Source organism: Phacochoerus africanus, chromosome 1 (genome assembly GCF_016906955.1).
Source record: "Phacochoerus africanus isolate WHEZ1 chromosome 1, ROS_Pafr_v1, whole genome shotgun sequence".
In the NCBI taxonomy this organism is placed as follows: Eukaryota; Metazoa; Chordata; class Mammalia; order Artiodactyla; family Suidae; genus Phacochoerus; species Phacochoerus africanus.
In genome coordinates, this window is record NC_062544.1 from 191,718,403 (window position 1) to 192,006,760 (window position 288,358).

Sequence of the window (288,358 nt, forward strand, 5' to 3'; positions counted from 1 at the left end):
ATAATTACCATATGTCCTTAGCCAAGGTCTTGATTAACCCTGGCTAATGCGTTGGCTATTTGGTTATTACTGTCAATAAAGAGTGTATAGGGAAAAGAGGACCACATACAACTCTTTTGGTGCAGAGTCACATTGTCCAATACCATTGCTGCTAAAACACCCATAGCTGTTGGGCATTTGCAATTTGGCTAGTCCAAACTGAGATGGGCTTTCAGTAGAAAATACACACTGGATATCAGACTTAGTATGACCAAAACCAGTAAAATATCTTAGTACTTTAAAAATATTATTTACATTTTAGAATTATAATAATTTTGCACAAATTAGATTAAATAAAGTACATTACTGAAACGAATTTTACCTGTTCCCACCCCACTCCCTCCAACTTTTGGCTATGGCATATGGGGTTCCTGGGTCAGGGATTAGATCCGAGCTGCACCTTCAAACTAAGCCACAGCTGTGGCAATGTCGGATCCTTAACCTGTGTCCTAGTGCTCCCAAGAAGCCACTGATCCCATTGTGCCACAGCGAGAACTCCTACCTGTTTTTTTAATTTATTTTTTTATTAAAGTATACTTGATTTACAGTGCTGTGCTAATTTCTGCTGTATAGCATAGTGACCCAGTCATACATGATATATACATTATTTTTCTCACACTATCTTCCATCTTTTGGTATATGCCAAGAGACTGGATATAGTTCCCTCTGCCATACAGTAGAACCTCATTGCTTATCCATTCTAAATGTAATAGTTTGCATCTACTAACCCCAAACTTTCAACCCATCCCTCTCTCTCCCCTCTCCCCCTTGGCAACCACAAATCTGTTCTCTTTCTGTGAGTCTGTTTCCATTATTTTGATATGATCATTTGTGCCATATTTTAGATTTCTGCATATAAGTGGGATATCATGGTATTTGTCCTTTCTCTTTTTGACTTATTTCACTTAGTATGAGAATCTCTAGTTGCATCCATGTTATTACAAATGGCATTATTTCATTTCTTTTTTATGGCTAAGTAGTATTCCGTATATATACTGTATCTTCTTAATCCATTCATCTTTCAATGGACATTTAGGTTGTTTCCATGTCTTCACCTGTTTTTCTGTTTCTGTTTTTACTTTTTTAATACTGCTATTAGAAAGTTTAGAATTACATATGTGACTCATGTTAGATTTTTGTTGGACAGCTATGGCGTAGAGAGCAACTCCTCCTCAGGGAAGTAGTGGGCTGCACACTTCCATCATAGCAGTTTTTCAAGATAGTCTTGTCTTCAGACACCAGGTCCTGTTACCAGATTATATGTTTTCATTTTGTCATTAGAAAATATGGCTCTGATACTACTTCATTGCTGGGGCAGTGGCCAGCTTCTTGGGAAGTCATCTGTCTACCACCTCATGGTGCAGCCTCATTGGAGACCTAAGAAGGCAGGAACTTTAGCTCAGCCAGTAACTGCAATACAGCTGCACAGCTGAGGACACTGTGAAATCTTGGCTGATCCTCTCAGAAAATTCTCATGCACTGGCACAAACATTTATTCCTAATTAAGGTCTTACCTGGCATTCCTCAACAAGCCTGGTTTAATTATTTCCTAAGACTCAAGATCAAAGGAGAAAGTGATGTGAAAGAACATGGGACCCAAGTTAGTTGCTGTCTTTGTGGTTGTTAATAACAAAGTCTCATCTTTGTTCATAAAATGGAGATGAACAGAGGCAAAATGTTACGTGTTAGGTGATTTAGGGAAGGGGAACGGAGGCAAAGGAAAGTGGATGCCTTTACTTAATTATATTTTGCTGAGGCCAGATCTAAAACTGTATTATCGACACATGTTCTCTATGACTTTGCTTTTCTCCCTGCCAAGTCTGGCCTTTAAGCTGTCTACAAGCTAAGTTGGAAATGTCCTACTCATTCCTCAAGATACAACACAAAATAACCTCTCAGTTAAACCTGCCAGCCTGGGTCTTTTGATAAAGAATTTTATTTGTACCCCAATTCCACCACTTAATTGATAGTACTTATAATTTATCTATTTCTCTCCCCATTAGATATTCTCCTCAAGGGAAGGGACTATCTCTTTATCATTTTTGTGTATCCCATGCCTATTGCCCTCTTACACTGCCTAGTACATAGCAGATGTAAAGGTTTGTAAAATAAATGAGTGGATGAATGAATGAGTTAATCTATTGTCTGAGAAGAGTAGTGATTGGAAAAAGAAGTGGGTGACAAGACTTTTCTTTTTCAAATACTGATTGCCAAATTTGCTTGCAAATGAAGAGCAGAGTGTACATTTCATTTACATTTGTATAATGACCACAATTAGAATAACAAACAAGAGGCTGTTTATATATTCAACTGGAATTCCTGAGGCTACCATACCCATCATAAAGCACTGTGTGGAAATGCTTTAATGAGCTCCTAGATAAGCCACATGGGGTATAATTTACCCTAAGCTTTGCAGTCTCCCAGGGGAAACTCCTACAAATCCCAACTGTCACCTGTGTATAAAACCACCCAGGAGAAGTTAGAATATAATATATGGGGATAGGAGTGCAAATCCATAAAGTTAGGTCAGCTGGGGGCATGCTACCAGTTTCTTATGCTCCGTAGATTTTCTTTGCTATAAAAGGCTAGGCAATCTAATTGGATCAAGAGTGAAAAAAATAATACAGAGAAGAAAAATGTGTTACTTTTTTAATTTAGAAATTAGTGGATTTTTATGTCCTTGCATTTATCCAACTGTGAGATTTGAGTAACATCTGAAAGATGTAACCTAATCCATGTCTTTATTTTTTCATTTTTCTTGGACTGGTGCGGCTGTAGCTTTCCAGATGGTTGCACACATAGCACAATAATACAGGTAGGAGCACAGTGTGATGGCTCTACTATAGGCCATAATAGTTAATGGCTGGAGCCCAGAGGCGCTGATTCTAAAACCTTTGCATTTGTTTCTTTGAATTTGAGCTTCAGTATCTTCACATTGCATTTCATGAATTTCTAGGAAAATAGAGAATTTTGCTTGTTAGAGAGGTTGATATCAATTTTATAGATGTTCCTTTAATACAAAGGAAAACAGACTGAGCTGAAAAAAAAAATTCCTTCTAAGGAATAAAGGGCATTCTCTTGTGGGAGGGTGTTGTCAGGAAGGGAGGGATAGACATCTCTCCCAGGGTTATTGACAGATAAACTGCATAGGCCAGAAAGTGCTAGAAGAAGAATGTCATTTATTTTACCTTATTAATTTTCTGGCCATCTGTGGCATACAGAATTTCCTGGACTAAGGATTGATCCTGTGCCACAGCTGTGACAATGCTGGATGCTTAACCCATTAAACCACTGGGGAACTCCAAGAATGTCATTTTAAGACAGGAAGAGCCTTGCTTTGTGCCATTTCTTATGCTTACAGCCTGGGACCCTGGAACAAGATATCAGACTTTAATACCTCAGCTAGTGTATGAAAAGCACTGAGTAGCAGGCTTTTTGCTTTAACCTTTTTGATTTTCTGGAAGCTAATTGTCCAGACCATCTTACCCCTCTAAGTTAATGAGGTGGCTGACAGGCCTCAATAGAAAACAACTGCCCAATCAAATTATGACAAACAGGCGGGGGAGGCAGGGAAGGTCTGAAGTTACATAGGCTTTTATTGTCTTTCAAAGACCTGTAAAGCTGGCATCACCATTCCGTTGTCTCCTTGTGATGGATTGCAAAAGGAATCAGAAAAGGCACAACATGAATCTGCTCTCAGGACAATGATTGTAATCAAAATAGGAAATGGTACAAATGTAAGGCATAGTCCTTGCAGTTAAAGATTATAAATCCCTTATTCATCTGTTATGATCCAGGGCCTACTTGTGATTTTTATAGTTCTTTATACGCTCAGAATTTTAAAACTGTAATGTAAAGGGGCTACAGCTGTTCTCTTTCCGATCTGAATGTTTAATCTGCACTTGGAGCGTTGCACCCTGGTCTCCCCGCCCTCTGCCCATCTGCAGCGTGAGCCTGCTGCTAAGGCCTCTCACAGAAGTTCAGCCCATCACGCCCTCTTCCCCTCCTAGGGAGTAAAAGGCAGAACTGACTCCTCTGAGGGGCTGTGAAAAAATTTAGGAGCACTTGCCAAGGGTTTAGCTCTTTCTCAGAGAATTGAACCGTTCTCACGATCATTATGCAATTTAACATGTAAGTGGGAGGTACAGTAGTTTTGGACCCAGAAGACTTAGATTTTTATCATTAATGTGCCTCATTTTAGGAGTTTGACCTTCCTTCTCCGAGGTTTTGTTTTCTCATCTGGAAAATAACTGCACTGCCTACTGCATGGGGCTGTGTTGAAGATCAAAGGAGCTAATGTATATGAAGGTGCTTTGGGAACAAAGAGCAGCTTCTATTTGAAAATTTAATAGTGGTTAAAATAGTGTTCTGAGACCAATTCCAACAGATATGTGTTGGGGGGGACCCCCACCAACAAACTATGTTCCAGACACCAGCTGGGTGTCCTACAATTTAGCTAAATTCTGACACTATCTACTTGGAAAGAGAATCAGATTCCATAGGTGAAGTATTCAGTCCTGCAAGACTCCCCCTTCTCCCCCATCTTCATGGGCCATCGCAAGCCCAGGTTATTACCTGTACTTCTGACCAACTGGCTATACAGCAGAGTTTCCCAAGATTCCCTTTTGGGTTTGGTTAATTTGCTAGAGTGGCTTGCAGAGTTTACTAGGTTATGGGTTTATTATAAAAGGATATAACTCAAGAAGAGCCAGATGCAAGAGGCACAAGGGCAAGGTATGGGCATAGGGTATAAACTTTCATGCCCTTTCCAAGCTCACCATTCTCCCCAATCTCCACATGTCCATCAACCCCAATGCCCCTTTTTGGATTTTTATGGAGGTTCTATTTCATAGGCCTGATTGATTGAATCATTAGCCTTTGCCAAATTGAGTCAATCTCTAGTCCCTTTCCCTTCCCTAAAGGTCAGGGAGTGGGACTGAAAGTTCCTACCCTCTAATTACATGGTTGGTTGCAATGACAACTAGACCCCAAACTCAGGTGCTTTCCAGGAAGTCACCTCATTAGTAAAACAAAAGACACTTTATCGCTCTCCACACTTGGGAAATTCTAAGTTTTGGAAGCTCTGAGTCTAGAACCGTGGATGTAGACCAAATATATATATATATATCTTAAGAATCACAGTATCACAAATGTAAGATGTTTTAGTATTGATATTGGCAGTGAGGTGAAAAAGCCAGCCTGAGATAAGAGTCATAGTGGTTTGTGACCTTGTAGATTTCTTAAGAGGACTGAATACTTTGAGCTAGATTTTTCCTGTTTAGAAAAGATGTTTAACAGTGAATTAAGTCCCTTGGGAGACCCAGTTCTTCTTCTGTTGCACTTGGGTGACATTGAGGGTAAGGAAAGATGTTTCCTTAGCTGTGTCCTAGGGAGCAAGGGAGGTGATGCTCTCTCCAAGATGCTCAGCTTATACCTTGGAAGAATTTTGTTTGTTGGATCTTTTGTTCTTACGTACTTTTTTGTTTGTGTGTGTGTGTTTTTTTGTCTTTTTGCCTTTTCTAGGGCCGCTCCCACAGCATATGGAGGTTCCCAGGCTAGGGGTCTAATCAGAGCTGTAGCCACCAGCCTATGCCACAGCAATGCAGGATCTGAGCCTCATCTTCGACCTATATCACAGCTTGTGGCAATGCTGGATCCTTATTTAACCCACTGAGCAAGGCCAGGGATGGAACCTGCAACCTTATGGTTCCTAGTCAGATTTGCTAACCACTGCACCGCGACGGAAGCTCCTGTTCTTACATACAGTTTTCATTTTTTTTTTTTCAAATTGAAGCTTTTCAGGGATGATAGAGATAAATATTCACATCCCCAAAGTATTTACGGATACAGTGTATAAAGTTGTATGCTTATTATCTTAATAAGTCTCCATTTAAAGTACTTTCTATTCGTTTTGAAAAAGACATCATCATAATCATGTTTTGAAAAAGACATCAAAGCTTGCCTATTAATACAAACTTATCCAAAACATCTGTTTTCTACTCTTTGAGCACCCCATTTCCTCTGGAGTGACCATCCCTTCACCTTTATTGTGTTTTTGTCGGCCATGACTCTTTGTCATGGCATATACCTTGTTGGCAAATAATGCAAGCTTTTGATTGTGTTGTGATGTCACAATCCCTGTGTTCTAGCCACACGTTGCTTCTTCCCTTGCAGTTATACCTTCCTCCGTAACCGTTGTTGTCTTTATATTCCTGCAGAACTTCTCATTTCACATGGTCATGGCTGACCAAGAGTCTAACACTCTTAACTGTGGGCATCTTTGAGCTGGATATCCTGACACTTCCATATTTGGAGAGCACATTTTATTTTGTGGTTATTTTGGTTTTGCATTTTTAAATTGACTTCATTTCTGCTTTCTTTCATTTGTAATTTCTATGAAGGGAAAAAATAGTTTTAAACCCCCCTTTTATCAGATGGTCTCAGGATTTTGAAGAATCGTGACTATTAAAACTCCATTTTTATGTAATATCATTTTAATAGAAATGCTCATTTTATGGAGGGAAAGTGACTGATAAAAATTTGAATGATTCTTAGGAGTCTCTTATACCCTTTTTATTGCATTTTGATGTGACTTAATTCATTAATAAAGGGGGATAAGTTGAAACTGTGGCATGTTTTATTTCCTATCATTATTCAATGAGAATATTTTTCAATAAAAATTTTAGAGCAAATTTCCAATTTTCCTTCTCTGAAAAATACATTTTTAAAAACAGAGTGACCTTGGACTCAATTCAAAATTGAAATTTTATAGCTACTCTTTCAACTCATTTGTTTCCAGAGCAGTACCAGGGAGGTAAGATCTACTATTATTTCTATTTTGCAGATTAGGTGAGTGACATTCAGGGGAACAATGTGGGTTGTCCTTGATCACAGCACAACAACTTCATCTCTAGTAATCAGGCTAAAAACCAATTCTGTGGAATTCTCAACTCATTGCTAAACATCCTCCTTCTCTTTGCTTCTCTTGTACCATTCCTATTTTTCTTTATATAAATATTTTTGGAGAATTCACTCTATCCTAGACACTTTAAAGGGCTATTGACTAGCTGTCCTGATTTGATAAGTTGATATCTTGCCTAACTCTGTCATTAAACGAGGGATAAAAAGATCTTCCTTTCTTTTAAAAGTCCATGATATAATTGAGAAAAATAATGTGCATATAATTCATTCTTACATGATATGATATGACCAGAGTTATGCTACTGGTATGAAAAGAGTCTTTTGTGAATGTTAAGAAAATTGTGAGGGTCTGCCTGGGGTTGGAGATGGGAGAAGTGAATGGATGGTTAGTGACATCTTGAGCTGAGGCTTTGAAAGCCAAGTAGAGAAGTGAAAGGGCATAGGGAAGAGTGAGGGGAAGTTAATAAATGCAGGAGATTGTTCAGGGTGAGGTACCCAGGATCTCTGAAATAGGGGGTGGTCCAGTGTAGGACTGCTCAAGAGAAAGAGCAACAAATGATGCAGGATCAGACCTTGAAGTCTGTGCATTCCAAGTGGTCTGGCCTTTTCTGTAGAAATAGGGAGCTGCAGAAAGTGTGAGAAGCAATGCAGTGACTGATGTGTGGATTCTGAGAGACTGCTCTGGGTTCAATGTGGAAGAGGTATTAAAGTGAGGGGGAACCAGGAGAATGGGGCACAGCAGGAACAATAACAATTTGTGAAAGATGAGAAAAAGCCTGAGATCAGGGGAACAAAGGAGTGGGGGTGGACAAGTTTGTGATTTTGAGCTAATTTGAAAAAAAAATGCCCAAGTTGCAAAGTATAAGGGGAAAGGCATGTCTTTATTTTACAAAAATCTAGAATTTGGTTAAACACAAAGACATTTAGTTTAGAGTCATTATTTGCAACATAGCTCATTAAATACTTCAAATAACTGGTTTTTCTGTGCTAAACATTTATGAGAAAGGCAAATGGCAAGGCAACAAGCTGAAAGCAATTTTACATTCAAGGAAGCAATTCCAGGTTATCTGGGATGACTTCACATCAGTTCAGTTTCTTAACATCTTTTGTGTCACATTCCTGCCCCCTCTTGCTTCTGAACTTGCAGTATCTGGTTGTCCTGCTTTCACAGGCACCTAACTCAGATTTGGCTGCTTGCTACTCAAAAGCCAATAATTCAAGAGGCAAGGGTCTCTTGAACCAGAGAAGCCTGCAGTCTAGGGAGAAGTTGGACTCATGTCCTGAGACCAACTCCAGAGATTCTGCTCAGCCATGACAATTTTTAAAGGGAAACAAGAGGGAAGAATCTCAGTAAGTCATCACGGCAGGAGGTTGGGTTCTACACCATCCTCCATGTGCAGACTGGGTGACTCTCTTCAGATGTCATCTTGCTCATGTGGTTTGCCTGCAGGATTGCTAGGGGCACCATTGGGGGTAGAGTCATTCTTTACTTAATTCTTCATCTTTTAATCAAGGAAAAGAATCAACAGGTTAGATAATGCATGGTGTGAATTCAGGAGAGCATAGGTCAGGAGTTAGGTTAAATTACCTAGTGATCTCATTCCTTGTAGTTATATTCTTTCAAGGTTAGAGGGGGACAGAAATAGGCAAAGAGAAAAGGGGCAAAAGAGCTGCTTTCAGCACCTTCTTGCTTCTTGCCACCGTAGAGGTGTATGACTGCATGTGGACTACAGCATTGCCATGGGTGTAGCCCTCTGGCTATAGTATTAACTCTTTCGGGGCAGGGACTGTTTTTCCCTCTTCTCTCTTTCAGAGTGAGGGGCGCTGAGATTTAGAATCTTTACTATGTGTCACACAATGTCTAGGCAACTAAAATACATGATCAGTTTAAGGCTCTCAATACCCATATGAGGACTGTTATCATTTTTTCACAGATTAGGAGACCGAGACTCAGATCTCATAATGAGAAAGCCAATGCTTTTTATATTATTTCACATTACTGTCTTAATGTCTACTTCATGTCCTGGCATATAGTCAGATGCTTTCAGTAGTTAAGTAGCATTTAAACAGTGGTGGATTTCCTCATCAGTAGGTAACCCTCTGTCATGCTTGCCAGGGGAAAGGGATTCCCCTGTCCCTGGAGTATATAAACCACATTGCGTTTTAGCTTCATTCTGGGTTAAATGCAATATTGTGTCTTAGTACAAGAATTTCACTTTTCTGCCACTTATGTTTTTATGGGATGATGTGACTCAGGGGACTAACACTGGTTACAAATGTAAGTAGTATGTCCTTGGCTTCTCCTGTAGTAAGTACACATGTGTCATGTTTACAGGAAGATGATAAATTTCTGTGCTCTTTGAGGTATCAACCTTTCTATTAGTAGAAAGTTCATTGTTTCCCTAGGATCCCAGAAGTTCTTATTGTGCCAGATAGGTCCCTTTGTGGTCACCATCTGTCGTGGGCCAAGGCAAATTCTACAGCTCTATTTCTTAGGGAAGCTCGAGGCAAGATTCAGCAATATGGGGTATACACTTTGTCCATAGAAACATGCGCTTGGCGCAGGGCACTAAGCTAGACACAGTGGGGGTGTACATTCTAGGAGCAGGATCTGTCTCCTTGTTGATTTCTCAAAAGGCAGACGAAAATGAGATGATGAAAGCCAACTCATCAATGGGGATACCAATGGACCCCAGGGCTTTCATGGCCAGGTATCTGGGAAAGCCACTTTCTCTGCCTCTAGGAACCTTGGGGCTGGTGGTAACTTACAGTCAGGGTAGGAAGGTCAAGACCCTGTTTAGCCCTTCCTCCTGGGGAGAGGGGAGATAGCCTCATTCCAGCTGACTTACTATTCAGGCCAGTGCTGGTCAATAGAAATATAATGTAAGGCATATATGCAAATTTGAGTGTTTTAGTAGCTACAGTAAAAAAAAGAAAAAGCGGAATTCCCATTGTGGCTCAGCAGGTTAAGAACCTGACATAGCATCCATGAGGTTGCAGGTTTGATCCCTGGCCTTGCTCAGTGGGTTAAGGATCCATTGTTGCTGCAAGCTGTGTTGTAAGTTGTGGATGCGTCTTGAATTTGATCCCTAGCCTGGGAACTTCCATATGCCACAGGTGTGGCCATAAAAAGGAGGAAAAAAAGTAAAAAATAAGTGAAATCAATTTTTAATAATTCATTTCTTTGAATCATTTTAGATATTATTTCAACATGTAATTAATGTAAAATTTGTTCTTGAGATATTTTACTTTCTTTTAAAAATACTAAGTCTTTGGGGAGTTCCCTTTGTGGCTCAGCAGGTTATGAACCTGATTAGTATCCATGAAATTCCGGTTTGATCCCTGGCCTTGCTCAGTGGGTTAAGGATCTGGCATTGCTGTGAGCTGTGGTGTGGGCCGGCAGTTGCAGCACTGATTCACCTCCTAGCCTGGAAACTTCCATATGCTGCCTGTATGGCCCTAAAAAGAAAAAAAATACTCAGTCTTTGAAATCAGGTGCATATTTTACACTTACAGAATCTTTCAATTCAGATGCTAAATTTTCTTTGGAAATACTTGATCTATATTTAATTTCATAAAACTTACTTAAAAAGTAGATTTTCATACTCGAATTGTTTCAAATATATTTCCAAGTTTTCTAATAACTGAATTGCATCCACTTTAAAATTTAACTTTAAAAAGTTAAAAATTTTATAGTTATTTGGTTGCACTAGGCACATTTTAGGGGCTCGATGTAGGTGAACAGCAGCTAATATATTAGACACAGTGGAGGTCCTGGGGTTGTTTTTGGGCAATCTCAGGTGTGTATAATGCTGATGTTATTGGGACGCACCAGGTCTTAACAACAGAAATATAAGAATAAAACACAGAGAGGCAGTATCAACACATCTGAAGAAACATTGAGGGTTTAATTCCAGAATACTGTAGTAAAGTGAGTATTGCAATAAAGTGATTCAAACAAATTTTTTGGTTTCCTAGTGTGCATAAATTATGTTTATACTGTAGTCTATTAAGTGTGCAAAAGCATTATGTCTAAACAAATGTACATAATCTTAATTAAAAAATACTTTATTGCTAAAAAATGCTAACCATCATCTGAGCCTTCTGTGAGTCATAATCCTTTTGCAATAGTGACATAAAGATCAGTCACCGATCACAGGCCGCCATAAAAAATGTCACAGTAATAAAGTTTGAAATATTTCAAGCATTACTGAAATGTGACACAGAGACACAAAGTGAGCAAGTGCTTTGGAAAAATGGCGCCAGTAGGCTAGCTGGACACAAGGTAGCCACAAGTTTTCAATTTGTAAAAAACACTATATCTACAAATTGCAATAAAGTGAAGTACAATTAAACTAGGTGGCCTATATGTCATGTCCCACCTCTGGAGTAAAGCTGCCTGAGTTTGAACTAGAGCTTTTCTCCTCCTGGGCCTCAAGGTTACTCATCTGTAAAATGAGATAACATTTCCTGTCTCAGCATTGTAGTGAGGATTAAAGAGGACAACACCTTGCTTATCTTGAGTTGTCAATAAAGGTGTTACTGCTTCAGTGTTTAAAAATCATTTTGTATTTCATTATCTTATTTGCTCCTTGTCGAAACGGCATTAGGTAGGGACAAAAGTTTTATCCCTTATTACAACATAGATAGAGCTTAAACCCAGGTCTTCAAAGTCAAAGCTCATTTTGCTTTCCATACCGTGATTACTACCATCATCAGCTAACTTGAACTGAGCAGTGCCTGTGAGAGGTACTCTTCTTAGAGCTGCATTTAATGGCTGTACTACATGAATTTGCCCTTCTGGTTTTAAGGAAGTGGAGCCTGACACAGCTCTTCATATTGCTAAACATATTGAACAAGGCTAAGAGAAAGGATGGCTTGTTATCCATATCAGGAATTTAGTCTTCTCATTTCTCAGTGAATATTTGCCTTTCTACTTCCCTAAACACTTATTTAAAAAGAAAGTTAAGTCTTGACTATTAATGCATATTAGTTCTGCACATTGCTTTGCATCGATAGACGATCATAACAAAGGAACATATCCAATATTTAATTTCCGAGTTCCAATATGAATGTATGTAGAATGTCATTTTAATCTCTAATCATTTCATGCAGTCTGATTGTTTCTGGCTTCTTTTCACTGAGGCACAAGCAGGATATGCTTACAGTTATGACTTTGGGGATTTTCTTTGGATCCGTTTTCTGATTTTCCCTCCCTTTGATGACTTGTCAAAAATAGGTGCCGCCCCAGGGGTCATTCCATTCCTTCTTGACTTCTGCTTTTTGTCAAGGCTGCACAGTAGTCCTTTGTATCCATGTCCCTGAAGCCCAGGGAACTGCTGAGTAGATGAGGCAACTTGTGTAATATCTGATTGAACTTGGACTCCATCACCCCATCTCAATGAATCCGGCTACTGTAAATCAAAGCTTTGCTCTGCCAGTGGTCTCTCAACTTTCAATATATTTTGATTTAAAGGACTTTGGTCTGTGATCACATCATATTTTATAAGATGATATCCTGTGAGTACAGGGAAAGAATGAAACAAAACAATCAGAGGAGAAAGTTAGGAACACAAACAAGGGAGGTAGGGACAACGCACATATAGTAGCAGTTTGTTATTTCTAAAAGCAGGTAAAATACCGTAATTCATACTCTGGGTAATTGTTACTTTAGTGACCTTCTGGACTGTGTGTCCCAAAAATGTTTGATGGAGGTAGTCATAAAAATTTTTATGCCACAAAAGAATTCTGCAAATAGAATATTTCCACTGGCCTCTTTCCATGCAAGAGCAATTATCTGTGATGTAAGTATCAGAATATATATATATATATATATTTTTTTCTTGTAAACAAGCAAAGAAAAGCTGATATAAATTGGCCTTTCTCTGCAGAGTGATACTAAGTAATAATATTTTTAAGGATTTTTTCTTATTATCAAGGGATATATACTTATTGCATAATATTAAGGAAAATAATAAAATCACCCATAACTGTCTCCACTAAAGATAACCATTGTTAATATCTTATTGTATTTCCTTTCAGCATTTTATGTGCATATATTTTATAACCTAGTTATAATTGTGCTTATATAGCTTTATATCTTTTTTCTTTTCACATAATTTTTTATCTGTTATTAGGTTAGGCATTGGATACTGTCTGTCATCAATCATTTAGCCTATTGCCTATGTTAGAAAATTTTGGTTAAAGTTCATTTTATTTTTCTTTTAAAAATAACACTCTGAGGAATATCTTTAAACTTTGATCTTGTAACACATTTTTTATTCCTTTAATATAGTTTGCTAAAAGTAGAATTATTGGGGCAAAGAGTATAAACGTCTTTAGGGCTCATGATACACATGACAATTTGCTTTCTAGAGAGGTCTTTTAATTTATTCACTTTTCTATTCCATCAGAAGCATGTAGAAACCAACATAATAGCACGTCAATGGCAAGGTACATGTTATTCTCTCCAGAGATGGCACCTTGGAAAGTTCTCCTTATTTCAACACTGTTGCCCTCGTGCCTGCCATTACTTCAGAAGTGCGTGGTCTTGGGCACAGAGTGACTCAGTTGACCATCTACTCTCATCACCAGTTTTGGGTTCTGAGTAACATTTTGGCTGTTTTCAAAAATAGTAACATCTGTTCTCAGAGAATAAAGATTTGCCACCCTTGAAGATATTAAAGTTCTGAGGCTCTACCTTGCCAGCAAGTAACAAACAGCCTTTGTTACTTACTTTTCTTTCAAGATCTCTGCCGCTCTGAGTGCTGTTGTGACCATCAGAACAATGCCACAGCAAGGACGGCAATGAGGAGCAGCGCAGGGCTGTCCATAGCCTCTAACCCCCAGCCTTTATAAGAACCTGTGTTCCGTTGGCTAATTTAATGCAGAGAACAAATGTAGACCTTCAAATGGGGGGTTGGCCTAGCGTATTCACGACAAGTTAATTAAGAAAAACAATTTGGTTTTTCTATGGAATGTGTTTTACTGGATGAGAGAGACACAGGGAGAGGGAAGTGTGTAGAGAGAGAGACAAGGAGCAAAGAAAAAGCAAATGAGCCAAAATGTTGATAATTGGGGAAAATTGATGTGAAGGGTATGTCAGTTATATTGTGTGATTCTTCTTGCTGCTTTTCCATAGGTTTGAAAAATTTGAAACTGAAAAGCTGAGGAAAACATATGTGGGGGAGGAAAAATAATTTTCCTTCTACTTTTCTAGATTCTTTCTCAGATCCATCTGTAGTAGAAAGAGTAGCAGGAGAAAAACTAATTTACTTATGTATGTGCAGGAGCTCCTCAAAGATGGGAAACTCAAAGAAGTGACCAAAGCAGGAAGCTTTTATAATACATTTTTGACAAAGAAACAATATATTTGTTTAGAATTGACAAGGCAGAGGGGTCAGGCTGGGGTTAGTAAGTGGGGAAGAAGTATCAAGTTTTGTTTAATACAGCCTTCTTGGCCCTGATTTCCCTTTCTCTGGCAAAGGATGTCATTTACCTCCTGGTACAGGAAGGGTACCTTTCATATGGGAAATTTGTTTCCTGCTTTCTAGGGGGCAAATGAGATTCAGAATGTCCTTCTTGCACTGGCTATTTCTCAAGTACTACTTTATTCAAAATAATAAATGTGCCATTGTAGCCTATTTTAGGGTACATATTCTGAACTCCTACACATGCAAGCAAATAATACCAGAATGCCCTGAAGGATGAGCCGGGAATGATTGAGAATGATCCAGTGCCCAGAAGAAGTCATAGGATTTTTCCTGTGATCATGGGTGGCCTCCTTCGGAATTCCTTGGGAATTAGGCCTCCTTAGTTATTCCTCTTTTGGGTGGTGGGACTTGTGAACCTGAACTATTTCTTATGGGAGAATACCCAGAGGGAGTCTCCCAAAATATGTTTTATGGACACAATTGTTCATCTTGATGTGGACAAATTGGGAAGAAGCTGTTGAGATATTTTCAAAGGTAAGTTGCACTAGCTCTAGAGATCAGCAAAGCTCTGTTCTCCATGCATATGAATCAGTGAATGCTGGAGGGACATAGAGGTGAGAGGAAGACAAAGGAAACCATGATTATTGAAGCCTATACAATTAATATTTGAATTGTTCTGATCATAAAATATATATCATTTCTTTTAAGCCAATATATCTGTCTTTTGTTTCACTTTGTATTTTGTTGTTGTTGTTTTGTTGTTTTTTTAGGGCTGCACCTGCAGCATATGGAAGTTTTTCAGGCTAGGGGTTGAATTGGAGCTGTAGCTGCAGGACTATACCATAGCCACAGCAATGCCAGATCCAAGCTGCATCTGTAAGGTACACCACAACTCACAGAGATGAGGCCATGGATCGAACCTGCATCCTTATGGATACTGGTCAGATTTGTTACTGCTGAACCACAGTGGGAATTCCTCACTTGATGTTTTTGAAATGTTACAGAATAAAATCCCATGTATCTTAGATGAAAATGGCAGGGAAAAAGCAAGTATCCTACAATTACTGAACTTCTAATTTTTTATTGTTTTGATGCTTAAACCTTTGAAGAAATGTTCATATTATGAAATACTTTTGGATCCAAACCTAAGAATAGCTACATCATCAGCCCTGTATCATGTTTACCTTGTTTTCTTAATACAGGTAAAATACTGTTTACCTTGTTTTTTCCAACACAGGTAAAAGGGCAATCTTCAAACTTGAATGGGCAAATATAAATTACCCAGGGATCTTGTTAAAAATGCAGAATTTGATTTAGTATGTTTGGGGAGGAGTTTAAAATTATACATTCCTCATGAATTCTCTGGTGATGCTGGTGCTGCTGGTCCATGGACCACATTTCAAATAGTGAGTATGGGACAGAATAAGTCTTTGGAGTCAAGCAAGGCATTTGCCTCTTTGGATGTTGGTTTTCTCAACTGCAAAAGGAGAATATGCATATAGGATGAAACTCTTATGAAACTGATATAAAAATAAACATTCCAAACATACTTTGTAAACTTTGATTTCTTTGGTACTTAAAAAAAAGCTAATACTGGAGTTCCCATTGTGGCTCAGTGGTTAACGAATCTGACTAGGAATCATGAGGTTGCAGGTTTGATCCCTGCCCTTGCTCAGTGGGTTCGAGACCCTGCGTTGCTGTGAGCTGTGGTGTAGGTCGCAGACGCGGCTCGGATCCTGCTTTGCTGTGGCTGTGGCATAGGCCAGTGGCTGCAGCTCCGATTGGACCCCTAGCCTGGGAACCTCCATATGCCGTAGGTGTGGCTCTAGAAAAAAGGCAAAAAGACAAAACAAACAAAAAACAAAAACAAAACTAATACCATACAGCTTTGCAAATCCTTCATTTGCAGACAAAAACTAACAAGGAATAGGAAGCCAAGTGCAGTTAATTTTGCTGTATTATTGCTATTCAAGGCTCTTGACATAATGTTGAAAGCATGAGCAAAATTCAATCCTATGGATATTGCTATTATACCTATTAAGAATTTTAAGGATTTAATACCTTGTTAAGAGCTATAAACATTGATTAATTTTTTTCTGAAAAATGTTTCTTTTGAATGTTTTGGATTTCCATTTTGTATCCTCCTTTCCAAGATCAACTAGAACTGCCTTCTTTTCTTTACCCAAGCCCCAGCAGAAAACAGCCAATGGATATTTAGTAGTGGATTTGGGGAAATGGTCAAATAGTGAAGATATAATCTAATAATTGTAACTATACTATTTTCAAATATAATCACAGTGGAATGAGAGAACACTAATTTTTGAAGCAAAAAGAGAAACCGATTGAAGAACTATTGAATATCAATAGGATTTTCAGAAAACATGCAGTGCTAGAGATTCCTACCCAATTAAAAAACAAGAACAAAAAACCAAAAAACCCTGTCACTCAAAGAACATAGAAATCCTTTCAGAAATTAAAAATTTAATACTAAAGTTATGATTCAAAGGTCAACAAGTTTTGTTTCCTAGAGATGATATAAGGATTTTTTTTTTTTAATAATGGGAAATTTCTGGACAACTGTCAGAGGAGATAAAAAGTGTCCAGATAGGAGCCTGAGCCACTTGTCTTAGACCTTTACACTTGGCTGCAGGCTCAAACACCCATAGAAAGAAATTATTTTCCAGTACTTAACAGAACTGAGATGCTGTGATGGTGTTAGGTTAGAAACAGAGGTATTTCTTTTTTTTTTTTCCTTAAAAAATTTTTTTTTATTATAGTTGATTTACAGTGTTCCATCATTTTCTGTTGTACAGCAAAGTGACCCAGTCATACACATATATTATTTTTCTCATATTATCTTTTATCATGTTCTATCACAAGTGATTTTATATAGTTCCCTATGCTATACAGCACAATCTCATTGCTTATCCATTCTAAGTGTAATAGTTCCCATCTACTAACCCCAAAATCCCACTTCCTCACCCTCGTCAACCACACATCTGTTCTCTATGTCTGCGAGTCTGTTGTTTTTTAAAATAAAATTTTTAATTTAATTTTATTTATTTTTAAATTTTTTTATGATTGATTTACAGTGTTCTGTCAATTTCGGCTGTACAGCAAAGTGACCCAGCCATACACACACACACTCTTTCTCACATTTTCCTCCATCATGTTCCATAACAAGTGATTAGGTATATAGTTCACTGTGCTGTACAGCACAGTTCAATCCAAATGCAAGAATTTTCATCTACTAACCCAAGACTCCCAGTCCATCTCACTTCCTCTCAAACCGTCCATGGCAAACATGAGTCTGTCCTTCATGTCCATGATCTTTTCTGTTTTGTAGATGGATCATTTATGCCATATTTCAGACTCCACATTTAAGTGATGACATATGGTGTCTGTCTTTTTCTGACTTATTTCACTCAGTATGAGTCTCTAGTTCCATCCATGTTGCTGCAAATAGCATTATTTTGTCCTTTTCATGGCCGAGTAGTATTCCATTATGTATATACCGCATTTTCCTAATCCATTCACCTGTCAGTGGGCATTTAGGTGGTTGTTGTTTCCATGTCTTGGCTATTGTGAATAGTGCTTTGATGAACATATGGGTGCATGTATCTTTTTCAATGAAATTTCTGTCTGGGTATATGCCCAGGAGTAGGATTGCTGGATCAATGGTAGTTCTATATTATATTTTCTGAGGTATTTCTATACTGTTTTCCATAGTAGTTGTACCAGTTTACATTCTCACTAACAGTGGAGGAGGGTACCCCTTTCTCCACATCCTCTCCAGCATTTGTTATTTGTTGACTTGTTAATTATGGCCACTCTAACTGGTGTGAGGTGGTACCTCACTGTAGTTTGGATTTGCATTTCTCTAATAATTAGTGATATTGAGCATTTTTTTCATGTGCCTGCTGGCCAGCTGTATGTCTTCTTTGGTGAAATTTCTATTTAGGTCTTCTGCCAATTTTTCAATTGGGTTGTTTGTTTTTTTGTTGTTGAGTTGTATGTGTTTGTATATTTTGGAGATTAAACCTTTGAGTCATTTGCAAAAATCTTCTCCCATTCTTTGTTGTGTTGCCTTTTTATTTTATTTGTTTTATTTTTTTTATTTTTATTTTTTTTATGGCTGCACATGTGGCATATGGAAGTTCCCAGGTAGGGGTGTTGAATTGGAGCTGCAGGCCTGTGCCACAGCAACGCTAGATCCAAGGTGCATCTGTGACGTAATGCTGCAGTTTGAGGCAACACTGAATCCTTTTTTTTTTTTTTTGGCTTTTTGCCATTTCTTGGGCCGCTCCCGTGGCATATGGAGGTTCCCAGGCTAGGGGTCGAATTGGAGCTGTAGCCGCCAGCCTATGCCACAGCCATAGCAATGTGAGGATCTAAGCCACGTCTGCAACCTACACCACAGCTCGCGGCAATGCTGGATCCTTAACCCACTGAGCAAGGGCAGGGATCAAACCCGCAACCTCATGGTTTCTAGTCGGATTCGTTAACCACTGAGCCACGACGGGAATCCCTCTTTTCTTTTTAAAATAGTTTTCTTTCCTGTGCAGAAGATTTTGAGTTTAATTAGGTCCCATTGGTTTTTTCATGTCTTTAACTGCCTTCATTCTAGGACGTGGATCAAACAAGATGTTGCTGTGATTTATGTCAAAGAGCGTTCTGCCTATGTTTTCCTCTAGGAGTTTTATAGTGTCTGACCTAACATTTATGTCTTTAATCCATTTTGAGTTTATGTTCATGTATAGTGTTAGACAATGTTCTAATTTCATTCTCTTACATGCAGTTGTCCAGTTTTCCCAGCACCATTTATTTAAGAGACCATCTTTCCTCTGTTTTTGCCTCCTTTGTCATAGATTAATTGACAATAGGTGTTTTGGTTTATTTCTGGGCTTTATATCCTGTTCCATTGGTCTATATTTTTGTGTTTGTGCCAGTACCATATAGGTAGGTTTGTAGTAGAGTCTGAAGTCAGGGAATCTGATTGCTCCAGTTCCATTTTTTCTTTTGAATATTGCTTTGGCTAGTTGAGGTCTTTTGTGTTTCCATACAAATTTTAAAATATTTTGTTTTAGTTCTGTAAAGAATGTCATTGGTAATTTGATAGGGATTGCATTGAATCTGTAGATTGCCCTAGGTAGTATTGTCATTTTGACTATATTGATTCTTCCAATCCAAGAGTATGATATATTTTTCCATCTATTTGTGTCTTTGATTTCTTTCATCAGTGTCTTAAGATTTGAGAGTATATGACTTTTGTTTCTTTAGGTAGATTTATTACTAGGTATTTTATTCCTTTTGATGCTGTGGTAAATGGGATTGTTTCCCTAATTTCTCTTTTTGATATTTTGTTGTTAGTATATAGAAATGCAATTGATTTCTGTGTATTAATTTTGTATCCTGCAACTTTACCAAATTCATTGATGAGGTCTAATAGTTTTCTGGTAGTGTCTTTAGGATTTTCTAGGTATAGAATCATGTCATCTGGCAACAGTGATTGTTTTACTTCTTCTTTTCCAATTTGGATTCCTTTTATTTCTTTTTCTTCTCTGATTGCCATGGCTAGGACTTTCAAGACTCTGTTGAATAACATTGGTGAAAGAGGACATCTATGTCTGATTCCTGATCTTACTGGAAATGCTTTCAGTTTTTCACTGTTGAGGGTTTGTTATAAATGGCTTTGATTATATTGAGGTAGTTCTCCTCTATGCCCACTCTCTGAAGAGTTTTTTGTTTTGTTTTAATCAGGAATGGGTTTTGAATTTTGTCAAAAGCTTTTTCTGCATCTATTGAGATAATCATATGGTTTTTATTTTTCAGTTTGTTGATATGGTGTATCACATTGATTTGTGGATGTTGAAGAATCCTTGCATCCCTGGGATAAATCCTACTTGATCATGGTGTATGATCTTTTTAATGTACATTTGTATGTGGTTTTCTAATATTTGGTTGAGGATTTTTGCATCTATGTTACTCAGTGATATTGGCTTGTAATTTTCTTTTTTGTGGTATCTTTGTCTGGTTTTGGTATCACGGTAACAGTGGCTTAATAGAATGAGCTTAGGAGTATTCCCTCCTATGCAATTTTCTGGAAACGTTTCAGAAGAAGAGGTGTTAACTCTTCTCTGAATGTTTGGGAGAACTCATCTGTAAAGCCATCAATTCCTGGACTTTTGTTTTTCGGAATTTTTAAAGTCACATTTTCAATTTCAATACTTGTGATTGGTCTATTGATATTTTCTGTTTCTTCTGGTTCAGTCTTGGTAGGTTGTACTTTTCTAAGAATCTGTCCATTCCCTCTAGGTTGTTCATTTTATTGGCATACAGTTGCTCATAGTAGTCTCATGATGCTTTTTATTTCTTCAGTGTCAGTTGTAACTTCTCCTTTTTCATTTCTAATTTTATCGGTTTGAACCCTCTCTTTTTCTTGATATGTCTGGATAATGGTTTGTCAATTTTGTTGATCTTTTCAAAGAACCAACTTTTGGTTTTATTGATCTTCTCAATTGTTTTCTTTTCGCTATGTTATTAATTTCTGCTCTAATCTTTATGATTTCTTTCCTTCTAATTTTGGGCTTTGTCTATTCTTCCTTCTGTATATGTTGAAGGTGTGAAATTAGGTTGTTTATTTGCATTTTTCTTCTTTCCTGAGATAAGATTGTATTGCTCTAAACTTGACTCTCAGAGTTGCTTTTGCTGTGTCCCATAGGTTTTGAATTGTTGCATCTTAATTGTCATTTGTCTCTATGTATCTTGTAATTTTCTCTTTGATTTCTTCAATGATCCATTGGTTGTTTGGTAGCATATAGTTTAGCTTACAAGAGTTTGTGTTTTTTGCTGTTTTTTTTTTCTTGTAGTTGATTTCTAGTCTTATTGTGATCAGAGAAAATGCTTGAAATAATTTCAATTTTTAAAAATTTATCAAGGTTTGATCTGTGGTCCAAGATGTGATCTATCCTGGAGAATGTTCCATGTGCACCTAAGAAGAAAGTATATTCTGCTGCTTTGGGGGGAAAAGTTGTGTAGATATCAGTTAAGTCTATTTGGTCTAGTGTATCATTTAAAGCCTGTGTTTCCTGTGTTTCTAGATTTTCTGTCTGGATGATCTGTCCTTTGCTGTAAGCGGGGTGTTAAAGTCCCCCGCTATTACTACGCTACTGTCAATTTCTTCTTTTATGGCCGTTAGTAGTTGCCTTATCTATTGTGCTACTCATATGTTGGGTATAGTGCTACTCATATGTTGGGTACATAGATGTTTACAATTGTTATTTCTTCTTATATTGATTCTTTGATCATTACCCTATGTCCTTCTTTGTCTCTTGTGATCTTCTTTATTTTAAAATCTATTTGTCTGATAGGAGTATTGCTACTCCTGCTTTTCTATAATTTTCTTTTGCATGTAGTATTTTACTCCATCCTCTCATTTTAAGTCTATATGTATCCTTAGATCTGAAGTGGGTCTCCTGTAGACAGCATATATGTGGGTCTTGCTTTTGAATCCATTCAGTTAGCCTTTTTTAGTCAGAGCATTTAATCTTTTTACATTCAATATAATTATGGTTAAGTATGTATTTATTGCCATTTATTTACATTTATTTCTGGATTTCTATTTTGGATCTTTTTCCTTCTCTTCCTCTTTTTGTTGTCTTTCCCTGAGATTTGCTGACCATGTTTAGTGTTATGTGTAATGTTATGTTTGGCGAGGTTTTTCTTTTTATGCGTGTGACCATTATAGTTATTTGACTAGTGGTTCCCCTTATATTTTGATATATCCATCTTTTTGTGTGCAGAATTGTTTCAACTTGCTGGTCTTCTAAATTTCAAATTCATTTTCTTTGTTCTGCATTTGTCATCCTCTTCTCATGCTTGCTAATTTAGACATCATATTTATCAATGGGTGAATTCCTACTTTTAAATTATCTTTGCCTTTACCAGTGACTTTCATTTTTAATATTCTTGTTTCTAACTGTGGATTTTCCTTTTCTGCTTAGGGAAGTTTCTTTAGTAGTTGATGTAGAGCTAGTTTGGAGGTCCTGAATTCTCTTAGCTTTTGCTTGTCTGTAAAGCTTTTGATCTCTCCGTCAAATCTGAATGAGAGTTTTGCTGGGTAGAGTATTCTTGGTTCTAGATTCCTCCTCTTCATCACCTCAAATATATTTTGCCACTCCCTTCTGGCTTGTAGAGTTCACCTGTTAGTGTTCTGGTTGAGAGATCACCTGTTATCCTTATGCGGATTTGTTGCTTCTCCCTTGTGACCCTTAATACTTTGTTCTTTTAACTTATTGTTGTTGTTGTTGTTATTATTATTATTATTATTATTATTCTGGTCTCTTTAGGGCAGCACCCATGGCATATGGAGTTTCCCAGGCTAGGGGTACAATCAGAGCTGTAGCCGCTGGCCTATGCCAGAGTCACAGCAATGTAGGATCTGAGCTGCATCTGTGGCCTACACCACAGCTCATGGCAATGCTGGATCCTTGACCCACTGAGCAAGGCCAGAGATTGAACCTGCGTCCTCATGGATGGTTTGTTAACTGCTGAGCCATGATGGGAGCTCCATGAACTTAATTTTTGTCAGTTTGATTAGTATGTGTCTTGCTTGCTGTATTTCTTCTGGGGTTTATTTTGTATGGAATTCTCTATGCTTCTTCCACTTGAGTGTTTCCTTTCCCATATTTGGGAAATTTTTCATTATAAACTCTTTGAATATTTTCTCTGTCCCTTTCTCGCTCTCTTTTCCTTCTGGAATCCCTATAATGTGAATATTGATACATTTAATGTTGCCCAGATGTGTCTTTGACTCATTTTTTAAAGCAACAGAAATAAGAGCAAAAATAAACCAATGGGACCTCATCAAACTGAAAAGCTTTTACACAGCAAAGTAAACCAAAAAGAAAACAAAAAGACAACTTACAGAATGGGAGAAAATAGTGTCAAATGATGCAACTGACAAGGGCCTAATCTCTAAAATATACAAACAATTTATACAGCTCAACAATAAAAAAGCCAACAACCCAATTGAAAGATGGGCAAAGGACCTGAAAAGACAGTTCTCCAAGGAAGATATATAGATGGCCAACAAGCACTTGAAACAATGCTCAACATCACTGATTATTACATAATGCATATCAAAACTACCATGAGATACCACCTCACACCAGTCAGAATGGCCATTATTAATAAGTCCACAAATAACAAATGCTGGAGGGAGTGTGGAGAAAAGGGAACCCTTCTGCACTGTTGGTGGGAATGGAAGCTGGTACAACCACTATGGAGAACAGTGTGGAGGTAACTTAGAATTCTATACATAGAACCTACCATATGACCCAGCAATCCCACTCTTGGGCATATATCCAGACAAAACTTTCCTTAAAAAGACACATGCACCCGCATGTTCATTGCAGTACTATTCACAATAGCCAAGATATGGAATCAACCCAAATGTCCACTGATAGATGATTGGATCAGGAAGCTGTGGTAGATATACACAATGGAATACTACTCAGCCATAAAAAATAATGAAATAATGCTATTTGCAGCAACATGGATGGAACTAGAGACTCTCATCCTGAGTGAAGTAAGTCAAAAAGAAAAAGACAAATATCATATGATATCACTTATATCTGGAACCTAATATATAGCACAAAGGAATCTTTCCACAGAAAAGAAAATCATGGACTTAGAGAATAGACTTGTGGTTGCCAAGGGGGAAGGGGAGGGAGTGGGAGGGACTGGGAACTTGGGGTAAACAGATGCAGAATGCTGCCTTCAGGAAGGATTAGCAATGGGATCCTGCTGTGTAGCACTGGGAACTCTGTCTAGTCAATTATGATGGAACACATAATGTGAGAAAAAAGAATGTATACATGTATGTGTAACTGGGTCACCATGCTGTACAGTAGGAAAAAAATATATGAAGAAATAAGAAATAGTAAAACTACTTTAGAACAACATTTTACTGGATTTTTAAAAGAAATTGTTTTTTAATGACTTTTTAAAAATAGCAATAAAGGATGCCATGTGAGCTCTTAAAAAATAAATAAAATTCTTTTTTCTTTATTTTTTTCTGTAGCACTGATTTCCACTACTGTCTTCCACCTCACTTATGCATTCTTCCTCCATGAACCTGCTACTGGTTCCTTCTAGAATACTTTTCATTCAGCTATTACACTATTCATTTTGCTCTTCAAATCCTCTAGTTCTTTGTTAAACATCTAAGTTCTCAATCACTGTCTCCACTCTTTTTCCAAGATCTTGGATCATCTTTACTATCATCACTCTGAATTTCTTTTTCAGGTAGATTGTCTATCTCCTCATCATTTGGTGGTTTTTGTCTTATTCTTTTGTCTGAAAGCTGCTTCTGTGTCATTTCATAGTGCCTACCTTTCTATTTATTGTCCCCTTGACAGTTTGTATGTAGATGTTGAATCAGGTGCCCAGTCCTGACGTTCTCAGGGGTGGCAGTGGTTCACCTCTTTGCTGGGTAGGCTCTAGGGATTGCTCTCTGTAGATTAGGAGCAGGTGCTGCTATTCTGCCAGCACTCTTCTTGCTTGGCCACTCTGGGGATCTCTCTCTAAAGCCTCAGGGGTGGAGGGCCTCTCCTTAATTGTTGCTCAGTCTCTCTCCGTAGCTGCAGGATGTGTTTCTGGCAGTCCTTCCCCCTGCCTTGCTGCTGGTAGGAGTGCTCTCTTTAGCCCTGCAGTTTGGAATGTGGGTTAATGGGCCTCCCCCGGCTCCCTTGGTGTGGAAGGAGTGCCACTGACATGAGCCTTCACAGGGCCACTGGTTGGGCATCCCACAGCTCCTTCAGAAGATGGGCACCAGCAGCTCTCTCATGGGAATGATCCCTGTTGCCAGCAGCTTTTCTGGTGCTGTTTTGCCGGTGAGCTTCTGCTGATTCTCTGGGTGGAGCCAAGGTGCCTGCATTTTCCCTGATCAACAGGGAGTGGGCACTAGCAGTGCTCGCATGGGAATGGGCAGTGCTGTGCTAGCATGAGCCTCTGCAGACTCTCTGGGCAGAGCTGGGATGCCTATGTTTACCCATGTTTTTCCTGCTCAAGCAGATCACTGCTTTTGCAGGAAGTGGTTGCTGCCACCAGCAGTTTTTCTAGTGCTGCTTTTTTTGAGCGAGCCTCTGGGTGGAGGCAAGGTGCCTGTGTTTTCCCTGATCTCCAGGGAATGGGCACCAGTGGCCCTCTTGCAGGAATGCGTGCTGTCTCTCTGGGCTAAGACTCCTGTGTTTTCCCTGTTCAAGCAGATCATTGCTCTTATAGGAAGTGGGTGCTACTGCCAGGCCAGCAGCTTTTCTGGTGCTGCCGTGCTGGTCACAGCCTCTGCAGATTCTCTGGGTAGAGCCAAAGCACCTATGTTTGTCCTGATCTCCTGGGGCTGAGTGCCGCAGCCACTGTCAGCATCTCCTCTGGTGCAGGTTGGACTCCACTAGTGTGGGGTCCCCACTGGCAGGAACGGGAAACTTTTGTTATTCCCACAGGTGGTTACTTCACCTGCTCCAAGAAGTCTGTAGCCTTAAGGGTGGGGCTGCTTCCCAGCCCTTGGTAGGCAGTTGCTACTGCCAAATGGTTCCAGAGCTGAGGCAGGCAGTGTCCTGCAGCTTGAGAAAGCAGGCACAGGGAACAAGTCTGTAGTGGTGGATCCCACCCCTTCCTTCCAGCACCCCCAAACAATGGTGTCTAGTCTCTAAGCCTGACTGGGTTGCCACAGATTAGATGTTCTGCATTGTGGTTGCCCTATACCCTAGTCCCTCCAGGCTGTTTCCATACAACCAACCCTGTTTTTTTTTTCCCCCACGTAGACAGCCCCAGCTCTGTCTTTGGGTCTGATCTCTGAGGCCAAAGTTTTAGTTCCCAACACCTGCTGGGACCTGCCTATGGTTGCCTGTTGTCCGTAGCACTGACCATTTGGGGAGGACTGTCTCCTTCTTAACTGCTTTAGACCATTTGTCTAGAACTCCTCCTCTGTTTTTGGCTGATCTCTTCACTAGTGGGTGAACTTCCTGGGGTGCAGGAACTATTCCTCTTTCCAGGTCCCTCCTGGGAGAGCAGGTCCCGTCTTTTTTTGTTTTGCTTCTTTATCTCTTGTTCTTTTTCTTTCTTCTTTCTTATGTCCTATCTGTTTTTCTAATGTTTTACTTGTTCTGTCATAATCTTGAGGTATTTTGTCATTTTTTCACAAATTTTCTGTGTGAGCATTTCCACATATAGTTGTATTTTCAGTGTATCTTTGGGAGTAGATGAGCCTTACGTCCTGCTACTCCACCATCTTTGATTCCCCCCCCCTTTTAAAGAATATTTTATTATAGTTGATTTACAGTGTTCCTTCAATTTCTGATGTACAGCAAAGTGACCCAGTTATACATATATACACATTCTTGTTCTCACATTAATCTCACTTGTTCCATCAGAAATGATTAAATATAGTTCCCTGTGCTATACAGCAGGACCTCATCGCTTAACCATTCTAAATGTAATAGTTTGTATCTATTAACCTCCAAATCCCATTCCCTCCCTCTCTCCCTTTACAACCATAAATCTGTTCTCCAGTTCTGTGAATCTGTTTCTGTTTTGTAGATAGGTTCACCTGTGCCATATTTTATTATTTTTATCTTTTGTCTTTTCAGGGTTGCACCCACAGCATATAGAGCTTCCAACCTGGGGTGAAGTCAGAACTGTAGCTGCCAGCCTCAGCCACCGGATCTGAGCCACATCTGTGACCTCTACCACCTCACTGAGCAAGGCCAGGAATCGACCCTGTGTCCTCATGGATATTGGTCAGGTTCATTTCTGCTGAGCCATAACAGGAACTCCTGTGCCATATTTTAGATTCCACAAATAAGTGATATCATATTGTATTTGTTTTTCTATTTCTGACTTAGTTCACATAGTATGAGAATCTCCATTTGCATCCATGTTGCTGCAAATGGCATTGTTCTGTCCTTTTTTATGTGTATTCCATTGTGTATATGTACCACATCATCTTAATCTATTCATCTGTCGATGGACATTTAGGTTGTTTCATGTCTTTGCTATTGTGAATAGTGCTGCAATGAGCATAGGGATGCATGTATCTTTTTTCAATCAAAGTTTTGACTGGATGTATGCCCAGGAGTGGGATTACTGGATGATATGGTAGCTAAGTAACCTCCATACTGTTTTCCATAGTGGTTGTACCAAATTACATTCCCAGCAGCAGTGTATAGGCAGGCTCCCTTTTATCCGCACCCATTGCAACATTTGTTATTTATTGAGACTTATTAATGATAGGCATTCTGATCAGTGTGAGGCGTTACCTCATGCAGTTTTGATTTGCACTTCTTTGGTAATTAGTGATGTTGGGCATTTTTTTATGTGCTTCTTGGCTATCCATATGTCTTCTTTGGAGAAATGTCTATTAAGGTTTTCTGCTTATTTTTCAATCCCCCCCCCCTTTTGAGTTGTATGAGTTGGTGTATTTTGGAGATGCGGTCCCTGTCAGTTGCATCATTTGCAGATATTTTCTCCCATTCTGTAGGTTCTCTTTTCTTTTTTCTTTTTCTTTTTGGTTTGTTTGTTTCTTATGGTTTCCTTTGCTGTGCAAAAGCTTGTAAGTTTGATTAGGTCCCACTGGTTTATTTTTGTTTTCATTTCTATTGCCTTGGGAGACTGACCTAAGAAAACATTTGTATGGTTGAGGTCAGAAAATGTTTTGCCTATGTTCTTTTCTAGGAGTTTTATGGTGTCTTATCTTACGTTTAAGTCTTTAAGCCATTTTGAATTTATTTTTATGCATGATGTGAGGGTGTATTCTATTTTGATTGATTTTACATGCAGTTGTCCAGTTTTCCCAGCACCATTTGCTGAAGAGACTGTCTTTTCCCATTTTATATTCTTACCTACTTTGTCAAAGATGAATTGATAGTAGATATCTTAGTTTATTTCTGGGTCTCTATTCTGTTCCATTGGTCTGTATGTCTGCTTTGGTACCATTACCACACTGTCTTGATTACTGTGGCTTTGTAATATTGTCTGAAGTTTGGGAGAGTTATGCCTCCTGCTTGGTTTTTGTTCCTCAGGATTGCTTTGGGAATTCTGGGTCTTTTATGGTTCCAAATAAGTTTTTGCGTTGTTTGTTCTAGTTCTGTGAAAAATGTCATGGGTAATTTGATAGGGATTGCACTGAATATGTATATTTCTTTGGGTAGTATGGCCATTTTAACAATATTAATCCTTTCCAATCCAGGAGCATGGGCTATCTGTCCATTTCTTTGAATCCTCTTTAATTTCCCTGATAGTTCTCAGCATATAAGTCTTTCACATCCATAGTCAGGTTTATTCCTAGGTATTTAATTTTTGGGGTGGGTGCAATTTCAAAAGATACATTTTTTATATTCCTTTTCTATATTTCACAGTTACTATACAGAAATGCAGTTGATTTCTGAATGTTAATCTTGTATCCTGCTGCTTCGCTAAATTTGTTGGTTAGTTCAAGTAGTTTTTCTGTGGAGTTCTTAGGGTTTTCTAAATATAGTTATCATGTCATCTGCATAGAGTAACAATTTTACCTCTTGTCTTCCAATTTGGATACCTTTTATTTCTTTTGTTTGTCTGATTGCCATGGCTAGGACTTCCAATACTATGTTGAATAAAAGTGGTGAGAGTGGGCATCCTTGTCTTGTTCCAGATTTTAATGGGAAGGCTTTTAGTTTTTCTGCATTGAGTGTTACATTTGCTGTGGGTTTGTCATAAATGGCTTTTATGATGTTGAGATATGTTCTCTCCATACCCACTCTGGTAAGAGTTTTTATCATGAATGGATGGATATTAGATTTTTTCAAATGCTTTTTCTGCATCTATTGAGATGATCATGTGGTTTTTGACTTTTCTTTTTTGTGGTTGTGTGGTGTATGACATTGATTTGTGTATGTTGAACCATCCTTGTGAACTTGGGGTGAATTCCACTTGGTCATGGTATATGACCTCAGAAAAGAGTTTTTTAAATGCCACTGTCTTTTACTACAATCAGCCAGAAGGAACATGAAGCAATGATGGTTTCTCTGAGTGAGTGGGGTAGAAAAGAGAAAACTATTTATTGAAGGTAAGAATTAAGCAAATGGTTTTCAGAGAAACCAAAGCTTTAATTTATTTCAAAAATTAAAAGTATTTATGCCTTGCATAAATATGACTACATAAATCTAACATACACTTAAGGCCAAATTATTGATTCCTTTACAATCTCACTGTATAATGAAAAATTCAGCACCAAGGATTTTATTCTTTTTTTTCCTTTTCATGTTATTGTCAATGAGCTCTGTCATCTTATTCATTTTTCCATTATTTTAAAAAAAGGTTTACATTTTCTTGTCTGTTTTACTCTGTATCTAACTTCTGCCTTCTTACTCTATCTTCAAACCCCTTGTTGGTATTAACTGAGGTCTTGAGAAATGGCTGTTGACTCACTGCCTTGTCAAATATGTGTATTTGTGTTGAGTCATTTAAGGGAAGGGGATATGAAGGATCTGAGGAAAGAATACAGATTTTAATGAGATAACTGAGGATATCAGGCATACCACATATGGCTCTCTTTAAGGATGGAGAAAGCATATTATCAGTTTTATAATTTTTAAAATCTGCATTTATATTGCCTGTCTCTCTATATGGCATGTGATTAATACTTTGGTACTACACTTGAATATGGACATATACTGAGAGTGTACTTGGGTAGACCTGGCATACTTGAGTTGGTGTTGAAAGAACAAGATGGGTGAAAGAGGCAGCCATGGTTATTTTATAAGCTGTGTGACTAAGACGAATTTGAAAAAAGAGTCAAATAAGACTTGCTGAGAACATTTATTGTTGCAAGTTGAGATTAACAAAGTATAGAATGTCTTTGCTGAAGACGAACCAGCTCATTTTTTAGGGGGAGGCCTTTGTTGCTGGGCTGTCACGGTTAGGCTGGCAGGAAGCCATTACCCCTCTGGGATGTCCTGGTGGAAGTGCCTGCTCCCCAGGGACTTAGCTCTGCTGGGTGGTTTGAAGCCGCTTCATTTTGTTTTTTTGTCTTCGAGCAGTTCTCAGTTTTTTAGTTTTTAAGAAACTATCCTCTAATTGGTATAGAAAGTCTTCAGTTTGTCCAACCTGGAAGAAATAAACAGAAACAACAAGAGTTGTTGTTTGTCCAGGTTTTGTGTACTTAGGAAGACTGGGAGAAATTTAAGAGTAAATGGCACCTACAGGTCCATGTTGGAAAAGAACTGGCAGAGACACATGCAATTCGACATAAGAGCCTCCTTTTGTTTTCATTTCAGGGTCCCTTGTTTTAGGAACATGAAGCAGACATGCAGGAATTGGCTTTACCACTTGGTTCTAAATATCGGGTATGGGAATGGGGGATATCATTACCTGCTGTCTTTAATGGTCAGTAAAACCAGGGATTTCAAAAAGAAATGGTGAAAAATTATTCCATTATTCTAAAAGTAGAATGAACACAAGCAAAAACTTCCCCCCTCAAAACCAGAGGTTCTAGTGTTGGTATGCCCTTGGCTAACTTGGGATAAAAAATCAATATTCCACATTGTTTTAGCAAGAGCCATTTCTCTTTTAAATCAAAAGGAAAAGTTGAAAATAAAGGATAAAATAATGATATAAAAAAACAGTAGTTCTCAGAGATAAATTATTAGCGTTTCTTCAAAGAAAACTCATAATTATTCAATGACAGCTGGTTGAATGTATGGTACTGTTTGTCAGAGTAAAAGAGCTTATTTACACAGATGCCAAGTTGAGCCCTGATAATGAATAACAATTCATACTTAACCCAGACTCCCAGAACCTGCATATTGTATTAGTCTAAAGTCACTTACTGAAGGACCCATTGTCATAAAGTTAGCTCAAAGCTAGAGCACTTACTATTCAAGGTGCATGAACTTATCATCTACTTGAGATAAAAGCATGACAAGTTCAATTTTCCAATTTTGAGCTCTACTTTTAAGTCACTTGATTTATCACTTAGAGTAATATCCAAAAGATAATTGAGATTGTCAGAAAAGAGAATAATAAATGGTTATATACATCTATGTTATGTTAGCTCTCATATCACACAGATAAACTGTCCTTTGTTTCTTTAAGAAAATAAGATATTTATGTGAAAACAGTTTCTTTTGCAAACTTAAAATTACCTCAGGTAAAGTTGTCCAAAAGTACATTGTTATTTATGATATCCAATAATTGCTGCAATCATCAAAATTATTTGACAAAATATTTTTGGATCCTGTCATAAAGTCAATGCATTATTATATGTATTCCATCCATTTATACTATCCAACTTACTCCAAAACCATAAGTGAAAAGTGAACAGAGCACAATCAAAACCAACATAATAGATGGTACTCTACTGTTAACTTCCATAGTTGAGTTGATGGCTCACATTATTTGTACTGAAATTGTATCATTGAAATCAAAGCTCTTTACATTGACAATGTTTTCAATTAGTCCAATACAATTTAAATTAAAACCCCAATGAAACAAAAAAATATGCCTCCTCCAATGGTACAGAATTGTTTTAAAATAACCATTAGATGGCTTCCATTTTTTAAAAAAATTGTGTGTATTAAGGGCAGTGTTGACTAACAAGGCTGCCTTTCATTTAAAAAGTGAAGAAGAAACACAGATGTGTTACTGGAATAGAGAGCACTGCTGAATTAAGCTGGGAGGTCGAGAGTATAGACCATGTGCATAGCTCACCGGGCCAATGTGTTGACCTGCTACCAGGTCTGTCTACATGCTATCCTTTCAACCCATTCTCTTAATGATAGTGGAATGATCTTTTAAAAATGTGTATCTTGTCATATTTTCCCTTGCTTAAAATATGTAAATGGGTTCCCAAGCCCTTACCATGGCTTACAGAACCCTGGGTTATCTGCTTACACCTGTGTCTCTAATTCTTTCTCCTGTCATTCCATTTGCCTTAGCAGTGGTACATCTTTTAGTTTTCTGAGCATAACCGTGCAGTGTTCTCTGTACAATAGCAATTCTGATAGCAAGGCTTCATCATTGCACTTTAACTCTATACTAAACATAATAAAAAGTGCTATCATTATGGGAATTTTCAGTTAGGAATTGGTAATACAGTTTAGCAGGAAGGCGGTTTTTTTTTTTGTACATTTTGTAAAATCTCATGGGTAGGTGCCTTAGATTTCCACATTATGCTTTTATGACTAAAATACTAATAACCAAATTCACTAAATTAAAGTGAAGAAATATGAGGCTTGTCTGTTTGAATGCTAGCCAAAAGCTAATGGAAACTGCTATATTATGAATAGCAGAAACAACTACATTTCAGAAACTAAATTTATTTTAGAAGTTAATTTCAAGCCTGTTTGAAAACAATTGTCATTCTAATAAGAATTAAAATTCAAACCATTTTGGATGATAAATATTTAAAGGCATTTGGTTTGGAAAGTAAACTGGAACAGAGCAAGGAAACTAAGGTTATCAAATCCACTGTTTTGGAGTGAAATGGCTGTTTTGTCAAGAGGATTTTGGTCCACACTGCTAATCACTAGAAACACATCCTCTTTCTCTAACCAGCACTAACTTCATATAAACATGATATTTATTCCTGAGGCTCTGATTCTTATTTCATCTAACTTTTTTCTTCTTAAAGGAATCTTTAGGAGCTTTATTTAAAAAAAAAATCCTTTGAGCTCTCCAATCCCTAAGGCATGAACATATATATCCAACCCCTATAAACACATCTAATCTTTCCGCCTTCATCCAGACTACATGAAATCCAATAGGAAGCCCCATTTCAAGCCCAGTGCTTGCCTTCTCAGTGTAATTTACCCATGCATTTTTGTTTGAGACCAACTGCCTCTCACTGTCATTATTGGAAATAAACACTTGTTCCCAAAGTATAATAAGCCTGTTGCAGGGGTGGCGCAGGGTTGGGGGCTACCAATAAGGTAGGGAGCATCAACCAATAGGAAAAGAGAATTGTAGAAATCACCAAAGTCATGTTTGCAGGGGGGAGGGGATTAGAACTTAAATGAGCTTTATGGCTTAGTACAGATCTTCCTCATCTTAACCATGGGGTTACATCTCAACAAACCCATCATACGTTGAAAATATCATATGTTGGAAATATGTTTAATAACCTAATCTTCTGGACATCATAGCTTAGCCTCGCCTACCTTAAATGTACTCAGAACACTTATATTAGCCTATAGTTGGACAAAATCACTTAATACAAAGCCTATTTTATAGTAAATGTTGAATGGCTCATGTAATTTATCAAATGCTATCATAAAATTAAAAAATAGAATGATCGTATGGGTACAGGATGGTTGTAGGTGTATGGGTTGTTTACCCTGGGAATCATGTTGCTGACTGGGAGCTGTGGCTCACTGCTGCTGCCCCACGTCACGGGAGTATCAGACCTCATATCACTAGCCCAGGGAAAGATCAAAATTCAAAGTACAGTTTCTACTGAATACAAATTGTTTTTGCATCAATATAAAGTTGAAAAATTAAAAGTTGAACCACCATATGTTGAGGACTGTCTATAGCAGTATTAATTTGCTAAGACTGCTATAACAAAGGACCACAAACTGGGTGGCTTAAACAGTAGAAATTTCTCATCCCAGTTCTGGAGGCTGGTAGTCCAAACTCAAAGTATCATGGGGGTTGGTACAACTGAGTGCTGTCTGTTCCTTTCCTCTCCCCTAGCTTCTGGTGGTTTGCTGGCAATCTTTATTATACCTTGGCTGCAGGAGCATCACCCCAATGTCTCCCTTCTTCACATGTTACTCTCCCTATGTGAGTAGCATGTCCGAATATCTCATTTTTATAAGGACACCAGTCATTTGGGGTTAAGACCCATCCCAAAGACCTCATTTTAACTTGCTGACCTCTATAAAAACCTTATCTCCAAATAAGGGCCCATTCTGAAATACTAGGAGTTCAACATAGGAATTTTGAGGGAATAACATTCAACTCATCACAGTAGTGCTTGATTTTTGTTTTTTCTTCTTCCTTTTTTTTTTTGGCCACCCTGCAGCACATGGAGTTCCTGGCCCAGGGATCATATCTGAGCCACAGCTGTGGCAACACCAGATCCTTAACCCACTGTGCTGGGTAAGGGATCGAACCAGCCATCCCAGTGCTGCAGAGACGCCACCAATCCCCTTGAGCCACAGTGGGAACTCTGGTAGTGTTTGATTTTAAATGACTCTTGGAGGGAAAGGGTCACCCAAATCTTCATAGTAACTCTCCTTCCCCTCCACCATATCTGAATGACACCCCTTTCAGAGCTGTATTAACCATGGCTGTGTGTCTTTTACTGTTATCTCTCATCAGTTTTATGTTGCAATTCTTGTCATTTTTCTTAGTTTGTCCCTGTTTCTAACTCTCTATGTCCTAAAACTCAGTTTCTTCCTCAGCACTGCCCTTGGTCTCATGGCTAGCCTTTGTACAAGAAATGGAAAACAGTAATATTGCTTTCATTTCTGGCTCACATGCCTTCAGTTACTAAATGAAAACAGGATGGGTCTATGTGCAAATGAAGCCACAGTCAGCACCACAAAATGAACAGTGAGTCAGCACCCATTCTCTTTCACAAGAAATCTCTCAAGTGAGCAGAGGGGTCTCCTGACTTCAGGGCATCCCCATACTTTCCACCTACGTGTAAGATACAAACCAATTTTACAGTAAAGGATTACTGGAGAAAATATTCAAGTACTTTTTATCACTCCTCTGCCAAAAGTGACTATGAAGTTGTGTGTGGGAAAACATATTTTAATCTGTGAAAATGTTGCTTTTTATCCTGGAATCCAGTAGAAAAAAGCCTCTGTTTTAATATGCTAAAAAAATCATTAATGGAAAAGAAACATTTTAGTACTGATGCAGTTATTTAATCTGATGTGGTTATAGGGTAAGAAAGAAAGAAAATGTGCTATAAACTACCTGCTGATGTTAAGCTAATCCAGAATAGGTGTCCTTTGGATGCAAGATAAAATGTTGATACATCTGGAGAAGAAGATAAAGGTCTTATCAATACAGTCATTTTACAAGTGAAGTATAATGGAGTACTGAGAACTGTAGTATCTGTGTGTGTTTATATCAACTGGTTCAATACCTTTCCTTATATACAATCCAAGAAATGGTTGGATCCCTCTTATTTTCATAGTGCTTCTCCAGTGTGTCCACAAATTGCAATGTTTCCTCCTTCCACTAAGCCCATTTCTATAGAGTGAACTCAGGCCAAACTAAACATCATTAAAGCAGTACTTTAAAGTTGGACTAGATGTTAAAAATTTATTTAATCCAACCCCCACATGTCTCAAATAACTCATACCTGCCAAAAAATCCATCTAGTGTTTGATTTCCAATCTCTGGTAATAAGGGTCATGATACCTCAACCCAAAGTCCCTTCCATTTTTATATAGTTGTGAAAATATTAATGTAATTTCTAATTTTTTCCTCATTCAGCTATTGCTTCAGCAAATAGTTATTGAGAACCTGTTATGAAACCACCAAGCACTACACAATGTGCTATTATAATCTTTGTGGAAGACTTAGCCATTTATGAAGAGCTTTCCACAAATATGAAACCATTTAATCTTCACAAAAATTCTGTAAAGAGACTCTGATTATTATTAGTTATTTACACCAGAGAGTAGAAAATTAAAGTTCAGAAGTCACATCACCAGTGAAAGAACTGAGAATTAAACTCATCTTGTAATTCTAGATAGCGCTGTCTTTTAAATGTATGTGCTAACACAAAACATTTCATCATGCCTTCATATAGCAATGTTGATATACCTAAAGATACCATAGATCCCTCTGATGTTTTTTTTTCTTTCTCCAAAGCAAACACCTCCAGATCCTCCAACTTTCTTCATACAATTGAAGTTAAGACCCTGGACACAGCAGGGTGCCAGTCCAGATGAGACAGGACCTGACCAGAGAAGGGAGTAAACTATTGCTCTCTTTGAGACATATTTTAAACATCATAGGTAATAACCAGATCAGTTTTGGGTAACTGAGAACACTGTTGATTTATATTGAACTAGCAGCTAAAATGTACTATCAGAAACTCATATATTCTCCCCTGCATCTCTGCCCTCTCCTAATTCTGCCTTTAATAGGGTGGCATTTTGAGACCTAATCACAAAACTTTAAAGCATATCAAACACCTACACTTCACACAGATACAGAGGCAGTATTCTTCAAAGTAGAGGTCAAAAACACAGGGACTATTAAAGTTGTTTAGCTTTTAAATTTCACTTTTATATATACTTTTTATTTATGTTTTTTATTTTCTGGGCATTCACTTCCAGACTGAATTATTAATATCGCTATTAAACAATAGTAATTCATACCTATGAGAATACTCACATAAATTTTTTAATTTCTTTAGGATCTTGTGAAACAATTAGCAGACAAAGAAACTTGGGTTGCACTGTTTTGTTCTGAATAAATGAAAGCATGATTTTTAAAAAATTTTTCTTAGGACATTTTAACTACTAGAATGCTTTTCACATTGTAGATTACAAAATAGTGGATTGCTTTTTCTGTTCAATTAGGAGTTTTTGCATCGTTCTTGCTTTTAGTGTAATACTAGTCTATTAACATAGGTCCATTTTTTTTAACACATTCCTGATTTTGTGACCTTTTTTCTACCTCTTGTATTTGTCACTAATCGCTCATTCATTTTTTCCCTCAAACTGTTCATTGAATTTTATTCCTTACCTCATTAAGATACCATCATTGTCTCAAATGAGAAGCTTCACAGTCATTCCTAACTCTGCCTGCCTTCTAACCTCAACACAGAGGTTTTCAAGACTATAGCTCTTACTTCCCAAATGTCTCTTAAATCCTTGATGCAAGCCCTCATAGTATTTTTCATATCTTATTGCACTGGCCCCTAATTGATCTACTTGCTTTTAGTCTCACTGGCTGCATTCCAACCCACACAATGGCACCAGATTTATCTTTCTAACCACATAGCTAAGTATCTTTCAATTCTTTATAAGCTGACCCCAATCTATATTTCCTGCTGTATATATCTCTACTCCCAGTCCCCTCATGCCCACATCTATGCTATGTGACTCACCCCTATCAAATAGCCCCGGTCCTTTCACAACCTTGCTTTTATGGATGCCATTTCTCTGCAATGACTTTCTTGCCCTGGCAAAGACACAGCTCCTATCACCTCAATACACCTCCACATTCCTTTAGATAAAATTCATTATTCTGACATTTTTTCTAACAGAATTTTTTGTACATAATTCTTATACAAACATTTATGCTTTGTGGCAATCATTTTTTTTTTCATTAATTGCCTCTCTTATAAGAATACAAATTCCTCATAAACATGCATCTCAATATTTTTGCTTATCACCTTAGGACAGTGCCCAGTACATAGTAAATGTTCAATAAATATTTGCTTAAGAGAACAGAAGTACTTTGAGATCTGAGCTGACTAGAAAATTTCCTATAATACATACTGTCTACTTAGTTACTTCCACATTTTTTCTTCCTAATTGGTATTATTTATTTTTATACTGTTAAAACTTCAACTTTGAAATCCCCCATACTTCTCAGGCTGCCTTCTCTTTTAGAACTTCAAAGTCATCTTTGTTCTGAACTTTTTGACTCTATGTGAAGTCAAGACTGACTTTCGTGTGTAAGAATTAAAAAAGTCCTGAGAGTTTAGTTAGATAACAATTTCCTAACTGTTTGATATGAATTATAACTGATAACCATATGATAGGTGAGAATCTGTTCTTTTACTGAGACCTTTAGTTCCTCAATCATCTGGCATCACAAAATTCTCTACAAACTCATTTGGTTTAATGTTCATATCTCGGTAATGCCAAGTCAGCATTGGCACATAGATACCTGCCCACTTTGCAAATGGGAAAATTAGACCTAGAATGACCAAGGAGACCATCTGATATAGTTAAGCAAGTAGATGCTGTACCAAAAAGAAAGTCCAATAAGGCCTCTGCTCCCCAAACTGGCTCATTTCCTTCCTTACATGCTTATATATTTCTTTGTGTTTTATTTCCCTAAGGGCTTTGTAGAAAATTTCTATCATTTGCAATCTGTTCTTCTTAGTTATATGAATCTATTTTTTCTTCAACTGGCATTTTTCTTTCCTTGACTTAAAAAAAGAAAGAACCAGCTTTACTTAAAACATGTTGCAGCTCTCCTACACTTCACTAAGTACAGAAGCTAAAATTGACTTACTTTGCTGCATGCTGTGTCATTCACCTAATGGTATAATCTAAGAGAATAACCTCTGATTTGAAAATTGTGAAGGCACATTTTAAGACCGAACAAACTTAAATCTGATGTGTACAAGACATTGGATTTTTTGGCTTGGTGTGTCCTTGATGTGTCCATGGAAGCCTTTCCACACTAAAGACTGGTGAAAAATGAAGTTCAGAAAGGTCAAGGGACTTCTCTGGGGTCACGGATCAGGATTATAACCAGGCCAAAAGCAGATCTCAACACTCCTGACTCCTTACCCATTGCCCTTTTTACCTTTGGCTATTATTACCTGCCTAGAGAGTCTCAAAGCTAAACAATAATAATAAAGTGATGGTATGTGAAAGTAGTGATTAATTTGTAAGAGAAAAAGTCTTCTTATATGCTTCATACCGGTCAAAACTTTGAGTGTGGAAAAATACTGGTTTCTGAACACATCGGTAACTTCAGCTCTACTATCAGAGAGTAGGATTATTGAGGGTCTGCCATATCCTAGGTGTTGGAGATGGCAAACAACATGGACCTAGTACCTGACTTATGGAGCTTAAAGCCCAGATGAGAAGATAGATGTTATACAAATGATTATTATTATCCATAAAATAGCAGTTTCTATTAGCTTTTGGCTAGATTCAAACAAACAAGCCTCATATTTCTCCATTTTAATTTAGCGAATTTGGTATGTTAGTATTTTAGTCATAAAATCACAATGTGGAAATCTAAGTCATCTACCCATGAGATGTTACAAAAAGCACCAAAAAACCCCTACCTGCTAAACTGTGTTACCAATTCCTAATAGAAAATTCCCGTGATGATAGCAGTTTTTATTATGTTTAGTATAGAGTTAAAGTGCAATTATGAATCAGAATTGCTATCAGAATTGCTATTGTTTAGGAAACAATGTATCATAGCTTTTCAAAATTTATTTTTCAACATTTAATGGCATAATATATCTGAAGGTTAATATATCTGAAGGTTTGAATATGTATTTTTTAAGCTTTTTAATTTTATATTTTAAGCTTTTTATTCATATGCATCAGTAAGAAGTAATACAGGAAGAATCTGTGTATTCTTTATGCATTTTGCCCTCGGTGGTAACAAAACTGTGGTAGACTATTAGAGCCAGGATAATGATGCTGATACAGTCAAGATATGGAACAGTTCCATTACTACAAGACCTCTTCTGTTGCCCTTTTATAGCCATGCACCCTTTGCTCCTGGCCCCATTTCCTTAGCTCTTGACAACCACTAATTGATGGTCCATTTCTATAATTTTTTCATTTTTTTAAGAAGGTTATATAAATGGAATCATATAGTATATAACTATCATCCTCTGGGGATTTATTTAGGTTGTTGTGTGTATCAACATTTTGTTCCTTTGTATTGCTGAGTAGTATTCTATGGTATGGACGCTTCACAATTTAAGGACTAACACTTTGGAGATATCTAGATTACTTCCAATTTTTGGCTATTTTGAATTAGGTTGCAATGAACATTTGTATACAGATTTTTGTGTGAACATAAGACTCCTTTTTTACTGGGATAAATAAATGCCCAGGAGTATAATTTCTAGTTAGTTGCATAATTAGTATTTTTTTTAAGAAATTGTCATATTGTTTTCCTCAGTGGCTATGTTGTTTTATATTCCTACTAACAATGTACGAGTAATCCAACTTCTCTACATTCACACTAGAATTTAATGCTGCTACTAATTTTTATTTTAGCCATTTTTTGATGTGTATAGCAATTTATCTCATTATGATTTTGATTTGCATTTCCTTAATGGCTAATGATGTTGAACGTCTTTTAATGTATTTACTTGACATGCTCTTTGGTGAAATGTATGTTGATGTCTTAACCTACTTTCAAATTGAATTAACTTCTTTTTAAAGCTGTTGAATTTTGAGAGTTCTTTCTATAAATATTTGTCTTTTGTTGAACATGTGGTTTACAAGTATTTTCTCTCACCCTGGTAGCTTCTTTATACCCTTTTTTTTTTTCCCTTCGTCTTTTTGCCTTTTCTAGGGCTTCTTCCAGCAGCATATGGAGGTTCCCAGGCTAGGGGTCAAATCAGAGCTGTAGCCACCAGCCTACGCCACAGCCACACGGGATCCGAGCCGCACCTGTGACCTACACCTCAGCTCATGGCAACGCTGGATCCTTACCCACTGAGCAAGGCCAGGGATCAAATCTGCAACCTCATGGTTCCTAGTCGGATTTGTTAACCATTGCTCCACGACGGGAACTCCTTCTTTACATCCTTTTAAAAAATTATTCTTTTATTAAAGTATAGTAGATTTACAGTGTTGTGCCAATTTCTACTGTGCAAAAAGTGACTCAAGTCATACCTATATATGCATTCCTTTTCTTACATTATCCTACATCATGGTCTATCCCAAGAGATGGGATTTAGTTCCCTGCACAATATAGTAGGACCTTATTGCCCATCAATACTGAATGTAATAGTTTGCATCTACTAACTCCAAACTCCCAAGTCCATCCCACTGCCTCTCCCCTCCCCTTTGGCAACCACAAATCTGTTCTCTTTTATCTGTGAGTCTGTTTCTATTTTACAGATAGGTTAATTTGTGCCATATTTTAGATTCCCTATATAAATGGTATCATATAGTATTTGTCTTTCTTTTTATGACTTACTTCACTTAGTATGATAATCTCTAGTTGCAGAATCTTTGACAGAGCAAAACTTTTCAATTTTGATGAAGTCTTTATCAACTAGACTTCTATGGATCATTCTTTTGGTGTCAAATCTAAGAACTCTTTGCATAGGCTGAGACCTCAAGGGCTTTCTCCTTCATTTTTTCTAAAAGTTTTTATATTTATTTTATTTTTTAATTAGAGTTTAGTTGATTTATAGTAAAAGTTTTACATTTGAGTCAATTTTTATCTCAAATGTGAGACCCAAGCTTTTGTTGTTTGTTTTTGGTTTGTTTTTAAGTGATGGATGTATAAACACTCTTGCACCATTTGTTGAAAAGGCTATCTTTACTGAATCACTTTTGTGCCTTTATTAAAAAAAATCAATTGAGCATATTTATGTGAGTTTATTCTGGGTTTTTAATTTTTTTTAATATATATATATTTTTTATTTTCCCACTGTATAGCAAGGGGGTCAGGTTATCCTTACATGTATACATTACAATTACATTTTTTCCCCCACCCTTTCTTCTGTTGCAACATGAGTATCTAGACAAAGTTCTCAATGCTATTCAGCAGGATCTCCTTGTAAATCTATTCTAAGTTGTGTCTGATAAGCCCAAGCTCCCGATCCTTCCCACTCCCTCCCCCTCCCATCAGGCAGCCACAAGTCTCTTCTCCAAGTCCATGATTTTCTTTTCTAAGGAGATGTTCATTTGTGCTGGATATTAGATTCCAGTTATAAGTGATATCATATTGTCTTTGTCTTTGTCTTTCTGGCTCATTTCACTCAGTATGAGGTTCTCTAGTTCCATCCATGTTGCTGCGAATGGCATTATGTCATTCTTTTTTTCTGGCTGAGTAGTATTCCATTGTGTATATATACCACCTCTTCCGAATCCAATCCTCTGTCAATGGACATTTGGGTTGTTTCCATGTCCTGGCTATTGTGAATAGTGCTGCAATGAACATGCGGGTGCACGTGTCTCTTTTAAGTAGAGTTTTGTCCGGATAGATGCCCAAGAGTGGGATTGTGGGGTCATATGGAAGTTCTATGTATAGATTTCTAAGGTATCTCCAAACTGTTCTCCATAGTGGCTGTACCAGTTGACATTCCCACCAACAGTGCAGGAGGGTTCCCTTTTCTCCACACTCCCTCCAGCACTTCTCATTTGTGGATGTAATAATGATGGCCATTCTGACTGGTGTGAGGTGATATCTCATGGTAGTTTTGATTTGCATTTCTCTTATAACCAGCGATGTTGAGCATTTTTTCATGTGTTTGTTGGCCATCTGTATATCTTCTTTGGAGAAATGTCTATTCAGGTCTTTTGCCCATTTTTCCATTGATTGATTGGCTTTTTTGCTGTTGGGTTGTATAAGTTGTTTATATATTCTAGAGATTAAGCCCTTGTCAGTTGCATCATTTGAAATTGTTTTCTCCCATTCTTTAAGTTGTCTTTTTGTTTTCTTTTGGGTTTCCTTTGCTGTGCAAAAGCTTTTCAGTTTGATGAGGTCCCATGGGTTTATTTTTGCTCTAATTTCGATTGCTTTGGGAGACTGACCTGAGAAATGTTGATGTCAGAGAGTGTTTTGCCTATGTTTTCTTCTAGGAGTTTGATGGTGTCCTGTCGTATATTGAAGTCTTTCAGCCATTTGGAGTTTATTTTTGTGCATGGTGTGAGGGTGTGTGGGTTTTTAATTTTTTTCATTGACTTATGTCTCTATCATTCCACCAATATCACAGTCTTTTTTTTTTGTCTTTTTAGGGTCACACCTGTGGCATATGGAGGTTCCCAGGCTAGGCGTCGAATTGGAGCTATAGCCGCTGGCCTCTGCCACAGTCACATCAATGCCAGATCCAAACCATGTTTGTAACCTACACCATAGCTCATGGCAATGCTGGATTCTTAACCCACTGAGTGAGGCCAGGGATAGAATCTGTGTCCTCGTGGATACTAGTTGGGTTTGTTAACCACTAAGCCATGATGGAAACTTCCAAAGTCTTGATTATTGCAGCTGTATTTAAAAAGTCTTGAATACCAGCAATGAAATATTAGAAAAGGAATACAAAAATATGATACCTTTTAAAATTGCACCTCACAAAATCAAATACCTCAGAATACACCTGACCAAGGAGGTAAAGGACCCATATGCCGAGAACTATAAAACTTTAATCAAAGAAATCAAAGAAGATGTAAAGAAATGGAAAGATATTCCATGTTCCTGGATTGGGAAAATCAATATTGTAAAAATGGCCATACTACCCAAAGCAATCTACAGATTCAATACAATCCCTATCAGATTACCCATGACATTTTTCACAGAACTAGAACAAACAATCCAAACATTTATATGGAACCACAAAAGACCCAGAATCGCCAAAGCAATCCTGAGAAACCAAAACCAAGCAGGAGGCATAACTCTCCCAGACTTCAAAAAATACAAAGCCACAGTCATCAAAACAGTGTGGTACTGGTATCAAAACAGACAGACAGACCAATGGAACAGAATGGAGAATCCGGAAATAAACCCTGACACCTATGGTCAATTAATCTTTGACAAGGGAGGCAAGAACATAAAATAGGAAAAAGAAAGTCTATTCAGCAAGCATTGCTGGGAAACCTGGACAGCCATTCCTTTACTGTGCCATTCTATATAAATTTTAAAATAGTCTTGCCTTTATTTATGAAACTTCTTTCTGGGATTTTAATAGGAATTGCATTAAACCATCAATTTTGAGAGATTGATGACTGTGCTATGTTGAGTCTTCCAAACCATGAACACAGCATATCTCTCCATTTATTTAGATCTTTCTTTCATTGCAGTTTTGCAGTTTTGGGTTTACAAATCCTGTATATATTTGTTATATTTACACCAAAGCATTTCACTTTGAGCAGTTGTAAATGGTACTATATTTAAATTTTTAGTGTCACCAATTATTACTAGTATATAGAAATACAATTGAGTTTTGTATGTTTATCTTATATCTTGCCACCTTAATGAACTCATTATTTTAGGAACCTTTTTTCTTTGGTTTGTCTTTTGTTTTTGTAGATTCCTTGAGACTTTGTATTGGTAAAGTTTTATTTTTTCCTTTCTGATCTATATGCCGTTTATTTCTTTCTTTGCCTTTCTGCACTAGCTGGTATTTCACAGTTTTGAATAACAGCACTGAGAGCATTCATCTTTGTCTTGTTCCTTGTTTTAAGGAGAAAGCATTCAGTCTTTCATGATTAAGTATGTTAGTTATAGGATTTTTGTAGATGCTCAGTTTGAGGAGTTTCTCTTTTATTTATAGTTTTCTGAGAGTTTTTATGAATTGGTGTTAAATTTTGTCAGTTTTTTAATGTATCAATTGATATGATCAAGTGCTTTTCTTTCTGTATTTTATTGGTATGGTAGATACATTGAATTTTAAATAGTCAAACAGCATTGTCTGCATCTCTGGAATGAACCTCACTTGGTTATGGCATATAATTCTTTTTACATATTGCTGAATTCTATTTGCCAACATTTTAAAGACTTTTGCATTTATATTCATAAGGGATATTTGCAGAGTTTTTATTTTCTTTTGGTACTATTTTTGTCTGTTTGATATTAAGTAATACTAACTTTATATCGTGGAGAATGCTTCCTTCTCTTACACTTTTTGAAAGAAGTTGTATATAACTGATGTCAAATCAGCTGGGCTTGAAGATTTATTTTTGGGGAGTTTAAAATTATGAATTAAATATCCTTAATAGTTATAGAGCAATTCAAATTATTTCATATTGGGTGACTTGTGCTACTTTGTGTTTCTTGAAAAATTGGTACATTTCATCTACATTGTTAAATTTATATATAGAGAGATGATCATAATTTTGATGTCTGCAGGGTCTACAGTGATATCCTATTTCATTCTTTATATGAATAATTTTGTCTTCTTTGCTTTTTTCTTCATTTTTCTTTCTAGAGGTTTGTAAATTTTATTAATCTCCTCAAAAAACTGCCTCTCTGTTTCACTTATTTTCTCTATTTTTCTGTTTTCTGTTTTGTTGGTTTCTAGTCTTACCTTTATTATTTCCTTCCATATTCATTTTTTGGGGTTTACTTTGATCTTTTCTAGGTTTTTGAATTAGGGATTCAATTACTCATTTGAAAGTTTTCCTCTTTTTAATGTGTGTATTTTGTGTTATAAATTTCTCTTTCAGTGCTACTTTGGCTGTATCCTACAAATGTTTGAGTATTGTATTTTCATTTTTATTCAGTTCAATGTGATTTTTTTCCACTATTTGACACTTATTTTTTTATCCATGGACTATTCAAGTATTTAGAACATTTCCTGGTATTTTTCTATTATTGATTTACAGTTTGATTCTCTTGCAGTTGAAGAAACATTCTATAATATTTCAGTTTTTAAAAATATGTCAAAGTTTATTTATGGACCAGGATATGATCTATCGTGATATAATGTTCTATGAACACTTGGAAAGAATGTGTATTTTGATACTAATGGGTGGATTATTATATAAATGTTGGTTAGATCCCTTTGGTTGATGGTATTACTGAGTTTTATATCCTTGCTGGTTTTTCTGTTGACTTGTTCTATCAACTGTTGAGAGAGAAGGTCTACTTTATCCATTAGATTCCTTAGCTTATTAATCATAGTTGTGTTATAGTTCTAGCCTGATAATTATAACATCTTTATCCCATCTGGTTCTGATGATTTCTCTGTCTCTTCAAATTGTGTTTTTCTTTGCCTTTTGGTATGCCTTACAATTTTTCTTCTTGATATCTAGACATGATAAACTAGGTAAAAGGAAATGCCATAAATAGATCTTTAGTAATGTGGTCATCAATGTGAGGAAGGGAAGCATTCTATAGTCCTGTGATTAGGTTCCAGTCTTTGAATGAGCCTATACCTCTGGATTGTGAACTTCACAAGCGTTCCTCAGTTTTTTCCTCTTGATTGTGAATTCACATGTAATCCTCAGTTTTTTTCTCCCCCTTAATTGGGATAGGATGGCTAGTATGGGCTGGTGTTGAGTACTTTCCTTCCCTAGCTTAGTTAGTCCCTGATAATACCACAACAGGTGAGGCTGTGTTTAACTAGTTTGCTCTGAACACAGGACTTGCTAAGAATAAAATGGTGTTCTGGCACATTTCAGAGTGGTTCCTTTCCCCCTCCTCCTTCCAGAGGCTCAGGGGGATTTTTCTTTGATATTTACTGTGGGAAGCTGATTGAATATCTGGAGGTAAATCTTATAATATTGTGTGACTCCCTCTATAATTGGGTCTCCCTAAAGTTTTTAACACTCAGAGTTGTCTGCACTGAGCATATAGCAATTTGTCAATTATAATTCAGGCTTTCTGATCCCATGGCAGTTTCTGCTCATAAATCTCTGCTCCAGAAAGTCACATCTCCCTTATGTATTCACCTGTTAGTCACTCTTCTGTCTTGGGAACAGTGGTTTGTTTTGTGCCATCTACTCGATCATAGATCTAAGAAGAGTTATTGATTTTTTTCAGTCTGTTCAGATTTTCACTTGTTTTTAGGATGGAGTGGTGACTTTCAAGTTCCTTATTTGTGGAACCAAAAACAAACAAACAAAACTTGTATATTTAGAATTATATTATATGGTGTTATTACTTTTGCTTCCACCATCAAACATAATGAAGTGGACAGTCTGTTGTTTTTACTCACATTTTTGCTTGGTGTGCTCTTTCAGCTTGCTTGCTATTTCAAAGTTCTTTTATTGTTTCTTTTCTATTTAGAGAACTTTTTTTTCAGCCATTTTTTTTAAGGGTAAGTTGGCTAATGACAAATTCCCTTATCTAAGAATGACTTGATTTCCCCTTAATTCCTGAAAGATATTTTTCATTGGGTATAGCATTCTGTGTTGACAATTATTTTCTTTCAGTATGTGAAAAATGTGTCACCTCTGACCCCCATATTTTTTTAACTGAAAAATATACTATCATTCATTCAAATTGTTTTTTCCTTATAGTTAGTCATTTCTTTTTTTGCTGTTTCAAGATCTTTCTTTGTCTTTAGTTTCTAGAAGTTTCAGTAAGCTCCATCCTGGTGTGAATTTGAATTTATCTTGTTTGTGGTTCACTCAGATTCTTGAATCTATAGTTTTATGTCTTTTGCCAAATTGTGTAAGTTTTCAGCTATTATTTCTTTGGGTACATTTTTATTCCTATTTTCTCTTATCCTCTGGGATTCTGATAATATGAATGTTAGATCTGTCGTTATAGACTCACAGGTCCTTGAGGATCTTTTTTTTTTCCCCCCTATTTTCTCTGTTTTCCAAATGGGTAATTTGTATTGTCTCATTTTAATTTCATTGATTCTTTCCTCTTTCCCCTTCTTTTGCTGTTGAGCCTCTCCACCAAGTTTGTAATTTTGATTATTATATTTTGCAGTTCCAAAATTTTGGTTTGGTTCTTCCCATGTCTTCTGTTTCTTTGCTGATATTCTCTATTTTTTATTGCAGTACAGTTGACTTACAATATTATATTGGTCTCAGGTGTACAACATAGTGATTCAAAATTTTTATAGATTATACTCCCATTTATAGTATAAATTTAGCTATGTTCCCTGTGTTGCACAATATACCCTTGTAGTTTATTTTATACGTAGTAGTTTGTACCTCTTAATCCTGCACCTCTTTCTCACCCCTCCCCATTAGCTTGTTCTCTATACTGTCTTTTTGTTACATTCCATTTGTCTTATATTTTAGATTCCACATATAAATGATCACATAGATATAAAGTGTCTTTCTCTGTCTGATTTATTTCACTAAGCATAATACTCTCGAGATTATCCACTCTGTTGCAAATAGCAAAATTTCATTCTTTTTTATGGGTCAGTATATATATGTGTGTGTATATATATACATACACACATATATATGTATATATATATACACATATATGCACATACACTATATATTTCTTATCCATTCATCTGTTGATGGGCACTTAGGTTGCTTCCCTAAATGGCTATTGTATGCTATGAATATTGGGATTCATGTATCTTTTTAAAAGAGTGTTTTCTTTTTTTTAGATAAATATACACAGAAGTAAAATTGCTGGCTCATATAGTAGTTCTACTTTTAGTTTTTTGAGGAAACTCCATACTGTTTTCCACAGTGATTGCACCAATTTACATTCCCACCAAAAGTGTACAAGGATTCCTTTTCCTCCACACCCTCAGCAGTGTTTGTTTTTTATATTCTTTTTGATGATAGCTACCCTTACAAGTGTGAAGTGACATCTCATTGTAATTATGATCTGTATTTCCCTGATGATTAGTGATGGTGAGCATCTTTTCACATATGTCGTCTTTGGAAAATATTTAGGTCTTATTTTTTAATCATATTTTTTGATACTGAGTTGTATGATCTGTTTACATACTTTGGATATGAACCCATTATCAGTCATATCATTTGCAAATATTTTCTTTCATTCAATAGGTTGTCTTTACTGGGCAAAAGCTTTCAAGTTTAATTTGGTCTCATTTGCTTATTTTTGCTTTTGTTTCATTTGCCTGAGGAGACAGATCCAAAATGAATTGCTACAATTTATGTCAAAGAATGTTCTGCCTATGTTTTCTTCTAGGAGTTTAATGCTTTCCAGCATTATATTTAGGTCTCTGATCCATTTTGAGTTTGTTTCTGTATATGGTGTAAGAAAATGTTCTAATTTCATTCTTTCACATGTAGCTGTCCAGTTTTCTCAGCACCAACTACTGAAGAGATTCTTTTCCCCATTTTATATTCTTGCCTCCTTTGTCATAGATTAATTGACCATAAGTGTGTGGGTTATTTCTGTCCTCTCTATTTTGTTCCTTTAATCTCTGTGTCTATTCTGTGCCAGAACCAGACTTTTGATTACTGTAGCTTTGTAGTATAGTCTGAGGTCATATTTTTAAGTTGGCTTTAAAGTATTTTTAATTTCTCATTAAAACATTTTTATGATGGCCACTTTAAAGTCTTTATCAGGGGGTTTTGTTGTGGCTTAACAGGTTACAGACCTGACCAATGTCCTTGGGGATGCAGGTTTGATTCCTGGCCTCACTCAGTGAGTTAAGGATCAGGTGTTGGCTATGAGCTATGGTGTAGGTCACAGATTTGGCTCAGATACTGTATTGCTGTGGCTGTGGTGTAGACCAGCAGCTGAGGCTCTGACTTGACCCTAGCCTAGGAAGTCTGATATGCTGCAGGTGTGGCCCTTAAAATAAAAAGGCAAAAAAAGTCTTTGTCAGATAATTAGCTGTAATTACAGCTTTATCTAACTGTTGTAATGCCTTTTTGTTAGCATCACTTGATTGTCATTTTTCATTCCACTTGATATCTTCCTGTTATTTTGGTATGATACATGACCTTCAATTGAAATCTGGACATTTGGGGTATTGTGAGGAGAGTATGGATCTTATTTAAGCCTTCTGCTCTAGCTGAATTTTTCTGACACTTCTATGGCCAGGGATGGGAGGGGCCTTACTTCATTACTGTCAGGGGCAGACAGAAGTTCAAGTTCCATACTTAGCTTCCATTGACATTTGAAGGAGGGCCTCCTTCTTACTTCTGGGTTGGGATGAGCATTCAGGCTCCTCAGTGGGTCTTCAGTGATAACTCCCTGGCTGGGATGTAGGAGTAGCTCATCACTGCTCCCTACATGGTATCCCCTGACGTCACAGTGGAGGGATATTGTGAAAATCCTGTCTACTAGGCCTCTTCTGACACCACACCCAGTGAATATGAAGACCCAAGCTCCCTAATGGTCTTCTTTGACACCGCCTTGTCAGGGTGGGAAGTTTGAGACACCTTATTACAGCCCAATGAGGGCAGAAATCTCTCTCCTTACTTGGGCTTCGCTGACATGGATGGGGTAGAATCACCACTTTTTTTCTGTGATGTTTGGCTGGAGTAGAATGATTATGGCATAGGAGTTTTCTATCTTGCTAAGCTGCCATTTTCCCTGTCCCTTGTCTAGAGGGAGTGGGATTTTGTTGGGGGTTTTTGTTGTCTGCACATGTTAGTGTTTTTGGGTTACCAGGCTTTGTCATCAACAAGTGTGGAATGTGTGAGAAAAAAATAAATCAAGTGAACTCACCATCATATTATTGCTCACATCCCTGTGTCAATAGGGTCTCTAGGTCACCTCCCTTTTCAATCCAATTTTGGAGTCTGTCTTCTATTTTACATATGATGTCCAAGGTTGCACTTAATGTGGTGGGTAGGGAAAATGTGTCTACTCCATATTCCTGGAAGTGAAAGCCCACTGTCATGGCTTTAAAAATGATTTACGACCTGTGTTCCTCAGGGAGGTGTACTTTTATTTCTTGAATCAGTTTTCCCAGTTGCTTCTGAAAATCATTATTATGATGAAGTGAATCACAGTGAAGGTGAAGGGAGTCTTTTCTACATAAAAGGTAGTGGGAAATTAAAAGCCTCTCAATTTCCTTTCAATCCAGTAATAAAGAAGCCTAACTTTATCCTATCTATGGATTAGGCTTTATAACACAGGTCCATATCCTCTTTTCACCACCATCTCCGGTTCTTCTACAGAATTTATTCTCCATAAGAAAGCCATTTTGGCAGAGTACACATATATTTTACACACAAGGTTTTGATGATGCTAAGAGAGATGAGTGTGTTGGTGCTTTAAGGTATGTGTGTATAGATTAGATTACAGTCTGGTTTCCTTCTCTTCATGTACCATTTTAAGAAAGTCATAATCAGAGTGATAATTGGCCCATACCTTCCTTTACCTAAAGGGCTGCATGTAAAGGCACCTTTATTTTTGCCCTTCTCCAAAGGATGAAAGGTATAATGAGTATACCATAAATGACTGAATGAGCTACAAGTCAATTGCTCTGAACTCTGTATGAATCCCACTTTCAATATAGAATGGAAGATGTCCTATGGTCAACTTAGTTACCAAGTGGTATAAGATTATATTTTGTTGTTCTCTAGAATTATAAGGGATTACAAAACTAAATGTATAAAATACTTGCAGTGAAATTCTGTGCTGCCAAGGGAAGACAATTTAGTAACTTTTAGAATGAAGAGCAAACTCACTCTTCACTTCAAAATGAAATTGAGAGGTATGTTTCCCTCCCTTGCACTAGAGTATTTCGCTGAACTTCTGAAAGATGCATTTTGAAAAGCTTTTACAGAGATAAAAACACTAATAGGTTTGGGATAATATGAGCATTTCCAATTTTTGTTTTAGTCACTTCCCTATACTAGCTCACGAATTAGTGGGATGGACATGGAGGGTTCTAGGAAGTAAAGGTGTGAACAACATGCTGTCCCATCTCGGCCACAAGGCCTCTGTGTTGTGAGGTAAAGGATGGAGGACTTACAGCTGTGTGCTTCTGAAATTGTGCTTTCACTGAGATCCTGGTGCGTTTCAGAATACTTTACTAGGGTAACTTCTCAGTGACCCTTAGAGTGACAGTAAACATACTACAGGCATGATTATGTTTCTAAGCTGTTTTCTTGAAGTTCTGATGTTGCAGAAGGAAAAAGGTGAGCTAGTAGAGTAACCTAAACACCATATGTCTATAAAGGGAAGAAAGTGAGAGAGGGCAGCAAGATCATCATAATCCAGGAGAGAGTGGGTGTCAGGGTCCAGATTTGGTCAGGCATCCGCCACAAAGCAGTCTGGGTAAGTCACCAGCTGGGTTTATGAGCTGAGATCTAGAGGACAGATGCCTGCAACAGCCTCTAATGTTCCTCTCTGCTCACTGCACAACAGCAGACTCCAGGGTTGTCTTATAGACTCTCAGCTTGGGTTAGGCGATGTTTTTTGTGCCATTGACTTTTAGTAGCTGCATTTGGTTTAAGTGTTCCAGCTAATGCCTAGGAACAGAGGCTCTGACCTAAACAAATCTGATTCAAAACTAAACATTGTCACTAAAAACTTAGGCTTGTTTCCTTGTTATTTCTACAAAGCTCTTTTCCTCATCTTTTAAAAGAGCAATAATGGGGAGTTCCCGTTGTGGCGAAGTGGTTAACGAATCCGACTAGGAACCATGAGGTTGCGGGTTCGATCCCTGGCCTTGCTCAGTGGGTTAAGGATCTGGCGTTGCTGTGAACTGTGGTGTAGGTTGCAGACGCAGCTCGGATCCCATGTTGCTGTGGCTCTGGCGTAGGCTGGTGGCTACAGCTCTGATTAGACCCCTAGCCTGGGAACCTCCATATGCCGCTGGAGTGGCCCAAGAAATGGCAAAAAGACAAAAAAAAAAAAAAAAAAGAGCAATAATGACATCTCTCATGGGATTGTTGTGATCATTAAATGTGATAACTTCTTTTTTATTTTGGCCATGCCAGTGACATGTGGAAGTTCCCAGGTCAGGGGTTGAACCCATGCTACAGTAGTGACCAAGGTGGATCTTTAACCCATTAGGCTACCAGGGAACTCAATGATAACTTCTTGAAGTACTTGGCATATACTAAGAAATCAGCAGTCTTATCACTAATGATATTTATCGTCATCACATTATCAATTTTTTATCACATTAACTTAATTATTTACCTGAAGTAATTTTTTTATTTACAATGTTTAATTTCTTCTCTACAGCAAAGTGAGAAGTTATACATATGTATATTCTTTTTTTATTACTCAAATGAATTTATCACATCTGTAGCTGTATAATGATCATAACAATCTGATTTCACAGGATTTCCATCCCACAGCCCAAACACATCCCCCCATCCCCCAAACTGTCTCCTCCGGAGACCTTAAATTTTTCAATGTCTGTGAGTCAGCATCTGTTCTGCAAAGAAGTTCAGTCTGTCCTTTTTTCAGATTCCACATGTCAGTGAAAGCATTTGATGTTGGTGTCTCATTGTATGGCTGACTTCACTGACATGATAGTTTCTAGGTCCATCCATGTTGCTAAAAATGCTGGTATTTCGTTCTTTTTGATGGCTGAGTGATATTCTATTGTGTATATGTACCACATCTTCTGGATCCACTCCTCTGTTGATGGACATTTAGGTTGTTTCCATGTTTTGGCTATTGTAAATAGTGCTGCAATGAACATTGGAGTACATGTGTCTTTGCGAGTCATGGTTTTCTCTGGATAGAAGCCCAGGAGTGGGATTGCTAGATCAAATGTTTCCATTGTGGTGATCCGAGGTTTGCTTGTGAATTACTAACATAGTTTGATAATTTGTTGGTTATCACAGTATTTTATTAGGTACATGAGTACCTAATAAATGGCTGATTAACTCTGTCTGCCCCTTAAACTCAAGGTTAAAAAGGCATAGCTCCTGAATTCATGCTTCCTAGGTCAGGGAGCCATGCTAGATCTGACTCATGCGCAGAAAGTCTTCTGCTGCAGAAATTTCATGCCAAATCATCAACATTTTAGAATACTTTCAGCCAACCAAGTATATAAAAGAGGTATTCCTAGCATTGGAGAAAAGGCCAAATGCAGGTGGAGAGTGAGTGATTAGAAAATGCAGATGTTGAAAAAGTTCAGCAGATTAACCACTTACTTTTTCCTTTAAGTCAGAGGAGAAAGATGTTGGTTTAAATGGTGATGGAAATTCACCATCTATTTAGAGTGTTACATAGTGGCGAGGGGTGATGTCAGAACTCAGGCTCTTGGCTTTCTCCATTTGCCAGGCTAGATGTGGCTTTGCTGTACATTTGGAGATGAGGTTCTCCGTCCATGTCTGACTGCCCCAGAACTCAGCCTCTGACCATATTTGGGAGGTTCTGTCAGGGCTTTGGTAGAAGTTCCTTTACTACAGTTGCCAGCTTAGACACTTTCTGGCACAGACTCATTGTCCCGAGACACTGTAATAATTCATCCCAGATGCCTGGCCTCTTCGGCCCATTGGGCCTTGCCTCCCTCACTCCTTCCCCTCGACATGGGCATGGTCAGCAACAATAGCACTTAGGTTTTTGTACACAGTCTGTATTACACCCTGGATAGAATTGCTTAGTAGCACTTGGAGCACACACTGTAAAGGAATTTGGGGATATGCTAATGAGGAAGCCCATAACCAGAAGCTGAGAAGATTCACAATCAAATTGCAATAAATCTGTGGAGACTCCTTAAAGAACAAGACACACAGGAAAAGCTTGATTGCTGGAAAAACTTCTCTGCAAATGAGTGGTACCATTGCTGCATCTTTGAAAAGGCAGCAGTACTTTCAAGAGAGACACAACTGCATGCCCCCACAGCACATTAGTCAGCCCAGATGACTGGCCGATGAATGACTGGGCCACATGTGCTGTGTCTATCAGCAGAGCTCCTGAAAAGACTAGGTTTGAATGCTGATGTGGAAGGTTAAATAAAAGGTTCCAATTTGTTCTTTTCTCTTCCCCCCTTCAACCAACTGCCCCAGCCCATCTCCCAAATTTGTGCTCTTCCCTGCTTGCTCTTCCTATGTCAATGGCCTTGAATGGAACAGAGTTGCTAAGTGACATACAATTCTGTCCCATTTTTAACTTAAGAGACTGAATTAATGTATCAATGAATGTCATTTCTGTATGACGATGAGTATAAGATTTTGAGATAAAAAGGAACATGAAAACCTAAATAATTTTGAATAAGTCCATATGGATGGTTTAAAGATATCCCCTAAAATTCCATTAGTTGGATTCATTAAGGATTATGATGTACTGTGTCATATTTTAATATTTGATGAAACTTTTTTTTTTGTCTTTCTGCCATTTCTTGGGCCGCTCCTGCGGCGTATGGAAGTTCCCAGGCTAAGGGTCTAATCGGAGCTGTAGCTGCCAGCCTACGCTAGAGCCACAGCAACGAGGGATCCGAGCCGCGTCTGTGACCTACACCACAGCTCACGGCAATGCCAGATCCTTAACCCACTGAGCAAGGCCAGGGATCGAACCTACAACCTCATGGTTCCTAGTCGGATTCGTTAACCACTGCGCCACAATGGGAACTCCCTAATATTTGATGAAATTTTAAGGTAGCATTTCTTCTCATGAAAATTCATAGCATCATGATTATATGCTGAAGTATTTCTCTCATTTTTTTTAAAGTAACAAAGTTTCATTTCTCCTTATTTAGTCTCAAATCAGAGAACTAAAGGCATATCAGAATAATACAATCTTTTATTTCATACCAGATTAAATTCTGATCTTCACAGTGCAAAATTTAGATTTTGTAAATGAAGAGCCCATAACTTTGTCTTCTGAGTTATAGACAGTGTTGCTTACATGTTTCTCTAAACTGAGTCTTTGTCGAGAAGAAATACGAATGTTCCAATGTAACAGTTGGCATATATATATATTTTTTAAAGACTCCTTTTTCTAAAGATTCCTTTTTTTCCTATTTATCTTCAGGCCTAACTCATAATTTTTCCTGGGCCTTAGGATTCAATACTAAGTAACACAAAATCCTAAACTTTGAAGGTGGCTAGGGTATGAGCACATTGCATTTCTCAGTAGTCAATGACTTGCCCAAGGTCCCACGAGTGGGAGCTGAATTCATGGTCAAGAATTTGTCAATTTAGGCTCTATTATTTCTGTTATGGAAAACTAGGGAACAGAGGAGGAGGATCCTATATGAGTGGATTGCAAAGGCAGACTGGACAGAAAATTCCTTAGTGACTTTGGCTCAGTTTGAGAGAACTTTATTTTGACAATTGAAAAAAGACAAACTGGGCTAGTTTATGGCCAGATTCCACTTCGATTGGAGGTCACTGTGATTCTCCATCTGACCTCACACCTAAATGCTTAGCCAGACATAAAACAATGCTGGTTTGTTGGACTTTTTAATGTTTCATAAAGCTTGGGCCTCTATCAAGAAAAATGAGGCTCTAAGGCTACGTGATTTTAGGGAAATTGCTAAACTTCTCAGTTTAATAAATTATACCTTTTACCTTTTGTGAGAGTTAGTAAGTTGGTATATGTAAAGTGACTAGGAGAGGGTTGGCCCATATTAAAAACTCTTATTCTTTCATTTTATTGGTCTGGCTTTTAAGAGACCCATTTACTCAGAGCTGGGAGGAGATTTCAAATCTTCTAGTTCAATATTTTTATTTTACAGATGAGGAAACTGAGGCCCAGAGAAAGGAAATGGCTTCTGAGCTAATTTATGACAAATTTGGATCTCCAAACTGCTAGGTCAAGGTGCTTTTTACTGTGATAGGTCCCTGTAAATAAACCTTTTGTTCTTCTTCAGGATAGAAGATCAAATCAGACCACTTCTTAAATCCACTTCTACTGTCTGGGTTCAAGGCTCAAGCCAGGCAACCTTGGGTCAAGCCACCATAATTACTCTCCTGTATCACTGTGCTAACCTACAATCTCCCTGATTCTGCCCCTGCTCCTTTTAATCTGTCCTCAGTGCAGCAGCTTAGAGTTTTTTTGTTGTTGTTGTTGTTTGTTGTTTGTTTTTCTGTTTGACAAAACAAACATCCTCCTGTCTCAGTTCATCTGCTATTAGTCTTGTTCATTCTTCTCCAGTCACCTCACCCTCCTTGCAGATACTTGTACTTGCCAGGCATTCTCCAATCTCAGGGTTTTGTGTTTGCTGTCTCCTTCACCTGGAAGGTGTCTCACCAGATGCTTGCATGTTTTGCATTTCTTTCAGATATTTCTTACCACCTTGTCGAATCCTGCCCTGACTATTCTATTGCAGTTGCAGTCATCTGGTATTTTCCATTTTCCTTTCCAGTTTGCTCCAGCCATAGTGTTTGTTACTAATAGTCTATATTTCTTTAGGGGGCTTATTGAATACTTTTCTCCAGCAGAATGCAGACATCATGAAGGCACTGCTTTTTCATGGCTGTGTCTCCAAAGTCTAGAATGGTGTCTGCTCCAGACACTGAATGCAGGAGCACTATGGTAATAGGACCTATGGGATATTCAAAAGTGTGTGCTTTTTAGTTTTTTTTTTTTTGTTATAGACTAAAACTAAGCAAAGTGTGATAACTCATGTTTTAAAAGTCCTGCTGTGGCATGGGACTTTGCAACACAAGAAAATTTACCCTTTGGGGATATAATCTGTTTATTTTTTGGATTGGCACAGCTAAACCAACATTCGTATATCTTTCTGGAGTTAATTACTGCAAAGGAAATACTCCATAAAGCCAAACCAAAACAAGAGCACTTTCCTAAAAGTCTATAAAGAATACACAGTATTTTATTTCTGGTGAATTAGGTAGTCTCAGTTCTTTCTCTTTCTGGGTTCTTAGAGAAACCTCAAAGATAACACAATACAGACAGGAGGTCAGCATTCATGAATCAGGTTTCATCTTGATAGGCTTTTTATAGACCTATAACAAAGTGGAGCCCTGGAAATTGCGTGAGGTAATGGGGATTCTGACAGACCCTTTAACTGTGAAACTTGGAGGTGCTGCTATAATTCTGCTGCTTCAGATGAAAATTTCAAGTGTTTTCATTAGGTGCAACAGCTGTTTCTATTACAGATAACAGATCTCTGAGGTGGTGATGCTGATATCAACTTCTAGTGGGCTCAGAACAGAGTGTAGCTTGTACAATTAGCTTTTTTTTTGATTATTTTTTTTTCTGCACACGCAAATTAACTCTGTAGCAGTAAAAGGAAATTACTTACTTGCTACCGGAATTGTTAGAAAGTGATACGATCAGATCATGCTTTGTAAAGTCACATTAACCAAATTAAAAGCCCTTGGGAAAAATTTGGCACCCTGTTCCTTCTCATTCACATCTTCCTAAAGACCTCTCAGGAACTTCCATTTAGAAAGCTAGGATCATTACCAGGGCTTTTAATTTGGAAAGATTGGCTGCTCACCAGTGAGTCTTTCTAGATACCCAGTGACTGGGTGGGGTGGCTCTGTTGTGTTCCAATCTCAGAGGCCTTGACTTAGACAATTTTGCTCACTCTGCTTGCTTGCAGGTATGTTTTCCAGCCCAGGGCCCCTACCCATGGCTCTATTGCTGAAGCTTGACTCCAGGACAGATGTTTCATTTCATTCTCTCCACAGACGCACATATCACTCCTATTAGGAGAACTGGAATCTAGTTTTCCAATCCTGTGATTCTGGGCAGGCCTGAGACTGTTTTGACTGGGAAAATATGGTGGCTGTTGATACGCCAGTTTTTTTAGATGACTGATGGTTTTTATGTCTTTTCTCTTGAGAATCCAGCTATCATGTTGCTTAAAGCCTAATTCACATGGAGGGGCCACATTTAGGCATTGCAGTCCACAGTCTCAGCTGCCTAGTATCAACTGTCAACCACATGAGTGAACTCTCTTGGAGTCTAGTACTTCGGGTGACTCCAGCCCCATACACAGAAGCCAGCTGACAGAACTGCATGAGAGACACTGAGCAAGAACCACCTAGCTGAGTCTAGTCAACACATAGAATTGTACAAGATAATAATTGCTGTTTGAAACCACTATGTTTGGGATAATTTTTAACACAGCAATAGATAACTGCAGTCAGGGTAATGTGGGATGCTGCAGGCTAAGTGCTTCTGTGAATGTGGGTATCAAAACACTAGCTTAGAGTGAGGTGAAATTGCTCGTTGGCTATAGGATGCAGAAAGGTATAAACAAATGAAAATCACATTAACATCTTATCAGCTAGTTCTTGGAAATTCATAGTAGGAATTTCATAGTAGGACTTTCTATTGTCTCTTGGATTGGTAGATAGAAATATTTATTGATAAAATGCAAATATTTCTGGAAGGGATAATGCTGTAAACCAGGGTACAAGGGTACAGAAAACTTTGTGTAGGATCAGGTAGTAAATATTTTAGGCTTTGTGAGCTATATGGTCTTGTGGCAACTATTTACCTTGACCAAGGTGACACAGATGATACCTAAATGAATGGCATGGCTGTGTGCAGTAAACTCTATTTACAAAAATAAGTGGTTGGCTGGTCTTGACCTGTAGGCTGTAGTTTGCTATTGCCTGTGCTAAACAATTCTTTCTTTCTTTTTTTTTTTTTAACAATTATTTCTATAGTCAGCAGAAATATTGAGTTTTATTGCTTGACTCTCAAGAGCATTGGATTTGGTTTAGTACTAGTTCTTCCTGCTATTCCGTCTTAGTCTTCTTTGTCAAGTTCTCCTAAATTTGAAGTTTGCTACTCAAGGCTCTCTTCTTATATGCTTTTCCAGCTATGTCACCCACTCAGATGATTTCAGTTACCATCAGTTTGCCAATGACTGAGAAATTTCTATCTCTATTCAATATTTTATCCAGAATTCCAGACTCCATACATCCACTTGGATATCTTGCCAGCACCCTACATTCAATAGTTTTGTACCAGTTATTAGCCTATTGTCTCTCTCTATTTCTCTCTCTTTTTTTTTTCCCATCTTTTGTCTTTTGTCTTTATAGGGCTGCACCTAGGGCATATGGAGGTTCCCAGCTAGGGGTCTAATCTACAGCTGCTGGCCTATGCCAGAGCCACAGCAATGCCAGATCAGAGCCACGTCCACGACCTACACCACAGCTAACCGCAATGCCAGATCCTTAACCCACTGAGAGATGCCAGGGATCAAACCAGCAACTTCATGGTTCCTAGTCGGATTCCTTTCTGCTAGGCCAGGAGGGGAACTCCTCTTAACTCCAAACCCACCCTTCTATAATTAACTCTTTGATGCTGGGCTTGAAACTCAGCAAACTGAATTTCTGTTTTGCCAGCTCTTTGTCTAGGTCACTAGGGGGCGATAGAGGGAAACTTTAAAACCAAAGGAAAAAGGAGGGACCTATTGCTTCCTGTTTATTTGCTACGGACTTCCCTATGCTTGGGGTTCCTGTGAGCATCTATTCAGCAAATTGTCTTTGCTCCAGAAATATACCTTTTAATCTGTAGTAGCAGTTGAATCTAGTTTTTCCAAAAGTTGCCAAGTCGCCTCCATTAATGCTGCCATCCTTCTCTCCCCATCAATACCAGTGAGTTAGTGCCTCTTCCTTAGAAGTCTGGGTCTCAGCCCTTCACAACCCCTCCTCTGAGCTCAGAGACACTAGCAGCAGCTAAACAGCACCTCCTAGTAGGTATGAGTTTTGGGCTAGACTGGTCCCTCCAAGTTTTCTAAGTTTTAGTAATTGCAGCCTCTGAGTCTATAGCTCTAAGGAGTGATAGCTCTAAAGGGGTAATAACTGCTTTCTCTGTTATAAAATTACTGTACCACCTTTCTTTTTCAGTTACCTATTTCATATCCAGAATATTAAGAATTCTTTATATTAAATTCCCATTCAGATATTTGGCATGACTTCTGTCCTGCTATGACAGGGCTCTGAAAGAGTTTATGTTCTCAGCCAAAAGCTGCTTCTCTGAAGTGTTTCCTTTTCTTCCTTTGCACAGCCAGCTTCTCCCAGTTTCCTCCCTAGTGGTTCAAGACTAATGTCTGTAGATCACTCTAACTTTTTATATTTTTTTAAAGCCCACATGCAGTCAGTGAAGAAGACTTGTAGATATGCTTCCTAAATATTCCTTACATCTTTGTGTGCTTCTCCCTGCTTTTCCCTATCTCTGTGCTCACCATGGTAATTTAAGCCACCACCCTATAACTGTTCTCCCATTACAGCCCTGGAGATGTCAAAAATATTTACCAGAAACTTTCTAAAACATTCTAAATCCTCAACATAATTTATAAGTCCTTCTGTGATTTGACTTCTCCTGCCTCTGCACTGCATTGTGAAATATGTTCCTTGTTCTTTTGTCAGTATTTGAATTTGCCATGCTTTTTTAGCATTCTTGGTGCAAACTTTTTCCTCTGTGTAGCAATCTCCCTTTTCATCTGGATAACTACCACTATCCTTTAAATGTTTTATAAATATCACTTTCTCAGAAATGGATTTTCTTACCTCTCAGACCAGATTATATTCCTTTATTTCTTCTTTAGATCTTTGAACATCTACTTTTTAAGTATAGTATTCAGTAAATATATAAGTAGCTGTTTAATGACTGTCTTCTTTCCTGGATGGTAAGGTCCATATAGGCAGGGGCAGTGTATGTCTTGCCTAGCACATTATCCTTAACACACAGTGTTCTTTCAGGCACAGTAGACATTCCATAAATATTTGCTAAGTTTAGTTGATTTCTGTCTCATTCATTTATCATAGGGCCTCTGAATTGATTACTGAAGACACATTTCTGCAGATGCATCAGAATCCCTCATGGCTGACTTTACCCTTAAACCAAAGGCTTCTTTGGTTAATTCATCTCACATCTGCTGACACCATTTCTCTCTTTGTGGATTCTTACAATGATTGGAGGAGACTGAGTGGGAAGTATATTGATGAGTATTACCTTTGGCTGGACTGGAAACCCACCACTACTTCTTCCTACATTGTCAGGGGCCCTTTGGTATCATGCAAGTCTCCTTAGTACCTGGGGCCAGGTGCATCCCAGTGCTTGTTTTACTTAACTCAGGTAACCCAGGAAGGGATGTTCCCTACTTCTAACAAACTGGTAGGTTTCTCCTTCACCACATACAGCAAAGTGCTAATTTTTTTTTTTTTGTAGTTCCCTGAAACATAGCCATTATTTCTCAAATGACAGAAGGTGGGGGAAAGGGTTGGGGAGTGGACTAAAACATTGATGAAAGGGCTTAAAAAATCTGTAATAATAATAATGAAGTAGATAATGAAAATAGAATATGAAAATGAGCATGTTAAGAGACTCATAAAAGCATATGGCTACAGTCAAAACAGCAGCAGAGGGAACGGATTATATAAATCCATATTTGATTTTGGTTACACTTCCAGGGAAAGAGCTGCATTTATTTTAAAAAGAAAACAACCAATAAAAAAAAAAACCAGAAGACCTTCCTTTTCTTTTTATCTTCTAGACAGATTTGCCCCAAGATGGACAGTTTCTTTGAGAATAATATATATTTTTCCTTCAGCTGAAGGTTTTACCTTTTGAATTATATTCCACACACGTTCTTTATCATTTCTTCTTCCTTCAAGGGTGTCCATAGCATCTGCCATTAGTGACTGCAGCTGTGGCACCAAGATAAAAATTATCAGTGTGGAATTCACACAGAAATAACTTCTCTAAATACACAGATTAAAACCTAATTAAAAAATCATTTGTACGCTGATGATTTTATTACTCATCTTTCCGACAATGAACACTGCCGCCTCATCTTTGCTTCAGTCATTACCAAGTAGTATTGCAGATATAAAATATGGAAACAATGGAAAGATTCTTCTTGAAAATTTGTAGAAAACATATAGGTTTTAATGCAGTAAGTGTTGATGTTTTGTAGAAACAGATTTGGGTTGTAAAGAAGGAAGGCAGTAGTTAATTCCCTCAGGAAATGGCATGTAGTACATGAAGGCATTCTAGTATTTTCTCTTGAGGCTAATGTGTCATAATTCTAGACATCATGCAAAAGCTCACTAGAGAACCATGCTAACATTGTGTTTTATTGCCTCTTTTCAAGGATCTGGCTCATTTATGTTCTTTTACTATTCTTTTCTAAAACTTCAAAATAACCAAGTTTTCTTTTTAGGCTCTATTTCAAAGACAAGTTTAAAAAATGCCACCCATGGCCCCAAACTACCATATTCCAATTTAAAATAGTCATATACACATGCTGCCTATGTGGCGGCAAAATTCTGAAGCCACATTAAGCCATGTGACATTCAAAGCCAAAAAAGAAGTTTCTCTAAAAAAGAACAAATGCCAGTTCAGTCACCATGGCCTCAAACATTATGAACCCTGAGATAATCTTTCTGTACTTTAGATATTGCAGAGCTTAAGTGGGAGGGCAGAGTTGAATCACTCAAGATTCTTCTCTTGAGCAGTCAGTTTATATAGCATCGCAAAAGATATGGCAAGAATTTATTATCTAGGTTAACACATGCTTGGAAGTTGGAAAGTAAAGTCTATTAAGGTGATGAAATCTTGCAAGATACATGATTTTTATATATTTGGCTTACATATATACATACCATATAAGTTTATATTTTTTTCCTAGTAAGTATATAAATTATGAAAATATCCCATAAAATCCTATTTTCCAAGGTTTCAGGTAGTGGAATATTGTGCTAACATGTGGAATATTGCACTTACCTAAATAATGCTATTACATGTTCTTTCGGTATATTTGGAAACATAAGTATTTGCAGAAAAAAGAAAGCCACAGATGTGTGGTTAAGAAGACCTAAGTGCAGAAAACTCCCCTGTATTTTTCATTTAAATCTTGAATGTGCTCTTCAAGAAGACAGGATCAACATTGTGCCAGCTTCCTAAATTAACATTTTCTTCACTTTCTCTTATCTCAGAGGAGCATTAATCATCTAAAATTGGCTATAATATGCACTCTGAAAGCTCCACACTGACTACAGTCTTGAATGCCTTATGAATGGTAGGATAAACACTTAGCCTTTTAGAAGGTGTTCTGTGCACACAACCATAAAGGTTTAGAAAGTATTATGCCAGTTTTGACTTTTTTTCCCTCAGTTTTAGTGTGTAGTATGCATAGTTTTATTATCTAGCTACTCAGTTTTATATGCTTACTTTGAATATCAGTATTTATTTAATATACTTCTACAAGTTCAGATGAACATTATACATGTTGGCAGTTCATTTCTTGATTAATTAATTTGTTACAACTTTAAAAAGCTCCAAAAGGGGAGGGTTCCTTTAGTTATCTGAAAATTACAGGTGATCAGTTTGGGTTGTTCTAATCCTTGCTGTGTGAATTCAATTCAGGTCTATAATTAGTTTTTACTGTCTTCAATTAGAGCCTCAAAGTAAAGAGCCTGATCCTACAACACATTATGAGATTTATGTGAAGTAAACTTTACCTTTCCTTGAATGGCCAGCAACTGATTAGTAATTATTTTTCAAATGTAGTGCTATTGTTTCTAATATTATGTTTTTATACACATCTGTTGGAAGATTTTTTTCCGAGGTATTTCTTCTACTAGTTTTTGACAGGCTGTGTTTTCTGAGTTAACTGGTCAATTCAGTTAAAAAAAAAAAAACCCACTATTTGACTAACTGCATTTTCCCTGAAATAACTCTCTTACCTAAATGTATGTGAGTATGTGTTGACACTAATGTCACACATATTTGTAACACTAAAAGTGAATTTAAGAAAACGCTAAAGGAAATTCTGTAGGGTTAGTTTCCCATCCAGCAATTACTCCTTTTCCCTCTTACTTTTGCACTGAAGAGAATCATATATTAACATATCTTGGAGTTAAGGAACAATTGAGTAAAATTTCATTTTACTTGAAACAAAAAAGCCTGACTCACAATATGAATAATCAGCCCTTTTCCATTTTGTCATACATCACAAAGTCTTGCTGTACAACAACAACCAAAAAAAAAAAAAAAAAAAAAGAAGCTAGTCAGGGTGAGCAAGCAACACACAAACACACACCTTCCTACATTTTCCAGTTTCTTCATTAGAATGCTTCATGAGGGTTGGGGATTTGCTCTCAGCCTACATTTATTATCACATTCTGTTTCAGACCCTATCATTCTTCTGTTGGCTCAGGGCTTGTGAAGACCTTAAACAAAGAGAAACAAATGCTTACCAGTTCTGCCTCCTGTTGACTGAGGTCCTGTAGATAGGGAATGGTTGCTAGTTCTGCCATGGCTTGATTAATCACCTGGGACTGCTCCTTCACTCTCTGCAGCTGGCTGAGGAGGGTGGCGTATTGCAACTTCTCCATCACACCTGAGCTCGCACGAAAACTCCCCTAGTCCCCCAGTAGAAGGAAATGTCTTAGAAAATAGCCTCTCCCTGGGCATGGAAGTCTGGGCTGCTTGCAATATATTTAGTTCCTTTGAAGTAATGGTTATCTAGTGCAAATAAATATTTTTGTGATTTTAGAGAATTGTCTGTACCCTTCCTTCAAACAGGTGAGTGTATTTAAAAGGGAATAGTTTGCAGGATGGTTAAGATTTGGAGGTGGCTCTGCTTAAGGAAGCTGGGGCGAGGGGAAAAGAGGGGCCTGAAGTTGAACATCAGCTCCACTCTCCCAGTGGGGATCCCATGGAGCTGTGGCCATTTAGAGGAGGTGACTTTATGTCACCAAGGCACCTTGAGAGTTGAGTTGCCTACTATCTTGTTTATATAAAGGGAGATTTCTTATGTAAGCTGAAAAATGTTATGCAGGTTGAATTCTGTTTACCCCAGTGGCTCACATTAAACCTCCGGATCTGCTTTTATCTTTACTTCTTGTTGGGTGGCCATGATCTCTGGCTCTTCTCTCTGTGGTATTGTTGTGTTTTATTATGGCTCCTAGGACCATTCCAAGCAACTGACATGATCCATCTTGAAACAGATTGTTGTGAACTTGTAAGGACCTGCAGCCCCCATAAATCAACTGGTATTATGGGTTTTCTTAAAATGGGGTGCCCTTATAATGATTAAGGTGGCCCATCTCTGTGTCTGCTACTGCCAGTTATAAAAGAGGACATGTTATCGTCTCTAAAAATTTAATACAAATTATACTGCTTGATAGGAAAAGACAAAGTTTAACGTAAAATTCTCACATTTTGATTTAGAAAAAGATACCTATGACATATGGGGGCACCTAGGGGCTAAAATAAAAGCCTTGGGTTTCTGTCATGTCCGGGAGGTGATGAGAAATGGGAAGTTATGGGTGGATTTAGTTGGGCGATTGCATTCCAAACTCTGATGTTCAGAAGTGGAAGCCTGGATGAGCAGCATCCTTTTATGGTGAGCTCCTCCTGTACCACCTGCACCAAGAATCATTAGGCTTGTTTGTTACCTAGGAAGAATCCTGGGCCTTACTTAGTGAGTCTCTTGAAATGTGGCCCTATAAATGAGAATTTTAGCTTGGTGACCCCCCAAATATTTAAATGTCTCAAATAGAATTTGGAGAACAAGCTACTACCTTTTAGTTGTGCGTACGTATAACAGATTTTTATCCAGAAATTAGAAAAGGCAGACAGGATTTTTCCTTCTTAAAATAGAATCTCTTCTAAGAGAAAAAATATTAGAAACTAGCATTACTACAGAGCATCTGAATTTAAACTTGAATTTAGAAAGCACTTCCTTCTGAAACGCCATATGCATATTCTGATTGACACCAACCTCTAGAAGTTGGCACTTTCCTAGAACCTTGGTAATAAAGGAAGGTTTGGTACGATTGCAATATATTTGCTGTATTTCTCCCTAGCATGTATCTATGCCATTTGACGAATGTCTCTCTATCCCTGCTAATTTGTTCTTTCTGATTAATCATTTATCTGAAAACCTACAAACCTAGAGGAGCAATGATTACAAATTGTGTATTTGAGATCCCTTCTTTGAATTGACAAAATAGCCAGCCTACCCATTTCAGTTTAAACGTGTAGTTAAACAATGGGATACTGTCAAATAGAGGAAAGCAAGTTGCAGGAGAAACAGTTTTCTTTCTGAAGAAAAATTGCTTTCTTTGTCCTTTTTTAAAAATAAACAATGGGGCTAGTTGTAGGAAAGCGGTGTAGTGACTCAACTCCAAAGAGCAGAAACAACTGCAGCCTGCTTGGGAACATAATCTATCAGTGTAATTTTCCAAAACATCATGAAAGTAAAAATAGTGGAAGGCAATGGTGCTTTGTTAGCTTGATTGCTGGATGCATAACAAAACAGGAAGTGCTCCTTAGGAACAGGACACCATGGAAAGAATATAGTTGACTGTTAATAGTCATCACCCTGCCCCCCCCCCCCAAGCCAAGGGCAGTTTTGGTTATCAGGAAACTATAGATTAATATTTTACCTATATAAGATAGGGGCTTTTGAGCAAGAAAGTGAAAAGGAAATAAAAATATGTGCCAGCAGGCATGCTCTAAAGCTGTTGCTTTAAGAAAATAAAGGAAATCTTGAAAAATAAAAGAATTAGCTTACATCTAATGCTAGCAAAGTCTAAATCTAAAGGGAAGTGGTGCTCTCAGTGAGACTACAGGAGTGATCAAAGGGCTCTTTAGCTGCTGGAGAGAGTGTACCAAAGTGGCCAAGATTGAAGCTAAGACCTCATACAGGTGCAAGAAGTTTAGGTAAATAGTAAGTTCTTCGAATGAAGGCTTCAGCCAGACAATTGTGTAGATTTAATAGCAGGTATAGATAAATGTTTGGAAAATAAGTGGCACAATGTAATACTGCTGAAAAGCAAAGCCCAAGTATTGGGAATGGATTTCTAGTTGACCTAATATATAGAAACATTAATTGCAAAGAAAAGGGGTAGGAAACAACATATTATTGTTCATTTCAAATGTGCACATGTAAACACTTTTTATGCTTCACTAGAAGGAAATTAAAAGTAAAATCAATGAGGTATTCAAAACATGGTTAGTTAGGTCATTTTTTGGCAAGTCAGCCTGTGAAGGAAGCTTCATGCATGGAAAGAGATTTTATTATTTTAACTCTTTAACATTTACCCCAGGAAGCAGAGTACATAAGGTTTTAAACTGACAGCAGCCAATAAAGTTAATGAATGGAAAAGCACAGTGGCATTTGGTAGCATGTGAAGTAATTGGGACAAAGACCCAGAGAACGAAAAATACCATCTAAGCAGAGCTACTGGTTGAATGGGATTGATGTTCAGTGGGATTAAAAGCCACCAGATAGGAAGGTGGGAGAATATTTGAGATAATAATTCTTAAAATGCCAGGATCATTCTTGTCAGGCCATGTGTTGTGGGCCTAGCCAAGGAATCTCTAAAGGTAAAGAAACTGGTGACAGAGTGGAGGGAGAGTTATTTTCTGAGACACTTTGTCCCTTTGACTAATTCTATCACCTCATGGCAAGAAGTGAAAGTCCATGTTCCCTGGGAAGCCCCACTGTGGAGAGGAGATCTACTCCATGGCTGTAGATGGTACTACTAATAATGTGTTTGTGAGTAGATCTGAGCCACATCTGTGATCTAAGGAAAAACATTCGGAATTCCTAGGACACCTGCACAGTCTTCACTTTAGAAGAATATGTGATTTCAAAGTACACAGCTTTTAAAAAGGAAAAGAAAGGTCTATTAAAACAGGTCCTTTTTCAAAGCAAACTAAAACCAATACAAACAGTTAAAACTGCTAAAATTCTTAACACTTTACAAAACACTTCAACATGGGTATATACTTTTATTGTATATATACACAACAGCTCTGTGGGGTGAGCTTGCAGATGTCAATTGATTTTATAAACAAGAAGAGACAGATCAGAGGGTAAATGACTTGGCCAGAGCAGAGCCTTGGACAAAAGTCTATAGATGTCACAAGCTAGGGTCATAACTAATAAGGACAATACCTAAACACTCGAGTAGATGGCATTTGACATCTGACAAGAAAAAACATACCTTGGGGATCCTAAACCCATTGTTGAGGAATCCTTGGGTCACAGTTAATGGTAACATGTAGGAATAATTTCTGCTCACCAACTCATTACTCACTTCATTAAACCAGGTTACCTTTGCAGCCAATTTTATGCAATCCTGCTTTATGGAGTGGTGGTTGAACATATAACAAGAAACCTAGGGGCTGATATTTGGATATACTTGTGGTCTCTGGGTACTTTTGGGTTCACTCACTTTGGTTTCATTAAAGCTCTTTGAGACAATCTTCCAAAAAAGCTGTTATCTCCCATAGAGGCAAACATAAGAAAGTCGATGACATCCCTTGCAGCTAGCGAAGTGCTACTGCCTCATTCTAAAGAAGTCTAACTTATTGATTAGGTGCTAAGAATCTTGTTAGTTATGGTTTTCAAATTTCCTTTATAGGCACATAAAGATACATGCATATACAAATTTCTAAGCTGCCAGAATGCCCTTTGAAAGGTAAGAAGGAGATGAGTGAAGAGCATTTAAAGACAGCATAAAGCTTAGATTGGCCTAACCTGCATTCACAACACACTGGGAGATCTGAGCTGGCAATAGATGATGAGGGGGTCAATTTCCTGACAAGTAGCAAATTATGGCAGGTATTGCCCCAAAGAGCAAGGGCACAGACGGAGCACTTCCACAATGTCCAGCACATTGGCACTGTAAAGTTAGCCATGTGTAGATGAAGTGAAATAATACCACATGGTGATGGTTCTTGTTAGCAAGGCTTCCACTGTTTGCAAGGCCTGATGATGACAGTGTTGATGTGTGTGTGTGTGTGTCTGATTAGGATGGGGTGGTTGGTGATGGTGTGTGTGTGTGTGCACACATAGAGGAGGTTGTGGTAAAGGTGAATTGGAGAGCAGGGTGCAAAATTTGTATTAGAGCCAATGAGACAGCTGTAAACTGAATGTGTCCACCCAAAATTTGTATGTTGAAGCCCTAGTGCCCAATGGGATATATTTGGAGAATGGGGCCTTGGGAGGTAAATAGGATTTAAATGAGGTCATGAGAGCAGGGCCCTGGTGACAGGATTAGTGCTCTTATAAGAAGAGACACCAGAGAACTTGCTCTCTTTCATGTTAAGGACAGAGGAAGTTGCCCACTACAAGCCAGGAAGAGGGTTTCAGTCAAAGCCTGACCATGCTGGCACCTTGATCTCAGGCTTATAGCCTCTAGAACCATGAGAAAACAAATGTCTGTTGTTTAAGTCATCCAGTCTATGATATTTTGTTATGACAGTCCAGGATAACTAGGATAGAAATGGATTTATCAATAGAATTATAGGGGAGGTAATTGAGTACAGTTGTGGGGAAAAGAAAGCTGTGTGGTAGGAAAATTCATGAAAATGTGCTTTTGGATTTGTAATGCACAGAATTACAAATCATGCAAATAGATTAGGGATTTTATAGCTGTTATGAAATGCCGAATAATGTTACTGAGCAGATCAAGTGCTGAACAGATGTTAAGTAGCTGTTTGTAATGACCCCCCTTGGTTCCCCTTGTAAGCGAAGAACATCAAATCAATGATGTAATACAATAGCCACAAAAAAGAAAATTCTTTAAAATTTCCAGCTTAAAGGCCTTATAATATTTAAAAAGGGGAAATCTGCAGCCTTTATAACTTGTTAATGAGATGTTCCCTTTATGTACTTTCAGTACAATAGCTTAAATTGTGTAAAATAGCACAGCATAATTCAGGTCTCATTTTGGGTTTCTTAAGATTGAAAAATAGAAAGGGCATATTTTCCCTCAGTCAGAGAAAGGGATTAGATAATTTACCTAAGGGCATATAAAGATCAGCTGCCAATGTTTAGAGGAGCATCCAGTTTATCAGTGTGAGGGGAGGAACTAGCTTTAAAGACTCTGAAGTCTTGTGTAGGTAACGCAAAGGTTATATGCAATAGCCCAATATATGAAATAAAGCAAACATTATGTTTACTAAAATTTTGTTACAACTTAGAGCAAGAAATTTGATGCAACCTTCAGTTGGATATCAGGAAACCACAAAGAAAAGACTCTTTAAAGAGACACTAGCCTAATAAATGCTGGAAATTGCCAAGCATAGCATTATAATTTTACAAAATATTTTAATATAAAAGGAATAAAATAATTTGCTAAACTTTGCTTGGTTTGGCAAATGAGATTTATTGTCAAGTTTTCTAAAATCCTCCAATACTTGGAATATTTGCACCATAAACTTGCTATACTTCTAGAATTGTCTAATAGTTGTATGCCAAACAAATATAAAAAACTCATATACCTACATTCATTTGGGTGCTTCTAATAAAATCCAGTACTGGCAAGATGCGCTTCCCCATCGTCTCCATGTGTCTCACTGTTTCTTCTCTGGTCTGCAGACCGAAGGGAGTTTTATGTTCTAAAAATTGTAACAATAAACTTTTATACTGTTTTTCCAGACTTCCATTTCAAAATGCTTGCTTTAGCAAGCTGTAAACAGATATCTCAATATTAATAGATGTGAAATCTTTGAGATGGGACTAGCGCCTATTCCAAAGACCACAAGTATAACAATGAAAGATCTATGAGGAGAAAGGCAGAGGAGATATTGCCCTGTAGAGACTCTCATTTATTCATTTTGTTGTGCTTCCTGATTGAGAGATCTAAGAGACAGCTTATAACAATTCACCTCTCTCTGCAGAGTATGCTTTCCCTGAGTTGTGAAAAAATGTTGTCATAAATGTGTCTGATTCTTGTCTTGTTCCTCCCAGGTATTATTCAAGTGTGCAGATCCCATTGATTTTGATTGTAGCTTGAAGTTGAGATAAGCCTCAGAGGATAGAGGGCTAGACAAAACACATCTTTAATTATGTGAGTAGACCTGAAGGGATAAATTCAACCTGAGACCATGAATTCAGCCTACAAGTCTGAGACTAACTCCACGTGAATATTTTCTTGATTTTTGAAAGTTTCAACTATAATTATTGAGCACCATTTAACCATAATACTCTTTAGGAGATCTAAGGTCTTGGTTGATTACTAAAGAGTGGAATAGATATTAATACAATGGCAGATAAGGGAATTTAAGGTTGTTATTGGCTATATTTTTGATTTCATATAATGGTTTTGTTGTATACTTTTCTTCTACACTTGGTAATTGATGATGCAAAAACTTGCATCCTTTAAGTGTCCTGCAGTCTGGCATTGATGATACTCTGTTTGGGATGAGGTGGCTGGAGCAAGGGAGGTGGGCACATTGGGATTGTGTTTAGTCTTGGGGGAAAATAATTCCAGATATCATTAACTAACCCACAAAGAAGATTGGGAAGAGTTAAGTATGACCCAACAAACATTTTTAGGTGCCCAGACTCTACTAAATGTTAGATCTTGTGATGAATAAGGCACAATTCCTGCCTGTTAACAATATTGAAAGATAATAGGTCCAGGTGGTTTACCTATAAATATTGGTATCTTCCTACTTGATACTTTTCCCAAAAATTTCCCATCTTCTTTGTTTTTGAAACCAAGAGTCAAGAGGTATTGTTGGGGAGGAAAAGATGACCAGTCAGCTGTTTGAGGCAACGTGTGGAGTCCTTGAAGATCTGAAATGTGACATAAAAAGAAAAAAGAATTTATTATTTTGTGGTTTTAGGGTATTTTTCCCCCTAGATTTTAGGAATTATACTTCAAAAAAAATGGTAAATACACAAATTAAAGATTCAAAGTAAAAGTATGTGCATCAAAATGTCAAATAGATGATATATCAAAATCGTTTCACTGTTTATATTTTTCTTAAAACATAAACATACACAAAGTAGAGCAATAAAATATGGCTAGATTATGTGTTTCCCTTTCCTCATATTCAAAATAATAGAATATTCAAGACCAGCTTGCAGGCTTAATATTTTCTGTGTGACTCTTTTCAAGAGAATTTGATTTTTCCATTCACAATTTAAGATTTAAGGAAGTAATACTATATGAAATAATATGAATAATATGAAATATGAAAGAGAAAAATTACCACATAATTAAAATATAAGGCTAATTAGTTGAGTTGCTATTCCTCCTAGCTGAAGGAAATTTAAAATGATAAATGTACTGATTTTGTAATTAGACTTGGAAATAATTTGAGTGTCATGAAAATGGTTCTAATAGAAACTCAATCCTTAATGATCAGAAAAGCTAATATATACTTCGTACTTATTTTCTACTTTCCCTGTTCTAAGTATTTTGTGTGCATTTTCTTTATCAAACATTTTTAAAAATTGAGATATAATTGATTTACAATATTATATTAGTTTCAGGTATACAGCAAAGTGATTCAGTTATATATACATATTTTTCAGTTTATTTTCCATCATAGGTTATTACCAGATATTGCATATAGTTCCCTGTGCTATATAGTAAATCCTTGTATACCTACTTTATGTAGTTTGTTTCTCTCATACTCCTAATTTGTCCCTTCTCTCCCTCCCTTTTCCATTTGTTAACCACAAGTTTTTTTGTGTGTTCATTATCTTTATATCCTCACAATAACTTTGCAAAACTGGTGCTATGGTCCTCATTTTAAAAACAGGGAGGGCTAGGTTATGCAAATGGGAAATGACTTGTCTGGAAACACAGCCTCTGGATGAAGTAGGATTCACACCTGGACAGTCTGACTCCAGCACTCATGGGCCTAACTGCCACAATCTGCTTGAGTCTGGCTTGGCTTTGGGTTACTTCAGGGACAGGGACAGATAGAAGCCATGGGGTCTTGGAGGCCAGATTTACTTAATTAAGTTCCATCCTGAGTAATGATACTTTGGTTCATTGAAGTAGCCTTCTTAGATGAAGGATGATGTAGAGAGGGTTTAATGAACCTTCCCTACTTAACGCTGCCAGAAAGGGAAAGGTATAAAATTCCAAATACCCTTGAATTATTACTGAAAGTTCAAATTTTTAATGTCAAATCAGAACTCAAATGGTAATGTTTCTAATGTAGTCTTCACTATTTGTAGCATTTCTTTAGTAAAATAATAGACACAGTAAATCATGAGTGTTGTTATTCACCCTCTCTGACTCCCCTACTCTCCATTTTAGCTATAGAACCCTTGGTTCAAAGTAAAATTTACCGAGAAGCCCAATCTTTAAGTCAGTAAAGGTAGATCCTTTCCATTTGAAGCCTGGATCACTGACCACCAACCTTCATCACTGTACCCCATCCTATACCCCACACCCAACTGCCACCTTGAATCCCTCCACAGAATCCCAGTTTTTCAAAGCACATTTAGGAAAACTCTGCCGTTAAGTTATTTGGCACATTTTGGTTAAGTAAATAGCATCTGGCCGTCAAATAGAGATTCGACATGTATGCTGATTATTAAAAGAAAATAATACAAAATATTTTTTAAATCCGAGCACAGAGCAAAAATGTATTAAACAAGATTTAGTCTTTGACTCAGGATCAGGTAACCAATAAACATTCTTGAGGTCTAGCATTTATGTGGCACGTCTGTGCCATACACTTTATCAGAATTATCTTTCTGATGCAATAACCATATAGAGCAGGACATATCATTATGCCCACCTTACAGAAGACAAAACGTAGCTTTAAGAAGTTACAAACCTGCCCAAGATTACACAGTAAGCAAATGGAGGAACCGGAATTAAGAGTTAGGTGACTAGTGTCAAAGCACAGAGTTTAGCTCTCAAAATGATCCCATGACGATGATCATCACTCTAATAGTCATTGGGTAGCCTGTCACTGAAGCCAGGCAATGCCAAACACAGACAGCTTTAATAGACACAATTCTAGATTGAACACTTCCTTATTTTGTCTAGAAAAGTACAACAAAGGCCTAAAGAATTCTCAGAACTAATAAACTTTTCAGGCACTTTAACATGCAGATTGTAGTATAAGACACTCCTTTAGTTGGTATTTGAATTCCAAACTGCCTCTTTTTATTTTTTTTAATTAATTAATTAACTAATTTTGCTTTTTAGTGCTGCACTAGTGGCATGTGGAGGTTCCCAGGCTAGGGGTCCAATTGGAGCTATAGCTGCCAGTCTACGCCAGAGCCACAGCAACGCTAGATCTGAGCCACGTCTGAGACCTATACCACAGCTCAGGGCAATGAAAGATCCTTAACCCACTGAGCGAGACCAGGGATCCAACCTGCAACCTCATGGTTCCTAGTTGGATTCATTTCCACTGAGCCATGGGAACTCCAAACTGCCTCTTTTTAAAAGGATGGGTCATTTCTATAAACAAAGTAAAATGCGATTTCTGCATTACCATTTTGAAAGTGGAGAAAGTCTCTTTGCTTCTGAAATCTGTTGCAGATAATCACCAGACACACCCAACCTAATACTATCTTGCTCCATGCTTTATTGAATTTGCCAATAACCAGATCATGTGAAAAGGCAACTAAGTAAAAATAAAAGGGACACTAGCTCACCCCACCCCCGATAAATGGTAATGATTATTCATTAGCACTCTCTAAGATGCTGGCCTTTCTAAATTGTTGGCATTTTCGGGAATTAGCATACTCTGGAGATGGAGGGCAGGAGAAGGTATGTGTTCCCTGGCTGCGATTTGCTCTGTAATCTAAGCCCTGACTTAGAAGGCTGCAGAGCCTCCTGGCCATGCTGGTAATGAAGTCCGGAGCATCCTCTGGGACCCTTAGCTTTCTGGGTAACTCTTGATGTCTCAACCCCTGGAATGGGTGTGGGTAGGCTTTATGGTTGCTCTACTTCCACACAGATCCAGAGTATATATAACTCACTGACAAAGAAGCCTCTGGATCTCAGGTCCCAGAAGCCACTGTCTGTACCTGCTTGCAGCTCAGAGAGGGTTTCTTACAGGACACTTCCAGGTTGTTAAGGCCAACATTGAAGTGCTCTTGGACTATAGTTCATAATAGTTTAGAGTGTGCTGTGCATGGGCTGGCATTTGTAGTGTTGCAGGAGGCATATTCAGATTGGCGTTTTTTGATACAGCTCTATTGCCAAAAGTAGCTGATGTTTGAGGGCTCTGTTATATAAATAGCATGAAGACTTTGAGAACTTGATCTCTTCTTGCTCTTAAATATTTAGCAGATAAAGAGTGACAGTGGTTAGATCAACTAGAGCAACTAATAAATTAACATGATAGCTAATTTATTATGTACTTGCAAAATATAAGTGTTTGCTATTCTTTTTGGTGCTATATGTTTCATCCTGTGAGGTTTCAGTCCATTATCAACTTCTAGTTGATGTTTCAAAATGTGAGGTCCCTACATACATACTATAAAATTCAAAAAATATATTTTAAAGTATAATTTTTATTCCATTTGCATGCAGAACAAATTGCAGTTGTATGAACATTTAGCCTAGCAGGTGGTCTATGACCCCAAATGACGACATGCTTAACAGATGTTGAATCTCTTGTGACATTAATTTGAGTGCTGATTGTTCTCAATTTTATGCTCATAAACATCTACCTGCAATCAAAAAGCCCTGTGCCTCTGATGGATATGAAAGTTAACCAGAATACAGCGTCCTTTGGTAGGGAAGTTGAATTGATTAAAAACGTCTTCTTTGCTCCTGTCACATCAGAAGAAAACTTGGGAGAGATAAATCCCTTAATGTATTCCTTTACAATTTATCGCAATTGGAGATAAAATTTAGATGACTATGACCAAATTTATTATTAAAAAAATCAGTTTGCAGGTATGATGCAGTTCCAAGTTCTTACCATTAGGGAAGTGGGCATTTTAAAAAAGAGTATTAAAAAAAAAGAATATTAAAGAGTATGCAGATTAAATTTCTTGCAGAAGTGCAATCTTTAATTTTTTCCCCTCCAAGTGAAAGATGTCCAACTCTCAGCAAAAGATGATGAAGTTTGCCCTTTATCAAGAACCTTTTCTTAAGAATTGACCAGTTTTCAGGTACTCAAGTCATTCATGTTCTTCGACCTTCTGTATAGTTGCCTGACTCCCTCCTTAAAATCCCCTCCCAGGAGTTCAGTGACAGTCTGCTTTCTTTCTCTGCCTGTTTCCCTCTCCTTGTCTCTGCCTCTCTTCCCCTCTCTCCTGTATACACATACATGCTGCTTCCTTTTCATGTCTCCTCCTGTTTCTCATTCAGTGCATCTCTAAGCTCTCTTGCTCACCAATATATTCTTTGTATGTACACTCTTGGGGGAATTTCTCTATTCTTGAAGCATTAATTGTTATCTCTAACCAAAAGATTGGGGGGATCAATGCTATAATTTCATCTGCAAAATTTCACCAGTTTCAAACACAGCATTTCCAAATGCCTACTGGGATATTGCTGTTTGCTCCCCATTACAAATGTTACCTCTCATACAGCAAATATATTCTTTGAAAGTGATTTTTTAATCTCCACAATGTCTACCTTCCCCACATTTCACCAGTATATTATAAAGCTAGCCCTTGTTCATCCAATTATTCTGACTCAAAATTTTGAAGCCATTGTTGACTTTTATTTCCTTTTATTCTCTGACATTTAATGAATCTCAAAAACTCATTAAGTCTTCCCATGGTAATAGAACTCATATTAATCACCTTCTTTGCATTATCATTAATACTACCCTGGTCAAATTTCTGATCACATAGCATCTGCCTTACAGAAAACATTTCCCAACAAGCCTCACTGCCTCCATTATCATTTCAAGCCGATATATCTCCACACCACCATCCAGTGAATATTTTTGGAATGTCACCTTTGTCATGGTCACATCCTTCCTCAGGAACTTCATTGATTCTTTCCTGATATTCAAGGCTATCAACTCTGTGCATGTATTTCACAGTCTATACTTCATTCCTATGTTTTCTCCAGTATAAACCTTTCTTATCAGTTCTGCTGATTTCACTAATTTGCACCATCCTGTGCTTACCTTTATAAGGAACTTTGTGCTTTTCTGCCCAGAAACACCTACTTATTCTCCCCATATTTTCTTTGTTCATTTGATCATCATCCTTCCAGATGTGCCTAATTTAAGTCCCACCTAGTCCATAAATGGCTTCCTGAGTATTTCAGTACCCTCCTTCCTTCTTCTTCTTTCTTTCTTTTTTTTTTTTTGTCTTTTTAGGGCCGTACCCTTGGCATATGGAGTTCCCAGGCTAGGGGTCAAATCCGAACTATAGCTGCTGGCCTAAGCCACAGCAACGCCAGATCCAAGCTGTGTCTGCGAACTTCACCACTGCTCACGGCAACACGAGTTCCTTAACACACTGAGTGAGGCCAGCGATCGAACCTGCATCTTTAGTCAGATTCGTTTCCACTGACACAACTGGAACTCCACCCTCCTTCCTTTTAACTCTTAAGAACACCTATACCATTCACTGTAGCATGAATCTACTAACTTTTCACAGGGAGATGTCTCATCTCTCCAGTAAGTTTTAATCTTGAAGGTCACATCTTCAAGTTACCTACATGCCCTAAGCATCTAGTAGGTGCTCAATCAATACTTGAGAGTGAATCTAAAAAAAAACAAAACAGAACAGAACAAAAACAACTTTTCTAAATCCTATTTTTTAAAATAGCCTTGGTTAAGACTAGAACTTCAAAAAAAAATCAAAGCTAATGAAATGTTCAGAGCTTCTGAGATATGATTTATTTCTATGTCACTAAACTTAGGAAAGAATATCATGGACTTAGTTGTTCATTTTACCTAAAACTTAAATGATTTTTGTTCTATTAACAAAGGGTGAATGAGGTGAAATAATCTGTCTCAGATAACACAGTGGAGTAGATGCTCAAATGAACAGAGCATCTTTGCTTAGACGGAAAAATTAGTTTCATATTCAAGTTGGACCCTTGCTGTAGCTTGTTCTCTGGGAAATGTGGACTCTTGGTCACAAATTAAGACTGGATTAATAGAGAGTGTCTGGCTTAGTGAAACTGTTGGCAGCACCAGAAAAGCATCTGCAAAAATGTGAAATATTGATTGTAGATCAGCAGACTCATCTGTATATATGAGGGGCAGCTTATTTTTTATGAAGTTAAACATCTGTAAAATAAAATTTGAGCTCTCTGGACATAAAGTATAAAATACAGATGCCATCAGCAGCAGCATTTTCTGTTGGACACCTCATCATAATCACAGCCAACAGATTGTGAATAAACTTTTCAAAGCAGTTTTTTAAAAAAGAAAAATCACTGAGGTTTTAAAACTCTTTTAGAAATACGCAGATTTGTTAGGGTTCTATCATCACCTTTCTCTAAGTTTCATTTCCTTTGGTGTCTATGTGATTTCTCTGCCCTTTGTCCATAAAAAAAAAATGTTCTGACATTTTGGGTTAGAGCAAAATCTCATTTCTAAAGGTCCCAGTTGTTCAGTGTGAGATGGGACGATGTCAGTTTTATATGACTTCTTTTTTAGTGATCGGTTTCAGAGTTGAGCTCCCCTAGTCCCTTCATAATGTCAACACTTTGTCATTACTTCTTTCCCGATCATTTTGTGGATTTTATCTTGTACTCCTTTTAATGCCAATACTTCTATCTTGGAAGTTATCCACAAATTCACATCAGCAAGAAAAAAGCAAAAGGCAGCAACTTTGCAGCTAACTTGTCATTATTGCCCCCCATAAATAATAAAAGTTTCTGCTTTTGAAAACGTAGATAGAGCATTTTGATTTTTGCATTTGCTGTATGAAAAAGCTATATGTACAATGAATCTTTGTATAATAAATTATATTTTGTCTTTGACCTTCGTTATAGTTTCAGAGTTATAGATGCAGGTGAAAAAATTTCGTTTTTATTCCTAAGATTCCCAGTGGTGACTTCAGGTGGCTGATGTATTTCTCTAAAACCAACCTTTATATATATGTTTCCTGCCTAACCCATATATAAACTTTGAAAAATAATTCCATAATATTATTATACATAGTTCATTATTATTTCCCTTAGAATTCTTATTGATTCCAAAGTTACATGTTTAATCAGCTGTATTGTATTTATTCTAGGGAAGTTCCTTAATTCCATCCCCACCAAAGTAGATTTGAGACAAACATGAAAGGTACTGACATTTCCTTCAATATTTATTAGATTCACAATTAGTGAACTAATATATTGTTGCTATAATTCCCTTAATGACTGTATTTTTGCAGCCATTGGATTGGACATTTGTTGGTTGGCTACCTAACATGTATTCCCTCTTTGCCTCTTTTTTTTCACTTGGAGAATTCTTTCAATCTTTACCTACTCTAAAAGTGAGACCCAATTGACTTAAGGCAGTCAATCCATGGCATGACCTTGAGCTCAGTTTTGGTTCAAGCATAAGCATATAATGTAATTATGGAATCCTTAAAATGTCATAGCTGGTATGTAAGACAGTTATAAATTCTTCAAGCTGACTAATTGGGAAGAATTATTTCTTATTTAAGAAATATAATAGTTTGAGGATTAGGAATAATTTTTATAGCTAGTAAGTACAAAGATAGTAAAATTGACTACATTTTAGTGAAGCTATTATTACAACATTGCAATACTATATTACCAATAACTAGACTTAGGTATATGAGGCAATACAAAATAATAAATGTTTAGCATCATTTTTCTTGATCAACATTATTATTTTTCCATTTTGGATTAGATTCTACATATTTCGAAAAGTGACTTGGGTAATTAACTAATAATGCATATTAAGGCTTTCAGATTATATAAGACTTTTAATTTTCCTTACTCTCTGAAGTGGTAGTCTACTCATTTGTTGATATTCCACTCTGGACTTGTAATGACTTGTCTTAAGTAAATAGATGTGGCATTAAAAAAAGGTGTGAAATAGTGCTTGAGGAAGACAGATCAAAAGGAAAAGTAAGAGATGAGTGATGAAGCCATAGGTCATATTAATACATGAAATGTATTTTGTAGTTCCTATATGCTTTCTGGAGGTAAAGAAGTTCAGCTATCTCATTCACAATGTTCCTAAAATGATAAAAAAAATCAGCTCAGAGAAGCAAAGCAATTACTTTTCTTGAGACCAAAGATTTTATTTTTATTTTGTTTTGTTTTCTGTTGAAATTGGTTTTGGAATGCTGCAATTTTTATTTGATAAGTGCAATTATTAAAGACAATTAAAAATTATAATTATAAGATATCATGTATAAGAATTATTATTACTCATGAATTATGATTAATGAGCAGATGATCTTAGGGTAATGACTTAGTAATCTCCTATAGTTAATATATAAAATTTGAAAGTCAGCAAGTTTTTGATTTAGGACTTTTTTTTTCTAAAGAGGAGCACCAATTTATTGTATAAGCTATCTGAAATTCATTTTTATCCCTGTTATGCCATATTTATAACAACTGAACCCTAAATATTTATTTATTTTACTTTTTTAATAATGATTTTTGTTTTTTTCCATTATAGCTTGTTTATAGTGTTCTGTCAATTTTCTAAAGTACAGCATGGTGACCCAGTTGCAAATACATGTATAGATTGTTTTTTCTCACATTATCATGCTCCATCATAAGTGACTAGACATAGTTCTCAGTGCTACACAGCAGGATATCATTGCTTATCCATTCCAGAGGCAGTAGTTTGCATTTATTAACCCCAAGCTCCCAATCCATCCCACTTCCTCCCTCTCCTGCTTGGCAACCACAAGTCTTTTCTCCAAGTCCATGATTTTCTTTTGTGGAGAGGTTCATTTAGCTGTATATTAGATTCCAGATATAAGTGATACTAATTTAGGATTTGATAAGATGTTGCTTACATATGGAAATCTAAAAGAAGAGATTATCATTTTATTTTATTATTTTAATATTTCATTTTATTTATTATGTTTTTAAATTTTATTTTAAATTTTATTTTATTTTTCATTTTATTTTTATTTTTTAATTTTTTAAAATTTAATTTAATTTTTTAATTTAATTTTTTGCTTTTTAGGGCCACAGGTGCAGCATATGGAAGTTCCCAGGCTAGGGTTTGAATCTGAGCTACAGCTGCCGGCCTACACCACAGCCATAGCAACACCAGATCTGAGATATATCTGCAACTTACACCACAAGCATCATGGCAATGCTTGTTCCTTAACCCACTGAACATGGTCAGGGATCAAACCTACATCCTCGTGGATACCAGTCAGATTAATTTCTGCTGAGCCACAGAGGAAACTCCAAGATTATCTTGATTATTAGACATTGGATGTTACTCTTCACTATTCATTATTAGCAGTCAGTTTAGTTGTGATGAAAATTTTAACCTCTTTTCTTCCTGTTAAACTCAGAAACAAAATGTCTGCCTTTGACCACTATTATTCTCCACAGCTTTTGAATTTAAGGCTAAAGGAATAAGACCTGAAATAAAAATTAGAGATAAAAATTTTGGAAGTAAAGAGACAAAATGTCATTACTTAAGAAAAGATGCATATTTACGTAGAAAATCTAAGAGGAGAAACTGAAAATCTATTAGCATAGGCAAGAGTACAGTAAGGTATAAAAAAGAGGGAGTATACAACCCCCACAATAAACAGATGTAAGATTTAAAAAGTCAATCAAAATACATAGGTATAATAAGATGCACAGTATCATGAAAATACTGTTTTGTTCACTAATAGCAAAATGATATATTAGAAACAATCTTAAGATATATATCTGAGATGAATTGATTATCTAATTTATCTGACAAATATTTATAGGCCCTCCTTACTAGAGTCTACATAAATGTGTCAGGCATTATGATAAAATGGTAGGATAATGAATGCCATGATGTTGCTTACTATTTGGTGCATGCAGTAGACAAGTAAACAGTCAACTACAATACAACATGGGGCATTCTTAAATAAAGGCGAGACTAGGGTACTAGTGAATGATGGAGATAGAAAAATTCAACCATTGACCAAGGAAGTTAGCAAAATAAACTTGTCTGGGTCCTGGAGTAGGATGCTTTTTCTTGTGGGAATTAACTCTAGGCATGGTGATAAGTTTGGACTTATACCACTTAGATGGCCCAAGAAATCTCAGCTCTAGAAATAAAGGCTCTCTGTTTGGTGGTATTCTATAGTGTTTGGAAAAATCAAAAGAAAATATTCTCTGGAAGGATGCAAAATTAACCCAGACTTTACTACAGATAAAGCCACACTGAATAGTAGCTTGCACCCATGAGTGAAAACACGCAAAGATATTATCTACAATAAGTGCAAGATGGTGTGGTATCATAGAAAGATATTTGGTCTTTGTCCTTAGTTCCTGGTACAGAGCTTCTATAATGCTTAGAATTTCTTGAGTGATAAAGGATGATTGGAATGTCTTTTGTTCTACAGACTCTTGGCATGTCCCTAGATAGCTTCCTTCAGAATAGGAGGTAGTTTCAAGAAAGACCAAACCTTGGTTAGAAGCTTAGAACTTTAAGCCCCATTTCCCAAACCTCTAGGGAGGGGAGAGAGACTGGAAATTGAGTTAATCACTAGTGGTGAGTGATTTAATCAATCATAATGAAACCTCCATAAAACCCTCTAGAGGATGGTATTTGGAGAGCTTCTGGGTTAGTGAAGTACAGTGAGGTACTGGTAGAGTGATATACCTAGGGAGAGCACTGAAGCTCCATAAACACACACACACATACGCACACACTTTGCCCTCTGTCTCTTCCATTTGGCTATTCTTGAGCTGTTTCTTTTTATAATAAACCAGTAATGGTAAGTAGAGCATTTTCCTGATTTCTGTGAATCATCCTAGAAAATTATAGAACCTGAATTGGGGGTTGTGGGAACCCCAGATTTATGGCTGGCTGGTTGGAAGCTCAGGAAGCCTGGAACTTATGACTAGCATCTGAAGTGGGACAGTGTTGCAGGACTGAACCCTTAATCTGTGCAATCTTTGCTAACTCAGGAGTTAGTTCCAAAGTTAAACTGAATTTTGTTGAGTGTTGGAGAGTGACAGAGTGTTGCAGAGGTGGTATGGAAAACCCCTACATAGTTTCAAAAGTGTTGTGAGGAACAAGAAAGTCCTAGAAATGCAATCAGGATTTGATGGAATGGTCCTGGATCATGAAAACATGTGGTTTGGGAAGAGAAAGGATAAAAGGGTAGAGGGTAAGAATCTTTGGTTCTTGGATGGCTACCCATGGTGTGAAACTACAGCCGTGCTCTGCTAAGTTACTAAAGGTAAAAGTTACCAATTGTAGAGATGAATCCAACTCGTGGGAAGTGGGTTCACTGGATTTGTTAAAAAAGCAAATGAACCAGAAAAACCTGAATATACAATCCCCTGGTTATTGTCATTTGTTATTGCTGTCATGAAATGAAGAGAAAGTGCTGGGTTGGAGTTGGAAGATTTTGGTTGGTCTGAGTTTTTGTCGCTAGCCCAAAGCCTCTTTCATAGGGGAAAATTATGTGGGAACAATACAAAGTGGTTCTAAGACTTCTGATTATCAAGAAAATAGTCCTCATGTAGATCAGCAAAAGCAAGAAACTACTGAAACCATGGGGTATATTGAAAGTGTTATTTACATTGTAGATAGATATCTTCAGCCTCCCAAAGAACCCTGACTAAAATAAATTGTGAGAGTGACTAACCAGGGACAGGTTTTTTTTGTTTGTTTTTGTTTTTTTGGCTATGCTCCTGGCATGTGGAAGTTCCTCCTCCAGGAATCAAACCTGGGCCACAGCAGTGACAATGCTGAATCCTTAATCACTAGGTCACCAGGGAACTCCTGGGGGCTGTTGTTTTTAAATGCTGCAAGTGAAAGAGCACAGTTGGGTTGATGTAGGACCCACAGCTCACTATGGAACAATCACAGATGGCTATATGTAATCACACAGTAGGTAATTCCCTAAGGGAGCAGCAAGCTTGATGAAAGGCTACTGCAAAGTTGGCTTACCCTGAGGAGGGAAACTGTCTAATTTCCCCAGAAATGACAAATGGACTTCCTCACATGATTGAGTGGACATGCTTTGTATGTATGATATTCGGTACCAGTGGTTAAGGGCCTTCTGTGTAAACTTAGTGCAACAAAATATAAGTTTATTGCTGCAAAATAGAGCAACAGTGGAGGAAGCCTTATCAATTTTTCGTCTGAGTTTCCTGTCATGGTCCTTATAAGATGCTAGTAAAACATTAGCATAATTAATAAGAGAATGGGGAGAAAGAAAGGGGAGATAAAAGCAACTCATCCCAGCAGTATAGACATTTTATAATGGTTTTTAAGAAATAAGATGATTAAGGCAAACATGATAGGAGTGAAAAAAGGACAAAAAGAGGAAGGTCAAGGGATTTGGGTCTGAGGTGTGAACAGTTTTTGATAGTTATTAGGAAATGGGAGAAGTAAAATAGCATAGAGACAGACAAAGATAGAAAATGTAATAAAGAGCTTCAGTGATATGGAGGATAGACTATGAAGAAGTAGCAAATACCTCGTTAAATTTCTTAAATGAAAAAATTTCAAACAGAGACTGTAGTAATTTTTTGAAAAAAGATAATCTGTCAGAATTTATGAAAGACATGATTCCTTAGATTATGGACCATGATGACTTCCAAGTCAGGACAATAGTTACCTTGGTGGGAGGTAGGGAGTGTTCTGGGATTTTTAAAGAGGCCAGGCAAGGATATCTGCAGACAGAGGTGGTATTTTATTTTATGACTCAATGTTTACTTTGTATTAATTAGTTAAGTTAGTAATTTTATTTATTTATTTATTTATTTATTTATTTATTTATTTATTTATTTATTTATTTATTTATTGTCTTTCTGCCATTTCTTAGGCTGCTCCCGCGGCATATGGAGGTTCCCAGGCTAGGGGTCAAATCAGAGATGTAGCCGCCTGCCTACGCCAGAGCCACAGCAATGCGGGATCTGAGCCGTGACGGCAACGCCTGATCCTTAATCCACTGAGCAAGGCCAGGGATCGAACTTGCAACCTCATGGTTCCTAGTTGGATTCGTTAACCACTGAGCCACAATGGGAACTCCAGTCGTTTGTTTTAGATATGTGTGATATATCATAATAAAAATGCTTTAAAGAATAAATAAAAAGAAAAATACGAATAACTTGGATAGGGCTCTATTTTAGGTATGAAATGCAGTGATTTTCTCTGGACCACAAGGTCATCAGGAAAAGCTCCTGTGTAAAAGGTGTGAGTTAACTGAGCCACGTATTAAAGCATAAATAAATAGGATCTGAATGCCAAATATGCAAATTAAAGAAAAGGATAAAACTACAAAATAGAAAATTTGAATTCTCTCCAAAATTGACTCACAGTATTTAAAATTTAGATTGTAGAGGTATTGTCTCATTGTGATTGAGAGTTCAGTCTTTAGGGATTTTAATGCTCAGCTGCATGATTTATTTGATGGCAGTGCCTAATGATGAGCTATATAATTACAGACTAGCTAGATTAGACAGCATAAGTAAGTGTTTCAGGAAAAACAAATCTCAACATGAGTATTTATCTCACTACTCCTTTACCTGTTGAAATGAGCTCTCTTTTGTTTTGAAATGGTTAAGGGGTTTTTTATGCAGACTGAGGTAACTGATGATGGATAAGAACCTGATAAACTGGAAAGGCTATCAAGATTGACACTGGGAAGGGCTTAATCTCTTTATGATGGGATAAATTTGAGGAGTGTAATTTGGAGAGCTAAGAGTGGGAAAGGGAACTTGAAGGGAAGCTGCCATGTAAGTGTGTGTGTGTGTGTGTGTGTGTGTGTGTGTGTGTGTGTGTGTGTACGCGCGCACGCGCGTTACAAGATTTTACCGAGCATTATGGATCAGATACCTCTGCCACCTGCTTCCTGCCATGTATCTCATTCCAACTGCATCACTTTGCTCCAACCCATTGGTTTTTCTTGAGAGGCTACAATAAAAACTTATATTACATTGATTTATTTTTTGGGTTATTGACTGGTATTTCTTTAATTGAAACAATGTCTGTCTTCAGTCAGATCCTATAAGAATGTAAAATAATATAAGCAGGTTGCATTACACTTCCAGGGAGGTCCAGGGGAAATTCAATAATAGGAGATAAGAGACAATAGATGAGGGCAACCACAGGCAAACGGTGTTGTAACCCGCTACTGCAAAAACCACTTAACTGCCTCTTGAGAAGTGTTTTCTTTCATCAGATAGAACAGTGCCAGAATAGGACACTTCCCATTGGGGAGACCAGCATTTTACTATTTTAAGAACAGAGACTTTAGCCCCATATATGAGGGATTTCTTTACTTTGGGAATGATTCTACCAAGAATTCTGTTACAAATATAAGGTGATTTATTATCTTTATAACCAACCTGGCTGTAGCACTTTCATAATAGTATTGTGGATGTAGGCACTTTAATTCTATGAATTTTTCCATTTGATAAAGTGAGTCAGAAAGAGGAAAATAATCTAATCTTAGAAACTCTTGATCATGATAAAATTATTTTAAGGAGGAAAGAATAAAGTGAGGAATTTTAACTTCACATTTTAGAGAGCATAAGAATGTATTATCCTTACTGGTAAGTGATGACTGTGAAAGAATAAGGTTATAAATTTCAGTGAAAAGCAATTTTTAAAGGTCTATTTTAGAACAATATATTATTCCTCTGAACATACATATTTACTCTTGGGAGTTAAATTGCATTGGAAAGACAAAATATGACTCTATCCACCTAAGTGTTAAAGTAATTGATATCTGATCCAGAAAACTTTTCTATTAAACATTACTAACCACAGATCCATTACTGAATATTTATTTATTTAGCAAATAAATCTTGATGTTTTCATCAAGAGGAGACAGGATATGCTTATTGTATTACTTTATTATTATTAAAATACAACCATGCAAGAATAAGAACTCTACAGAATTACATTATTTCATTGGAATATATGAATAAAAATCTCAAGCAAAATCTTTATAAATGAAAACATAATAATTCTGGGGCTGGTGAATTATTATTTGTTTTATATACCCTGACTACTCTACATGAATCAAACTGAATTTTCCCTTAAATAAGAAAAATGGAGAGCTACACTGCTAAAAATTCAGTAATTTTTTCTCCATGAAACATAATACAACATAGCTCTATTATAATATGGCTTGGAGATTTTGGTGGGTCTTACCACATTCCCAAAATAGCAAAGAATGCACAATAAATTCCTGAGGATATATAAGCCTGGTTGCCCCACAAGGCACATTTGAATTTTAACCCTCCCTTATCAGTTTTGTAGAAATTATAAGGGCAATATTGTCCTTGTGCCTGACACTGGGGGTAAAGTAGGTTTTTCTCATGATAAATCGCTAATGTAGTTTGTCCATTCAATAAAAAAAATTAAAAGTACTTAGACCTCTATGCATTTCAAGATGAATTTTTACAGCTTTTTCCTTTGCATCTATTTTTTAGGTGTACATCCCTGAAAAGGGTGACTGTGAATTAGGGGCTAGCTAGAAAGAATACACTGCCTGGGAGATTTCTGTCATGAAAACTCTTCGTGCTTATCACCGCCACCTCTGCCAGTTATTACTGGGCTCACGGTACTGTCACGTGACCAAGGAGTAATGAACTCAATATTTTCTTGATAAAGGTGACCTGGAGTTGGGCAGAGTTTCTGAGTTAGAGGTGTGTCTGCCAACCTCTGCTGGGAGAACTAAATGTGTTAGTCTCCAAGTTTTAATGATAATACCTACTTATCCAGTAGAACGTTGATACATAAACTTTGATCCAAGATCTCCAAGGTACAGATTTTATGACCTTCATCTGTTGATTGTTTATTTAGATGACTTCTGTAATTCTTGCTTATGCGTTCAATTTCTCTTGCTGCAATGAAAACTATGTAATTGTGTTCTATCTCCCATGGGGCATCAGTATCTCTCCTGAAATGTCCCCTTATTGTGAGTGGGCACAAACACATATGTATGAGAACATCCACCTGCAGCTCTACCAGGAGGGAGGATTGAGCTGGAGGTAGAAGAGAACATACATAATAAACTCTGAGTATTTCTGAGGATGAATTTGACTGCCTATGGAGAAATATTTACCCATCCTCTGTTGAGGTCTCATGAATTTACTGTGTATACTGTAGCCGGAGTAGGAAGCTTCCTACTTGTTATGATGTAAGGCAGTGTATTAGGGTAAAGCTACTTGATTTAAGAGAGAATCTCCACATCTCAGCAATCTAAAGCAAGAGAATTATTTTTGTTGTTCATATGGGTATTCAGTGACTTGCTCTCATATGGTCATTTGGGCATCCAAGCTTCCTTTGTCTTGTAGCTTCTTTAGTTCCACAGTCCTATCCACCCAGTCAATGGCTAGGGAAAGAGAGTTCTGCATGTTAGAGGTTTATGGGTCAGGGCTGGGAGTGGCATATGTTATTTGCGTCCACATTTCATTGGCCGTTACTGAGTCACAAGCCTCACCTGACTGTAAAGGAGGCTTAAAATGTATTCTAATCACATGCATGGGGGGAAAAGAAGGGAGTTCGGTAAACAGCTAGCCAGTCTTTGCCACTTTTAGTGGCAAGGACTTCTATCTCCAAACTGCTCCCTCATCTGTTTTCTCCTACATTATTCTTTTAGAGTCAGCCTTCCATTCTACAGTTAGAGCTTAAATTTTAATTGAAATATTCTCTAGAGGAGATGGAAAATTTTCACCCTGTATGTAATACGTATATAATGTGTGTGTGTGTATGTATATATAAGTATAAATTACTAAAGTCATATCCTTTCTTAGAAGCAGATATATTTTAGTACTGCCTAGTATATAGTACTTGGAATATATGTGCTCAATACATGTTTGATAAATAAATGAATAGATGAATACACTACCCATCTCCATTTTAGATGATCTTCTTGTCCTGAGAATTTTGGGATTCTAGAGCATGAAGAAAAGGAGAAGAGAAATGGAGAGAAATGGCAGAATAACATATCAAGTTGGAGAGAGGGCTAATAAAACTTCCAGTCTCCAGTGGAGTAGAGGGGATTTCTAGAGTAAGATCCAGAAGGGGACTGTGTTCACAAGCCAGCACTCTGTCAGTGAGAGGGCATCTTAGCAGCCCTAGTCTGGGCCAACTTGTGTGGTAGGGATGGTTGGTATACATATAAATAAACATCTATACCAGGAGGCCTGCACTTAGATCACCTACTGTGTCACGTAAATGAGCCCATCAGGCTCTGCTCAAGCCCACAGAGCCATCTCGAGCTGCCCTAGCCATGTAATCAGCAGCCATGCCAGCCTGCACCAGACTTCAAAAGAGGACTCTTTTCTCACATGCCCGCTGACTCCTTTGGACACTAGGAATGCTTGAGCTCTGTGAGAGTTGAAACCAAACCACAGGGAGAAGGAAATCCTGTTGAAGGGGGAAAACAGCTGGTGAATTTGTCTGAAGAGAGACAAAATTGTAGAAAAGATTGGATGGGGTTGAATCCCATGGGACAGGATAGACAATATTTTTGGCTCTGGGCAGACTAAAGACAAATAGATGTAGGTTAAAAAGTCTCATGTTTGCACACATCCTTTGCGTGATTGTCCAGTTGCACCTGCTGTATGACTGTTTGTTGAAATAAATAACTGAATACATTTTTGGCAGCATAGAAACTCCTTAAATTCTATCTGCAAGGCAAATAAAAGGAGAATCCTGGTATTTGTGAGGCCCAACAAAAACAAAGTAACTAATCTTCTAGGACCTCTCTCTCTTTGTGTGACTAATTTTCTAGCTGCTGCTGTTGATGCCTGCCCAAATCACCACTCTGCAGCTCCTGTGAGAATTATCCAGAAGCTACAGATTACATTTGACCTGCCCTCTTCCTTACCTTGGAATTGCCTGGGTGGGGGTGGTGGGGAGAAGAAGAGATTCCACTAAGATTTTCACTGTTAGGAACAGTGGTTTCACCATCATTCCAACAATAGTTTTGGAGAGAGCCCTTAATCATTTGCAACGGGTGCAAGTAATGTCATCAGGGCAATAATCTGTTAGTCCCCAAGTACCCGTGCTACAGAGCAAAGAACCTAATCAGTCCTAATGTAATTTAAAATTCTAAATGGGCTTTTCTACCTCCCCTTCTCCTCCAGAAGCTGCGTCTTTCCTCTCTCCATTTTCATGTAGCACTGTCACACTCCAGCAATTAGTAATTATAAAATAATAGAAACAATCATCAGTAACTTATAATTATCTTCTCTTCCAAAGTATAAGATCCTTGAGCATGAATCGTCTTGCCAACAGATCATAATTCATCTTGATAACAGGTTTGATGGAGTTATATGAGACAAGAATCTGGTTCATTAATGTTATTATTGTTTTTAAACCATCAGTGGCAACACTGCTTCTTAAGTATTAATTAATCTTCATGACTTCTCTGCAAAGTAGGTTAAATATAACTAAATTTATTCTGCTAGTAGAGGAATTGGCAAACTGGTGATTTCCTCAATGAATCTCTCTTTGTTACCAGTGGATCTGAGATTAGCTGTAGAAATAGTTGAATCTGAGTAATTTTCCATGACACTAGATTGACATAACTCTTCAGTGCTATTGATGCCTTCTCCCCTCCAAAAAAACCCTAAAGAGATTCATAACAAAATAATAAATGATTTATAACAATTAGCAAAAAATGCGAGTTCTGAAACATTTTTATCTACTTCTTACAAAAGGCACAAACTAAGTCAATCAGCACCAATGGCAGTTATAACATGTGTGTGATTTCTTCTCTTGCCTTGCTTTCACATTTTCATTGTTCCTTAAGGGATTCACTATTCAATCATCACTAGTTATGTTTTAAAAATATCTTTCCTCTGAAGAGCTTGAGGCATTGGAGGAAATAAGGATTCCGTAGGACCTAAATTTAATGCGTCCCATTTCTGCTTCTATCAGTTGGAAATAGTGTAGCTCAAATGAAGGACGTGGGTTCAAATCCAAGTCCTGCTGCCAATGATTAGCTAGCTGATCTGCTGTGTATCTTTGGAAAAGCTCTTTGTTTTCTCTGAATGTTGCTTTCTAGTTTCTGAAGGAGGATCATCTTACTCTGCTCTTAAGTTATGGGAGTAACAAGAGATAATGAGTGCAGAGTGCCTGGCACCTTTAAAAGGATTATTAATCAGATAGATCAGTGACTTGGCCCCAGAACCCTAACAAAAGAAATTCTGGGGACTTAACAGGATATGATATTAGATGTGTGTATTTAGAGATTTTGCTTAACATAGTAGTCATTGTTGATTGGCTCTTAATTTAGTACAAGAAAATCCTTGTCTCAATTCAGAATAACACTTGGAACAAAGTAGATAGTAAAAAGTATTTTGGAATGAATGAATAAAAGCAAGAGGCTTCCAAAGGCAAAAAGAGGAAAAAAAAAAAGAGCACCATTGTGTTCTCCTTGTACATTTCGTATCCAGATCTCAGTGGCTACCAGTGGCGCAAGAACATAAAAAACGAAGCAAGTTTAAGGTGTGAGTTAGATGGAGGAAGGAAAGTAGAAATAGCAAGTACTGGAGAAAAAAAAAATCGATCTTTAGGAGTTCCTGTTGTGGTTCAGCGGGTTAAAAACCTGCCTCGTATCCATGAAAATGTGGGTTTGATCCCTGGTCTGGCTCAGTGGGTTAAGGATCTAGCGTTGCTTGAATCGGCAACTGAAGCTCCAGTTTGATCACTACCCTGGGAGCTTCCATATGCTGCAGGTGCAGCCCTAAAAAGAAAAAAAAAAAATCCGTCTTCAGGAAAATACTATAATCACCTAGTTTACTGATGAAGGATGTGGGGAAAGGTGACATTTTACCACAGGTTATTCCTTCATTTTTGGTATTTTTTTTTTCTTTTTTTACTTTTTAGGGCCACAGGTGTGGCATATGAAAGTTCCCAGGCTAGGGGTCAAATCAGAACTACAGCTACAGGCCTATGTCACAGCCCCAGCAATGCCAGATTCAAGCCGTGTCTGCGATCTACACCACAGCTCACTGCAACACCAGATCCTTTAACCTACTGAGAGAGGCTAGGGATTGGACCTATATCCTCATGGATCCTAGCCGGGTTCATTACTGCTGTGCCACAACAGGAACTCCCCTTCATTTTTTATAATCTTAGTGTTTCTAGGTTTCACCTCTTCTCAAAAAAAGAAACATGTGGACACAAGGAATATTATGCTAGACCTATGGGGCTAGCCCTGTTTAAAACCTTAAAATAACTTCCCATTTCAATTCAGCAGATTAAAATGACATATACCTGAAACTGAAATAATAAACAAAAAACCAGAAACAAATACCTAACATATTTGTTTTCATGGAAATAAAGTGTTGGCTGATACCTTGAAGATACTGAATCTTACCTGTGTAGATAAATTCCACATATGCAGGATGAGTTTTTGTGAAAACTTCTTTAACTTTTTCTATTTTATCAGTTCTTATTTTTGTTGCAAATAGTGTGTACATAACCGAGAAAGATTCTGCTCTGGTGATGGCTTCTTCAATCATGGCCTGAGAGGAAGCACACCACCCATTTGGCATCAGTAACAATATATGACTTTTGAAGAATGTAAAAAAAAAATATAATTACCTTTATGGATGATTTAAAAATCTATATACTGTACTGCAAAGATAACATATTTTGGCCTTGAATATTCATTAGAATGAAATTTTAATTAGTTCTGGAAATACTATTTCATATTAAGAAAGCCAATTAAATGAAGAAAATTTGTAAACAGACACCTTGAAACTGAGCTTGCTTTAAGATAAAAATAAAAATTCTGTTTTTTAAGGTGTCATTTTAAACTTGATTTTAAAAATAAAATTCTTAAGTTGAAGATAATTACCTTATGAACACACGTTGATGAGCCATTTGTACTTTAAAAAATGAATTGAAAAATCTAGATTTAAGTATTGTCTATAAATAACAGGACAAATTAGACAAACTACATATTTTTCTTCTTTCAGTACCTAACAAACCTTTTGGAATAAAAAAAATCTTTCTCAACTTCCTCCCAGCAAAGCTTTCTTTCTCTCCAGATCACAAGAACTATTTTTTTGAGATGGATTCAGCTATTTAAGAATTTCTTTAAATTTTCTTTGCTCATGTATGGTACCATTCTTGATAAAGCCTGCCATCACCCTGAGCTTCCTGTTTCAACTAGGTCCATTACTATTTGAAACAGACAAAAGGAAAGTTATGTGAAGTTTTAGAAGGAATTTATTCCTTTCCTACAACTTTTCCTTCTAACAAGGCTTGAATATTGAATAAAAAGTGAAAGTGTCTATAGTTATCTCATTTTTCTGAAAATAGTGTAAAAGTATATTATAAAAACTCATTTATTTATAGGAATAATTTTTTTTTCCCTGACAACAAAGTGCCAACAATCAGTACAGAAAAATAATAAATTTGAACTTTGCAACTAAGAAATTATTTAACAAATGGAATTAATATTATTCCTGGCATTGTATTTTGTAAACATGTTTTAGACTGATATTAATAGCAATAAAGAGTTGATTTTAAACTGAGAAACCTAATTTAGCTTAGGTTTAAACTGGTGGTCTGCTGTACTCCTCAGTGACTTCATATGGCCCCTATGATCAATTTTCTAATTTGCAGTTTAAACTTGTGTGTGGCAAATTTCTGAATAGCTGAAAGAAAGAACTTAATTGTGGCTCACCGGAAACGAATCTGACTAGCATCCACGAGGGCTCGGGTTTGATCCCTGGCCTTGCCCAGTGGGTTAAGGATCCCTGGCCTTGCTCAGTGGGTTAAGGGCCTTGCCATGAGCTGTGGCGTGGGTTACAAACATGGCTCGGATCCTGCGTGGCTGCGGCTGTGGCCAGCAGCTATAGCTCTAATTCGATCCCTAGCCTGGGAACATACATATGCCATGGGTGTGGCCCTAAAAAGACAAAAAAAAAAAAAAGAACTTATATTGCCCACAGCACTCACTGATCTTTCCAGGTTAGAGAAGCTGGACAGGGAACAAAGAAGCTGAATGTGATGCCAAGTCCAGAGCTAGCACTTAGGTGGAGGTAGCAGTGGATCACACAGTGGTTGGTTCTGAGTGTGCAGCAGGTTTGGGGATGCTGGGCTTAGAGAGGCTAATGAGGGCAATGCAGGAAGCAGGTCTGGAATTCAGAGATGTGGATTAAGAACTGAAGCTATTCAGACACCAGATTCTGGTCCTTTAGCAAAAATAAAGATCCTTTATATTGAGTAGGAGAATATTCTCTTCAGCTTGGTGCTTGCATTTGATCATTGCTGGAGCCCATCCTGGAATGGCTTGTTCAGAATGAAAATGTAAGTAGTACCTGGCTGGGTGGTGGAATGAGGTTCCAAAGAAGGAAGTTGTTCTAGACCTCCATTCTGAGGTTTTGATCTCACTTTACTGCCTTTTGGAGGATGTTAGTTTCTGTATTTGTTTGCTAGGGCTGCCATAACAAAGTATCACATACTGGCTGGCTTAAATAACAAATTTATTTTCACATAGTTCCAGAGGCTTGAAGTCTGAGGTCTAGGTGTCTGCAGGATTGATTTCTTTGTAGACGGCCATGTACAGAATTTCTTCTATGTCTTCGTATGATTTTTCCTCTGTGTGCATCTGTATTTTAATCTCCTCTTCTTATAAAGGCACTAGTCATATTGGATTAAGTCCCACTTAAAGATCTCATTTTAACTTAATTACCTCTTTCAAGACCTTATTTGCAAATACAGTCAAAATCTGCAGCCTGGGGTTAGGACTTTAGCATACGAATTTTTCAGGGGGTGTGATTCAGCCTGTAACACTTTCTAACACCCAAATAGCTTTTCTGGTAGTCTCTCTAAATATCTCGGTGAAAGGAATTTTGCTTTAAATTTTGAATCAAAAAATTGAACGTGTTTTATCCTCCAGTTTGCTTCTAGAAAGACATTAACAGTACCCCAGTAAGGCCAGGACGGAAGACAACATACTTTCCATGCCATTTCTTTTCCAACTGCTGGCAGCTTAAGTGACTGCTGGCGGGGTAGCTTTGCTAAGCCATCTCACAGCAGGTTAGTAAGACTCATGCCCAAGAGCCTACACCAGCTTTTCTTGGAAGTGGTGGTTTTTGTGTGGCAGCTTGATCTGCTTATTTAAGGCATTGTGCTCTTGGTTTGGTGCTCAAGGCATGGGATTCAGACTTTCACAGGGCTCTCCATTTCAGGAGAGTATGTTGTGGAGTGTGGCCTCCCTCTCTCCTCCATCAGAGCTAAAAGAAATGGGCTTCTTTTGCGGCTTCCTCCCTCCATCATGAAGATGGGTAAGGAAGTGAATGAGTATGAAGAGTGTAAATGTAAGAATAAAAATTGAACTCCTGGAGTTCCTGTTGTGGCTCAGTGAGTTAAGGATAGAACTAGTATCCACGAGGATGTGGGTTCGTTCTCTGGCCTAGCTCAGTGGGTTAAGGATCTGGCGTTGAAGTGGCTGTGGCATAGGCCTGCAGCTGTAGCTCCAGTTCAACCCCTAGTCTGGGAACTTCCATATACCACAGGTGTGGCCCTAAAAAGAAAAAAAAATTCAACTCTCCACAGAGATACATGCTCAAAGGCAATTGTGAAAACCCTAAGAAGAAATATTGCAAAGTGGAGTAGAAATGAGAATACAGGTTGTCCTTGCACCAGATCCTGATACATTCTCGCTGTGTTTTAATGTATAAATATTTTTTGTTCTTATTCTAGAGATAGACAGTCTTGAGACTTTGAGCCTGTCTCATCTTGCTTTTGTAAGGAATGGAGTAATTTGAAATATACATATATATATAAAATATTTCTGGTACATTATTGAATAATTCATTAGTGAAGTAATCTAGACAGAAATCAGCTTTAAATATTTATTACTGTATTATAATCATAAGTATTGTACTATTTATTATTATTTAAAGTAGTGGGCAAGTTCCTTAGTGGCCTAGCAGTTAAAGATTTGGTGTTGTCACTGCTGTGGCTCTGGTTCAGTCCCTGGCCTGGGAACATACAGATGCCACAGACTCAGCCCCCCAAAAAAGAAAAAAATAGTAGAAATTTTGACTGTTTTTGATTGGACACCAAAATATCAAGTTTTTATTTTGTAATGGTAATAATTTGATAATTTAGAATTGGGCCTGTCTTTTATCAGCAATCTAATAAATGCAAATTTAAGATTTTAAATTATTTTTTTTAAAAACTAGGGTATTTTATAATAATTGTAGATATTAAAATATAAGTTTCAGTTTACTTTTTATCATCAAAGATTTTCCTTGATTTTGACAATAAAGAGACCAGATGAGAAATTGCAGTTTATAAAAAGTTAAGCTGTACTAAAAATGAAGGCAGATTTCAAATGATAGTTTTTAACCTGACAAAAATTTTCTGCAATTGGGTCATTCTTTCTCAATGTGTGAGTTTTTCTGGTGTTAATAAATGTTGCACGTGTGTAGAGAATGGGGCAAATAATTAGTCCATGTGTCCTATTGTTAAGTGTACATTGCTATTATTTGTTCTTTCTTTGCTACACAAAAAAAGATTTGAAATTAGGAGTTTACTGGGGGGGGGTTTCCTAATAACTACTATTATCCTCTTGTTTATCAAGTTTTACAGCTTATCGTTAAGTAAACCAGGAGTGTATATGGGCAGCTCATTTCCCCAACAAAGAGTTACATCATTTCTCCTTACACTTAAGCTAAGAAAAAGAGCTCTTTGCTACCTCAAAAATGAACTTGCTCAGGATAACAGTATAACAGGAAAGACAAGGAGATAGAGGGGAGAGAGATAATCCATCATGAGTAAAGGAAAAGCTGTAAAAGTAGAGGGGAAAAACAACTAGCAAAAAAAGGAAAAAACAGAATTTATCTCCCTCTTCTAAACCCCAGAGGGTTGGTTCCTCCTGGCAAATTTTTAAGAGCACTCAAAAGTGCCCAGGATAAATCTTGCAATAACCGTAAAGTTTAAACGTTTCTAGGATGATGGGATTATGAAACATTTCTCCCTTTTTTGCTGGAGGATTTGGAGTAACATTTCAACTATGTATCCAATGATGGTGGATCTTGTCACCACTAATTAGAAAATGTGATAAAGTTTTTATAGATTATTATAAAACTATTCCTTTAGTATTCCCAGTATTAGGGTTGACAATAATTGCAATAAATTGCTTTACTTACAAGATTAGATCTGGAAGGAACCCTGGGAATTTTTCCAGCTTAATTTACTGAATTGGAGATGACTTAAGTGACTTGGAGAGGCATAAGTGACTTCTCTAAGAATTAACAGCTTTTTAATTTTATAGAATTTAGAATTAGAGTCCTGAATATTATATTTCATTTTCTCTTTTGAAAATTACAGTTTTATTTCTTGGGTTTTACTCTCCTGTTTAAAAACAATTGTAGTAATTATCTTTTTTTTTTTTTTTTTTGGCAGTGCCCATGGCATACAGAAGTTCCCAGGCTAGAGACTGAACCTGAGCCACAGCAGTGACAAAGCAAAGTCCTTAACCCCTAGACCACCAGCGAACTCTATAAATATAATTTTAAATTCTGAAGTATTTAACTTACTTTAGTTTTGCAGTATATGTGAGTGTTACAGAATTTTAGAATGTGCGTATGTATGTATATCCTGGCTACGTGGTTAGGCATTTTCCCTTGCAGTTGAGTGTGGCTATGTGGCTGAGTGTGAACCAATGGAATATAGGCAGGAATGATTCTCTCTCCAGGCTTAACCCATAAAACCCTGCCTCGTATGATCTTTTCTTTTCTTTCCTTTTCTTTTCCTTTTCTTTTTCTTTTCTTTTCTTTTCTTTTCTTTTCTTTTCTTTTCTTTTCTTTTCTTTTCTTTCTTTTCTTTTCTTTTCTTTTCTTTTCTTTTCTTCTTTTCAGCTGTCTAAAAGGCAAGACTTCCACGGTATGAAGAAAATGGGGCTACACACTGGAGGAGTATGGGTTCTCCAGCTGCCTTCTGGAGGAGAAACAGCCAGGAACACCCACATTGGACTACAGCGTGAGTGAGAAATCAATGTTTATTGTTTTACATTATTGAAATTATGAAGTTGTTTGTTGTAGCAGGTAGCCTACCCTAATACACAAACAAAGGGAAATTGGAATCTCTACCATAATCCGGTTTTTTTCTACTAAGCCTTATGTAGTATAAAAAAGTAAGGAAAAAATGGTATTTTAAGATAAAATAATTTCTCATTTAGCAGTGTGATAAATGCCTTTATATCCCTATTACCTGTAATCCTCCTAAGGTCCATCTAAATATTACTAGTGGATGAATGTTATTATTTTATATTCAGAGCTGACATTATTAGATTCAAAGGAAGCAGTGCCATACTTGCAAGCTATAAATGACTGAGGTAAGACCTTTAGTCCTCAGTGGTTAATATGCCTCTGTTGTTAAATTAGTGATGGTGAATTTTGAATGATGCCTAGAATCTTCTAGAAAATGGAAAACTTTTTAGCAATAATTTTCAGATTTAGTCCCTTTAACTATATATGGATTTAATTATGAAGATTTCAACTTTCTTGAAATACAGATTTAACCTAAAGATTTTCCTAAAGTGTAAATATCTTACCTTAAAACTTAGCTATAAACTTCTATAGAGCATCATTTATTCAATAGCCAGGATTGACATTTTTATGATGATTTCATTAATATATTTACATGTCAGAATAAAATATGTAATAATTGATTGTTTGCCCCTGCCTCAATGATCAACATTTTAACGCTTTATTACCTTGAATTTATGGGCATTCTTTTACTTAACAACCTTTACTATAAGTTCTGTAATTTTTAATGTGAGAGAATATTTGACAGCTTTGCTATTATATTAATAGTCAGCAGTGTGAAAGTTATATCTTCATGTAGTTTAAATCAACATATTTAAATTTTTATTTGCCTTTTCGGGAAATAACCAAATGGTGTATGGACAGGCTACTGGTACCAAGGTAAGCAAAATTTTATATAGCCGCTTTGAATTCTCTACTTTGCAACCTGTGCTGCTTAAAAACAGTTGTGGGAAATACCATTTTAAATTCTGAAGTGTTTGATTTATCTTAGTTTTTCAGTGTATGTGAATGCGATAGAATTTTAGAATATATATCTCTCCATATTTGGTGTGTGTGTGCTCCACTGCTAACTATCCAGTCTGGGTAGGGTTTGGGTTAGGGTTTTGATTATATGTGATGCTTCCATTAGCAGAATAACTTCAGTATTTAAAGCCCCAAATTTACCCTGTAATAATTTTTAATCGTTTATATTTTGTAGCAAAATTTTATTTCCATGTCCCTTCAGCATGGAACTAAAGAGGTGGAAGGGATCTAAGATACTATTTTAAAATCACCCAACTTGATAACCAAGGAAACTGAGACTTGCTAAGTTCTGGTGACTCACTTGAGGTCATGAAATTAGAGATGGAATCGAGACAAGAACACATGTCTCTTAAACCAGTGCTTTCTCTTACACTGAGAATTTTCCTCTGTGTGCTTAGATTGTTCCCTAGGAGTATAAGATCAAGTATTACACTGGGTCACCATGCTGTACTGTAGAAAAAAAACATAATGTGTTGGGGAAATTAAAAAAAAGTATTACTTTCTGTTTTCTTTTTCCATGACTCTCATTCTTTTCTTCAAAGACAAGACGAATTTGACTCTAATGCTAACAAAGAAACAAATGGACCACATCAAAACTAAAACAAGTCAAGATCTTCACAACAATAATCCTAATGTGAAACAGAACATTCATCCTTCACTCCTACTGGCCACAGTAAGACTGGTTTGTCCACTGGCTGCTAATGAGATTTAGGATATGCTATCACTTAGCAGGCCTGTCTCAAAGAGAAACATTTACAAAGATTAAATGAAAAGCTTCTTGACAGGGGAAGTTAATAATGTGCTTGGGTTGGTCTAGCTTACTTAATGGCAAAGCACATATAATTTATAAATAGAATTTAAAGTATGTTCTTGCTCTAAAGACCCTGAACAATTTTCTGCTTGCGCATTAGAGAAACACCAGCTGATAGAAACTCAGAGCTGCAAGTGTGGGTTTCTGCAGCCTCCAGACTCTTTAGGATGCCACAGAGCTTTTATTCTTGATGACATAAAATGAATCACCAAAAGGTATCACAGGAATACATAGCTGCATTACTGGTAATTATTTCATAAGCACAACTGGGTATTGCTAATGAGCTTTGGCCCCTGTGTTCAATAGTAAATGTCAACTCAGTTTAGAACCTTTTTTTCTTTTTCTTTTTTTTTTGTCATTGTGCATTTCATAATCTCTATACTTTGTGTAGTTATGAGAAAGTAAGTATTCATTTCCCTGACTGTATGTATGTTGTTTCTGATTGTATTTCTTGACTGTTGGTTTTGGACTGGGTGGGGGTTATGGCTTGCTGGCACACACTGCTGACTAATGGTAAGATTGCGGCAAGAATTGGGTAACTGGGTTCCAAGGCTTGTACTGATTTTTCTACCAAGAATTTGTTTTATCTCTTGGGCTACTATGCAAGAGCACTTTGAGTGGGAAAGTCAAGGATGCCCTTGAAAGAAGTGTGTATCAGAGAAGAAGTTGAAAGAATCCAAGGATATTTAATTTGGAGACAAGATGTTGGTTGTACAAACTGACTCTGTCACCAGAAGGGAATCTGCTCTTGGACTCTATCTGTGTAGATTCATTTAATTCATTGATCAGTCTGGAAAACTCGATTATTAACTAAAAGTGTTCACTGTACATGGGCTAAGGGCTATCGATAAGTAATTCTGTTTATTTGTTAGCAACACTGGAAAAAACAAACATTGCCCCACCTCACAGATGAGAAAATTGCAGTCTTTGTTACAATGTGCTGTTGTTCACATGCCTATTTTGGACAGATCTGGGATATCAGTCTGTCTCAGTCAGAACATTGTGGTCTGAGCCATTTATGAGATCTGTAGTCTCATTTGGCACTATGATAAGATTACAAATATAAGGATCCTTAGTGGGAGGAAAAAAGTTTGAATGGAGCCTGCCGATGAGAGAACTGCTCATCTCGGAATCTAGTAGCTCCATGGTCCTGGTGCTGCACAGACCAAAGAGGGGTGCTTATCTATCTGGAATCCGGTAAAAGGGTCTGCTGTGCCATGTAGAGGGTCTGTTACTCACTTTGTCTTTGGTATACTCCAACCTCCCCATAATTGCACTTCTCCCTCATGTTTCAACCTTGCCTGGACACCAAAAACCTCTTCTTTTTCTTTCTTATGTCTCTTATTTGCCTTTAATTAATCTCTTCTGGGCTATGGCTCCTCATAGAGGACTTTATATTTTCCTTTTTTTTGGCTTTTAAAAATTTATTAATATTTTCTTGACAGTCAAGTAAATGATCTATTTTTTAGTGTTCCATGAAAATAAAAAATTTTATTTTTTTAATTTGAGGGATTTTTTAAAATTTAAAAATACTTTAGGACTTTATATTTTTGAAGGCAATGTATGCAGGAGGAGGATATTATGGGGCAAGTGTCTTCCTATATGTGACTTCCAATCCTCAGGATGTCTCAGGAGGGGGATAAGTGCACCCAAGAAATGTAGCAGACTTGTCAAAGCGTGTGTCTATATAGGTCTCTATAAATATATATGTATATAGATACACACTTACATACACATACCAATATATATACATATACACATGTTGGAGAATATGTATATATACACATACTCTGTGACAATATAACTACAGCTTCGAGTGATATGAAAGGAAAGGAAACGCTACTTTAAAGAGACGTGTTACTGTATTTCCCGGTTATCTGCGTTCAGTCATCATTTTATCTTTGATTTGTGTCTTATATGTGAATGTTAAATTGGGCCAACCTCTACCTGATGAAGAATGAATAAAATGAAAACTTGCCATGCTAACTATGAGCTTTTCCATACCTTTAGGTATGGGCTTGAAATAGTTCTCCTGAGGTCTGCTGGAGGTTATTGTCTCGCATAGGTTGTTGACTCCTGGTTTAGACTGTGCTATGTAAAATAGCACCTGTGCTTTCTTAGATAAAAATAGGTTAGCTTGACAGTTACTTTATGATCCTGAGAAAAAGTAAATCATGCCACATGTTAAAGGCTGACATTTAAAATGCCGAGATCTCATTACTTGGAAGAGGGGAGATTATAAAAAAGAAAATAATTCTACCAGGACCTACAGCACAGGTAGTCTAGGCAATCTTCAGATATTGGTGAGGAAAATACAATAATAGAATTCAGAAAAAGAGGAGAATTTATTTTTAATTGGTGTGCAATACTATCAAAAGGATGGCAGAATATAAATAAAAACATTAAAAGCTCCAAGCTTTACAGATTACCTTATACCTGGGTGAACACAGCTTAAAAAATTTGATGATTTCATGGAATAGTTTGTTACACATCTCTAACTGCTAAAAAAAAAAAGAAAAAAGAAAAAAAAGAAAGTAACCTCAATTTCTCTGCAAGCTTGTAAATCAATAATCCATAAAAATCTATGGGAAACATAAAAGATAACCATAAACCCCTCTAAATTTGGTTTTGCTCATAACAATTTTTGATTTTCTGATGCAAACAAAAACAAAAAGGAATCAACATGTTCACAAATTTAAACTGGAAGGCAAAGCCTCTATGAAAGCAAAATAACTTCAAGGCAACCTAGCAGAATAGCCGCATGACTTTTGGGAATCAAAGAGTTACATCTAGATTTGTTCAAGTAAAAGGTCCAAATTGCCTTAGGTCTCTTAAACCCACATCATTTTCAAACGAGAGAAAATGAAAAGAAATTTAGATGTTACTTTTTTTTTTCTTTTATCTCCTCTAAGAACCATCAGAAACCCAAAAGAGCTTTTTAGGAGGGAAAAAAGAAAAGGAAAACATGACTCTATTTAGTCATCTATGGATATTACTGCAAAACCAAACCAGAACCATGAAAAATACATTCAGATATTTCTGAAGAAGAGTACTAAGTAAATATTTCTCAGGAGTGGCTGAAGATTCGTTTTTCTTTCTTGATATGATGCCACTATTTTCTAAACAGCTTAACTTATCACTTTGCCGATTGGTAGGCCCAATGTACAAGTATGCCACCCCCTGCAGGGCATATTCTGAAACACTGTCCCCAAATTCTTAGATAATCAGAATGCTTGACATTGTTTTAGCTGGAGACAAAGCCATTTATTTCTCAGTGAGAATTAGGGTTTCAAAGGCAGACAACCTTTGAAAAGGTGGAACTCTGACTAGAATTCACAGAGGTGAAGTAATTGAATGTTTAACTCATTTTTCAAAGAAAGCATTGGCTCTGGTATATGTGGGGATTCAGGAGGAGGGATGGGGTGGGAAGAAGGAAGGGAATAGGCAGGTAAAAAGCACCCTTATCTACTTGACAGTCTGGTCAAATCAATGCCACCAAATACATGTGTATTACCAGCACTGAAAAGTAGGCATGAATTTAATATGTGTATAGTTCAGGTTCCTTCTTTCATCTCTCTCTCCCTATCTTCCTCCTTCCTTCCTTTCTTTCTTTTGTTCGTTCCTAGTATCTGGGACACTCACAACATCAATATAAAAACTACACAAAAATATACAAACAGAAAATAATGTCACGGTCACTATCTCCTACACAAGAACACTCAATCTTGGATCAAATACATGCCTCGATTACATCTTTCATATAAAAGTGAACCTCTCCTACTGGCATACTACCTCAAATAGCATCAAAGCAAAATGAAACACAGGCAGCATTTAACAACGCTGGTTACCATAGAAACATATCATTAAAGAATATATAAACAGGGATGAATAATTAGATGAGAAATTCATTTCTACATTTATCCTTTTCTAAGACCTAGGAAAAGAAGCTCTCTTTTACCTCTCATCTCAATTTGGACACTTCCTCTTTAGCCTGTCTTCTAACTGAAAAATATAAGAATTCATAAAATGAGAATTTTAATATTGCTTAGCTTAATACACAAATCTCTTTGTAGGCAAGTGACTAAAAAGTAGTGCAATGGCCATTGTTGTCTTACACTGAATGCAAGAAAGGATCCTTTGGCAGCCAAAGGGTTTGTTTTGGGGATGAGAGGAAGACATTTGCTTTCTTTCTTACCTGACTTACATCATGGTGAGAAGGGGAGAGAAATTGTTGATCTTTAAAAAGGGAGGCATAGGAGATCCTGCTGAATAGCATTGAGAACTTTGTCTAGATACTCATGTTGCAACAGAAGAAAGGCTGGGGGAAAAATGTAATTGTAATGTATACATGTAAGGATAACCTGACCCCCTTGCTGTACAGTGGGAAAATAAAAAAAAATAAAAGAAAATAAAAAAAATAAATAAAAAGGGAGGCATAGTTTTCCTCACTAGAGGCATCTATATGGTGGAATGACTGAGGGGAGAATCTTGGGCTTATGGCTTCTATCAATTATATTGTTGGGTAAACAGCATCATCTGTGTAGATCACCTGCCATTCTACTTTTGTACCTAGGGAAGCCCTACATAAGTTTATGGTACCCTAAATTTGTCCTTAACTTAAATTATAAATGGTATTATAGACTATTTAGCCCATGACTGTATATCAGAATAACCAAGTATGGGGGCAGTAGGAAAATACAATTTCAGGACCTCAGCCAACTCTGGGAATCTAATATTTCAAACGTTTTCCCAAGTGACTCTGATGCAATTGGTCACTAGACCAGTGTTTGAGAACCATTAAGCCATCTTCCTTATCACAGAGCAGCAAAAACTGAAGTCTAGAGCAGTTATGATAGATTGAGTTACTGGTCTCAATTTTTCTTCTCCCTATTGCAATATCATATCTACAGCTTTGTTATGGCTTTGCAGTGAGCAGAAGAATCTAACTCCTTGTCCTTGGGCTTGACCACATGGTTTTCTTTGGCTAATGAGATGTTGGCAAGCATGGTATGAGCAGAGGCTTGAAATGTGCTTCTTATTGTGCCATAAGATGAACAGACATCACGTAGCCATTGGTCAAAGGAGGATGAGAGACATGTGGATCACATTTGGGCCTCTTTGCTGCTTAGAGCTGCTAGGCCAAGCCCAGCCAAGAATAGCCTAGATCAGCCAAACCCAAGCTAACCTGCTTACTGTTATAAGTCACTGAGTTTTAGAGTGATTTGTTGGATGTCATTATTGCAGCACTAGCTGACTAATACAGAAATGAAGGACCTTATCCAAAACTGAATCCTACCATTGGACTTAGAAGTTACATCTTGTGAATCTGAGGTTTGACCTCATTCCACTGCCCTACATTGCCTGTTTTCTTTTGTTTCTTTTCCTTCAGAGCGTTGAGAACAGATACTCCTTGCTTACATAAGATCCTTCTGCATATTCCAGAACATTGTCACCTTCCTCATCAGAGTTTACCTTTCTTTCCATCTTGTTCCTTTGGGATTCTGTTTTCATGTTTCCAAATGGACTAGGAAAGTCTAAAACTAATTCCCACAGCTGTGTTCAGGTGTCACCCATTAATGAATTAAACACTCCTAGATAAAATGTATTATTCATGTTACTTGGTGATGACTAGAGACTAATGCTAAATGGTGGGAATTTAAGCATCATATATGGTAATCAATAGGGAAAATATTTTTAGGTGGGTAGTTTTGCTGCTTCTCAAATTATATCTAAATTTTATACCCTGGGCTGTACTTGGATATGCTTTGTCCAAATATTTTATAAACTGTGCCTGATGAGCCAAATAAATAAATAAATAGACTATAAATACAGCCACTTAAGATAAATTCTCATGATATTTCTTTTGTTCCTTCTGTGAAAAAAAAAATTGCTATGGAAGTAAATCTTTAGAGAGAACACATTTTTCCTTATCCAGAATATGTAGGTGTTTTGTCAAAGACAATACAAAATTTTGTGGCCCCTTGACCTTACTTTGCCTGGAATTTAATGTTGAAGACTTTATTTTTACTTCGAAGTTGAGATGTCATAAATTTTTTACCAGGTAAATGATTACTGTTGGGATGATTTTGCAATATCAAGAGGAAAAACAATGAACAGGAGTAAAGAAGCTAGTCTAAGAGATCAATTTCTGTCCAAGGTTAAGGTGTTCTACATCATTCTCAGGTTGGTACAAAGAAATCCATTAGCTTGCTGTTACCTTGATCGCCACTTCTGAAAGAAGCTAAGAGCCTAGAATTTTCATGCAGACACCTCTGAGCACAAAAGCCAGGGAGATAAAATTGGAAAACTGTAACCTTCTCCAAAGATTCTGAGGAACCCAAACTCAAGTACAAAAGTTGTTCAAAATTCTGAATTTAAAACACACACACAACTCACAAATACTTGATGAATTAATATAAGTGCTGAATTTTTAAGTTAAAAACAAAACACATATTCCAAAATATCTCAATTTTACTGGTTGGTTTCATATCAAAGCATGATGGTTTGTGGCACTTTGATGGTACTGTGGAAGAAAACCAGATTAAATTGTGGTGTCTAAGTGCAGTTGTTTTTCTCAATAAATATTTTGTGTGAGAATACATGCATTTGAGGCAAGGTGATAGCTATTTTGTTCATTGCTATATATCCAACACATAGCACAGTGCCTAATACATAGTCGCTAATAAGTGCTTGATCAATATTTGCTAAAAGAGTATGAATGACAAATACAATTTGAGAGTAAAGAAGAAAGCTATCTGCTAACTTAAGAGGAGTCTGGAGACACTGGACTGGAAAGTTTTCAAGATTGACTGACTACAGTGCAGTTTGAGGAGGCGCTCTATGACACAAACCCTCTGGGTGCTATTTTTTGCTTTGAGTGCTGGAAGCAGTAAATGTCTCCTGTTAGGCCCAATACCAAAGAGAAAAAGGGCTGTTGCAAAGAGAAGTAGCGTAAGGGTCTTACTCTGTGGTCTGTGACCCCCTGAAAGCTATGGAAGGGCTTTAAGGGACCACAAACTGTGCACTGTCTTTCTCAAGCATGTGCCTGGGGAAAATTTTGTCTCAGTGCAGCCACCTCCTGATTTTGTCCTTTGAAAGTAGACTAATTACACCAAAGAAATATTTCTTTTTGGTGAGCCCTTCTTGGAACCCATTTAGGCCATTGATATCTTTAAGATGGTGCACATTTCAATGCCAAGTACAACTGAATTGGATGGGAAGTCTTGGTATTCTCTGCACAGATGGAGGACCTGAGAAGTTGGCACTGCCTCAGCCTCTGCTGCTTCACTAAGGAAAGATGCTCCACATGTCAGACTTTTTACATGGGCCTGTGTTGGTGTCAGCAGCCTTTCCAACAATCCCCAAAGAGGTCTTTCTACTGTGAAAGTCTTCACTTTTCTCAGAGCCAGGAACTTGAATCAGTGCCTTTTTAGAAAATCTTTGTCAAGATATAAGAGCACACCATGAGGTCCTTTCCTATTAGAGAAGTTTGTAGGCAGTCAAGAGAAGAGATTTAGGAGATTTGGTTTGGTTAATTCTTTAAAAATTTTTAAGAGAAAAGGAAACCCCTTCATAGAACAAATTGGGTATGAGAAGTTCATTCCAGGACTAGCTTTATAATGGCTCATATCTTAGTCACATAACATGAGGCAAATCTTTTGATTGAAATGCTGAATTTATTATTAGAGATGCTGCTGAAGAACGATGAGTTTTTTTTGGGTCGAGTTGCTATTCTAAATTCGATGGCTGGAATCAGATAAAAATCTGAATTTTCCAATATTGGAGGTGAGACTGACAAAGTCTTGAGAGTTTCTAGGGACAAAAATCTACGGACACTCTGCAAATGGCTTATCTCTTATGAAGGTCACTTTCTGTCCAGATGATTTTAAGACTGAAACAAATTGCTGACATAGATAGCCTTGATGACGTAGAGTTAACAAAGGCACTCTCATTGTCTTGGAGGACAAAGAAAATAACATGAATTTTGGTACTTCTTGATGTGTGTGCCATATGAGATTTTATGAGCTACAGGAGCTCTGACTCTATTTGTTATTAGAGACTTTGTGAATTAGGACTTTACCTCTTAATTGTCATTAAAATGAAACACTGACATTTATGCAACATCAAATACAGTATTTCAGTTTCTTATTCCAGAAAAGTTGTAAAACCTTCTCGCGAGAGAAAGCCGTTAATTCTCTGTCAAGCCTGCCTTAATAACTATGTGTAGATCAATTTCCAATGCAATGAGATAAATGATAAGCACATTTATTTCTGTGTATATGTTTATGAGTATCGTTTCTAGGTGGATGCTCGTCAGTTGAATCAGATTTTCAGAGGGGTTTGTGACTCAAAAAAGAAAGAATTAAAGTGGGGAGGGAGCGAACTTGCCTCTGGGTAGCAGAGTTCCTCTGTACTCCTTTCTTGGGAGTTTTGCAACCCAATTAGCTATTATCACCTTTTCTCACTCCATTTTGCTGAGTGATGCAGACCAGAGTTTTCTCTGATATTCTCATTGTGGGAGATAAAACTGCACACAAGATAACCCACGTGGCTGAAAACGAAAGTGAGAATTCGGGAAAGGGAAACAGGAGTTGAAGAAGAGGGAGCCTTGTTTCTTTTTCTTTTTCCTTATGATATTAAGTATAGCCCTGGATCTAAGCAAAAGCGGGTTTGGGAGGTAGACTAGAGTTTACTCCAGTTCTTATTGTGATAATTTGATTATTTAGGAGCAATATAAATACACGAGTGCTTCAAAATGGCTAATTCCCAGTTTACCTGGGGACTTTTCGTTTTGTTAATTAGTGCAGAATTGTGGTGAGGACTGGGGGTGTTTGAGAAGAGGAGAGGGGCTAATAACAGAAGGTGAGTATCAGATTATAGACGCATGAATGCAAGTATGGCATAGAAAGTTAATTGCAACCCTCTCTAGCTCTTAAGAGGTGATACTCTTTTACTGAATAATGGTAACAAATGTATTTAATCAAAGTGATGTATCCCACTCTGAACTTTTTGCTTTTTCTTATTGAGTTGATAAGAAAAATATTCCTAGTACAATTTAAAGGTGTTCTTCAGTTCATCAAAGTGAAAGTCTGTTCTTCTGCATCTAAGAGTTCATAAGGCCACAATCTTTGAGAGAAGGTGTAGACTTGTTCTCAATTTTTTACATTTGGAAATTTTCCATTTCCTATTTAACATCTCTAAAAGAATAACTGATCAGAGTGGCAGGGATTTTATGTGATTGAAGGGCAGATACATTGTAACTTATCCACTTAAAAAGTAGTGAAAATAGCTTATGTCTCTTCAGTCTTAATGGATATCTACAAATGCACATATAGACATAATTTCTAGTGTGTGATGTCTGGGGGCATTCTTACATTCAGCAGTATAATTGCTATGGTGGTTTGGGTGTGGAACAGTCCTGTCTTTAAAGTTGGCATGGACTGGGTGCTCCCTGGCCATCTTCCAAAGGCCCCTTTTGTTTTAGAACAGGTGAAGTTTTTTTGGGGAAATGTATGCATTTGAATTAAGGTCAAGGAGAGGCTGGCTAGCCAAAGGAAGTCTATAACTGTTGAGATGGTGGTGTGGTGTGCTGATGTTTAGACTAATTAGAGAAGTTTCATTTATGGAACTTATCCACAGAATGCATTTTCTAATGATGTTATTTTTTATTGAATATTAATTGATGTACAATATTATATAAGTACAAGTGTACAATATAGTGATTCAAAATTTTTAAAGGTAGTATTGTTTTTATAGTTATTGTAAAATATTGGCTATATTCCTTGTATTGTACAATATATCCTTGTAACTTATTTTATGTGTAATAGTTTGTACCATTTCATCCCCTACCTCTACATTGTCCCATCCCCTTCCCTTTCTCCACTGGTAACCACTAGTTTATATCTGTGAGTCTATTTTTTGGTTATCTTCACTAGTTTGCTATATTTTTAAAATTCCACAGATAAGTGATATTATAGAGTATTTGTCTTTCTCTGACTTATTTCACTTAACATAATATCCTCCAAGTCCATCCATGTAGTTACAAATGGCAAAAGTTCATTCTTATTTATGGCTGACTAATATTCCATTGTATATATATACACACACACACACCATATCTACCTAATTCATTTATGTGTTGATGGACACTTAGGTTAATTCCATATCTTGGCAATTGTTAATAATGCTGCTATGAACATTGGGGTGCATGTATCTTAGAATTAAGACAGAATTAATGTTTCTGTCTTCTTTGGTTATATACCCAGGTGTGGAATTGCTGAGTCATATAGGATAGCTCCATTTTCAGTTTTTTTCAGAAACCTCCATACTGTCTTCCATAGTGGCCATGCAAATTTACATTCTCACCAGCAGTGTATGAGGAGTCTTTTCTTTCCACATCCTTGCCAACAGTTGTTACTTGTGGTCTTATTGATAATGGTCATTCTGAAGGTGTGAGGTGATAGCTCATTGTGGTTTTGATTTGCATTTCCCTGATAGTTAGTGATGTTGAGCATCTTTTCAGGTGCCTATTGGCCATTTGTGTGTCCTCTTTGGATAAATGTCTATTCAGGCTTTCTGCTCATTTTTCAATTGAGGGTTTTTTTTTTTTTTATGTTGTATGTGTTGTTTGTATATTTTGGATATTAACCCCTTATTGGCTACATCATTTTGCAAATACCTTCCACCATTCAGTAGGTCATTTACATTGTATTTGGATATGCTTGAAAATATGAGATTTTAGATCTAAATGGGCTTTAAGAGTAGGCCTCAAACACTTTATGCTAGTCACCACTTATTTTCTAGTTGAAGCTCCTCTAGAGACTAGCTTACTTTAGGTTAAATGTTGGTGTTAGAGCTTGGATGGAATCAGGCTAGACTTCCAGACAAGGGCCCTTTTTCACTATACAAAGTTGGTTCAAATTAAAGACTACAAAGACAAGTCATTTTTTTAAAATTGCCTTTTTATTAATGCAGAATATTAAAATAATAGTATTCATTTATCCCCTTTTAAATAGCAAACATGCACCTATTGGCAAGTGGAGGTTATTTTTAGTTTGAAGTAAGTAAAATAGGGATATTAATGCTCTTTAAAAGCTAAAGAAAGCAAAAAAAATTATTTACAAAAATTTCAAGCTCTTAGCCTATCTTAGGTGACACTGACATTGGATTTTCTAGTTCAGTGTAGAAAAAACAGTAAGTACTTAATATATGTTTGCTTATTTAATAAATAAATTAAAACAAACATTCATTTGGGACCTAGTGTATGCCAGGCCTACTGAATATCATCTAACCCTTAAGATTCAACATCTTTCTTACCTTTTTCCAAAATCCTTTAATAAAAAACCTCTATCTTTACTGAATCTACAGCACATATTATTTGCTTATTTTTCACATCTAGCAGGTCATTACAGGTATTTACTTTCATATATATAAGCAACTGTAACTATTTTTCATGTTCCAGATTCCCTTAAGACAGTCTTAACACTTTTTAGCACAGTAATAACATTTTAAAAATGATTTTGATTTTTTCCATTATAGTTGATTTACAGTGTTCTATCAATTTTCTACTCTAGAACAAAGTGACCCAGTCACACATACATATATACATTCTTTTTCACACATTATCCTCCATCATGATCCATCACAAGTGACTAGATATAGTTCCCAGTGCTACACAGCAAATAATTTTTTTGAGATTAAAATTTTAACTATTTGAAGGTCAATTTACAAGTCTCAAGTATATTAGAACTAATTGAAATCTTTATTTATTATAGTAGGTAAATTGAGCTCCAAATATTTAAGTGGAGCCATATAAATTGCTGAGGATTTTATATGATAAACCTAATATTTATGGTTTAAAGAAGATAACATGTGATATAGAAACAGAAAACTAGGGGCCAAGGCACAATAGTGAAGTGTGGGAAAAATCAGGAAGCATCAGAAGATTGTTGATGATTATTTTTCACTTTCAAATTAGTGTTTAAGCAAATCTTAGTTGGTGGAAGAGGTACATTCAATTAAATTAAACTATCATGAAATACAAAGAAAAAAGGCCACAAACAGGAGAGGAGAGGGTGTGGAGGAGGCAGTTGGCTTCAGTACTTGATTTCCAAATATTTGAAAAAATTTCATTTGGAAATGGGTTTCCATTTGGTCCATGTGGCCTCACTGGGAAACAATTCATGGAAGTTTTTAGGGAGTAGAAATCCACTTGAAATGAGAAAGCCATTTAATAATTAGCAAGTTATAAGTGAGCTCTTCCCTTTAGATATATTTTAACAGAAAGTCATTGACAGTTTGTTGGGGGAGGACAGGATAAGAACAGATGTGTATGTTGTGAAACCAGCAAACTCTAAATTATCCCTATAATTCTAAGAAATTATGACTCTTTAATTGACATTTGGTATGACTTCTTGCTGACATTTTGAATAATAAATAAGAAAGAAAACCTGAAGATTATTTTTGGTTAAGTATTTCAAATACTACAGGTTACCCCACAAATACAACAGATCTTTGCATTTTCCTTTATTGCTTCTAGCATTTGCTTTTATAGGGCATAGATCAAGAATCTATGAAAATATTGTTCATATTTTAAAAATCATGTCATTACAGCAGCATGCCTGGGAGAATAGTTCCTGGGATGCCTAAAATTTATATTGGGTTGTAAAACTGAGGTATGGGCCAAGGGTTAACAACCTTGAATTTTGCCCTTAAAATTAGTCTCAGAAAATCTACTTCATTATAAATACATTACTACTGAGTAGTGTCCTTCTGTTTGATATGCCCAGAGCTACCTTTTTCAGCAGACTTTTAAGTACCAATCCTTCATTTTGGTTCTAAAAATGAAATGGGCTCCTCCTTTCCAGTTGGGACATCAATTTTTACCTGCCAATATAGTTTGATGAGCTTGCTTATATACTGTTCACTTCCTCCGCAGAGCCAGAACATGTAGTCAGCAATCATGGCACTCCTAAGAACAAGGACAGATTTTTTTTTTAAACAAATTTATAGAACGGAAGGAAAACTATAACAGGCAGTATATATAAATAATGGAGATTTCGTAATGTATAAATTTGACTAGACTAATATTAAGCAAAGCGTAAGGCACATTTTAAAATGTAGAAAGTAGGGTTTTTTTTTTTGGTTGCTAAACTAAAACAATAAGAGAAACAACATGCCATTTGTTTTTCTATTTGTATGGTATAAAAACATTTAGGGAGTTCCCTTGTGGCACAGGGGTTAAAGATTTGGCATGGTCACTAAGGAGGCTTGGGTCACTGCTGTGGTGCGAGTTCAGCCCCAGGCCTGGGAACTTCTACATGTGGGCATGGCCAAAAAAAAAATAATATTTAAAGACTACAAGAGAATGCTTTGTTTTGTTTACCTTTCATCAAGCTTCAAAGCATTTATAGAGTGACATATTTTATGGACTCCAGAATGCCTTCAAACCCAGCATAGCATATAGAATCAACAATTATACTGAAGTTTAAGCATATCTCAGACTTTACCTAAATTACAGATTATTTCCCCACTGATTAAACTAGCCACCTTAAAATTGAAAGTAAAAAATTTTCAACTCAACAACGCTGCCCTCCCCCAGCCTTTATGTTTAATTGAATTATTTTTAGATTCTAGTGTGTACAACCACCACCTTAGTCTTATTAAGCTGAGGGTATATTAAAAACTATTGTGCAATGGATATTAATTCATTGCTTAGCACCCTTTAGAAAATCAGTTGACTTTTACGACTGTTTCTCCGCTAGACCTCTCTATTTCTTTTCTCCAGAGATTCCAAATCCAATTAAATGTGACTAGAAGTAATTCCAAATTGTCACATTGGCCAATTAAACATATAATAATCCTGTGTACCTAATCACTAGTACCAAAAGTTTATTTATTTAAGCAGACCTATCATGGTGTTCTCTGAATGTTTTTCTTATCTTTGCCAGCAGATATGTGTTGTTTCTTGACATCACTGTAAATTGAATTAGAAAATTTCTTCCCCTAAATATAGGTTGTTTAAGGCATAGCAGCTATAAACTTACTACGGTACTCGAAGAATTAGAATGTTCAGATTCTTGCTCAGGACAGACAAAAAATTAAGACTCTAAAGGATTTAACATGGAAAAAAAAATACCACCATTTGATGGGTTATTCAGCTCAGCATTTCTCTTTTTATACATTTAGTATTGGAATGAAGCTATCTACTGATATTTCAAAAATAAATGACAATAATTTAAGAATAACTAATTTTTTTAGAAATCTTTTATATTTTACAAAGCCTTAGTTTAGTGATAAGATAAAATGAGCTAGGAAGTTTTGATGTTGCATGACCATGTATAGAGTAGAAAACAAGTTATAAAAATTAAACTAGAGAGGGGCGAAGTGAATTTCAAATATTTACATTTTGATATGATACTTGCAAAATTTTTCCTCCTGTGACAACCTAAAAAGGAAGTCTACTTGATGTGTAGGTGCCTATCATCTAATGGAAATTCATTTAATAAATTCTGAATTTAAGAAATCAAGGAAAAATATAAAATCTTAGCCTCAAGGAAAGCCCACACTGTATTTATAGAAGTTGGGTACTGTTAAGTGATGACTTGATTCTGTACTCTGATTGCTCCTTCCATCAGCATTTGGATAAGTAAATATGGCTCAGAAAAACACTGTCTACTGAAACCAGTCATCGGTTAAACCAGGGGTGAGCAACATTTTTTTGTAAAGTGTCAGATAGTAAATATTTCAGGCTTTGTAGGCTATACTTACCTTCACCTTTCAGAAACAGCTGTAGACAGTAGGTAAACAAATAGGTGGGACAATGTTCTAACAAGACTTTATTTACAAAATGCATGTGCTGGGTGAGATTTAGCATAGTTTGTCTAACTAAGATAAATGAATTAGTAGGTTGAGCAGCAGATGGCAGTTTTGGTGTAACTGTCAATCAATAGTCAGACATCAGCTTTTATACATTCTGGCAGCAGGTTCCCTTAAATATTTCGGGGACGAGGTATATATTATACTAACATTACTGATCAGAGTTCAGTAAAGAAATTTTACAGTTTTGAAGCATGCAAAAAGTATAAAGGATAACTCTGGATGATATACATACACAGTGTTTTGAGTTAGTTAAACTCAGATTGATTGTTCCCATCATGTTGGTGATTGCCATCCTTGGATTGGAACTAATGTGAGGGAAGAGTAGGTGGGTCACTGCAGTCACTTCTAGGGCTTTTCTGCATTTTTAAAGCTTTTAGTGGTTTTGAGTTCATCATTGTAAAATTAGGAGCTTTAGCATTTGTAGTAATGTTTTCCCAAAGTTGCTTTTTCTATTATAATGTGTTGTCAGATTGCTACTTTCTTATGTATGATTTTATTGCACCTGGGGGTTTCAAGTCTATTTCCAAAGGAACACATCTCCAAATCTTTACTGAAATAAATGAGGAGCTAGGATTCATTGAAATTTGCTACTTGCCCCTCAGTGAAGCACAATTATTATTATCAGAAAAAGATACCAGTGTTAAATAGTATAGTTTCCTAGAGCTACATGTTTGCTGAGATATTTTTCATACATATAATGTACTTCTTCCAGTATCCAGAACAGAACTGTGTTCCAACCCCTGTTCTAATCCCATTTTCCTTCCTGTGGAAATGGCAGTCCTCCCCCCGCCCCCGCCACCTTCCTTTGTCTGGTTTCCTATCATGGCTCTGCCATAGAGCTTAGCCTTTATGAATCAGTGTGAAAATCAGCTGAAGAACATGATAAGGGCATGGAAATAACATTATACCATGTAATATTTGTGAGGCAAGAGAGTTTTTTTTTTTTTTTAATCATGCTGAATTTATAAAGGGCAAAGATAATTAATTAACCCAGAGTAACTACAGGGAATAAAGTACCTTGTAGGATCCTGGTTTTGGCTGAGTCACCCCAGGAATTGAAAGGAAAACCATAACCCATCACTCTTCCTACTTTTCTTCAGGTGTCTTTGTTTACCTTTAGACGAATATCCTAGATGTTAGTCAGTGTGATTCATTGTAATTTCTAAATGTCTTCCTTTCACCATCTTTATTCTATTCAACTTTTATTTAATCTACTGAATGCTGTAGCTGCCCTGGAACTGTAAGATCACATGAGCCAAACCTTTTGAATTGACGGTTGATGGTTTAGTATCTGTCAGTTTTTGAGCCTTTACTAAGTGCTAAGTACCATGATAAGCACTTTACATAGCAGAGTGTGAATCCAACCCACTCACAGTTCTGTACCAGATCTCATCCTGTCTTGCCCACCCATGGAAACTGCTCTAGCAATTCTCTTTCTCTCTCCCTCTCTCTTTAAATGTCTACTTTTTTTCCTGGAGCTTTTCTACTAACACACAGAAATGCTGCTCTATCACCTTAAAACTAAACACCCCAAAAGTCTCTCCTGATTCACTTCCCTTCCAGTTATCATCTTAAGTCTTTCTTTCTCTTTAAAAAAAAAACCCCAAGCAAATGGAAGAACAAAAACACTCCTCTGGAACTCACTCCAGCAAGGCTCTTACTTCTATCACTTCACTGAAACTGCTCTTATCATACAGTTAATGGTCTCCACACTCCTAAATTCGATAGCTCAGTTCTCAGTCTTTATTTTACATGTGCTTTCGGATGTGATCATTCTCTCCTCCTCCTCCAAGTGGGAAAGGATCCACTTCCCACTTGGCTCTCACGACTCTGCTCTTTGTGATTTCCCTCCTATCTTACAGGTTGCTCTTTTCAGTCTCCTTTGATGGTATCTCCTCATATCATATCATCCCCTGGACTCCTAAACTTCAAGTTCCTCAGGTCACAAGACCCATTCTCTTTCTTTTTATACTCAAATCCCTTGGTGATCTCACCAGTTTCATTTTTTTTTTTTTAATTATGTGTTTTCTTTATATGGAATGTCATTGTCTTAGAGCAAATATAAGTTCCTTTTTTTTACATTAAAATTAAAAAAAACTTAAAAGGAAACCAAGCTAGAACAAGTATAACAATTCAATTACAAAGTTTCATGGTTTTAAACACCATCTGTGGGTTGACAACTCTTACATTTATACCCTGAGTTTATTCCTCTCCTTGGATCTGCAGACTCTTATAAAAGCTGCCTTCTCAACATTTCTCCTTAGATACCTAATAGGTATTTCACACTTACTTCCATACCTGAGGCCCTGATCTTCCTTATCCCCCCTCCCCCAGTCTCTAGTAGTCTCTTCTATCTAACCAATTTATAAGGTAAAAAATCTTAGAGTCATCAATTCTTCTCTTTGTCACACGTTCCCCATAGAATCCAAAATAAATTCCTCTCAGCCTACCTTTAACCTATTTCAGAATCCTGCTGCTTCTCACCACCTCCAGCATTACGTCTGGGCCATCATGTCTCACCAGGATTGTTGCGACAGCCTCCACATTGGGCTCCCTGCTTCTCTGCACCCCTCTCTCTTTTCAATGCGGTAGTCAGGGCATTCCCATTAAAATTAGTGCGCCAAGAGCACGTCACTGTTCTGCTTAAACTTGCAAAGCCTTCCTGTCTCACTCTGAGTAGAAACCAGCCTTTAAAATGCCATTTGAGGAAGTTCCCATTGTGGTTCAGAGGTAGTGAGCCTGACTAGTATCCACGAGGACTCGGGTTCGATCCCTGGCCTTGCTCAGTGGGTTAAGGATCCAGCATTGCCGTGAGCTGCGGTGTAGGTCGCAGACACAGCTCAGATCCCATGTTGCTGTGGCTGTGGTGTAGGCCAGCAGCTACAGCTCTGATTTAACCCCTAGCCTGGCAACATCCATATGCTTCAGGTGAGACCATAAAACAAACAAAACAAAACAAAAATGCCATTTGTACCTCATTCATCTGGTCACATGTTACTTCTCTGATCTCCTTTCCTACTTAATCCAAACTGTCCACTTGCTTTCCTCAAAAAGAGCAGATACTATTGCCCCTGGAATTTTGCACCTGACAATCTCTGTCATGGAATCTTCTTTCCCTAGACACCCCTAACTCTTTTGCTCACCCTCTTCAGGTCTTTATCCAGCATTATTTTCTCCATAAGGTCCACCCTGACACATTCTAATGCCAAAAAATGCCAAGTCATTCTTGCTTACTTTTTCCTTGGCTGAAGTTCCCAGCACCATTCTACATAGTGTTTATTTTATTATTTTTAGTTTTGGTAGTGTCCATTACTATTTTCCTCTACTGTAGGTGTCAGAAAACCACAGCCTGTGGGTCAGATCTGGTCTAACACTTGCATTTATAAGTGAAGTTTTAATGCAACATAGCAATGCTGCTTCATTTGTGCATTGTTTATGTTTTGTCTATGACTGCTTCTGTGCTACAATAGCAGAGGTGAATAATTATGACAGAGACCTTATGGCCCACAAGGTCTAAAATATTTACTATCTTGCCCTTTACTGGATTGGAAGCTCCCCGAGAGCAGGGGTTTTTGTCTTGTTGATTCACTGCTCTATCTGCCAAGGATAGTACCTGGCACTGTTAGTGTGGCCCTGTATAGTGTGGTAGTCACACAATAAAAATTTATGATTAAATGACAATATATTATCTTATTTATTTGTTCAAACTAAAAAGCTTTAAAATCTTACTACATAAAACCTGAGACCTACAGAGTTACAGAGTTTACTAGGATTGAAACACAAGCAGTCTGGCCTTGGGTTATCTCACTCTTCATATTTAACAGAAAGCTTTTGTAGTGGAGGTGACATGGGAATGGAGGAATAGACTGGGCTTTTTCAATTTCATTTGATGTAGAATCCAATGCAATATTTAGCTTGATAAATGCTAACAGATGTATTTATTACACAAATTAAAGAGTAATGGTACCAGGGAGCACATGGCTTAATGTGTTGTGTTTAAAATGTCTTCAGTCATGTATCAACAAGTATTGTTTCTTTTGCAAGCAAATCTATTCTTTCAATGGTATATTTGAATTCATTTTACAAAACTGTTTCTGATGTCACATTTGCTTAATACATATGCTAAATGTAAAAGGGTCAGAATCTGGCTTTCAAATATATATGCACCTAAAAGAAAAGATTTTTATGTCATGAACTCAGCTTATTGTGAGGCAAATACTACTCCTATTGAACTGGAAAATACACAATAAAATAATTCGACGTGTTATTATTTATAAGATAGGTATCAGTGTTGTTTTCCAAATTATTACTGTAAAAGCATCAATTATATGTAAAGATATCCATACTGGGTGATTTTACACATTGAATATTGCTAAACAGACGGTGCAATTCTAAAAGTATGTGAATATATTCTTGATATTTCTCAAGGCCTTTGTTCAGATTCAAAATTTATAGCATTTCTACTCGGTGTGGCCACATGGTGGTGTAAAACAGTAAGATATGGATTAAAAAAAAATCACAGCACACTGTCAGCTGTGTGGTCTCACTGGGCTGACTGGCAGGACCTTGAAAAGTCATTCTGTTCAGCACCTTGCCTTTGGGCAGGATCATACTTAAACCTTTCAAATGAGACTGATGAGAATCTCTTCTGTTTAAGACTTCCATGAAAGAACAGTGCTCTGCTTTCCTCACTGATTCCAGAGTTTTACAGCCATAAATAGCATCTTCAGTGGGTTTAGTCTTCAGTGGGCTTCAATTTTCTATTCAGTGTTAATGCAAGCCCAACTAGGTTTTATCCTCTGACTAATAGTTCTATACATCCTCACAATGGTTTATTAATCTTTTCTTCCCTAGGTTAATTAACTTCAATTGCTTTAATCTTTCTCTATGGGTCCCCTTTGCTTGACTTTAGTCAGTTTCATGGTTTTCTTTTCAACTTAAGTTCCTCTTCTCTTTCTTCTACAACCAGAAATTGACCTCTCACGAGAGTCTAAAGATAATCTCATGGAATTTGTATGCAGCTATTTCATTTATGTAACTGTTGTAGGTATTTCTTAGACATGCATCTATTAGATAGTTTTAACTACAGAATTCTTCTTTATTTTCAACATATTTAATAAATTGCTTCATTCTTCCTCTATTTTAAAGCTCAAAAGCATATGTATATACATGCTATTAATTTTACATAAATTAATACTGATGTAAAGTACATATTCCTTTTGAATACAAATATATGCTAGTATTAAAGAGATGATATTCTGATCAGGAGGAAAGCCAAACTAGCAAATTCACTCAAACACACATTTGCACACACATACACAAAGCATTTTCCATGCAACAATCAGCCACAATGGTCATTAAAAAATATAACTGTAAATTACCTCAATAAAAGCCAAGCTCCTATGGTGGCCTACTGTCTTGTAATAGGCTGTCACTGTTTTCATCTTCAACACGTTTTCCATCACCCTCCAGTCAAGTGTGGCTTATTCAGTTGCTCAAAGCATTTGTGCATATGGTCCCTCTTGCCTGGAATCTATTCCCTCACTTATTCATCTGGCTGATCCTTCTCAAGATTCAGGCCTTTAGGCTTTAGCTCAAACATTGGTAACCTCTTCAGGAAGCCCTACTCTGACCATTTTATCCAAATAAGTTGTGCTCTACTGCAACCAGAACCTGATCCTTTTCCTGCACAAGTCTCACAGTATGTAATTACTGGTTAGTTTTTTTTGTTTATTACCTCATTTCCCTAGACCTGTATTATCTGATATGGTAGCCACTAGCCATATGTGTCTATTTATATTTAAATGAGTTAAAATTAAAATTTAAAATTCAGTTTCTAGGTACACAAGGTACATTTCAAGTGCTCAGTAGCCACCTGTGAGTAGCGGCTATTGTATTGAATGACATGGGACATCTCCATCAACTCTGGAAGCCCTGCTCTGGACTAAGCCACAGGAGACTACCAGGCTAGAGTGCTTCTCATGATGCCTAGTAAATAGGTGCTTGTGGGGGTTATTTATTTATTTATTTGAAGTATAGTTGATTTATCATGTGTTAATTTCTGCTATATAGCAAAGTGATTCATATATGTATGAATCTTTTAAAAATATTTCACTTGTTTAGATTTTATTCTAGGTGTGTCTGTGAGGATATTTGGGAGTGAGATTCATATATAAATCTATAGGCTGAGTAAAGCAAATTGCTCTTCCCCTTGTGGGTGTGGTTCATCCAACCTGTTGAAGGCCTGGTAGAACCAAAGACTGACCACAGGATAATTCACTTTCTGATTGTCTTTGGGCTGAGCCAGATCTTCTCCTGCCTTTGGATTCAGTCTTGGATCCACATTTACACCCCTGGCTCTCCTGGCTCTTACACTTTCAAACTTGGAGCATAGCTCTAGCCCTGGCTCTTCTGAGTCTTGCACTTGCCATCTAAGCCTCATAGGACTTCTCGGCCCCATAATTACATAAGTTAATTCCATGGATACTTATTTCCTATTGGTTCTGATTCTTTGGAGAACCTGACTAATACAGTGCTCAGTAACTTATATCTGCTTTTGTTTAAAATTTGCTCTGGTCATCCTCCACCCACTCCTGTACCCCTAGTCCTTTTAGGTTCGTCAGGAGGCTCAGCCCATGCAGTATATGCCCCTCAACAGTTGATGGACTTTGAAGCAGTTGCTGTTGCATCTCGGGACCTTTGTAACAAGTCTGCCTCTGTGCCTAATTGCATAATTCTAATTCTAATAGCTGAAAGTTGTTTCTGAAACCACATCTCTACTACTTGTGGGCCAAATTTAGTTATAGTGTCTCGATTTTGATTATCACTCCATATGGTGATTACGGAGTTCTAGCTATGCTTATTCCTGCCAGATTGTCCATTAATGGATGAGAGTTTTTCTGGAAGTTCAAGGCCTGTCTACTAGACTGGAATTTCAAATATTGCCTATCCCTAGACTATTAATTGATATCCACAACAAACAACAACAAAAATAGTATTATTATTTGTAACAGCAACCAATACTTATTGAGTGCTTACCATGTGTATAGTAATTGCTTCTACATCCGACTTAACTCTTAAAACCAAGCTATGGAATGAGGAAACTGAGGTGCCTCAAACTGAACAGGCTAATTTTCCAAAAAAGTGGTAAAAGAGTCACAATCAAATCAGATACATTTGTCATTAAAGCTTGGCCTTTTAACTGTGGCTCCCTACTAGTTTCATTATGCCATTCTTTCTTTGTACATCTTTTACCAGACTTCATTAACTTTGGTTGGAATTATGTGATGCTAATTGCTTGCCAAGCTGTTGATGACTGGTATACTCTAAATGCCATATTACTGTGGCTGGTTAAACAGTGAGGGTAGTTATTATTATCTCTTGGTACCTGGTCCTCTCCCCCGACCCCATCCCTACTCCTTGCTTTTCTCACCAACAGACATGCTTTCTCCTTGGTTATGGATTATTAATTTCACATAGTAAATTTTTCCTTTCCTGTCCATATCAAGAAATGTATTACTACTCCTATAGAAAATATAGATCTAGTTGAAGAGGCCTAGATGAACAGAACTCATCTCAGATTGTACATGAAAGTTTGATATTATTTTTGATGATTAATGTGGAGCCCTCAAATAGAGTTATCAGCATTATCAGCAAATGTTTTTTACAATGAGGTATGGAGTCATGGCAACATGTGAAAGTATAAGGACATGATGCTGACCTCGATGAGCTGCCAATTTGAGTATTGATATAACAGCCATATTTGAAAAGAGTAGTCAAAACACCAGGCAGTTTTATGGCCATAAAGAACTATGCAAATGTTAAGTACATAATGTTAACTAAGAAGCACAGAGCATAAGTGTTATAGAATTTTAAAGGGGGAAATGATTACTTTTGGCCATAATGGACTGATTCAGTGCTAAGGCCTGAAGAATGGCTATCATTATTTTTAAGTGGTGATGAAGAAAAGGGAGGATTTTTTTTTTCCCCTTTTGGCCAGAGACAGAGTACCTACAAGGGCATTGAAGGTGGAAAGCATTCATGCAGAATCTGAAGAGAGGCAGAGTTTGTGTAAAAGAATAGACGGCCAGAAAATTAGGTTGGGGACATATTATGGTAGCTTTGGATTCCGAGCAAATGAGTTTGGACTTTTTTTCCTAGAAGTTAGGGAACAATTGAAGGATTATTGGTAGGGAAAGTAATACAGGATTTTACCCAGCCAAGATTTCTTGAGTTTAGCAGAGACAGTGACAGCCTCTGGCCATACTGGGGTGTCTCTCCTTTTTAGGTATGGGTTTATGGAGACCTGGGGTCCTGATAGGGCTATATGGATTTGGAAGGGGTCTGAGTATACGAATTTATTAGACTCTGGTTTGCATACTTTATTAAGTCATTCGTTCCACAAAGATGGAGATTCTAAGACGAAAAAGCCATTTCTTATCTTTAAGGTCTAATGAGGCAAACATGTACAACAATCATTATATCACAGTGAGAAGAGTGGAATAATTAATATGTACACAAGTACAGCTGAGAGGGTGGTGTGGTCAGGAAAGGAGACCTAGAGGAAATGAGATACTGCTTCAGCCTAAAATGATAAGCAGGTATTAGTCAAGCAAAGGGAGAACAAGACTGAGAAGGGCATTGAAGGTATTGGGTATGGCTGGAACACAGGTGTAGAGCTCAGAAGTGGAAGGAAGAGTGGGAAATCCCAACAGGACCTTCTTGCTTAAGTTTAGAGCAGGCAGGGAAAGCAGGGAGAGGAATGAAGGAGCTTGAATTTTATCCTACAAATTTTAAGTACTAAATGACAAGGGAAGTTACGTGGTTTAAAGAGAGAACCTTGGCAACTCTTTAGGGGATTCACTTAAGGGTGAGAAGACTAGAAGTGGGAGATCATTGTTGGAATTCTTCTGAGAGAGAATTGGTGAGCTGAAACTAGGCAGTGACTGTAGGCTAATAGGAAATTGAGATATTGGCACCATTCCTAAGGACAAAGTCAAATGACAAAGGCATGTGTGAAAGCATTTGAATCTTTGAATATGGTAACATTCCAAGTCCTGTGGTGACCCAGTGTCAGATACTAGGGGCAGTTTCCTTAAAGGTGTTTCCTACTACTCTTGTGAGAAAAGAAATAATCTAAAAGCTAATTCTTTCCTTTTACAGACAAATGAACTAATATCTGAGTTTCAAGGAAATCATAAATAATGATAACACAGTAATAATGGGTTTAGCCTAAAGCCAACAGCCTAACTCTTGGTTGTCTTAGCATAGCATCAAATTAAATGATGTGCTGCCCTGACTCTCTGAAGAGCCTTTATGGAGCCTGATAAACCTGAGAAGCTTACTTAGTACTTATTCTTGAAGGTTTCTTTCTGGAGCATTCCTCAGACAGGTCCTTGCCTGCAACCTGTCTCTTCCCCACTGTAACCTGGGTCACCCTCCCATGACCAGGAATTGAGCCCCCATCCTTGGAACATTTCTTCTCCAGCAGAGGGCATCCTCACCTTTTGCTATGTGTAAAAATCCAGAACATGTTTCTCTGGAATAGGATCATAACGTTTATCCAAATTCTTATGGGAGCAAAGAAAGGAGAAAGACTAGGAAAAAATAAGGAATGTCATCTTAGGTTATGCCGAAAAGGGAGAAAATCTCTAGAGGAGTGTCTGGCAGTACAAAAACAGGCAATCCTGAATCACACCAGGAGTTTCAGGAGCCAGTATAAAACGTAAAGCAGTTGGAAAGAAGGGTGTACAGATCAGAAAATAAATCCATTCACAGCAGAACAGCTTACAGCATAAGTAGCCAAAACAGTCTTGTAACTTCTTAGAAGTAAGGAAAAAGTGTAGTCTTAGTGCTTGCCATTCTATTTCCTACTCTCTTTTTAGGTAGGAAAAAAAAAAAAACACACAACAACAACAACAAAAACAACCCCCCCCATTCAATATGTGGAGATTATACGGATATAGTCTGATAAAACATCTTGATTAGTTAGCATATTGTGCAACTGGACCACAGTCATAAACTCAGCTACATATTTCTCAAGCTCCTGGGACCTAGGAGAGAGTGAGATAGAGTGATTAGCTGCTATAAGTAGGCTCCTGTATGGTAAGCTCGTTCTTTGAAACTTGGAATCAATTTTCAAAAGTATACATACATTGTGGTGAGGTTCTGAAGGCAGCTTACAGACACCCATTTAAACTATAGTTCACTGAAATGATATGCATTTTAACAGTAAAGCAGTATTTTACTAATCAAATCAAAGAAGAAAAACACTTAATACTTCTGAATTTTTAACTGAGTGGAAGCAGATCTCATTTTCAGTGTTTCTTGGCAGTAGTCACTCTTGGAAATTTTAGGGAGTTACATGTTGTGTTGTGTGGAACTGTCCTTTGCATTGCAGGCACCCCATTCTACAACAGTGCTTGCCAGTTACTTTGACAACCTGAACACCCTTATTCACTTCCTACAAGATGGAGAGGGGCTGGAACCATTTAGAGATGTTTATGGAGATTCTTTTTTTTAAAATATAAAAGTATTTATTGCTTTTTTTTGAGGTTCAGGGAAAGATTTAATTTAATTATTATTTTTTACAATTTTTATTTTTTTTCCATTATATCTGGTTTACAGTGTTCTGTCAGTTTTCTACTGTACAGAATGGTGACCCAGTTATACATACATGTATACATTCTTTTTCCTCACATTATCATGCGCCAGCATAAGTGACCAGACATAGTTTCCAGTGCTTGCAGCACATGGATGGAACTAGAGACTCTCATACTGAATGAAGTAAGTCAGAAAAAGAAAGAGAAAGACAAATACCGTATGATATCACTTATATCTGGAATCTAATATATGGCAAAAATGAACTTTTCCACAGAAAAGAAAATCAATAGACTTGTGGTTTCAAGGGGAAGGGGAAGGAATGGGATGGATGGGGTGCTTGGGGTTAAGAGATGAAGAGTATTGCCTTTATGAAGATTCTGAAAGGGAATCAGAAGCACGTCAAACATTGATGACATAGGTTTTTAATTTTTTTAGGTTGTACAACTTGGTTGAGGCTACATTATTAAGAGTACTTTTATCTCATCATTCTTAAGCAGGATAATTTTTTGGCTCCAAAATTTAAAAAGACAAGCTGGAAGAAAGCTGACCAATGCTGGCAATGTGTATTTGTCTTGGAAAAGGTTCCCTGAGATGTGATAACCTAAGCACCAAATAGAGAGACAAGGAAAGGGGGAAACATTGCAGTATCCTATGAAGTATCCCTGGAACCAGCCCATGGAGACTTGTCTCTTACTCTTTTAGGAGATGCTTGACCTTGGACAAGTCACTTAATCCAAGTTTTCTTCCTAATATTCTATGGGCCATCTCTAGAATGAAGATGATTTTTACTAATACCAATATTCTGGAAGTGTGTGTATATAAAATTAATAACATCTGTAAGACAATTTGAAATGAAACCTACACATTTTAAGTTGATACCGTTGTTGTTAATATTACTGTTGTCAGCCAGAGGATGAATGTAGTGGTGGTGAGGGTTGAGAGTTGTCAGGTGCTCCCAACTCAGGCAAGCTTAGTTCCTGTACTGAAAGGATAGGAAAGGTGTGAAAGGTCAGAATAAGTTGAATATAGAGCTAGGAGAGAGGACCTTGTACCTAGGGAACATATTTATATTAATATGGTCAAAATTATTACCCAGGACACTTGTGAGCCAAGGAGAATGGATCTTTATGACAGTTTTATATGTAGCATTCACAATTGAATCCAAATAGAAGAATCACTCTAACAAAACTAACAACAAAACCGTTTGTGTGAAAATCCCACAAACATGCCATAAAGAATCTGTTTTCCAAGTGTTAACAACTCACAACAGGAGACTGGCTCACTCTTCCAAGATAGCAGAGGGCTATACAGGTAACATATAAATGCTTGCCAATTTTTATGAGTGATATATTCAGAGTAGAACATTAGGCAAAATTACAATGTGTTCAGATTTGCTTTTTGCACTTTACTAGAGCCCTTGAAAGAGTCCATGCCTCTGTTCTGGCATCTCTTTTTTTTCCCTCCATTATATTCTGCTTGTATTTTTTCCACCAAAGGTCCTCCACACTGAAATCTACCTTTTCCTGGCCTCAGATCAGTATTATAGGATTCAGTTTTTCCCTTTCTTAATACCTTCATTCGAGCACGTAATTTTTTCAATGCCATGATACATCTAGAGGTAAGCAGATAATTTGTGAAGCATCCAAAACTCTCCTGCCCACAAACTTTACCCTCAATGACTTAAAGCACCAAAAATGACACATTAGTCATTTCTTTTGGTTGCAGTACTAAAGTGGTACTGTATACATAGGTGTCTTTTCTAAAGATGAAGGCATTATCATTCATTAGTAACTCTGAATAAATTATTTTCATCAGATTAACAGAGAGACAGTACAGTGCAGGGATTGAAAACTCAGATGTGGGAGCTAGGCTGTGACTGAATCTCAACTTGGCCATTTTTTTATGATTTTAAACAAGTGATTTAACCTTCTTTGTACCTCAGTTTCCTCACATTTCTGTGCAAATACTAAGTTTCCAACCTCATAGGATTGTCAGGAGGATTAAATGCTCTGTTGTATGTAATGCACCTGGATCAGTGCCTCATACTTAGGAAGCACTCAATTTGCAAATTATTATTCTGCCGAGACACTCACACTGGTGTTTAGGCAAATGAAATACATATCGCTTCATTGAGAAGCTTATACCCAAACAAGCTTATTTAGACTGCTTCAAAAGTGTATTGTTTTTCATTATTACTGAAGTTTTCTCTTGCACTTAAAAAGCTTATTACAATACAGGTAGCATAGCTTTATGAGCCTACAATAGAGAGTGCCACTCTCTTGGTGCAACTGCCTTTGACCCTTACTGCATGTAAATATTCTTGTCTTCCACCCTGTCATAACACTGCCTATAAGTCTTTTCTTAGGGCCCTTTAACTCTCCTTTGTAGATTAGCTATTGGTATTCTTTAATGACCTCTCAGGTATAGTATAATTTTGAGGAGGGTGGGGATCACATCTCATTCATCACTATGGATTCACCAGAGACTTGACACATCATTCCTAAATGAATGAATAATTGGAAGATCCATAAGGATAGAGCTCTTTGAAAGTTTGCTCAATGCTATGTTCCCAAGCATTTAGAACAATGACTGGTACATAGCAGGTGGTCAATAAATACTTGCTAGTGATATTTTTATTTATTTTAATTTTTATTATATTTTTAGGGCCATAGCTGCAGCATGTGGAAATTCCCAGGCTATGGGTCAAACCGGAGCTATAGCTGCTGGCTTACACCACAGCCACAGCAATGCCAGATCCAAGCCGCATCTGCAACCTATACCACATTTCATGGCAACGCCGGATCCTTTGACCCACTGAACAAGGCCAGGGATTGAACCCGCATCCTTATGGACACAAGTCAGGTTCGTTTCCGCTGCACCATGACAGGAACTCCCTACTGAAATTTTTAAATGAAAAGGGGCACAGATGTTAAAATGGGTTTATACAATATGAAACCAAAATTTCTATTGAATTACATTAAGCGTTTTGAGATCTATTCTTCTAGAAAAAAAGGGCACTGGGGAAGCTAATTAGACACACATGCTAGGACATTTGCTTGCTCCTTTGGTTATTTCTCTACAGGTAGAGCAGGGTAGAGACATTTGTAATCTAGAAGCTCTACTTTCCTATGTCTAGGCATAGCTAGCATTTATTTACTCATCCATCCAGCCTAGAACTAAGTTTGTGAAAGGCATCGTGGTGGAGGACTGGGTAGCATGAGGTAGGATACACAAAGTTGTTGGTCACATAGTTTATGTCTGAGTAGCTGAAAGTGGAGTGCTCTTGCCCATTGTATATAAAGTATTGGTCTCATCTGGTCCCCGTCTAAGAGAAATTGTGTGGCCCCTGCCTCCTGGTGAAAGAGCAGGTCTTGGCAATTCTGAACCTCTTTTCTGTCTGAACTAGGCTGGGCAGTCAAATTTTGGAGACAGATGAGGTCACCCAGGCCCAAAATCTTGTCCAAAACTTCCATGACCAGCAATCACAGATATATAAGAGCTAGGTTGTTCAAAAGAGAAATAGTAGGAGGAGAATGGAAAAGAAAAACAAAGTGATATCACCCTCTTCTAGGTCCCCTGTCCTTCATTTTCCTTTATACTTTAGGCTGCCTTGATGGATAACGTCTTAAAAGTAACATGTTTGCTCAGGAGGAAACCTTAGGAGAGAGTGGCGAGCACTGTGATGCCCACATTCTTGACTCCATGCTAAGGGTGACCACACTCCCTGGCTTTCCCAAGGTACTCCTAGCTCAGGGTAATTAATAGCACCCTTTTCATTATCAAAACTTTCATGATTTAGAAGATAAGTTTTATGTCTCCTGTTCTTTCAGGGGAAGTGTTCCAGAGCATGAATTCACTGTTGCATGCCACCCTCCATGGTTCAATGTATCTGTTTAAGACTCCATAGAGGAAATTATTTTTCTCTAGTAGAATTGTAAGCCCTTCAAGGACAAGAATCTTATTTTCTGCTTCTTCTATTCCATCTTGCAGGCATAGATGATTATATGGTAGCCTGCAATTGATTTTTATTAAATTTTATTTAATCTTTTTCCTAACTTAATATTTTACAAAAAGTTATGTATGTGCAATTTTTCCTACTAGATATATTTTCTTAGATACATGTATTCATCCTCAGACAACTTACTGCATTACTTTCTTAGGGAATTTATCAAGAGATGTAACCCATAGAAACCTTAGTTTATGTGGAAATTGTGCTTTCCAAATGCTCATTTTGCGGCTTTTAATTTATAGATTGAAATCAGAAAGGCTGACTAATAAACATTAAGATGTATTTTCATTAACTTTGCAGGTTATCCATCATGCACACCTGAACATACTAATATAAAATTTCTATTCACTGTTCCTTAGGTGAAAAGAGACCACAGCAAGGTTGAAGAAAAAAAAAAAAAAGAGAAATTCCAGCCATGGTGAACAGTATATTAAAAAGCAAAATAGTTGGAATTAAAATGGTATGCATGGAAGTTCCCATTGTGGCTCAGTGGATGAACCCGACTAGTATCCATTAGAGTGTGGATTTGATCCTTGGCCTTGCTCAGTGGGTTAAGGATCAAGGGCATTGCTATGGCTGTGGTGTAGGCCAGCAGCTGTAATTCTGATTTGTCCCCTAGCCTCGGAATTTCCATATGCCTCAGGTGCAGCCCTAAAAAGCACACACACACATACACACAAAAGGGGGTGGGTATGCATGTTAAAAGCAAACTGTTTATTTATTTGAGTATTTACTATGTGTCATTTACAATATTTTTATTATTGAGCTTTGGGGACAGAGTACATGGAAGACCTTAAAAGTGAGATGCTAGGTTCTAGTAGTGCAAATGTAGAGTTTATAAGCTAGTCATCCATTTACTTTTAAGAGAAGATTTTTCACCTTTGAACTGGTTCAGGGTATTGATTTGAGGAAATGTTTACATTTCTTTGGGAACACAGGGCTCTCTCCATCTGTTTATTTAGATGTATCTTGAAGGGGGGTTAGTATAGGCAGAGACAGTACTCTCCAATGTTCTCTCCTTTTTCTAAATCAGTTTGCATGATGCTTGTCTTTTTTTTTTTTAATTGTGTCTTTAGTTTTGCAAATGTGCCCATAGGCATTAAGTAAGGGTAGCCTAAAGTTAAAATATAAATACATAATTGTATTTGTAAGTTAAAATATAAATACATAATTTGTAAGTTAAAATATAAATACATAATTTGGAAAGCAATAACAGCTGGCAAGTATTTTTTCATGTGAGTTGTTTTTTAGGAAAGATAGTTCTACAGGCACAGGGAAACAAATCGTACCAGTTCATAGAAGAGTAAACTACAGCAAGAATCTCTTAAAAATTTTAAGTTTTGTGAAAACTTGAAAAGAATAAATAAATCCCTTGGAGGAAGGTGTGGGTCTCAAAGGGTGAGTCTGGGTTGACAGGGAGGAGTAGGGGCTAGGATGGTTCACTATGAATTGTAGGTATCTAATATTCATGGTGAGAAGAGCAGAGACCCTGCTTCGTATTGCACTCACATACTCTACAAGACTCTGGGTAGAAGAATATTTAATAGAAACCCTGTTAATGAATTTCTGAGCTACGACTGGTGACCTGGGGATGATCAAAAGGTGAGACACAGGAAGTCTCAAGACCCTGTACACAGGGGATGCATTTCAGCTCTTCCTGTTTCAGGAAAAAACTCTTCCCATCAGAGGTTTTGGGCTTGCAGCCCTTAAGAGACAAAGCAATCATTTTTGCAGGAGAGGCAAGGATTTAGGAATCTAGTGCCATGGCCAGGATTTTTAGAGAATTTACTTAGGGGTAAACAAAATCTTTCACAGAAATCAATTGTTAGAGACCCATGACTCAAAGACACTCTTTTGAGCAATTACATTTAGCACACGACAAACAGGAAAAGAGTGTTATTCCTGTCCCTTAGGAAGTATCCATAGAGGGAGAGTTAGAGAACTAGCAGAGGGAGAGTTCCTTGAGGCTCTGGGGTAGGAACTTGTTCCCAGTTCTTGACAAGGAACCCAGAGGCTCAAGACTGAATGAAATGCCAGTTAACAACAAGATCACATTAGGCATGCATTTAACTTGGTTGGATTCCAAAATATTGGTCGAAAGATGAAAGATGAAAATTTAAATAGTGCCCAGTGTCAGCTTGCCACTTTATTCAATAAGCTTAAGCCCACAATGCATGGAATCTGTCAAAGCAGCAATAATTTTGCAAGTTTGAAACCCATTTTAAAAATGTGAAATAGGAGTTCCCGTCATGGCTCAGCAGTTGACAAATCTGACTAGAAATCATGAGGTTGCGGATTCGATCCCTGGCCTTGCTCAGTGGGTTAAGGATCCGGTGTTGCTGTGAGCTGTGGTATAGTTTGCAGATGCGGCTCGGATCTGGCATTGCTGTGGCTCTGGCGTAGGCCGGTGGCTATAGCTCCGATTGGACCCCTAGCCTGGGAACCTCCATATGCTGCAGGAGTGGCCCTAGAAAAGACAAAAAAATAAAAATAAAATGTGAAATAGATACAAGGACTTCCCTGATCGATGGCAAAGAAACCAAACATCTGCCTAGCAAGTTGGTGATCCTTCAGGCCATTAGATAAATGATGGCTAAGCAAGAGTTAGATGGACTGATAAAGTCATCTGTGGAAGACAGAATGATAATGAATAACAAGAAAGTCCAACAAAATAGAATCTTCATTAATTCACTCAAATATTCCAAGCAGAGATAGCCTTGAGTGATGGTTTGTGAATATATTATCTCTTTGGGATTATATACTGAACATTACAATAAACATTACATTTTTTGTGAGGAGATATATATATATATATATATATATGCGATGTATGTGCAAAACCATGTACATGATAATAGTGAACAAAACACTTGACTTTACCTCTTGTAAAGTTTTGGTGGGGAGGGGGCTTAGATAATGACATTAAAAACTAACCACTTCACATCATGCTATTCCACTCTGTTCTTTTTCTGGAGTGCATATGAGTCAGTTTGTAAGAATCTCAAGTAAGTTGGGGGAAAGATGAAGTCATATTATGCAGGTGGGGATATAAAGCCATATATTGAGTTCCTGCCATTATTATGATTTGATTTGTGTATACAGGTTGATAAGGCTTGGGGAAACTCAAGGCATATAAGATGCAGAATAAAAACCATAATGTTTTCATTATAGAGTCTCAGTCAAATTATCCCCAGTACATTCTTTTGTTGACTTTTATGAAGTTTTAGAATATAATGGTTCCCTTTTATTTTGTATTTTTATGTATAGACATCTAGTCTGAGGTGATTTTACCTACTTTATTATCAGATTCAAGGTTTTGACACCTAGATTTTGTTAATCTAGGTAAGAGGCCCCCTTTGGAAGAATATACTTTGTGATGCTAATTAAAGTGTCAGTGTGTTACAGTATGAATTTAAATAGCAATAATACCATTTTTCATTTCAGACCACTTTATTTGTGATATGTGTCTTCATATGCATTCTAATCTCAGTTCCACAAATATTCAGCTATGACTAATGTGATTGAGTCATGAAGATGGGTAGTGAAGGTACACAAGGTGAATTGGTCTCCATCCTCCGTAAACTCATGGTCTTTTAAAATAAGTTGACATTTAAGAAAAGAGTTATGATGAAGAATATGCACTAGTAGCTGCAAAGACAGGTATAGACATAGTACAGAAAAAAGAAATTAACCCTATTTGGAGAAAATAGAGTCAGGGGAACATTCCCAGGGAGGTGGGTCCCAAGAAAGGCTTAGAGATGACCAGAGAAGGAAAAGCTATTCTGAGATGGAATGTACAAATATGTACAAGCATGAAATAGTGTGTTATGCTTGGGTAGTATTTCACTTTTGAAAAGTATGTGTGCTTGTGTGTGTGTGTGTGTGTGTGTGTGTGTGTGTTTAGTGTAGTCTAGAGAGAGAAACAAGGTCTTAATTGTAAGAGAACTTAAAATTTTTTTTGCCAGGATTCATTTTGCAGATGATAGAGAACCATTTAAAGTAATTAGTCTAGAGAGATGTATTCACATTTGTTCTGTTAATAAAGCTTATGATACATATTGTTTTTTAACCTGCTTTTGAAAATGAACAATATGGTGAGAATATCTTCCACATTAGTAAATATTTGTCCATTAATTAGTATGTTGTATTCTGTGGGTATTTTCACTATTTAATTAATCAGTCCCTTATGTTCAACAACAAAGATATTGAAGAGTTAGGTTTTTGAGAGTTCAGTTTAGAACGTTTTGATGGAGATGCTTATAATACAGCCAAATAGGGATAACCAGAAGGTGCTTGAACATATAAATGTGGAGGCTGGGAGCAAGATCTGGGAATGTAGGCATAATTTTGGAGTCATTAGTATATTGATTAGCTGAAGCCAGGAGAGGGGATTTTAATAGCCAAGGAAGAGTAAATGCACAATCTAAATAAAAGAGTAAAGGGGAGAGAACCTTTCAAAATACTTATTTTTAAGCAGTGGATTGAGGAACAAGAGATTGGGAAGGAAAAAAATTAGACAAGTAGGAAGCAATTCAGAAAATATGTCAGGGAATTTGGGGGTAAAGAGAATGTTGGTTTTCGTCACCTTTTGGAGACATGAGTCCAGGTATGAGCATTACTGTTATCCTCATTCATAGGGGCCAAGGGTTTTGGGAGGCCAGGATGATTTTAAGGGACAAAACTGGATTGCTGATCCAGATTGTCTAACCCCAATTCTAATAAAGTTAGAACTAGACTTTACGATTCAGGTAATTAAAGAAAAGTATAAAAGAATAACAGAATAAGCTTCAAAAGCTAAAATTAAGATGAAGTCTGTAGGAGATATAAAATGTAGAAAAAGAACATGTTCTTAAATTATAGCAGGCAAAGGATATCCCAAAATAGGCTGGGAGAGAAAGATGATAAAAATGTCTTTAAAATGTTAAGTCTTGGCTTTCAAATTTGGGAATATGGTGGATAAGATGATCAGAGAAACCCTACCCAGAACAGCTGATACTCTTAAACAAGACAGACTGAAAACAAACATAACAAACAGGTGTTTTTAAATTTATTTGAAAGAATTTAAAATTTATAGAAAGGTTGCAAAAATAGTACAGAGAGTTAACATATATCCTTCCACCCAGTTTCCCCTAGCTTCCTCTAATTCTAACAACTTGCATAACCATAGTACAATGAATAAAACCAGGAAATTAATAACAGAATATTGCTATTAACTGAACTACAGATTTTTCCAAGTGGCCCTTTTTATGCTCCAGGATCCAGTCAAAGATCCCACATTACATTTAGCTGTGTTTCTTCAGTGTCCTCCAGTCTTTAATATTTCCTCATTCTTACCTTTTCTTTCATGGCCTCAACATTTTTTTTTTGTTTGTTTGTTTGTTTGTATTTTAGGGCCTTACCTGCGGCATGTGGTTCCCAGGCCAGGGACCAATTGGAGCTGTAGCCTCTGGCCTACACCACAGCCACAGCAACCCGGGATGTGAGCCACGTCTGTGACCTACACTGCAGCTCATGGAAGGCCAGATCCTTAACCCTCTGAGCGAGTCTAGGGATTGAACCCACATTCTTATGGATGCTAGTTGGGTTTGTTAATTGCTGAGCCACACTGAAAACACCGGCCTCAACACTTTTAATGAGAAATAAGCAGTTATTATTTAGAATGTGTCCAAAATTGGGTTTTTCTGATGTTTTCTCATGATTAAAGTGAAATTTATGCATTTTAGGCAAGAATACTATAGAATTGATGTATTGTCCTTTTCATCTATGCAATCAGGAGTTATAATGTTGATGTTTATTACTGGTGATATTAGCCTCCATCATTTGTTGAAGGTGGTATTTTCTGGTTTTCTTCATCAGAAAGTTACTAGGTTTCCCTTTTCAGTTGAGAAATATTTGGGGAGATAGTCTGAGACTATGGTAATATATTTATCCTCAAATGTTTGCCAATTGACTTTAGCATTCATTAGAGGTTCTTTTAAAAAAGTTATGTAAAATTTTCAAATTTTTAGAATTAATAAACTTTTTTTTTAAAGTAGCTTTAGGGTCACAGCAAAATTAAATACAAAGTAGGGAGAGTTCCCATATACTCCCTGTCCCTACACAACTTCCTCCACTATCAACATCCCACAGCACATAGTCCTTTTGTTACAAAGAAACTACCTTGCCTTATTGTCATCATTCAAAGTCCATAGTTTACATTAGGGTTCACTCTTGGTGTTGTATATCCTATGGGTTTTAACATGTATCTACCACTGCAGTAATACAGTGTTTATAATTTTGTAGGAGCTTTATAGTTTTGTGTTTACATTTAGGTCTATGATCCATTTTGAGTTATTTTTTTTTTGTGAAAGATACAAGGTCTGTATGATGTGTGTGTATTTGTGTATGTGTGTATGTCCAGTTGATTCAACACCATTTATTGAAAACGCTCATCGCTCTATTGTATTGCTTTTGCTCCTTTGTCAAAGATCTGTTGAATGTATTTATGTAGGTGTATATCTGGGTTCTCTGTTCTATTCCATTTATCTATTTGTCTATTTTTTCCCCCAGTACCACATTGTGTTCATTACTCTAGCTTTATAGTATATCTTAAATTTGGGTGGTGTTAATCCTGTTAACTTTACTCTTCTCCTTTAGAATTGAGTTGGTTATTCTGGATCTTTTATCTCTCACTATAAACTTTAGGATTAGTTTTAAATATCCATAAAGTAACTTGCTGGGATTTTGATTGGGAATGGATCTGTAGATCAAGGAGGGAAGAACTGACATCTTGACCATATTGGGTCTTTCTATCCATGAACATAGACTGTCTCTCCATTTATTTATTTATTTTGCTAGGTTGTATCAGTATTTTATATTTTTTCTCATATATATTTTGTTTTATACTTAAGTATTTCATGTCTTCTGATGCTAATGTACATGGTACTGTGTTTTATATTTCAAATTCCGCTTGTTTATTGCTGGCATAGTGCATATTTTTGTGTATTCAACTTGTATCTTGCAACCTTGCTATAACTGCTTCTTTAATTGCAAGAGGGTTTTTTTTTTTTTGGGTCAGTTCTTTCAGATTTTTTTTTGTCTTTTTAGGGATGCACCCATGGCATATGGATATTACCAGGCCAGGAGTCAAATCAGAGCTGTAGCCGCTGGCCTATACCACAGCCACAGCAATCTGAGCCATGTATGCGACCTACATCACATCTCATGGCAATGCCAGGTCCTTAACCCACTGAGTGAGGCTAGGAATCAAACCTGCATCCTCATGGATACTGATCAGATTTGTTTCCACTGAGCCACAAGGGGAAATCCACTTTCAGATTTTTTTTACACAGGTGATCATGTCATCTGAGAATAAAGATGGTTTTGTTTCTTCCTTCCTAAACTGTATGCTTTTTTTCCTCATCTTTTGTCTTAGCTAGAACTTCTGGTATACTGTTGAAAAGAAGTTGTAAAGGGGACATTCTTACTTTATCCAGTGATCCCTGATCTTAGTGGGAACGCTTCAAGTTTCTCATTAAGTAAGATGTTATCTGTAGGTTTTTGTTGTAGGTATTTTTCATCAAGGTGAGGAAATTCCTCTTTATCTCTAATTTTCTGAGAGTTTTTTTCGTGAATGGATGTTAGATTTCATCACACAATTTTCCTGCATCTATTGATATAATCAGGTAATTTTTCTTTCTTAGCCTATGGATGTTATGGGTTACCTTAATTGATTTTCAGATACTAAACAATCATTGCATACTTCAGATAAATCCTATTTGGTCATGGTATAAAATCTCTTAATATATTGCTAGATTCAACTTGCTAATATTTTGTTTAGGATTTTGCATCCATGCTTGTGAGAGATAATAATCTGTAGTTTTCTTATAGTGTCTTTGTCTTATTTAGGATTTAGGGATTAGGGTAATGCTGGCTTCATAGAATGAGTTAGAAAGTATTTCCCCTGGTCATATCTTCCGGAAGAGATTTTTGAGAGTTGGTATAATTTTTTTCCTAAAATGTTTTGCAGAATCCACCAGTGAACCTACTACTTGGTCCTGGTCCTTTTTGCTTTGGAAAGTTATCAAATATTGATTCAATTTCTTTCAAATAGTTCTAGGCCTTTGTAGATTGTTCACTACTTCTTTGTGAGTTTTGACAAATTGTGTCTTTAAAGGGATTGATCTATTTAATCTAAATTATCAAATTTGTGGACATAAAGTTGTTATATTACTTTAATATTCTTTTACTGTCCAAGGAATTTGTAGCAATGAATGTTTCCTTTTTTATTTTCTTTTTTAAAATTATTTTCTAATAGTTATTTCACCAATACAATTTTTTTCTACTGTATAGAATGGTGACCCAGTTTCACATACATGTACAAATTCTATTTTTGCACATTATCATGCTCCCTCATAAGTGACTAGACATAGTTCCCAGTGCTACACAGCAGGATCTCATTGCTAATCCATTCCAAAGGCAACAGTTTGTTTTCCTTCCTTCCTTCCCTTCCTTCCTCCTTTCCTTTCCTTTCCTTTCCTTTCCTTTCCTTTCCTTTCCTTTCCTTTCCTTTCCTTTCCTTTCCTTTTCCTTTCCTTTCCTTTCCTTTCCTTTCCTTTCCTTTCCTTTCCTTTCCTTTCCTTTCCTTTCCTTTCCTTTCCTTTCCTTTCCTTTCTTTCCTTCCTTCCTTCCTTCCTTCTTTCCTATCTTTGTTTTTTGGTCTTTTTGTCTTTTTAGGGCCACACTGGCAACATATGGATGTTCCCAGGCTAGGGGTCGAATCAGAGCTGCAGCTTCTGGCCTACACCCCAGCCACAGCAATGTGGGATCTGAGTCCTGTCTGTAACCTACACCACAGCTCTCGGCAACGCTGGATCCTTAACCCACTGAGACCAGGGATTGAACCAGGTGTCCTCATGGATGCTAGTCAGGTTTGCTAACCACTGAGCACAGTGGGAACTCCTGCCTTTTCATTTCTGACATAGTAATTTGTGTCATTCAGGTTTTTTTGTTTGTTTGGTTGGTTGGTTGGTTTTTTTTAGCCTAGCTGGTGGCTTATTGATTTTATTCATCTTTTCAATTTCAATGATTTTGGCTCTAATTTTTTATTATACCCTTCCTTCTGCCTACTTTGGATTTAATTTGTTCTAATTTTTTAATTTTTTAATTTTTATTTATTTTTTATTTTTTTATTTTTTTGGGCCACTCCCGTGGCATATGGAGGTTCCCAGGCTAGGGGTCTAATCGGAGCTGTAGCCACTGGCCTACGCCAGAGCCACAGCAACGCGGGATCCGAGCCACGTCTGCAACCTACACCACAGCTCACGGCAACGCCGGATCGTCAACCCACTGAGCAGGGGCAGGGATCGAACCCACAACCTCATGGTTCCTAGTCGGATTCGGTAACCACTGCGCCATGACGGGATCTCCTGTTCTAATTTTTTTACTGTCCTCAGTGGAATCTTAGATTATTGATTTTCAGATCTTTTTTCTTTTCTAATATATGCATTTAAAACTAAAATTTTCACTGTAAACACTGCTTTTGCTGCATGTGCACATTTTGATAAGTTGTATTTTTACTTTCTTGTAGTTGAGAATCTTTTAAAATTAAAGATTTCTTATTTTACTCATGTGTTATTTGTAGGTATATTTAATCACCAAGGATTTTGCTGATTTTCCAGGTATCTTTCTGTTATTCTTTTCTAGTTTAATTCTACTGCAGTCTGAGAGCAGACCTTGTATGATTTCTATTCTTTCAAATTTGTTAAGGTGTATTTTATTGTCTAGAAGTGGTCTATTTTGGTGAATATTCCTTATGAGGAGGAGACTGTGTAATATGTCGTCGTTTGATGAAATAGTCTATAGATGTCAGTTTTGTCCAGTTGATTGATGGTGTTATTGAGTTCAACAATGTCTTTGCTGATTTTCCGCCTGTTGGATTGCTTCATTTCTAATAAAGGGTTTTGGAGTCTTCACATAATTTTTGTGCATTATATTTTGATCCTCTCTTGTTAGGCACATACGCATTAAGGATTGTCATATATTCTTGAAGCATTGATCCATTTACTATTATGTGATGTGCTCTTCGATTCCTGAAAACTTTCCTTGATCTGAGGTGTGTTCTGTCTAAAATTAATATAGATATTCTCACTTTCGTTTGATTGATGTTAGCATGGTAACAGTTCTTGGATATTCTTGGTTTTTTGTTTGTTTGTCCCTTTTCTCTTTGCTTTTCAGTATACTATTTTGGAAATTCCTATTGTCATACCCTCTACCTCAAAGATTCTTTATTCTTCCATATCCACTCTACTGATAAGCTCATCAAAGACATTCCTCATTTCTATTACAGTGTTTTTTATCTCCAGCATTTGCTTCTAAGAATTTCATCTCTTTGCTTACATTATCAATCTGTTCTTACATGTTATTTATTATTTATATTAAAGCTGTTATTAGCCATATATTTAAAAATTTCCTGTTCTGATAATTCCAACATTCCTGCCACATATGATTCTTGTTCTGATGCTTATTGATTTTCTTCAAACTGTGTCATTTTGTTTTTTAGTATGCCCTGTAACTTTCTGTCATAAGAGGAACGTGATATATTAAGTAGGAGGAAATGCAGTAAATAGGCCTTTGGTAATGTAGTGGTAAGGTGTTGGGGGAGGGGAAGAATTCTCAAGTCCTATGATTAGGTCTCAGTCTATGATTTACATCAGGTAAGCCTGTGCTCCTGGACTGTGAACTTCACCAGCATTTTCCAGTTTGTACCTCTCTCCCACCCATTTATGTATGACAGAATGGCTAAGAAGGACTTCACTTGGGTGTTTCTCTTCCTCCAGGTATGTTAGGCTCTGGTAAAATAGGTTCTCTTGAAGGCAGGCCTTGCAAAGGAGAACAGAATTCTCTGGGATATTTCAAAATAGTTTCTCTACCCTCCTCTTACTGGAAGTATGAGGGGATTTTTCTCCCATATTCACTGTGAAGACCTAGTAGGACTCCTGGAGGTAAAACTTGCAAAAGTGTAGTGGCCTCTCTATGACTGGCCCTCCCCCTTACCACCCCCCAGAATATTTAGCTCTCAGAGTTTCCCAATTGGTCCTCCAGAAATTTGTCATTTATAGTTCAAATTTTCCAACCCCAGCACTAGTTCCCATGGAGATTTCTGCTTAGAGATTTCTCCTCAGTAACTTGTGATTCTCTTTATTTGCCTGTTTCCTATTTTGAAACAGCAGGTTTGTCCTGTGGTTAATATTTACTTGTCTAGTGACTATCTTTTAAGAGGACACATGCAAAGGGAAAAGGAGTCAAAGCCTGAGATCTGAGCATGGTAAAAATTGAATAAAAGACCACCTGCATAATGATTCCTTTAAGAAATAACATGTTCAATAAAAGAACTAGGAGAAACTCTTACAGAGCAAGATAGTGGAACCACATGCCAATCTTGACCTTGAATCCTGGTGGATCACAAGAAGAAGTAAGAAAATCTTCCTTGGAAATTCCTAACCAGAACACATACTATCCTGGTTTGGAATGCAAATTCACTTTTTCTACCATTTTCGTTGAAGAGTAAAAGGCCAAAAATAGAGAAGACATTCTTGAAATAGAATCAGTTGGGGAGGTGTGCTTTGCTTGGTACCAGGATATATTATACAATTCTTCCATATTAGGGTAGCATGGTTTTGGCAGTTTAACATATAAATAAATGAATAAATAGAATACGGATCAGAAATCAACATATTCGTATACGTAAAAGTGATCTGGACGGAACCAACAATGAAGATCGATAGCAAAAGGATTTAATAAGATAATGTCAAGATAACTGATTATCCATTAAGAGAAAAACATGATAATAGATCCATTTCATACCATGTATAAAAAATCAATTATCATTGGGTTAAAATTTTAAAGGCAAAGGGAACATTTAAAAAATTTTAAAGAAAATATAGGAGGCAATCTTGAGCTTGGAAGAGTATTTCTTAAAACTCAAACTGTGCAAATCATGAAGGAATCTGACTACATTCAACTACACTAAAACTAAGTCTTTAAACTTATCTTTTTATCAAAAGATATCGTGAAGAGTATGATTATACAAGCCATTAATTAGAAGAAATTTCCTAAGTATTACCAAAAATTATTAGTACTTAGAATATATAAAGAATACTAAAATTTAATGGTAAAAAGACAAACAATTCATTAAGAAAAATGAACAGAGTTTTGGATTAGTAGATGCAAACTATTACATTTAGGATGGATAAATAAACTCTTCTTATATAGCACAGGAAACCTTATCCAGCCTCCTGGGATAGACCATGATGAAAAATTATATATATGTATATATATATATATATATATATGTATATATGACTGAGTCACTTTGCTGTACAGCAGAAATTGGCACAACATTGTATCAACTATAATAAAAAATAAAACAAATGAAACATGATTGAAAGAAAAATATACAAATGAACATATCACTGAAGAGGAAACAAGATTGATCAATAAATATTAAAAATGCACAGACTTATTAGTAATAGTTGCTGCAGTGGCATGGGTTCAGTTCCTGCCTCAGGAATTTCCATAGGCCATGGGTGCAGCCAAAAAAAAAAAAAAAAGAGGTCTGACAATACCGAGTGCAGTTTAAAAAAAATTAAGCTTGAATTTCAGGTTTGCTACTTAAATTTCCTCACCTACAAAATACATACTATAATTCCTTTGCAGAGTTGGGAGGATAATGCAAGACAAGCATCTGGCATAAAGTTTGGCAAACAGCAAGGGGTCATAGATGATGGCTGCTAAAATTGAGATAAATTGGGGTAGTATTAATATTTATACCAAAGTTCCACTCAGCAGAATTAATCCAGAGCAAGTGTATTAGGACTTTAAACATCATTTGTCAAAGCTTGTAACAACAGCAACAATAATTAATTGAGAGCTTACTATGAGTTTAATGGCACTGAGTTTAATGTTTCATGTTCATTATTTTATTTAAACCTTATGTTTATATTGTAAAGTAGTATTATCATCTTCATTTTATGGTTGAGAAAATTGAAACTCAGCTTACATAACTTGCCCAAGGTCACACATGGCCAGTCATTTGCAGCCCTGGGACTAGACCACAATTTCTTCTGGCTTGCTTATAATTCTCTAGTGTAGATGTTTCCTGTTTAGCAGACAGATGCAAAATCAAAACTTCTGACTTCTGACCAATTTTCACAATTAGTGGCATCAGAATTAATTTATGTGCACAATAGGGTAAGGAACCAATACCAGTATTAAAAAAAAAAAAAAGAAAAGATGGTGAAAAATTTTGGTCAGAATTTCTGGCAGTGTTAGTATTTCTGTCCTAAATCTTTTGTCAAGGTGTTGCTATTTTTGACAGATTGGAGGAAAGGAAAAAAGAGAGAAGTGGAGTAAAAATCAGGTGACCTGAACACTTCTTTTTCTCTGTATAATTTAAAGTTCCACCTGCCAGTCTGAGACCTCCACATTCTAACTCCTTTCAGGAATAATTGGAATATCACTCATACTGAAATAGAACCCTAAAATTCATAATCTATTCATACACAAAATGTTTGAAAAAGTCAGAATATTGCCTCTTTTAACTCCTTAAACCCACCAGAATCTTGTCTTTTAACCCCTATGTTAACAGTGGGCTTTCCAAAAACAGGTGGGTGGACACTCAGAGGGACACAGGACTTAAAAGTCAGGTGTAATCTTGTGGTGCAAGTGCTTCAGCTAAAGGATTGCTCAAAATATTCTGGTTTCAGTGTTAATAAATCATTGTCTCTTGAGGTAGGTTCATCTATTTTCAAAGAGCTCTAATTGTTAACAACAACAGAAACAATGATAATAGCTCATTTTTTTATTGAGAGTTCATGATGTGCCAAGTGCTGTGCTAAGTGCATGGTATAAATTGCCTCATTTATCCTCATAATAACCTCTGTGATATAGATGCTATTGTTATCTCCAATTTAAAGATTAAAAACATGGAGATTTTGATCCATTTATCATAATTTTAGCATTTAGAGACTGAACTCTAATCTACTTGGCAACACTTAGATATTAGAAAATAGTACAGAGCTCCGAGTTAAACTTCAGCGCCTTTGGATTAAACTTTTTAATGTTTAATTAGTTTTTATACATTCTGTTATTGTAGAAAATGTGGAATCAGATGAATGTCTGATTGAAAGGAAGAAGGGAGGCAAGAGATCTTTATTTCTTCATATTTAAAATATGACACCCCAGGGCCTTTCAGCATTCTCTTATGTAGTTTTCATTGCTCCATCCTCTTTTTTAAAGATACAAGGTTAGATCTACGGCAAAGAAAAAAAATCTGTCTCTGTATTCTGCTACACATTTTCTAGACCAATATTTGCAGAAAGTGTACACAGTCCAAGAACTATGCATTTCTAAATTATTTTAGAAATGTTGACAGGTAATGCAAATGCATAGCATATCATTCAAAAGAGAAAAGGGACAAAAATAATTACCATGATAAACATCAGAAGAAGGAGAATTCACAAAGTCAATCAATGTTTGCTTTTCTCTAATGGATTTTTGGATGTTGTTTTCCACAGCCTGAATTAATTTTTTTTCCTATATTTATGTAAGATTAGGTATCCTTGCAGTTATTTACTTATAATTTGGATCATGTCCAACACTTTTCTTAAGGCATCAGAATTACTTTTTAGCCACGTGATGTCATTACAACCGTACACTTAGTGTTTTTATTATAAAATCAGACATTTATAAATCTGAAATTTTAAATCTTTAAGTCATTAGATGGAGAAACTTGAAAGTGTAGTATATTTTCACCTTTCTTTTTCCTGTTGAAACCATAAACACTACACCTTCTGTACATAAATATTGAGTGTGCTATATTCCTATAGTTAGATATTTAACTGAAGTCATGTGAAATGAGTAAATATCTCTTATTAATGTCAGTTTTAGAATTCAGACATCAAGAAGCAACATTTTTACAATGGTTAGTAGAGTTCATGCATCTTTGCCTTTTTTAGGGGACGGGGAAAGTCACCTAGTGGTGGTATAATCACACCCAGCTTCCAACCCATGACTGTATGTTACATATAGCTGACTAATGCCAGGCCACACTGAACCTATTTTCACAGTGATGAACTGCCTCCAGTAAAGAGAAAGAAAGGCCTTCAGACAGATGGCCAATTTAAGAATAAAAATTAGCTTGTAGTCTTCATTTAATTTATTTGCAGGCATAGACGAGAACCTTAACCAAAAATCCTGTGATGTATTTTTAACATCTTGCATTGTGAATGAATGGATTTTATACTTCCAATTGAATCAGAGCTGTTAAAATAGGCTCCCAACACTACTATCATCTCTTCAGAATCTCTTGTCTTGAGTCTACCCGTCAATGTATTCTCCTCCCTTGCAAGATACATGATAATCTCATTTAAAATCACAGAGTCCCTGACACCAAAAAAGCTGACACAGTTTCTTTCTCTGCTTGCTGTTGTACGACTACTCCTGAGTGATTTCTTATCAACAGCAACACCATCGTTTTATGTTACCAGATTTCTGAACAAACACTTCAGTTTATTTTTGGATCACTCTTTTCTTTTGAGAGATTGTGCTTTATATAGGCATTGTTTCCAGTTTCCAATAGGGCCAGCTGACATGAGAAAACAATAGCATCAAAACCAAATCCCCGAGTCCCCTGCTGGGTCTCAAGAAACCCACCTACTCCTATCTCTACTAACCTCCACTACCTGGCTTGTCAGTAAGGGTATACATCAATTAATGCATCTTAAAATACCATGTTTGATTTGGCTTAACAGAAACATCCTGCCTGGCAAAAGAACAACCTTGAAACATTTTGATACTCATATAGAGCCCAGACCTTAAGTGTTTACGCTAATTTTCATTCAAACATTGATATTCTAATATGTCACACCTTAGGCATAGCTGACCATTTCTAAAAGAATCTGCTTTTTAAAGAAATATATTGGGAGTTCCCATAGTGGCTCAGCGGACGTGAATATGACTAATATCCATGAGGATGCAAGTTCCATCCTTGGTCTCGCTCAGTGGGCTAAGGATCCAGCATTCCTGTGAGCTGGGGTGTAGGTCACAGAAGCGGCTCGGATCTGACATTGCTTTTGCTGTGGTGTAGGCTGGCAGCTGTAGCTCCGATTCGACCCCTAGCCTGGGAACCTCCATGTGCTGTGGGTGTGGCCCTAAAAAATATAAAGAAAAAAAGAAATTTATTATTTGAGATTTTCATTATCTGTTCACCCATAGAGTAGATTTTCAGGAAATTCAAATATTTTCATTTGTCTCAGAGTATCAAAAGTAAGATAAAGCAAAAGCAAATGTAATCACTGATGAGTTGAAAAAATGACAGTCACCAAGGAGAGCCAAAGTCTCACAGAATGAATCAGATGCTCTTAGAATGGCTTATTAATGACTGGAAGGAAAGGGATGCTCACAAGGAAGTCCCCCCCACCCCCGAAAAATGTAACAGTCATGAAATAAGAAGAAAGGCAAATGCAGAGGAGGATGAGAATGGCAGGTAGCCCAAATGGTAAAATAGAAGTGAACTAAAAGACACTGTCAGAGGGTAAGAGTGAGCGAGGCAAAGCTTAGAATTAACTACAAGGGAGAAACTTCTTAGTGTATTGACAAGCAGACTGATCCAACTTGATGGCATTTTACCAATTTTTTTTTTAGTCCTGAAGGGCACATGCAATATAAAATAGCTCTGAAATCCACTGTGTCCATTAGTTCAGTACTTTAAGAAGGGCAAAGATATGAAAATTTTAGACTACATAATTGTATTACTTAACCTATTTCTCATAATACTCCATAAGTTAGATGACATTGAATAATATTATTTCAAAATATAGAGCAGACCAGATTTGTTGTAGATAGTAAATAAACTAAAGCTTTTGCACTCTGTAAGATAATGTCTTTTTCTAACAGACTGCTGCTTTTTGACTAAAATCTTCCCCAAACTGGCTTTGTACAAAATTTGATGTGGGAAGGAACCCTAATGTGGGTAGGAGGAAGCTCAGATTTTCCTCTTGAAAAATTGAACTCCAGTATTCATTTAGAGTTGGAGAAGGGGACTCGATCCTGACTCTCAAGTTTGATTCTGTGGCCCATAGCATTCTTGGGGTCCTCATCAATTCATCAAATGATGAGTTTGTCAAACGACTGATTTGTTAAACCTATAAATATGTTGATTTACTAAGACAGGTTATTTTAACTCTTTGGAAAACGTATACTAATCCGACAGGTAGATTCGAAAGAGCCAGGACTCCAGCGTTCTGGAGCCTTTGGTTTCTCTCTGTCCTTCGTTCTCTCCTCTGTAGGATCCATGGCCCAGATTGTGCTGTGCTGCCCACTGTCCAGTTTCCCAATCTTTTTCTAGCTTTAGTAGAATGCTATTAAAACTGCCTCATTAAATACAAATTGTTGTAAATGCTATAAATAACTAAAAATACATTTTACCACCCAGGCAAATTTGGTCACTCTCCCAAAATTGGGGCATGAATTCTAAAAATGTTAAGATATTAAAAATAAAACATGACTTTTAAGACTATCAGAGAAGAAATTTGTAAATTGTTAAACTGTCAGATTAAAATTTTGGTTTCATTAATAAGAAAATAGTCATAGAATATATTCAAGAACAGTAGAGTAACAGTCATACACACAAGAAGAATATATTATGAGAATAAATCATCCTATAATCCTAGCTTTTAAAACTGAAAATTTTCAAAAATTAAATAGGTTTGTTGAATGTATTCATGAGGAATATGTTTGTAAGAAAATATATTCGTATAGTCACTAAGATTATTTTTTTTCAAAATTAAAATATTTAATTTCTTTTTTAATAATGATTTTTATTTTTTCCATTATAGCTGATTTACAGTGTTCTGTCAATTTTCTACTGCACAGCAAGGTGACCCAGTCACACATACATGTACACATTCTTTTTTCTCATATTATCATGCTCCATCACAAGTGACGTAGTTCCCAGTGCTTTAAGGTTTTAGCAAATTTTCAAGTTGGTGAATTCTACAAACTGGTCACTTGGCCAATTGATTCTTCAGTGAATTACGTTTTCATGAATGGAACTACTTCAGCTTTCTTAAGATGACACTGTGTTTGAAAAACTTGAAATAATTGCCAACATTTAAAAATCAAAAAATATTTTGGAAAGCCCTGAATTATTATACTATTTCTTGAAGATGCAAAAAACTGCAACACTGAACCTACATTTGTATACAGCCACATTGGCTGGACTTGAATAAGGCTAACTCCTTTTATATGACCACTGTGCTCATGACAGTCCTGATTGATGACTGCTTTCCTGGTATAATTATCATCATCATTATTTTTTTCACTTTTTATGGCCACACCTGCGCATACTGAAGTTCCCAGACTAAGGGGTCCAATTGGAGCTACAGCTGCTAGCCTATACCACAGCCACAGCAACACTGGATCCGAGCCTCATTTGCGACCTGCCTCACAGCTCACAGCAATGCTGGATCCCTAACCAACTGAGGAAGGCCAGGGATCAAACCCGAATGCTCATGGGTACTAGTCCGGTTTGTTACTACTTAGCCACAACAGGAACTCCCTGGTATAATTCTTAATAGTGCCCACTTTCACTATCACAGTGTCCAGTCTGAAAGAGAACTTGTATGATCACTCTAGTTAGTGAGCTCTATTTTTCTGGTAGTTTAGCAACACCTTTTTATCTTCCCATTCTTCTCCACTAGTTCAGTACTTTAAGAAGGGCAAAGATATGAAAATTTTAGACTACATAATTGTATTACTTAACCTATTTCTCATAATACTCCATAAGTTACATGACATTGAATAATATTATTTCAAAATATAGAGCAGACCAGATTTGTTGTAGATAGTAAATAAACTAAAGCTTTTGAACTGAATAGAGGTGGTTAGGCTCAGGAAATTTTAGAGAGACCAATTTCTAGGGACTAGTTTTAAATACATTGTCCTGGATCAAATGGGAGATGACTCACTTCACCAGGAATCATTGTTTTAAGGCTTCCTAAGTCATACAGCATCCCTGCAGAGCCTAAACCACAATAAAATATCCTTAAATTTTTATTCAGCTCTCTACCATGTATATATCCTGATTCTTCTGGTAAGATGTTTTTGAGAAGATATTGACCCATAAAATAAAGGGACCTACCCATTGTTGTAAACCTAGCTGATACTTTCTGTTCAGTCACCAGGAGTAACGTTTCCTCTAGCCTCTCTAGTTGAAAACCTGGGATTTTTGTGAAGCTGTCCTAGAAATCTTTTCTGGCCTATTCACTAGGAATTCCTTCCTGTATATGGCTGTGTGTTTCTGCATATGTGTAGGTAGGTACATACATGAACAGATTAGGTGATACTGGAGAAGGAATAACACACTCAAATGCTTATGAAGCCCACACAGAGGGTGCATGAAGGTGCCTCTCATCTCAGAACCATAACTGCTTATCTACCTAAAGGAAATAACCTTTATGTGTAGGCTCTGCCAGTGAGTTTTAATATAATGTGCTTGTAAGAGACCTGGACCAAATCACCTAAGTAGCCAAGCAATTGATTGATAAATATGAATGCTCTATATATTCATATTTATTGTATTGCATTAGAGATCAAATAACTAAGAGACACTAAGATATTCATGTTCATGGTTCATAGCATTCTTTCCTTTGGCAGAGGTTGGGGGGGGGGTCTGGCTATTACTCTATATTGAGGATTATAATTGTCAAGGAAACCAAGAGGAAAACACTTGTATCTGAAAGTAATTGTATCTGCTTCTCTGTTGGAAAGTCCACACCAGTATAACTAACAATTATCAGAGACTCTCTCAACAAGCATTGTCAAGTTAGTTATCACCTGATAGGAAACAGATACTCATACTGCACTGCAGGGACATGGGTGTCAAGGGAAATGGATATTTAGTGCCAATGATACATAGTAAGTACTGTCAAATTCCTAATTTTCAGTTTGCATTATTTATTTGTTTTAGGAACTGTAAAGAATTTTTATCACTTTAATTCAGGTTTGATACAATTAATTTATAGTCAATGATATACTGCTATCTGGCTCTCCCCCAACCCCCAAAGACTGAATCTGTAGCATTTGCCAATATTCATAGTGTAAAATTTCCTAGAATTGATAATTTCTCCTACAGTTAATAACTGGTTCTCCAGTAGTCCTTAATATTAAACAGTCCACTTTCTAGAGTCTGTACAACTTAACCAGCACACTTCTAGAAGCTTTTAACTAGTTCCAATCTCATTTTGAAGTTGCATCTAGCTTTCTCCTATTATCTTTTGATTAGATTCAGAAGACATAGTAATAAACCCTCTCTTAAGGAAAATTATTTTACAGATAACTGTATCTATTTATGCTGAACTTATTAGCTTCATTTGCAGTTAGTGACTTTTAAAAGTATGGGACAGAAGGAAGCCTACTATCATCTGTTAAATTCCCTCTCATTCACATAGTGTGTGTGGGCAGAAAGTAAGCCACAAAGACAACACTATGGAGAAAATAAAAAGTAGGAAGAAGTCATATGTGAGTATGTAAGCTAAAAAATTTAGGACAAGAGTATAAGGGAAAACAGAATGTAAAGCAGATTGATAGATAATGACCTATTTTAATTTTTAAAAGTGGACATTAACACACAGGTAAATTGTTTTGTGGCATATTGGTTATTTGACTGCAAAGTGGAAGTAGTGATTAATTCTGCCTTCCACAACCATCATTTAATTGAGTTCAAGTAATTCCTAGGACTATCTTACAAAATGGAATTCATGTGAAACTTATGGTTTCAATTTTATGGAACCATTTTTTCATCCACTTAAACTTCTTAAACTTCACTTGCCAAGAAAGTGTTGCTTGCAAATGTTCTAGAGACAGTAGCTACCAGCCACCTAGGCCCCCTAGTCCTATTATGTGACTTTCTCCCTAGGAGTTATGGTTGGAGTTCCTGTTTAAACCACTCACACCTTAAGTTCCTGGGGTGATAAAGTAAGAAATAACTTTTTCTGGGGTAAGAAATAACAGGTACCTACGCTTTGGAAGATGAAAATTCTTGGAGAGAATTTATCAAAGGGAAGGGGAATCTGATATGATGATTTTGACTCAGGAAGAAAAAAGCTTTGGTTGTCACAGATAAGGAATTTCTGAGTGTAGCATTGAGGTTATTGCACAGTTCTCACAATTCTTTGCTGTAAGTCTAGGTTTTGGGGATGAGAATATCAGGAGCTGCTTCACTAGGTTTTTATGAAACACATTGTGGGTCCAAGAGGCAATACATTAGGACACCTCTAAGAATCTTTGGTGCTATAACTGCTGTCACCTTCTTTACAGATTGGCTGCTGGGATCCTTTTAATATGGTTGGATCTTATTTCTAGAACTCAAGAGAGAAATTGTCAAAAATTGTGTCATTACAACCAGGATCAGGAATGTTCTTGAGAACAGGAGGTCAAGTTCATTTCTAATCTTCTGTGGAAGTCTTCCCATCATTATCAGTGACCTCATGTGCTGGAGAGTTTGAATTTTTACTCAGAGCTATGAACACAGAATGGCTTTAATTAAAGAAAAGATAGTCAATAATTGTTGGTTTGACATTTATAAGACAATAGTTCTGGTAAAATCATATTCCATGAGAGAAATGGAAAGTTCTATTATGCTATTACCAGAAGCTGAGAATAAAATTAATTTAACTTGAAATAAATCTTCACAAAAGTTATAACAAACATACCGGGCAGCTTCTGAATATCTCTCCAGACATCTAAACACTGTTGCCTGACGAAGATGATTTCGGAAATAGGCTGGGTTTAAAACAATGCTCCTGAAAAGATGAAAGAAATGGAAATGCTATTAAGCTTTTGAAAGTCAATTACCAAAAGTGTATAGGAATGAAATAACATTCATTCAATTTTACATACTATATATTTTTTAAAATACTGATGGATGGATAATTTTTCTTCCTGTAATTGACAGTTAAGACAAATAAACATTATTGAAAAATTAAGTTTGCATGATAAAAGCAATTTTATAGATAACCCTGGATAGCTCTAATAGATATCACAATGACAAAGACTTTGATTCCAACTTACATTACATTTGTTCTATGTAAATAAATCAGGCAAAAATTGCAAGTTATTTATGGTATATCTACCTATAATGAAAGAGGAGATTGTTAGCTGCTGAGTTTTCATTAAAAGAAAGCAACTGGAATTGAGGTGACATATTTTTTTTTTTTGCACTCCAGATTGGGTTTTGTGTCTTCCCTCAGTTGGACAATGGGATGGAATAGGAGGAGGCCTGTACCATTGGCTAAAAATTCTGGTCCTGACTTTGCCACTTTTGCTAAGGCCCTTGCTCACTTTGGGTTTCCATTTTCTTTTATTGAAATTACAAAGCTTGACTTTTAGATAAGAGACTCTACCCTTACATGCTGATACTTCCATTATCTAATAAAGTTCTGGAGGCTTAACCCAAGCTCAGATGAAAAGATCACTCCACATCTGCCTTCTTCCCCTATGGATAATTTGGTAGCCATTCTTCTTCCTTGCTTCATGGAGAGCCAGGCACTGTTCAATGCATTTGAAATAATGAGGTGACCTCGATGGTTATGGACCATGATCACTGAATGAGAACATAGCCATGAGCAAAATTTTGAAATATAGTTTATATCATAACTATTGTGTTATTGATATAAGATACAAAATGTTATAGAACCAACACAGGATTATTAAGCAATATTTTTGTGAGCCTGTTTTTACAAGTTGATGAGAATCACTTGGAATTAGTTCATTATTATTAAAATAAGTGGCTCCTAAGCTTTTTTCGTTTGTTTGAGAGCTTCACAGAACTTTTTGAGAATCAGATGAAAGCTATGGACCTCTGTCCAAAAAAAAAAAGTACATAAACATGATTGCCCCAAATTTATGGAATTAATGTGACTCTTTAAAGCTACTCATGAACTCCAGATTAAAAAAAACATGCAGACAAGAATAATTCTATTTCCAGAAACATTGCTTACAGAGAGAATAAAGCAAAAAAGAGCATCTATCTTGTAGTCATAGATGTATCTATTTTTTAATTACACTGGAACAGTGTAATCATAGAATTACATGATGATAAGATGGATGGATTGAATAATTTAGCTCACTTCAAGTGAACTAAATCCAGAGAGGCTAAGGGACTTCTCTAAAATTATACACTAGTTAGTGGCAATGCTGCTTCAAGTTTATTATTATGTTTCCCATCATTAGATACAGCATTTCATATAACTTACTACTTCTCTATGATGATTTCTGAATTAGAGGGGCTGAGTTAGTGACGTTTTATTGCATTTTATGACTAGTAATTTGTACAGATGAATACATGAATCCCCCAAGAACACAGACCACTTATTTTGGTGATTTCTGATTAAAATATTGGAAATTTAAAGCCTATTACATGAGCTTATTCCATATCCATAGTGAACAATATCTACTACTAGTTCTTTATGTTTCATAATCCTTCATTAACATATACATTTTTGGTAAATGTCTGCAAATGTGATGGGACAAAGTCCTTAGTAAGTGAACATCTATTGTCTTTGACATCTCTCTGCCCATGATATGGGGTTATGGGTTTGTTGAGCTCTTCTCTAAGAATTTTGTTTTGCCAGACATGTTCTTTTGATAAAGATGGATTAGATTGGAGAGAAGGATGGGATGTAGTGGGCAGCAGAATTGTGAGGGGTTTAGTAAAATAGAGGGAGGAGTGAAAGGAGGAGTCATCACAGTGGCTTTGGTGAAGGAGATTTTTGTGGGTAGCGAGGGTAGATGAGGTAAACACTGTTTCAGTGTAATTAAAAAATAGATACTTTAAAAATTGCTTGTAATTTCAAGTCCTTTTTGTGGTACTGAAGAAATACAAGTATGAGTTTGGAAATAATTATTGCTAAACTGAACTGGGTTCTTTAAAACCATAACATCCTACACTGAGCCAAATGAATCACGGCTTCATAAAAGGGACCAAAGAAGATCAGGACTCAGTCTACCCTGAGAGGTGAAGGTATAATTATAAAAGGAAGTTGAGGGATTTGGGATGAGATATGATATTTGGCAATTTATTATTTTTGGCTTATAATTATTGCAGCATTCATTGTGTGATTATATGTCCTATTTGAGAGTTTGCGAGGAAATGCTGGTGGTAATTGTAAAGCCTGGTTTCTACACTTGTGTTGATTTATTTGATGCTTTCTAAAATGACTTTCCCTTTTAAAGATGTATTTTATGTTGTGTACAACTTGTAGAGGAAATGTTGATTTATCCTTTAAAAAGTTAGTCATTCATCATTTGATGACATTTGAGGAGCTTATAGGAAGCTGTCTATGATTGAAATGGACAATTTGATTTGGGTTGTAGTAAAAATAAAAACAACTCTACAATCAGAGAGAGAGCTCTGTGCTTATTGGTTTGCTTTATTATTATTTTAAAATAAAGTATAATTGATTTACAATGTTTCTTCGATTTCTTTTCTTTTTTTTTTTTTAGGCTGCACCCACAGGATTTGGAGGTTCCCGGGCTAGGGGTCTAATTGGAGCTACAGCTGCCCGCCTATGCCAGAGCCACAGCAACTCAGCATCTGAGCTGCATCTGAGACCTACACCACAGCTCACAGCAATGCCAGATCCTTAACCCACTGAGCAAGGCCAGGGATCGAACCTGCAACCTCATGGTTCCTAGTCAGATTTGTTAGCACTGCATCATGACGGGAACTCCTGTTTCTTCAATTTCTGTTGTACAGCAAAATGACCTAGTTACACACAATTCTCTTCTGTACAGTATAACCCTATTCCCCATCCATTCCAAATGTAACAGTTTGCATCTACCAACCCCATATTCTATGTTCATCCCACTCCCTCCCCATTCCTGTCTGGCAACCACTCTGATTTAGTCAGGCTGACAAGAATTTAGGTAAAATACAAGAATCATGTTAGAATAGCTGAATTAATAGAAGTCATTGAATTTTTTTGTCAGAAGAATGAACATAGTGTTAATAATAGGCCATAATTTCTTGGTCAATTGACTAGCCCTATTTTGAGAGAATAGGATCATAGAAAATAATATCTATTATAATAGATGAAAGTATATTTTTCTTTATCAATTGGTTCCCTGTGGTATATCTTAGCTTTTTATGATTTCTACTTGTGAATGATGTAAAATTTATCTAAAATTCACATAACTTGATGTATGTGTATGTGCATGTATACACTTGATTCATTGTCCTAAGGTTATAATGTTGTGAGGCCAGGATACAAGTCTTCTTTCAATGATTATTAAAAGTGTCTCAATTCACTTATTAAATGATTTATCTTTTTCTCAGCAATTTGATATGCTACCTTTATTATACATTAAGTTCATGTGCACACTTGGATCAGTGGCTGAACTTTGTATATATACTTTTGATCTGTCTGTTTCTATGACAGAAACAAATTATATTAATTCTTGCTATTAATTTCTGGGAGGAAAAGGATGCTTAATATTCTCTTTGTGAAAAAAAATTAATATGGCATATTCTTTCTGATGAATTTTATAATCTTCATTTTTAAAAGTCACAACCCTGCCCCCTCCCCAAATTTAGTGGTTTTCATTGGTGTTAAAAGCATTAAACTAATTTTAGGACGAAAAGATATTTTTATACTATTGTCTTCCTATCCAGGAACATGACATTCTCTTCTTCATTCAAATATTCTTTTATGTTTTCCAGTAAAATTTTAACCTTTCTTTTACTTTTCTTAAAATAGATGTTTTACTAATTTCTTGTTCTTAAGTATAAAAATTATAGGATTATATATTCTATGTTGTATATATACAAATGCACATAAACATTTCTATAAATGTATAAATAGGTATAAATGTGTATATATATACACACACATTTACATTTTACTTCTCAAAGTGTGATCAGCAGCATCTGGGAGCTCATTATAAATGTAAATTTTTGATCCCCAAATCTGCTGAAGCTGCATTTTAACAAGAACCTCAGGTGATTTGTATGCACATTAAAGTTTGAGAAGTATTACATGATAAGAATGTGATTTTTTTCCATTATATTTCCTAACTTTGTAGTGCTAGCATTTAGACAGTTATTTTAAAATTATTTTTTTTGTATCCTTATTCGTTAACATCGAAATAATTTAGTTTCATTCACATCATCTGAAAATAATGATGTCTGGTACTGCTTTTTGATAATTACATCTTTTTTCTTCTCTTACTGCATAGGCTAACATTTTCTAAAAAGGAATTTAAGGAGTGAGGTGATCTAGGGATGCTTCAGTATTTTACTGATAATTATGATTATGAATTAGGGAAAATATTATTTTCTGAGTAATCAGAAATAAATGCTTAATTTTTTCAAATACCATTTGGATCTATCAACATGATTGTGGACTTTTGTCTTTTGATGTTTTGTAGGGATGACTCAGATTCATTACTGATTCAAAAGCATTAAATTAATAAACAGAATGTTAAAGTCAAAGATTGGATAGATACCTTTCCTCAAGTTCCTTGAGAGATCTTTCCAGACCTACCTTTTAATGGTGTTTTTTACCATTTCAAAATTCAATTTGTTTTTAAAGGCGATATTGATTTCATGTTCTTTTTTCTCATCTTTACATTTACTCCCTAGTGTTTAGGAAGTTAACTTCTTATTTTAATGTACTTTTAAGTCAGTTTTTTTGAGGTATGATATACATACAGTAGTATTGCCATTTTTAATGTGTACAGTTGGATGCATTTTGACAAGTTTATAACCATTCCCACAATAAAGATATGTAATATTTCCAACCCAGCAAAAAGTAGCAGTGGAGGCAGGAGAATTTCCTGCCTATTTCTCCAGAGACATCTCAATCAGAAGCCTGAACTCTATAAATAAGAGTGTTAATTATCACTCCTTCAGGAGCTAACTGCTTCGGCCTTACATGAGATTAGGAGCAATTTCTTTGTTTCCCCTTGCTTCCTTATATCTCTCTTTTTTTTTTTAATTCTACTGAAATATAGTTGAGCAATATCTTATTTAGGCAAAGATGCCTAAATTCAGTTTCTTTTACCTTGCTTAGTCACTAGCAAAGAAAATTAGCAGTGATTCATCCACCTAAATGACACTATTCTTAATGTCTTAGCAAAGTGCTGACATATTCTTTTAGAAATAGTTGGTAGATCTAGAGAATATGACATTTTTACTTCACCAAAGCTTGATATCTTTGTGGATAAGATGATGACAATTATGCTGGATAACAGCATCATTTAGTAGATTAAACTTGTTGAACAATGGATCAATACTGTCAAATTACAGTCTAGATTATCTCAAAAGAAGAAAGTTAATGGCTTGTCCTTAGCCCTTTTTGTGGACAATAATACTTCCATTAGTGGCTAAGATTAAGAGATTGAAAGGATGCCTATAAAATTTTTAGATGGCCTAAATTTTACCTGACAAAGACTAATATTATTGATGACAGAAGCAAAATTCACAATGATATGAACCAGTTAAAATCTTATGAATTAAAAAAAATGAGTTTTACAAATATCATCATGGCTTGAGTGTGGCCATGTGGAAAAACTCAGAATATTTTAACTCTTCACAAGCTAAATATGATAGGAAAATATGATAGAGCTACAAAAACTGTACGTAAAATTTATATTAACTGAATCAAAGGCATTCTGTTCAAATGATATTTTCACTGAATTGTGCTTTAGCCATAAAGGCACACCTTTGAGATCATTATCAAATTAGAGTGTGTCTGGAGTGTCTAATGGATCTAGTGAACAAAGCTTGTGAAGGATACAGATTGAAATTGATATGTTTAGAAAGATAAGATTAGTGGAGATTAAATACTTTCAAATACTAAGAACTTCCACGTGGCAAATAGAATAATTGTTCTATGTAAAAACAGATGAGGTCGGGTAAAAGCCAATAATATAAAATTACAAATAGTTCAGTTCAACATGAAGAAAGACTTAATAACCAGTGATGCAACAGGCTTTGAGAAGAGTTTCCTTTTACTGGAATCATTTAAATGATATTTAGAAGACCATCTGTCAGGATGTGTAGAAGAAATTCTTGACTGAGTGGGAGATTAGGCTTAAATGACTTTTGATATTCACAAAAAAATCCTTAGACTACAATGTTGATCACTGTGAAGAATATGAGTGTTTCTCCACTTTTCAGCTAACAAGTTAGCATGGAATAGTTTCACAGATGATTTTAGAAGATATGAACCTCCAAGGCTAGAGGCAAAGGACAGTTTCTTACTCATAGCAATAGCATTAGCCAGTGTATCAATATTTTGGTGTACTGATTCCTTGAGCCACAGTTCCCAGGTGGCAATGCAAAGAAGGCCAGGTGACACCTTCACATGCAGTAGGTTGCATTGCAGGAGAGAAATCCTGAGCTTAAGGAACATACATCTTTTATGATGGATTGTAAGCATGCCTGTTGTTACATCTAGAGGGAGACACTGTCTTCATCTGCCGAGGCTGTGAACAGACTTTCCTTTTCTGCCAAGGTTGTTTACCACACAGTCATCTTTGAAAAGATGGTTCAGAGCAAAGGCCAGTCTATGCCTTGTTCACAAGACATACAAAAATTCAGAAGACCCAAGGAGAATAGTCTGCCTACATAGATAATTTTTGTTCAGATATGCAAACAATAGTTGCTACACTCATGCCATTAGCAAATAAAAAAGAGTTCATAACAAGGTACAAAAAAATTAAAATGTCATAGGAAAATACCAGAAGACCTAATACTGAAGAATGAGTGATTACATTATTATCTATTTATATTCTGATTTAGCTAGATTTTAAGGTGGTTTATAGAATATTTATGAGGTTAATTCAAGATAAAAATTACTCACAGGGAACAAAAGGAAAAATAGATAAATTGGACTATATCAAACTAAAAAACTTCAGTATATCAGAGGACACCATCAAGAGTGAAAAGACAGCTATGGAGAGAGAAAATGTTTGCCAATCTTATCTCTTATAAGGTATTAATATCAAGGATATATAAAGAGTTCATAAAACTCAACCTAATTTTAAAAATGGGCAAAGGACTTGAAACACATTTCTCCAAAGAATATATATAAGTGAACAATAAGCACATGAAAAGATGCTCAATATCACTAATCATTAAGGAAATGCAAATCAAAATCACAATGATAGACCACCTCACACTCGTTAGAATGACTACTATTTAAAAAAACAGAAAATAACATGTGTTGATGAGAATGTAGAGATATTGGAACACTTGTTCATGGTTTGTGGGAATGTAAGATGGTGCAGCTGCTATGAAAAACAGTATGGCAGTTCCTCAAAAAATTAAAAATAGAATTACAGCAAAATCTATCATTTCCACTTCTGTGTATATACCCAGAAGAATTAAAACAGAGTTTCAAAGACATACCCCCTATTCATAGCACTGTCAGTCACAATAGCCAAGAGGTAGAAACAACCTAAGTGTCCATCAGCTGATAAGTAGATGAACACAATGTGGTATATACATACAATGGAATATCATTCATCCCTGAAGGACATTCTGACACATGCTGGCAATATGGATGAAACTTCAGGACATTATGCTAAGTTAAATAAGCCAGTCATTAAAAGAAGAATACTGTGTCATTCCACTTATATGAGATAACTAGATAAATTCATAGAGACAGAAAGTAGAATGGCAGTTGCCATGAACTGGGGGGTGAAGAGAATGGAGAGTTGTTAAATGGTGTAGAGTTTCAGTTTTGCAAGATGAAGAGTTCTGGAGATTGGTCATACAACAATGTGAATATAATTAGCACTACTGAACTGTACATTTAAAGAATGGGTAAGACAGTAAATTTTATGTCACATTGTTTTATCACGATTAAAAATAAAACAAAAAATAACTGTATGAGGAAAGCACAATTAAAATGTTACGGAAGTTGGAGTTCCCATCGTGGCTTAGTGGAAATGAATCTGACTAGCATTTGTGAGGATGCAGGTTCGATCCCTGGCCTTGTTCAGTGGGCTAAGGATCTGGACGTGCCATGAGCTATGGTGTAGGTCACAGACGTGGCTCAGATCTGGTGTTGCTATGGCTGTGGTGTAGGCCGGCAGCTGTAGCTCCGATGTGACCCTTAGTCTGGGAACTTTCGTATGCTGGAGTGCATACGAAAGTTTGCCCAAAAAGACAAAAAAAAAAAAGGGAAGTTAAGATGACACCTGGGTGACATTAATGTCACAAGACTCTAAGAGTTTGGTTGAGATGGACTACATGTTTTTTCCCATGTTTGCTGCTAGCTGATGAAAAGTATGTAGAACTTATTTTAAACAATCTAGTTTCTCAATTCCAATATTTCCTATATACAATCAGAAAGATCACCTGATCCAAAGATGCCCTGTATTTAACAGTCTGGGTCCTCAGTAATAGATTGACAGAAAAATGATCAGTTGTTCCATGTGGTTGTTTCCTATGGATTCTTTCTTCATGGACTGTTGGTATAGTACCAGATCTCAAGCTAATAACTAAAATTCCTGGGTAGATGAAAGGAACAGGAATGTAAAGGAAATTTATGCATAGTGCTCTTACTACACACGGATTCAATGAAATCTTCGTGGTTGTGTCTTATGGTCTCTTGGTTCACTACAAAAGATTGATAATTAGAATTAAAAGCCAAAATAAAATATAAAATTCTTTAAAATACCAAGAATTGAGAAGTCTTTCCATTCACTTTAAATATCTTACATTGACCAGCAAGACAGAACAATGAAATGACCCAATTTAATTTACATGGGAGAAATGGAACTATTTTACAAAGTATTAGAGCATAAAATTAGGATTAAAGACATTGGTTTTTGAAATAAGAAAATTACAATAGATTGTTGTCAAATAAAGCATATAGCTCTGCCAAAACAGTGGCAAAGCATGTTTTCACAAAAGCATGAAAGTAAATTTAACTCTTTAGGGGAACAACTACAAGAAATAATTCTCAGCTATGTCTTGAGATCCCAGCATATACATGGCACAGAGGAAGAAAACAAATTTAAAGAATTAGCCAAACAGGCGAGTAATTTAAATATCATTCCTGATATTTTGTCCCCCAAATTACAATTAATTATGTATGGGAAATATTGAATTGTAGAATTACTCAAGTGAGCAACATCTAATTTCTTTGTTAAAAAAAATTGATATATATTAGAGTTCTCTGTTGACCTAGCAGTTACAGGTCTGGCATTGTTACTACTGGGGATGGGTTTGATCCCTGTCCTGAGCCCTTCTTCTTGGGAACTTCCACATGCTGCTGGTGAGGCAAAAAATAAATAAATAAATAAATAAACCTAAAAAAAAATAAAAAACATAAAATCGAGTGTAGTTAAATTACAGTATTGTTAGTTTCAATTGTAAAGTTACTCAGTTATACATACATATATACATATTTATATTCCTTTTCATATTCTTTTCCAATATAGGTTATTACAACATAGTAAGTATAGTTCCCTGTGCTATGCAGTAGGTCTTTGTTGTTTACCTATTTTATATAGCAGTCAAAGACCTAATTTCTTGACATGACCAAGAGACAATGGGATTAATACCTTAAAAGATAGCTATATCGTCACAGTACTGAGAAACATAATTCTAAGGGAGATGTTATATCATCTGTCCTCTTCATGAAGCTAACAGTGAATACACATTAAATAATAATTAGGTATGTATGTTTACATTTTACTTTAGAATTTGATGATGAGATTTCCTTATTTAGAAAAACAGAGTGAAGATTAAGGGACCCAAATAACAAATTTAATGGGTCATCAATACCAGGAAATAGGAACCTTTTGAAGGAGTTTTATAATTTCCATATCCATTTTAGTCTTCCACATTCTTTACCAACATGAATATCATCAGGTAATAAATATCAAATAATCATCAAAAATAAGTATCACACTCTACTGAATCTTTAGAAGTGTGCAATGATGTGACTTTTTTTTTTTTGGTCTTTTTAGGGCTGCACCCGTGGCATATGGGGGTTCCCAGACTAGGGGTCCAATTGGAGCTACAGCTGTGGGTCTGGACCAGAGCCACAGCAATGTGGAATCTGAGCCACATCTGCAATCTACACCATAGCTCATGGCAGTGCCAGATCCAGGAGAGCCCAGGGATCGAACCTGAAACTTCATGGTTACTAGTTGGGTTTGTTAACCACTGAGCTACGATGGGAAAGCCAGATGTGCCCTTTTTAACCGATGGAGAACATTTCTTTTCCTTTCCACTTCTTTTACTTTTTTTTACTCTATTAATTACTCTTTATTGGACCCCTCCAGCAAATTCCTGATACTGAATGAGCACTCAAAGAATGCTTATGGAATAAATCAGTGTCACTGATTGGCTGAACACACCTGAGGAGCCACCAGAACCTAATCTTATCTAAGATTTGCCAAGGAGATCTACATCTGTTTTGACCTGAACATACCAAGGTCGTCCCTCTGCTGACTCTTTCACCTATGTTGCATTTGAACATAAGCTTTATGCAATTTCATAATCTCTACTTGTATGCTGTAATGAGGGATGGCAGGTAGTTTATATAATTGAAGGATATAGAGATATAGATAAGTAGACCTTTTGAAAAAAATGCCCAATGCAAAATTATTTTTCATAATTTGAAAACCTGAAAAAAAATCCCACATTTTTGTAGACTGTAATTTTGTCTTCCAAATTTTTTTCTCCATCTGTCAAATGCCTAGATAGAGTAAACATGAAATGAATTCCCATGTACTTTTCATCTACATTATAATCCAAAGACTGCCCAGTAAAAGCTGTTAGTAAATCACTTGGTCAGTTCTCCCAACAAAACAGTCTTTAAGTAATATAGTACATCAACCTATCTTTTGACATTTTCATTTTTTGTTCTTGACATTTTCTCTTAAAAAATAATACAGTGTCGGCCCTATTATCTTTTTGGTAGGGTCTGTGAACCAAATACCAGCTATCAACTCTCCTGTAGAAAAGCTATCAAGATTCAGAAACCAAAGATGTAGATGTAAAACCCTATTCATCTGTCTCTGTAACGCTGAGGGGGAGGGGGTGGAGTAGTGGTGGTGGTTCAAGAACAGTGTGACAAATAGCACACTTTTTTTTTTCTATTCTCTGTGTTACTTGGGTGGGATGTATTTTAGAATGATTGCTTTGAAAAGTACAATTAATAAATTCCCCTCTGTTCTAAACTACCAGAAATTACTGATGATTCATTCAGCAATTATTGAGAGTAAGCCATGTTCTAGACACTGCACAGGTTCTAAAGAAAAGAACCAGAAGGGTAAATACATACTTAAGCTAAATTTTCAGTAGCCCTATTGTATGGAAATAAATGTCTGCCTGCCTTCTATTATTTTTTTATGCTTCCCTCAACTAGCAATTATATGATAATCTTTAAAATGAGCTGAAATAAATTATAGTGAATTCTATTATATAGTTTTACTGGATGATGAAATGGGATGAATTATTTCTTTTAAAATATGAGAATTAGAGGGATTTTTGATGGCAAAATCAAAACCATTTGTATAATAAGTATTGAAATTGTTCATATTAACATCATGATTTTTTGGTTACAGACTAATAAGTGACTTCCAGAAACAATATTTTACCTACTATAAAGCCCCCTTTCGCTCCTATACCAAAGGATAAATATTAATGTGATTCTTATGCTTGATGAAACAATTGGATTTTTGACAACTGCCTGTGATTTTCCTTTGTTGAAGTAACAGAACTAGTGGAAATGTACCACAGTGGGCATTACATTTATGTATACAGTGTCCACTCCAGCTAAACCCCTAGATTATATACTGTACTGTAGATTTCAAAGTTGAAAGCCAAAATTTAAATTGGATATGAACTTTGATTATGGGACAGGCTCTCAATTTTGGATTCACTGTTTAGTTTTAGATCAAATTACCCTTACTCAAAGTGACTCCAATTAGGGAAGTCTACTAATTGCTAATACTATAAATGAGAATGTTAATGAATTCTCTTTGAAATTCAAGGGATTTTCCAATATATTTATTAACTCTCTCTTTGTTGACAAAGATGACCAAATCTCCTGTCTTGATATCCTATTCTCTTTAACTTAAAGTACTAAGTCACAACCTGTTGTGACCTGTGCCAAATAGAGTGTCATCTCACATTACTTTGGAAAGAATACATTCTCCAGATAGCTTAAAGTGCTGCCATTTCTGTGAATATAATGGAAATAACATTTTTTATTTCTTTTGTTTAAAAAGTGATGTTAGGTACTAAGCAACTAGCCTCCACAAAGAAATATTAATCCAATTGTGAAAAACCATAAAAATATACACATAACCAACAGTACATAAATTGAAACTTGAAACAGTTAAATTGTGGGGTGCATGCAAATGAGATGGAAAAAAATCAAAAGATTTGTGTAAAGGATCTATAGTGACAGGAAAATGCAAAATTGAGAAAGACATCAGGAGGAAGTGAGTCTTGAGCTGTACTTTGAAGTGATCACATTTAGGGAAGAAAGGTAGAAAATCCAAATTGGAAGACTGGCTCCCAAATGACTTCATGATAGAAGATGGTAAACTGTATTAAAAACTGGTATGTAAATGTGCTTAGCTAAAGTGATACATTCACAATAGGGGAGGCAGAATCCCACTAAAGATTTGTTTATTAATTAAAAGATTTTTAATTTTATGGAAGAAATTACTAATGACTTAGGGATTACTAAGCAAGCTTGTGATGGAAATATTTTTAAAGAAAGTAATCATTGTAACTATTCTGAAGAAAGATGAGAGGTACAAAAGCTGAGAATCCTAAGGATGCTATAAACTGGTACAGTGGTTTCCAAAGTGCGGCCTGCAGATTGCCAAGGGGGGTTTACAATATTATTATTGTTATTTTAATTTTTATAATAATAATAAGATATTATTTTCCTTTTTCATTGTGTTAGCATTTGCCTTGATGTTGTAAAAGCCATGGGGGGGCGGGTAAAACTGCTTGTTTTTTCTTGCAAGAATCAAATCAGTGATAGCAAACTGATATAGTAGAAACTGAGTATATTCTTCACCATTGTACTCATTGCCTCTCCCCAAATAACAAATCTCAACCCTTGAGTAAAACTGTCTTTTTAATATTTGGCAATGACAAGATGGGACATATGCAGAAAGCACTTCTCTCCAGCATAACAAGGTATGATGACTGACTTGAGGAAAAGCACTTGTGCACTCATGCTATTGTTTGCATTCGTGAGCTGACTTCGCTGCTGTTTCCATGGAACACCATGTTTTACTCGGAAGAACAACTAACAAACTATGATTATCAGACTTGGAATTTGGCAGACATTTCTTGAAAATGAAATGATTATGCTTGTCACTTAAAGGAACACAACTGACAGTATTTATTGCCAGTGATAAAATTTTGAGCTTTCAAGCAAAAATTAGAATTTTGGAAAACTTATATCTGTCACTGTGAGCTTGACAGCCACCCAATGCTTAAAGACTTATCATACTGATGCTATTAACATGTATGATTTTTAAAATATACTATTGCATGATAGTGATGCATTATTTTCTAATTAACCAATGTATGATGTTACTAACTCATGCATGAGCAAACAATTCATTGAAAATGTAAGGAAGTCCAGTGGCTTTTAATGAAACAGAGTACAAGTTGACTGCCATGGTTTCAGAATCCTCATTGCAATTAAATTTTACGAAACTGCTCCTTGTCAAGTCTTGGTGTAGTATCAAGGATATTCAAAATTATCTGAAAAGTCTATTAACATTTTCTTTCCTTTTCCAATAATACCTCTTGTGTCAGACTGGATTTCTTCTTATAGTTCAACCATACTGCAACAGATTGAAGGCAGATCAGACTCGAAAACCCAGTTTTATTTTATGATGCCATGTATTAATGTGATTTGCAAAAATGTAACTGCTACTCCTCTATGAATTTTAAAATATACTTATTTTTCATAAAGTGTTTTATATTAGCATATAATGAGTTTATGGTTCTTAAATGAATAACTGTATTTTAAGTTTATACCTTTTGATTTTAATATGATAAAATAATCTTTGGGATCCTCAGTGGTGGTTAAATATATAATGGGGTCAGAAGGCCAGTTGGAGGACTACTGTATAAGTAGTCAAAATTTGCATGAAGACTTTAGTGGTAAGAATGAAGATAAAGAGGCACATGTGACATACTTGTTTAATAATCTACATTATGTCATATCATCCTTTTGCCCTCTCTCTTAAAACCAAAATGCCTTCCCCCCTCCTTTCTTTGAGTATGTACATGCGACTTCTTAATGTTATCTTTATATTATTTCCATAAAAACCAAAGACTTCTTTCTCAAAGCCTCTATGTATTGAATAGATTCTACAAGGAAAGTTGATGGGAAATAAAAGTCTGAAAAAATGGCAAAAAGAATGAGGCTGAATATATAGTAAAGTTATGTCTTAGACTTCTTTCATCTTCTAATCTCTTATTGTGAAACACTAAAAAAAAAATCAAATACTGCCATGAAATTAACTGTCTTCTGTAGTAAACTACCATTTGCTATTAAATGATATTGTTAATATCACAAGAACATTTATATCTAATTTCAAAATTATTTTGCCTCAGGTGGCCTAGGAAAGGCACGTGGTCTGCACTTCCTCCAGTGGGGAGATACATAAGAAATGTACATGTCATAGTTATGACCTCTAAGCAGGGAAAAGGCAGTGTCAATTAAAGTGTCATCTCTTCTCAAACTAAGGGTCTTATACCTAACCTATGGCTGCTCTTTGGACTTCTATAAAAAATCAGGAAAAGCCACAGGATAAATGTGAGGAATTCTTGCCATAGCAACAGAAGAGAAATTGAGAGAGGGTTTAGGTAAGTACAGCAGTAACAGTATAGTTCCAGAATTTGCAGAATACTTGTTGAGGCTAGTACTCTGTTGTCAGTGCTATAATATTCATGGAATATTTAATATTGGAATATTTTATAATATATAATTTTATTTTTATAATTTATAATATATAAAATATAATAAAATTTTATGGTTTTATACTATATAATATATAGTATATGTATAGTTTATAATAGCACATGGAATAGTTTCAGTATTTGTCATAAACTAGTCCAGTTTTAATTACCTGTGTGGAAGTCTTTGTTGCATGTAAAGGCAACAAATTAGAAGGCTAAAAGCAAACATCCCTGTGCGGACCATCAAAGCTTTTACTTTGCTGATAACCACTAGAAAGACTGACTAGTCATACTAACTAGAGAAAATATGCTCATGAAAAGAAGTTTGTGAATTCTAGAATCTTGTAAAATTTCAGGTTGGTCACTTGATAGGTTGGAAATTAAAACACAGTGGTGACTTTAAGATTTGCGTAAACATTTTCCATTTGCAGAACACTTTCATGTCTATAATACTTTTTTCATGTCTATAATACTTTTTCACCCCCTTTACCAATGTTGAAGAAGATATTATTATTATCCTTGTTCAGAATACAAAAACCAAGGCAAAGAGAAGTTAAATGATTTGTGAAAGTCAAGGTTAGTCAGTCATGTGCAGAGATTCAAATCCAGGCCTTTGATTGCTAAATCTTGTTTCATTGCATAGCAGGGAAACTTGCAGCTCCTCTACTTTTCTTTATTTATAATTAAAGAATCAGTCCTTGAAAATCAAGAACTTTTTAAAAAGTCAATTTACCTTGTGAGAAGTAGAAACAATCATATCTCATCTTTCTCATTATAAGTACTTATCCAAGTCCACACCAATTACAAATTTTAGAACATTTAAAATTTTAAGTACATGCATGCTTTTAATATTTCGGTGAGAATTTATAGAGGAAGAAGTTGCAGAAAGGCTAAGTGACTTGTTTAACCCATTAAAATGGATTTTTAAAGCTGGTATATTAGAAAGTGGGAAACATAAAAGAATCCTCTTAAAATAAGAATAAACCCACCCACGAGGAGTATCTGTACAGCTTTCTTAACAGCTTCGAGGACCAAAATGAGCAACATTTCCTGAAGGCAGTACTCAGCCTGGGAACTGTGCATTAGCACTCTCTGTTCTGTCTTCCAAGAACCACATGGAAATCAAAAGCAAGGGAACAAACCGCAACAATAACTGGTAGATTTAAATTTAACAAACCTCAACAATAACTGGTAGATTTCAGTTTTAAAAAGAGCTCCAGATAGACAGATGCATTGTTGCATCAGATACCACTCCATTACACTAATACACTGCTTCATTTATGAGCTATTTTTATATCAGTGAATAAGTGGAAAGATAAAAACTTAACCTCAGAGTTAAGACTACGCTAAATTCTTGGAAGAGAAAGAATGGAAACTAAGACAAGATATAAAACATCAGGCAAGATGATTGTAAACTAAAAGGCAGTCAACTTGAACATAAGGATAGAAGGTGACATGTCTGAGTAAAGAGCATGGGAGGAATGGCAAAGCGTAATGGAAGCAAGGCAGGAATGCTGTAGATGTGTTATTTTAATTAATCTATTGCAGGTTCTGTTATAATGAAAAAATTACAACTATAACCATGAAAGGTTATAAATATATTTAATAGAGTATGATCCTTTTATCACATCTTTGCAACTTGGACAGGCAACTCAAAGAATCTGATCTAGCTTCAGAACCTGCCTATAATTGAAAATTCAAGAGAGGGTCAACATGCTTTTGCTTTTTTTTTTTTTGCCTTTGCTATGTGTTCAGATTTTCTTATCAGACATAGTCTGTTATTTTTGTCCTCTTCCTTCTTCCCATCCCTCCACTTCTTTCTCCTCATCCTCCCCTTTTCTTTCTCCCCATCTTGTCCTCCTCCTCCTTTAGAAAAGAAATGTCTAATAAGATGTCTGAGCCATCAGTGTCCTATTTCTTGTGTTCTTACTAAGATAAGCAAAAAATGACTCTTAGACGTCCATTTATATTCTTTGGGTAATATATAGCTAAGTTTAATTATTTTCTGGAATCTATTTGCTTTAAGCCTTATTATCTTTTTTCTTCTTATTATTTATTTCAGAAATAAGGCCACATATTTACCTTACAAGCCTATTTTTATTAATTCACGTGATGATCACAATGAAGAGGCAGGCATCAATATTGTACAGTAGATTGTACAGGCTAAGCATGATTATTCAGAAATCACACATGAGGGATTGATTTGTATCCATATTTGCTTATATGTGTTTGTGAGTTTGTAAGTGTGGAGAAAAAAAAAGGAAATCATGGCATGACCATTTTAAGAGCTGATTGGACTTTGAGCAAGCAGGCACTTTGCTTCTTTGAGAAGTTAAGCATATTAAAATATTGTATGGATCATTAGTACCTGTATGTCTTTTCCATAATGGCTATAGCAATTTTTGTTTCCATCAATGGTGTGTAAAGGTTCTCTTTTTCCACATCCTTGGTGACATTTTTATCTCGTCTTTTTTTTTTTTTTGTCTTTTTAGGGCCACACTGAAAGCATATGGAGGTTCCCAAGCTAGGGGTTGAATCAGAGCTACAGCTGTCAGCCTACATCACAGCCACAGCAGATCCAAGCCACATCTGCAACCTATACCACAGCTTAGAGCAACACTGGCTCCCTAACCCAATGAGCATGGCCAGGGATTGAACCCTCATCCTCACAGATACTAGTTGGGTTTGTTAACCACTGAGCCACAATGGGAACTCCATTTTTAAAATTAACATATAGTTGCTTTACAATGTTGTGCCAATTTCTGCTGTACAGCAAAGTGACTCAATCATACATATATACATTCGATTTTAAAATATTATTTTCCATCATAGTCTATCCCAGGAGATTGGATGCAATTCCCCGTGCTCTGCAGTAGGGCCTTATTGTCTATTCATTCTAAATGTAGTAGTTTGCATCATCTACTATCCCCAAAATCCCAGTCCATTCCCCTCTCTCTCCCCCTACCCCTTGGCAACCACAAGTCTGTTCTCAGTGTCTGTGATTCTGTTTATGTTTTGCAGATAGGTTCATTTGTGCCATATTTTAGATTCCACTTATAAGTGACACCATATACTATTTGTCTTTCTCTTTCTGACTTACTTTAGTATGATAATCATATGTTTGATAATAGCCAACATAGCAGGTATGAGGTGGTAGCTCATTGTTTGATATAAATTTCTCTGATAGTGATGCTTGTAAACCTGTTGGCCATTTGTTTGTCTTTGGAAAATTGTCTATTCCAATCTTTCGCCCATTTAAAAAACAGGTTATTTATTTTTTTGCTATTGAGTTGTAAGAATTCCTTATGTATTTTTGATGTTAACCCCTTATATAATATATGGTTTGCAAATATTTTATTTCATAGGTTGTCTTGTCATTTTTAAAATTTTCTTTGTTGTGCAGAAACTTTTTAGTTTGACACAAATCCACTTGTTTATTTTTGCTTTTGCTGTCTGTGCATTGGTGTCATATCCAAAACATCATTGCTAGGACCATTGTCAAGGAGCTTTGCCTCTATTATTTCTTCTAGGGGTTTTATAGTTTCAGGTCTTACTTTAAAATCTTTAATTCAGTTTGAGTTGATTTTGTATATGGTGTAGGATAAGAGTCTAATTTCATTCTCTTGCATGTGGATAACCCAGTTTTCAATATTATTTATTAAAGAAACTATCTTTTTCCTATTATGTGTTTTTAGCATCCTTGTCATGGACCCGTTAACCATATATATGTGGGTTTACTTCTGGGCTCCTTATTTCATTCCATGGTCTATGTGTCTGTTTATATACCGGTGCAATTCTGGTTTGATTACTTTGATAGCTTCGTAGTATGGTTTGAACCTAGGAAGTGTAATGTCTTTAACTCTATTCTTCAAGATTGTTTTGGCTATTTGGATTTTTTTGTGTTGCCATGTGAATTTTAGGATTGATTTTTTTCTCTTTCTTTGAAAAATGCCATTGAAATTTTTGTAGTGACTGCACTAAGTCTGTAGGTATTTTGGGGGTAGTAGAGGATTTTGGCAATAATTAATCTTCTAATCCAAGAATATGGATACCTTTCTATTTATTTGTGTCTTCTTCCATCTTTCATTAATGTCTTACACCTTCAGTATACAGGTCATTCATCTCCTTAGTTAAATTTATTCCTAAGTATTATTACTTTTTATATTATTTTAAACAAGATTGTTTTCTTTATTTTTTGGACTAGTCATTGCCGTGTATATGCAAATAATTTTTGTATGTTTATTTTGTATCCTGCTACTTTACTGAATTTGCTTATTAGTTCTAACAGTTTCTTTGTGGGGGCTTTAGAGCTGTTTTATATATAAGATCATATCATCTACTAAGTAGAGACAGTTTTACTTCTTCCCTTTCTCTTTAGATGCATTTTATTTCTTTTTCTTGCCTAACTGTTCTTTACAGGACTTTCAGTACTATGTTAAATAAAAGTGACAGTAAAAAGAATCTTTGTCTTATTTCTGATCTTAGAGGAATATCTTTCAGCTTTTCACGGTTGAGTACAATGGTGTATGTTGGCTTGTCATATACGGTCTTTATTATGTTGCGGTACATTCCTTTTATATGTAATTTGTTGAGAACTTTTATCATGAAAGATGTGAATTTTGTCAAATGATTTTTATTCTCAATCTATTTACATAATCATAAATTTTTTATATTATATTTTGTTAAGATGAAACATCATATTCATTAATTTGTGTATGTCCTGGGAGACTTGCAACCCAGGAAATAAATATCGTTTAAGATGTATGATTGTTTTAACGTGCTGTTGACTTTACTTTGCTATTATTTTGTTGAGGACTTTTGCACTTGCGTTCATTAAAGATATTGACCTGTAATATTCCTTTCTTGTAGTGTCCTTATTTGTCTTGGGTATCAGGGTAATGCTGGCCTTGAAAAATTAGCTTGGAGGTATTCTTTCCTCTTTTGATTCTGGAAGAGTTTGAGAAGGACTGGTTAATTATTTAAAAGTTTGACATAATTCACCAGTGAAGCCATCTGGTCCTGGTCTTTTTTGTTGTTGTTGTTGTTGGGAAGCTTTTGATTACTTGTTCAAAATGCACACTTATTATTAGTATATTCAGATTTTCTATTTTTTCATGATTTTTGTCATGGTGGGTTGTATGTTTCTAGGAATTTGTCCATTTCTTCTAGGTTATACAATTTATTGGTATATAATTTTTCATAGTATTCTCTTATCCTTTGTATTTTTGTGCTGTTAAGTTGTAATGTCTTTTCTTTATTTACAATTGTGTTTGAGTCCTCTTTTTTAATTTGTCATTCAATCTGAAATACTGTCAATTTTATCTTTTCAAAATACCAATTTGTAGTTTTGTTGATTTTTTTACATTGTTTTTCTAGCCTCTATTTCATTCATTTTCCCCTGATCTTTATTCTTTCTTTCTTTCTTTCTTTCTTTCTTTCTTTCTTTCTTTCTTTCTTTCTTTCTTTCTTTCTTTCTTTCTTTCTTTCTTTCTTTCTCTTTCTTTCTTTCTTTCTTTCTCTCTTTCTTTCTTTCTTTCTTTCTTTCATTCTTTCTTTCTGTATATGGAAAGAATTTTGGCAATAATTAACCTTCTAATCAAAGAATATGGGATACCTTTCTATTTATTTAAAATTAGTTAATATTTATTTATTTATTAACTTCAGGCTTGGTTTGTTGTTCTTCAAGTTCCTTGAAGGGTAAAGTTAGTCTGTTGATTTAGCATCTTCTTGTTTTTTAATGTAATTGTTTTATCATTATAAACTTCCCTCTTAGAACTGCTTTGGCTGTATTACATAAGCTTTGGTATATTGTCTTCAATTTCATTTGTCTCAAGATACTTTTTGATTTCTCTTTTGATTTCTCCTTTGACCCACTGGATTTTCTAGAGTATGTTGTTTAGTTTGTATGTATTTGTGAATTTTTCAATATCCTCCATTTTTTCTTTCTAGATTCATACCATTGTTGGAACAGGATGCTTGATATGATTTCTTTCTTTTCTTTTCTCTTTTCTCTTTTCTTTTCTTTTCTCTCTCTCCCTCCCTCGCCCTCACCCTCGCTTTCTCGCCTTCCTGCCTTCCTGCCTTCCTTCCACTGTGCCTTTGGCATGTGGAAATTCCTGGGCCAGGGATCTGACCTGAGCTACTACAGTGACAATGACGGATCCTAAACTCACTGTGCCTCAGGGAATTCTTGACTTCAGTCTTCATAAATTTGTTAAGACTTGCTTTGTGGGCCTATATATAATCTATCCTGGAGAATGTTCTGTATGTGCTAAGAAAAAATGTATATTCTGGTGCTGTTGGATAGAACATTGCATCTATGTCTATTATGTCAACTTGTTCCATAATGTTATTCAAGTCTGCTCTTTCCTTATTGATTTCCATTATTGAAAGTGGGGTTTTGAAGTACCTGTCTATTATTGTATTGCTGTCTATCTCCTCCTTCAGTCTGTTAATATTTGTTTTAAATATTTAAATGATTCAATGTTGGCTTCTATTGGTTCCCAGGCTGATGTGATTACCTACAGAACTGTAGTTGAGATGGATCAGAACTGGGTCACCTGGCTGTTTCTTGGTTCACAGTGATATCCGTGGTTGGTGAGCGTCCTACCAAAGTCCTGTGTGCATGTGGATCATCTGGTCCCTGGGTGGGCAGAACTGCCTTTAGGACCTTGTTTAGTAGGGTTGGTTCTGGAACAAGGGTCCACTTGAGGATCTACAGTTGGGTGTGCAGACAGTGGTCCTGTTATCAGGTATATGGACTGATCTGCCTCTCTTTGGGTCCTTGGAGGGGCTTCTACTGGGCCACTGGGTGGGTCTCTGAACAGGCAGGCTTGCTCTGGACTGAGGTAGATAGGAGCTGGAAATAAATCCCAGGACTGCTTCAGTGTACATAGAAGGAACTGAGATCTGTAGTCATGGCTCTGAAGGGGTTGGTGATCATGTCCCTCACCAGGTCCCTAGCTGGGTAGGAGTGTTCCAAGACTGTTATGGGAGGGGCTGGAACTTTGTCACAGGAACATTTCAGCATCTCTGGTGATACAAATGAGTATGTCTCCAGCCAGATCCCTCAGCTAGAAGGACTGCTATGGATCTTGGCTGTAAGGGAATGGAGTCAGATCATGAGTTACTTTAGTGCCCACAACCAGGACCAAGGTCTGTGGGTCCATTACTGAAGCACAGGCAGACATGACTTCTCCTGTGTCCCTTGGCATATTGTGCTGATGACAGAACCAAGGTCAGATGGGGCTATAGCCAAGTCCACATGGGTTAGGACAGTTTCTGAATCTAGCTAGGACCACTGTAGTCATGTCATCCTCCTTGGTTTAAGCCTAATTTGTTAGAACAGCCTTCCCCTGAGGTTTTACAATCTTCTACCTGGATTCCTAAGTTCCTACAAGGGCATTTTTGTTTGTGTATAGCTTCCAAGTTCTGTTGCCAAGGGATAATACAAGCTGGGAAACTCCTGTTCTGCCATATTGCTGATGTCACTCCTGGCCAAATTTTAAATATTCAGTTATGGTAAAGAAAAGAGTGTTGTATGTATTTAAAACAGCTCATCTCATGAGATCTGCAAGAAAGTTTTGAAATTTCTATTACTTCTATTATGAAACAGTTTATTCTAAAACATGTATATTTGTAATGCTTTAAGTTCTAATCATCTGAGTATTTTAATTATCCTCAAAGTTGTAAATAATGATACCCCCAAAGTTATATTTTCATAGAAATTTCCAAATTATCTACTTCATTTATTACCAGTTGGGTTCAAAAACGGTCTTTTAAAAATAATAGTCTCCTCTATGCATATATAGTTTATTAATATTATTACCATTGAAAATAGTCTACAGGATTTCCTGTCATGGCTCAGCAGTTAACAAACCCCACTAGCATCCATGGCTTTGATCCCTGGCTTCCCTCAGTGGGTTAAGGATCTGAGATTGCTGTGAATTGTGTAGGTTGCAGATGTAGCTCGGATCCCACATTGCTGTGGCACTAGCATAGGCCAGCAGCTGTAGCTCCAATTGGACCCCTAGCCTGGGAACCTCCATATGCCATGAATGTAGCCCTAAAAATACAAAAAAAAAAAGAATCTACATTTATTGATGGTAGTGAGATTGAAACAAAATACAAATCTGACATATTTTAAGATTTAGGAGTGATTTTAACCAGTTTACTTAGACTTAAAAATTAGAAAACTGAGGCAAGGAGAAATTAGGTTACTTGTGAAAGTCAAAGCTAGTAAATGATGAAGCAGAGATTCAAATCCATGACTTTGTTATTTCATTTTTTTTCTATTTTGACTTATGGATTATTTCAATATATATTGTTTTAATTTCTAAGTATTTGGAGGGATTTTTCTAGATATCCTACTGTTAATATTTTCTAATTTAATTGCATTTTAGTCAGAAAACAAGCTCTGTCAGACTGCAAATTTTCCAGATTTCCTGAACTTATTTTTATCTTTGGTAATATTCCTTTTCTTGAGATATACTTTGTCTGATATTAACATAGCTAAGCCTGACATAAAAACAGGTTTTTTTGTTTACTCTATGGGATATCATTTTTCTTCTTTGTATTTTTCAACCAATGTCTTTTTGTAGATATCAGATAGTGAAATCTTGTGATTTAATTCATACTAACAATCTGTGTCCTTTAATTGGAATGTTGAGTCAATTAGTTCAGTATGTTTAGCGTGATTTTTTTACTAATTTGGTTCATCCCTACTTTCTTGTATCTTCCAGTGTCCCATCCATTATTTGCCCTTCTTTTCTTTCTTTCTTGACTTATTTTCAGTTAATTAAACAGTCTTTAGTATATAATTTAAAGTCCTCCTTATTGGATTTCTAGCTGTACTTTTAATATTTAAATAATTACTCTGGGATTATAACATGGATTTTTAATTTGACACAGGCTACTTAATTTTGTACTATCTCATATAAAAACTTTATAGTAAAAGTCCATTTGTGCCTCTTCCAACAGATTTTTGTATATTGTAGTTGAATCTCATATCAAAATGTTATTATTAACAAAATGACTATACTACCTAAGGCAATATACGGATTCAATGCAATCCCTATCAAATTACCAAGGATATTTTTCACAGAACTTGAACAAAATATTTTAAAGTTTGTTTGGAAGCACAAAAGACCCAGAATAGCCAAAGACATCCTGAGAAAGAAAAATGGAACTGGAGGAATCAGGCTCCAGGACTTCAGACTATACTACAAAGCAACAGTCATCAAAACCATATTGTACTGGCAAAAAGACAGAACTATAGATCAGTGGAACAGGATAGAAAGCCCAGAATTCAACCCATGCACCTACAGCCAGCTAATCTATGACAAAGGCGGCAAGAATATACAATGGAGAAAGGACAACTTGTTCAATAAGTGGTGCTGGGAAAACTGGACAGCCACATGGAAAAGAATGAAATTAGAACACTCCCTAACACCATACACAAAAATAAACTCCAAATGGATTAAAGACCTAGATATAAGACCAGACACTATCAAACTCCTAGAGGAAAACATAGGCCAAACACTCTCTGATATAAACAACAGCAACATCTTCTCAGATCCACCTATCAGAGTATTGACAATAAAATCAAAAATAAACAAATGGGACTTAATCAAACTTCAAAGTTTCTGCACAGCAAAGAAAACCCTAAACAAAATGAAAAGACAACCCACAGAATGGGAGAAAATCTCTGCAAGTGAATCAACTGACAAGGGATTAATCTCCGAAATTTATAAACACCTTCTGCAGCTCCATACCAAAAAAACAAACAACCCCATCAAAAAATAGGCAGAAGAGCTAAACAGACAGTTCTCCAAAGAAGATATGCAGATGGCCAAAAAACACATGAAAAGATGTTCAACATCACTCATTATCAGAGAAATGCAAATCAAAACCACTATTGGGTACCACCTTACACCAGCCAGAATGGCCATCATCCAAAAGTCTATAAACAGTAAGTGCTGGAGAGGGTATGGAGAAAAAGGAACCCTCTTACACTGTTGGTGGGATTGTAAATTGGTGCACCCACTGTGGAAAACAGTATGGACATGCCTCAGAAAAGTAAAAATAGAACTACCATTTGATCCAGCAATCCCACTCCTGGGCATCTATCCAGAAAAATCTACAACTCGCAAAGACACATGTACGCCAATGTTCATTGCAGCACTCTTTGCTATAGCCAAGACATGGGAACAACCTAAATGTCCACCAACAGAACAGTGGATCAAGAAGAAGTGGTACCTCTACACAATGGAATATTACTCAGCCATCAAAAAGAACGAAATACCAGCATTTTTAGCAATATGGATGGACCTAGACATTATCATGCCAGTGAAGTCAGCCATACAATGAAACACCAACATCAAATGCTTTCATTGGCATGTGGAATCTGAAAAAAGGACAGATGGAACTTCTTTGCAGAACAGATGCTGACTCACAGACATTGAAAAACTTATGGTCTCCAGAGGAGTCAGTTTGGGGAGTGGGGGGATGTGCTTGGGTTATGGGATGGAAATCCTGTGAAATCAGATTGTTATGATCATTGTATAACTACAGATGTGATAAATTCATTTGAATAATAAAAATGTTATTTATTATTTTTTCTCTATATGGTAAAATGCTATTTTTTGCTTAAATAATCATTCATATTTAAATAAATTTTGAGAAGAAAAATAGCGTTTTATATTTCATCATTTATTTACCATTTCTGGTGCTCTTAATTCCTTTTTATAGATCCAAATTTTAACCTATTGTCAATTTACTTTAGTTTGAAATATTGTTTCTCAAACTGCAGATGTACTTGATTAATTTTTAAACTTTTATTTATATAAATTTATTTTGCCATCATTTCGAAGAATTTTTTTGTTGTTGAATTCTGGTTTGATATCATGTTTCTTTCAGCACTTTAGGTTTGTTCCATTGAATTTTGGCCTCCATTATTTCTGATTAAAACTATCTATTATTTGTATCATTGTCCCTGTATGCAGGTTGTTGTGTTCCTTAATCTGCCTTTAATATTTTCTCTTAGTCTTGGGTTTTCAAAAGTTTGCTTAATGATATTTATAGAAATGGTTCTCTTTGTATTTATTTTAGTTGGAGCTAACTATATTTTCCTTTTTAAACTAAATTTGGGAAATTTCTAGTAATTACTTTTATGCCCTTTTCTCTCTTTCCTTTCCTTTTGGGACAGTTACATGTATGCTACATAATTGTTACTGTCTCTGAGGTCCCTGAAGTGTAAGTTAATTTTTAAAAAATATCTTTTTTTCTTTGTGTTCATATTGGGTAGTTTCTATTGATTTGTCTTCAAGTTTACTGTTCCTTTCCTTAGTACTAAGTCACTTAGTTCTAAGTACCAAGTGCTAAGGTTAACCAGTATTTTTTTTCTCTTTAGGGCTGCACCTGTGGCATACGGAAGTTCCCAGTCTAGGGGTTGAATTGGAGCTGCAGCTTCTGGCCTACACCACAGCCACAGCAATGTGGCATTCAAGCTGGGTCTGCAACCTACACCACAGCTCACCACAACCCCAGTTCCTTAACCCACTGAGCAAGGCCATGGATTGAACCCATATCCTCATGGATAGTAGTCAGGTTCTTAACCTGCTGAGCCACAAAGAGAACTTATCAATCAGTACATTTTTAATTTTAGATATTTTATTAGTCCATGCTAAAATTTCTCTTTGGTTCTTTTCTATAGTTTCTATTTTTCTGTTGAGATTCTCATCTCTTATTATGACAACATCTTTGCCTCAAGATACTTGAACCTAATTTTCATGGTTACTTTAAAATCTTTTTCTACCAATTCTAACATCTGGGTCATCTCGAGGTCTGATTCTATGGACTGTGTATTTTCTTAAATATGAGTCTCATCCTACTTCATTGTGTAGTAATTTTTAGTTTTATGGTAGAGATTTTGGGTGAAATTTTGTAGGGAACTGAAATTATGACATCATCCCTGCAGAGTTGTTGATTTTTTTTCTGTTAGGCAATTAAATAGCAATTAATCTTGTTCTTTCCATGCAGTTTTACTCTCTATTAAGTCAGGCCTATTTTGACTTTGAGCTTAATCCTAAGGTGTGGTCCTTTCTGGAAGGTCCTAACTCTGAACACATGGTCTTCTTGGGATTTCAACTGAATGTCGAGGTGCTCAGTGAGGTCTCTTCACACTGATACTTCAGTATCTCCTATCAATGCAAGTCCTCTAGTATTTTCATTTAGCACTTATTCCTGTAGCAGACAGTCTTGCTACACAAAGTCTCACTTCTCATATTGGTCAAGAACCTGCAGCAAATCCTCATGCAGTCTTCTACTACCATCCTCCTTATATAGCTAACTCTCTTTTGGTCACTAGCCCTGTAAATTATAGCACTTTGTCAGCCTGGTATTCTCATCTCTGCTTCCCCCAGCTCACTGAGATTGCAGTTTAGCTGGATCTCCAGCTCTCTGAGTTGGGGCAAGGAAACAACCCCAGCAAAAAACTTAGAAAATTGTGGGGATAGTTATGCGTATTGCCCTTCTCTCAAGGACAATAGTGCTGCTATGACCATTTTCCAGTGTCTAAAAAGACTTCTCTTTTTATGTTTTGTATTTATTTACAGAAGGAAGGCAAGTACAGTGGCACTACCTCTATCATGGCTGGAATAAAAAAATCCATGGGCTTATGTTTAATTTTCACGAAACCTTGTGAGACAGTATTGGTGAAGTAGGGCCTATCATTATAACCCAATTTTATAGAGAATTAAACTCAGGCAAACTGGTGAGTAGGAGGGTCAGAATTAAAACCTGACTGGTCAGATTACAGATTCCACGCTCTGCTTTAAAATGAGATGCTGCCTCTGCAACATGAAATTATGTTTATTACCTTTGTCATATTTTTCACACTCTTTTTTCTCATATTTATTAAAATTTGCATTTTAAACTTTGCTCCCTCTTCTAAAGTATATAAACACAATATATATCCTGTTTCCAACTGCCCTCCCATAGCCTACCACAGGCTGTTGGTAGGTATTCAATAAATATTTGTTGAATAAATGAATGAATGTAGATGCCACTGTTATAAAACAATTTTGAAAAGACGCTCATTTCTACATTTTTGATATTTTAGACCTCATCTTGCCTGCCACCTTGTGGCATCAAAATTCTGCAGCAAAAATAAACAGCAGCAGTCTAAAGGTGGGAAATATGCAAAAAAGGTGACATGCATCATTAGAATCTTTACAGTTACACACATCAAAATATAATATGTTAGGAAAAGAGTTGTAGAAAGATTTATACTCTGGATAAGAAAGCAGTAAATAGAAACCAGTCTTAGGAATGTTCAAGACACCATTAATAAGCAATGACATTAGTTTGCCGAAGTGAGCACAGAGTTAATGTCTTTGACTGGTGACTCTAGGAATCGCTTTTGGTTGAAGTAGAAGAAAAACTGATATCCATATTTGCTGTTTTGGATATGTTATTTTAAAAAATGAAAAATTGTTAATAATTGTTTTTAAAGCCTTTGTATCCCTTACGTTTTAAAAGGCAATATTCAGCTAATTAATTGCAAAATGTATCTTTGTTGAACCTAAAAGCAAAAAGTTATAGTTGTAGTCGTCTGCATGACAAAACAATATGCACTTACTTTTATCACAAGCAAATCACATGATGGCTTTCAAGTTAACTTCTGTGTTAACGAATCTCATAAAGATATGCAGTAGACCTCACATTTACATAAAATTAAAGAAAGATGCTTCAGCAAATGCAAATAAATGCAAAAGAGGGATATTTTAATTTTGATCCATGATTAGTATCAACTATCATAATGTGGTAATAATACAAAAGCAAGATTCTACATTCAGTGTATAACTAATGGTTGAAAGCTATTTATAGACTGAGTAGCCTGATTAATTTATTTATTTTGAGAAATATGTTTATGTTTCAGACTCTATTTTAAAATCTGAGATCTTTAAAAACATTTTAATACTAGAATCCTGTGCACTGGCTTCTGCAGTTCTGCAATATGACAGGCCCAGCAAAATGATTTATTTCACTTGGTGCTTTATTAATTGTATGAATTGACTGTTTAACCTCTATTGATTTTCATTTCATACTTAATGTTCACCTTAGAAACATAAGCAAAAGTTATTTTACAATAGAATAAAAAGGATACAAAAGTTAATCCTAGCATAATAGGGAAGATTGTTTTACTATCCATCATTTTGTATCTCCCCTCACTAATTTTCTAGGTCTTGAAACAGCACTCTTAGTTTTAAAACAAAAGTTTCTAAATCTAAATAGTGAATCTAATCCTTGCATCCTCAGGAAAAACAGTATTTTATGGTTTCTTATATTTGGATTATAGAGTAATTTTGATTAATTTCATTACTTATTTTTATAATACTGAATTGAATTTTGACATGAGCATACCATTAATAATCTTTTTATTATTAAAAATAATTTTAAAGCCACCAAACATTCTAATATCCAGGAGATATTTTCCTTAATATGTAGGCCCTTTTGGTGGCAGCTCTTATGTGTAGTGAAAGCCATGGAGAAGGTGATAAATAAATACTTTCAAGTGCGTCTGAATCCATTATTGTTTATGTAAAGATTTTCTGGGCTATTTTCAGTTTCAAATATTTTTTCCATTGTGCTTAAAAGTCACCCAAGTAACCCAGAAATTCCAATGTTTTGATATACTGATATATATATTACATTTCCAATATTAGTCCTTTCAAATGGAAATGGAATAAAATTCTTTGACTTACCATATGTCCTGATACTGGGTTTGGAAACTATGGTTGCATAAGGCATTTCCAGAAAATAAAGAGTTGAATATCTTTTGCTGTCAAAGAGTATCCGTATTTAGATTCTGCAGTTTACTTAAGAAAATTTCTTTCAAGCACATTGTCATATGAATTTCAAAGTGATTTTGTTGTCTAAGGTCGTTGATGTCAAGCATAAGCCTGTAAGCTTGAAGGTCTCCTTAGGGCTGTGAAGAATCTTTGGTGGAATTTTTACATCATCGTGGATATAGAGTTGAAAAGGAGTTTTTACCATGTTGGCAGGTCTCCCAATTACATAATGAACCTTAACATAATTGATGGTTATGTTTCTAGTGGTTATGAACAGTGAGGGCATTATGTTTGTATGTTGACATTAGTTGTGTTATTTGTATCCAGAAGAAGTCCAGGATGTGTAAGATCAGAGAATGGATAAGACCAAAGCTCTAGTTAAATCACTTTCAGTCAGGCAGGGAGGGATAGAGGCATCATAATTCTAAGAAAAGAGTTACTTGAAAGGCATAATACAATCACTTTATCTTGCTGTACATTAAGCTGAATTTACTTGCAATGAAAGCAAGGACTTTAGGAAACAGGACATAGGAGAGGAAATTTTTATGGAAAAAAAGATAGGCCTGGGTAATCCTGAGGATACTTGGAAGCCACAAGATAACAGAGTTCAGAAGAGGGATAGAAATATATAAAAGAAGTCTTTAAGGTCATAGATTAAAAAAAAAATTCATATCTTTGGATAGCGGTCACACCCACTCTGTGTAGCATCCTTTGAATTAGCTATGCTATCACCAAATAAACCATAATCCTTCAAGTCTTTGCTCATAGTTCATAGCTGGAATTTCCTTCTACCACTCTCCATATTTTGGACAATTTTGGAAATCCTTTTCATGCCTCATTTAACCTTATGAATTTCCTCCTTCTTTTCTGCAATAATTTGCTATTACAGTTATCTGTCTTTTTAATTTTGTCCTGCACTATGGATAGTTATTTATGTGTCTATTTCTTCTATTTCTTCCATTAGGGTTTTTTTTCTTAATTAGGTATTGAGATGCCCTTTGTGATCTCTGTGATTGTCTAGCTTAACATAAATCAAGTAGTAAAGAAATGTTTTTTGTTTTGTCTTTAAATTTAAATGGAATCTAAGTTAATCACATAAGCTCAAATAATATCATCTCTTTGTATGGATGGTACTTACTTGTTAATATTAACACTTCATTTTACCTGTGTGCGTGATTCAGGGCAAGGTCAGGTTTCCTCATCCGTAGATAGCACATAACAAGCTTTGTCTCAATGAAACTTGCCACACTTGCTATATCTTCAGCAGATGCTTCAAATGGTTTTCCCAGAGCTGCCCCTTTGCTACAAAGCTTTAAAAACAAAACAAAAACAAACAATGCTTTAAACTTTCTAATAATCTTGACATATACTTTACCTTTAAAATAAGCAAAACATAGATTTGTACACATAGTTTTTCCAAACTACAAGTAATATATTAACATTTTGATTATAAATTAAATAAAGTGTTACTGTTCACTATTAAGTAACTGTAATATAAAATAAGTAACACACTTTACTGTAAAATGCTTCCTGTAAAATATTTTAAAAGTATGATATATTTTAAAGGGGTGCCATTAGCTAAGAATGTCTGTTTTAAAAATAAAACACACAATAAGCAAAGATATTAACAGAAAACCAAGGTATAAATCATATTAAATACTAGTGCTTTTATGAAAACCCAACTGAGCAGTGATCTAGCACACTATCAAGTTTGATTTAATATAATAAGGGGTGTCGGAAGTAAACTCCTAGGAGCCATTAACATGATTGGTGATTAATTTGAGTCTGAATCATATTCTCTAGGATGTTATTGAAAGAAAAGAAGTGAAAATTTATTAGAATTTATTGGCAGAAGCCATAGTATCTGAAAAACATGGCAGGAATGTGGAATTCTTAATAAAAATTCCAGGAAGTCAATGGGTTCTGGGCACCATAGATAAACTCTAGAGGAAGAAAATAATTAATTTTTTAGGGGGGAAATCCCCACATTAAGATGTGTCTATAGTATGACAAGGCTAGACTGGCACTTCTTTCTTTTTTTCCCTCAGAGTTTTCTATTGTTTCTTAATCAAGGCTGGTGCAGAAAGAGAAAGTCCACCTGTGTTTAGTGACCTTATTCAGAGTATCTGCGTCTTTGTTCTTTATCTTCTCTATGTGTTTCATACCAGGAATGGTAATATTTGGAGTTCATACGTATTTATACATACCCAAACAAAACACTTCTTATATTCTAAATCCTATTTAAATGATATTGTTTAAGCTGATTTTTCTTTTACTGATTGAGGTTGCCTTGCCATTTATGCTAAAATTATTGTCAATTATTTTTTAAAGTGCAAAATGTTTAATGCTAGAGAGGGTGTGGAGAAAAGAGAACCCTCCTGCACTGTTGGTGATAATGTAAATTGGTACAACCACTATGGAAAACAGTGTGGAGATACCTTAGAAAACTATACCTAGAACTACCATATGACCCAGCAATCCCACTCTTGGGCATATATCTGGATAAAATTTTCCTTGAAAAAATAAATGCACACTCATGTTATTGCAGCACTATTCACAATAGCCAAGACATGGAAACAACCTAAATGTCCATCAACAGATGATTGGATTAAGAAGATGTGGTATATATACACAATAGAATACTACACAGCCATCAAAAAGAACGAAATAATGCCATTTGCAGCAACATGGATGGAGCTAGAGACTCTCATACTAAATGAAGTAAGTCAGAAAGAGGAAGACAAATACCATATGATATCACTATATCAGAAGTCTAATATACAGCACAAATGAATCTTTCCACAGAAAAGAAAATCATGGACATGGAGAACAGACTTGTGGTTGCCAAGTGGGGGGGGGGGGAGGAAGGGAGTGGGCTGGATTGGGAATTTGGGGTTAATAGATGCAAACTGTTGCCTTTGGAATGGATAAGCAATGAGATCCAGCTGTATAGCTCTGGGAACTATGTCTAGTCACTTATGATGGAGCATGATAATGGGAGAAAAAAAGAATGTATACATGTATGTATGACTGGGTCATCTTGCTGTGGAGTAGGAAATTGCAGAACACTGTAAACCAGATGTAATGGAAAAAATTAAAATCATTGTAAATGAAAAAAATATCTGAAATAAAAGTGCAAATTGTTTGAAAATGGCTATAGTCTGTTCTAAAATATATTTCTCTTCTTAATTTCATCTAAAAACAAATAAGCTGAAAGAGAATCTAGATGTTTAACATCCCTAGTTTGAGTGGGTAGTTACCTGGAGCCACTATCTTTCAAGTGGATCTCCTATCAATTTTGAGAATTCATGGCTTTTTTTTTTGGATCTTCTTTTAGTGCCACACCTATGGCATATGAAAATTCCCAGGCCAGGGCTTGAATCAGAGCTCTGGCTGCTGTCCTACACCACAGCCACAGTAACGCCAGATCCAAGCCACATCTGTGACCTACACCACAGCTCATGGCCCTGTTGAATGTCTGACCGAGTGAGGCCAAGGATCGAACCCATGTCCTCAAGGATCCTAGTTAAACATTACAACATTGTAAATCAACCATATTTCAATAAAAATATTTTAAAAAGATGATAAAAAACAATGTAAATGAACTTAGTCAATGTTAAGTTTGGTTGCTTTATAAAGATTACCTGATAATATTGGTAATAAAACAGACAAAACATTTAACAGTGATTTAATAACTGTTACTGCTGAACCACGACGGGAACTCCCTAATGTCATTTTTAAGTCTTTTCCAGTTTGATGAGTGAAATTTGTTACTGCATGAATTCAGTCAATACATATGTATTGAGTAATTACTAGTAATTGTCAGACAAAAATTACTGCCCTTAAATCTTAATTTGTGTTAGATATGTCTTTTAAATAAATTTTGGCTTATTTTAGTTCTATGTAAATTCCTGGTTTCCATTCCTTGCCTATTTCCATTGACCCGTTAATCTTCATCTTATTAATTATAAGAGCTCTTCAGATATATAAGCTGTTATTTCTTTTCCCATGCAACTATATACACATAAAAAAATGTAAAAGTTTTTCTCCTCAAATTACCCCTAAGAAAAGAATTAACTTCTGTTCATGTTCTTATAAGGACTTTGAGAGTACATTTCTCAATTATTTTTTTGGGAAAAAAAAGCAAAGACTTCTGTGGAAGATATAAAGTAAATGACCTTAAGGGGAAAGAGGAGGAGGGATAAATTAGGAGTTTGGGATTAAAATATATACACTACTATTTATAAAATAGGCAACAAGGACCTATTGCATAGCATAGGAACTGTGCTAGATAATTATAGGTTAATTTATAATAACCAATAATGGAAAAGAATCTAAATATATATATGTAATAATCACTTTGCTGTACACTTGAAACAACACAACATTGTAAATCAACCGTATTTCAATGAAAATATTTTAAAAAGATGATGAAAAACAAAGTAAATGAACTTAGTCAATGTTAAGTTTGGATGCCTTATAAAGATTACCTGGTAAAAATGGTAATAAAAGAGACACAGCGTTTAAAACTGATTTAATAACTGTTCTTAAGAGTCTGACTGCACAAACGTACATGTGGTTGTAAACAGACCTTAAAATCTAATTTAAAAAAGCATTGTAGTTGGTACATGATAGCTTCAGACAGCACCTCTTTTTTTCCACCAGTCCAATCCCACAGGACCCAGAGATACCTAAACAGATAGTTTTTTAGGGGAAAAAAAAGTTTTGGTAACATAGCTCTATAAAGCTCAGATCAGTAGAAAACAAAATGAGTAGAAATTAGGTAGTTTTATTTGTGAGTATATCATGATATTAAAATTATAGCCCTTCTTGATTAATTTTATCCTTTAAATTAAATCAGCATTTTTTCCAAGCCTTGACTGCTCCCATTTCATGGCTTTTTCACATGCGATCTTAAACAAAAAAGAAACAAGCCCCACATTGTATGTATCTTTTGCTCCTTCCTCCTCTGTGATCCTTTCTGCTGCCAAGAGCAGACACATCTCTTGTCTCAGACACACTTTTTTGTGGGATGAATGTGTGGGCCATTCAGGGAGTAGCTTCCACAGAGACATTAGATCCAATGTGGCAGGAGAAAGCCAACCTTCAGATTTAATAATATTTAAGACCGTCTATGATCACTGAGAGAAAGTGAAAAGTAAATGCCTGATCTTCTAATATCTGCATTATTCTCTACTTCTATGGGATTTGAGGCCAGAAAAAGAATAAAATGATCAATCTTAATACGCTAAAGAGCACACTTTATTAAACCAAAATAGAAGATGGCAAGGAAAGACAAAGGATAATTTTTCAATTTGTATGTAAATGGAAAAACAGGTAGCCTGCTGGGTAGGTTTATGTTATATACTGTAGGGATCTTGGTTTAATCAATCAAGTACTATAAGACAGAGAACTTTCTGATATTACCAAAGATTGCCTTATTCGTTTGCCAAAGTGGTACATCTTTGAAATAAGATTTGCACTAAGGCAAATTGTTATAAATATGTTGAAATTAAAGGTAGAATTATAGTAAATATACACTAAATTCTGGTTTAAGGATTATAAAAAACATTCCAGATATTTTGCTGAATTTTAAAATTTTCATGCAGACTTTTATAAAGATTAAGAAGGTAATTTTCCAGAAGATGAAAGACTTTAATGTGAGATATATTTATTCAAATGTAAGAAGGGAGACTTAGTTCAAGTTATATTTATCCAAAGCTATATGCTTTAGCTTTTTGTGAAATAAGTCATGGTGATAAGGTAATAAAAACTTTTAAACTATGTGATATAGTAATCAGTGACAGGATTTTGAATTAGGAAAAAAAATTAGGTATTAGTCTTTTGTTTTGAAAGGAAGCCTAAAATATTTTTGAACGAAGCATAGATAAATGAAAAACATAATATTTAAGGAAAAATGCAGTAAAAATTCTTATGGGTATAGTTGTTTTGATAAGAATGTAGGTATTAAAATGAAATTTCAGTAGTAAATTAGAATAATAAGCTCAAATTTTAAAAAGAAAATAATACCTATTTTACAAAATACATTTGAGTTTTCTGAGAAAGGATGCTAATATTTCAGAGTTATAAAACCTCTTTCTAAAGTATTTCAAAGTTTTTGTAAGAAATAGATATTAGATTTATTTTCAAAAATTGTGGCACAAAGGAATTTTAAGTTGTGTTTAAAAACATAAAAACATAGATGAAAAAATAACATAAACCTCAATAATAGTAGAAATAACCAAAATTAAATATTATATTATTGGTCCCATTCTTAAAAGTGCAACCATCATTATTCTTTCTTTTCTTTTTTTTTGTTTACTAAATTACAGTTGATTACAATGTTTTGCCAATTTCTGTCATATAGCAAAGTGACCCAATCATACATATATATACATTCTCTCTCTCTCTCTCTCTTTTTTAAAAATCTTTTTAGGGCCCTATAGCAGCATATGGAAGTTCCCAGGCTAGGGGTCAAATCAGAGCTGTAGCTGTTGGCCTGCACCACAGCCACAGCAATGCAAGATCTAAGACACATCTTCAACCTACACCACAGCTCATGGCAGCATGGATCCTTAACCCACTGAGCAAACCAGGGATCGAACCCATGTCCTCATGGATAGCCTTGACAGGAACTCCTACATTCACTTTCTCATATTATCTTCCATCAAGAGACTGGATATAGTTCTCTGTGCTATATAGTAGGACCTTGTTGTCTATTCATTCTAAATGTTATAGTTTTCATTTTCTAATCCGTCTTCCCCTTAGGCAACCACAAGTCTGTTCTCTATGTCTGTGAATCTGTTTCTGGATAGGTTCATTTGTGCCATATTTTAGATTCCACATATAAGTGATATCATATGGTATTTGTCTTTCTCTTTCTGACTTTCACTTAGTATGAGAATCTCTAGTTTTGTCTATGTTGCTGAAAGTGGCATGACTTCATTCTTTTTTATGGCTTAGTAGTATTCCATTGTATATACATCTATACATGTTATACATGTACATCATCTTCTTAATCCATTCCTCTGTCAATGGACATTTATACTGTTTCCATGTCTTAGCTACTTAGTGCTACTATGAATATAAAGGTGCATGCATCTTTCTGAATTGTAGTTTTGTCTGATACATGCCCAGGAGTGGGATTGCTAGATCATATGGTATTTCTATATTTTGTTTTCCGAGGAGCGTTCATACTGTTTTTCATTATGGTTGTACTAATTTACATTTCCACCAACAGTGTAGGAGAGTTCCCTTTTCTCCATGCTCTCTCCAGCATTTGTTATTTGTAGACTCATTATTCTCTAATTAGGATCATTGTTAGTAAGATGGATATTGCTAATAGATTCTCCCTTACTAGAGCATTGTATGATGAGTACCTGGGACATGATTTTGAGTAATCTCTGAAGATTTAGGAGAGGGCATTTTTATAGGAAAAAAAATAAGGCCTGGGTAACCCTGAGAATTCTAGGAAGCTACAGATAACACAGTGCTATGGAGTTCAGAAGAGAGAGAAATACATAAAAGAGATCTTTAAGAACATAGATAAAAAAGTGGAATGGAATTAATAAATGGAATATGAAGTATATTAAAATATGCTTATGCTATATTTTTACTTCATTTTTTCTAGTGATTTATTTTTACTCTATTTAATAAAGTATGAGTCCATGAAAGAGTGGGACAAAATCAAAGAGAATAGGGTTTTTTTTTAACCACATGCAGTGAAAAGAACTCTACTCAATAATTAGAAATTTAAATAACTAAGAAATTATAAAGAGAAAACAATCACAACTCTATTATTAAAAAATGACCACTGTTAGGTGTTAGGTATTGGTATGAATTTATCTATCTTATCTAGTTCCATATCTACCTATCTACCTAATCTATCATACATGTTTATCTTCCCATTTATGAAAATCAAATTATTCATTATCTATACTATTATGTTTTTTATTTTGAATACATCTTTGACATTAGTAAACATAGATTATAGCATTCTTAAATGGCTGCATAATTTTACTAGATCTCCATTTAATGTTTTCCCTAGTCTGAAAATTCTTAATGTCATAAATAATGTACTTTGAACAACCTCGTTATCTACATCTTTGCCACAGGTTTGATCATTTCTAAATTGTTATATTCTGTCTGTTATAAATGTTCTCTCACATATTGGAATTGCTGAGTCAGACATATATATTACAATCTAAAAAAAAGTATTTTAGAAAATGTATATCATGAAAGTGCTTTCCAAAAAGTTTTACATTTTTACCAAGATAATTACATCCTTGTTTTCCTATATACTTATGCACACTAGGTATTAGCAATGTTTTAATCTAATTATTCTTGGCTAATGAAATGGACAAAAAGGGCCCTTCACCTTAATTTGCTTACTAACTCAACCATTCACATTTATTGGTTATGTGTGTGCATATTGTTCATGAATTTTACTCGTTTTTAAATTGGGCTATTCTAATTCTTATTGATTTATTTTCAAAATATTGATATATTTTTAAATAGATCATTGATATATATTTTTTATTTTAAATTACATTTGGATTTTTTCCCACATTTTTGTGTCAGGCTTATGCTAGCTGTATAGAACAAATTGGAAAGATTCTCATCTTTTTCAATATGCTGGCACTTTTGGAAATAAACAATAAAAAATTTTGATCCCAACTCCTTTTTCTTATTTGATTATTCTTCTGTGTAGGTTTTCACTGTTTTGTATCAATTTTGTTAATTTATATTTTCCTAGAAAATTATCAGTTTCATTTGGAGTCTAAAGTATCATTACAATGAAGAACATTATATTCTTAAAACATTTTAAATGCCTGTATACCAGTAGTGTCATTCCTTTTTCACTCTCCATACTATATAGTTCTATCTTTTCTGTTTCTTAGAATTGCAGGGTCTTGATTGTTTTGTTTTCTTAAAAACAACACATTCTTAGATTAATTTATTAATTCTTCTATTCTGCTTCCTAATTCATTGATTTTGGTTTTTATGTTGGCTTTGTTATTTTTTTCCTCTTGATCTCCTAAGGGTTTTTATTTTGCTTCTCTATAGTTTTTTAAACTAGTATTTTAATCAAATACTTAGCTCATTTATTTTAGTTTTTCTTAGATGTGTGTTGTTGGTTCTGTGCTTCACTCAGGAAAAAAATTCATAGCTTTTATCACCATCTTTTCTGCCGACAGCTCTTTAAGAAAGTGTGGGCTTTTTATTATTCTTTAAAATGTTACCACCTACTTTGCTTAGTTACTTGTAGCATTAGGACTAGACTTTTTCTGCATATTTGTTAGTCACTTATATTTTTATCATTTATGGATTATCTGCTCTGGTCCTATACCACTTATATTTTATGCTCTTTTTCTTGTTAATTTCTATAAGGTCAGTCATGGATACCTGGTGTTTTGGAATGTTCTGCATTTCTTTCCCCATCCTACAGATTTGAATTCCTCTGGAGAACTATCTCTACCCCATGGGGTAGTCTTTTTCAAGGTATAGGTGTTATGACTGCAGGATATCAGTGTTGAAGAGCTCTTCTTTACTGTATGGGACAAACATTTGCCTGAGAATTAAGCTGATGTAGAAGTCATGAAGCCAAGGATGGAGAGGCTGGAACACATAACAATGAATCCTGAAAATATGTTCCCTTGAGTCAAAATATAAAAGATAACTCGAAAAGGCAGTATTCATTTGTTATTTCGAAAAAGTGAGATTAGAGAATTCAATAAAATAGAGAAAATTATAAGGAAATCAAAAATTAAATTGCAGAATGGATTTTAAAGTAGAAGCAATCAGTAAAGCATCAAAAAGTGATCATGTCACATCAGAAATGTAGAGGATAATCTCTTTAAAAGGAAAGATGTTAAAGACTCCATTGCAAATGAATTTTTACAATTTCTAAGACATTTTCATGTATGTAATTACATCTCAGTTTTTAGTCTCTCGATGAAGTAGACAACAATTTGTCCCACTTGACAGATATTAAAACCTGTAGGTGACAGGGGTCAGCTGCATGGTGATGGATGGTAAATAGACTTGTGCTGGTGATCACTTTTTAGTATACACAGATGTCGAATTATAATAATAACCTCCTGAAATTTATATAATTTTTAAAAAAGAAAAACCTATGCTAAAAAGAGGTCTAGTGATTTGTTAGTTTAACAGAGGATAGAACTGATTTTTTTTTTCTCAATGGAAAGTTCTCTTTTATCCACATCATTGTCCTAAGTTATTCTATTCACTAATTCTTTAAAAAATATAACCTTAGTACCTAGCACTTCTGTTAGACATTCAGTAGAACTTCTCATTAAAACTTACAGTAGCATTCTTTTGGAAAACTTGCCTTCAGGATTCCACCTGATTTTAATGTTCCCCTTCCCTTTTTTTCACTATGTAGACTCTTTCTTAAGGCTTGACTATGTAAGAACCTGGTTCAAGCCAAATGTTTGCTAGAGATTGGGTTGGTGGCTTCTTCTTTGTTCTCCTTGGAGCTCACCTCTGTGCTATTAGAACTTACATACAGAACTTTCTTTGCCAGGAGAATTGTAAGGGGAAAAAAAGAAAAACAAAACAAACTACAGCATCTTCAGTTCACTGATTTTTCTTTCACCATATCTTCTTAATGACTCCATATCTCAAGGTTAAATAAACCATTGCTTGTCAATTTCCATTTCCTAAATATGAAAGGGATTAACATTTATGTATGCATGGGTTTAAAAGGGGAGTACTTACAGTAGAATTAGGAGATGAGATAGTATTGAGCGCCTCAGAAGTGAGTCCTTCAACAGAGTAGGGGGACTGTTGGCATTCCAGTTGTAAAAAAACCCTGTGTCTCTGAACTGGGGATACAATATAGGTGATATTATATAGGTGATAATCTACTTTTTTCTCATCTGTTCTTCCTTGGGGCTTTGTTTTTTGGAAATTCTACCTGGTGTCTACCAGGCCTTTGTAATTATCCTTTTTAGAAATCTCTTCATCTGAGTTAATGCAAAGAGGGAAGGGCTTTAGGCATAACAGCTAACCATCATCCTATCCTGCAGATTTTTCGGTGGGATCTTTCTAATCAATTTTTAGATACCAAACTAAATGTTCACACACTCAACTAATAGTTTTCAATTTTAACAAATGTCTTGTTATACTCCCTTAACAGAGTGGAAGGAATCTCTATGCCATAGAATAACACCCATTGGTTTTGAATTTTGTCTGATCTTGTTACATGAGAAAGGAATGAATCAGAGAGTTCATTCCTTATAACTTTCTACATGGTGCCACATAGATCTACGAAAATGTCTCCCCGGGAGACACAGAGTGTGTGGGGCTAAGAGATGCAGAGAGTTATGTTCACACATCAGTGGACTTAAATGTACCATCAGGGTTTCAGGAGCAATGCTTTTCAGCCAAGTAGGCCATGATGTGACCTCTATTAAATTTATGGGAATAGGAGAAATGAGGTTACTCCCTCGGTGACAAGCTGTTGAATGACAGTAAAAAGTAATTAATCATTCCTACTCCTATTTGTTAAAATAGCTGTGCTTCAGTCTTTTCTTTTCTTTTTTTTTTTTTCTTTCAGGTAACCTTAAAATAGAGGTGTGGCCACAGTGGGTTCATTCCACGGTATTTCACCTTGATCTGACCAGCCAGTAATTTGCTTATGCTCTGAAGCATGTAGATGATACACATTAACCTTCAGGTTTTTTTTTCAGGGATACCCCTAAACTCTAGCTATCTGATGTATAAAGGAGATTAGAAAAATGGCAGGAGTAAGATGAATTAATACAATAAATTTTCCTTCCTTCCTGCCCCTGCATTTCAGCTCATAAAGCTAGAGATATTAAAATAAGATAATGTTAATAGCATGCTTGTTTCAAGGTAGTTATTTATATTATAAATATAATATCACATACAAATTCCAGCTCTTGTACAATAATTATAATTATTAGCATTTATTATTTATTGAGTGCCAACTATGTGTTTGGCATTATGTTAAGCTCTTCATACATAGCATCCCATTAGATACTATATTTTATAGATGGTATCTTTTAAAATATTATCATTCCTATTTTCAGGCGTGGAAATTGGGTTGAAGAGAGGATATTAACTTATTGGACCATAAGTTCTAAAATTATGATTCAAATCCAGATCTGCTGTCTCACCTAGATCCCGTGTTTTTCTCAGCTGGCCATTAAAGTGAGTCACAGTGAAATCCAGAAGGACAAATGTAAATTCTGACAGTTGTCATTAACATTGGTTTCTTATTTATGACTACTTCATTCATATTCATACATGCAGTGAGACAGATATATGTAATAGTCCAATGAGATATAGATGTTTATCTGCCTATGTATCTATGTAACTGTCTAATCTATGCATCTACTATCTATCTTCTATATCTATATCTATCTACTATCTATTTATCATCTATCTATCCATTCATCCATCCATCTAATCTCATCACCATTAAGGAAATAGTAGGATAGGCAGAAAAAGAGAGGGAGATCAACATGTTTTTTAGCATCAGGTAAGGCACTTTTACATACAAGAATTACTTAATTCCTACAATCACCTACTTTGTAGACAGAGAGTTGACTAATTCTAGAAGCAGGGAGGCTGGAACACGTAGAAATGGAGAGGAGGAGGACTACATGATGTGCACAAATGAGAAAAAGAAGAGATGGTGGAGGTGCTCACAGAGAAAAATGCACAGTTCCTGTAAGATCATGGGATCTTTGCCTGGGGTCCCGTGATGAAGGCCTTGTGGCTGCAGTGAGGGGCCAGCTCCCTAGGCAAGGTTTTTCTTTAATCTACTCCTTCACCTCTTTTGCTGAATAGCACAAAACTAAAATTAATATTTTGAGGACACTTGATAATAATTGGGATTTTTGTGGGATCCTTGGTCTTGATATATGAAACTACAGATGTATTTCTTTGAAAATTTATATTCATGTCAGTTAAATGTTTTTCATTACCTCATTTTATTTAAGTGGGGAAAGCTGGGATGTCTGGGAGTGTATATTTTCTTTGAAAATGTTGGGATAACATACTAAGACAAGTGAGGTAACAAAAAAATGATATGCTTTTGACAGGTCATAGTTTTCAAGAATTTAATAATAAAGGGAACAAACAAAACAAAAATCCACAAATTCAACGCCCTATATTACATCACTTGATTTCACACCCGTGTTCTCTTTATTAGGGACATTTATAGCAGTATTAATTATTTTGGAGCAAACTCCTATGGAGCAGTTTATAATTCAGGAATTGCCATGGAAAGATTGTAGAACAAACCACCCTAAACACCCTGGCATATAATATGCAGTTATTTTTTTGTCCACATATCTGCAGGTTGGCTGAAGTTGGCCGGTCTAGGTGGTTAACTCTAGGTTGATAAGGGCTTGTAACAGGAGCTATCTGAGACATGATACTTTCATAGAAAAGACAGGAGTAGAAGAGAGTAAGACAATTGGACAAGCACATTTAAAGCCTTGATCATTTGAGGTCCACTCCCATTCCACTGGCCAAAGCAAGGCACACAGCCAAGCCCAATGTCAAGGGCTGAGAACGTGGATGGATTGCGGAGGTATAATGCTATGACTGGGTGGAATAGAAGGTGAAGAAATGGATTCAATGATTTAATCTACTCCATGCAGAGAAATATAATTATCCCTCTAAGAATTTCTTTTCCAATTTACACATCCATACACCCTCATGGGAAGTTGCACTATGTGGGTTATGACACAAAGTTAGTCTGGGTCTCTACTACCACTGGGTTCTTCCTTTCCCTTCCCTACCATAGGTTCCTTCAGAACAGAAATAGTTCTGAAATTGCAAGTTCCACAGAAAGTTAAGGAGTTATTGTTTCAAAAACGTTTCTCAGATCAAATAAGCCAACTGTAGGGCTACTAAAACTACTTAATGATTAGTACTAATGTGTATTACAAATATCTAAGAGGAGGATATGGCATAAATATTTTACAAACTTATTTGACCATAGAATCTCCTTCATGCAACAAACTTTTTTTTTTTTTTTTTTTTTTTTTTAAAGAGCACCTTGAGGGCCTAGAATTTTGTGAAATTCATTTTGGAAAATGCTGTTCTAAGGCAACTTCCATCTTGCTTAATTCTTACTTTAAATGGGGCTGGCATCTGGTTAATATCCTAATTTTGGGATAAATGTTTCTAAAAAAGAATTTGAGGAGAGGAAGAAGCAGGTTTAGCACATCAGATCAGAAGGCAATGTAATCGTATTATTGACATGAGCTAGTATACTCTATTTCAATTTGTCTATTACTCATATTACTATTAAGCTAGTCTAATCCAGGCACGTCTCACTGCCTTTTAAAATTATCTTTTTAAACATTTCAGAGATATTTATATAAATATTTAATATATACTAGAAATTGTTACTTGTGGATGTCAAGAGTCTTTTTGCTTTTTTTATTTTTCTTCCTAGACCCAGAAAGAATGGAGTTCTGGGGTCATTTAATCCATACTGCCATACCAAGTATAAAATTCTGTTTAAAATAAAGTTATTATTATTATTTTTTTTTAGTTAGCAAAACCAATGGATATTTTCCTTCTCAGAACATGTTTCAACAAATACCTTGATGTTATGCTATGGAGAATAATACTTCTTAAAAAAACACCCATGAGGCCAAGACAGTTTTGGCTCAGTAGAAAATATTTTTTATACCTAAAATTTTTATGGAATGTTATAAATCTGGAAAAAAGCATTTTAATCAGCTGAGATTTCACGGCCAGTCAGGAATAATAAAAAGTTTGAAAAATATATTATGTCATGTAGATGAGGAGACTATATTAGTATTGTGACTTTTTAAGAGTTTTCTCTTAAAAATAGGATAAAGGAAAATTAATCATTAATTTTTCAGGTAAAATTTCAGTATGTTTTTGCTTAATCCCACCTCTTACCAATTTATCCTAATGTTAAAAAGAAAGATTATGAGCTACATGATATTCTGGCGATAGTGAACTGGAGGCCCTGTAACATGGAAGGACAGTGCATAGACCCTAGTTATGGGCTGCAAACTCTTCAGAACCTTTCAAGAGAGTTTCAGAAAAAAAAAAGGAGTTCCTGTTGTGGCACAGAGGAAACAAATCCGACTAGTAACCATGAGGTCATGTGTTCGATCCCTGGCCTCGCTCAGTGGGTTAAGGACACGGCATTGCTGTGAGCTGTGTAGTTTGCAGATGCCACTCAGATCCTGCATTGCCATGGCTGTGGCTGTGACCAGCAGCTGTACCTCTGATTCAATCCCTATCCTGGGAACCCCCATATGCCAGCTGCAGGTGTGGCCCTAAAAAGCAAAATAAATAAATAAATAAAAGTTTCAGAAGAGCAGCTGAGCAGTTAATCCTGTACTACTAAAAATATTTGTGTGGAGCTTTGGAATTTATATAACCCTTCTATACATTTTCTTATTTTCCCCTCAACAAAGCTCTAAGAGCCACTAACTCTCATTTTGTGGGTAATAAAACTGAGATTTAGAGAAATCTACTGACCTACCAAAGGTCACACACTTCATAAATAGCTGAGGAAGAAACTAAAAACAATTCTTCCGATTATGAATTCAGTGTTTTCCCATAACTTTGTATATTTCTTTCTGAACTCCTTTGTTCACAAGGTTTGTTTTCTGATTTCAGATGTAAATGGTTCATGTTATAAATTAGACTTCATCTCTCATAACTTTAGTTGAAAAATGGTAGAAAAAGTGGGAGTTTAGTGAAAAAAGTATTGTCTTCAAATTTAAATCTTTTAGGGGGAAAGAGGTATAAAAGCAATAAGAGGATCTGAATTCCTGAAAGGGACTTTAAAGCAATATTTATGGATTTATGCAGAGAAAAATTAGTTTTTATAGTACATGCAAGTCATTCCTCCATACAAGGATAAAACACTATTTAAAGTGCAGTCATTGAAGTTTGTATGTAAAAGCAGGCATGCTGCTTCCTGGAGTCGGTAGTGAGACATAACAGAAAGGAATACATTTGCTAGAGAACTAATCAAGATTTCAGGGGATGTGAGAACAGGTGATAACTTTGATGGCTCTCAGTCCAAGTGCACAAGAAGGGGACAATTACTTTCTCTTTTACCAACTATTACTCTCACATCAGAGTCTCCTAAAGGCTCTGAGAAAATGTTTTCCATTTCTGAAAGAAAGGGAAAAGATTCACCCAGACAAATAGGAAGTGAGTTTCTGTACTGACCTTTCTTGGGAAATAAAGGTTTAACATGAAGACATCACTTCCCAAATCATGCTTGTCTATATGCTAACAACAGGAATCCCTAGGAGAAAAATGTATGAGGGAAGAAAAATATATTTCTACCTCAATCAGCTAGTCAAATGTGAGGGAGAGAATTCATGAGGAAATGTGATGATTATAATGCTTCTGTAGTGAATTCTACCATAATGTAACTTAAATTTGTTAATATTCTTATCAAATAAATGAAATTATTTATTAAATATTTACATATGCCATGAATTGTGCTAAGTCCTTTATTACCTTATCAGATAGTTATATTATTTTCACTTTGGAGATGAATTCAGGCTTAGTCACTTAAATAACTTCTTCAAGGTAACAAAGTAAACAGGCAGAGAGACTGCAGGCATTTATAGGGAATCCTGAATATGCCCCCATTGGAGCCCAAGGTTCCCACTAGAACCCTCCTCTGGGTAGCAAGGAAGCCAGAATTCCCTGCTCAAATGGTCCAAACTCTTTTCTACAGCCAGAGCAGACTAGATCCTCCTGCTGAATGAGGAGTGTGTGTTTGTGTCCACCAATGGACATGTAAAACACAGCGCTTGGAGGTTGTGAATGGGGTTTGAATATGTAGTCTGGGTTGTCCCAGCTACAGAAGCAGCCCATGCAGATCACCTTGGAAGCAGAGGTGGGAAGGGAAGGAGGGAGGAGCAGCCACAGGCAGACAAGGATCTGGGGCCACCTCTCCCCAAAGTCACTTTCTAGCACAGAGCTCGGAAGATTCTGAAAATTCTAATTTAAACCTAGTTTTCCAGGTGGTTTTGAGGATATATTTGTCAAGGTAGGAGGATGGAACATATTTTATTTACTGGTTTTGTTAGATTGATTTGTAGCTTTTAAATATCTAGATATATGGGATGTAGGACTTCATTTATATTCTTGCCCCAGGCCTTGCAAATGTACCTGCCCCAGGTCAAGTACAAGGTGCTATGGGAACACCTAACAGGAGGATCTAAACTTCTACGGGGTGTCATAAAAGGCATCTCAAGAGTAAAACATTGCTGAGCAGCCATAGGATAGTCCACTTATATAACCACTGCATTTATAGGTTAAAGGTGTAAAAATCATATGCATAAAATGCATTTGATGGAAGAAATAGTCATGTTTAAATTAACACTTCATCATAACAGTATAGTCAGCATAATAAATGCTATCTGAAACTAAATACTGACATCACATATAATTGCTAAGTACTAGCCATATTCCCTTTAACCAAAGACAAGAGTGCAACTATCACTCAATTATTGAACGAGGATCTTTCATTTCTGGCCCATCCATTTTGGCATGTGTTAATCTCCCTTTTCTGGTGGTTTAATAGTTTTAAGTGAGAAAAACCTTGTTGTCATTTACTGTACCACTTTTTTAAAAGTCTTTTACCTTTTTCGGGTATGTCATTGTTATTACAGGTCTATACCTATACTCCTTCTTGAAGATGAGAGTTCCATATAATTACTACCTGCTTGTTAAAAGACACCTTTGCTTATTTCAAATTTTCCTCTTTCCAGATTTAATGGAAACCTTCATTTTCTTCCTTATGATTTTGTATTTGTTTGGTCAACCATCGCCAGGAGCTGGTGTTTAAATCAGGAAGCGACTCATTATTCTCCCAAATGGTTCCTGTGTCTCAGTTATTAATCTGTATCAGCTGGAGGCAAATATCATTCCCTATACCCTCCGGTCTTAACACATAATGAGGAACTTGGCATAGGAAAAGATGGTGGTGGAAGTTCTGGCCTGGCTGGCTATGAGGAGCAAGCAGTTAATTGAATACAAACAAGTCATATGGCATTTTTAATTTGAGTAAGAATACAAGTCTATTTTAAAGCTGTTTGCCTGGTCACTGCCAGGCATCTGTTAGCTACTGTTTGCAGATTCATTTTCTTTCTTCTCTTTCGCTCTCGTATTTATTTCTAAACTAGAAATTCCCAGATAAGATTTTGACTTTTGATATTTGATAAAGGATTGTTATTAATCAATGACTAAGGGAAACACAGCACATCCTTCTCAAATTTTACAATAGAAGACGTGGGAACCGGCATGCTACTGGATGTCAAAGGATATTTTCAGAGAAATTATCTCATTGTAAGCACATACATGATAAAATTCTTTTCTCCCCAGCAATTTAGGACCTAAGATCATTTTTTAGACGTCAAGCATATATATGCAGAACTCTCCTACTTTAACTAAAGGTCAGGACTTTAAGACATGTGCTTTTGATCATCCCTGCAGTAGCATTTATAAAATTTATAAAATGTTCAAAAATCAGGGAATCCATTCAGAATTTGTCTAGTGGCGCCCTGTTCGCTTAAAGTCAAAGTCTTGGCAAGATCAGAAATTGCCTAAAACTGATTCTTCCGTTATTCATCAAGCATAATTCTGACAACAAAAGTGATCTCCAAGATACTCTTTCCATAAAATACTAAAATTCTCCAGGGAGGCTTCCTTATATGTCTCCACTGGACCTCACACCCCACCACTCTCATCCCTCCTTTCTTCTCCAACCCCATTAACCCCACAGTTCTAGGTCTCAGTCCAAACAGTCAAATGACAAGTGAAAGGCACTGAGATGGCTTTGTGTAGCTCTTTGAAGTTTCAACATGAAAAGCACGTTCTTGGTTCCCCCTCCTCAAAGGACTGTACTCCATTCACCTCTGCAATACACTTGCCTGCTTTCTAGTCTTAACTACTTGCTCCTCTGAGGCATTTCCTTTCTGACTCCTCCCTTCTGCAGGGTACCTCACTGGATTCTGGCAAAAGGAGTCCTGGCCTGAGCATAAGGAATCTCTTCCCTTAGGGTATTGCTAAAACGCAGAACTTGTGTTCTGTCCCCACCTGGATCTGTTCTAGAAAATTAAGTCTCATACAACTCCACACACCAAGTGAGTAATGAAAAGGAAGAAAATTAAAATCGCAAATAATTCCATGACTCAGCAGTGAAACACAATGTTGATATTTTAGGATATGGTGTGGTTTGGCATAGTATAGCATATGTACTATGTGAGACATAATTATACTAAACAATTATTCATTGTGTATGTAAAACTCAATTTTAATTAGGTGTCCTGTATTTTTATTTGCTAAATCTGGCAACACAGAGGCAGCTAAAAGCCCAACAGTCATGTTTTCTTTTATATATACTCTCACCAATAATCTCACTTTTTCAAAAATTAAGAACCATTTTTGTCTTATTGATTGGGAGTTACAGCTTCATATGTACTAACTAATTGATCACTGTTTACCAATTATTTCTGTTAACTCTGAATACAAAATGATGAAAGGAGACTTTAAAAGTAAATAAGAGAGAAAATTACTAGACTAATATCATACAAAGAGGAAATACCATAGAAATAGTAATTTCATATGGAAAAGATATAAAAATATCATTGCTTTTTCTTCCTTAAAGTATCAAAAAATGTGAGAAATGTAATTTTTGCCACCCTCTACAAAGAAAAAAGAATGTTATTTTTTCATTGATGGGGTTTTATTTTGGGGAAGGAGTTTGGAGATTGTTTTATTAATTTTTAATTTTGGAGCATATTTTAAGTGAGGATCTCATCAAGGATACTTTTTTCCTTTTTTATGTTCACCTTGATATTGTCAACAATGCACTCCTTGAACCTAGAAGTGATATCAAGTCATAATGAGGACTGCATACAAGATATTTGTGACTTGTCAAGCTCACAAGAAATACAGAGAATTGCACCTGAACTTCTGCCCTATCTATATCAACTTACTGTCAATCTTTTGACAGTACTATATTTCAGACTGTAACTTTATATATTTGGGCATCTTGAGAAATTCTTTAACAAACTAAAACATGTTCAGGTGGCATTAAAAATGGACATTTTTAGGTATCACATCCAGACAAGGACAGCAAAACTGGTTTGTACTGGAAACTCTTCCAAGTTCTTGTAATCAGTGTAATGATAATAGTTGGAAAATTATTTCCTTCTTCTCATCTCCAGACCTGTCTCCTTCTATTTGTCATCACCAAAGACTAGTGTAAAAGAGAGCCATAAAGTTGGGCATTGGAGAGTCTGCAGCTGCTCAATGGGTATTTTTGGAAAGTGACATGGCATCAGGGCTCACAAGGAGCCTGAAGGAAGATCTGTAATACTAATTAGGGGAAAAGCCATTCTCATTCATCTGGCCTGTTGTGATATCACTTTTTGGCAGTAAAGGGAGACTAAGCTAATGTGCAAATCTGACAACTGGGAAGTTGATGAGTTAAATGCAGAAACTTGATTATCATCTCTCCTTTCTGATCATTGGGCATTTCAAATACTATTTTCAGTGTTGAGATGATTTTACATGTCCGAATCACTCGAGTATGGTCCACAGTAAATATGACCTGGCAACAGCTAAATCAGAATCAATGCATGTTTCTTGGTGGTGCAGTGTTCAAATATATTTAACCAACTAGTATGTTTTTATCCAAAGGATTCCCCATCCTAAAAATATGATGCTTTTAACTTTTTTTCTCAACATATTTGTCCTTTTAATTTTGCCAGGGCTGACTGATAAGGAGAAGAGTCCTATAGAAAGATACACATTCCCTGTCTTGGATCTAGTACTATAGTACCAGCACTATAGTAGCCAGTATATAAATACTAAATTATTTTAAAATGCAGTAGTAAGAATATTCTCTGGGTTCTGGCACAGCTTGGGGAGGGCCAGGGTGAGGTTCTCCAAAACCAGAAGCAAAGGCCCCTTTTTTCTGAATCTAAGGGTAGCAGTTCCTCAAACGGTTCAATTGTAACACTCATCACAGTTTATTATGACTTCTTTATTTCTTGCTAGACCTTAAACTCCATAAGGGCAGGGATCTGCTTGTTCATTTTTGTACTACTGGTTCCTAGCATAGTGCCTGGCATGAATTAGGTATTTATAAATAATTTTGGAATGAGAAAAATGCTAGTCATTTTAAAAAGGGATTATATCTTTTCAAGTGTGTCTGTGACGGTTGTAAAACTTACAATAGGGCTTAATGAATAATTTCAATTAAAATTCAAATTTTATAGTTTTCAGCTTTTACTACCTAATGTAAAATTGGAAATAAATAGCATATATATAATCAAAACTCATATATATAGAAACTGAAAAATACTTTCCAATGATTACAGAAAAAAAGGGATTATTTTAAAATATGATAAGATGTTAAGGAAGAAATCTATATGTATGCAATATTCCTAACAGCATTTTCTATAAGAAATAAAACTGGAAACGGAAACATTTTCAATCAATGCTAATTGGGAAATGGTTATCGTATATCAAATTGATGAAGAACTATAAGCTGGTGAAATTATAATAATAAAGATTAATGATAATATGAAAAATATGCGCAATGTAATTTTTTTTTTTTGGTATTTTTAGGGCTGCACCCGTAGCATAGGGAGGTTCCCAGGCTAGGGGTTGAATCAGAGCTGTAGCCTCTAGCCTATACCACAGCCACAGCAATGCCAGATCGGAGCTGCGTCTGCGCCTCCACCACAGCTCATGGCAATGTTGTATCCTTAACCTACTGATCGAGGCCAGGGACCATCCTGCATCCTCATAGATGCTAGTCAGATTTGTTTCCACTGAGCCACAGCAGGAACTTCTATGTAATGTAATTTTAAGTGAAAAAAGTGCAATGCAAAATGTATGTCACATATTTACAATAACAACATTATTTGTATATGACAAGATAGAGGAAAACAGAAAAATGATAGCTGCAGCAGGATAATAGAATTGTGGTTCAAGTTTTTCTTTTAAAAATAGTTTAATGATATAACAAAGCCTTTGTCCAAAACTTAAAATTAATTTAATATACTAAATAAAACCACTTAGGTGTGAGTAGATTTTGACTGCCAAAATACATTTTTATAAGTTAAGCGATTGGTTTTAGTTTTTATTTACTCATGCTCTAAACATTGGTATAATTTAATTTAGAAAAGTAGATGAATTTTATATTCACATATACATAGACTGTATAAAATTGTATAATAAAATGTATATTTAAATGCACTTTGTGTTTTTTGATGTTTACCTGAATGAATTTAGACACAATGGAGAAACCCCAGAGGAAAGGAAAGGTCACTTGAAACTTTTCCTTAAGGACTTGTAGCCTGTAGAAGACTTAGGTTATATTTCATAAATGTCTTAGATACAAAGTGCAATCCTGTAGAAGCAACCACAAACATCCATTCATTCATTCACTTGCATATGCATTGTTCAGCAGAAGTTTCTTAAGAGCCCGCTATAAGTTTTAGGAACCTGTGCTAGGTAACGAATAGTATTAGATAGGCAAGTGACCATGGAAGCTCTTGTGATGTCCTGATGAGAGAGAGCAGCCAGAGGGTGTAACACTCATGAAGGCAGATAGGTGTCAGTGAATTCAGATTCAATACTTCTGCGGTCTGAGCTGTTCAAGGACGGACAGACCATCTACAATGAAGCAAATTCCCTTTCAAATATGTAATTAGACCAGAGGACTTTTGAACTTTGAGATAACCCTCTCTCTCATCCCCAAATCAGAGACAAGTGCTCCAGAGGAGACCAAAGAAGAAAAATAAGGCTCAAACTACCTGGGTAGAGAATTGGTTTGGACACAAAGGACGGACTTCCTTTCAGAGTAATAATTCACTTCAGGTTGTGCTGAGAAGCTAGAGGAGACACTGGCAGAGGCTGAGGAAACACTCATCTTGTGTGGGGCACTCTGTTCTCCCTTGGAGGCAAGAGACCACATCTGATGGCCCCTGTAAGTTTATCTCCACTGAACTATTGAAATGTTCTTATCTGTGGACGACTGAGGAAATTAGTACCTAAAAGGAAACTTCAGAAAAGAACTGGGAGGCAGAGGAGGTTGCGGAGTTAACAGCCGAAATGGAGAGCACGATTGCCTCTATCAATGACGGGCATCAGGGAAGACAAGGACAGGGTCCATTAGTTTCTGCAGAGCCAGTGGAGGCTCTGAAGAGGGAACCTCCATGACTTGAGGGGACCTGAAGAAATGGCGGTGGCAGTTTGTGTCAGGAAGTGAAAGGTGAGGATGAAAAGCTGTCACTGTCAGGGATATAGTATAGTGAGCCTTGTTGCAATTGGGAGTGAGAATGACACTAGTGGGACAATGAGGAGCAAGAGGGAAAGGATTAGGACACCAGGAAGGAGAAAATGGGAAGGTGCCAATAAACTGCTCCTCTGGGACTCAGCACATGCACCTCTTTCTGCACAGTAGGCTTAAGGCATGGCTAGATTGGGATACTTGCTCAGAGATTTATGAGTTGAACAGGTCCTAAATTGTGGATTATAATCACATACCTTATCTTTTCAATGGTGCTATTTACTCAAAATCCTGTTGTTAATAGTGCTGAAGAACTCTCTCAAAGAAAATTCCAAAACAAAAATAAAGAGAATGAAATCCAGATTAAAAAAAAGAAAGAAAGCCTTACGCTTATGAATTAAGATGTTTCCACAAACACATCAGATCCCCCTGAGATCAGAGACAAGGCAATACACGTTAGCTCTTTCTTTGCAAATGAAGAGAAGAGATTGAAGCTTAGTGTGCACAGAGATCCGATGGGGAGGAGCCAGATTTAAAATGCAGATTTTCTGATTGCAATTCCTAAATGCCTTCCACTGAATTGCTGCAGCATTTCACCTGTCAAGGAAAGCTGCTGCAGTTTGTAAATTGTAAGTGCTTCTTTTGTCAGCGTAGTATACAAATGATCAATTTAACCTGAGAGCAAGGATGTGGTAAAAGTAGGGTTGGTGCTTTACTTCAGTTTTCCAGAACTGCTAATGGGATAAAAAATTATGAGTGGCAAGATTGTAATTACTACTACATGGAGTATAAATATAATCTAGTTGGCTCCCATACAACCATCTTTCATGAACACAAGCCACTCTCTTTCCCTTGTCTGACAGCATAGTGTTGGTCTCAGGACAACTGGATGGAAGGCTATTACCACTTCTGGGGAAAAAGTTGTTCAGAGAATATGTCTTACTGATACACATCTACTACCATCATTTCTGCACATAGAGGCTAAAATATATTTTATTTCTCTCTGACCCTCAGATAGCTTTAGTATTTTTCTTGTGGCCTTCTTTGCCCTTAAAACTGGAAACCTATGTAATCAATAGCTTTAACTTAAAAGAATATCAGAAAACAGGGAATAGACCCATTAGCAAATTCATAAATGTTGATACTTCTAATATCAAACTGTTTTTCTAAATCTGCAGCCATTTTTTGCTCTCAGAATGGGTATGGATTTATGTAGAATTGAATTTGTCCATATTCCACTTAACAGTAAAGGCCCCTTCTCAGTCATTCTTTTCACAGGATGAATTTCACATTAGGTTTATATTGGTACCTAGTTTTCTTCATAATTACCTGTTTGTATCAGAGCTGTCATTAGTAAATTTGTTAATATTTATTAACCCACTATGAACTGAAGTCAAGCTGTCTTTGCATTAGTCATTTGTTTATTTTTTAAATTTAATTTTATTGGAGTATGGTTTATTTACAATACTGTATTCATTTCTGGAGTATAGCAAAGTAAATCAGTCATACATATAAATATATCCTTTTTTCATATAGATTATTACAAACTATTGAATAGATTTTCCTGTGCTATACAGTAGGTTCTTGTCAATCATCTATTTTATACAGGAGGGTGTATGTGTTATTCCCACCCCCACAATTCTTCCCTCCCCACAAGAGTTTCACCTATGGTAGCCATAAGATTGGCTTTTAAATCTGTGAGTTTGTTTCCATTTTTTAAATAAGTTCTTTGTATCATTTTAAAATTAGATTCTACTTATAAGTGATATATATTTGTCTTTCTCTGACTTACATCAACTTTTATGATAATCTCTAGGTCCATTTGCTGCAAATGGCATTATTTCATTCTTTTTTATGGCCAAATAATATTCATTGTGTATATGTGCCAGATCTTTTTTATTCATTCCTCTGTCAATGGACATTTTGGTTGCTTCTTTGCCTTGGCTATTATAAATAGCTCTGCAATGAACAGTGGGGTACATATATCTTTTTGGATTAGGTTATTAAACTAGCCAAAAAAAGTCAACATTTTCATGTAGAATTATTTGTTGAAAAGTTGATAAGAAGGAACAGAATAGGCCCTAGAAAAATACTTCAATGCAATGTATAAATAAATGGAGGCCGAATTAAGTAAAAAAAAAATGAAAAAATATTTGAAAAAAGACCAAATTTTTTACTTAAAATTAATAGATATTAAAATGATTTTGAAAGAACTAGTCCTGATGTTTAAGAAACCGTAGACCAGGTTCTTTAGTTTTTGGGTTTTTTTTTTTTTGTACATCTTGGAAAGAAGGTAGTAACCACTCTTTTTTCTGGATTATCTTTTAAGGATGTTTATATATTGAGCACCCTTGAAGAGAGTAGTAATGTTTCTCTCTGGAAAAAAAGGAAGGCATGTTTACTGTCCATTATAAATGGTTCAGGTTCCATAAACTTGTGGTTCTTCTCCTGTAACAGTCCATAGTGGGTGTAGGTGCCCATCAGGCCTCATCTATAGCACCCCTGTGGGACTGAGAGATAAGAGGAGCTGAGGCAAAGGTAATGATGCTCATGCTGCTTGCCATGAATAGTAAAGTCCTTTATGACCCAGGTGTCTCAGACTTTCTACTGCCATCTATGAACTCTGGCAGTCTCTCCTGTTGGCTTGCAAATAAAGTAATATCTCATACTCTTCACAGTTCTTCACAAGCCAGTAGTTGAGAAGGAAGAAATTTAGCATAGTCAGAGGGCATTGCAGGCAGAAGAAAGTCTTCCTAAAGATGTCTACATCCTACCCCCTGGAACCTGTGAATACCTTGTGTAACACAGAGAGGAGGAATTAAGGTTGCAGATGGAATTCAGGTTGCTAATTGGCTGCTTTCAAGATAAAGAGATGATCCTGGATTATTTGGGTGGGCTCAGTGTAATCACAAGGGTTCTTTGAACTTGGAAGAGGGAGGCAGAAGAGTCAGAGTGAGAGCCAGGAGAGATTTGAAGATCCTGCACTGTAGATCTGAAGGTGGGGGAAGGGATCACAAGCCAAGGAATGCAGGCAACCAACCTCTAGAGGCAGGAAAAGGCTGGGAAATAGATTCTTCTATAGATCCTCAGAAGGAATGCAGTCCTGCCAATGTCTTGATTTTAGTCCAGTGAGTCTCATTTAGTCAGTGAGCCTATGATAATAAATTGCATTGTTTAAATTTGTGGTGAGTTTTTATAGCAACCACAGAACACTAATACAGAGGCAAGAGTGTTAAACTTTTCTGACAAGGAAAGTTTGGGTTTTTTTCCTCCCTGGCTTTCTGACTTATGCTCATGCTTTGAGCCCTAGTTGAAATGTTCTACCTTTTCTAAGCAGAGCTCTCTCTTCTCTTTCTGAAGCAGCCTTGCCTGATACTTTCTTTCACAGCCCTGTGCTTTTTGTAGCACTTTTTACAAATTACAGTTGACATCAGGTTTTGTTGCAATTTGCCTACAGCTAAAACATTATATATATCTCAAATTGAGATTAACAGTTGTCTTTATTATCTCTTGGTAATGGAAGGGGGAAAGTCTGCCCTCAATTCTAAGGCTTTGTCCTCACCATATTTTTAATTTAAAATGCCCTTTAAATGAAATGATGTTGTTAGAAGGCAGTACAGTTGACTCTTGCACAAGAGGCTCCAACTCCCGCACAGTCAAAACTCTGCGTATAAACTTTGCAGTCAGTCAGCCCTCCATATTCTCAGTTACACATCTTCACATTCAACCAACCATGGGCCATGCAGTATTGAAGTACACGTTTAGTGAAGAAATCTGCATATAATTGGATCTGCACAGTTCAAAACCCATCTTGTTCAAGTGTCAAATGTAGTTCCTTTTTTTTTCTCTCTCTTTTAAATGTCTTCTCTTGACTAATAAAATGTTGGCAACCTATGTTGATCCTCATTTAAAAAAATTGTACTGATTCATGAAATAAAAAATCTGAGAACCACAGCTCTAGATGCTGCCTGATGCCAGGTGTTATTATAGCAACTCATTCTTCCTTCCATGGAACACGTAACACATTTTGCCATCATTGCCTTTTTATTTCTGAATAACAATCCTTGTGAAGGGAGAGAACATGACTGCTTTAGATTGCATTCCCAGAGCCTAATGCAGTGCCTGGCATAGAACAGGCAGACAATAGAACTTTGTTGACTGACATTGCATTACAAAATAAAAATTTCCCAGAGATCAGCATGTATATGATATACCATAAATATTAAGAGTATATTCAGCATGCAGATTCCACAGGATAAAAACTTTCAAAAATTATGCATTTTGAGACAAAAACAGAGCCACTGCTTTTGCATGCTCCTAAAATTATATTTCTGAATCAATGACCTCAAAAATATTGATACTCCTCATAGAGGTAATAAATTTCTCCTAGAGCTCAGTAGTAATGAAAGACTCTCCCTTCCTATGGATCAGTATTATTTAAAATTAGGAAATGGAATTGGTGCCCATCCTCCTTAAACCCTCTCAAAAGGTTGAAGAAGAAGGAATACTCCCAAAGACATTCTATGATGCCACCATCACCCTCATTCCAAAACCAGACAGAGATACCACCAAAAAAGAAAACTATCGCCCAATATCATTGATGAATACAGATGCAACAATTCTCAACAAAATCTTAGCCAACCAAATCCAACAACATAACAAAAAAATTATACACCATGACCAGGTTGGGTGCATCCCAGGTTCACAAGGATGGTTCAACTACGCAAATCAATCAGCATCATACACCACATTAACAAAACAAAAGTCCAAAATCATATGATCATCTCAATAGATGCAGAAAAAGCATTTGACAAAGTCCAACATCCATTCATGATCAAGACCCTCGCCAAAGTGGGTAGAGAGGGAACATTCCTGAATATAATCAAAGCCATTTATGAGAAACCCACAGCAAATATAATCCTCAATGGGGAAAAACTGAAAGCCTTCTCACTCAAATCTGGAACAAGCCAGGGATGCCCACTCTCACCACTGCTCTTCAACATCGTTTTGGAAGTCCTAGCCACAGCAATTAGACAAACCAAAGAAAGAAAAGGCATCCATAGAGGAAGAGAAGAGATCAAACTGTCACTGTATGCAGATGACATGATACTATACATAGAAAACCCTAAGGACTCAACCCCAAAACTCCTTGAGCTGATTCATAAATTCAGCAAAGTAGCAGGATATAAGATGAAGATTCAGAAGTCAGTTGCATTTCTGTATACCAGCAATGAAATATTAGAGAAGGAATACAAAAATACGATACCTTTTAAAATTGCACCTCACAAAATCAAATACCTCGGAATACACCTGACCAAGGAGGTAAAGGACCCATATGCCGAGAACTATAAAACTTTAATCAAAGAAACCAAAGAAGATGTAAAGAAATGGAAAGATATTCCATGTTCCTGGATTGGGAAAATCAATATTGTAAAAATGGCCATACTACCCAAAGCAATCTACAGACTCAATGCAATCCCTATCAGATTACCCATGACATTTTTCACAGAACTAGAACAAACACTCCAAACATTTATATGGAACCACAAAAGACCCAGAATCGCCAAAGCAATCCTGAGAAACAAAAACCAAGCAGGAGGCATAACTCTCCCAGACTTCAAGAAATACTACAAAGCCACAGTCATCAAAACAGTGTGGTACTGGTATCAAAACAGACAGACAGACCAATGGAACAGAATAGAGAATCCGGAAATAAACCCTGACAGCTATGGTCAATTAATCTTTGACAAGGGAGGCAAGAACATCAAATGGGAAAAAGAAAGTCTATTCAGCAAGCATTGCTGGGAAACCTGGACAGCTGCATGCAAAGCAATGAAACTAGAACACACCCTCACACCATGCACAAAAATAAACTCCAAATGGATGAAAGACTTAAATACACGACAGGACACCATCAAACTCCTAGAAGAAAACATAGGCAAAACACTCTCTGACATCAACATCATGAATATTTTCTCAGGTCAGTCTCCCAAAGCAATCGAAATTAGAGCAAAAATAAACCCATGGGACCTCATCAAAATGAAAAGCTTTTGCACAGCAAAGGAAACCCAAAAGAAAACAAAAAGACAACTTCCAGAATGGGAGAAAATAGTTTCAAATGACGCAATGGACAAGGGTTTAATCTCTAGAATATATAAACAACTGATACAACCCAACAGCAAAAAAGCCAATCAATCAATGGAAAAATGGGCAAAAGACCTGAATAGACTGTTCTCCAAAGAAGATATACAGATGGCCAACAAACACATGAAAAAATGCTCAACATCGCTGATTATAAGAGAAATGCAAATCAAAACTACCATGAGATATCACCTCATACCAGTCAGAATGGCCATCATTAATAAATCCACAAATAACAAGTGCTGGAGGGGGTGTGGAGAAAAGGGAACCCTCCTACACTGTTGGTGGGAATGTCAACTGGTACAGCCACTATGGAGAACAGTTTGGAGATACCTTAGAAATCTATCCATAGAACTTCCATATGACCCCACAATCCCACTCTTGGGCATCTATCCGGACAAAACTCTACTTAAAAGAGACACGTGCACCTGCATGTTCATTGCAGCACTATTCACAATAGCCAGGACATGGAAACAACCCAAATGTCCATCGACAGAGGATTGGATTCGGAAGAGGTGGTATATATACACAATGGAATACTACTCAGCCATAAAAAAGAATGACATAATGCCATTTGCAGCAACATGGATGGAGCTGGAGAATCTCATACTGAGTGAAATGAGCCAGAAAGACAAAGACAAATACCATATGATATCACTTATAACTGGAATCTAATATCCAGCACAAATGAACATCTCCTCAGAAAAGAAAATCATGGACTTGGAGAAGAGACTTGTGGCTGCCTGATGGGAGGGGGAGGGAGTGGGAAGGATCGGGAGCTTGGGCTTATCAGACACAACTTAGAATAGATTTACAAGGAGATCCTGCTGAATAGCATTGAGAACTTTGTCTAGATACTCATGTTGCAACAGAAGAAAGGGTGGGGAAAAAATATAATTGTAATGTATACATGTAAGGATAACCTGACCCCCTTGCTGTACAGTGGGAAAATTAAAAAAAAAAATAGGAAATGTAAGCCAGCTGAATAAATGCCTTTTCTCTTTTCACCTTGGCTCCTAATGAGCACAGAATACGTTTTCCTCTTTACTTCTTCTTTCCCATCCTACTTCCTCTGCCCCTGCCCTATTTGATTCTGTTTTGACTTATGTTACTTTGCTCTTATTTTCACTATGTTTCTTTGTATAGTAAGCAAACACATGTACTTTCTTAAAAAAAATTAAGGTATGAACTGGCTCAATCACTGATGTATTGAGGCTCCAATATGTGAGTTTTCAGGATTGCTGGGCTTGTCCTGCACACTTTCCTCTAATCTTTTGATTTTTCTCACAGTAAGACCAATATCCAACTTCTCACTGTGCAGTTTACCTGGTAACTATTTAAATAAATGAATCATAAATGTTTAAAGCCAAATCCCCTCTTGGACATTATACTCTCTACATAATGTTTTAAAAAGGAAAGTGAAAGGGGAATTGTACGTATAAAGTTGTGAACATTCAGTAAATGACCATTAAAGGATGACGTATATTTTGCAGCAGGTGTATGTGTTTATGAGCTAAAATGTATGAACACATGTTTCCCTATGAAATGATACTGGAAATATTAGAATTAGGTCTAGTCAAAAGAGGTTTTGAAGGGATTTGAATGTCTGTCTTTATCTCCAGTTACAGAGAGTACAAATAAAAGGAAAAAAAGTTCTTCTGTTGGAGTTGAATCATGTATTAATAAATACAATATATGGCTTTATGGCAGGTTTTTTTTCCTTTAGTATCAAACTCCAGTTTGTGTGAGGTGGGAGTAGGAAGAGGGAAATAGGGATATAACGAGCATCCTCCAAACAAGTGTGATGGCCAGGCCACAGGGGTGAGTTATAGGTCCTTCATAGTAGCCTCAGAACAGTTGCATTTTATTTTACTAAATTTATTGAGCACATATCCAGCCACTGGTTGTGGGCATCTGCTCATTAGTATGTGTCCTTTTAATGATCTGGCTGTGATTTGGCTATGTTGATTATAAAATATTTTGATTATCACTGATGGTTCTATGTGGTATTTTATTTGAAAAGGGGCTCCACTGCATTCTGTAGTGGTCATAGTATGTGTTTGGAATCAGGCAGGCCTAAGTTCAGGCTCCGACTCTGCTGGTTACAGGTAGAGTGATCTTAAGCAAGTTATTTGACTTCTCAGAATCTTAACTTCCTTATCTGTAAAATGGGGCTAATGAAAATCCTACTTCTTTGGATGGTTGTGAGAACTGAAAGAAGTGTAGTAAATAAGCATCTGGCACACTCTAACCATTTAATAAATGCTAACTTAAGCGTACAAAGAACAAAGCAAACCAGAGTTAAAACTATCCCTCTAAATATATGAATGGAAAGAATTTCAAGACAGTAGAAAACTATTATATATATATATATCTTTGGCTAGGTATGTAAGTGTTCCTTCTCTCCTTTGTATCTTAGAGATGAAGGATGAATAAAAATAATTTTAAAATATACCTATGATTCTGTAATCTATCTACAGATTTCAGATATTTATTTTTTTCAGATATTTTGAAACACAGTAATCCTGGGGGCAGTTGCTACTCAAAGTTGAGCACTGGTCTTCTGATGTCATAGAAGAAGGATAGCCTTTCTATCATATCAATCCCAGTTAGAATTCCAAGTTGGGTATCATGGTTGACTTAGCCATTATTGACAGTCTTTTTATTTCTTGTTCTAGAGTAAATATGTAATAGGACGAATCACATTAATTTTATATTTGAAATTGATGGTTTCTACCAGACACTAATTAAAATGTAACACTTTCAACAAAATTTAACATGGAAAAATTCATCCAGAATTAATACAACTGTGCTGCCATATGTTACCCATAAAGCACATTATTAGATGAATATTCCAGGTGAAATCTCCTTTTAGCTAGCTATTAACCTCTACCATGTTTATTTTTTCCTCTAAGGATTTTCTAGGAGAGATGGTGACTTAGAAACAACATCAAAATCTAAAATGTTAAAATCTCAAATATTATACAATGCCTGCATTGCCACAGATTTTTACAATCTCTAAACACAAGAGAAATCATGCCTTTATGTAAGAACTGCTCTACTAATAAAGAGCTTTCTGATTCTTATAGACTGGGAACATTTTTTTTCTAAATGTTATTGCTTTACTACTATCCCATTTCTTGAAAATATGAGCATACACTTCATTTGAGAGACATTTACCTTGCACTATAAGAAATGGCCAATCAGGTCAGCACTGGCACTACTAAAGGATGGTAATTGAGTTCTAATGCAAGTTTATAACCCAATGCAAATTAAAGAAAAGTCATTTGCTACAACTCTGCAAAGAATGACCAGCATTATATAGGGGAAATCTTATTTGCCCCAAAGGTACTTTTCAAACTTGTTTTGAATTTAAAACCACTGTATCCCTAAAACATTAACACCCATTAGAAATGTGAGAGTTATAGCACAGAAGTAGAAATATGCAGATAAGGAAATGAAAATGTTTTGTTTTTTTTGTTTTGTTTCCCTTTTAGGGCTGCATCTGCAACATAGGGAAGTTCCCAGACTAGGAAATGCAAATGGGAGCTGCAGCTGCTAGCCAAGCCACAGCCACAGCAATGCAGGACTTGAGCCGTGTCTGTGACCCACACCATATCTCATGGCAATCACAGATCCTTAGCCCACTGAACGGGGCTAGGGATGGAATCTGTAACCTCATGGATACTAGTTGGGTTTGTTATCACTGAGCCAGAATGGGAACTCCACAAATGATTCTTAAACATTAGGAACGCATTCTCAACTGACATACAACAAAGGAAATGAAAATTTATTTTACTCTAATTTTTAAAAATCTATTATTTTGGAAAAGATATTTAAAAAATTGATAACACACTGGTTTGGTGAGAATAAAGAGAAATAGGTCTCTAGAAATAAGTCTGTGTCATACCCAGCTGATGGGAATGAAACTTGACAATATTTATTATAATTTCAAATGCACAAAATCTTGGATCTCATTTAAGGAGTGTATTCTGCTGACATGCTGTCATTCATGCAAAATGACATGTATACAGGGTTATTAATTGCAGCACTATTCCTAAGAGCAAAACACTGGAGACAGTCCAAATGTTCATTGATAGGGAATATATATATCTTCAATAAACTGGAATATTATGCAGTGATGAAGATGAGGAAATATGTTATATACTGATAAAGAATAGCCTCTAAGACTTACTTCGAAGTAAAAAAATCAAGTTGCAGAAGAAACATCATGTCTATAATTTTGGTTATAATTATTAACTTTTTTTATATTACTTAATGAATTTATTACATTTATAGTTGCACAATGATCATCACCACCCAGTTTTACAGCATTTCCATCCCAAACCCCCAGTGCATCCTCCCATCCCCGCAACTTCTCTCATTTGGAAACCATAAGTTTTTCAAAGTCTGTGAGTCAGTATCTGTTCTGCAAAGAAGTTCATTTTGTCCTTTTTTCAGATTCCACATGTAAGTGATAGCATTTTATGTTGGGGTCTCATTGACTGACTGACTTCACTTAGCATGATAATTTCTAGGTCCATCCATGTTGCTAAAAATGCCAGTATTTTGTTCCTTTTAATGGCTGAATAATATTCCATTGCATATATGTACCACATCTTCTTGATCCACTCCTCTGTCGATGGACATTTAGGTTGTTTCCATGTCTTGGCTATTGAAAATAGGGCTGCAATGAACATTGGAGTACATGTGTCTTTTGAGTCATGGTTTTCTCTGGAGAGATGCCCAAGAGTGGGATTGCTGGATCAAATGGTAGTTCTATCTTTAGTTTTCTGAGGCATCTCTATACTGTTTTCCACAGTGGTTGCACCAATTTACAATCACACCAACAGTGTAAGAGGGTTCCTTTTTCTCCACTCTCTCTAGCACTTATCGTTTGTCAACTTTTTGATGATGGCCATTCTGGCTGGTGTAAGGTGGTACCTGATAGTGGTTCTGATTTGCATTTCTCTAATAATGAGTGATGTTGAACATCTTTTCATGTTTTTGGCATCTGTATGTCTTCTTCAGAGAACTGTCTGTTTAGCTCTTCTGCCCATTTTTTGATGGGGTTGTATGATTTTTTTTTATTGAGTGGTAGGAGGTGTTTATAAATTTTGGAGATTAATCCCTTGTCAGTTGCTTCATTTGCAAATATTTTCTCCCATTCTGTGGGTTGTCTTTTAGTTTTGTTTAATGTTTCCTTTGCTTTGCAGATACTTTTAAGTTAAGTCCCATTTGTTTATTTTTGCTTTTACTGTCATTACTCTAAGAGGTGGATCCGAGAAGATGTTGCTGTCGTTTAAGTAGGACAATGTTTGGCCTATGTTTTCCTCTAAGAGTTTTATAGTGGCTGGACTTATATCTAGGTCTTTAATCCATTTTGAGTTTATGTTTATGTATGGTGTTAGGGAGTGTTCTAATTTCATTTTTTTCCATGTGGCTGTCCAGTTTTCCTAGCACCACTTACTGAAGGGGCTGTCTTTTCTCCATTGTATATTCTTGCCTCCTTTGTCAGAGATCAGTTGACTGTAGGTGCGTGGGTTTAATTCTGGGCTTTCTATCCTGTTCCACTGATCCGTATTTATGACTTTGTGCCATTACCATATAGTTTTTATGACTGTTTCTTTTATGACTTCAGTATAGTCTGAAGTCCAGGAGCCTGATTCCTCCAGCTCCATTTTTCTTTTTTAGGATGTCTTCAGCTATTCTTGGTCTTTTTGCTTCTAAACAAACTTCAAAATATTTTGTTTGAGTTCTGTGAAAAATGTCCTTGGTAATTTGATGGGGATTGCATTGAATCGGTATATTGCCTTAGGTAGTATAGTCATTTTGGTGATATTGACTCTTCCAATCCACGAGCATGGTATATCTTTCTATCTATTTGTGTCATCTTTGATTTCTTTCATCAGCGGCTTATAGTTTTTAGAGTACAGGTCTTTTGTCTCTTTAGGTAGGTTTACTCTTAGGTATTTTATTCTTTTGGATGCAGTGGTAAAGATCCTACTTCCCTAATTTCTCTTTCTGATCTTTCATTGTTAGTGTATAGAAATGCCATCGATTTCTGTGTATTAATTTTGTATCCTGTGACTTTGGCAAATTCATGGATGAGCTCTAACAGTTTTCTGGTAGAGTCTTTAGGATTCTCTAGGTATAGTATCATGTCATCTGCAAATAGTGATAGTTTTACTTCTTCCTTTCCAATTTGGATTCCTTTTATTTCTTCTACTTCTCTGATTGCTGTGGCTAGGACTTCCAGAACTATGTTGAAGAGTAGTGGTGAGAGTGGACATCCTTGTCTTGTTCCTGATCTCAGTGGGAATTCTTTCAGCTTTTCACTATTGAGAATGATGTTTGCTCTGGGCTTGTCATATATGGCCTTTATTATGTTGAGGTAGGTTCCCGTTATGCCCACTTTCTGAAGGGTTTTTATCAGAAATGGGTGTTGGATTTTGTCAAAGGCTTTTTCTGTGTCTATTGAGAGAATACGGTTTTTATTCTTCAGTTTGTTAATGTGGGGTATCATACTGATGGATTTGCGGATATTGAAGAACCCTTGCATCCCTAGGATAAATCCCACTTGATCATGATGGAAGACTGGAAGTCTTGGAAGATTGTACTTTTCTAAGAATTTGTCCATTTCTTCTAGGTTTTCCATTTTATTGGGGTATGGTTACATATAGTAGTCTCTTGTGATCCCTTGTATTTCTGTGATGTCCGTTGTATCTTCTCCTTTTTCATTTCTAATTTTATTGATTTGAGTCCTTTCTGTTTTTTGCTTTTTAAGTCTGGCTAAGGGTTTCTCAATTTTGTTGATCCTTTCAAAGAACAAGATTTTTGTTTCATTGATCTTTTCTATGGTTTTCTTCATTTCTATTTCATTGATTTCTGCTCTGATCTTTATGATTTGTTCTACTAACTTTAGGTCTTGTTTGTTGTTCTCTCTAGCTGCTTTAGATGTAAAGGTAGCTTGTTTATTTGAGCTTTTTCTTGTTTACCGAGGTGGGCTTGTATTGCTATAAACTTTCCTCTTAGAATGGCTTTTGCTGCATCCCATAGGTTTTGGAGTGTCATGTCTTTTTTGTCATTTGTATTTTTTAATTTTCTCTTTGATTTCTTCAATGATCCATTGGTTGTTTTGTAGCATGTTGTTTAGTCTCCACGTGTTTGTGTTTTTTGCAGATTTTTTTCTTGTTGTTGATTTCCAGTCATATAGCATTGTGGTTGGAAAAGATGCTTGATATGATTTCAATTTTCTTAAAGTTACTGAGGTTGGATTTGTAGCCTAGGGTGTGATCATTCTTAGAGAATGACCCATGTGCACTTGAGGAGAATTTGTATTCTGTTGCTTTTGGATGGAATGTCCTATAAATATCTATTAAGTCCATCTGGTCTAATGCTTCATTCAGGGCCTGTGTTTCCTGATTGATTCTCTGTCTGGATGATGTGTCCACTGCTGAATGTGGGGTGTTAAATCCCCCACTATTATGGTGTTATTGTCGATTTGTCCTTTTTAAGGTTGTTAGCAGTTGCTTTATATATTGTGGTGAACCTATGTTGGGTGCATAGATATTTAAAATTGTTATATCTTCTTGGATTGATCTTTTGATCATTATTTAAGAGACAAGATGACCTTCCTTGTCTCTTAAGATATTCTTCAGCTTAAGGTCTATTTTGTCTGATGTGAGTATCGCTACTCCAGCTTTCTTTTGATTCCCATTTGCATGAAACATTTTCTTCCATCCTCTCACTTTCAATTTGTTTGTGTCCCTAGAAGTGAAGTGGGTCTCGTGAAGACAGCATACATATGGGTCTTGTTTTTGTATCCATTCAGCCAGACTGTGTCTTTTGATTGGGTTGTTTTGTCCATTAACATTTAAGGTAATTATTGATATGTATGTTCTTATTGTCATTTTATAAATTGCTTTGGATTTGTTTTTGTTGCTCTTTTTTCTTCCCTTCTTCCCTTGTTCTCTCCTCTTGTGGTATGATGATGATCTTTAGTGTTGTATTTGAGTTGATTTTTCTTATTTGTGTATCAGTTGTAGATTTTGGTTTGCAGTTAGCCTGAAGTTTTGATATAGGATCTATATATATACGAGATTGTTTTAAGTTGTTGGTCTCATAATTGCAAATTCATCTCCAGCGTCCTGCATTTGTACCCACCTCTTCTCATGATTTCTGTTTTTGGTGGCATAATTGTGCATGGTTGATTTTGTATCTTTACTGTATCTATACCTTTACTGGTGAGCCTTGTCATTTGTGGAATTTTTGTTTCCTGTTGTGGCCTTTTCTGCGTAGATAAGCTCCTTTGGTATTTGTTGTAAAGCTGGTTTAGTATTGCTGAATTCTCTTAGCTTTTGCTTATCTGTGAAGCTTTTGATTTCTCCTTCAAATCTGAATGAGAGCCTTGCTGGGTAAAGGAATCTTGGTTGGAGGTTTTTTTCCTTTCATCATGTTAAGTATCTCATGCCACTCCCTTCTGGCCTGCAGAGTTTCTGCTGATAACCATATTGGTTTCTCTTGTATGTTATTTGTTTCTTTTCCCTAGCTGCTTTCAGTATTTTCTCTTCGTCTTTGATTTTGGTCAGTTTGATTAATATGTTTCTTGTGGTGTTCCTCCTTGGGTTTATTTTATATGGTACTCATTGTGCTTCCTGGATTTAAGTGAGTGGTTCCTTTCCCGTGTTAGGGAAGTTTTCGGCTATTATCTCTTGGAATATTTTTTCTTTCCCCTTCTCTCTCTCTTTGCCTTCTCTCACCCATATAATATGGATTTTGGTGAATTTAACCTTGTTCCAGAGTTCTCTGAGACTCTCTTCATTTGCTTTCAATCTTTTTTCTCTTTTCTGTTCTGCATCTGTAATTTCTACTAATCTCTCCTCCACCTTGCTTATTCATCCTTCTGCCTCTGTATTCTGCTGTTGGCTGCTTCTAATAGGAAATTTTTATTATTGCATTTTGAATCTCTCTTACTTAAGTTTTATATCTTATATTTCTCTGCCCACTGTTTCCTATCAACTATCCCATCTTTGCCTCCAGTTTATTTCCAATGTCTTGCATCATCCTCAGCGTCAACAATCTAAAGTCTTTTTCCTGGAAGCTGAGAATCTCCTGATCACTTAGGTGTTTTTCTGGGTTGTTTTTTTTTTTTCTTTCTCCCTCATCTGAGTTTTAGTTCTCTTTTTATTTTTATAGGTTTTTGGTGTGGTGTCCTTTTTACAGATAATAGAGTTGTAGCCTCTCTTACTTCTGGTGTCTGCCCCTCCTTGTGGCTGAAGTTTGTATGGGGGCTTTCTGTAGGCTTCCCAATGGGAGAGACTGATGCCTGCCCACTGGTAGGTGGAGCTGATTCCTATACCTCGGGTGAGTGGAGCTTTGTCTCTGAATGGGATTTGAGGCAGCTGTGTGCCTGGGGGCTCTTTCAGCAGCCTGTTTACTCATGGGCAGGGCTGTGATCCCACCTTAATTGTTCTTTGTCCTGGGGCTTCTCAGCACTGATGGGTAGGGTCAGATTTTTCCCAAATGGCCACTTTCAGAGATAGGCATGCTGATGAATATGCCCAAGAGCTTTGCTTCCAGTGTCCTTCCCCCACAACAAGCCAGGTTCACCCCTGTTTTCCTAGGATGTCTTCCAAGAACTGCAGTCAGGTCTGACCCAGATTCCTATGGAGACTTTGCTTTGCCCTGGGACCCAGTGCTCATGAAAGTCTGTGTGTGCCTTTTTAAGAATGGGGTCTCTGTTTCCTCCAGTCCCATGAAGCTCCTGCACACAAGCCCCACTGGCCTTCAACGCCTGTTGCTCTGGTGGCTCTTTTTTTTTTTTTTTTTTTTTTGTCTTTTTGCTATTTCTTTGGGCTGCTCCCGTGGCATATGGAGGTTCCCAGGCTAGGGGTCGAATCGGAGCTGTAGCCACTGGCCTATGCCAGAGCCACAGCAACGCAGGATCTGAGCCGCGTCTGCAACCTACACCACAGCTCACAGCAACGCCGGATCATTAATCCACTGAGCAAGGGCAGGGACCGAACCCGCAACCTCATGGTTCCTAGTCTGATTCATTATCCACTGCACCACACTGCGAACTCCTGCTCTGGTGGCTCTTTCTCCCAATGCCAGATCCCAAGGCATGGGGACTTGATGTGGGGCTCAGAACTCTCACTCCTGTTGGTGAGTCTCTGTGATAAAGCTATTTTCCAGACTGTGGGGCTTCCCACCTGGGAGGTATGGGGTTGCTTATGTTGCATAATCGCCCCTCCTACCTCTTGATGTGGCCACCTCTTTGTCTTATGTAGTAGGATATCTTTTTGAAAGTTTCCGGTCCATTTGGTTGAAGACTGCTCAGCATTCAGTTGTAATTTTGTTGTTTTTAGGAGATATTTTGAACTCCAGGACTATATTTATTAACTTTAAAGATAAACAATATTTGCCCATTTGGAGGGAAATTGGGTAGTGGGAGGATAGGATCAGAAAGGGTACTTTTCACTGCCTGCTGTTTTATATCTCTTGAATTTTGCACCATGTGAACATATTATTCATTCAAAAAAATAAGTGAGAGACTTAAACTGTGTAATACAAATGCAGTGAGTGACAAATCACCCACTTGTGATCATTATGCTGTGTGTGGGTGAGTTGGCAATTGACCTGAAGATTCTACTCTGCATGCTGCTGTCATCAGGACGAACTTAAGCGAAAGTCAAAAACCTGTCACAGCTTTACTTCTCTCCAGCTTCAGCTCAGTCTTTTGGTGTTCCTTTTCATATTCCTGCTTTGACAGCCTAGATTAACTAGTGGCAGAGGCAGCCACTGTGTGATGCCATAAATGGACATCCCCACGTGTAAGATTGTGTTCTCTCCTCCTCTGAGAACTCTGCCTAAATACATCATTTAGCAGTAGAGACCTGCTTGGGAATGCAACCTCAGTGTTCATGCTGCTATACTGGAGAGAAATATACAGTAACTCACTTTTAAAGTAGTTGTGAGGACAGCTCTCTGTGGGAGCTAGAAATGCTGCACACAGGCCTCTGGTGCCAGCGATGGCTTCCTGTTCTCTAAGTGTCTCTGGTGTTAGTATAATATTTTGCTTCTTTTGTTTACGTGGATACTTGATTCCTGCTCCCATAACCCATACAAGCTGTAGGATATCTTCTTCATTTCTAATATGAGATTCAGTCAGCTACTTTGAACTACTAATTCAGGTATCTTTTTTTGGTCCTTTGCTGAGTGAAGTTTTAAAGTTAAAAAAAATAATTAAAATAAAAGCAAAAGAACCAACTGGTGTGAAGTTACCAGCTTTCAACATTCACACTTTGTGAAGGCATCAGAAAGTGTGAATACTGTTTCATTAGTTTTCATTTTTCACCATTTTGCTTTGTATTTAAAAATATTTATTTGTGGTGTTTAAAACTTTAAATGTCAGCAAATATTTATTACACTCTATCAAAGCTAGTGTTCTAGGAAACATCCCAAAACAGAGTGTACACACGCAGGCACACATACAGTGTGTTAATAAAGCCATCAAAAGTTTCTTATCTATCAATATTTTAAATTAATTTTTTAATCACTTAAGTTAGAATTATTCTTTTATTAAAAAGATGTGCTCATGACTATATGTATTGATATGTTCCCTAAAGCACTCATAAAAAAGTATTGGAGTTCCTGTCATAGCTCAGTGGTTAATGAATTCAACTAGGAACCATGAAGTTGTGGGTTTGATTCCTGGCCTCACTCAGTGGGTTAAGGATCTGGTGTTGCTGTGAGCTGTGGTGTAGGTTGCAGACATGGCTCGGATCTGGCACGGCTGTGTCATATGTCGGTGGCTACAGTTCTGATTTGACCCCTAGCCTGGGAACTTCCATATGCTGTAGGTGCGATTCTAGAAAAGACAAAAAAAATAAACGATTATTCACATTGATATTCCAAATATCAAAACAAAGAGAAAAATCCAGTAAATATAAATGAACATGCTAAAGTATAATAACAACCTTGCTAACTTTAAAGGTGTATTATAGAAGCAATTTATCATTGGAGTGGTTTACATAATTCTCATAACCCTTACTGTTTTTTGATTAATGCTGTACATACATAGGGGGAGAAAAGGACACAGGAGAGAGGTACAAGTAAGAGAAAGAAGACTATCATTACACTTTGCTGGATATGAAAACCCTCTTTCCTCCTCTTTTCCTTCAGACTAAGGCTTACTGAGGTTTATGACTGAACACAAGTGGATTACATACATACCTTCACCTGGGGTAGACCACTGACCCTTCAGAATAGGGGGGAGAATAATTCATACTTAATGCCCCAAGCATGTTCCAACCCCTCTTAGAATGAGACATTCCTAAACTCATTCCAATTGTGCTCTGTGCCTTCTCTCTAAAATCTGTCCTTCCTTCTACTGCAGCCTACTCTCAGGTTCATTGTCCCTCCCACTGTAAACAGATCACCCCATACTCTTAACCAAGAGATTGAATATTCTTGACATGTTCTTCAGTTTAAGTTGGACCCTCCAAGGAGCTCACATCCCCATCCCCTGTAGCCTTTGCATAGGGAGGTTTTTGTGCTTCCTGTCCCTTTGCACAGTATCACAGAACACCACATGCCATCTACCTATTCTATCCTCTCTGTTATCTACCAGGTTCCTGATTATTCATCCACATTTACTAAGAGTTGACACCTGCATTATGGTTCCTCTTTGTTCTTAGTCCAACATCATTCTGAGTGACTTCAGGTGTCCAGTTGTAGATGACTCATCTAATATCCTGGCCTCTCACCTTTCTATATTTTTTTCAACTCCTAAACTCTCCTAATTTAGCAATCCAATCTCATAGAACTTAACCTCTCAAATCTTATATTCTGGTACTATTCCTTGACCAAGTTTCCTAGCATTTCAGATCTTTCACACTCCTACCCTCAAATGCCTTTAACTGTCTGTCCCTGGACTACTGCACACCCTCTGGTTTGTCCTTTCCTTACATAAGGGCCCAGCCCAGACCCACAGTCCACCATTATAACCATTCTCTTATCATTAATCCCAATAGTTCTGTCCTTTCATCCATTTCATCAAAACCTCAAGTTTGGGTCTATGAAAACTTTTGGCTTTTTTTTTTTTTTTTTCTATTTCTTTGGGCCACTCCCGCAGCATATGGAGGTTCCAAGGCTAGGGGTCGAATCGGAGCTGTAGCCACTGGCCTACGCCAGAGCCACAGCAACGCAGGATCTGAGCCGCGTCTGCAACCTACACCACAGCTCACGGCAACGCCGGATCGTTAACCCACTGAGCAAGGGCAGGGACCGAACCCGCAACCTCATGGTTCCTAGTCGGATTCGTTAACCACTGCGCCACGACGGGAACTCCTATGAAAACTTTTGGATGCTCAAAGACACATGGTAGAAAATCACCTAAATTTGGATACTGTTGTCACTATAGATTCATGGTTCCTCTTAGAGAGCCCCTGCATCCTCTGCTTTAATCCTCTTTAGCCTTTGTATCATTTGTCTCTGCTGTCTCTCTAATCTTTCTCAAATTCCTCAACTGCTCAATTAAAAGATCTAAAAGTTCTCTCAATTTACCCTCCATTAATAAAAACTCTTCCTTCCTGCCTCAGTGGAATGGATCTCTGTGTGTTCTTATCTAAATTTTCCATCTGTTTCCAGACCCCCATCCTTTTACACCTCCATGGGGGATCTCATACCTTCAATCATCTTTTCATTACTTGTAATCACTCTATGGGCTCTTTCAATATAATCATGTCCGGTGTCCATAGCCTTAAAAGTAAATAAAACAGCCTATCCCTCTACATTTCCTTTGAAATACTGTTGAATTTCTCATCTTCCATTCCAAGTAAATGATTTGGACACTCTGACCACTTTTTATCTTTTCAGTCTCACCATTGCTTCTGGCAGGTAGCTTTGTTGAGAAAGGCTGTGTCTTATAAGCCCACCCTTGATTACAAGCAATGAAATCAGGCGTTAGTTTCAGATGATGGTTTATTCTTTTAACAGAGATCATAGAGATTATATCATGTGACTTGCCACTAGCCTGCGCACAGAACACATCCAAAATTGCTTTCAACGTCCTTACTTCTAAATGTGCTTATGTTCCTGAGTTGGTGGCACTTTGACCCTTAGAAAATGCTACTGTAGCACCTGCCACTAAGGTGTGAACATTTCCCTGCTTCCCTCCTTCCTTCCTTATTTTGATTTCTCCTCTTTATACTTATTATTGCTCATCTGGTTCTGCCCTTTACTTTTCTCATTTAGATTATCATAAGTATAACCTCCTAACGGACTCTGATTTTTTTCCCTCTCAAATCTGCATCTAAACCAGTATTTCAAGTACTTTTTCCAAGATTCATGATGAAAATATTTTATATCACAGCCAGGGCCTGTGCACGCATGTGCGCATGCATGCACGTGCGCGCGCACACACACACACACAGAGAGAGAGAGAGAGAGAGAAGAGAGCACTAGATAGAAAGCACAAGCAATTTATTCCTCTATCTTCTTCCTAGGTACATTTCTATTTATGGATAGAGATAGATATACCTGGGTGTATAACATAAAATTTTCACAGAGTAAAACTTACTTTCCAATATTTCATGAACTCTGATATTTTGTATTGTATTTCTATTCTATTCTATTCTATTCTATTGATTTAAATTAAGCATAATGCTGGTCACAATCCATTAAATTGATTTCATAACCCAATAATAATATATAACACAGAGATTGAGCATGGTTTTTGCTCTCTACATACACTAGTATGCTATAGCAAAAATAAATAAATATGTAATTGATACCACCATTCCCCATATTAATTCTTTTGGGAGGCCTCCTGTTACCTACTGAACAATGTCCAAGATCTTGACAAGGTATGGATGGGCCCCTGGCCATCCACTAGATCTTCTAGCTTTATTTCTCCCTTCTCTGCCCTGCATTTGCTACCATAGCAACGCTCTACACTTTTCTCTTTTACCCTGGATTTTTCTCTTTCTAGTTCCTCCGTACCATCAACCCCTCTGGCTATTTTCCTCTAAAATTGACACTTGGGTCATGGCAAATAAAATCTCTGCTCTAAGAAGAGTACAGTTATGTTACAGATATAACTGAAGAAAAGGCAAAGAGCTGTGATATTGGGATGAAATCTTATACTTCCTTGTCACTGCTGTAGTAACTAGCATAGTGTTGATAAAGTAGTAACTACTCAATATTTCTTTCATGGATTCTCATTCTTTTTTTTTTTAACATGATTTTACTTCTTTATCTAAGAACTCATTTTATTGCTTCCAATAACAATTCCAATTTCCTCTTTCTGGTTTTCAAGACTATGCAGAATCAGGCTCTATCTCTCCACCCTTATTTCATAATGCTCTCCTCTGGCCTGTCCATCTCTTTGTGTCCTTATTCAGTTTCAAGTTCTCCATCCTGCTAGTAATATTCCTATCAAAGATCATACTCACTTTCCATCCCCTCTACTCACCCTACTTTTCCATTCAGTTATTTATTTTTGAGGTTCATTCAAACCTTTAAATCCACCCCAAATCCTCTCAATATTTCCAGGAGTACTTTCTGCATTTTTATCTTGTTCTCTTTAATAGAGAATAACAATAGTTCCCAACTTACTGGGTTACTCAGAGAATTAGAGGTGTTTGTACAGATAAAGTGCCTGCCACAAAGTTCATGCTCATAAAAAAAAAATCACAAATTCCACCAAATGTTCCCATCTTAACTCTTAGTTCTTTGTGGCCACTGTACATCACTGAACATTTGATACATTCCTAATCTGCTAGTTCCTTGAGAACTAAATCCCTGTCATATAATGTGATCTTATACCCACATCACTCAAAAGTTGGTAGAACATTGTGAGAAAGCTGCCACACTAATTTGTGGTTGATTTCTTCGTATAATTTATTCCACAAAATCAATGATTAATTTTTCATAGATTCATAGCATAATTTGAATCATCATCATCATAGACAAAACCAGCTACTCCAGAAATGATTGATTTCTGAAGAGGGTAGTAGTATTCAAGTATGTCTGAATCCAGTGTTCTAGGTACTCATAACAGTTCATTCAAAATAAGGAAACCATACCAAGACAGTGCAATGAAAATGTGTTTCCTTGTTCTACTTTGCCTTTCTACATCCTACTTTCTGATAGAAAAAGAATCATCTCCCAGGTGGTAAAAAAGTCTTCACTATTTTTCTGAATGTTAAATTAGGCAACTGAAGAGTTAAACAAATAGCTAGGTGCTGAAATAAGAGTTGTCTCCTTTCTTATAGACAATCTGAATCAAAAGAGTAACTACAACCTCACTCTGTACTAAATTTCTGTCAACAAATTCAAGTGGATCTCATCTACTCAGTACCTGCAGAGTCTGAACATCACACTGTGTTGTATGTGAAGGCTGGAAGGGGATGGAGGAAAGAGAGAGAGAATTGCTGTTTTCAACTTTATCTGGCTTTGGAAGCCATGTAGGAAATTTAGAAGGTTGGATAATGGGGGAAATGTTGGGAAGAATCATCCAATTTTGGATAAGAATAATCTTTTTTTTTTCTTTTTTAAACTTGTGTGTGAACCTCAGCATGGAACCATCATATTGAATTACAGTTCAGGTTGTATAAGATTTCAGTGAAGGAATTGGTTGAGTTTTCATTCACAACAATGTAAACAGAATTAACATTTTAAAAATATACTAGTGTTTACTGTCATTTGAACCAAACATATTACTACCAGCCATAAACTATGGAAATGATCCTGCTCACTAAAAAGGTCTTGCTTAGCTTCCTATGGATTAAAAATTCATTTTTTGTGTGAGGTCATCACTAATGGAATGAATTCAGAGACATGTACTAACCAACCACTGACTGATAGCATTTCTTAGTGTTAATAGGAAAGTAGTCATCAAGTTGATTTGCTTTTTTTTTTTTTTTTTTTTTTTAAATTTAGGGCCGCACCTCTGGCATATGGAAGTCCCCAGGCGAGGGGTCAAATCAGAGCTACAGCTGCTAGCCTAAGTCACAGCCACAGCCACAGCAATGCTGGATCTGAGCCACATCGGCAACCTAGAGGCAAGCTAGATCCTTAACCCACTGAGCAAGGCCAGGGATTGAACCCATATCCTCATGGATATTAGTCAGGTTCTTAACCCACTGAACCACAACAGAAACTCCAAGTTAATTTGCTTTTTAAGTGAATATGAGAAGATCATTTTAAATGGAATTTCCAAAGGGTACATTTTCATGACAGTGACATTTACATTTTTCTTGATGCTTTGCAATAGCTTTAGAATGTTTAGCTATTACTTAATTCCCTTTAAAAAAGCACACATAGATTAATATTTACTGTAGGTGATTTTTAAAGAAGGATCTTCTAGTAGTCAGCTGTGTTTAGATGCTCAATGAAATGACCCGGGAACTTAAAAATACCAATGCCGGAGTTCCCATCATGGCTCAGTGGTTAAAGAATCCAACTAAGAACCATGTGGTTGCGGGTTCCATCCCGGACCTCACTCAGTAGGTTAAGGATCAGGCGTTGCCATGAGCTGTGGTGTAGGTCACAGATGTGGCTCAGATCCCCGCGTTGCTGTGGCTCTGGCATAAGTTGGCGGCTACAGCTCAAATTGGACCCCTGGCCTGGTACCCTCCATATGGCACAGGTGTGGCCCTTGAAAAGGCAAAAACACCAAAAAAAAAAAACACCAAAAAAAAAATGCCCCAAACACTGTCATTGTCTGATCTACAGATAGTTGTATCAGACTCTCTTGAGGGTGTGTATAGGCATACATATAATAGCTCCCCTAGGTGCTTGTAATTATGTTAAGAATCTACAAGGTGTATAATATTTTTATATGAAATGTGATTCTTCTTTCATTTGTAAATGTCATACAAATTATCCTATAGTCTTATTTATTGAAAATTCTCCTACTAACCTCTTCCTCCCAACCTCTGTCACGATGGGAAGACTCCTTAAGGGCAAGGACTAAGTTTTATTTATTTATATTTTTATCTACTGCATATGGCACTAAGTCAGGCTGAAACAAGCAGTAAACCTTAGTGGTATTAACATTTTTTTCTTACAACGGCAAATCCTGTTCTTCTAGAGATTAGCTTTATTTAATTAGTGCTTAATTATAAGGATATATCTAATTTTATTTTACTTTTGAGATTAAGAGGCATTCATTTTGTTTTCCTGCTATGTAAATTTGCTGGCATAATTTTTTTATTATTAAATACTTAATTATGGTATTCCCTAGATGGAATAAACATGGAAATAAAAACTGGAAATAAAAACTGAAATGTTTAATTCTGACCACTTCTGAAAAGGGAAATAGAGTAAAAAGCAATGAGTTATTTTGGTCCCTTGCTTGGACTGAATTTCACATATCATTAAAAGAATATTATAAATTTTAATGTTAATGAAAGGAAAAGGGATATGGATTAAAACGATGATAAACCACTAAAACCCTTCAGGGTGCTAAAGTTTTAGGTTAAATACATACTGTAGAGGGAAATGAGGAACTTGAGAAGTACAGTGACAGCTTGAACATGGATTTAGAGTTCGTCATGTTTTCCAAAAAGCAATCTTACATGAAAGCACCTTGTGGTTGGGCATTAGTCCCTACCATTCCTGCTTAGCAGTGTTCTAAGAGGTTCAGAAAGTTGCTCAAAGCCAAGCAGCAATTAGGTACCAGAAGCAGCTTCAAACACAGATAATCTGATCCCAAATTCAGTGTTCCACCACAGACCCAAGCATCAGAATCTGCATTTGTAGCAATATTCCTATTCAACTTTTATATACTTTATGAGAAGCAAGGAGCTTTAAGTAAGGTTTTTTTGTTAATTTTTTAGAGCATCAGTTTTTTTTTTCCTTTTAAATCTGTGAAATGGGGATGATAATAACTGTCTTTGAGGGCTATGGTGATGATAATCTAAGTAAGTGGGATTGGACTCCAGCAGGAGGTTAAGAAACACATACTAAATCCCTATGCAAACCCGCAGATATATAAAAAGATAGCTTAGGCTCTCAACGAATTTGGTGAACTATGAAATTTCTGATTATGTCGTACTAGGAACTGTGTTAGAATCCATTTAAATTAAGCTTTCTGGAATGTCCACATTTTCATGCCCTAGGGATTTGCTACAGAATTATTCTCAGCAGAACAATTATAGGTGAGGCTGCCCTATAATGAGATATCTTTGCTACTTCATTAAATAAACCCCCTTGGATGGGCTCCAAAATGGACCTGCCTCATACCAAATTCCATTACACTGGAAGTAATCTCATAAGAAGGCCCTGGTATGGGTTCAATCATCCTGGATACCTAATGTTTACCATAAAGGGGACGTGTTCTAGAACAGTGATTCACAAAAGCTGGTTCTCAGACCAATGCTTTACTGACCCAAGGGACAATTTTTTTAAAAAAAGACAATTTAGTCAACTTTTAATAAAGTTGAATTATAATGTATTTTAAAAATATCCTTCATTCTGAGAGTATGCCCTTTCTTGAGAGTATGCTCTTTCTATTTTCTATTTTTTTTTTTTTTTGGTGTTAAACTCCTCCATGTATTTATGGAAGAGTAGATGGTAATTTTTGTAATATTCTTACACAGTACAAATACAAGGACTATACTCCCCCTCTTCCAACTTTTTAAAAAGAATTTTAGGGTCCTCGAAATCTCCAAATTCTGTACTATTGCTATAGAAGAAAAATTGCTTACCATGAAATTCTTTCTCATGGAATTAGTGAAGGATATAGAGCATTTTAAATTGGGGACCATGGCAAAGTTTTAAATGGAGGACAAATCTGTTCAATGTCAATATCTAATAGAATGTAATGCTCCTCAACTGCTACATGTACCAGGACCATTTGGGATCTGTTAAAATGCTGATTCTGCAGGTCCAGGACAGTCCCAATTTCTGTATTTCCAACAGTCTCTCACTTAGAGAAGCAAAGGCATAGTTAAGACGGTGAGCTCACAAGCTCACCCTGCTTCCATTTGTGGTTCTGCCATTTCTAGCTGTTGATCCTTGAACAAGTTGCTTAACCTGACTATCCCTTAGTTTTCTCATTAGCAGCAAAAGAATAATACTAGTCCCATCTCAGATGTTTATTGTGGGAATAAAATGGAATATCGGATGTAAATATACCCAGAATGTAAAATATAGTAGCTGCCACATAGAAAGAGCTCCATAAATGTGAGTTATTACTCTAACTTCACAGATCAGTGACTGGAGCACTGGGATATTAAAAAAGGATTAGCACCTCGAGGGGTTCCTACATGATGAAATCAGAAGAACTGAAAATTCTGTTTGGTGACACCTCAGTTGTAGTCTGTCTTTTTTGACTGGTTCAGTGGGATTGTTTGAAGCTGGGAATCATGAAGGGTATGTATAGATCGATTCTAACTCAAAATGTCAAAGCCTCTTAATTACTAAGGTCCTATGAATAAGGTTGAAATGATGTTATGGTTTAGGTTGCATGCCACAAACTTGGAATATTTGACCATTTGAGTGCTTTTCTTAAAACTGACAAGAAAAAATACGATTAGTACATTCTCAGACTTTTACTTTTTCCTATGGGTCTTTATTAATAATTACTCTTTTCCCCATGAAAATACAGCTAGAATGTTCATTAATCTTTTCTTACTTTTTATTGATAGCCAAGCAATGCAGTGGAAATAGTGTGTATTGCCTAATAAGCAAATACAACTACAAGACCAGTGTCTTATATTTATTTTTTTAATAGAATCCCAATTATTTTTACAGAGGGTGGGTTTATATAGTTGTTCTTTAAAAATTACAGGTAACAGCATCTAGGCATAAAACTGCTTTAATATGAAATTATGTTTTATCTTCAATTTATACTTTTTGCCCATCTGGTATGATTTCTGCTGTGATTTCAAACACCACAACAAATGATGACTGATTTTAGCAAAGATTGATGAGTTGGTCACAGAGCTAAGGATAAATCTTACCTACACAGCTTTATATAGTAAAAAGAAAACATAGAAAACAAAATTATTTCATCAAGCACATTTAAGTAAATGCCTCCTCTGTTCTGAAATCCTAAAAGATTAAAGTTGACTGCTTTTGGAAGCTAAACTGTTACCTTCTGAATCACTACCTATCATTTATAATATTAATTATAAAATAGCATAAATGTACTTGTCTAGTTAGTGACCACGTTATAAAAACAAAAGAAGTTAATATTTGGTCATGAGCACAGGGAAACTAATATGTAAGCGGATCATTCCAAATGGGTTGATGAGATGATTTGGAAATGATTGTGCCTACTAATAAATATTCACAAATTTCCAGTGACTTTCTCTAGTTTTTACTTTGTTTCATTTTTGTGATGTTACCTTTAACCACAACCAGCCTTTGTATATTTCTGCAGCTGACTCCGTACCACTCAGTTGACAAGCATTTTGTATGCCTCACCATGCCTCCCAAGTAACCAGCACTCCTTGGGAGAGTTGCTAATTCTCCTTCAATAGCTATATCCATTCTCCCCTTCTTCCTCATTAGTGGGATCCCTGAATGTTAGGGCCATTGGGAATAAAGACCATATTTTTCAGCCTCCCTTGTAGTTTTGTGCAGCCACATGACCAACTTTGGGTCAATGAAAAAAAAATGCAAAAGGTGTGTGCAACTTTGTGAAAGTGTGCTTGGAAGGATACAGTGTGACTCTTTCCTTTTGCCTCTTCTGACTGGTTAGAAGGTGGTTGTGATGACTCCAGCAGGAGCTGCATTTTAGACCATGACATCACAACATATCTGGAGGAAAAAAAACAGAATCTGGCTCCCTGAAAATCCTACCATAGCAGTGCTTGAACACCTAACATTTATATGAAAACAACCCCAAACGTCTCTCTTGCTTTAGACACAGGTATTTTGGGTTTCTGTCACTTGCAGCTAAACCTAAACCTGACTTCACAGACTGAAATAATCACTGATGCACCTTCTTTCAGGTGTGGTCCTTATCATAATGTCTTGGTCTCTATCAGCCACCCTATCTTACTTAAAGTCATGTTAGGACCTAAGGAAAAGCGAGTGTGCGTTAAATAATACCTGAGAACACTCAGTATTGAACAAGTAAAATTTAAGAGAAGTTAAAGTCAGGAGAGGAAAGAGTTAAAGAGGTTAAACAATCTTTTCTATTCCCAGTAACTTTGGTTTATTGAGAGACATTCTAGGTAAGATTTAAAAAGTTAACTCCCAAGATAATTAGACAAAGCTAGGCCAGATGTCTAAGCTAAGTTTTGGTCTCAAAATAATTACCTTTTTTAATTACCAGTAATTAGTGTCAGCATCCAACACTTTTCTAAAAACCCTTGAGGGAGGAAGAAGAGGGAGAAGGGGTAGGGGGAGCGGGAGAGGGAGAGGAAGAATGAGAGAGAGAGAGGGAGAGAATGTGCACAGCAGAGTCAGAACACAAGCATTTTGCAGTACAATTACACATCTTGGAGTCATTAAAATCTGATTCAAATTTTACAATTTTGAACACTGGGTTTTATGGAAAATGTAGATATTCCCTTCCAGTTAATGCATGTATCTTTTACTTCTACCTAGACTTAATTTGAAGTTTATGTTCTTATTTTGTGTCTTTTTTTCCCATTGCCAAAATGATTGTTTTTCTTTATCTATAAAATCACATCTTGAGCTCTGCTCCTGCCCCCCCCCCAAAGAAATTCCAGCTGAAAATAGCCCTAGTATAAGTGCCCAGGGTTCTTCCAGGAATCTTTACTTAGCTTCCTATCCTCAGTCAGGGACTTCTGTTCTTTAGCACAAAGAACAGCAGAGGGTTCTCAGTGGTTTGTGGATAACTTAATTTTGGGGGGCACTTCTTACATAGTTCAGAAGTTTATGTGTGTAACTCTTCCCTTCTTCATGTAAATGACCCTTGATAAGAACAGAAATATTTACAGGTGCCTCTATTTGTGGGCTACTTCATCACTTCAGCCTTTTTGGGCCTCCTTTTTTTGTGCCTAGCATTTCTTTTTAAATATTTAGGGGCACCATTGCCTGGTATCATCCATTCATAATTCATGGTAGATATAGTCATTTTTAACCTGCGAGTAACAGTGAAAATAATACTTTACTCTTTAAGTCTCCATCACAAACATCTCACATTCAACTCCTGACCATGCCCCATAGTTCATGGTGAATCAACTGCTCCTTATGCCATTTATATATAACTTTTTACTGGTCTGTCTCCCTCATCAGACTGTTAGAGGGAAGGGACCATGTCTTAAATCATTTTCTTATATCTCTATAAAGGCATATATAAAACACATTGAAAATATTTCTTATCATTAATGAAATATGCAGTCACCACTATTGCCAAACCAATGGAAGTTCTAGCTACTTCAGTCTTTTTATAAGTTCAGTGAGTCATGAGATGATGTAGTTTTTCCCACTTTTTTTTTTTGGTGATTCTCACATTTTGTTTTAGTCCATGGGCTATTTCTTTATGCCAAGATACTGACCAGCTTACCTGTTTGCAGAGAGAAAAATAATTATTCATAAAGCTCAGTAGAATGGGAAGAAAAGTGAAGTTTGACGGTAAGGTAAAGTGGTATTATTTTGTTTTTAATCAGTATAAAATTATCAGCCTGTACTAAAAAGTAAAGATGGTAATGTTTAAAGACTTCATAACAAGGGAGTTCCTGTTGTGAAGGAATTTACTGTATTTGATAAACTCTTACTGTTTCTTGAGTCCATTGATTTACCCCTGAAACTCCTGTCAGGATGAGTAGAAGAAAAATAATTAAAACATAATTTTGTAGTGTTGTGGTGCAGCGGAAATGAATCCAACTAGTATCCATGAGGATGCAGGTTCGATCCCTGGCCTCACTCAGTGGATTGGGGATCTGGCGTTGCTGTGAGATGTGGTGTAGGTTGCAGACATGGCTCAGATCCTGTGTTGCTGCAGCTGTGGCATAGGCTGGCAGCTGTAGTTCTGATTCGACCCCTAGCCTGGGAACTTCCATATGCCGTGGGTATGAACATAAAAAGCAAATAAATAAATAAAAATTTAAAAAATTAAAAAATTTAAAAAAAGGCTACATCACAAAAGGGGACAATTTGTATAGTTATTAACATCCTATTTCTAGAGAATCTATATTCTACCCCCCACCACTGTATTAAAACTTTATGGTTTTTGTAGGTGTACAACTAAATTACAAAACCAACTGCATTTTACTGTCTTACCATACACCATGGATTTTGTTAGAGAAAAAGCATGAAAGATGCTTTTGGGGAGATTTCTATATGTCAAGTGCACACAGGCATATTAATTTGCAGGCACATCTTATTTATGTAAACTAGGAACTGCATGGTCCTGATATTATTCAATATTTTCACCCTGTGATCACTATTCATTACAGTATGATCAGAGCTGCTCAGCATAATCACAACCTTCCCTTTCATAGCTTCCGGTCCCCAATCTATGTTTTCTTACTCCCATACCTCCAGTGCTGTTCTGAATTGTCCTGCTGCCACGGCGTATTTCTTTTGTCTGTAGCAAGAGCTGGCATCCTTTAAGGCCACCTGAAGCCATTTGTCAATCTGAGGCAGAAAGCTGAAATTTGGTACACGCAAAGGGTCTACTATTTCAGCAGCTCGGCATGTTGGCCGAATCCCAGTAGACCTGAAGGACTCTACAAACTCATAGCTCACGTCCTCTTCATCAATGTAAACCAGCTTCACCTCCACATCCATGATATTCTTTAAGGGGATGTGAGGCAGAGGCATGGTGAGCAAAGGGCTGTCAAGTTCTATCATCTTTGCCTCTTTCTTTCCAGCTGGCTTTTCTTCACTTTCTGTCTTCCGTTTAAGGGCCACTTTCTCAAAATCATTGCTTTGTTTTTCCTTGATGCTCTTTGCCATTTTTATTCTTTCAACTGTGATTTCTACCTTTTTATCTCCACAGCTTTTCTTTATCTCTTGTGGAATTTCTAGGATGCTGAGTGTGTTTGCTAAGGTGGACATTTTCTTGATTGTGTTTATCTTTGGAACAAGTTGATCAGGATAGACCCTATTTACTGTAGATGACAAATTCTTACTGCTTCTTGAGTCCATTGATTTACCCCTGAAACTCCTGTCAGGATGAGAAGAAGAAAAATAATTAAAACATAATTTTGAAATGCCAGTGGATTTAGTTTAGACTGACTATAGTCAAATTCATTGAAAGCAGTTTAATTCATTAGAGGTGTTCATCACCCTAAAGTAAAACTATATGTACATTATCTGCTGACTGTTTTACTGGAGAAGTATATGTTTCAATCCTAAAAGTCACCAAGAATGTGTTGAAAACACATTTAGGCAATGTATTTAAAAAATCATCTCTAGCTGAATAGCATTGAATGAACATTTTTATGGGGTGCCCAAACTCACTGAATAGGAAAACCTTATCCATAGCCAATGAGGACACGCACCCAAAAAGACAAAACAAAAACTATCTCCATATTAATTTCCTCAGAAAGGCAGGTGGTCTAGAAGTCATTATAAAATATATTCGTAACCTGCATAATACACTTGGTAGCCTAAAGAAACCACAACTGCTTCCTCTGAATGGCTTCCAGAAATGTTATGAGCACAAAATTTCTTCAATTTATTTCTTCTATTAGGAATAAAAATTTCAAATTTAAACAGCTTTAAAGGTGATATTATTCCAAACTGACTTGTAGGCATAAGGACATGAGGAGTTGCATGATGGCACAGCAGTTTAGGTGCTGTCACTGCTGCTGCATGGGCTCAGTCTCTAGCCCAGGAGCTTCCTAGTGCCATTGGCACAGCCAAAAAATGTGTAGCTACATATTTATCTTGACTAATATATTAATGTTCTTGTAGCAGTGATATCAATATTGTACTATGTGAACTGAGGCATTTTCCTAAATCATGAATATTCAAAAAATATAGCAATCTTTTGATTCGAAGTTTTCTGCATACTATTTCTGCTTCTAGATCAGTTTCAAAATATAAAATGTATTAACAACAATAATGATATAGTCTGTTTAGTTCCTATTTTTAAGACTCTTTCACCTATCATAGTCTATCTTGGAAACAACTCAGTAGGATAAATAGGAATAAGGACCACATTTTCCAAAGAAACTAAGGGATGGAGGGGTTAGATTGCTTATCTAAGTAACACCATTGGTAATTACCAGAAACTAGATTGCTGTTTCCTCCTTGGGACTTCCCTCTCACTAATTCCTACATTGGGGTACTTTCTCCAAGGCACGCTGTTCTTTAGGATGGCTAATAGGAGGCTTACATCAGAACACAAAGAGAAAATCCAAGAAAGAAGGGCTAAATATGATAATAGATAAAAGCTAGCATTTTTGCTTCTTTTCATTTACCACAGAGACAGGGCCTGACTCAAGATAAAGTCTTGAGTGTCTTCTCCAAACTTATGATTTTGTTAATCTTGTTGATTATTTTTATATGTTTGCTTGAAAGACCGGTTTGTCCTAGAAAAACTTTAAATGATCCTAAAATTTAACAAATTCTTAAGGAAAGTAAAAAAAGAAACCAAAACTATACATATGACTCTAGCCTTTGGGTCACTTTCGCTCTCCCTACCATTGTATAATTGTTTCATTGGAAATGTATAGGTCAAACATAAATATGTGTGTGTGTGTGTGTGTATATATATATGTATGTATATATATATATATATATATATATATATATATAAAGTACTGTGATGATCCATGTTATCTCATAAGAAAGGTGGAATTTCAATAATTCCAATAAAAGCTATCGTGGATGTTAATTTACTAAAGTTGAATAGCAGAAAGCTATTTCCCCAGTAATTTATATTGATATATTAGAGTTTTGTGTCTATGGGGGTAAATCACATAAAATATTAAAAATTTTACAGTCAGTTATACTCAGTATTGAAGGAAATACCCTGGCTGGTCATCATAAGACCCATTATCACAGCTTTACTTTGGGAAAAGCTCTGTTCTTTTCCTCTCTTGCATTCATTGCTGGCATCCAACATTTATTTTGGACCACTAATGGGGCTACTCAGAGTGCTCAGAAAAAGGCTGTCTTGACCATCACTCTATCTTATGTTTGCTCTTTTATGCCACATATGATTTGGTTTGAGAAAAGCTAGCCTCAGTCCTTGAATTAAGATCTCCAGTGGATGAACACAATATATACATCTATACCAGTAAGTTTCCTTCAGTAGCAGAAATGTAGAAATGGGAGTAGCACGTCTCCAACACTCCTCATGAATTGCATCATTTTTTAATTATCATAGGAAATTTTAAGTAAAATTTATATACCACATTGTGGCCAAGTTCCAAATAAAGCTTAAGTCTTATGAATACCATAGAAATTATATTGGTGTTTCCCTCATTGTCCACTACTATCTGTGAAGCAAAAGAGACTTGAAGCTCTTAAAACATTTAAAGCTCAAAATACCTGACTTTAAACATCTTTGATTCATTCTTACAATCAACTTCAAAATTATAAGCAGGAAATGGGGGTGATCTATTTCAAAATTTTCATGCTATCTACATATCTTTTCTAAATACTCTAAGCACCAGTGGCTAAAATGTGTCAGAATATCTGTAGTTGGGTTGTATGTAGTAACAGTTTTAATATCTACAGCAGCATTACCCATCTCTTCAGCACTTATTTCATATCTCTTGAACACATAAACATATCTTTACAACCACTTCTTGAAGAAGGTAATTGTTCTTTTTCCTTCTCTCTCCCTCCTTCCCTCCATTCCTATTTTTCCTTCAAACTCTCTTACTCCAATTTTCCTTCCAGTTGTCTGCACCCCCATACCAACCACACACATTTTCTCTTTGCAAAAAATAAAGTTTTATTATTGTTAAGAAACAGGTTTTTGAATACTTCTTTATCAATCCTTGAACCTCTTTATGGAAATAGTAATTTTGTTTTTCAGTGCAGTTTTTTTAATTTTAATTTAATTTTATTTTATCTTCTTGCCATTTCTAGGGCCACTCCCATGGCATATGGAGGTTCCCAGGCTAGGCGTCTAATCAGAGCTGTAGACGCCAGCCTACACCAGGGCCACAGCAATGCGGGATTCGAGCCATGTCTGCAACCTACATCACAGTTCACGGCAATACCGGATCCTTAACCCACTGAGCAAGGCCAGGGATCAAACCCTCAACCTCATGGTTCCTAGTCAGAGTCGTTAACCACTGAGCCACGACAGGAACTCCTCAGTGCAGTTTTTAAAAGAAACAATAATGGGGGGCACACATGGTATACAAAGCAATCAGAGGAAGACATATTAAATGAACATTTGGTTTTCAAACATTTGGAAGGGCAGTTATTTCAAATTTGTCTAAGAAACACATGATTCAGGGCCCCACAAAAATGCAGAATAAATATACTAATGTCAAAAAAAAAATATCCTAATGTCAAAAGGTGACCTTAATGTATGGACTGAAAAAGCATGGCCAAACTCAACCAATATTTTTCAGTATTGTTTCCAAATCAGGTGACTTTTGCTTCAGATTTAGAGCCTGTTCTTTATAAAAATTATTGCATGTCTCCAGAAGAGTTATAAAACTGCTCACTTACAGCTTTTTTTAAAAAATTATACAACTCCATTTAAATAATCGGTAATTTAAGGCCTTGCACCAGCTAGCCCAATGTGTGTTTTCAGACTTATTTAGCACGCCTTCTGTAAACTGAAGTGAAACTGAACTTCTTGTTATTTCCAAAAAGATAACTTGTTTTCTGTCTGCTAAGAATTCTCCATCTTCCTGTTCTCACCTTATTCTACCTGTCCAGAACCTTATCAGAAGTTATCCATCTCTCCTTCCTCACAATACCGACAGCATTTATAGTCCTTGTTTTCTACATTGTATTTATGTGGGAATGACTTATTTCTTCTACTAAGCTCCCTAAAAGCAGAAATGTTCTTTACTTATCTTGACATTCAGTACTTTGCATAGAGTATACATTCAGTAGATGCTGATCAATATGGATGTTGTGAATCAAAGACTAATTTTAACATTTTAAAAGAAACAAAATTGGATTTTGCTCAAGGTATGAGTTTGTAACTTTTTGAGAGTTTCTGAGGTGTTTTGCCAGATCTTGTTTGGTTTTATTTTAAATTTGGTCCTGGGTAAAGTACATTTTCTTCTTTGATAGTTCAAGTGAATCATCTACCAACTAGATTTCAACTATCAACCTCTTCATTTTTTTTTTTAGTAGTCAAGTTGATTAACGTGACATTAGTCAGTGTTCCTGAGGCACTGAGTTACACTTTAATCATTACTTCAATAAAAATACATTTAGATAAAACTGTTAGACAATCACTAGATATGTCAAAGACATATTAACAGATAAAATCCTATAAAAATGCCCATTCTTTAATTTAGAAAACTGTAAAATTGATTCCTCATAGAGGTGTGCCTTAAAAATGATCTCCAGCAAATGTTGATATGAAATATTAAAAAAATCTTGAATGTTTTATAATAAATACAGACACTAGAAACAAAGAGAGGTTAATGTTCAATCATTTCCAGGGGGTAACCATTTAAAATTTATTCAGTGGATTTTCAACACATTTTTTTTTCTGCAAGCATTTCATTAAGCATTCTGTTTTATATGGGAGATTCTCTTGCTTCATAGATACAATGAGTGGTTTCCATGGCTATTAGTACGACAAATTATTTATTAGCATTTTGATTGAAATAGGCATCTCAGACATGGGCAATTCAGAAAAAGAGAATCCTTAAAAATTTTCTCTCTGAAACATTCAACATTACAGTTGCTATGGTTTTCTTTCTTTAAAAAAAAAGAAAGAAAGAAAGAAAGAAAAGGATCTAATTTTAACTTGCTGTTAAATGTTACCAGAGAGACACTATGAAGAAAAACATCTTGCTTGTTAGTCCACTAGTACACCTTGATACTTTAAAAAACCACACTGGGAGTTTCCATCGTTGCTCAGTGGATTGTGAACCTGGCTAGTATCCATGAGGATGTGGGTTCAGTCCCTGGCTTTGCTTAGTGGGTTAAGGATCTGGCCTTGACATGAGCTGCAGTATAGGTCACAGATGTGGCTCAGATCTGGCACTGCTGTAGCTGTGGTGTAGGCTGGTAGATGCAGCTTCAATTTAACCCCTAGCCTAGGAACTTACAAATGCCATGGGTGCAGCACTAAAAAATAATAAAAACAAAAAATAAAAATAAACACATTACAAAATACTTCTTCAATCAAGTAATTAATGGGACACCTACCAAGAGAAATCTACTGTGCTATGCGCTATTAAGGAAACTAAGGATGACCAGGACCGGGTTCCTGGCATTCTAGAGCTCATAGCCAGGGGTGAGGGTATAGGATGCAGAGAGGAATGTACAGATATATCATTTTATATAGAGGGGACATGCTCTTACAAGACCATGAACTGCTGGAAGGGCAGAAATGTTTTACAATCCTCTTCCTATACTGTTGTTTTTGGTTCCTTCAGAGTCTGGAATGTAATAGGTCCTCCATAAACATTTGTTATTCAAATAGGTGTATGGTTGAGGTGAGTACTAGGATAGCAATAAAGAACATGCTTCTGTGGGAACATGGGGCTGATGCAGTTTTAAGAGATTTGCTTTTTAGAAGAGGCAGAATGAGAGGAGTCCCTATCCAGGCAATTTTTCTACTCTTTAATCCGAGTAACCATAAGGAATAGTTTGCCTTTATTAGAAGGGAGAGGGACTTGGGCTCACAATGCTTATTAAAAAATACAGAATAAAACATACCATATAGTATTATATGCATAATAATAATAGGCAACAGGTACTCCCAGTTTACAAAGTTATCTCACTGGATTATTCCATTTGTTTCTCACAACAGCTCTTTTGCATAAATTATTACCCTTATTTGACTAATGAGATTAAGCAACTCGAGGGATCACCAAGAGAATTTACCTGATCTAAGACTTGGACTTGGGATATTCATTTTCAAATTCTATACATTTTGGACCATAGGATAATAAATTCCACTGCATTTTGCCACCTTTGATTGGGATCTCTAATTTCCCTACCTTAAAAAATATTTTTTAAATTCAAAACTGAGGTATTCAGCTTTACTGCTGTTTATTGAGTGGGACTCCTTTTAAAACAGTAACAAAATTAATTGGCAATTTATATTTAACAAATGCATGAACTAAATTTCTTGAGAAAGGTACTCGATTTTCAGTGTTTTATTTATTTATTTATTTATTTATTTATTTATTTATTTATTTATTTATTTTAAATAAGATCTTTGGTTGCAGGTGTAAGTATGATTCTGCTATATTCCAGAAGTCATTAAATTCAGAAAAAAAAATAATAATGTGGACATTAAACTTCCACTCCAGGAATTTCAAACCTGAAATTGCCAAACCATTTGCGGATCACTAAGTCACCAAATGGGAATAATGGCATCAAAGCAACTGTATTTCTTTGTACCTGGCAAACTGTGAACATTTGCTGTGTTACATTAGAGAGGGTATTAGTAAAGGAGCCTTCACCATGGTATTACATTATATGGTGGAAAGAGCATTCAGTTTGGAGTTGCAAGGATGATTTTAATTCTAGATTTATTATTTATGGACTGTATGTTCTAGGAGAACTTATCCAACACCTCTAAAACTCTCTTTTCTCCTCCCAGAAATGGGAATTATTGGATGCAGGAAAATCATGAGCGTCAAATGAGATAATTTATGTAATGGCACATAAATTAAGAAAAGAATCGCGGTAATTGCACAATCAGCCTCCTTGAACATGCCTTCAAATTTTCCAAGGCTAAACCCTTTATCTCTATCTTACGTCTCCATCCTCTCAGCTGCTGTACTCCTGCAGTTTTCACCTTTCTGTATCACCTCTCTTGCTCAATGTCATTAATGTGCACACAGATCTAGCAATACTTTTAAGAAAAACAAACAAGCAAACTCCTTTGCCTCCACATCTTCCTGCTGCTGTCTCATACTGTTGCTACCCTTTACTGCAAAATGATTAAAACTAGGGGGTTTTGTTTGTTTGTTTGTCATCACATATGCGCCTCCCCAGTCCACTCTCTTCGGGCTTCAGTCCCTCCCATTTCATTAAGACTGCTCTGATAATGGTCATCAATGACTGTCATGTTGCCTAGGCTCTCATCTGCAAGACCTCTTGGCAGCATTCCTCACAGGTGATGCTCTCATTAGTGGAACATTGTCTTCTCACCTTCTTGGCACCCTGCTGTTCTGATTTTCCTATTTATTTCATTGGCAGTTCTTTCTCCATTCCAGGTTGACTCTTCCTCTTCAACAGGTTGGCTCTTTATACACCCAATAGCTAGAGCCACTTCTTTTTCCTACCTACATTCTCATGTTAGGGAATCTTGTCCAGTCCTGTGGCTTCAAACAGCATCATATGCTCTTGACTCCTAGTGTAACAACTCTAGCCCATATAATACTCTCAGAAATTTGAAATTGTATACCCCGCATTGTCTATGTGATATCTCTACTTGGATTGTATAATATGCACCTTAAAATTAGCAAGCCACCAAATAGGTCTCTTAAATTTCATCTTAAATTGCCCATCTCCTAGTCTTCTTCATTGTAGTACATGCCACTACATCCACTTTGTTGGTCAGGACAGAACTTATGTGTTTTCTTTGATTCCTTTCTTTTACTTAACTCCATCATCTAATCCACCATGAGGTCCTAGTGACTTTTTCTTTCAAAGGTCCACCTCTTTCTATATCAATAATGATACCTTCCAGGCCCTATTATCTCCTGCCTAGATGATTGCAATTGTTTCCTCACACATAGCGGTTCCAAGTCATCCTTTTAAAGGAAAATCAGATTCCACCATGTTCTTGCTTAAAACCTTGAATCAGGAGTTCCCGTCGTGGTGCAGTGGTTAACGAATCCGACTAGGAACCATGAGGTTGCGGGTTCGGTCCCTGCCCTTGCTCAGTGGGTTAATGATCCGGCGTTGCCGTGAGCTGTGGTGTAGGTTGCAGATGCGGCTCGGATCCTGTGTTGCTGTGGCTCTGGCGTAGGCCAGTGGCTACAGCTCCGATTAGACCCCTAGCCTGGGAACCTCCATATGCCGCGGGAGCGGCCCAAGAAATAGCAAAAAGACAAAAAAAAAAAGTTTCAAGATGGAAAAAAAAATAAAATAAAACCTTGAATCGGCTGCCCAAAACACCTAGAATAGAATGCAAATCCCTTATGACTCTGCCCTCTCTGAAAATTCATTTCTTTCCTCCCTCATCTGCTATGTTCAGCCACCTGGCTTTTATTGTGTTCTGCTAGTTTTAAAAGCTGATTCCTACTTTGGAGGCTTTGCACTAGTCGGTCTAAAGTGTTCTCTCTACTGTGCCTTTCACATTATTCAGGTCATAGCTTAAATATCTGTTCCTAAATAAACCTTCTCTAATGAACTAAAGTATCAATCCCCAGTCATATCTATTTTAAATCTCACCATACCACTTACCTCAGATATATTTGCCTATATATATTTCATTCATGTCTACCATTCTCCACTAGAATATAAACTCCCTGAGAGAATGAACCTCATATGCCTAATTCACTGCTATATATTCAGAATATGCTTGACACAGAGTAGGTACACAATAAACATCTGTTGACTGGACAAGCATGATTGTATCTTATTTTATTGTACGTTTAATGACGAATTCAAAATTATCTTTTTTCCTGATGGATGCTATTACAAAAGTTTAGACAATCTGGTTGGGAGCCACCTAAATATAAGCTAGTTTTTCACAAATTGACTTTACCATGGATAGCTTCTCCAGACACTGTGGCATCCTGAGTCTTTCTTTTTTTCCCCCCTCTCTTTTTATTGTTTGCTACTCTAAGTCAACAATGTTTATGATGCACCTACCTTGGTCTCTTTTGTTTTAGTCTTTGTTAGGGAGTAAATAATTTCCCTGATGCTTTATTGACATAAAGTGTGGCTCACTCAGAACCAAAAGTGTTAGATAAATCAGACCTTTTTGAAGAAGTGATAATGCTACAACTTGCTATCTTTACAAGTGTGGTCCATGAGGACACAACTGTATGTCCCTAAAATCCTTAATCTAATTTGATAGTAAAAATAACACAGTTAGTGTGGGAAGTCATGTTTCAGTGTACTTCAGAGACCTTTGACTACATTTCTTCTTGAAGTATAAAGGCAATCAGCCTGCCAAATTCATTGGCAACCTGAGAGAAAGTTCTGCTTCTTTGCAAACATTGTTCTGCTCTTCTATAAAAGTAATCCAAGTTTCTATTTACTTGAGAGGCTGAGACTGTACAAGTATATAAAGAAAAAAATTTCTTTTTCTTCTAACTTTGGCCAACTCTTTAACTCCAACTGTTGTTAAATCTTAGACTTATTAAACTATAACTTCGGGTTGAGATGGAGAGGATTCCCAATATACTCTCATCTATTCTCCTTATTTTGCTGATGAAGAAATGAAGTCTCATGCAGGTGAAATGAGCTGCTCATGGTCACACGGCAAATCAGCACTTTCACACATCCTGCAACTCTCAGAATTCTTTCTATCTCACTCCATTGCCTCCACCATAATACACAAGGTAAATGGTTATCACAATTGCAATTTCCAAATGAAGAAACAGATATTGGACAGTTTAGTGCTTTGTGTGCAGAAAGTCACTCAATTAATGAACAGTAGCCCCTAAGATTTCATATCCTTTGACTTACCTTTAAATTATTATCTGTACTCAAACATGTCTTAAAGTTATATCTACCTAAAGATGGGAAATACATCTTTAAAATGAACCAATTCACTTTTAGAAAATAATTTAAAATTTATAGACAAGTTGTAAGAATAACATCAAGAATGCTCAAGTGTCCTTTACCCATATTTACCAATTTTAAACATTTTTCCCACATTTATTATTCTACTTTGTGTGTGTGTCTGTGTCTGTGCATAGGGTAGACAGGTGTCCATACACATATACATTTGTATCATTTATATTATTTGTTTTTTCAGAGTCATTTGTGAGTAGGTTGCATGCATCATGTGTCATTACACTTTATTACTTCTATGCACAGCAGTAAGATCAAGAGGTAAGATCAAGGCTATTTCACTTATGTAAATCCAGGGATGTTAACACTGACACGATGCTATTGTCTAGTCTACAGACAGCCCCTATTCCAATTTTGTCAGTTTTCTTCTTTTTTAAAAAATTATCATTATTGGTGATGGGATTATGATGGTGGAGTAGAAGGACTGGAGCTCAACTTCTCTCCTAAAAACAACAAAATTCACAACTAAAGGCTGAGAAATCTTCAACCAAATGGACCAGAAACCTTCAAAAAGATATCCTACTCCAGAAGAAAAAGAGGAGGACACATCAAGAGGTAGGAGGGGTGACTATGTGATATAAGCAACCCCATACCTCACTGGTGGGAAGCCCCACAGACTGGAAACTAACTGGTTCACAGAGACTCACATACAGGAGTGAGAGTTCTCAGCCCCACATCAAATTCTCATGTGTGGGGATCTGGCACTGGGAGAAAGAGCCCCTGGAGCATTGGGCATTGAAGGCCAGTGGGGCTTGTGTGCAGGAGCTCCACGGGACTGTGGGAAATGGAGACCCCATTCTTAAAAGGTGCACACGGACTTTCATGTGCACTGGGTCCCAGGGCAAAGCAAAGTCTCCATAGGAATCTTGGTCAAACCTGACTGCACTTCTTGGAAGACATCCTGGGAAAACAGGGGTGAACGTGGCTTGTTGTGAGGGAAGGACACTGGAAGCAAAGCTCTCGGGAATATTCAGCAGCAGTGCCTTTCTCTGGAGGTGGCCATTTTGGGAAAATCTGGCCTTACCCATCAGTGCTGAGAAGCCCCAGGACAAACAACAAATCAGGTGGGATCACAGCCCCACTCCTCAGTAAACAGGCTACCTAAAGACCCCTGGTCACACAGCTCCTCTAAGCCCATCCAGAGACAAAGCCCCACCCACCAGAGGGATAGGAATCAGCTCCACCTACCAGTGGGCAGACATCAGGCCATCCCAACCGGAAGTCTACAGCAAGCCCCCATACCAACTTCAGCCACAAGGGGGGCAGACACCAGAGGTAAGAGAGGCTACAACTCTATTATCTGTAAAAAGGCCACCACACCAAAAACCTATAAAAATGAAAAGACAGAGAACTATAACTCAGATGAGGGAGAAAGGAAAACCCCCAGAAAAACAGCTAAGTGATCAGGAGATCCTCAGCTTCCAGGAAAAAGACTTTAGACTGAGATGCTGAAGATGATGCAAGACATTGGAAATAAACTGGAGGCAAAGATGGATAACTTACAGGAAACACTGAGCAAAGAGATACAAGATATAAAACTTAAATAAGAAGAGATGCAAAATACAATAACTGAAATAAAAAATTCATTAGAAGCAGCCAACAGCAGAATACAGCAGGCAGAAGAATAAGCGAGGTGGAGAACAGATTAGTGGAAATTACGGATGTGGAACAGAAAAGAGAAAAAAGATTGAAAACAAAGGAAGAGAGTCTCAGAGAACTCTGGGACAGGGTTAAAATAAACCCAAGGAGGAATTCCCTGGGACACATATTAATCAAACTGACCAAAATTAAAGACGAAGAGAAAATACTGAAAGCAGCTAGGGAAAAGAAACAAATAACATACAAGGGAACCCCAATAAGGTTATCGGCAGATTTTTCAGCTGAAACTCTGCAGGCCAGAAGGGAGTGGCGTGATATACTTAACGTAATGAAAGGAAAAAACCTCCAACCAAGATTCCTTTACCCAGCAAGGCTCTCATTCAGATTTGAAGGAGAAATCAAAAGCTTCACAGATAAGCAAAAGCTAAGAGAATTCAGCAACACTAAACCAGCCTTACAACAGATACTAAAGGAGCTTCTCTAGGCAGAAAAGACAGCAACAGGAAACAAAAATTCCACAAATGACAAGGCTCACCAGTAAAGGTATAGATACAGTAAGGATACAAAATCATCCATGCACAATTATGCCACCAAAAACAGAAATCATGAGAAGAGGTGGGTACAAATGCAGGACGCTGGAGATGAATTTGCAATTATGAGACCAACAACTTAAAACAATCTCGTATATATATAGATCCTATATCAAAACTTCAGGCTAACTGCAAACCAAAATCTACAACTGATACACAAATAAGAAAAATCAACTCAAATACAACACTAAAGATCATCATCATACCACAAGAGGAGAGAACAAGGGAAGAAGGGAAGAAAAAAGAGCAACAAAAACAAATCCAAAGCAATTTATAAAATGACAATAAGAACATACATATCAATAATTACCTTAAATGTTAATGGACAAAACAACCCAATCAAAAGACACAGTCTGGCTGAATGGATACAAAAACAAGACCCATATGTATGCTGTCTTCACGAGACCCACTTCACTTCTAGGGACACAAACAAATTGAAAGTGAGAGGATGGAAGAAAATGTTTCATGCAAATGGGAATCAAAAGAAAGCTGGAGTAGCGATACTCACATCAGACAAAATAGACCTTAAGCTGAAGAATATCTTAAGAGACAAGGAAGGTCATCTTGTCTCTTAAATAATGATCAAAAGATCAATCCAAGAAGATATAACAATTTTAAATATCTATGCACCCAACATAGGTTCACCACAATATATAAAGCAACTGCTAACAACCTTAAAAAGGACAAATCGACAATAACACCATAATAGTGGGGGATTTAACACCCCACATTCAGCAGTGGACACATCATCCAGACAGAGAATCAATCAGGAAACACAGGCCCTGAATGAAGCATTAGACCAGATGGACTTAATAGATGTTTATAGGACATTCCATCCAAAAGCAACAGAATACAAATTCTTCTCAAGTGCACATGGGTCATTCTCTAAGAATGATCACACCCTAGGCTACAAATCCAACCTCAGTAACTTTAAAAAAATTGAAATCATGTCAAGCATCTTTTCTGACCACAACGCTATACAACTACAAATCAACAACGAGAAAAAAACTGCAAAAAACATAAACACGTGGAGACAAAACAACATGCTACAAAACAACCAATGGATCACTGAAGAAATCAAAGAGGAAATTAAAAAATACCTAAGAGCAAATGACAAAAAAGATATGACACTCCAAAACCTATGGGATGCAGCAAAAGTCATTCTAAGAGGAAAGTTTATAGCAATACAAGCCCACCTCAGGAAACAAGAAAAAGCTCAAATAAACAAGCTACCTTTACATCTAAAGCAGCTCAAGAGAGAACAACAGACAAGACCTAAAGTTAGTAGAAGGAAAGAAATCACAACGATCAGAGCAGAAATCAATGAAATAGAGACAAAAAATTATCATCATCATCATTATTTTGCTTCTTGCTTTTTTGGGCCACACCCACGGCATATGGAAGTTCCCCAACTAAGGGCTGAACCAGAGCTGTAGCTGCTGGCCTACACCACAGCCACAGTAATGTGGGGTCCAAGCCACATCTGTGACCTACACCACAGCTCACAGCAATGCTGGATCCTTAACCCATTGATCAAGGCCAGTGATTGAACCCACATCCTCTTGGATACTAGTTGGGTTCACTACCACTGAGCCACAATGGGAACTCCCTTGTCACTTATCTTCATAAAGTCTTTTTAGTATTTTTTCCTCCAATATAAGATCCAATCCAGAAAAATGTCTTGAGTAGAGTTGTCACATCTCTTCAGTCTCTTACTGTGAAATGGTCCCTAGTTTTTCTTATGATTTCCAAAGTGTTCACATTTTTGAAGAATATAAGCCAGGCCATTGCATAGACTCTACCTTGATTTGGTGGATAACATTACTTCCATATGCTTAGATTCAGGTTAAGCATCCCCAGTCAGAATACTATAAATTGATGCAGTGTCTTTTCTCAGGGTCTCGCATTCAGAGGCACAAAATGCACTTGTCTTTCTTTGGTGACGGCAATTTTAATCAACTGGTTGAGTTGTTTTCTAGTTTCTCCAGAGAAAGATTTCCCTGGAACTTAAGATCTTTCTATGGGGGGGACACTTAGAACTTTGAGACCATATAATTATTCTGTTCCTAATCAAACTTCCCTCTCTTGACTTAGCATTCACTGAAAGATAATCGTTGCCTGTGCCAATCTGTGATGATTGTAAAATAGTGATTTTTTTCCCCTTCACAATTCATAGTATTATTAAAATGCTCAGATGTAAGGTTGGTCACCACTAAAGTATCTGATACAAACATGTTTAACCTATCTTATTCTGCAACACTTGGTGTTTTTTGAATTTATATATTCACATTTTTTAAAAATAGTATAAAACCTATACTTTCAAGAAATGCAAATTAAGAGTATACTAAAACATTTAAATAATAGACACTGCATCATTTTGACACATATTAAAATATGAAAATGAGTTTTTAGCATTAAAAGGGAATCACAGGGAACATCTACTCCAGTTTTGTCATTTCAGAGATGAGGACCAAAGAGAGCACAGCCCTGTAACAGCAGGATCTGAAATTGGCCTAAAGGTTCTGATTCTGGGTTCCATCACACCAATATTACTTTAAATGTAATCAAAACTTATTCGTTAAAAAATATAGTGTCCTCATTAACTAGAAGCAAACACTAGCGGCATAAAATAGGCAAGATAAGTGTAGATGATACAGTAATGATACTTTAAAAATTTACTTAAGGATTCATCAATTCATTCATTCATGATTGACTAAGCAACTACCCTGCACAGTGACCTGTATCAGCAATGGCCTGCAATGTTGAACCAGAGATCACCCCTGCTCTCAAGGAGTCCATGGTTTAATGGAAAAGTCTATGTTAGTATGCATCAGAAACTTTTGGAGCCTCTTCGATTCCAGGTACAATGTTTCACTCAGAATGAGGCGATGATAGCATCTTCATGTTTAATAAGCAGAGGGGGGTTGTACTAGAAATACAAGGGGTCCAAATGGTTAGGGAATATGCCATCTCACCTGCCTCTTCTGCTCCAGATTCCTACCACTTAAAGTATTAGTAGAAACAATACCAAACTATAAAATAAAATTTTAAAATGTTCAGCAAAGTTCAGATATTATGATAATTACCTTTGAAATATTAAAGGCTAGATTCTTCCATAAAATTATATTTTGGTAGTGTTATTTTGCTAGTACTCTAAGCATGCCCAAAGTCAGTCTAGTCCAGGGGCATCTAATACAGATGGTTGGGTGACCATGATGGCACTAAACTAATGCATTTGCATGGGTTATATTGTTGTGGTAAAACTGGTACTGATGAAGAAGTCTGACAGAGACAGACTGCATTGGTTGTTGATGCTAAAGAAACACTTTAAGGTTTATACACTTACCTCCCTAAAAAAGATGTTTATAAGGATGGACAGTCATTTAGCCATTTAGTCAACAAACACTTGAGTTCCTACTAGATGAAAATATTGGGCTTTTTTGCGAGGGATTATAAAGATGAAAAAAACAGATTGTGCTTTATAGAAACTTGGGAGTAAGAGCTCAGAGCTGCTATCCAACCTAATGGGGGCGGGGGGAGGAGTGTTCTAACCTCACGAACTGAAGTAACATAGTAAACAGCACCTGTGTTTTGGATTTGAGAAGAGGTGGGCTCAAATCCTAAACCTGTTTCTTCTTTGCTGAAGAAATTTTCACCAAGTTACTTTGATGGATCAGGGTTTTCTCATTCAATTTATTACTTATAGGGATGAATGAAGAATTAACATTTGTTAGGAGCTAATGCCTCATCTGGCTTATAATAAGTTCTCTAAAAGGGTAGCTCTTATAGTATTAAATATGGTATATAGACTATCATGAGCAAATTATAAACATAATATATAAAACAAGCTAGTAAAATTTAATTAGTGCTTGGTTTTATATATTTTAAAAATTCAATGAATTCTATTATATTTTGTACAACCATCATCACAACCTGATTTTAGAACATTTTCAGCCCAAAACCCCCAGTACATCCCTCCCCCTAAAACTGTCTCCTTTGGTAACCATAGGTTTTTCAAAGTCTGTGAGTCTGTTTCTATTCTGTAAATAAGTTCAATGTATCCTTTTTTTAAGATTCCACATATAAATGATAACATATGAGGTTTGTGTCTCAGTGTCTGACTGACTTCACTTAACACTATAATTTTGAAGTCCATCCATGTTGCTGCAAATGCCATTATTTCATTCCCTTTTATGGCTGAGTAATATTCCATTGTGTATATGTACCACAGCTTCTTTATCCACTCCTCCATTGATAGACATTTGGGTTGCTTCCATATCTTAGCTATTGTAGATAATGCTGCAATGAACAATGGGGTACATGTATCTTTTCAAGTCATGTTTTTCTCCAGATAGATGCCCAGGAGAGGGATTGCTAGATCATAGGATAATTTTATTTTTAGTTTTTGAGTTGTTTTCCATAGTGGTTGCATCAATTTACATTCCCACCAATAGTATAAGAGGGTTCCCTATTCTCTACACCCTCTCTAGCATTTATTGTTTGCAGACTTTTTGATGATGGCCATTCTAGCTGGTGTAAAGTGTTAACTCATAGTAGTTTTGATTTGCATTTTTCTAATAATTAGTGATGCTGAACATATTATGTGTTTTTTGGCCACCTGTATATCTTTTTTAGATAACTGTCTATTTAGATCATCTGCACTTTTTTTTGCTTTTTTTTTTTTTTTAGGGTTGCACCTGTGGCATACAGAAGTTCCCAGGCTAGGGGTTGAACTGGAGCTGCAGCTGCCAGCCTATGCCACATCCATAGCCACACAGAATCCAAGCCATGTCTGAGACCTGCACCACAGCTCATGGCAACACTGAATCCTTAACCCATTGACTGAGGTCAGGGATCAAATCTGCATCCTCATGGTTACTAGTAGAATTCATTTCTGCTGCACCACAATGGGAATTCCCATTCTGCCCATATTTTGATGGAGCTGTTTGGGTTTTTTTAGTATTGAGCTGCAGGAGGTGTTTATATCTTTTGGAGATTAATCCCATGATAGTCACTTCATGTGCAAAGTATGCTCTCACATTCTGTGGTTTGGCTTTTCATTTTGTCTAGGTTTTTCTTTCTGTGAAAATTTTTTACATTTAATTAGGTACCATTTGTTTATTTTTGTTTTTGTACTCATTACTCTATGAGGTAGATCTGAGAAGATATTTCTGTGGTTTATGTCAGAGAGTGTTTGGCCTATGTTTTCCTCTAAGAGTTTTATAGTATTTGGTCTTATATTTAGGTCTTTACTCCATTTTGATGTTATTTTTGTTCTGATTTCATTCTTCTACATGTAGTTGTCCTGTTTTCCCAGCACCACTTATTGAGGGGTGCCTTTCTTCCATTGTATATTCTTGCTTCCTTTGTCGTAGATTAGTTGGCTATAAGTAAGTGGGTTTAATTCTGGCCTTTCCAGATCTATAGTTCTGTCTTTGTGCCAGTACCATATGGTTTTGATGACTGTAGCTTTGTAGTATAGTCTGAAGTCCGGGAGCCTGATTCCTCCAGCTCCATTTTTCTTTTTCAGGATGTCTTTGGTTATCCTTGGTCTTTTGTGCTTGCAAACAAACTTCAAAATAATTTTTCCTAGTTTGGTGAAAAATGCCATTGGTAATTTGATGAGGATTGCATTGACTCTGAAGATTGCCTTGGGTAGTATAGTCATTTTGACAATATTGATTCTTCCAATCCAAGAGCATGGCATATCTTTCCATCTGTTTTGTGTCATGTTTGATTTCTTTCATCAGTGCCTTATAGATTTCAGAGTAGAGATCTTTTGTCTCTTTAGGTAGATTTCTTTCCTAGCTATTTTATTTTATTTTTGATGTGATGGAAGAGGAGATTGCTTCCCTAATTTCTCTTTCTGATCTTTCATTGTTAGTGTATAGAAATGAATTTGATCTCTGTGTATTAATTTTGTATCCTGCAACTTTGCCAAATTCATGGATGAGCTCTAACAGTTTTCTAGTAGGATCTTTAGGATTCTCTAGGTATAGAATCATGTCATCTGCAAAGAGTGATAGTTTTACTTCTTCCTTTCCAATTTGGATTCCTTTTATTTCTTTTCCTTCACAGACTTCCATGAATAGGACTTTCAAAACTATGTGGAATAGTAGTGGCTTGAGTGGACATCATTATCTTGTTCCTGATCTTAGCAGGAATTCTCGCAGGTTTTCATCATTGAGAATGATGTTAGCTGTGGGTTTATCATATATGGCCTTTATTATGTGTAGTTAGATTACCTCCACGGCCACTTTTTGGAGGGTTTTTATCAGAGATGGGTGTTGTGTTTTGTCAAAAGCTTTTTCTGCTTCAATTGAGAGGATCACCTGGTTTTTATTCTCCAGGATGTTTTTTTTTTATTACTCAAATGAATTTATCACATCTGCAGTTGTATAATGATCATAATGATCTAATTTCATAGGATTTCCATCCCACAGGCCAAGCACACACCCCACCCCCCCAAACTGTCTCCTCTGGAGACCATCAGTTTTTCAATGTCTGTGAGTCAGCATCTGTTCTGCAAAGAAGTTCAGTCTGTCCTTTTTTCAGATTCCACATGTCAGTGAAAGCATTTGATGTTGGTGTCTCACTGGATGGCTGACTTCACTTAGCACGATAATTTCTAGGTCCATCCATGTTGCTAAAAATGCTGGTATTTCGTTCTTTTTAATGGCTGAGTAATATTCCATTGTGTATATGTACCACATCTTCTGGATCCACTCCTCTATTGATGGACATTTAGGTTGTTTCCATGTCTTGGCTATAGCAAAGAGTGCTGCAATGAACACTGGAGTACATGTGTCTTTGTGAGTCTTGGTTTTCTCTGGATAGATACGCAGGAGTGGGATTGCTGGATCAAATGGTAGTTCTATGTTTAGTTTTCTGAGGCATGTCCATACTGTTTTCCACAGTGGTTGCACCAATTTACAATCACACCAACAGTGTAAGGGGTTCCTTTTTCTCCACATCCTCTCCAGCACTTATTGTTTGTAGACTTTTTTTTTATATATAATTTTTTTTATTTTCCCACTGTACAGCAAGGGGGTCAGGTTATCCTTACATGTATACATTACAATTACATTTTTTCCCCCAGCCTTTCTTCTGTTGCAACATGAGTATCTAGACAAAGTTCTCAATGCTATTCAGCAGGATCTCGTTGTCAATCTATTCTAAGTTGTGTCTGATAAGCCCAAGCTCCCGATCCTTCCCACTCCCTCCCCCTCCCTTCAGGCAGCCACAAGTCTCTTCTCCAAGTCCATGATTTTCTTTTCTGAGGAGATGTTCATTTGTGCTGGATATTAGATTCCAGTTATAAGTGATATCATATGGTATTTATCTTTGTCTTTCTGGCTCATTTCACTCAGTATGAGATTCTCTAGCCCCATGCATGTTGCTGCAAATGGCATTATGTCATTCTTTTTTTAGGGCTGAGTAGTATTCCATTGTGTATATATACCACCTCTTCCGAATCCAATCATCTGTCCATGGACATTTGGGTTGTTTCCATGTCCTGGCTATTGTGAATAGTGCTGCAATGAACATGCGGGTGCATGTGTCTCTTTTAAGTAGAGCCTTGTCCGGATAGATGCCCAAGAGTGGGATTGCGGGTCATATGGAAGTTCTATGGATAGATTTCTAAGGTATCTCCAAACTGTTCTCCATAGTGGCTGTACCAGTTGACATTCCCACCAACAGTGTAGGAGGGTTCCCTTTTCTCCACACTCCCTCCAGCACTTGTCATTTGTGGATTTATTAATGATGGCCATTCTGACTGGTGTGAGGTGGTATCTCATGGTAGTTTTGATTTGCATTTCTCTTATAATCAGCGATGTTGAGCATTTTTCATGTGTTTGTTGGCCATCTGTATATCTTCTTTGGAGAAATGTCTATTCAGGTCTTTTGCCCATTTTTCCATTGATTGATTGGCTTTTTTGCTGTTGGGTTGTATAAGTTGTTTATATATTCTAGAGATTAAGCACTTGTCAGTTGCATCATTTGAAACTGTTTTCTCCCATTCTGTAAGTTGTCTTTTTGTTTTCTTTTGGGTTTCCTTTGCTGTGCAAAAGCTTTTCAGTTTGATGAGGTCCCATGGGTTTATTTTTACTCTGATTTCTATTGCTTTGGGAGACTGACCTGAGAAAATATTCATGATGTTGATGTCAGAGAGTGTTTTGCCTATGTTTTCTTCTAGGAGTTGGATGGTGTCCTGTCGTATATTGAAGTCTTTCAGCCATTTGGAGTTTATTTTGGTGCATGGTGTGAGGCTGTGTTCTAGTCTCATTGCTTTGCATGCAGCTGTCCAGGTTTCCCAGCAATGCTTGCTGAATAGACTTTCTTTTTCCCATTTGATGTTCTTGCCTCCCTTGTCAAAGATTAATTGACCATAGGTGTCAGGGTTTATTTCCGGGTTCTCTATTCTGTTCCATTGGTCTGTCTGTCTGTTTTGATACCAGTACCACACTGTTTTGATGACTGTGGCTTTGTAGTATTTCTTGAAGTCTGGGAGAGTTATGCCTCCTGCTTGGTTTTGGTTTCTCAGGATTGCTTTGGCGATTCTGGGTCTTTTGTGGTTCCATATAAATGTTTGGATTGTTTGTTCTAGTTCTGTGAAAAATACCATGGGTAATTGTTTGCCGACTTTTGAATGATAGCCATTCTGGCTGGTGTAAGGTGGTACCTCACAGTGGTTTTGATTTGCATTTCTCTAATAAGGAATGATGTTGAACATCTTTTCATGTTTTTTTTGGCCACCTGCATGTCTTCTTTGGAGAACTGTCTGTTTAGATCTTCTGTCTTTACTTCTTAATGGGGTTGTTTGTTTCTTTGGTATGGAGCTGCAGAAGGTGTTTATAAATTTTGGATATTAAACCCTTGTCAGTTGAATCACTTGCAAAGATTTTCTCCCATTCTGTGGACTGACTTTTTTTGTTTTGTTTAGGGTTTCCTTTGCTGTGCAGAAACTCTTAAGTTTGATTAGGTCCCATTTGTTTATTATTGTTTTTATTGTCAATACTCTAACAGGTGGATCTGAGAAGATGTTGCTATCATTTATGTCAGAGAGTGTTTGGCATATGTTTTCCCCTAAGAGTTACATAGTATCTGGTCTTATATCGAGGTCTTTAATCCATTTGGAGTTTATTTTTGTGTATGATGTTAGGGAGTGTTCTAGTTTCATTCTTTTGCATGTGGCTGTCCATTTTTCCCAGAACCACTTATTGAACAAACTGTCCTTTCTCCATTGTATATTCTTGCCTCCTTTGTCAGAGATTAGTTGGCTGTAGATGTGTGGGTTTAATTCTGGGCTTACTATCCTGTTCCACTGATCTATATGTCTGTCTTTGTGCCATTACCATATGCTTTTGATAACTGTTGCTCTGTAGTATAGTCTGAAGTCCAGGAGCCTGATTCCTCCAGCTCCACTTTTCTTTTTCAGGATGACTTTGGCTATTCTGGGTCTTTTGTGCTTCTAAACAAACTTTAAAATATTTTTTTTGAGTTCTGTGAAAAATGTCCTTGGTAAGTTGATGGGGATTGCTTTGAATCTGTATATTGCCTTAGGTAGTAAAGTCATTTTGATGATATTGATCTTCCAATCCACGAGCATGGTATATCTTTCCATCTATTTGTGTCATCTTTGATTTCTTTCATCAATGTCTTATAGTTTACAGAGTACAGGACTTTTGTCTCTTTAGGTAGGTTTACTCTTAGGTATTTTACTCTTTTGGATGAGATGGAAAATGGGATTGTTTCCCTAATTTCTTTTTCTGCTCTTTCATCATTAGTGTAAAGAAACGCCGCTGATTTCTGTGTATTAATTTTGTGTCCTGCAACTTTGCCAAATTTATGGGTGAGCTCTAACATTTTTCTGGTAGAGTCTTTAGGATTCTCTAGGTATAGCATCATGTCATCTGCAATGAGTGATAGTTTTACTTCTTCCTTTCCAATATGGAGTCCTTTTATTTCTTCTACTTCTCGATTCCTATGGCTAGGACTTCCAGAACTATGTTGAAGAATCGTGGCGAGAGCGGACATCTTTGTCTTGTTCCTGATCTCAGTTGGAATTATTTCAGCTTTTCACCATTGAGAATGATATTAGCTGTGGGTTTGTCATATCTGGCCTTTATCATGTTGAGGTAGGTTCCTGCTATGCCCACTTTCTGAAGAGTTTTTTTCAGAAATGAGTGTTGGATTTTGTCAAAGGACTTTTCTGCATCTATTGAGAGGATCATATAGTTTTTATTCTTCAGTTTGTTAATGTTGTGTATCACACTAATGGATTTGTGGATATTGAAGAACCCTTGCATCCCTGGGATAAATCCCACTTGATCATGATGTACAATCCTTTTAATGTATTGTTGGATGTGGTTTGCTAGTATTTTGTTGAGCATATTTACATCTATGTTCAACAATGAAATTGGTCTGTAGTTTTCTTTTTTTGTGGTATCTTTGTCTGGTTTTGGTATCAGGGTGATGGTGGCCTCATAGAATGAGTTTGGGAGTATCCCTTCCTCTGCAATATTTTGAAATAGTTTCAGGAGGAGAGGTGTTAGCTCTTCTCTAAATGTTTGATAGAATTCACCTGTGAAGCCATCTGGTCCTGGACTTTTGTTTGTTGGAAGTTTTTTAATGACATTTTTCCCTTCAGTTCTTGTGATGGGTCCATTCATATTTTCTATTTCATCTTGGTTTAGTCTTGGAAGATTGTACTTTTCTAAGAATTTGTCCATTTCTTCTTAGGTTTTCTGTCTTATTGGCATATAGTTGCATATAGTAGTCTCTTGTGATCCTTTGTATTTCTGTGGTGTCCGTTGTATCTTCTCCTTTTTCATTTCTAATTTTATTGATTTGAGTCCTCTCTCTTTTTTGCTTGGTCAGTCTGGCTGGGGGTTTCTCAATTTTGTTGATCTTTTCAAAGAACCAGCTTTTCGTTTCATTGATCTTTTCCATGGTTTTCTTTGTTTCTATTTCATTGATTTCTGCTCTGATCTTTATGATTTCTTTCCTTCTACTAACTTTAGGTCTTGTCTGTTGTTCTCTCTTGAGCTGCTTTAGATGTAAAGGTAGCTTGTTTATTTTGAGCTTTTTCTTGTTTCCTGAGGTCGGCTTTTATTGCTATAAACTTTCCTCAGTGTTCTTCCTCTCAAATTCTTTGGAATATTTTCAGAAGGACAGGAGTTAACTTTTCTCTTCATTTTTGATAGAATTTTCCTGTGAAGCCATCTGGTCCTAGAATTTTGTTGGGTTTTTTAATCACAGTTTTCAATTTAAGTACTTGTGATTGGGCCATTAATGTATTTTTATTTCTTCTTTGTTTAGACTTAGAAAATTGTACTTTTCTAAGAATTTGTCTGTTTCTTCCAGGTTGTCCATTTTATTGGTATATGGTTCCTTGTAGTTGTCTCATGATCTTTTGTATTTCTGTGATGTCCACCGTAACGTCTCATTTTTCTTTTCTAATTTTATTGATTTTAGTCATCTCTTTTTTTACTTGATCAGTCTGGTTGATGGTTTATTGATTTTGTTGATCTTTTCACAGAACCAAGCTTTTAGTTTTAATGATCTTTTCTATGGTTTTCTTCATTTCTATTTCATTGATTTCTGCTCTTATCTTTATGATGTCTTTCCTAACTTTGGGTTTTGTCTGTTCTTCTTTCTCTAGTTGCTTTAAGTATAAAATGAGACTATTTATTTGAGATTTTTCTTGTTTCCTGAGGTGTGGTTGTATTCCTATATAGTTCCCTCTTAGAATTGCTTTTGCTGCATCCCATAGGTTTTGCATTGTTGGGTCTTTGTTGTCATTTGTTTCTAGGTATTTTAAAATTTCCTCTTTGATTTATTCAGTGATCCATTGGTTGTTTAGTAGCATGTTGTTTATTTTCCACATGCTTGTGTTTCTTGGTATTTTTTTCTTGTTGATTTCTAGTCTTATAGTGTTGTGTTGGAAAAGATGCTTGATATGATTTCAATTTTCTTAAAGTTTTGAGGCTTGATTTGTGTCCTAGAATGTAATCTATCCTAGAGAATATTCCATGTGCACTTGAGAAGAAAGTGTATTCTGCTTTTGGATGGTATATTCTATAAATATCTATTAAGTACATCTGGCCTAATGCAGCATTTAAGTCCTGTGTTTCTGTGCTGATTTTCTTTCTTTTTTTTTTTTTTTTTGTCTTTTTGCCATTTCTTGGGCCGCTCCCATGGCATGTGTAGGTTCCCAGGCTAGTGGTCTAATCGGAGCTGTAGCTGCCAGCCTATGCCAGAGCCACAGCTATGCAGGATCTGAACTGTGTCTGCAACCTACACCACAGCTCATGGCAACACCGGATCCTTAACCCACTGGGCAAGGCCAGGGATCAAACCCACAACCTCATGGTTCCTAGTCGGATTCATTAACCACTGCGCCATGATGGGAACTCCCCATGCTGATTTTCTATCTGTATGATCAGAAAATTGCTGTAAGTGGGGTGGTAAAGTTCCCAGCTATTGTGTTATTGTCAAGTTTTCCTTTTAAGGCTGTTTGCAGCTTCCTTATATATTGAGGTGGTCCTATGTTGGGTGCATGTATATTTACAACTCTTATATCTTCTTTGATTGATCCTTTGATCATTATATAATATCCTTCTTTGTCTCTTATAATATTCTTTATTGTAAGGTTTGTTTTGTCTGGTATGTGTATTGCTACTGCAACTTTCTTTTGATTTGTTTGCATCAAATATTTTCTTCCATCCTCTTACCTTCAGTTTGTATATGTTCCTAGAACTGAAATGGGTCTCTTAACAGCATATATATGGATCTTGTTCTTGTATCCATTCAGCAAGTCTATGTCATTTGGTCAGGGCATTTAGTCTATTTACATTTAAGGTAATTATTGATATGTATGTTCTTATTGCCCTTTTGTTAATTGTTTTGGATTTGCTGTTGGTAGTCTTTTTTTCTTCCTCTCTTCTCTTATGGTTTGATGACTCTCTTTAGTGTTGTGCTTGGATTACTTTTTCTTATTTGTGTGTATCTGTTGTAGATTTTTGGTTTGCAATTACCATGAGGTTTTGATATAGGTGTGTGTGTGTGTGTGTGCGTGTGTGTGTGTGTGTGTGTGTGTGTATGTTTTCAGTTGCTGGTCTCTTAATTGCAAATGCATCTCCAGTATCCTGCATTTGTACTCTCCTCTTCTCACAATTTCTGATTTTGGAAGCATATTTGTATGTGGATGATTTGCTACCTTCACTATATGTATGCCTTTACCAGTGAGCCTTGTCATTTGTAATATTCTTGTTTCTAATTGTTGCCTTTTCTTTTCCACCTAGAGAATTTAGTTTTTTTTGTTGTTGTTGTTAAACTGGTTTATTGGAACTGAAATCTCTTAGCTTTTGCTTCTCTATAAAGCTCTACTCCTTCAAATCTGAATGAGAGCCTTGCTGGGTAGCATGATTTTGGAGGTTTGTTTTGTTTTGTTTTTTTCCTTTCATCACTTTAAGTATACCATGCAACTTCCTTCTGGCCTGCAGAGTTTCTGATGAAAAATCAGCTGATAACCATATCAGGGTTCCCTTGTATGTTATTTCTTTTCCCTAGCTGCTTTCACTATTTTCTCTTTGTTTTTAATTTTTGTTAGTTTGATCAATATGTGTATCAGGGTGTTCCTCTTGGGTTTATTTTATATGGTATTTGTTGTGCTTACTGGATTTGAGTGAGTGATTCCTTTCCCATGTTAGGGAAGTTTTCAGCTATTATATGTTCAAATATTTTCTTTGGCCTTTTCTCTCTCTCTCTTGTCCTCCTGGCACACCTATAATGCTGATGTTAATGCATTTGAAGTTCCAGTTTTCTCTTAGACAGTCTTTATTTCTTTTAATTAATTTTTTTCTGTTCTACATCAGTGATTTTCACTAGTCTGTCTTCCACCTTGCTTATTTGTTCTTCTACCAACTGCATTATGCTATTGATTTCTACTAGTGAATTTTTAATTTTAGTTATTTTATTCTGCATCTCTGCTTGTTTAATCTTTAAATCTATTTCTTTTTTCAGTGTTTCTTGTAATTTATCAATCTTTACCTCCAGTTTATTTCCAAGATCTTGAATTATTTTTACTATCATTAGTCTAAAATCTTTTTCATGGAGGTTGGTAATGAAAAGATTACTTAGCCATTTTTGTTTCATTTTGTTCCTTTATCTGAGTCTTAATTCTCTGCCCACTTACCCTAAATGTCAAATGCTCCAGGGGCTCCTCCTCCCAATGCCAGGCCCTCAGGTATGGAAACTTGATATGGGGCTCAGAACTCTAACTCCTGTGGGTAAGCCTCTCTGATATAGTTACTTTCCAGTCTGTGGGCCACCCACCAAGTGGGCATGGAGTTACTTATGTCATGTAATCGCCCCTCACCCACCATCTAAACGTGGCCTCTTGTCTTTTGGTTTAGGATATCTTTTTTGGTAGTTTCCAGTTTCTTTTGTTGATGGTTGTTCAGTAGTTGATTGTAATTTTGTTGTTTTTATGAGAGAAGGTGAGCTCCAGTTCTTCTACTCTGTCATCTTAATCATGTCGTATTTTACATTTTAAACTTCTTTTGCATTCATGCACACACACACACCATTTTCCCTCTTAAATATGAACAAGTTGGCAACTAATATTTACAAAAATATTGCATCTCAGGATATTGGTTCCCTGGGGATTTTGTGTCCTTAGAGCAATTGGTAAAATGAGAGCACACCCATTACATACAGGAATGGCTGATCTACTTTCACTGTTATCATATGCAAATAGTCAAATAGTGCCTGATCCATAGAATGGGCACACCATGGGTAATGAATGAAGAATTATTTACCACTCTTACCTTTCAAATAGAACCAGAGGCATGAACTTGAGACTCCTCCTGAATTATTTTCCCCTGAGGCTAAATTCGTTATTTATTTTCACCCAAAATCATTATAAATCTCTGTAAAATATTTTTTGGAGTGAGATGGAGACAGAGAGTGAACAGAGAATTCCCCTGATCTGCAAACCTATGGTATAATAGAACTATCACTATAGTCATTTTAATATTTTCAAACATGTTTACAATGTATATTAACATAATAATTTCTAAACTGCCATTTTCTTTAGAGCTTGAAGAATAAAGGGTCATTTTTAACACTGAGAAACTATTGTATAAGGCTTTTACATGATTTCCCTGAGGATTAAGGACATAACATTGTATGCACTTACCACAGGACCTGGCAGAGAAGAGAAAAAAAAGAGAGTGACAGAGAAGTACTAGAAAATGAACTATTTATTTACCTTTCTATGTATGCCAAGCCATTTCACATCATAAATATCTGAGACAAAAGTAGGGTTGACCTGATTCTTTGCAAGAGTTTTAGTTTGATAGTTCCTAAATAATTTGATGTACTTTCAAATAGAACTCTTTAGATCTTGTATATATTTATTTTCCCACAAATGACTCGTATTTAATTTACTTCATCACTCCCCTTTTTGAAGCCAGTAGGCTTAGTTTACAAACCTGTGAGCTACTGTTGGCTGCTTCCCTCCTTCCCAATGAAACATACAAAGCAGTAAACATCTTGTATCCTCTCCTCAACCCTCCAATACCTCTCTACCTCTGACTCAGGTTGCCCAAAGCACAGATCCTCCCTTACCCTGGCTCTCAGGTTTGAAGCATGTAGCCTCATTTCAAGGTGTAGCCAGCTTCCCTCTACTTTACTTTGGGATATAAGAAGAGGATGAGGGGTCAAAGAGAGACCCCTGTGCCTTTCCCCCCACCCACACTATACTACCTCTCCCCCCATCAAAAAATTAGTAAATAAAAAATAATTTAATTTCTTACTTGTATGGTTCTTAGTACTGTTATTTGAGCGTTTCTTCTGAATCTTTTTCTGGTATAAATAGTGATACTTATTTTGTAGAAAGGCATTTGTCTGTGAGAGAAATTAATTTTTGAATTATGAGAGATGAGGTAATCAAAATATTTTAGAAATGTATTTTTTACTTTTTTTCAATCAGGTTTCAGTTATATTTAATGAAGATTTACAGGTTTACAGAGTTGAGAAGTATTTGAAAACTGGTTGTATATTAATCATCCACTGATGTTTTTTTAACAACTGATCTTAGAAGAAGAGAACCATGAAATAAAAGAACTTGGGGAAAAAATTATGATGTGTAGTAAACTTTAAAACATAGCCATACTATTAAAACTACTATTTTGACAATTTGAACCTGCCAAAATCTATCATTCAACCTACTAGTTGCATGGTAGCTTCTGCTTATGGGTAGAGTGGGGTAGTTTGTACTGGACCAAAATTTCTGTTGAGAACTAGTAGAAAAGCAGAATTAAATACCAAAATCACCAGTTTGTGTGTCCTGGAGAGATTGAGGCAAAAAAAAATGGTAGGTACCACTTTATAGAAATAAGCTGACTTTGAGGTCATCTTTATCCTGGGGACATTTGCCAACTCAGCATGGGGAGGGGGCTGAGAATTTTAGCATTTCACTGAGGGAGAAGCACCTCTGGGTGACAGAGATACCAGTACAGATTGGGGTAGATACCTGGGAAGCCTCAAGCACAGAGATGTTTACCATCCAGAAAAAACTGCCAATCTGGAGGGAATACATGGGGTAGGAGGCTAAAGATGTAAGCAGAAAAGCTCTGAAAAGCAATGCAAAGTTTTGGCAGTCTTGTGAGACCCACAGGAAAAATGGCCCTCAGGAAACAGACTCACAGCTGAAAACTCTTGATAACCAGAATGAACTAAACATAGACTCTTTCCAGGGTTGCAACCCAGCCTCAACATGGAGAAGCCACTGATTAAATTAAGATGAACTACTGTATTATCTGCCTAGCAAAGGGAAGGATGAATCTATTATAGAGGAAGACACATCATATGCATCTTCCACAGTCTTCTATATACAACATTCAGCATTTAATAAAAAATTACTGTGTCCCCAAAACACTCCAAGATAACATAATCAAAAGAAAAAGTGGACAATAGAAACACACCTATAGGTGATCAAGATATAGGAGTTAGCTAGAACTTAAAATATTTCCAATATGTTTAAGGCAAAAGAGGGAGAGATGATAAAGAATTTTACAAGTATTAGATTCTGTAAAAATTCTAGAACTGAGAAATACACAATCTGAAATTAACTCATAAAATGGATTAAACAACAGATTTAGATGCAGCAGAACAGAGGATTAGTGAACTCTATAAAGTCAGCAGAAAATACATGAATTTTAGCAGAGAAGTACAATAATGGAAAATATATGAAAGAACTTGAGAGACATGTGGAACACAGTGAAAGTACTACCAGAAAGGTAGGTAAAACTCTTGAAACAGAGTGAGAATGGAGTAGAACCAATGAAGAATTGCAGTAAAGAATGATGAGTAATAGTAAAAGTAAATATGTGAGAATATACATATAAAATATATATTGACTGTAAGTTGACTATAAAAGACAATTACAGAAGTGTCTCTAAACTTCTAAATGTTTAAAGTGCATGTGTAATTTAAAAGAATAGCAAAAATAGTATAAAATATGAGAGTGGGTGAATGACCTTAATGCGTTCTAATATTCTAAACTTAGAAATTCAGTAAAAATAATTACTTGTCTTCAATTGTAATAAGTCAAGGATTCATGAATCTTCTAGGGTAAAACTGAGGAATGGTAAATAAATGTATAACAGACTAATATAGGGAAAAATGAAATCTTTTTGACTAATCCAAAAAAGGCAAGAGGTGAAAGAAAAAGGATCAAATAAAAACAGGTAGCCATATGGTAGCTATAAGCCAAAATGTATCACTAATAATTTCATATTTTAAAATATTAGATGTTCCAATTAATCTCAGGATTCCAACTAATCCTAAGATTACCACACTTGAAAAAACTAAAACCCCAACTACATTCTGCTTATGAGAAATACAACTTAAATATAAGGACACAGCAAAGTTGAAAATGAAGCCAGGTGGAAAGAAACAGCATGCAAACACAACCACTAGAATGAGAGGGCTCCACTTCTATCAAACAAACTTGACAGAAATCATTACTAGCCATAAGGAAGGTGTGTCAGTTACTCTTTATGGTCTCGGCTCCCAAAGTACCTCTCACCTTATATTTATGGGAACCACATTCTGTAGACTCTATTTCTCTTTTCCAGCTGGCTGGATTATTCTGACAATAGAGGTACTGGAGGAACACTGCCAAGCTGTGAGAAGAAGGGAGTATTCGTTTTGGTGTTCTGTTTCATCTAGTAGCAAGTGGGTAGGTTTATAGGGGTCCAGCTAGTGTTGACACTGGCTGTCCTCGCTGTTCAGGGGAGGTGTTCTTTGGCACGTTCATCCTTCATCACCACAGCTTCAGAGCTCTTCCTGTTCTAAGGCAAGCAAATACCGTATTAGTCACCATCTACTGGCAGTGAGGTCCAGGGACCGCCATGCCCTTTCCTCAGGGGTCTTAATCTTGAAGGACCTTCTCTAAGCTTCCAGGATCCTTGCTTGTTCACTTTCCCTCTTCCCTAAGAGGAGTAGCTTGCTCGCTATAGGTTATAACTCTATAATCCTTAGAGTATACCCTTTGTACTCTTTTTAATAGTTAACCGCATTTTAATCCAGTTAACAATTCTTGTGAATCTGTTGAATCTAGTTTGTATTTTCTGAATGTATCTTAACTGACACAGGAGGAAATTTTATAATAAAAATGGGGCCAAGGAGAAAATAGTATAATTCTAAATCTGTATCCAGTCAATAATGGCATTAAAATACATAAAGCAAGAAGTCACTGAGAAAAATGGACAAATCCTCAATCATAGTGCAATGTTTTAATATCTCTCTCTCAATAGCTGATAGAATTTAAGACCCCCTCCCTCAAAAAAAAGGAAGATGAAGAAGAGGAAAAAAAAGAAAAAAATAATCTGTTGAGGACCTAGATACTCTGAGTTACATAAGCAACAAATTTGATCTAATAATACATATATCATCCAGCACCTAAGGACATCAAAACATATTCTTTTTCAAGTGTATCTGAAATCTTTATCAGATTTGACCATGGCTCAATCAGAAGTTAAGCCACAACAAATTTCACATTTTATATGGAAATACAAAGGGCCAAGTATAGCCAAGTTAAACTGGAAGAACAACATAGCTGGTGGACTTAAACAGCCAGAGAGAGTTACTAAAAAACAATAATAAATAAGCAGTATGGTTTTGAATCAAAGATGAACAGTGAGACTATTTGAACAGAATAAAAAGAAATGTACCTGTACATAAATGGTCACTGAATTTATGAGAAGAGTGACCCTACCATACAATGGGGGAAATTGTGATCTTTTTAATAAATGATGCTTGACTAAGTCAAATGGAAAAAAACAACATTCCAACTAGAAGAGGTGAGGCCTCAAGAGCTCACTAAATGAATTCTTCTACAAAAATTCATGAATGGAATTTTCCTCTGCCTTTACTTTAAAACATCCACACCAGCATAGGGCAACATTTCCTGGCATGAGTATCCCAGAGTGAAGCAGTGTTCTCAAGCCTGGAAAAACAGATGAGTTAGGCTCCTGGACAGACATTTTCAAACTACACCTACTTGCCCCACTCATTAACCAAACCCATCCCATTATTCTTAAGAGGATACTGTACATATGAAAGATATAGAAGAATTAAAAAAATATTGAGAATTAGGAAGATAGATAAGTAAGTGGAAAACAGAAGTAGTCACCTGCTATTGGAGGATAAGACCAACGCCAGATTATCAGTTTAGCGTGGGTACTGGTTAAATAAATTCAGGGACAACAGACAAGTATGTGAAGGCCCATGGAAGACAAAATCTCTGGGAGGAAAATGGGAAGAAACAGCAAACACATGAGAAGAGAGAGCTTCTATGAAATGAAGATCCTGCTTCCTTTCCTATAATCATGGAACTGACTAACGAATATATGGGCAGCATCTGGAGGGCTTCTGTATATAGTCAAGTTAAAATGTTTAAATTAATAAATGTTGTGATTTTTAAGCATGTATCAAGTCTTGCTCCTCAGTCTGGTAATGACTGTCATGTTTAACATGATGTTCTTTTCACTGGTAACTACATTAGTGAATATAAAAGATTGGGGGATTAATGGAAGTATGAACTTTTGAGACTTTTATCAAGCCTTGCTCCCAGTACAGAATGAGACTGAGATGCCTTCTGTCTGTTTTTCCTCCATTATCCAAGTAGGAACCCACTGACTCTCAACACACACATACACCCCTCCCTAAAGTAGATTAGATATTTTAGGTTTGGGAATATATGCTGTGGAGGGAGGCCATGGGATTATTGCAATTCCTTTTTGTCTACACCTTAAACCTAGATTTCCAAATGTCTGTCGAATAGAGATGTGAAGTGGTTATTATGTCTTAGTTTTGCTCCTTATACACTCAAGTTAACAAATTTGCCTAACAAGTTAAATGCACACTTTTTTTTGGAGAAGGTGGGGTGACAATACAATGTCTTCTCAAACTATAACTTAGGTGATCTTTAAAGACAGCATTGAGTTCTTCTGCTTGAGGTACTCTGGCTAATAGGAATTTAAGTGATAACTGGTAGGAGAGCACTGAAGCATTCATGCATGTGAAATCAGATGAACACCCAAAATTGGAATTTCCTAAGGAAAGTTATTCTAGCAGAGAAACATAGGCCCAGGTTGTGTGCCAATAGCTTTTAAACTAACATTTAGACCTATCTTTCTAATGAGTTACAACTAAAGGTGCCTGAAGAAAAGCAAGGCCAATATTTTCAAATCTTTATTTTTGAACACATTTTTAAAACACCAGCTTAAACAGAATTATATACAAGTCCTTTCCTCTGTTGAAGGGAGTTTAATCTTTCTGTCTTAATTTGGATATCATATACTAATGCTTACTCTTGAAGGACACAGATAGAACTTATTTAAGGCAATCTTAAGTAAATAAATCTTACTATTTACTGTAATAAATCTGATGTATTTATTAATAAGTTCTACTTGATTAATACTTTAGTCATTGTATTCACATTTATTCATTACAATTTATAAATATTATTTATTTAAGTAAATAGTCAGATAGAAAAACAAATTTATCTGTGGAAAGAAACTGAAATTGAGAGTTCTGATTTTTACTGGTAATTTCTATTCCTATTTAACGATCATGACACTAGCCTTCCTGAAATATTTTCTTTTAAATGATCTATTTACTTAATACCATATCAATTTTCCCCTTGTCATATAATTCCAGATTACAGTGGGACTTCTACTTTAGCTTTACTCAGTAAGGTTAAAAGGACATATTCTAGTGCTTATCCTCTGTCAAATCAGCTCAATTAACTTTCAAATTTGCCTAAAATTTCTGAAATATTAGTGGTTCAAATACATGAATCCTCAACATTTCGTAATAGACATACTAGTTGTATATAGCTGTATATCACATAACATGTAAATAAATTTACCCTTTAAGTCTTTCTAAAATGTAGAGGTACAGCTGAATCTTTGCCACACACTGATTTTACAACCATTTTCCCCATCATGTAGAAAATTTGGAATGATGTTGATATCAGTAATGGCCATTGTGTTCTCAGTTTCCAAATTTACAAAATGAGGTTAATGATCATATCTGCCTCATGTGGCTGTGGGGAAGAGCATTTTAAGGTTCCTGGTAATAGTAAAAGCTTGAAAAATGCTAATTGTTATACTATTGTTATCAACATTTTTATTATGATTGCTCAGCAATTTTAAAAATTAGACAATTAGAAAAATTCCCTTTCTATTGGACCCCTCCATCATGCTCATTAATGAGGTATATTTTGAAATTTAGCCAAAGCTGCAATAAGTTAGAGTCTCTGCTTCAGTGATTTTTAAACTAGACTGCTGTAATATTTTATTTTATTAACATCCCTGAAAATACTCAACAAGGCTCTTCATGGGTGCAAAATGTTACAGCCTGATCTTACTGTCCAGGAAGATGACTCAATATATTTTATACTAGTTGAGGAATAATAATCTGGGTTCCCTGATGTAAAAGGATTAAACACCCTTGAGCATATGGTGTTTGTATGGTTTTTGTTACCATAGCCTAACATTGTTTGAGTAGCTATTCATCTGTTTTCAACTGACATGTCACAAAAAAGAAAAAAAGAGAAATTGCAGTCAAATTCTTTGTAGACAGATGTGGCTTTAGTCATTGTGTGTCTTAATTAGAAAATAATCTTCTAAGGAATAAACTGTGGGTTTATGCCTGGAGACCAGTTAAGGTCCTGCATATCATGATTATTACTCATGTTAATTTGTCATTTACTTTTAAATTGTCAATTTCTAATGTACTAGTTTCACTGCTGAGAAGATGAAGAGCTTTATGAATTTAGTGCAGATACTTTTACAGGTAGTTATTTTCTATTCTGAATTGGGACAAAGGGGGAAAAAAAGGATATTTTTTCCTGAATGGCCTTTAAAATTATTTCTCTTTGAAAATATCTTTAAAAATGATCATATTGGAAGTTTTAGCTACTTGGTAAATAAAACTGATGAACAGGGTTGAACAGGGTTCAACAGGTACTTCAACGAAAAGTCCACTTTGGAAACAAAAAATCTCAGTTCTATCTTGATTTTATACTTGTGTAACATACCACGACAACTCACCCATTTTGGTTGGTTCTATGCACTCGAAAAAGAGGCTTAAAAATTAAAAGCTCTTCTAAAATACTACACAACATAGCTTTGCCTGCAAAAGCTGTGTCCCTTTCACCAATCCTTATTCAAATCAAGACAATGAGGAAAAATTACATGCTGTGTACAGATTTAGGTGATTAGAAAGACTGTTGCCTATCTCTTGCTTCCAGTGCAGTCATTTTCTCTTATACCTTTATTTACCTTTCCCTTTATATAAATCCTTGCACTCTCATTGTGCATGAAGAAAAAAAAAACTGTAAAATATTATTATTGGGTCCTAATTTAAAGTATTTTTCCATTTGGAGGGGAACATTCCATCCAGCCTGCAATAATATTTAAAAGAAAGCACCTCTATAGCATCCAAGGTCCTACGGGTGAAATCTTAAGAGATCCAAAACCTTTTGGCGTATATAATAATATTATTAGCACATTCAATTTAAAAATAGGATATATTAAAAATATTTATCATTACACTATGTTTTTATACATTTATTTCAAACAGTGGCTTACTAAAAATGGGTTACATTTTGTTGGTGCTCCAACCTCTTACTGATACCTATTTTATAGAGAAGTAAGGCAAAAAGCAAATTTTAAACAAGCTTGACAGCTATTTTTCATTGCTCATGCTGAAACACCTCTGAATGGCAGATTCCTTGTAAGAGATATTCATTCATTGAACCATTCCTTCACTCATTCATACATCACACATCTCAGAGCACACAATTTATGCCAGCTATAATGCTAGAGTACACAAACGAAGACATGGTCTGTGTCTTAGAGAGCTCAGACTGTCTTTCTACCCAACTCAAGCTCAGTGACATTGGACGTCGTCAGTTCCTTAGAACTATCATGAGTTACGGACAGTAATATCATGGGGCAACAGCCTGTAATAAAATCTGGAATCGGAAATAGTGATCCTCTTTCGCTTGACCAGAGCTAAATGTCCTCATATCATACATTTTATTAAGGAATACAAGGTAGAGCAAAAGAAAGTAAAAAATAAAAGTTTGTTACTCAGAAGCCAAATAAGACCTTAGCCTTTACTTTCACAACAGTTGGGAATGGGACAGGGTATGCCAGGGAAGGGCCAGAAAACCACTTTGAAATTGTCTCCAATTACCTGGGGGAACTCCTTAGCTACTTAGGGTTATCTACAGGCTACATTTCTCGGCTAGGAAGGAAGAAAGGAGCTCCTATTCTCCCCCGCTCTCCTCCAGCTTATTCCTTGAGGTTCAGCCCCCTTCTGTCCACCCACCCAGGAAAGTTGAAAAGTCTTAACACACCGAATTGCCTCCTACCTACGCAGTTGCGGCTCAGCGGGGCAGGCGCAGTGCGAAACTCTGGACTCCCCTAACTGCTGCTTCTGGCAGTCCAAACGTCCCAATCGGACGCCACGCTTGTCTTTGTGCTCGAGGATGCCCAGGTTTGAAACGTCACAATCACGTGGCCTCGCCCCGCCCCTCCACGTGCAGACCCACCCACAAGCCTTATCCATCATGCCTGCGTGGCACCTGGTGGCTTTTTCAATTGTAAAAAAGTTTGTATTTTTCCTTGTGGATTCTAAAAGTAATATAATCCTTAAAAATACTTTGGAAAATGTAAAGAGATGTACATAAAATGAAAATTACCTGTAGTCTTAAAAGGAACATGAAGACCATTGTAGTGTATGTCTTTGCATTCTTTTTACCATGAATAGATTGAATAGATTGTCCTTCTCTGCCTCTTTCACATAGGTATAAGTACACAGAATATGCATAAATACACTTATAAGATTTTGTGTGTCTTTTCTTTTTTAAAGAAAAATACTTTAAAACTTTTTTACTCTATACATATGTAAGAGTTAAAGTCTATTGTATATATTAAAAAGTTTTAAAAAAATTTAGGGGAGTTCCTATCGTGGCACAGTGGTTAACCAATCTGACTAGGAACCATGAGGTTGCAGGTTCGATCCCTGGCCTTGCTCAGTGGGTTAAGGATCCGGTGTTGCTGTGAGCTGTGATGTAGGTTGCAGACGCGGCTCGGATCCCGTGTTGCTGTGGCTCTGGCGTAGACTGGTGGCTGCAGCTCCAATTCGACCCCTAGTCTGGGAACCTCCATGTGCCACAGGAGCGGCCCAAGAAATGGCAAAAAGACAAAAAAAAAAAAAGAAAGAAAAAATTTAGGGAATAACCATGTACCTTCCACACATTTTAGGAAATAGAGTGTCACAATATATTTGAAGGAATCTATGTATCTCTAAGGATTGTATCCTTCTCCTCAGCAATGTTATGAATTGTTTGATAAACATTCCCTTTCTTTTCTTTACAGTTTGACACCTAACATATGTACCCCTTTTATTGAAGTATGGCATACCTACAGAAAAATGAATCAACTGAAAGTGTGTTCAATGGTTTATCACAAAGTAAATCCACCAGGTTAACTGCCACCCAAATAAAAAAAATAAAACATTCTTAGCACCTCAGAAGACCCTCCTAATCAATATCTCTTTTCTTTTCCCCAAAGGTAATGACTTTCTTGGTTTGTAACACCATAATTTAGCTTTGCCTTGTTTGAACTTTATAAAAATAGTCCAGTCATTGTTTTACTATTCAATAATGACTTTGAGTTATCTTTTACAAAGTACTCTCAAAATAATAATAATGTATAGTGCAAGTCTACATCCTGTCTTCTTCACTTAACACTATATAAAGTTATTTTCGGTGTCATTTAACATTCTGCTTTTTAAAAAAATGTGCCTTATAGTCTGTTGAATGGTTGAACTATGATTTTTTTTGGAAGTGTAGGTGTTTTTTTTTTTCCTGGGTGAGACAGATTTCTCTCAATCATATGTGTTCTCTTGCATGTCTTTTTGTGTACTTATGCAGGTTATTTCTTTAGAATTATTCCTAAAAATGGAATTCCTCATTAAGGAGCACTAACTTTTTAATGGTCCAGGGTCCTGCTGTGTCATATGACTTCACTAAAAAAATGATGCCAATTTATAGTCCTGCTAGTGGTATGTGATAGTATCTTACTTCAACATCCCCAACATTTTAAAAAATCTGTTAATTTGATAGGTAAGAAATATTTTCTCCTTAATGTTTACATTTGCATTCCTTGATTACGGGTGAGATTGATTATACATGTTTAGTATTATACCTCTCTTATTATGATATATTTATATATTTTTCCCCAATGTCCTCAATTTTTGACGTTAGTTTCTCCATGAGTTGAGCAGCCTATTGTGCTTGAGTCCCTTAAGTTAATGTCAATGAATTGTGGTCTTTAAGTCAACAACTGGCCTAAATCTTAGGAATTCCTTCAGGGTTCTTTAATATCTGTTAAATCCCCTGCCCCTTCCTGTAGATAACAGGATTGTGATGGGTGATTGCAATTTCATTACCTTATTGCAGTAAGTAACTGAGGAAAGTCAGGTTTCACTCCTATCTATCACATTACAGCTGAAGTGAATGAAGTTGAGTCTATGCATGATTTGCTCAGGTTGCTGAATGGACATTTGAACTTGAATATTTCCACCTAGATCTCTACTTTTGATAGTTTAAAGCGGAAAATTTTTCCTTCTCTCATTATGGATCAAGTAGCTCAAGTTCTGATAGATATATCTATGAGAGACTTGGGTGAAGAGTTTGCAATATGAAGCTAAGGAGTGAGTAGTTGCTAAAGAGCACAAAACATGTGAGATTGCCTCTTGTACTCCATAATCATAGGAAAATGAGCCACCAAGGAGATGATGCCACTATACATGGCCATGCAGGTTGTACATGGCATGACTCCAGAGGGGCCACCATTTGCATCCATTATGATTTGAATGTCATCCCTTGGCATTCTGCAGAGCCACATGTGCATCACAGCATGCCACAGTTTCTCAATATTTATTTGATTTTTACAACCACAGTGGTTTTCAAGTACCAGTCTGTGTAAACTGGAAAGAGAACAAGTGCCGTGAGATTAGACACCTTATTCTGAATTTTGCTTTCAGTTATCAAAACAATTGATACAAAAATTTTATGCATCCACGGGTCATTCATTGTTCCAGAAAACATAAAATAATACTAAGGACAAAAACTTTGAAGCATGGTGGTTCTTGTTGAAACACAGTTAAAACACTCTCAGTGTATGTATATAAAGACATCTCATACGCCCAAAGAGAGAAGGATACTTTCTTACAAATACCAGGCAAACACAATACAGATTCTATAAGTGAGCCAGTAAATAGAATAGTATTCTTTTGGGTAAGACAGTGACCATGCACTTAGCAATGCGGTTTTATAATAGAAGCCATTTTCTAGACCATCTTGTCTTACAATTATCCGTTGTGGTTACTTGGTCAAAGATACTAGACATGAAGTTAGGAGGCAGATTATAGAGATTGCAGATGATCCTAATTTGAAACCACCATCTGAGGCTCTCTTGGGTTGCCAAAGATATGAGTCAGGATGATCCAGGCTTCACAATATTTTGCTTTTGATTAAGCTGCTTTGCCCTCACTCCATCTGAATTGTTCAATATACCACATACTTTAATATTTTATACCTTTCAGTCAATAGTTATTAAGTTATTTCTTTTCAGGGAAGCAGTGTATCATTGTCCTAGAAAAAACACTGGATTCAGAGCCAGAAGATTGAACTTGAGCTCTTCCATTAGCAAACCAGCTGAATTCCTCATTGGTAGCATTTAGGCTTTGAATTAATTGATTGATTACTAAGATAATATTTCTGCTCTAAAGCTTTATGTATATATGTACTTTAAAATGAAGATTTTCTTGAATTATGATTACAGTATTAACTATAAAAATCAGTGTTTTCATGTGAGCTTAGTAGAAAAACTAATACACACACACATGCATAAAAGGATACCATGTATTTATTTTTGATATTAGTCATTCTTTTACACATCTTTTATAAAATGATTATTTTTGCAAGAGTAAAATAATTTCTTATTAAAGCCAAAGACATGAATGTTCTCTCGCATATACTAGGCAATTTCATAATGAGTCACTTTTCAAATTCTTTATCAGGACTGGCAAAACTTTTAGTACAGAAAATATGAGAAAAGTATTTCTTTTCTGTTCTTTGGAATAGGCTTAGCAATTGCCTCCTGCTTTAGTGTAAGAGCAATTATCTCTTGCCCATGCAAACACAGTCTGCTTAAGATTTGTCCTTGTCTTGAAGTTACAAGAAAAGCAATTTAGTGGGCAATTTTGATATTGTTGAGAGAATTCACAGGTTACCCCTGAGGATGCAGACTGAAGCCTGTTTATTACATTTGGAGTCTTTACTGGTATGTGGGTGTCCTGTGGACCCTCTGGAGGCAGCTTCGCAAATTCCAGGAATAGCTCTGCTTGGTCAAATAGCTGTTAGTTTCTGTTTAGAAGTGGGCAAAGTTTACCTTTCCTTCCTTCTTACCTTTTTTTGGTATCTCTATCCCACTCCATGCTCCAACTCTGGCAACATCATTTGTGATGATCAAGGCTAAGGTTTAGAAACAGTACTCCTTAGAACAGCAAAGACAGGATTTGAATTTTTTAAAAGAAAATTCAGGAAGCAAATGAAATAAAAATGAACATGTTTACAGAGCATTAATTTCTAAATATTTAAAATTCGCATGCTCTCTTTTCTATGCAATATAATTTTAGATCAAATTTTCATATTTCTATTCTGAATTAGATTTGGATAGGTAGGACTTCTAAACCTGGGGAAATTATACCAGACTCTTCTTTCTCATTCTGCTTCTGAATCTGCCCCTTCTGCCTCAGTAAGCTCATCCTGTGGCCCCAGGCCATCTTCTTTGAAGGCATCCTGGTCCTATGCTGTCCCTGTCATGTTTCCTCTGTGGAGTTTTAGATAGGAGGCTGTGCTGTGCATGTAAACCGGCTCTCAGAAAAGCAAACCAAACTTACAAACACTGATTAGAAGCATGTGTCAATTGCCATGTATAAATATTCCTACCCTGCTCATTGCCAAGCTACAACATGAGGCCACTGCACAAGGCACTGCTAAGAGAAATGCACACTTGGCTCCCAGAAGACAGCCAGAGCTGGCTCCAGTGCACCATATATGTCTTTACAGACATCATTTGAGTTTCAGTTCTAGATGCCTTGATGGCTTTTGCCCCTGAGCCATTTCTCTCTGTCTTTAAATTTTACAAATTACCTTTATTAGTAGAGAGAATCTTCTTTTTGTTTAGCTGCCTAGTTCCAAGCCAGTTTCTTTGTGTGGTCTATGTAGTCACAGGGTCCCTGTGATCATGCATGCTGCCTTTCCCTTGTGCCTGCCTACATCTCATCACTCCAGCTACTGGTACAGTGTAAACTTGTTATTCCTTCTTGTTCGCTAGCACATGGCCACCTGCCAAATTCCCATTTCCTGTTTTCAGTTCATTTACAGGATAGACAGCAAGCAGGTTCTGGGCTTCATGTATGACAAAGCCTTTCTCTGCTCAGATTATTATTTCCATTGATTTTCCATCCTCTAGAAACCTGGGGGCAAGGGAGTATAATCTTCAGAATCATATACCTGAGATTTTACAGTATTAAAAATTATACCTTAGGCAAACATAGCAGATGTCATATAGATGGATGTTTTATCTACAGGGGAGTAGAGTGAAAGTTCATGGGAAGAACAAGTCTAGATATGGACCACACAAAAGCAGTTGTCTTTAAGCATAAATAAGTTGAATATGTTCAAATGTACATGTATCATATTATATTGGTTGTTTTCTGATGTACCTTTACATTTACAAAGGTCAGCTGTGCCACACAAGCCCCTCACTTGTTTATAAAGGCTCTTGTACAGTGCTGAGGAGGAACCATCAGGGTCTCCAAGGGCTTCTCTACTTTCCGGGACATGTGGACAGCTCTAGGGATAACTCTCTTTTCTATAGCCACTTGCTGCACCTCCATGCACATATCTTTATTCCAAGTTTAGTCACTGGTTTTCTTAGTTTATGTTGCATACAATTCAATTGAATGGATATTTATGTGACCTTTTGACTTTCTGGGAGAGGATCAATAACCATCTCCCATCCAACCAAAATTAGCTATCCTTGTTAATGGCGTCCTAAAGAAAATGACTCAGCTTTTTAAAAAATTATCTAAGACCTTTAGAATATAAGGCTTGTAGCTACTCAACAAAAACAACAACAAAACTAGGACCCCTTCCAGCTCCACTATCCCATTACTGTATGTCCTTGTTCAAGCCAATGAACCCTGAACTTCTGTTTCCTCAATGGAAAATGAAGAGACTGCACTTGGACTTGTAGCTTAGCTCGTTCCTGATGCATTTCTGAGTTGTTTTCTTGCATGGTGAGGCTTTTTAGGAAAGGAGATGAGATGGTGGTAAGGGTGGGTGGGATGTGGCTGGCTAGGAAATAGAAAGTGATTTCTGAGATGATCTCTTCCCTGGCTTCATTCCTCACAGCTAGGGTTACCAGATTCAGAAGAAGAAAAAAAAATAGAGGGTTCCCAGTTAAATTTGAATTTCATGGATTAATGGATAGTTTTTAATCTATGTATATTATGAATATTGCATGGGACATTATGCCTAAAGTTATTCATTATTTATATGAAATTCAGATTTAACTCTGTGTCCTGTATTCTGTCTGGCAACTCTACATAACAGTAAATAACAGCTTATTCTGTCTCAACAAGTTGGGCTGGACAAGTAGGGCGTTGTAGCAGAAAATAGAACATTAGTTTGTTAAGACAGAAGCCAGGTAGTTGTTTGATAACTATGCAGTGTAGGGTGGGAAAGGTGTCATTTTTTTCTTTTTTTGCCCAGGTTGTAATATCACGTCTATAATAATAGTAATATAAAAAACTATGTGACAAATTAGTACTGACAGAAGAAGTCACCAGGCTAATGTCTGAATAGACCTAAAGACGCTACATGGAATTGTTGATAGGAAAGGTCTGTTACCAGGAGAGAGAGATGAAAGAAGAGCTATTAGATTTTTTACTTAAAGCAGAAAATACAGAAACTTTGTCTGACTTAGGAATTGAGTGGAATGGCTTTGTAGTTTGTATGTTAAAGTGAAGAAAGAAAACTTAGAATTTAAAATGTTAGTTAAGTGTAACATTTAATTAGTGTACCGTCTCAGTATTTTCTTAATCTCTAGTTGCTTGACAAAAATGATGGTCATGCATTTGTGTGGAAAATTATTGTGTTGCTCTCTCTTATTTATCTATTGTATGTTTAGTAGACAGAGTCATGGACTAGATAACATGAGTCACACGTTAGCCATCGTGACTGCCGACATTTCTGTTGTCAACCCACTGGTTGGCAGGCCTTATTATTGACAAGAGACAGCCAGTTCCTAACTTGCCTGAGTTCAACAGTTTAAACCACATCCAGGTTTCATGTATATTCCTCCCCTCACACTGAGATATTATCATATATTTCGATTCTCTGTTTTAAAATGGATATATTTATTCATCTAAGGAGGACACAGATTTTGTCTTCTCTTCCATATTGCTTGAGAAAATTGATCATGTATAAGGTATAAACAATTGTACAAAAGATGCCTTCTGTGGGGTAACTTAATTTTTCATTCATTCAAAACTGTTTATATTGGAGTTCCCATAGTGGCTCAGCAGAAATGAATCCGACTAGGAACCATGAGGTTGTGGGTCCCATCCCTGGCCTCTCTCAGGGTTAAGGATCAGGCATTTCCGTGAGCTATGGTGTAGGCCGCAGACGTGGCTCGGATCTGACATTGGTGTGGCTGTGGCATAGGCTGGAGGCTACAGCTCTGATTGAACCTCTAGCCTTGGAACCTCCCTATGCCATGGGTACGGCCCTCAAAATCAAAAAACAAAAACAAAAAGCAAACCTGTTTATATAGCACGTCCTCTGGCCTTGCTACGATGGAAGTTGTACGATGGCCTTGCTACGAAGGCCTTGGTAGTTGGAAGAAGAAAAATAAGAGAAAATTATAATGCAAAATGCATGCTAATAAAGGGCTGAAGCACAGGGTATTGAGGGACCACTGTGAGGGCAATTAACATGTGGCAGGGTGTGGCAGAAGGTTTTCTGCAGGTGCTAACCTCCTAAGAAAGAGTGGGGAAATAGAAGAAGAAATGACACAGAGGAGGAAAGCAGTTTGAGCAGGAAGATACAGGCATTCTACACAGAGGTATGGACATGTGTTAAGGCTGGAGAGGAAAGAGAACATGACACTTGTGGGGCATTCCAAGGAGTTTAGTTGGACTAGGATGGTTGGTGAAGGAGCTGGCAGCAACAAGGGATGAGGTTCAGGGCTGAGCAAGGACCAGACTGTGATAGTCTTGATGTCATGCTCAGGTTAGAAATTCCTGAGGGCTATGAGAAAAAGATTAAAGTATTTAAAAAGGAGATGTGTGCTTTAAAACAGCCTGGCTGCAGCATGCAGTATATAAGAAGGAGCACACAGGAGGCAGAGAGATGAGTTGGAAGCTCTAACAGTCATCTAAAGGAGGATTTCCTTAGGTACCCTCTCTCCCAGTCTCAAATTGGCAATTTTAAGCATCCTCCTTCTCTTCACACCTCCCACCTCATCTCCTGATTTGTCCTTCTCAGCACAAGACCTCTCCTCTCATTCACAGAGAGAGAGCTTTTAGATCCTCCTTCTTGCTGAGTTGTCCATCTGCACAAGCCTGGCTGGACCCCTGCATCCTGGACCTCAGACGTCTGCCTCCTCAGAGAACTTGCCCTCACACTCAGGCCCTCTCTCTCCTGCTTTTGCAGCATCTCTCTTTGCTTACAGCTTCCTTCCCCTCAGCGCTAACCCTGGTAAGATGATGGTGTGAATTAGGCAAGCAGTGGTGGGCTTGGAGAGAAACTGATGGAATCAAGGTATATGGAGAAGGAAGAATTACATGGATCTTATGTTTAAAGTGAAATGACGTCAAAACAACTTTATGTATTTATTTATTTGTTTATATATAAAATATCACTCAATATATATAAATTAAATACATATTAAATTTATACATATATATCACTTTTAATTCATACATACATATGTTTCTGGCTTGAAAAAGTAGGGAAGTTTGAGTTGCCATTTACTAAATCAGAGAAATTCAGAGAGAACCAATAGAGGGCAAATGGGTTTGCAACAGGCAACTCAGCCCATTACCTGATGAGTTCCACTTTGACCATATGAATTTTAGGACTCTATTGCATGTCTTAGTGGGAATATATATTGAGTAGTTGTATATGTGGGTTTGAGTTTTAGCAGAGAAAGCTGGGATGTAATTCTGGATGTTATCAGCATGTAAATGATAAGTGAATCTTAGGAAGTAGATTAAATCATCAAGGAAACATAAGAGAAGGGATAGGCAGATTGGAAAGCAAGGAAAGAACACTGAACACTGGAGGGGAAACTCTGGAGAATGTAGAATCATAGCAGATGCAAAAGGAAGAATTTTATGAAAGAAAGACAAAAAGTATCACATAGACCAAAAAGGTCAAATAAGAGTAGGATTAAAAAGCATTTATTGGATCCATAAGAAAAGAGCATTGGCAGCATGGCAAGGGCAGTTGTGGGTTGGGGTGGGATATAAGGAATTGGGAAATGTGTGGGAGGAAAGTAAAAGAAAGTAACTAGTATAGGAAAGGTCAAGAAGGTTTATTTTCTAATTTTAATTATTTTAAATTTTTTTGGAATATAGTTGACTAACAAAGTTGTGTTAATCCCAGGCATACAGCAAAGTAAATCAGTTATACATACATATATATCCATTCCTTTTCAGGTTCTTTTCCCAAACAAGCTACCACACAGTACGGAGTAAATTTCCCTGTGCTGTATAGTAGGTTCCCGTTACCTGTATATTCCATATATAATAGTAAGTTTGCTATAATGGAAAAAATAAAAATAATTATTTAAAAAAGCTTGGTTTCAAAATCTTTGAGTCTGTTGCTGCTTTGTAAGTATCATTTCTGTTAGATTCCACATATTACTGATCCTACAGGACATTTGTCTTTGTCTGCCTTACTTACTATGATAATTTATAGGTCCATCCATGTTGCTGCAAAAGGTATTATTTCATGATTTCTATGGCTGAGTAATGTATCACAAATGTACAATGCATCACATCTTCTTTATCTAGTCCTCTATTGATGGACATTTAGGTTGCTTCTATGTCTCGGCTATTATTAAATTGTGCTGCAATGAACACTGGGTGCATGTATCTTTTCAAATTATGGTTTTCTCCAGATAAATGCCCAGGAGTGGGGTTGAGGGATCATATGGTGGTTCTATATTTAGTTTTCTAAAGAGTCTCCATACTGTTCCCCTTAGTGGTGGCACCAGCTTACATACCCACCAACAGAGTAAGAGGGTCAATAGGGTTTATTTTAACTTGATTGAGACTTGGGAGGGTTGATGCTGGTGAGAGGGAAGTGGTAAGCAAAGAGGTATGATGGAAAAAGTAGGGGAAGGGCCTGCATTTGAGGGCAAGTGCTCTGAGAAGACAGACCTCTGTGGTCCAGGACACAGAGGCTCTAGCCAGGCTTGAGCAGAGGGACAACTCAACAATAAGGAGGATCTAAAAGCTCACTCTCTCTGAATGGGAAGGAAGTTCTTGTGTTGACAGTAACATCAGGAGATAGGGTAGGAGGTGTGAGGAGAAGAAAGATGTCTGAAATTGTCAATTTGAACCTAGGAAAGAAGGTGACTAGGGCACACAGAAGATTTGCCAGGCAGCTGTGAGTGCCCAGTGGATGTGGAAGCCATAAATTGGAATTGAAATCGATCTGAGTCATTGTGTGATTTTCTCCATCAGAGCTCAGAAGTGCTGATGTAGAAGCTGAGAGAGCAGACAGTGAAATTCATTTAAGGCTGGGGTGTGGCAGGCAGTGTGACAAGTGGTAAAGGCTCCTGGCCAGAGATGCAGAGTCAAGGAACACGGAGCGGAGGAAAATTCCCATCCTCCAATGAAGAGTTGAGAATTAAAGGACATGGAGTAGAACTTCACATCCTCAAATAAAATGCCCACATAGGAATTTTGATTTGCCAAAATAGATGCTTACCAAGACTTTCTTATCAAATTTGCAAACTAGAAATAAATTAATTACAAATTGTCTCATTTAGCCCTGTACAAACACTACATGACTATGTAAAAGTGGTGGACTATTACATGAAAAAGAAAAACACCATAATGTCCATGGGAATTCATTGTACATAAATATATTTTAGGAGGATATAGATATAGCACTTTCCTAATGAATGGTCATATATTACATACAATAGGAAATGGATTTTAAAATTGCTAGAAGATAATTATTAAAAGTCAGCAAAAATTGTAATTGTTCATATGTAATTTATCACTGATGAACTTTAGTTATGACCATAAATATTTATTAGGACCTGTGGAGTCACACAAAAATATGGTTACATATTGTACATGAAAAATAAACACATTTGACAGTATTAAAAATAGAAATATAAATAGAAATCTACTTCTGAAGTAGTTTTCACAATGTCAAAAATTATGCATATTCCAGGTTAGAAGCAAGTGATTTTGGAAATAATACATATGAAGTAGGGAGAAACCCCTGGATCCTCTACAATCTATATAGATAATGCTATAAAATTTCTTGGCACAAGAATAATATAGAAGTCTTAGTTGGAGTATGTAATTTTTCTTATTAAAATGTATTTTAAATGGTAATTGAAGAATACTGGAGGTCAAAGTTGCTTAAATCTGGTAGTATCACCAGGAGAGTCACTCAGATTATGGTCGGCTGTTTTTTATTCCTTCAGGTAGTTTTTCTGAATATTGCAGGAAAAGTCTCTTTTCATGTAGTTAGAATATCTCCAGAACAAAATAAAAATATACGTTGGCAATCATTCCACCTATAAATGTAAATCTGGATGAGCTACATTTTAATTCAAATTGCTATTTAATGCCACTTGGAACTCCATCTTTAAAAGTGGGTACTGTTCACATTGGGTAACTTTGCTTTATCAATACTTTAGTGGTTCTAGTGTTAAACCTTATTAAGGTCAACTAGAGCTCTACAAATATAGCCATGGGCTCAGAAATTATCTTGAAGCTATTTCTAAAAACACAATAGAAAATAAATGAAAGGCATGTGGCAGTGATTTGTCTTATTCTGTGAATAGGGCAGCAAAAATGTTTTACTTTCTCCCCAAACTCCTATTGTGCTGTAATGTCTCTTCTGTTTCACATGGTCCACTTTCTGAATCATAGCAGCACATTTTCTGGGATATGTGAAGTAGTCACTGGCCTTCAGAGCCCACTAATAAACTTCTATCAGTGGAAAGGAAGATATTATCTTATTCTTCTGTGAGGCTTCCTCCATCTCTGGCTGAACTACAGGGTTATATATACAGACAGATAATGCCCCTTTTCATCGAGGTTGAGGGTGGAAAAGGAAAGAGGTGATAGAAGAAGGAGAGGCAACCATATTTCCACTGTAGCATCAGACACAGGCACGAAATAATGAAGAGAGTGAAACATGGAAAGTGGAGAGCCATGAAATCAAATTTTGTCTCTTTTATAATTTTGCCCAGAGTGAGCTTCATGCATTAGGAACAAAAACGTAAAATCTTGGGGGCCAAACATGACTTAATACTTATGTAAGCATTAGAGTCTATGAAGGATTTTTACCTACAATATTTCTCTTGGGCTGCATGGTAGCCTAAATTGCAAATAAGGACTTTGAAGCTCAGACAAAATGACCTATCCAGGTCTCATGGGGCAGTAGAGGCACTTGAATTCAGGTTTTTGACCTTAGGACGTGTGCTTTTTATACTACATGACAATATCTTTTAAAATAAATGCCTCATATTTCAACTACAGCAAAAATTATAAATGATAACTTCATTAATTCACCCTTCTCACTATCATTTCTCCTTTCTTCTCTTTATATACAAGGCTTCTATATCCTGAAGTTAATAACGTGTTTGCAAGTGCTGACCTTAAATTGAAAGAGGGAGTGTGAGAGAGAGAGAGAGAGAGAGAGAGAAGAGGGAGGGAGGGAGAGATCAAGAGAGGGAGAAAGGGAAGAGGAACTTTTCTGTAAAACAGAATACATGAGGACACTTTTTCAATTACACATAGGTTCTTTGTTTTTCTTTTAAATGTTTTCTAGGGTGTAAAACCCATGTTTTATTCTTAGCCTTGCCATGAGTCATTCTCTGCCCTTAGCCACCTCACTTAACACATTGTAACCCAGTAAGGTTTTCCTTTTTGCGAAACTAGATTGTGTCTGGAAAGAGAAAACTTTAGTTTTCCTCATTGTGCTGTTCATCTGTTTTCTTAAAGTACTTGAGATCCTGGGTGTCCTGCTGTGACTTGTTTAAGCATAATTTGTAACAGAAATAAGATTGCAGATTTTCTGGACTTAGAGTGAAGTTGTCTTCAGCAGGCATCTTTCAAGTCGAAGCATGGCTAACCTATCATTTTCTTGACTATTGTTTTGTAATTGGTAATAGTAAGCATAATTTGTAACAGAAATAAGATTGCAGATTTTCTGGACTTAGAGTGAAGTTGTCTTCAGCAGGCATCTTTCAAGTCGAAGCATGGCTAACCTATCATTTTCTTGACTATTGTTTTGTAATTGGTAATAGTAAGATAATAGGATCACCATCCACTGCCCATACCCTCATGAAGCTGTGACTGGTTTACTCTGCTACAAAGAGAACTTGACAACCAATTTTTTAACCTAATCTTTGCTTTATGAGTGGGGATAGGGTAAAATTTTGGTTTTCATTTTTAGGGTTATTTAATCATTTAGAACCCTCCTCTGGCTATTTTCCTACTCATGTTCCACGTCTTTTATGACTAGCCTCCTTGTTTTTCCCCTAACATTTTTGGGGATTTCTGCACTATAAAAGTAGGCACTCAGAGTTGTGAAAACTAAGATCATAAAGTTTGCTCATTAAGTTTAATTTTCCTAAAACTTAAAAAAAAATCCATGTAAACTTTGAAACTCAGTCATCACTGATATTTATTCATTATTGATTTTAATCAATGTTTTTTGTTTTGATACCAATGTTTCATACATTTGAGTACTCAATAAGAAATTTATGTCATTGGAATACACAAAATGTTCATTAATAAATTGGGTAGGTTAGACCTCAGGTAGTTACAGTTTAAATGTAGATTTTAAATGTGAAAGTTTTCATTTATTTCTGTATAAGTCAGTGTTTCAGATGGCCTTTTGAGTGACATCTATGTGCTAGGTATACTATCATATACTAGATATAATCCTCTGTTCAGCCTTGAGATGACTAAAGTTCCAGCCAGCACCTTGACTGGACTGCAGCCTTGGGAGAGACCCTGAGCCAGACACACCCAGCTAAACCATACTGGGATTTTTGATCCACTGAAACTGTGAGTTACCAAAGTGTGTTGTTTTAAGCCACTCAGTTTTGGGATAAATTGTTACACAGTAATACATAACTAATAAATCATAGAATCACATATTCTCCTACCTTTATTAGTAAAGCTGACTGAAGACTATGAAGGACCCCCTGACTATAATACAACAAATTTCAAGCCAAAATATATACTTTTTAACATATTACTTGCATCAGTAAAATCACAGACAATAAGAGATACTTCCAAGGATGAAATAAATTAAAACCTGTGCATGGAAATCTTACCCTAAGTAAATGTTGACCTGCTTCTGGCAATAGGAGACCAAGCCTGAGTTTCACTGCAAGGGGGAAGACCAGAAGAGATTCTTAAATGGGGATCAGGAGGCTCCAGGGCAATAGTGCCTGCAAGAGGTTTACCTAGTTCAGACATTTAGGATAATCTCTCCCCAAAGTGATATTTAAAAATGTAAATTCGTAAATAAAATTAAAACAATAGCAAACAAAAGGCCATAACCAACTTGATGTGTGAGGAACATCAAGACTCAGATCTCTAAGGACTTAGTGATTGGAATTATCAGATAAAGTGTACAAGTTAAATGTTTATGGAATTTGTAAAGAAAGAAATGGAATATAAAATGAGCAAACAATAAGTAATTGTTAAAGACCTTCAATTATTTTTGAAAAAGAATGAAAAAAATTTTAATGTAATCATTGAAATTAAAAAATAAAAACAAATTCAAAATGATAGAGGTTATACTATGAAATAAATAGCTCTTTCTCTCTTTCCTCACCTAACTGCTGGAAAAAAATAGACTGCATCTATTGATTCCCCACCACTAAAGATGAGGAATTAAGTTCCTTTGGGCTGCACTTTTTTCCTTCTCCCTTTGCTCCATCCCCATATTTCTGCCGGTTACAATTTTCCTTTGAGTTCTCATTAAATTTAAAGATACATTTACCATATTAAGTCTTTATCATCTGTCAGTGTTAGACAGCATTGCTTGCATTTTCAGAATGTAAACTGAGGGACTCACTACCTTTACATATCTTTTCATCCTTCCTTGTTTCCTCCAATTCTCAATTGCCTATTACCACTTCTTTAGAGTTTTGTTTTCAGCTTATTATTACCTTCTGTTCTATTACTGTATAGAATAGTATATCAATCTTCCTTGCTGTGAGTGCAGGTGGGATCTAAAAATAGAAATAATTTTGAATTTATGTTGACCATTATGTAAATATTCACCATAAAACAAAAGTGAAATTGAACCTTTTAAAAGATGGTGTGCCCCTATTTGACAAAACATGTTGTTTGGAAAGAAACCAAGCTAACAGAAATGGGTGGAGGTGGGGAGACAGACAGTGGGAGCATACATAATAACACCTTATAATTACTGTGTTTCATTCATTTGAAGATAAATTGTTATTTTTAACATTTGAACCCCTCTAAGTTTGGGATGTACCTTTTCAATGCTGGCTGGTCAGTGGTAACTGCCTGCTTAGGTGAAAACCTGACCACAGCTGCTTATAATATCATCATTTCAATTGAATGATTCATATCATTGTTACTACATATCTTGAGTTTAACTGCCACTTAAAATATCATCAGGGGAGTTTCCGCAGTGGCACAACCAGATCTGCGGGGTCTCTGTAGCGCCAGTATGCAGGTTCAATCCCTGGCCTGGCATTGTGGATTAAAGGCTCCCTCATTGCCAAAGCCACTGCATAGGCCCAGGAACTCCATATGCCACAGGGTGGCCAAGAAAAAAAAAATTAAAATCAGGAAGAGTAGCTGGTGATTCAGCAAAAATACAAAGAGTTGTTGTGTACATAGAAAGATGGGAAACAGAGCAGTAGATACGTGCTAAAATGTGTACATAAATAAATCCTGAGGAGTTCCCATCCTGGCCCAGCGAAACGAATCCAACTAGGAACGAAGAGATTGAGGGTTTGATCCCTGGCCTCGCTCATGGGGTTAAGGATATGGTGTTGTGAGCTGTGGTGTAGATGGCAGACGCGGCTCTGATCTGGCTTTGCTGTGGCTCTGGTGTAGGCCCACAGCAACAGTTCCCATTAGACCCCTAGCCTGGGAACCTCCATATGCTGTGGGTGTGGCCCTAAAAGGACAAAGAGACAAAAATAAATAAATAAATAAATAAATTATAAAATCTTGAAGAATTAACACAGTAAGTATAAAATAAAAATTCTAAATAATAAGAAAGCATTGTGGCATAGTTTAAGAGGAACTTTTCTTAGTCTTATAAGATAAT

The 288,358-nt window shown here is 36.4% G+C and overlaps 1 protein-coding gene across 1 annotated transcript; it reads right to left on the reverse strand.

Moving 5' to 3' along the window:
- Nucleotides 1-30,413: 30,413 nt before the first annotated feature.
- Nucleotides 30,414-236,203, reverse strand: SPATA16 (spermatogenesis associated 16). The gene is made up of 10 exons (XM_047755284.1): nt 235,577-236,203; nt 182,803-182,948; nt 151,533-151,622; nt 113,175-113,259; nt 92,761-92,908; nt 72,001-72,147; nt 70,852-70,964; nt 64,802-64,966; nt 62,165-62,248; nt 30,414-30,536 (listed from the first exon to the last, which is right to left on the reverse strand). The coding sequence occupies exons 1-10, from the start codon at nt 236,186-236,188 to the stop codon at nt 30,414-30,416; spliced, it is 1,713 nt and encodes a 570-aa protein (XP_047611240.1). The 5' UTR covers nt 236,189-236,203.
- Between the last annotated feature and the right edge of the window lie 52,155 nt (nt 236,204-288,358).

Bases quoted from the DNA above. Each gene is read 5' to 3' on its own strand.
- SPATA16 (XM_047755284.1), bottom strand. From the start codon at position 236,188: ATGGACTCAAGAAGCAGTAAGAATTTGTCATCTACAGTAAATAGGGTC. The intron at 151,623-182,802 runs GTAAAATGAAGT...TCATCTTTTCAG, and splicing joins GCCCTGAATCACGCACACAG to GAGCATTGTTTTAAACCCAG. The intron at 62,249-64,801 runs GTAAGCATTTGT...TTGGTGCCACAG, and splicing joins GTCAACAGGAGGCAGAACTG to CTGCAGTCACTAATGGCAGA.